Below are 235,615 nucleotides of genomic sequence, written 5' to 3'. Positions count from 1 at the left end.
TCTAACTCCCAGGGGTGACCAACATGCAACTTCTCCCAAATATATCCGAACATTATCCAGGTAACAGGTCATGAGAATACCCAAAATTATTAGGTAGATTTTTTTTTATCTTGATCTATTAGCAAATTGCCATGACTTATTTACAAACAAATTGTATAGCAACCGGAGGGAGATTTAAGAACAAAATCATGGGAGTGAAATGGTCATGCTGGAGACCATGCTTCGTTAAAACAACAGTCCTAAGCAAAATCTCGCTCGACACTCACATTTTTAACGTCTTCCTCGTCGAATTTCCTTACGATAACAAGCAAAGTCACATAACATAATAAAATCACCGCAATAACCACAATTACTGCGATATTTCCAGTTTCTGATAACTGCTGAAACTCGACTAAGACTTTGTCGAAGTCAATGGGAGTCGGTTCCACTAAAAGACTTCCCCCAAATGATGTCAAGTGGCTACAGCTACAGCTTAAAAATCCATCTAATTCTGCTAAAACCTGAAATCATAAATGCAAGATGTTAATGATAAAAATTATCATTTTGGCTGTCACCATAAATCACACTGTATCTTTTTTGTTTTAAGGCGCTTCTATGCCTCAGTTGGCTATCAAATCGATTCGACTGTCGTCTGAAAATGTTCTCTAATCAAAGATTAGCCTGAATTAAATGATAAGCTTAATGAGTGAAGATTATTACAATACCACAGCACTTTTGCAAACATTACTCGGGAAAGCTCAAATTATCTGAATAGTGTTGAATACGATTCCAAATTAGATAAAAAAGATTGCGCTGAAAAGCGTTACTTAATTTTCACTTACTCGACAACCAGATGATATCCACTTGTCACATGTTTCTGACCAGTAAACACAACTACCCAAGGTCACCTTCAGAGTGTAGTTCTGGTCTGTTGTGGAATCATAAACTGGCATCACAGGGACATTTTCATTCTGGGGTGGGGCAGGTGGTGGATCTTTGACATCGACGCAGGAGCGCTTCCTTCGCCTTCCACCAAGACAAGATCTTTTCTCCCTTGTGTGAGATAAGTTCACTGTGGCATTGTAATTTTTTAAGCCGAGAAAGTATTTCCCAGGACGCTCAGCCAGAACTTGTATCGGCGCACGTGGATTCACGGAGCAGACAGGTTGCCCGTCACTTTTGTCATGTGTGCTTATCATCCAAACACACTTTTTGTCATAAGAGATAGTAGCATTGAGGTCGTAGTTTTGAGTTGTCGGTTGCTGACCAAAACGCATATAGACAAACAGATGTACGGTTGGATCTTGAGGTTTGATATCCAGCATCAACAGGGTGTTTTCATACTTGACGTTTACCTCGTGGAAACGTAGATCATCGTTCTTTGTGAAATACCATGACTTTTCTGAAGCAGAGATTTTCTGAAGTTTTAAAGGCGTAACGATAACAATGTCTTCCGTGAGATTTGATACTTTAATAAGCTCGCTGTCGTTGTTTTTCAAGTGCAGGGTTACAACATCAGAGCCAACTCGCTCCTTTGTGCTGTCCCAAGTGTAAGGGTTGAAAGAAAACGAGAACATCTGAAAGAAGAATGACTAATAATTTGTTTGTTTTTGTAGACTGCTATAATTGAACACGTAAACAAGGTACTCATTCTTAGTATTAATCTTAAGTTATCATAAGTTAAGCGCAAAATAAAACTGAAAATATATTTGGAAAAACAACGAAAAATAAATAACATTCATGTGGTCACTTATTATGAAATATTTTCAGAGTCAGTTTTTTTGAAAGCAGAATGAAAATGAAGGAGAAATGGCGGGTGGAAGACTTGATCCTGTTATCAACTCAGTTGTAAGGTTTAACTAAGGCGATTTGAAGAAAATCAAGCTTGACTGATTTTTTTTTTGTTGTTTCAAGTGCCAGAGTTGAACATGTCAAAAGCAAAACAAGAAATATGATTGCTGGAGGTAACAACCAACCTCTTACCTAATGTGCTACTTTAATTTGACTGGTGTCGCTATCTGCCAAAAAAAAAAAAACTTGGATTGAAATTTGCCTGTAGGGCAGGAAAACCTACCTGAACATCTACAAAACTTGTTTTGTTTACTCCAGCGAGTAATAATTGGCTCTTAGAAGGTAAGATAAACCGGCCTTTTCCTGCTTTTATTTCCAGTCCTGAAAGTCTTTGGAGGCTATATCTTCCGACTGTCATGGATAGTTGTCCCGCTGTGAATGATATCGCTCTTTCATCAGGTACTGTCAAGGATAACACTGAGTCTGCAACTTTCTCAAGGGTCTTCATTGAAATCTTCACCAACAGTTTACCCTGTAGAAATTGCATAAATAAACATACAATGTAAGCAAATTACGGATTTTCGAAAGCTTAAAACAAACAAACAAACAAAGGTCCAAAATCTAAATGAAGAAGGGAGTAACGGTGAAGTTAACAACAATCTGCAATGGACCATTTGCCAATGAATAAAGTCTAATGTACATTACAGTACCAGTTGTTGAAAAGTTGACTTGAAGTCTTCTGATGCAATTACTGCTGCTGCCTTCAAAACGCTATTAAGACATGAAGCCAAGTTTTCTGCTAATAGGTCTGTCAGCGGTATGTCTGCTACGTCTTTTTTCCGGGCGAAAGACCATAGTCGTGACGTCATTGAACTGATGGCAGATAAGGAGAGATTCTGTGGAGTGCAAATAAATATCAATGAAGCTAAAAATGCTTTGTGGCGAATTAGCTAAAGTAAGTAGAAAATTATAGATTGGTTTATTTGATAACACAACAGTTGCTAGTTTTTCATGTTCGTGCGTTTCCGTGTTCCTCGTCTTTAATGTTGTTTCTTGAGCCTTTCTGACTAAATAGTGTCATGGTATGAAGACTTGACGTACCAACCAAGGCTATTCCAGCCCCAATCAATATTACGTAATTAACTCACCAAAAACTTGTGAGGTACTTTCTCCAGGACCTGAAGAGCAGAACCAATAACTGACGATTTTTGAAGCAGCTCGGAGACACTTTTCGCTTCCAAGGGCGAAATTTTTTTAAGGATGTGGTTCATAACCTTAAACAACGATAAAGATATTGGCTTAAAGTTACTTAAGCCAATGAAGAATTAGGCAGCCAGACTGTATCCCGCATATGAGGCTCGTTCCAAAGATAATATATCTAAAGACATATTTAGACTCAACTTATCCGGTTTCCCAATGATATTGCCAGTTAAAAACCATCAAATGATATAATTATTTGCAAGGGTATAATTTAACTAAATGCATCAAATCACCGAAAACTTCTAAGTTGAAATAAAGAAATGTCCGGTGATTTCCGCCTATGAAATGGATTTTCAAACCTCAATTTCAAAACGTTGTAAATATTCGCTTGAAATTTAATTCAAGGTTCGTTAGCGTTCTTCACTCGTCAGAACGGAATATGAAATTGTTTGCTCACACGCTCAACCTGTGAGAATATTAGAAAGTCAACATCTAACATGGAAGAAACGATTCTCGCGCTGGAAAAACATCAGATATTTAACGCAGCTCCATTTTTCGCAAAAATAGGTTCATCTATTTAATGCATTATACTTGTCTGTTCTTCGACAATTGATTTTTATTATTATTATCATTTTCTTCATACAAATACTTTGTTCCTTTTTTTGTATGTTTGGCTCTTGGTAAACTATTTGCTTTTCGGACACGATCGGAATGAAATATTTTTTAAAACTTTTTAATAAACAAGTTGGGTTCGAAAAGTACCTTGTATTTCTTTTGCAAATCCATTGAGGTTTCTTGTGAAACTGATAGAAGGATAGCGTTTGCTATCAGCGCCGCCTCTCTCAGGTTTCCGATCTCGATGAATTTGTTAAATAAACCGCTTTTTGCCATTAGAAGGTTTGTGATAACATCGGGTCTTATTTTCTGAGATGGCTGGATCTGCAAAAGTCAAAAGCAGGTATCTATAACTACTACTGATCTATTACTTATAGGGACCAATGTAAATTAAAATATTCTCACATCCTTTCATGCTAGACGTTAAATTAATGGTTAGCGACCTACCTGGACTGTCAAAGAGACTGGGGAAGCAGAATTTCCAAAACTGTCAGTCACTGTCGCGTTAAATTTGACAGAAAGTTGTCTGCATTGTTCCCAGGCGGTATCCAAGAGATATTTATGTTGTTGTTAACGCCATGATATAACACATTGTACAAACCGTTCTCTAGCCTGTATTGAAACTGGTAGGACAGAGGGGTGTTGTCACTTTCCCAGTTGCTACAGCACAGATTGAAATCAGTCTTCAGTGAGATGCCGCTTGGTGGAGTGATGGAGCAGTCCCCCCCTGTAGGGAGTATTGCTGTTAAAAAAATCGTAAACATGACAATCAGTCCCAATCCCTACACCATATGGACCATTAACAGAGTCAGGAGAAAAAAATGTATGCGCCATACAGCTACACAATTTCTTGCAATTACCGGTTCAGAAAGGTTCAAAATAGACCTGTGATATCTAACACCAAGAGTTCCAGATATATTGAAAGAAAATAAAATTTAGTCGAAAATTGGAATGCAGTGTGAGCTGAAAAAGCAAGATTATAAAAAAAAGGAGTATACTCATACAGGTTACTTTAATGAGAAATCTAAGCAAAATATTCGCCGCATTTAACTCCCAGAAGTGATTAACATGTAACTTCTCCCTGTGATATCCATACATTATCCGACAAAAGAGGTAATGAGAATACTCAAACTTATCAGACAGAAGTTGTTTTCTTGATTTAACATCATATCCTTATAACTAACTAACAAAGAAATGTGTAGCAGGTAGAGGGGAGAATTAACAATTAGATCTTGGGAGTTAAAGGATTAACAGTTTAGTCAACATCTACATGTGCTCGTACACATGCATTAACAGCTTTAATGTTGACAAAACTCGTACTTATGCAGATTTCCTATGAACTCATGTCATGACTTCAAAACTTTGATTATCACTTCAAAAGGAGAATGAAAAATAAATTTCAAATTTTTATTTATTCATTTGAGGTTATTTAGATCAAATTGAGTCTAACGTTCTTGCGACAACACGATCAAGACCTATGAAACTGCAATAAACCTGCAAGACTCCTGGCCTTGAATAATAACACCACAAACCAAATAAAAGGAAAAAGATTTATTGGAGCCGACGTGCTTGGTACTAAGAGTGTGGTGTTATTATTCAAGACCAGGAGTCTTGCAGGTTTATTGCAGTTTCATCGTTGAAAATTGTTTTGGCCAGAGAAAACTTCTGTAAAGAGGACTGCGAATAACGCGAAGAGGCTAGAAACAAACTAAACAGAACTGCGCTAAGCGCGGACCAAACTGAACTCACAAACTGTACTGACAAACTACGATATCAAAATACGCTAGAACATGCGGAAAATAAAACTATAGAAAGGCGCTAATGAAGATGAAACAGCACGGAAACGCTAACGAGGGCACGAAAACTGACAGAAAGAGATAAACACCTAGATTAACGCCAAAAAAGAAGACTAAACAAATGGACGAAAAGAAGTATAAACTAATTTGCGTACGCAAAGGAAAAACAAATTAGGCAAGAACGAATAATCAAAAAAAATGTTACACTTGGATCTAACACTTATGTACAACTACCGGTAATGATGGGAAATGCAAACGACGTAGAGGTTCATAATTTCAAGGTTGTCACCATTATTCAATTTACAAAACTTGAATGAAACGGATATTTTATAATAAGTGGACGCTAGCGAGGACCTTTTTGGTTTCCTTTCAACACAGGTTTTACTAGATGCGTTATAACACCTCAAGTTGCCGCTGTTACGAAGTGCTACACCTGAGTACATAGGATATAGTATATAGTGTATAGTACCATACCTTGCTGCAAAAGCCATGGCGAAGGCGAAGGCGAAGGCGAAGGCGAAGGCGAAGGCGAAGGCGAAGGCGAAGGCGAAGGCGAAGGCGAAGGCGAAGGCGAAGGCGAAGGCGAAGGCGAAGGCGAAGGCGAAGGCGAAGGCGAAGGCGAAGGCGAAGGCGAAGGCGAAGGCGAAGGCGAAGGCGAAGGCGAAGGCGACGGCGAAGGCGAAGGCGAAGGCGACGACGAAGGCGAAGGCGAAGGCGACGGCGACGGCGACGGCGACGGCGACGGCGATGGCGATGGCGACGGCAATGGTGATGGCGATGCTTAAGATGGATGAGAATGTTAATCTTCGATTAGAACGACATGTAAACCGAGCTCTTTTTTACTATTTACTGTAGATACTATCATACCTTGCATACCTTGCTGCGATGGCGACAGCGACGGCGATGGCGACAGCGACGGCGACGGCGACGGCGACGGCGACGACGACGGTGACGGCGACGGCGACGGCAACGGCGAAGGCGATGCTTAAGATGGATGAAAATGTTAATCTTTGATTAGAACGAGATGTTAACCGAGCTCTTTTTTACTGTATATAGTATAATACCTTGCTGCGACGGCGATGGTGACGGCGATGCTTAAGATGGATGAGAGTGTAATCTTCGATTACAACAACATGTTAACCGAGCTCTTTTTTGCTGTTTACGGCTTTTCTTCTGGCACAGGTTTGTATATTTTTCAAAATGTTGGGTAGCGAATGACAGGGAACGCAAACGATAATCTTAAGCTTGTCACCATTACTCAATTTACAAAACTTGAACGAAACGGATATTTTATAATAAGTGGACGTTAACGAGGACCTTTTCGGTTTTCTTTCAACACAGGTTTTACTAAATGTGTTATAACACCATAAGTTGCCACTGTTACGAAGTACTTTACCCGAACTGTGCTAAACGAACGGACACTGTTGGAATACATTACAAATACCTCGAACATCCCCATTGTTAACGCTATTATGAGAGGAAAAGACTAATAGGCAATGGCTTTAGGCAAATGATACGGTAGTTGGATAAATGTTGTATTACTTAGCTATTGGCTTGATCGCGATACTCTCCGGCGTTAATGTCTGTGCACGTTTTTTCGTAACTAACACCATCGCATTCTCGAGTACATTAAGCACCGAAAAAGTCTCAATTACACTGAGAACCATTACATTGGGCATCAGCAAGTCTTTCGGGTCCCCCACCCTAATCCCTTATCATTTTGTACCTTTGCCTTTCTGAGAACGGCTTATTTTTTGTACTTGGGACATATCTGACGCCATTGTAGTGACCAACTCTTCTTACCGTATTGTTGCGTGCAAGGTGGTCCAACGTAGTCTTGGTAAGAGTCCTGCGAAAAGTTTTGTTCAGGAGCTGAGTCTGTGGAAAAAATATCACAAACACAATATAGAGGAATTAATTATTCCAAAAAGAAAACAATTGTTCTTTTCTGAGCAGCAACACTATTCAAACTATTATTATTATTATTATTATTATTTGAACTATTCAAATTTGCTTTGCGCCTGCACCGGAAAAAATGATCTTTTTTTTTCATGAATAAAGATAACTCTGTTTGCGTGCAGAGCGGTATGTTGGTTGCAACCGAATCAGATTGCCGTATAAGGGTTCGTAATCCGCAGCAATCAGATTGCCACAGTAGGGTATGTATCTCACACTAATCACACCACCGCATTAGGGTATTATGTCGCACCAATGACATCATAACCTTCAGATGTCTTGTACCAATCACAACGTTTAGGTATTGTTTTCTCTTAAGTGATGTTATGGAATCAGGGGGCCGTGTACAAAGAATAACTTTAACCAGAAATTTTGGACCCGTTTGATGAGAGTAATGGTTTGTGAACTTCGCATGAGCCTCGTTCTTTGAAGACGAGAGTTATCGGGATATGAAAGTGTCGCATTTAACTTGTTGTATCATCTTAAGTTTAAGTGTGTCTTTTCCGCTATTTTTCTCACAGCGCACACGCTTAACAACTTACCTCCTATCTTAATTCACGGGTCATACACAAGGAGGGGATGTGCAGATCGAACTAGGAGCGGGAGTATTTCATGCCGTCCGACAAAGGTACAGAGAACAGCAAACAGCTAGTTACAACTGAATTACCTCTCGCGCTCTCTCTCGTGTGCCGCCGCGTGACAAGAAAACCCAGAAGACCCAGTGAAAAAAATGGGAACGTATTCCCTGTCCTAATGCAGGCGCACCAACCTCTGAGGGTTAAAGGTAAAATAGGCTAAATTATATACAAAAAAAATTAACTTAAAGCTCGAAAAGTTCGAGAAATGAGATGAATACATCACAAATGTCAAACCTTTTATTCGACCAACAAGAAAAGACGCAATTAACGCCATAGCGGCTCAAGTGCTTAAATACTGATCAGAAAATATTGACATTCTCTGTCACTGTCCCTACAGTTAAGTTCCGCCGTATGTAAATGCATTTACCTCAACGTTCAAAGTCCAATCAGAACATACTACATAATTGCACTACATGAACTGAACATGTGGCACTTTTTCATGCCCTTGAATTGTATTCCGCCGGTCAAATTTCATTTTGCCTTATTAGATTTCACTCCATCGAGTGTCATTTCCTTGTAAACAAACTGCATCCTATCACTTATTCGAACCGTATTATCCAACACCACTGAAAGGAATTCACACGGAACTAACTGCTACTGATAGTAAATTTTCAACGCAGTTCTCCTGCGTTTTGACTTTTTACGAATCAAGGTCGCTTTTAGCTACCTTGGATTAATCCCATCGCGTGTTAAGTCAGGGAGCAAATGCCAGATAGGTAACAACCAATCAAGGAGCCCCCTTTGAGATACTACAACTATATTCTCTTGTTCAATGTATCTATAGAGTCTATTGGAGATACGATAGTTTCATTTTTCTTTTCTCAGTAAAATTACGCGGAATTACATTTTAAAGCAGCTAACTGTAGACGAATAATGTTGATTTTCTCCCTGTTAGAAGAACGGCAGTAAGGGTAGTCTCTTTCTCAACAGTTATTTTGTCTCGTCACGTAACGCGCTCGCTCTCCAACGTGGAATATAGGGCGTTGTGTGACAAGACTAAGCAACAGCTGCGAAGGAGAAAAAGGTAAGCGTGGCACCCATGCATTTTATTTTCGCCGATAAGTTTTTAGACAAGAGAGACAATAGACCACAAAATACCTGAGTGAGTTTAGATAAATTTGTTTTTTTTTTCTTTCTCTTGAGGTGAAGTAGGGAGATACTTTCGTTATTTTAAAAGTTATGCTCTTTTTTGTCATAAAACTGAAAACGTAAGGAACACAGTGTCCGATCTCAATCCTCCAGGCCAAAATAACAAATTTTGTATGCTACGCATGCCTATGTTTATCTTTTTAGTAAGCAGAACATCGATTAAATTCCAACTCAGTATTGAAAAGAAAACTATCTACGCCCTCTGGTGACCTACGAGAACTGAGGTAACCCTTACTAACCTCGCTTTAGATCGAATTGTTTGCCTTATTCGAATTAGAAGCAGGATGTTCGGTTTATTGTGTTCACTGTACATTTTGCATTACATTGAATTTAGCCCCTGAAACTTACAGTTCGAACGATCGGATCTCGAAAGAGAATACAATAAACATAAAATTGATTCCCTATGCGAAGAACGACTAAGTCTCGAAGTCTTTTGTGTTTGTTTTATAAAACGAGAATTGGCATGTATCTTTACCGACATGAGTCACTAGCTTTGCACAAAAGATCACGCACTTTACATCATCACGCTTTATTATCTAACAAAGCAATCGATCGATGACTCTTTGAAGTTGGTATTCACTACCATTTTGTTCGATCGAAAGGACAAACTAACTACGTGAAAATTAGCGATAATTGAAAGTTTCACAAGTGTTTTTACTCGTAATAGTGATAGTAACAGAAACATCTAAAACTTTCCTCTGCTCACAATGTTAAAAGTTAGACATATGTATATATTGAAAACGGTCATTGAGATTGTTTCAAACCCATTTACATGCATACAAATGTAAGTGTAAACTTGATCCCGACTGTCAGAGAGTTTATAAAAATTAGGTCGTGAGTATCACAAACGTTAACAAAGAATGTTCTTATTACGCCTAAGCGCTTCTGGTACCTTTTGGTTTACTCAAAATAATAATAAACAAAAACAAAAAGGGAAAAAATAAAACAGAACAAAACAAACAAAAAAAAAAACAACAACAACAACTTACCCTTGGAAATCTCACAAACATAAGCCTGCCAGGGTGCACTGGTACTATTAACACTACCAAACACGGCCCGTATGCCATTACTGGACAACTTGTACATGAAAGCCGCGTCGTGTTCACCACTCGGCTCCCCTTTTCCCCATTTGCGAATAGTCAGCGGTCGTTCACTCACCCAGGTCCAATTGCCGGCCTTTTTAGTTAAACCAATACTCCATTTACTTCTATCGAGCAAAGTATTTCGCCTTTGAATCTCGTCATTGATGAACTTCCATTCCTCTTCGGTTTCAATGGAAATTAGGTCCCCTCCTTGTCTTTGGCAAGTTTCTCTGTTCCAGAGCCAGTACGATCCATACATCGAAAATATGTACCAAGAGTTCTTAAAAGTTATGTTTAAGCATCCTACAAAATGATAAAAACGGAAACAAAAGTACTAATTATCATAATGGTGATAAGCAAAGTGATAATAATAACAATGGTTAAAATATAAAAAGACTATGATCACAATCACAATAGAGGAGAAAAAAAATTGATAAAGAAAACGTGACTTTGTTTTCGTTTTCTATTTCATTCATTTTTTTTTAATTTAACATCTTTAGTTTATGTTTGATCAGTGTCAATTAATACAATACATCTTTCTTCACTACAGCGTCCACCATCTCTGCCCTGCTTTTATAAATTAGTTAACTTCACATCAGCTAAGATTATCTGTGAGTTTATGTAATTTTAGTAGTTGACTTTTTGGATATTAATTAGTTTCTCGTTGAACTGACACCTCCCCTCACCACACCCCCTATTCTTCCTCCCCCATCCGAACAGACTTAAAAAACGTAAAACTAAATTTGAATGTAAGTTCTCATAAATGTGCAACTGGAGATACGCAGTAAACCGCATACAGTTGACGGAAAGAAAAGGGAAAAAATTAAAGTGCACGCGACAAACTCAAAAGATCATCTGGGTGGCGGTAATCAAGATAACAGAAAACGGAAAGATAAATTAATTAGGGTTAGCTTGTGCTTTTCTTCCGATTTTCATGCAGTTTCGGATTTAAATTCAGTCTTCAAGGTTCCAACCCATGATGTCTCGTCCGTAAAGTGACATTTTTTTAGATTTCCCTGAAATCCTGAGGTCGTCGAACCATGACCTGAAAGCTACCGGCAATACCTCTCAAGGTTATCGCTTGCACTTCTGACACGCTTTTCCCCGAAAACTTTTCCTGAAAGAACTGTATTTATCATTTGTTTTTCTAAGAGGGCACGGTAACAAATCGTGCAATCTTTGTGGTTCTTAATGCGGTCCTGATTTTCCTATCTCTGCCCAGCGTCACGGCAACGCTTGTTCGAGTCGCCAGCTACAACCCTAGCTTCGTTGCCATTTTTCATAAATATATTTCGTTTTGCAAGCTGAGTAGTATTTTTTAAGAAAATCATTTTAAAACAAATCAAGCTGATTAATAACTTATTAATCCTCTCTTTCTCTCTCTCAAGTCACTATGGCTGCCGGAAAAAAGAATGGTTTTGAAATTATTTTTGATAGCAAATATGCTATTAAATGGGTTGACACGCGGCCAAAAAACCGTTTGTAATTGACCTAGACCTTCACTAGAAGTAATTCAGGAAGTTAGAACGTGAGGTATTTGTTTAAAATTGAATTCATTAATGAATTTTTCATTCATTTGATATCTGAGTTCTTTCAAACAATTTGTTCATTGTTCATTGGTGTCAGGTTGTGACAGATACTTGTTAAAAAAAATATTTCAAAGTTTGTATGGCAGCCTCTTAAATCACCTTTTCCATTACACAAACAAAAATATTTCGGTCAAGCCTCTATTTAATTTGCATTACCTCAGTCTGTTTCAACTACCATTTTACTCGTTCAAAAACTGTTCAGTTCATGGAGGATCTTGCCGTAATTACAGCCCAAAATCGTTAGGGTTCTTTTGGAAAATATTTCGTTGAGTTTACAAAAAAAAAAACTGTTATTTACCAGCCAAGGTCGGGATAAACTGTGCACTGTCTTCAGTGCCGGTACTCAAGACCTTGGGCATACATACTTCGATGTGTAATGTTAAAAAGAGCATGGATTCACTCACTGACGTCAGTGATCACGCCTTGTAACTCGTGGCAAGGGAAAATTGCGTTGGCTAGATTATCCCAACCGCAGCACGCTCGACAAAAGTTGTGAAATATATAGTATCCATCGCTGTTTTTCAAGCTGCAGGCGATGCAAAAAAAGGAAACTTCCAGTGATCATTTTTTTTTCGAAACATATGTCCCCGTTTTTTTCATGGGCAATATGTTCAGCTACTGATACACGCTTAAAAGTTCATTCGTTGCTCACACGTACAAGTGAGGTGAGCCGAGCATATTATGTGAACAACATTTTTACTTTTAAGAAGCAAGAGAAATTTTCCTGACACAAGTGCAAGACTGCAATGTTTCAGCACATAATATACTTCATGGTTGGAATATGATCTTACCTCCGGGCATCTCGCAAATGAAGGCGTTTTTATCACGCCGAAAGATACCATTAAAGAGGCCTCCATTCTTAGATATTTCCGCGCAAGCGTCGTTACCATCTGGCTGAGAATCTTGCCATTTCGATATACTTAGTTTTTTTCCACTCGACCAAGTCCAATCCCCGGCGTATCTCTTCCATAAACCAATGTGCCACGCACTAGTATTCGAAGTAGTACGCTTTTGAATCTCATCATTGATAAACTGCCATTCTTCTTCAGTTTCGATGGAGACCAAGTCACCTCCCTGATCATTACAGACACTCCTGTTTTCATCCCAATCTCCTCCGCTTTTCGAAATTATATAGGATGAGTCTCTAAAACAGGTTGCTTGGCACTCTGTGGGAAAAAAAATTAAAGGAATAAATAAACGAAAAAAATGTACACTGATTGTAACGATAGTGATAATTATGATGATGGAGGCAAATAAATAAATAAATAAATGAAAAAATGTATACTGATAATAACAATAGTAACAACGATAAAGATGGAGAAGAAAAAAAAATTATACCATTAATGATAAAAAACAATGGGCATCAAAACCCGCTACCTCACCGAAGGAAAAATTAGAATTAGGCAAGGTTTTAAAAGTGGGAATTGGGGAAATCAGGGCAATCATGATAGCAGCGTTAGTCTTTGACTTTTTTGTTTTGCTTTCCAACTAACGTTTTTAATCGCAAAACGATGTCATTGCAGCAGGAAGTCTATGACTAATCATTTTGATAATTCATTAAGATCCTTTTTTTTCAGTTTATTTAAAGATACAGAAATATTAAATTGTAATTACACTGCCTCACCTGTTCCTGGCAATTCCATCATCAAATGAAGGATGACTGTAGAAGAGAAAATGGGAAAAGTATTTGATTGTTATGTCGAAAATAACATTTGAAACAATAAAAGAGTTTCTTAGATTTCAGGTAAGACTAGTAGTAAAGCATTTTATTCGCTACATGCACCTTAAAATCTAACCATGACTTTTTTACCTTCCCTAAGGAGCTGACTGAGAAATTGAAAGAAAGAAATGCAGTATCTCCACAACCAGTCGAGCAAAACTTGTTACATATCGAAAAAATTTTTAAGGATACGGTTGACCTTCGCAAACGTTCAAGAGATTCGTTAAGTTGTCGTTACTCGCAGACGCAACTTGGAAAGTATTATGTAGCGGGCAAAGGAGATGAACTAAAACCGAGCTAAATTTCCCTGATGTAAAAGAACAAACACTTGGGCGGTGGAATTTGTACCTATTCAAAACTAGTCCAGATCTTTAAATGTTGAGAGCACGATTGTTTATTGACATGCGAATCCTTATATGTCACCAACCCATTGTTAACGAGAACATATTTGCAAATTCGCCGATGCTCCTTGTGGGAGTTTGGGTGTCCTGTGGTTGGTCGTCAAGGTAGATAGATAAAAAATAATGAAAATAATAAAAAAAATATATAATCAAACAAAAAAACAACAAAAAAAAACTAAAAAACATATTTCTCTTATAATGTTATCTTCTTTATACCCGAAATCAAAATCTCGAACAGCGTTAAGGTATTTTCGTATTTATTGTTATCTCTTTTTTTTCATCATAACGGTTCCGTAGGTTCCGCTGGTTCCAGAGATTGCTAAGATTCCACAGTCTGCTGATATTCAATCTATTATCACCCCATATTGTTCTTGTTTGCTTGGTTTTTTTTTTCTTTTTTACGTCCAAGGCAATTGCGGGAGATTCATTTCGAAATACAAAACCCCAACGGGTTTTGCGTTTGGTATGCTGCGGAGTCCGAAAACCGAATTTCAAGGCAAACCGTATGGTTTACATTCTCTATTATCGTAGTGAAAAAGCATGTTTTTTTTCTTTTTGCTTCCAAAGTTATATTAATAATTCACGCCTTTAAGTGACTACATGCCAAGTTATGTCAACACTCTAAATTTTTCGCAATGCCGATCGCCAATAGAAACACAGAAGTGTCCCTCGTTGTCTCGGGAGACTGTCAGCAAAAACATATTTTGTGGGTAATAGTTGCCCTTACCAGACCGTAGTTAAATAATCTGCCGACCGGCAATTTGAATGGAATTTTTTTTTTTTTAACTCAAAAGTAGCTTGAGCTCGCTGCGGTAGAACTCGTTAATGATTGCTGACCGTGTGCGCGTCGCTTCAACCACGAGCCCTTATCTGTTTCGGTGAGTTTCTTCCTCGATAATTGTGCTTAGAGCCAGGATTCTTTTTAGGTTTCATCTTAGAAATATTCCCTTTTTTCTATCTTTCACAGAATAGTTTTAAACGCAGACAAATAGCAAAGGTCTCAACATGCAACCGAAATCATATGTTTACATGATGGATGTACTTCCAACGGGAAGTCTATGACTGATTATTGTTATAAACTAGGGAGATATTTTTTTTTTTTTGCAGAACATTTTAAGGTAAATAAATTGCTAAATTTGGAATTACACTACCTCGATGTTCCTTGCAATTTCATTTCAAACAATGAAATAGTACTGGCAAAATATCTTATAGCATCTAGTCAGTTTTTATTTGTTGTGCTTTAGCATCGGTTTTGACGTTTTCTTTTACCTTAGAAGGCTAACGTTAAAAATCTAAAACATAAAGCAGGTCGGCATCATGTCACCCTGAAGAAGCTTATTGACTGCAAAAATGACTCTTATCAAACGAAAAGGAGTCGAATACAATTCCGCCCCTAAATACGTGAAGACTTGAGGTAAAACGTTAACTGACCGAACAAACCCTAACTAAGAATGGGAAATTCCTAGTGATATTCTCCTGTTGTTATTCTAGCGCTAATTCAAGGAGTTTGATTGTTTTGCCGCCGTTACAGAAAAATAAGCAAACTTTTTTCTTGAAACGGTCGAACACCTCTACGAAAGAGATGAATACTTGCCACTTGACTTGCGTCTCTCTTTGTTTGAAGCGGCCGAGGGTAGCAGGATGCCCCGATACCGACATTCCCCATCATTCATTTCGTAATTCATTTTTTAATTCATCATCTTCTTTGTTTCTAGAGCATAACCAAGAGAAGTAGTAAAGCTTGTACTTACTTAGCGCACAACGTAAAGACAGGGCTGTGAACATTTTGCTGGTTTGAATCCCACGCATCGCACCACTTATCAACTTACTCAATCACAAGTTGCCGTTAGTATATGTCGACACCCTTATAATGATCCGTGACTTAATAAAATCACAAGAGCGGCAGATTTCAGACAACGTCTTTGAAACTATTTTGTAGGACGTGAGTGTAGTAAACATCACATTCGACAAATTTTTGCTGACATAAGCCGCGAAAGTTCTATTGTTCCACTCGTAAACGGACCAATGAGACTAAAAGCTCTTTGCAGCAGATGCAGAATGCTGTTTATTTAACGAATAAAAGTAATTTATGACACGAAAATAGTTTCATTAAGCTCAAGTTTCGTTAACGTGAAGATGAAAATGGGTATTTAAAAAAATTGTAAACAACTCAAAACTAATCATGATCCTCTTTTATAGGTAGTTGTTCTTTGGGAATAAATGTCATGTCCACCGGAAACTAGCGCAAATATACCATCTGTTCATCTACGTCCAGCCGAACAGAGATATCTGTCATCGATCCATCAAAAGATAAAAGTGCGTGTCTTAGGCCCGTATAATATTGACTTCGCTGGCAGGAATGATTTTGTGAGCGGGAAATAGTTGAGCCCTAAATCTGCATCATTTCCTTTCTTTCAATTCATAACTTCTTCTTTAGTGCACATCGTGTAATGACAGTTCATGTCTTTGCAGTATGATTACGTTTAGTTGCCAAAAAAAAACTCTACCTATTTTCCCAGCTACATGCGCATGTGCTGGAAACTAAATTTGTTAGAAAAGAGCGCTTGACAAGCGCATGGCGGTCTTAGAAATTTTACGTTGGCTCAACAAAAAAAATTGGAATTTAGGCTGTTGTCAGATATCAAATTAAATTCTGCCCAATACAGAAAATTTTGATCGCAACGTATTTCAACACGAGAGGAAAGGTTACCTTTAACAGGACTAGGTAATCCTGCGCGAGTTATATTTTCGAGAACCCGATCTACAAATCGGCCGTGCAATTTCCCTCCCCTTCCTTGCTTTTATTTCGACGATAAAGTGCTCAACCCTCTTCTCCTTGCAGACAAGACGTGCTAAGTGTAACGCAATTTGCTGCTTTTGATGACTTATATATCTTCACAAATGTTTTTATGGTAGACAAGAATTGCAAAAAATTACGTTATTAAAGTTGTTGTTTCATAAAATTGGAACAAATTCCCAGCGATAATCTGGATCTGATGTGTTGGCTCGAAGATATCCTTTACTAAATGGAATTTAAATAAACTTCAGGTTGGTATTCCACAAATATTTACCCAAACTTATCCAATCAATTTGTGCGACTCGAATATATGCCATTTTTCTGACCAAAACAAAAAGGATAATGTTACGAAAATAGAAATCGCCATTACGGGCGACATTTTCTCAAGGATATGAAAAAAAAAAAAAATATATATATATATGATAATAATGATAATTATAATAATAATAGTAATAAAAGCCGTTTTCTAGGTAAATAGCGCACGTTTACACGATTTTGTTTGTATAGTAAACATTGCGATTAGGAGAACGAAGTTCCAGTTCAATTACCTTCTCTTTCATAAATTACTTTTTATTCCAGCGTTGAAAAAACTCGTATTAGTTACAACATATGTTACGCCGACAAAGCTCTCTCAAGTGTTCAACGGAAAGGATATGTAAGGCCCTCTGATGAACGTTTAACCCAATAATAGTCTTTTCAATTAATTTCTATATCGCAAGAGATCAACAAGCTTTGTGCTTGCTTTCCATCGCACAGAATGCCGCGACACATGATGTCTCGCACGCTCGGACTTGTTAATTCGAAAGTAGCTATCATCAACTAAATGGATTGAACAAAACTATGCCTCTTTTTTATCAAAATATGAATAATTAAATAACTGTTCCCTCAGGCGTAAACCTGTTTTAGGCAGGCGCTTAGCTGTTTGTTTTTCTCTCGATGCTTTTGTAATCCCTTGATTTTTAAACGACTGTGAATATATGACTACTACTCTACTCTTTTTGGAAACAAGGAAGATTAACTTATATGTAGTTATTAAGTCATCAAAAAAAAAAAAAAAAAAAAAGCGGTGTACAACAGTGCATGTGTGAAGTAAAACGAGTGACTCAGGCATCGCACTGCTCAGAATGATCCTAAATGATTGAGCCATTTTTTTGCGCTGTTTATTCTCTTTTACAGAACCCCACGTAAAAGTAAGTCAGCCATCTGAGTAAGTTAGCGTAAAAAAATTCACCAGATCACAGGTTACTCGCTGATTAAGCACCGCTTCTTTTAACCCCCCACTCGAAAAAAGGTAAAAAAAAAATAAAACAATAAAAATAAAAAAAAAAGCCGCCTTAGGGCAGGTTATGAAACGCCTGTTCTATACAGAACTATTTCCATAATTCACGTAACGTTTTTACCGACAGGAGTTTGTTAGTCTTCTATTGAGTCAAATAAAAATATCGCTGTTCACGAGAATTGGCAAAACGCTTTAATAACAATGCGGCCCGCCTTTAATTAGTGCGCGATGGTTAACTCTATCACACCTTGGGATTTACTTCACGCACCTAACCGTTGATTGACAGCAGCTGAAATCTGCAAGTGACTCAAGTATTCCCAAAACTAATTCTGTTGACCAGTCACAGCTGCCTAGCTTTAGACATACCAATTGGTATTCCGCTGGATGTTAATTGGGCACGGTAAGTACATGTCGCCAAAGACAATAGCATTCTGCGCGAGGCAAGGCCTCCGAAATTTGAAATACCCCTTTTAGTTTTATGGTACTTTTACAGCCTTTTCCTTGGTATTGAACCAAAAGTATTTGAACTAGTGAAACTCGGTACTGAAAGTAATATACAGCCAAAATGATCAGAACTGGAATAACATGCCGAATAAACGAGGTTCAGTTTGTTTTACGCGTACCTGACAACCAAGACCGTGCTCGCAAAAGCTAATCGGGGAAAATGTGACTGAGAAGCTATCACTTCTCCAGGAAGCGCCATTTAGCTTACCACGAACGTGAAGGGTCTCGCCATGGTGGCGGCTCACAGTGTCTGAGCCCTTTGTTGACATGCTCCTTATAAGTCATGACTTATCCCTTGAGAGGGGAGAGGGGTATTAGGGCGGGATCCCATGGTTAAAGGGGGAACAGGGGGAGGGGGTCGGGCGTCACCAACAAAGTACAAAGGGAGTACTGGAGAATTTCAGATAAAAGCCGTTGTGCAATTTGTCAACACGAAACGATTATTTGGCTAGTTGTGTTCAAATCAATCTGTATCGTACCCAAATTAGAAAAAAAAGGATAAAAGATCGAGAAATGCGCGAAACCAAACCTATTCTACCATTATAGAGGGGGTAGAGTGAGTGAGTACGCTCGAGACCAGCAAAATTCCAATCCTCTATACATATATACATAACTTTATTTCCGTTCGAATTGTAGAGTAGCATGGTGTTGCTGGTTTCTCCGAACAAAGAAACTGTCTATTTGTAAGTGAGTAAATTAGTAAGTTTCATTCATTAAAACCACGAATTCAATTTCGTTATTAAATTACAATAAACAGAACCAATCAAATAAATTTGAAAAAAGTTAAGTAAAGTTACTTGTCGCTTAAAAATAAAATAATCAATAGTATTTACAGCAAGTATTACGAAAGTCTTCAATACAAATATCATTTTTAAAATCTTTCAAATCATCGAGGCTCCAACATATTCGTCTACATCGTTACATCTTTTTGCAGAAAAATATTGCAGGCGGAATATATAACATAACAATACTTAACTTTCCTAGTGTTACTCTGTTTTCAATGATATGAAGGAGTTTATATTTTTTTGTTGTTGAATACGAACCATATTTATATACAATCAATAGGCTCCAAAGAAAAGTTAAATAGAGGTTCTTCCTTTGAGATCAGCAATAAAAATAATGTGAAATAAATAACTTTCTGAGTTTTTTTCTGTTTTTTGTTACTTGCCACAATGATACGACAAGCTGGGAAATCTCTGCTGTTGCTTTGTGTGTGCGAGATGATTTATGCTTAACTATCTGTTTTTTTTATTGATTTTCGATGACGTGTTTTACTTCCTTTCACCTTTTCTTTTGACTCTTTCTCAACCTAGTGGTTATGAGCCTTTGCTGCTGTTTTAAATAAATAGTCAAATTCTTCGTGTTCCGTTGTGAAACCTGAAACAATACTCTCCAGCCGCTGTAACAGGTCATGCTGTCTCCTCCGTAATTTACGTAGGGAAGACTCGACGACATCCTCTTGAAATCTTTCTTTTTTTTTTTCTCTACGTTTGCTGCAGTCGTCATTGCTTTTACTTTTCAGAGATTTTAACATGTTGCTTATCTTGTCGAACAATGCTTGTCTCCCTGTACTATATTGCTGTTTATCTATTGTTTCTCCAGATCTTTTCTTCCCCCAAGCTACGATAGTTTGACTTGTTAAATCAAAGTTGAGATTGGAACTGTTCTTGGAGTTAAAGCCAACGTTTCCTAATTCTTTGTCCTTCACTTCTGCTGAAGTTTTGGAGGTTCTCGACTGTTTCAATGTATTACTGATTGCATCGAAAAATTTTGTTCTTTCTTTTGATCTCGAGCAACGGTTCTCATCGATAAGTTCATACAGTTCACTTTCGCTCACGTTATTCTTAGCATCCAAAAGAGCATCGTTGATAGTGCCGATAAAGAAGTTCGTACAGAGAATGGTCAGAGTGAAGAGAATTAAGAAGGCGAATATTTTGGCGTATATGGTGTTAGCCTGTGCCAATTCATTGATTGGTCTAGCTTTCACTCGACCAAGAGTTAGCTCGAGTTGGAAATAAGCTCCTTTCAGAACCGAAGAGTAGCGCTCAGTTACAGAGCCAAACATCAAGACACTGAAGTGCAAAAATGCCACAAAGAAAATGGATAAAACGATGCTAAAGGATGACAAATATCGTGCAGATATCTTCAATGTTTTGGAGAATAGAACAACATAGTTGTTGAAGCGAATGATCCGCAATAGCTTGATGGTGACGATGAAAGTAAGAATTCCAATTACGACATTTTCCACTTCTTGGCAAGTGATAGCTTCTTGGAAACTTAGATTTTCGTAAATGTTTCTATGCAGTTTGCCCATGGTTGACATGACTTTACTTTGTCGTATTATGTACATCACCACGGCAATCAAAGAGAAGACAATTTGGAATATCTCGATCCAATTCCACATGAGCTTGAAATATCGAAAACGATGATTGTAAAGCCTGAAAACTTCTCTAACAAAATACAGTAAAACAAATACAATGTACAGAAAGAAGAAAATCAAATAAAACTGATACGAGGGTGTGTCCGTAGAATCAAGTGAAAGAACACGAGTTTGCATGGAGGCTGCTATCAGTCCAGATGCATCAACTTCATAGAAGTATGTGGCAACACCTAAAATATTCACCGACGGATTGAATGTCGAAAACTCTGCCAGGACAACTCTCGTTTTTCTGTCAAGCCAACCGTTGTTCTGTAAACTTGTTATTATGCTGAATCCCCTATGGCTTTCATATCCAAGGTCTGCTACAAATCCTCCTCCATCATAAAAGGAGAACTGTCCCCACCTGGGTGTAGTGTCGGTTTTCTTGGCATGTTGATATCGCCATGGCTGCGGGCAAAGTAGTAATAACTCGTCATTCCTCGAAGCATTGTCGACAGGCCTCCAGCCAGGTCTGCTGTAGGCGGTCTTGTCTTCGTTCTCTGTAGAGTATCCCTTGAAACATTCTTGGAACGATGTTTCCATATAATTTAGGACTTTGCATTGAGCTGAAAGTTAGAAAACAAATGGTCATAATCAGAAGGTTTGTTTTGGTATCCATTTCACTCAGCGGTTTGTCAAATTTCGTACTTTTAAATAGACATGGACATTTCTGATATTATCATTCAAAGTAGCATTTGCCTACGGAACAAAGGAAAGCCACCATTAAAACCCAAATTTAACTAATGTTCATAAACAAAACCTAGCTATGTAAACACTTCTTTAGACAATTGTTACAATGTTCAGCAGCACTGAAATGCAAAAAAAGTAAGAATGGAAAAAACTTACTCGCTTTCACTCTAAGTTGCCGTACTCGAGCCATTCCGACAAGAAGAGAGTGTTTATTACCAATGTAGGTTGTTTGCTCTTCGTTTCGACCGTTATACCACCTGCCAGAAAACACTCCCGGGATGAAAACACGCTGTAACCAGTTCCAGTACATTGTATTGTTTGTCACCTGGATTATCAGAAGATCATTGGGTTAAATAAATGAATAAATAAATGAATAAATAGAAATATATATATATATATATATATCTATGTATATGTAATTTTAAGTACAGCAGTATAGTATACATAGATGAATAGATGAGTAGAACCGGTTTAAGTCACACAAACGAGTTAGTATTTATGGGCATGCTGTAGACTATTTTTCCCACGTGCTCATTCCCATGGTACCCAACCCCTTAAATAGTATGTTTGTATGAGGTAGCCGCTTTAACACGCGAATTTTAGCAATAGAATTATCGTAATGAACTCATGTCTACTCACCTTGGCAAAGTTTGGTAGTCCATCTCGGATTGATTTCGTCATTAAGTAACGATGGTCATTTCTGTTTCCATAACACACTGCCATAAGCAAGAAAACGAAGACCAAGTATAAACCCAACTCTGTGAAATAACGTGCCAGGTTCTGTTTCTTAACTTGTCGTCTCCTCATCTCTTCCACCTCTGATAATTTCAGTGCCCAAAAATGTTTCTTATAGTACCCAGTTTTAACTTGCTGAGGGCCTTCGCAGGCGTGTACTTTTGATCTCTTCGCCTTTATCTTTAAAATGGCCGCGAATGTTAAAGCTGTGAAGAACACTTTCACTGGTTCCTTGATTGTTACATCCTGTGCGAATGAAATAAGCATCGAAGACAGCCACTGCTCACTGACACTCTTTTCCCAAATTAGACTGTAGGAAATTGAAAACGCAGCCGAAACAGTACAAGAAAAACATAACAAACACCAAGCAACACCAGAGATCAGGGTACCTTTGAGACAATGGTCATTGTTCGTCGCAGACTTTTCAGCTCCTTTCTGAAACAGAAACACTATGACAATGTTTATGGGCGTCACAAGGAGCGCGCTTTCAATTCCAGTCACCACTTGTCTCCACGACATTTTCAGCAGTCCGACTTGGATAGGCTGTTCATATTTGCCTTCTAACTTATAGAACATCGCGTTAGCAAACATGGATGTCAAAAGTACTGAAAGGCAGCAAGAAAGCCGCTGCGCTCTTGTAAAGCGGCTTTTTCTTAGCTTGGCTGCCACTGAAATCCAAATGTGCCACTCCGCGAGGCCTCTTCGCCAACGTCTTGCAACTTCATCGCCAAAATCCAGATGATTTGAGGTCTTGTCGACTATTCGCTCGATGCGCCCGTCTCCGCGCTCAAGAGCAAACCACTGATTGGCCATGAATTTCCACGACTGCTTGGATTGTACGTCCCGAATGACAATTTCCTCCAGGTACCACGTGGGATTATCTCCAAAATTATCATGTCCAATCTGTAATTCTTGAATCGAACCAAGTGATTTGTCAACATAAAGTACAAAAACATCTGAATTACCTCGAGAGAATAACGTTTGAACTGCACCAGGCTCTTCTTGGCTAAGCTGAAGAATACCACTCTTTCCTTCAGAACCGTAGATCTCCAAAGCAACATGAGCAGTCGTGCTGGAGTTTTTCCAAGCCCCTGTGGTAATCACTATAACGTATTCATAGGTGCTGCTTGAAGATGATGGAAGTTGGATCGGTAATTCCCTCTAGAAAAACATGATAAACCATGAGTTCTTAACACAGCTAGCTAATTTGTACTCTTAAGTCGCCTTTTTGTCACATTCCAAAAAGAGAAAAAAAATAACCCGTAAACTTTGTAAACAGTTCAATTTAATTGGCTGTCACTTCACTTTTTAACATCATTTTTTTTAAAGGATATTCTCAACGCAGTTTCAAGTTAAAATTTCAATCTCAAAAAACCTTGAAAACTAATTATGTTGTCAACATTAAAACCTTTTTTATTTAAACCGTTTAACTCCCAGAGATTATCAACATGTAACTTCTCCCAAAAATGTCCGCGCATTATCCAGGTACAAGGTTATGAGAATATTCAAATTTATCATGGAGAAGTTGTTATCTTGATCTATTAGTAACTTTTAATGATTTTTTTACAAAAGAAAAAAAAGATGTATGGCAACCGGAGGAGAGAATTGACGACCAGATCATGAAAGTGAAAGGGTTATACTGGAGAGCATGCTCTGTTAAAACAATGGTCCTAAGCAAAATCTAGTTCGACACTTACATTTTTCGCGTCTTCCTTGTCGAATTTCCTTACGACAGCAAGCACAGTCATATAACACAATAAAACCACCAAAATAGCCACGATTACTGCAATATTTCCAGTTTCTGATAACTGCTGAAACTCGACTAGAACCCTGTCGAAGTCAATAGGATTCGGTTCGACTAAGAGACTTCCCCCAAATGATGTCAAATGGCTACAGCTACAGTTTAAAAATCCATTTAATTCTGCTAAAACCTGAAATTATAAAATACAAGGAAGATGTTAACAATAAAAATTATCATTTTGGCTGTCAACACTGTATCTTTTCTGTTTAAAGGCGCTGCTAGGCCCCAGCTGGTTATCAAATCGATTCGACTTTTGTCTAGTCAAAGATTAGCCTGAATTCAATGATAAGCTTAATGAGTTAAGACCACCACAAGACGACTTGCTTTTGCAAACAATACACGGGAAAGCTCAAATCATCTGAACTTTGTCGAATACAATGTCAAATTATAAAAAAAAAAAGATTGTCCTGAAAATCGTCCCTTAACTTTTCACTTACCTGACAGCCAGATGATATCCACTTGTCAAAATTTTCTGACCAGTAAACACAACTACCCAAGGTCACCTTCAGAGTGTAGTTCTGGTCTGTTGTGGAATCATAAACTGGCATCACAGGGACATTTTGACTCTGGGGTGGGGTGGGTGGTGGATCTTTGACTTCGACGCAGGAGCGCTTTCTTCGCCTTCCACCAACACAAGATCTTTTCTCCCTTTTATGAGATAAGTTCACTGTGGCATTGTAATTTTTTAAGCCGAGAAAGTACTTCCCGGGACGCTCAGCCAGAACTTGTATCGGTGTATGTGGATTCAAGGAGCAAACTGTTTGCCCTTTACTTTTGTTCTGAGCACTTATCATCCAGACACACTTTTTGTCATAAGAGATAGTAGCATTGAAGTCGTAGTTTTGAGTTGTCGGTCGCTGACTAAAACGCATATAGACAAACAGATGAACGGTTGGATCTTGAGGTTTGATTTCCAGCATCAGCAGGGTGTTTTCATACTTGACGTTTATCTCGTGGAAACGTAGATCATCGTTCTTTGTGAAATACCATGACTTTTCTGAAGCAGAGATTTTCTGAAGTTTTAAAGGCGTAACGATAACAATGTCTTCCGTGAGATTTGATACTTTAATAAGCTCGCTATCGTTGTTTTTCAAGAGCAGGGTTACAACATCAGAGCCAACTCGCTCCTTTGTGGCGTCCCAAGTGTAAGGATTGAAAGAAAATGAGAGCATCTAAAAGAAGAATAATTAAGAATTTTGCATGTTCGTTTTTGTGCTGTTATAATTGAACACGCAAACATGGTACTCCGTCTTACTATTAATCATAAGTTATCATAAGTTGAGATCAAAATAAAACTGAAAATATATTTGAAGAACAACGAAAAATAAATAACGGTCACATGACTCGATTCTTTTTTGCTGCCTAAGTGCCAGAGTTGAACACGTCAAAAGCAAAACAAGAAATATGATTGCTGGAGGTAATAAGCAACCTATAAGGTACATAAAGTGCTATTTTAACTTGACTGGTATCGGTATCTGCAAAAAAAAAACTTGGATTGAAATTTGCCTGAAGGGCAGGAATACTTACCTGAACATTTACAAAACTTGTTTTGTTTACTCCAGAGAGTAACAATTGGCTTTTAGACGGTAAGATAAACCGGCCTTTTCCTGCTGTTATTTCCAGTCCTGAAAGTCTTTGGAGGCTATATCTTCCGACTGTCATGGATAGTTGTCCTGCCGTGAATGATATCGTTCTTTCATCAGGTACTGTCAAGGCCAACACTGAGTCTGCAACTTTCTCGAGGATCTTCATTGAAATCTTCACCAGTAGTTTACCCTGTAGAAATTTCATAAATAACCATATAATGTAAGCAAACTATGGATTTTCGCAAGCTTAAAACAAACATACATACAAACAAACCTTAAAAAGTCCCAAATATGAATGAAGAAGGGAGTAACGGTTAAGTTTGCAACAATCATCAATGGACCATTCGCCAATGAATATAGACTAATGCACATTACAGTACCAGTTGTTGAATACTTGATTTGAAGTTTTCTGATGCAATCACTGCTGCTGCCTTCAACACGCTATTAAGACATGAAGCCAAGTTTCCTGCTGATTGCTTCGTCAGTGGTATGTCTGCTACGTCTTGTTTCTGGGCAAGAGACCATAGTCGTGACGTCATTGAACTGATAACAGACAAGGAGAAATTCTGTGGAGTGCAAATGAATTTAAATGAAGCTAAAAATGCTTGCTTTCAGATTTCTTTCCTATGACCGTCCTAGAGATAATTTGTGGCGAATTAGTTAAAGTATGTACAAAACTATAGGTTGGTTCATTTGATAATAGTTGCTTGTTTTTATGCTTGTTCATTTCCGTTTTCTTCGTCTTTGCTGTTGTTGTTATTGCTGTTTTTCTTGAGCTTTTCTGGTCAAATAGTTTCACGGTATGAAAACTTGACGTAACCACCAACGCAATTCCAGCCCCAAACAATATTACGTAATTAACTTACCAAAAACTGCTGGGGCACTTTCTCCAGAACCTGAAGAGCAGAGCCGATAACTGATGATTTTTGAAGCAGGTCGAAGACAGTTTTCGCTTCCAAGGGCGAAATTTTATCAAGGATGTCGTTCATTACCTTAAACAACGATAAAGATATTAGCTTAAAGTTATTTAAACCAGTAAAGAAATAGGCAACCAAACTGTATCCCCCATGTGAGGCTCGTTTCAAAGATATAGATCTAAAGACATATTTAGACTCAACGTATCAGGTTTCCCTATGGCATTGCCAGTTAAAACCCATCAAATGATTTGCAAGGGCATGATTGATCTTAATGCATCAAATCACCGAAAACGTCTAAGCAGAAAAAAAAGGAATATTTGAACAGGTGGTTATTAATTTCCGGAGTGTTTTTTAATTTCCGGAGTGCAAATTTTACGATTATTTGGCTTAAAAGTCCTTTAAGTAAGACTATTAATCGCAAATGGCATTTCTTGCGATTGATAGTCTGAAAGCGTCTTCTTCCACGATTAATAATTGTGGAAACGTACTCTTCTCCAAAGAAAGTTCAAGCTCAACTTTTTTCTGAACGGCCGCCATTACGACCAAAAATTCAGAATTCAGTATTTCTTCACACGTGGCTTTTAAGGCAATATGTGCCACATATTTGAAGTTTCTCGGGTTCAAGTTCTCAGTGAACTTCATTTTTGTTCAAAAAGTTTGTTTACCAACTAAGTTTTCTTTGTTTTACTCTTCAACGAAGTACAGCGCGGGCTAACGGTGTTGTAAGAAACGCAATTAGCATTTCTTCTCAATGATAATGTACACAAATACGTTAATTTCCGACAGGTTTGATTAAATTGAAGTTTAACCGAGAAAAAAATACAAACAAACAGCCAAGTAAGTCAAAGTACGTCAAATTCTTCCCAATAACAGCTTCTTGTGAAGCTGGACGTAAGTTCACGAGCAAGCGACAGATGAAAACGGTGGCGGTGAAGAGTGCCAAAGGTGGAATATGATAAAATATTTTCATGGTTGGATAACTTGCATCCCCTTGCACTAGTAGTCTTGGATTTGTAGAATTGGAAATTGTCAGGCTTAACCCTTTTAAAGAAAAAAGAAGCAACGTGTCACAGATATCCTTTCTCCGTTTTGTTTTGGAGATACGTAATCCAAACAAAAAAAACGCGTTGCATTTAGTTGAGCGAAACAGACAGAGAAATATTTGAGTCGCGGCTAAATTTCTCCACGCTGCCGGACTCTTTCCAAAACTAGTGTGTTTCCGAAGTGGGTTTTTCGAATGCAATAGGAGTGCAAAAACCTTTTTCGATTTTTTTTTGTGAAAACGTATTTTAGACTTTGCAATGTCACGCCGACTCGGTAAGATGTTTATTTGGTGATGGCGTTATTTATTTAACAGCAAAATGTAATCGTTTTTACCCGAAACCGATAGCAGGCAACAACAAAAACGGCTTCTCTTCATTTCTTTCAAAAAATAGCTGCTACACTCTTTCATTCAAAAAATTTCAAACCTGATAAAAACATCTGACGACAGTGCGTGACTGTCGACTCATTTCCTCGATGCTTTGTTTTGATACGAATTATTTAGATCTAAGCACATAATGGGTTTTCATGATTTCCGAAACTTCTTTCGTTCGATTAGTATATTCCTGAGAGGTAAACTAAAGTAATGTACAAGAACAAAAATGGGTTCTCATTGAAAGTGTTTCTGATCCGCGGTCAAAATTCAATATGCAGAAATACGAAGCCTACGTCACGCACCACTCCGATAAAAAAATCTGTTGGGAATATAAATAAAAAGTTTTCTCTGTGTTTCAGCCTAAACAATTTTCACAGAGATTTTGAGAGTATTCTGTTATTTATTTGCCATGGCCTATAAAAGAAAACTCTTCGACTTCCTCTTTCCTACCGCGAAAATCGGATTTTCGCGGGGAAAAAAAACTTTTCAGCTGACAATTGTTTGCGAAGACAAGCTTTATTTTTACGGTCGATTTCGTATTATCATCTGTAACTTTGCACACCGCTTGAAGTGATGTGATTATTATTCCACAGTGCATTTTAGAAACCATCATCCATCGTGGCTCTTTCGTTTAATAATTTTTTGTAGCTCTCTCAGTTTCAGTGGAGTTTGAGTCTGCAGTTACTAGAAAACAGACCAAGTGGAATTTTCCCTACTAGTTATATCATATAATTTCGTACCTTTGTTTTACGGTGGTCTGTCATGGAGCGGTTATGAGCACTACAGGTAGATTTCACCAGCAATCTCGCGCAACGCTTCTTCTTCCGATTTTTGTCAAACAAACCCACTTTCAGTTAATAGCCTCAGTAATAACCAGTAATCTGCCAACTGATGAATCGCCAATATCCCATTTCTATGTTTAAATTGTCCTTCGTGCACACTTTTACGTCCCTACATTCTCTGCAATCGTTAGTGTGGATGGGAGACCTTGCAGATCGAACACATCGCCAGAACAGAGAGTGTCCATGGTGACCAATCGCAAAGCTTGCTGTCAAAGCTTGACCAATCACAGAAAAGTTAGCAAAACTTTTCAAAGACTAACAAAAATAGTTCTAAAGACATATAGGGGAAAGTTGGAATTAAATTGTTCAACAGTTCAACCCTTTAAAAAGCCAAAGCTCATTATAACCTAATTAAAATATTCGGCATCGTCTATGGTCAGAATGCTGATCGACATTCACTTCGATTCCATACACCAATCCACTACATGTCACGTGGAGTGACTTACGGGTAATAAGCGTGAACGAAGAGTATCGTCCATCGCCCCTCAAACTTTAGACAAGATTTAGGTAGAAAGCAAAATGCACTCTGTGATTGGTCAAGGTTTGACAGCAAGTTTTTCAATTGATCACCATAGAAGCTCTTTCTTCTGGCAATGTGTTCGATCTTTAAGGTGTCTTTACCACATTCATGATTATGGAGACAGTAGGGACGTAAAATTGTGGTCGAAGATAATAGAAATGATGATGGGGATACATGAGTTGACGGATTGCTGATTTTTATCGAGGCGATCGACGGAAAACGGAAGGGGCGTTGCAGATTTAATACGCGGGATAGCTGGTGAAATCTACACCTGGTTGTTCATAAGTGCTGCTCCAGAGACTAGTGAAATCAAAGGTACGAAGTTATACAATACTATTAAAGATAAATCTGAACCTAACAGACAATTGTCAGCTGAAAAGCTTTTTAACTTTTTCCCGCGAAAACATGATTTTCGTGCGGTTAGGAAAGAGCCAACTTGAAGAGTCAATTTGGTCATTGCGATGAACTGAAAGAATACTCTCAAAATCTCTGTGACTGTTTCTAGTATGTGTAGGCTCAAACTCATCAATTAAAGAAGTTTCCAAGACATGATAACCCATGCGACATGTTGTGCTCTGATCTAAATAATTCGTATCTAAACAATCGTAGCGATGAATTGAGTCGACAGTCACGCACTATTGTCAAATATTTTAATTAATTTTTAACTTTTTTGAATGAAAGAGTATAGCTATTTTTTTTAAAGAAATGAAGGAAAGCCGTTCTTATTGTTGCCTGCAATCAGTTGCGGGTAAAAAACTATTATATTTTGCCGTTAAATAAATATCGCCATCATAAAACAAACATCTCACCGAATCGGCGTGACATCGCAAACTCTAAAATACGTTTCACAAAAAAATCGCGAATGGTTTTTCCATTCCGTTAGATTATTCTCCCTATTGCCCTTGAAGAATCCATTTCGGAAACGCACTAGTTTTGGAAAGAGTCTGGCGGCGTGGAGAAATTTGGCCGCGACTCAAATATTTCTCTCTCCTTCGCTAACATAAATGCAATGTATTTTTTTCTAGGATTATGTATCTTCAAAACAAAACGGGGAAAGGATATCAATGAAACATTGCCTTTTTCTTCCTTTCAAAGGATTAAGCCTGGCAATTTCCAATTCTGCATTTCCAAGACTACTAGTGCAAGGGGATGCAAGTTATCCAAGCATGAAAAAATTTTACCATATTCCATCTTTGGCACTCTTCACCGCTGCCGTTTTCATCTGTCGCTTGCTCGTAAACTTACGTCCAGCTTCACAAGAAGCTGTAATTGGGAAGAATTTGACGTTCTTTGACTTACTTGGCTGTTTGTTTGTATTTTTTCTCGGTTAAACTTCGTATTTGTGTACATTATCATCGAGAAGAAATTCTAATTACGATTCTCACAACACCGTAAGTCCGCGCTGTACTTCGTGGAAGAGTGAAAAACAAAGAAAACTTAGTTGGTAAACACACTTTTTGAAAAGAAATTAAGTTCACTGAGAACTTGAACCCGAGAAAACTTCAAATATGTGAAATTTATTGCCTAAAAAGCCATGTGCGAAGAAATACTGAATTCTGAATTTTTGGTCGTAATGGCGGCCGTTCAAAAAAAGGTTGAGCTTGAACTTTCTTTGGAGAAGAGTACGTTTCTTCACGATAAATAAGGACATTTGCTGTCAGATGCGATTATTAACCGTGCGATGTACGACTATTAAGTTTAAAAGCCAGTCAAACACGACTATTAGTGAGTTTGTACGCGATTAATAGTCGTACTTACCACGATTATTATTCGTGATAGAAGACGCTTTCAGACTATTAATCGCTAGAAATGCCATTTGCGATTATTAGTCTTTCTTTAAGGACTTTTGAGCCAAATAATCGTAAAATTTGCACTCCGGAAATTAAAAAAAACACTCCGGAAATTAATAAACACCAGTTTTTGGTGATTTCTGCCCATGAAATGTATTTTTAAACCTCAATTTCAAGACGTTGTAAGTATTCCTTTGAAATTTATTCAAAGAATTCTCCTCAGCATTCTTCATTCGTCAGAACGGAAGGTGAATCGCGAGAATAATGGAAAGTCAACGCTTAAAATGCACGAAACGATTCTCGTGCTGCAAAAACATCAGATATATAACGCATAATCCTCCATTTTTCTTAAAAGTATGTTGATATATTTAATGTATTATACTTGTCTGTTCTACGAAAGTTGATTTTTTTAATTGTTATTATTTTCTCCATATAAATGTCTTCTCATTTTTTTGCACGTTTGGCCCTTGGTAAACTCTTTGCTTTTCGGATACTATCAGAATGAACTAGTTTTGTTTCACTTTTTAAGTAACGAATTGGGTTTGAAAAGTACCTTGTATTTCTTCTCCAAATCCATTGAGGTTTCATGTGAAACTGATAGAAGTAAAACGTTTGCTAGTAGCGCCGCTTCTGTCAGGTTTTTTATCTTAATGAATTTCTCACGAAGGTTTGCGATAAAATCGGGTGCTACATTCTGAGATGGCTTGATCTGCAAAAGTCAAAAGTAGTTATCTATAACTAGAATTAATCTATTACTAATAGGGACTAAAAGAAATCAAATATTCTCACATCCTTTCACGCTAGACAATAAACTTATGGTTAGCGACCTACCTGAACTTTCAAAGAGACTGGGGAGGCAGAAATTCCAAAATTGTCGGTTACTATAGCGTTAACTTTGACAGTAAAATTATCTGTACTATTCCCAGGTGGTATCCAAGAGGTAGTTATGTTGTTGTTAACGCCACGATATAACACATTGTACAAACCATTCTCTAGCCTGTATTGAAACTGGTAGGACAGAGGGGTGTTGTCACTTTCCCAGTTGCTACAGCTCAGACTGAAATTAGTCTCCAGTGAGATGCCGCTTGGCGGAGTGATGGAGCAGTCCCCCCCCTCTAGGGGGTATTGCTGTAGGGGTTATTGCTGTAGAAAAATCGTAAGTATTACTATCAGTCCCAATCCTTACACCTAATAGACCATTAACAGAGTCAGGGGAAAAATTCATGCGCCATACAGCTTCACAATTTCTTGCAACTACCAGTACAGAAAAGTTCTAAATAGACCTGTGATATCTAACACCAGGAGTTCCAGATATATTGAAAGAAAAAAAATTTAGTCGAAAAATTAGAATGCAGGGTGAGCTGGAAAAGCAAGATTATAAAAAAAAGGGAGTACACTCATACAGGTTACTTTAATGAGAAATCTAAGCAAAATATTCGCCGCATTTAACTCCCAGAAGTGATTAACATGTAACTTCTCCCTGTGATATCCTTACATTATCCGACAAAACAGTTAATGAGAATACTCAAACTTATCAGATAGGAGTTGTGTTCTTGATCTAACATCATATCCTTATAACTAACTAACAAAGAAATGTGTAGCAGCTAGAGGGGAGAATTAACAGTTAGATCTTGGGAGTTAAAGGGTTAACAGTTTTTTCAACATCTAATGTGCTCGTACACCTACATTAACAGCTTTAATGTTGACAAAACTCGTACTTACGCAGATTTCCTATAAACCTGTAGTGTAAGCCTCATGTCATGACTTCAAAACTTTGATTATCACTTCAAAAGGAGAATGAAAAATAAATCTCAAATTTTTATTTATTCAATTGAGGTTATTTAGATCAGATTGAGTCAAACGTTCTTGCGACAACACGATCAAGACTTATATACAACTACCGGTAATGATTGGAAATGTAAACGGCGTAAAGGTTCGTAATTTCAAGGTTGTCACCATTACTCAGTTTACAAAACTTGAATGAAACGGATATTTTATAATAAGTGGACGCTATCGAGGACCTTTTTGGTTTCCTTTCAACACAGGTTTTACTAGATGCGTTATAACACCTCAAGTCGCCGCTGTTACGAAGTGCTACACCTGAGTACATAGGATATAGTGTATTGTATATAGTATCATACCTTGCTGCGAAAGCGATGGCGACGGCAAAGGCGACGGCGACAGCAACAGCGACGGCGACGGCAACGGCAACGGCGACGGCAACGGAGACGGCGACGGCAACGGCGAGGGCGAGGGCGAGGGCGAGGGCGAGGGCGAGGGCGAGGGCGAGGGCGAGGGCGAGGGCGAGGGCGAGGGCGAGGGCGAGGGCGAGGGCGGGGGCGAGGGCGAGGGCGAGGGCGAGGGCGAGGGCGAGGGCGAGGGCGAGGGCGAGGGCGAGGGCGAGGGCGAGGGCGAGGGCGAGGGCGAGGGCGAGGGCGAGGGCGAGGGCGAGGGCGAGGGCGAGGGCGAGGGCGAGGGCGAGGGCGAGGGCGAGAGAGACGGCGAGGGCGAGGGTGAGGGCGAGGGCGAGGGCGGGGGCGAGGGCGAGGGCGAGGGCGAGGGCGAGGGCGAGGGCGAGGGCGAGGGCGAGGGCGAGGGCGAGCGCGAGGGCGAGCGCGAGGGCGAGGGCGATGCTTCAGGTGGATGAGAATGTTAATCTTCGATTAGAACGACATGTTAACCGAGCTCTTTTTTACTAATTACTGTAGATACTATCATACCTTGCTGCGACGGCGACGGCGACGGCGACGGCGACGGCCACGGCCACGGCCGCGGCGATGGCGACGGCGACAGCGACGGCGACGGCGAAGGCGAAGGCGAAGGCGAAGGCGAAGGCGATGCTTAAGATGGATGAAAATGTTAATCTTCGATTAGAACGAGATGTTAACCGAGCTCTTTTTTACTGTTTACTGTATATAGTATCATACCTTGCTGCGACAGCGATTGCGACGGCGATTCTTAAGATGACTGAGAATGACGGTTAATCTTCGATTACATAGACATGGTAACCGAGCTCTTTTTTGCTGTTTACAGCTTTTCTTCTGGCACAGGTTTGTATATTTTTCAAAATATTGGGTAGCAAATGACAGGGAACGCAAACGGTAATTTTAAGCTTGTCACCATTACTCAGTTTACAAAACTTGAATGAAACGGATATTTTATAATAAGTGGACGTTAACGAGGACCTTGTCGGTTTTCTTTCAACACAGGTTTTACTAGATGCGTTATAACACCTCAAGTCGCTGCTGTTACGAAGTGCTACACCTGAGTACATAGGATATAGTGTATTGTATATAGTATCATACCTTGCTGCGAAAGCGATGGCGACGGCGAAGGCGAAGGCGACGGCAACAGCGACGGCAACGGCAACGGCGAAGGCGACGGTAACAGCGACGGTGATGGCAACAGCGACGGCGACGGCGACGGCGACGGCGACGGCGACGGCGATGGCGATGGCGATGGCGATGCTTAAGATGGATGAGAATGTTAATCTTCGATTAGAACGACATGTTAACCGAGCTCTTTTTTACTAATTACTGTAGATACTATCATACCTTGCTGCGACGGCGACGGCAACGGCAACGGCGACGGCGACGGCCACGGCGACGGCCACGGCCACCGCCACGGCCACGGCGATGGCGACGGCGACAGCGACGGCGACGGCGAAGGCGAAGGCGATGCTTAAGATGGATGAAAATGTTAATCTTCGATTAGAACGAGATGTTAACCGAGCTCTTTTTTACTGTATATAGTATCATACCTTGCTGCGACGGCGATGGCGACGGCGATGCTTAAGATGGCTGAGAATGACGGTTAATCTTCGATTACAAAGACATGTTAACCGAGCTCTTTTTTGCTGTTTACAGCTTTTCTTCTGGCACAGGTTTGTATATTTTTCAAAATATTGGGTAGCGAATGACAGGGAACGCAAACGGTAATTTTAAGCTTGTCACCATTACTCAGTTTACAAAAATTGAACGAAACGGATATTTTATAATAAGTGGACGTTAACGAGGACCTTTTCGGTTTTCTTTCAACACAGGTTTTACTAAATGTGTTATAACACCATAACTCGCCACTGTTACGAAGTACTTTACCCGAACTGTGCTAAACGAACGGACACTGTTGGAATAGATTACAAATACCTCGAACATCCCCATTGTTAACGCTATTATGAGAGGAAAAGACTAATAAGCACTGGCTTCAGGTAAATGATACGGTAGTTGGATAAATGTTTTATTACTTAGCTATTGGCTTGATCGTGATACTCTCCGGCGTTAATTTCTGTGCACGTTTTTTCGTAACTAACACCATCGCATTCTCGAGTACACTAAGCGCCGAAAAAGTCTCAATTACACTGAGAACCGTTACATTGGGCATCAGGAAGTCTGTCGGGTCCCCCACCCTAATCCCTTATCATTTTGTACCATTGCCTTTCTGAGAACGGGTTATTTTTTGTACTTGGGACATATTTCACGCCATTATAATGACCAACTTTTCTTACCGTACTGTTGCGTGCAAGGTGGTCCTACGTAGTCTTGGTAAGAGTCCTGCGAAAAGTTTTGTTCAGGAGCTGAGTCTGTGGTAAAAATATCACAAACACAATATAGAGGAATTAATTATTCCAAAAAGAAAACAATTGTTCCTTTTTGAGCAGCAACACTATTCAAACTATTATTATTATTATTATTTCTGTGCACGTTTTTTCGTAACTAACACCATCGCATTCTCGAGTACATTAAGCACTTTGATGCTCACTTAAAGGAGAATGAAAAATAAATTCCATATTTCTACTTATTCAGTTTAGATTATTTAAATCAAATTGAGTCAAACGTTCTTGCGACAACACGATCAAGACTTATGTACAACTACCGGTAGTTTATGAGTGTTAGCCTACCTGGAACGATAACCTTCCAATACAGTTTACGCAATCCTTAAAACCCTGCTAACAATGACTCACATTTAATTTCTCCCCACAGTACCACCCCTAAGTCACACATTAAGCCCATGAGAATAAAAGAGATGATCACCAACTAAAGAAGTTTTTGATTGTTCTCCTTGATTCACCCACAGGGGGTGAGAGGGATAATCTATGTACACCTAAACATTAAAGGGAAGGAGGCAGGTCAAAATAAAAACATGACGTCAAAGAGGAGATTGCCCATGAATTTCAGTCCTAATTGGAAGAGGATTATTGGTATTCCAGATTTTTTTTCTTTTTAAACTCAAATATCTTATGATCAATTGACTAAATAAAAGTTTCCTTTGAAGAATAGGTAACAGCATTTGTAAGAACACCACTTTTGAAATCTTGAGCCTGAATATTTATTGCCGTTCAATTTACATGTTACAACCTGGTAAATACTGCAAAATTAAATAATTGCACAATTCTTAACAAAGGATGACAGGCTACAGACTCAGCTCCAACAACTTTTGAAGAAGTACGTATGGCAATCATGCAGTTACAACTATGATTAATATAAGTGAAAAGTTTGATAGCTGACAAGTAATCATTACAATCATTGAACCTTATGCATTCTAACAAAAACAAAGTCAATAGCTCCAGAGCTTCTCTCATACATTCGTGTTTACAAAAAATCATCAACTTTTTTTCTCAGGGGGGGAGGGGGGCTCCAATATAAATAAAGTAGTTGTGCCAAGCACAAATACATCATTTAAGTTCTCTTTGTACAGGTCAGATGAAAGGTACCTTCCTGTATTGGGACTGACATTTCAATTTACTCTGTCAGCAAACTGTTATCATCAGAAGTACAAGCCAAGACGTATTTACCAATTAAGCGCTCAAGTTTCTCCAAAAGTCACCCTTGTTACCAAGAGTAGATTTCACTACTTTTCCGGGCCATCTTCGGCTGGACCATCCTGTTACATGTGAAAACATAAAATGTTACTCTCATGTTTAAATACTGAGCTGAATAAAAAATTATTACTTTTTTACAACCCGCTTCCTTTAATTGTCCTCCAGAAATACTAAATGATGTTGCATGAAATGAAGAGAGTTACTGAAGTATTCCATTTTAAAAGATAATTCATCCTTGATGTTGCCTCAAAAACATCTCTTAATCTAAATTACAGTTACCATTTCATGCAAACAAGCCATGATGAAACAGTATCAATGAATAAATCTAACCAAGTTTATAACATAGCTAGTATATTTGTCTAATCAAATTCAATTGCGCGAGCGTGCTTCATATTCCTATTGTGCACGCTCATGACGTCAGCAAACAAATCCCTCGAGAAAAAAAATTTTTCCATCTGGTTGAAAATGTTAAAACAATTGGTTCATACGTCAGTTGTGCGTTCATCGATGAAGCACGCAGAAAGTTTGGAGAGCACTCAAAAAGCTGGAGTTGCTCACGGTTAAGCGTCGAGCAACTCTTGCGCATCTTTTGTGCTCTCTAAACTTCCCGCGTGCTTCATCGATGAACGCACGCTGACGTAAGAACCAATTGTTAATTGAATGTAAAATCCAAAATCTAATTAACCTGCAGATGAGTAGAAAAAACTTCAAAAATACCACAAGTCAATCACCAATAAAAACAAATGTTTCAAAATTTCATGATCTTCATGTACAGGTATAGCCACTTTAGTTTGATTTTTTAGCTCATTCATGCTGAAAGCAATGAATGAGATATTGAGGTAAAGCAGATGTTGACGGAAGTTCTCGACCGTGGACGGAAGTTGTATTCCGTGGACGGAAGTTGTATTCCGTGGACGGAAGTTGTATTCCGTGGACGGAAGTTGTATTCCGTGGACGGAAGTTGTATTCCGTGGACGGAAGTTGTATTCCGTGGACGGAAGATGTATTCCGTGGACGGAAGTTGTATTCCGTGGACGGAAGTTGCACTGCAGACTGTCAACGGAAATAGTCTCGCATCCTACCCCTCCCCACTTAGTAAAAATCTAAATTAATTTCGGTGAAGCTCAGAAATTCACCCGGAAAAAAAATTAAATGTTTAGGGTTTGATAAAGATAATAACTACAAATTACAGTTCCGAATTTCTAAAAATGCAACTTGAATTGAGAAGCCAAAATGTCCACACCTAGGGGACCCGTAGCGAGCTCATTTCAACACGCTGTGATCACGCAGAAGGGTATCAGAGGCAGCCTGTTAAGCCGCGGAAACGTTCGTCTTTAGTTGATATAAAGTAATCATTGCTCCATGATTGTGCTTGTCCTCGGGAGCTCTTCAACATACAGTCCACACAGCAATCATAGCGGCCAAGGTAGTCTTACTAAAACAATTTTTCGAGCCCCGATATTTCGGTCCGGACTTGAGGCTCGCTCGAACAAAAAACAGCAATACAAATCCGGTCGGTACAAAATGCAGACTGCAGACTGCAGACCGGGTACGAAATGCAGACTAGGTACAAAATGCAGACTGCAGACTGGGTACAAAATGCAGAATGAGAATTTATACTTTTTTCTTGGTCCTCAACGTTCAGGGGTATACACACACTGATTTGCGCATATGTGCCTTATATTGTTAATGGCTTACATGAGGAACCGCCCCACAAACATGCACACACCAACAAAAAGGACACTGCCTGCCTAATGACCTCTGCCCATCCCACCTCCAGCCCACATAACCTTTTTTCCAATTCCCATCACGACGAATGCACAAGTTTTCTTAACACACAACTGCGCAAAAATAAAATAAAACTTATTCCAAAAGTCTTGAAAATTCACATAAACCGAATTTAACTGTATCTATATTCAGCAAGTCCAAGAAATCAATGCAAATGAATGAGCTGGCTCCAAGAGCCCTTTGATTTGGTGCTGTGTGCTTTTTCTTGCAACCATATATTTTTAGTATCTATAAGTGAGTAAAATTTGAGGAGCAATATTTTACAAGCTGACCATTTGAGAAGAAGTCTACCTGGGTAATTTACAATGCAATTTACAATACAATTCAAGGAAACCCTTTACAACTGATTGAAGTTTATTTGATCAAAAATATGAAAGGCAATGGAGGAAATTAGCTAGCACAATTGAAGTTTCCCTTCTGTATTCTGTGATTTTTGTGTTTTCTTTCGGATGATAAAGTTTAATTGTAGAATTTCCTAATTTTACAGTCGAAATTTGGAAAAAAAACTTTGAGTTATTGACGATTATTCGTGGCCGTAAGATTGCAAGATGTGAGCAAGATTGCAATACGTTCAGCCTTGCGTGAAGAACCCTTGAGTGTTTGAATGTGTTACATCTAAACTAATTTCAGATTGCTGTCCTTCTTCAAAGTTTGGAAAAGAACTGTTGACTTACTTCTGTAAATGATTGAATCGTTCTTTTTCAAGCTCACTAGGAAGCTCAATTTCATCTCAAAACTTTCTTACAACTTAAATGTGTTCGAACATGGAAAGAAAAACAGACGCCTGCTGCTACTACAAAATGTATTATTGTAGACAATTTCGCCATGGGAAATAAATGACAATTTGAAACCAAAGAAGTTATAAAAACCAGTCTGTCGTCGTTAGGGCAGCTTATTGTATTGATCTCACTGATCGAGCACGTTGCTTACTGCTAAAATTTGCTAAGAATTTTGGATTTAGCAATGGCGTGCTTAGTTAGAGAATGTCCGTCGTGACGTAAAGACGATGTTGCGATTTTTAAAAAGTTTAGCCTGGTCTTTCCGTGCGGAAATGAAAAGCCCTAAACTAATTTTTATATCCTCGAAAACAATACTTATTCCACTTATTACGAGCTTAATCTGAGCAGATACTGAGGTATACCACACAGGGAAAGTATTATTTGAAAATTGCTAGGAAATGCGATATTTGTATTGTGAAATATTGGTGATTTCCAATAGCGTTTCGCGAGCTTCAAATTTAACGAAATGGTCCCGTTTTAAACTTAAAACATTCGTCAATCCTTCAAATAAATATCTGTCAAATTGAGAAGAGCTTGCTTTCTTTTGCACTTTTCACGAGCAAAGTTCATTTGTCTCAACTCGGGGCATTACTTTCCGCCAAGTTACGGCTACCGAAGCAAATCTGGGCGAGAAACTTTACCACGTTTCTAAGTTCACTATACAGAATCTCTGACTTAACTTTGAGGGTAGTCATTTTTCGGTCGATGTGCTACCCTTCACGCGGCCTTGAAAAAAAATCGCTCTAAAATACCGATGCCAAGAAGTGTGTGGGGCAAATAGAATGTGTACAATTATGAAAGACATTATGTAAACAGTTTTGAATACGTAGAGTATTGTTTGAATAAGTCACTGTTGTAAAACCGTAATGAATTGTTTAACGATTGTTAAAATTGTTTTGGGACTTAGCTTAGGAGAAAACTAGATAAGCATCAACTTACCTCCTGTCTCTCCTTTCTCGGCTCCTGTCTAGTTTGCTTTTTCTTTGTTGTTGACCTCTTTTCAGTCCTTTTTTTTTTTTTTCCGGAGCTCTTTGTCTTTCCTCCTCACGTCGCTCTTCGATAGATATTCGCAGTTTCAAATCAGTCTTTTCATGTCGTCTTTAGCGTTTCTCTTGCAGTGTAGTCACCGAGAATCAATGAAGCTTTCAACTACGAACTGATCAGTATGACTTTCCGCTCAAAACGCCGAATTCCTTTGGTTGCGCTGCTTAAACTCTGCTAGCCCACGTGAAGCCCTCTGTAATCAGTAACCAGGTGCCCGCGGTACGCTGCACGAACTGTGGTAAATGCGTACTTTATCACTCTGTATCTAAGCTTCCTGGCGCGCCCGATTGGGGTCCCCAAGTTGGGCACGTAACCGCGCATGTGCTAACCTCCTCCAGTTGTCTTTTACGTACGTAATAGCTAGATGCAATTTCCCTCGCGAGGGGGGCGAGGGCGAGGGCGAGGGCCAGTGTTATCAAACCAGACAGGCAACAACCAATCAAGGAGCCCTCTTTGAAATACTATAATCATTTTCTCTTGTTCAATATATCTTCACTTATTCGAGATCCCAATATATCTTTGGTTAAGGTCTATTGGAGATGCGATAGAGTTTCATTTTGCCTTTCGCAGTAAAATTACGTGGAATTATATTTTTGAGGCAGCTAACTGTAGACGAATAGTGTTAATTTCTTCTCTGTCGGAGGAACCCCAGTAAGGGTGGTCTGTTTTACAACAGCTATTTGGTCTCGCCCCGCAACGCGCTCGCTCTCGAACTGGAAATAGAGGGCGTCGTGGGACGAGACCCAACAACAGCTGCGAAGGACACAAAGGTAAGCGTGGTACCGATTCATTTCATTTTCGCTCAAAAGTTTTTTTTTTATACAGTAGAGACAACGGACCACAAAAAACCTGGTGACATACGAGAGCTAAGGTAACCCGTACTAACCTCGCTATAGAGTAACGGTTGCTAGGTCGACCGAAATGTCCGCCATATTCTAATTAGTTTATTATGTTCACTGCACATTTTGCATTGCATCGAAATTAGAACCTAGAACTTTATAGCTCAAACAAGCGGATATTAAAATAAAATAGAATAAACACAGAACTGATTCCGCTATGCGAAGAAAAAATAAATTTGCAAGTCTTTTATATTCGTTTTATAAAATGATAATTGGCATGTATCTCAACAGACATGAGTCCCTGGCATGGCTCTTTGCAAAAGATAAAGCACTTCACGTCATCACACGTTCTTATCTAAAAAAGCAATTGGACTGATATTTCTTCGCAATTGGTATTCACCATCATTTTGTTCAATCGAAACAATAAATTAACTACATGAAAATAACTGATAATTGAAAGTTGACTGTTATTAATGGTAACAGAACCATCTGTAATTTTCCTCTGCTCACAAAACTAAAAGTTAGACATATGTATCGTGAAAACGTTAATTGATATCGTTTCAAACATATTTTCATTCATTCAAATGTTAGTGTAAACTTGATTCTGACTGTCAGAGGGTTTATGTAAATCCTTTCATAAGTTCCACAAACGATATCAAATGTTTTTATGATGCCTAAGCGCTTCTGTTGCCGTTAGTTTCCTCAAAATAATATTAAAGAAAGCAAACAAACAGAAAAAACAAAACAAAACAACAACAAAAATAACAACTTACCCTCGGAAATCTCACAAATATAAGCGTGGTCATATCCTGTACTTGTGACATTAAAACCACCAAACACGCCCTGCTCCCCATTACTGGACCGCTTGTACATGAAAGCAGCGTCGTGTTCACCTCTTGGCTCCCCTTGTTCCCATTTGCAAATAGTCAGCGGTCTTCCATTCACCCAAGTCCAATTCCCGGCCTTTTTTGTTAAACCAATACTCCACTTATTTTCATAGTACGTAGCATTTCGCCTTTGAATCTGGTCATTGATGAAATTCCATTCTTCTTCGGTTTCAATGGAAACTAGGTCCCCTCCTTGGTTTTGGCAGGCTTTTCTGGCCCAGAGCCAGCCTCTGCGCCAGTACATGCGCACCGAAATTATGTACCAAGAGTTTTTAAAAGTTATATTTAGGCATTCTACAAAATGATAAAAATAAAAGCAAAAATACTAATTATTATAATGATAATCAAAGTGATAGAAAATAATAATGATGATGACATAAAAAGATTAAAATCGCAATCACAATAAAGGAGAAAAATAAATGAGAAAGAAAACGGGACTTTTCATATAATTCCTTTTTTGTTTACAGTTTTATGATTTTTTTTATATGATTCATGTTTTTTTAACACCTCCAGTTTAAGTTTGATCATTGTCAATTAATACTATACATCTTTCTTCCTTACGGCGTCCGCCATCTCTAACCTGCTTTTCTGAATTAGTTAACTTCACATCAGCTAAGATTATCTGTGGGTTCATGTAATTTTGGTAGTCGAGATTTGAAAATTAATTATTTCCTTGTTGAGCTGACACCACCCTCACCCCGCCCCCTATTCTTCCTCCCCCATCTGAACAGACTTAAAAAACGTAAAATTAAATGTAAATGTAAGTTCTTAGAAATGTGCAACTGGAGATACGCAGTTCACCGCATACAGTTGTTAAGGGAAAGATTATGGAAAAAACAAAAACAGCAATTTAAAGTACATGCGACAAAATCAAAAGATTATCTAGGTGGCGGTAATCAACATTGACATGTAAAGTAAGTAAAGATAAATTAATAAGGGTTTCCTTGTACTTTTTTTCCATTTTTCATGCAGTTTGGAATTTAAAGTCAGTCGTATTAAAAACAGGTTCAAACCCGTGATGACTCGTCCTTAAAATGACATTTTCTCAGATTTCCCTAAAATCCTGAGGTCGTCTGACCATGACCTGAAAGCCACCCACAATACCTGTCAAGGTTATCGCTTGCACTTCTGACACGCTTTTACCCGAAAACTTCTCCTAAAAGAGCTGTATTTATTATTGTTTTTCTAAGAGGGCACGGTAACGAGTCCTGCAATCTTTGTGGTTTTTAATGCGGTCAGGATTTTCTTATCTCTGCTCAGCGGCACGGCAACGCTTGATCGAGTCGCTAGCTACAACCAAATATATTTCGCTTTGCCAGCTGAGAAGTATTTTTACGTAAATCACTTTAAAGCAAATCAAGCTGATTAATTACTAATTAATCTCTCTCTCAAGTCACTGTGGCTGCCGGCAAAAATAATGGTTTTGAAATGATTTTTGGTAGCAAATATGCCATTAAATGGGTTGACACGCGGCATAAAAACCGTTTGTAATTAACCTAGACCTTCACTAGAAGTAACTCAGGAAGTTAGAACGTAACGTATTTGTTTAAAATTGAATTTATTGATGGGGTTTTCATTCATTTTATATCTGAAATCGTTCAAACAATTTGTTCTTTAAAAAACAGTGAGCGATATCTTCAATTCTATACTTTAAATACGCTTTCGGTAAGTCTTAGCAAGTCCGCTCAATATGGACATTTGTACCGTAAACTTCACAACAGAAAATGAAGGAATTCAACGAGAAAAAGCGGCATTAAAATTCCACTTTTGACAAAAGACCAGATTTACACACGCGATTGCACCAAGTAAACGAGCAAATTCCCTTTAATCTCGAAACAGATTTAATTTACTTACAATTACTTTCCATTTACCGACTGAACAGAGCTATACTTCGTTCATCAATAGTTGATGGAATCGAGTAATACTTTCTGTAAGATCATTGACTGTTTTTAAAGAAAACATTCCCATGACAGACATTGAACTTAAGTTTGTTTGCCAAACCAGTGCCATTGATGTTGTTGTTGTTTTCTTTTTTTAAAGCGTGCATGCACTTTTGTTTCTTACACGCTCTCTACTTTACAGGTGTCAGGTAGTGACAGATACTTGTTAAAAAAAAAAGTTTCAAAGTTTGTTTGGAAGCCTCTTAAATCACCTTTTCCATTACACAAATAAAAATATTTCTGTAAAGCCTCTATTTAATTTGCATTACCTCAGTTTGTTTCAACTACCATTTACTCGTTCAAAAATTGTTCAGTTCATGGAGGATCTTGCCGTAATAACAGCCCTAAATCATTAGGGTTCTTTTGGAAAATATTTCGTTGAGTTTAAAAGAAAAAAAACTGTTATTCATAAGCTAAGGTCGGGAAAAACTGTGCACTCTGTCTTCCGTACCGGTACTCAAGACCTTGGGCATACGTACTTCGATGCGTTATGTTTAAAAGAACACGGATTCACTCACTGACGTCAGTGATCACGCCTTGTAACTTGTGGCAAGGGAAAATTCCGTTGGTTAGATTATCCCAATCTCAGCGCGCTCGACAAAAGTTGTGAAATGTATAGTTTCCATCGCTGTTTTCCAGCTGCAGGCGATGCAAAAAAGGGAAAATCCCAGGGTGATCATTTTTTTTCGAAACATGTGTCCCCGTTTTTGTCATGGCCATTATGTTCAACTACTGATACACGCTTACAAGTTCATTCGTCGCTCACACGTACAAGTTAGGTGAGCCGAGCTTATTATGTGAACAACATTTTTACTTTTAAGAAGCAAGAGAAATTTTCCCGACACAAGTGCAAGACTGCTAATGTTTCAGCACATAATATACTTTATGGTTGGAATATGATCTTACCTCCGGGCATCTCGCAAATGAAGGCGTTTTCAACATCCCAAGAGATACCATTAAAGAGGCCTCCATTCTTAGATATTTCCGCGTAATTGTCGTTACCATCTGGCTGAGAATCTCGCCATTTCGAAATATTTAGTTTTTCTCCACTCTCCCAAGTCCAAACCCCGCCTCTATTCACTAAACCATTGTGCCACGCACTAGTATTCGAAGTACCACGGTTTTGAATCTCATGACTGATAAACTGCCATTCTTCTTGAGTTTCGATGGAGACTAATTCACCTCCCTGGTCAAAACAGACAATCATGTTTTCAAACCACTCTCCTCCGCTTTTCGAAAATATGTAGGATGAATTTTTGAAAAAGGTTACTTGGCACTCTATGGGAAAAAATTAAAGGAATAAATAAACGAAAAAAAATATATACTGATTGTAACAATAGTGATAATTCTGATGATGGAGACAAAGGAATAAATAAATAAACGAAAAAATGTATACTGATGATAACAATAGTAATAACGATGAAGATGGAGAAGAAAAAAAAATATATCATTAATGATAATAAAACAATGGGCATCAAAACCCTCTACCTCACCGAAGGAAAAAATTAGAATTAGACAAGTTTTTAAAAGTGGAAATTGGGGAATCAGGGTAATAGCACCGTTAGTCTCTGACTTTTTTGTTTTGCTTACCCACTAAAGTTTTTAATCGCAAAACGATGTCATTCCAGCAGGAAGTCTGACTAATTATTTTGATAATTCAGTCAGATCCTTTTTTTCCAGTTCATTCTAAGATACTTAAATATTAAATTGTAATTACACTGCCTCACCTGTTCCTGGCAATTCCATCATCAAATGAAGGATGACTGTAGAAGAGAAAATGGGCAAAATATTTTATTGTCGAAAATAACATTTGAAACGACCAAAGAGTTTCTTAGATTTCAAGTTATTCTAGTACTAGAGCATTTTAATTGTTAAAGAAATTGAAAGAAAAAAAAATGCAGTGTCTCTGCAAAAGGCTGAACAAAACTTGTTGCATATCGAAAACATGTCAAAGGGATTCGTTTGGTTGGCATTACTCGCAGACGTAACTTGGAAAGTATCATGTAAAGGACAAAGGAGGTGAATAGCGAATACCGAAAAGTACCAGGTGAAATTTCCCAGTTGTTCATAATGTTGTTCTGCTTATTCAAGGCATGACAAAAAAAGAAAAAAAAGAAGGAAACAATCTCTGTTTTTCATGGAGTCGAGCATTACCAGCAAACAGAAAAAAAACGTTTACGACTAAAGATGTTGATAGCGGTGGCGTGCTGCAAAAAGTATTATTTGAAGAATAATACGCAAAACAGGTTCAATCTGTCATATATCTCTTTCCTTTGATTTTGTTTACTTGAAGCTCAAAACTAATATGAAAATGAAAGAAAATTGCGGTGAAAAATGAAAAAGACTCGGTTTGTAACTGTGCCTCGAATTAACCGGGACGGGCGCTGATTGCATTGGGCAAAGACTTCACATGCTCGAAGCAAATACTAGCGTCTCATAGCCTTGTTTTCCATGAATTTACCTAACTGCCACGGACAGTTGAAGATAATTCCGTCATCCTCTTTATCGGGAGGTCAAACATATGGATTAGACATTTAATTTAAATTCAAAAAGTTCAAAATTGTTACTTCTCGGAATAGATAACTTTAAATAAATGCACCCTACTCGATGAGGAAGTTTTGCAAGTCGCGTGGTATTATTCCAAGTCAAGAGAGTGTCGTTGAGAAACCATTAAAGTGTTCTTTATGACCATCAGAAACAAGTCTGGTGTGCTCAGAGACTTGCTACTTGAAAAAAAGAAAAAAAAAAACAAACAACAACAGCGTTAATTCCGGTTTGTTGGGTGCAACCTTTTTGTTGTTCCGCTTTCCGTCCGTATTTTTGCGCTGTTGTATAACGCAACGCTGTGGGAAATTGTGCATGTTCATTGCCCAAATACGGCTAGGGGCGCAGTAGTGGAGTTATAAAAAGGTATGTTTTGCAACAATGAATTAAACGACGAGGAACTGTGTAACTGAATGAATCTTTATCTAGATTTATAAAATTGAAACTATGCGTACCGAATTCTTTGAAAAAAAAACTTTTGACACCGATGTTTAATGCCAAATTTATCACGAGATCGATGAAAAGCATGAAGACTGTACTATGCTTCATCTTCGCTTTTTCTAACTGGAGTGGAATTTATTAATTAACTGTCTGCGGAGTTTTTGCGTCCGTTTAGAGAATAATATTCAACAACTGAAGCCGATAAAAATGTCGAGCAAGCAGGGAGTTAATTAAAAGGGACATAAAAGGTAGACCCGTCAAAAGCTGAACTGTCGCTGACGGCATTCATTTTAAAAAACTTTGTCCAGACTTGCCTTCTGTTTACCACAGTTATCGTTTTCTGTGTAGCGTGTTCATAAAATAAGCTCAAATGCAACTCCCATTTCTATACATGCAAGATTGCTCAAGGAAAACTTCTGAATAAGTTTTAGTCGACGAATTTAATTCGTTTTTTCGCGAAAGAGGTCGTACATGGTTTTTGTGTATTTCTCGGGTGACATCTTGTCACACCAACTTCAGAATTGAAGTTAGGCAACTATGCTATTATGTTCTTGCAATACTTCGCAATATCTCTGACATGTTTTTTATTAAACATCAATTAAGCACAACAATCGTGAATTATAACTACCATTTCAATTTTAAAACCGGAAAACTGTTTTATCGTGGTCAATTGTATCCAAATCATTTTCCGTCTGAACAAAACTAAAAACTATAATTGTAAACAAGTTAAAACATCTCTCCTCCTTTTTTAATCTATATGTTTATTTTCATTACCTTTATTACTTTCAAGTATTATAAAACTTAAGAACACGTGTTACCAGAGTTCAGTTTGAGGGAGAAAGCCCAGTAGAAGCTACCGATAATATCATCTTATTTCCGGTTGAATTTCGCTTGGGGTTACAGGATGTACCAATACCGAAATATTTATATCTAACCAGTCGCTATTTACTTAACATTTCCATGGAATGACCAGAAGATATAGTGCCGTTAGTATATGTGGACACCCTTGTAATGGTCCGCGACTTAATAAAATCACAAGAGCGGCAGACTTTAGACAACGTTTTTTAAACTATTTTATTGGACGTTAGTGTAATAAACATCACTATCGACCACTCTTTGCTGACATAAGCCGCGAAAGTTCTATTTTTCCACTCGTAAACGGACCAATGAGACTAAAAGCTCTTTGTACCAGACGCAGAATGCTGTTTTACTTAACAAATACAAGTGATTCACGACACAAAAATAGCTTCATCAAGCTAAAGTTTTCTTAACGTGGATATGAAAATGGGTGTTTAAAAAAATTTTAAACAACTCAAAACTAATCAGGATCCACTTTTATAGGTAGTTGTTATTTGGGATTAAATATTATGTCCACCGGAAGCTAGCGTATACCGTCTGTTCCTCTACGTGCACCCGAACATAAATAACTGTCATCGATCTATCAAAAGATAAAAGTGCGAGTTTTAGGCCCGTAAAATTTTGACTTCGCCGGCTGCAGTGATTCAATAATATGTTCGTGTAAGAATGCAAAGATACTACGGAATTTCTCAGGTTGAAAAATATATATAACTATATATTCTCCTTGTGGTTAGATCACCTGTTCGGTGTGATTTTATGAGGTTTATTATCATCCGGATTAGAAAACTAAGTGCGGTCGGCGGAAATAGTTGAGCCCTAAATCTGCATCGTTTCCTTTCTCTCACTGCATAACTTCTCCTTTAGTGCACATTGTGTAATGACTGAGTTCGTATCTTTGCAGAATGATTACGTTGAGTTGCCAAAGAAAAACCCTCCTATTTCCTCAGCTACATGCGCATGTGCTGAACACTAAATTCATATGAAAAGAGCACTCGGCAAGCGCGTGACGGCCTTAGAAAATTTACGTAGCGCGTGGTTCAGCAAAATAATTTTAGGCTAATGTCAGATATCAAATTACATTCTGCCCAATACAGGAAATTTGATCGCAACATATTTCAACACAGGAGGAAAGGGAACCTTTAACAGAACTAAGTGATCCTACGTGAGCTTTATTTTCAAGATCCCAATAAGAAAATCGGCTGTGCAATTTCCCTCCATTGCGTTGCTTTTATTGTTTGCATTGTAGCTCCATAGGAATAAGATAGGGCATGCACTATGTTAAAATGGTGTTTGCACAACGCAACCGATCGTATTGAACATATTCATATAGTGATTACTGGTTAGAGCACTTTATAGATGTGCTTTAAACATGCTTATGTTTCTGATTGAAAAAACAAATCTTTCGTGAATAACGTTTGTATTCACTCAACAAAGTCATTAAAACTAAAGTTGTTGAGCATTTTTGACAATTTTTCATCATGATATACTTGGTCTGATTCCTGTTAGGACGCGCTCAAGGAAGCGAGACCATCTTCCCAATTTGTATACGCTAAAACTCACACCAATACCTCCCTACAAGAGGATAAGAACAATTTGTAGTTAAAGTGACGAGGATCTTGCTAAAAGGATGGGGTTTGCAGCTTGTGTTGTTTTGAGTCAGAACCAGCTGTTAATGGCTAAGTAAGTCAGGAAAATCTACTGTCGTTTACGATATTGACATCGTGTATTTCCAAAATAATTAGTTCTTTTGGTCTTTCGCACCCGCTTAAGACTGTACCAAAGCAAAAAAAAAAAAACACTTAAAGCAATGCAATAAAAAACAATGATCAAACTGATCTTAATCAATTTTACAGCATGGTACAAGAGCGTCATTATCCTGCCAAGTAAAATGCATAGCCTAAGGTTTAAAATATCATCTGGCACGTCAACACGGAGTATTCAAATTTATCTTTCGATTCAATACATATGCTAATTATCGCCTTTTATTCTTCCCCAGCCACTTAATAAAACGATTTGATAAGCAATGGAAAAAATCGTCTTCTTTCAAACGGTCTCGACTATCTTGTGCCTATAACCAGATCATTCTTTCCATTCCACGCATCAAAATTTCACCATTGAAGACTTTATTTCTTGTTAACATAGCATCATCGAAACGCAAGGGAGGTTGGGAGAATTCATAAAATATTTCATCTTGATATTCCAAGCAACTATCCAAGAGGATATGCAAGAGATTAAAAAATAACCCTCAGGTATAAGCTACCCAAGAGGGTATAGAAGAGATTAACAATTAATCCTCAGGTATACACTACCCAGGAGGGCACGAAAAATTGAATTCCCACTAATTTATATCAGGAGACCGCTCTTTGTCTGGACTCTTTTGTTTTGACTGAAAGTTAAGGCATCCACCGTTAACTTATATAATTATTATCCTTTACTAGTTCCTGGGTGTCTTTGTCAAGCTCGGCTATTCTTGACAGACATCATTGCGGAGTGGAGTGATAAAAAGGTATGTTTAGCAACAATGAATTAAACGGCGAGGAATTCTTAAACTGAATCAATCTGTTCTTTATCTAGATTTATAATTTTGATAAAAAGGTATATTTTGCGACATTGAATGAGACGACGAGGAACCGTGAAACTGAATCAATCTGTTCTTCATGATGTAGATTTATAATTTCAAAACTATGCGCAGCGAGTTCTTTGAAAAACAAAACTATTGACATCGATGACTGATGCCATATTTGTCATGGGATCGATGAAAAGCATGAATACTCTGCTATGTTTTATTTTCTCTTTTCCTAACTGGGGTGGAATTCATCAGTTAACTGTCTGCAGGGTTTCGACGTCCGTCTAGAGAATAGCATTCTACAACTGAGGCCGACAAAAGTCGAGGAAGCAGGGAGTTAATTAAAAGGGAAATAAAAGATAGACCCATCAAAAGCTGAACTGTCGCTGACGGCATCATTTCAAAACATCTTTGTCCAAAATTCTGTTTACCACAATTATTTTTTTAAATGTAGCGTGTTTATAAACTGAATGCAACACCCATTTCTTTTTGTGCAAGATTGTTCAAGCGAAACGTCTAAATAAGTTTTATTCGACGAACTTAATTGGTTTTTTTTTCCTGAAAGAGATCTTACGTGGTCTTTGTGTATTTCTCCGTTGACATCTTGTCACAACAACTTCAGATGGTAAGCAACTATGCTATTATGTCCCTGAAATCCTTCATAATATTTTTGAAAGGTTTTGCACTAAACGTCAACACAACAATCGTGAATTATAGCTATCATTTCAATTTTAAAACCGCAAAAAGTGTTTTACAGTGGTTAACTGTTTCGAAATCATTTTGCAACTTAACAAAACTTAAAACTACATTTGTAAACAAGTTAAAACATATCTCTTCCCTTTTTAATCTATTTGTATATTTTCATTACCTAGAGACCAATAGAAGCCACCGGTAGTATCGTTGTCTTTCCGGTTGGATTTCGTTTGGGGGCACAGGATGTTCCAATACCGAAATGTTTAAGCCTAACCAGTCACTATTTACTTAACATTTCTATAGAATAACCACAACATGAGTAGAACTTCAGTTGTACTTACTCAGCGCAGAGTGTAAAAACAGGGCTGTGAACATTTTACTGCATTAAAGCCCTTTTATCGCCCAATTCTTCAAGCTTATGAAATACAGAAGTTGCCTTCAGCAGATGCCAGTATGCGTATGTTATATAGCTCTTGACCTAATAGGAACTTGAACGCCAACGCGACAGATTGTGTAATGTATTAAAACTCTTTTGAATTAGGTGATATGACACATGGTAATACTTGATCGCTTCTCACTGACATAAGTCACCACTAGTTTTTTTTCTTTACAGAAGGACCAATAAAGCTAAAGGCTTTTTCTACCAGGTGCAGAGTAATTTTTCGCTTCAGCAAAACAGGATATTCACTACAATAAGTTATTATTGAAATAGCTATATTAGTTTACATTTTCTTATGGTGCAAGTAATCATAAGTTGATAAATACGTTTTCAATAGAACTAGTTCAAGAATCGTGTTTAAAGTTAGAAGTTTTATATCAATCAATATTTTTCCCACTGGAAGCTTTATCGAGTACCCCATGTGTTCAACTGCACGGATGGAAGAAATTACCATCTATCCATTAAAGAAATTAAGCTGCTCGTTGTAATTGGTAACATTGATATCGTATGGCAATAACTTCACCGGCGGGACTGATCCTGTAATACATGTATGGGGAATAAACCTGGGGAAGTAGGAATTCTCTGATCAATTAATGTTATGGGAACAGGGATTAGTCAGATTAGAATTTGCCACAATGCTACCTGTATTATAACGACACACAAGGAAATCCAGCATTTCTTTGAGTCTGCGAGAAGCACAAGAACATCGATATTTGGTTATTTAGTAATTGGGAGAGTGAAACAGGAGATAATGTGCATGAAAGCTCGAGTGCTCAAAAAAGCCTCGCAGAGGAAACAAATGCGTGAAAAATTTCCTTTTAAAGAGACAAAAAGTGTTCTTTATGGCTCAATGTTAGTAACCGGTCTGGAGAAGGGGGGGGGGAGGGGGGGAGGGGGGGAGGGGGTTGTAATAACCTATTCATTAATTCTGACTTCAAAACAACGCAGCATCGTTACAAAGAAAATACGTTGTTGACCTTTTACCAGTCAACGTTTTGATGATTGTTCTAATTACTTATCTCACTGCTCATCGGATCTAAATTATTGGCAAACACGCTTTTTCTGATTAAGACCTTTTCAGTGTAGCTGAGCATCAGCTGTCTAGAGAATTGGCTGGTGACGGTATTTTCAGTTCCAAAATAATCAAGGATTACCGCTAACTCGCCACACAAGCACGTTTATTTCGATCAATGTCAATAGATCTGAAGAGATTTTTTTTTTCCTTTTGGCATCGATTAAAAATAGTCTAATACAATGTTAATCTGGTATTGTGTTCCTGTGATCCTTGTCAGTGCTGTTAAAAGCTGTTTCGCAGACTGTCAAAACATTGTGAATCATATAGAAATGAAAATAATATCTTGAAATACCCCAAACTACACCTCCTCCATTATTCTTATCGTCTCTTACAGTGTCTATCTCATGGAAACTTTGACGGGTCAGGCATAAGAGGGGGAGGGGAGTGGGGGAGTGGGTAGAGTGAGTCTACGCTTGAGACCAGCAATATGCCTAAATACTGTACACATAACTTTATGTCAGTTAGAATTTCCGGATAGCATGGTGGTGTTAGTTTATCCGTGGAAAGAAACTCTGTAAGTCAGAAATTAAGCAAGGATGACGAAGGACTAACGCTCGAAACTGCAGCTTTGAAACCCTTTACGGTATCAACTCGGTTGATGATACTAAATTATCTGTTTTCTACCTTAATCTTTGAAAAAGTGTTTTACTTCCCTTTACATATCGTTTTATTCTCTCTTAGCCTAATAGTTATTTCTTTTTAAACACAAAGTTAGATTCTTAGTCTTCTTCTGAGAATCACGAGACAATATCTACACCTGTTGTAACAGGTCATGCTGTCTCCTACTTAATTTAGAGAAGAAACAGGTAAAAAATTGAAAATATGACCTCAGATTCATCTACCGAGAACACTTGAGAAAATAAAAAACGGATTGATTGATAATCCAGGAAATATTTCTGTTGTTTCATTGATGGTTTCCTGCGGTTTTCCTCTCCAAGAGGATTGTACTTTTTTAATGGAAGTCAGTGTGACTGTCCTCGGGAATGGTATATAATGAGATACTGACTTTTTATCTAATACTAAAAAAAACATGAAAAGTTTATTAAATGTACCATGACACCTACCTTGTAACCTTTCTAAAAGCTTTAAAAAAAAGAGAAATTTCAGTATAAACATGGCTGGCTAACCGAGTGGGTAAGATGCACATATCTCGTACATAAATGATTATTATTCCCATGTAGGTAAAATTACCTGAAAAATATATTGCCCCCGAAATGAATATTTCATCAAGCAATTGAAGCCTGTTTGGCCAAGATGGCTGATTGTAATCGGCCTCTTTCTTTTGTCTTTTTCTCGATGTTGCTGTTGTCAATTTTGTTTAGGCTGTTACATGAAACGAGGAAAGGCACTGGAAACTAACGTAATTACTTGCGCGGATTTATCCGCAGTTGCTTCTTCACCAGAAGATTCTGCAACTACAGAACGAACTAAAACCGAGCTAAACTGCCCTAAACCAGCCACAAAAAATCACAAGATGTAAAAGAACAAACATTTGGGTGGTTAAATTTTTCTCTATTCAAAAGTAATCCAGATCTTTAAATGTTAAGAGCACGACTGTTTATTGCCATGGGAATCCTTATATTTCACCAACTCATTGTTTAATGAGAACATATTTGCAAGTTTATGAATTTAAATATTACATGGCGACTTTATTAAGAAACGAAAGGGCAAGAGGACGATAGAAAAAAGAAACACCGCAAGACTTTTTTTGCTTTAGTGGGATGGAATTAATTCCACGGAAGTGGTATACATACACACCGATAATCCCACAAAAAAAAAAGAAGGGCTAGTGAAAGCAAATGGCACTGCCGGCTTTAGTTTTATCACGGTTAGAAACAAAGGTTTCAGTTCCCTTGAAACTATGTGATCGCGCGGACCGCACTTCATTTTAAAAACTTCCTGATTCTTTCGTACTGATTAGTTGTTTTCAAATCATTTTGAATCGTGTCATGGCAAAAACCATATTAAAAAAAAAATTGCAAACTCCGCGAAAAGGTATTGGAGTGTTTGCCACCCAAGTAGCTGCAAAAAGCATTATTTAAAGAATAATACGCAAAACAGCTTCAATCTGTTATCTATCTCTTTCCTTTGATTATGTTTACTTAAAGCTAATAAAAAAATGATAAAAAATTGTGGAAAAAAACGACAAAGACTCGGTTTGTAACTGTGCCTCGAATTAACCGGGATAGGCGCTCATTGCTTTGGGCAACGATATCACATGCTTAGAGCAACGAAAATACTAGCGTCTCAAAGCCTTGTTTTCCCTTAATTTCCTTAACTGCCACTGACATTTGAGGATAATTTCGTCATTCTCATTATCGGGAGGTCAAACGTATGGATTATACATTTAATGTAAATCTAGAAATTTTAAATTTGTCACTTCTCAGAACAGATAACTTTAAATAAATGCATCCTATGCGATGAGGAAGTTTTGCAAGTAGCGTGGTATTATTCCAAGTCAAGAGAGTGCCGGTGAGAAACCAAAAAAGTGTTCTTTATGACCATCAGAAAAAAAGTCCGGTGTGCTCAGAGACTTGTTGCTTGAAAAACGGACAAAAAACTGAAACCGACAACAGCATTAATTTCGGTTTGTTGGGTGCAACCTTTTTGTTTTTCCGCTCTCCGTCCTTATTTTCAAGCTGTTGTTTAATGCAATACTGTGGGAAATCGTGCATGTTCCTTGCCCAAATACGGGTTAAGTGGCGCAGTAGTGGATTGATAAAAAGGTATATTTTGCAACAATGAATTAAACGACGAGAACCTCTTAAACTGAATCAATCTGTTCTTTATCAAGATTTATAATTTTGAAACTATGCGTACCGAATTACTTGAAAAACAAAACTTTTGACATCGATGTTTAATGCCATATTCCTCATGGGATCGAGGAAAAGCATGAATACAGTACTTTGTGTTATTTTCTCTTCTTCTTACTGGGGTGGAATTTATTAATTAACTGTTTGTAGAGGTTTGGCGTCCGTTTAGAGAATAACTTTCTACAACTGAAGCCGATAAAAAAGTCGAGGAGACCGGGAGTTAATTAAAAGGGAAATAAAAGGTAGACCCGTCAAAAGCTGAGCTGTCGCTGACGGCATTCATTTTAAAAAACCCTTGTCCAAACTTGCCTAACTTATGAACAAAAAAGCTCAAATGCAGCTCCCATTTCTATTCGTACAAGATTACTCGGGCAAAACGTCTGAATAAGTTTTAGTAGACGAGCTTAATTCGTTTTTTTGCGATAGAGATTGTACGTGGTTTTTGTGTATTTCTCGGGTGACATCTTGTCCCACCAACTTCAGAATTGAAAGTAGGAAACTATGCTATTATGTTCCTGAAACCCTTGATAATATTTCTGAAAGGTTTTACACTAAACGTCAATCAAGCACAACAATCGTGAATTATAACTACCATTTCAATTTTAAAACCACAAAACTGTTTTATCGTGGTCAACTGTATCCAAATCATTTTGCGTCTGAACAAAATTAAAAACTACACTTGCAAACAAGTTAGAACATATCTCTTCCCTTTTTAATCTATTTGTTTAATTTGATTACCTTTATTATTTTCAAGTATTATAAAATTTAAGAACCGACACGTTACTAGAGTTCAGTTTGAATGAGAGGGCTCACTAGAAGCTACCGATAATATCATCTTATTTCCGGTTGGATTTCGCTTGGGGTTACAGGATATTCCAATATCGAAATATTTATATTTAACCAGTCACTAATTACTTAACATTTCCTTAGAATAAACACAAGATATAGTGAACTGTGCAAAAACTATATAAAAAAAATGCAAACTCAGCATTTAGCCAATTGTTTTATGTGATAAAACTCAAGAGTAAACGTTATCGAGTTCAATTGTTTTGTTATTAGAGAAATGAATACTTGCCACTTGACTTGCGTCTCTCTGGTTCGAAGCGGCCGAGCGTTGCAGGATGCCCCGATACCGACATATTGATATCCCATCATTCATTTCTTGATTCATTTTTTAAATTCGTTATTTTCTTAATTCTAAAGCGTAACCAAGAGAAGTAGTAAAGCTTGTACTTACTCAGCGCACAACGAAAAGAAAGGGCTGTGGACATTTTGCTGGTTTGAATCCCATGCATCGCACCACTTCTCAACTTACGCAGTCAAAAGTTGCCTTTAGTGTATGTCGACACCCTTATAATGGTTTGTGACTTAATATAATCAAAAAGCGGCAATTTTTAGACAACTTATTTCAAACTATTTTATAGGACGTGAGTTTAATAAACATCACATTCGACTACTTTTTGCTGACATAAGCCGTGAAAGTTCCATCTCTTCTACTCGTAAACGGACCAACGAGACTAAAATATCTCTGTACCAGATGCAGAATGCTGTTTTATTTTAAGAATAAAAATAGAAGCAATTCACGACACAAAAATAGCTTCATCAAGCTAAATTTTTGTTAGCGCGAAGATGAAAATGGGTGGTTAAAAAAAGTTTTACACAACTCAAAACTAATCAGGATCCTCTTTTATAGGCGGTTGTTATTTGGGAACAAATATGATGTCTATTGGTAACTAGCCCAAATATGCCATCTGTTCATCTGCGTACGCCCGAACAGAGACAAGCGTCATCGATCCATCAAAAGATAAAAGTGCGTGTTTCAATTGAAAAATTTAGACCCGTATAATATCAACTTCGCCGGCGGGAAGGATTCAGTAATATATTCGTGCGAGTGTAGAATGCAAATTAACCACAATTTCTTATGTCAAAAATTCACAACTTATCCGTTTGATCAGATCACGAGTTTTTCAGTTGATCGTTAGCCATTAACGGATCAAAAACCTAAGGGCGGTTAGCGGGAAATAGTTGAGCCCTAAATCTGCATCAGTTCCTTCCTCTTATCACAAAACTTCTTCTTTATTGCACATTGTGTAATGACGTAGTTTATATCTTCCCACTTTGAAAACCCAACCTATTTCCCGGCTACATGCAAATGTGCTGGAAACTAAATTCATTAGAAAAGAGCGCTTAGTAAGCAACGTCTTTTTCCGAATGACGGCCTTAGAAATATTTTGTTGCGCGTGGCTCGACTAAAAATTGGAATTTAAGCTAATGTCGGATATTAAATGACATTCTGCCCAAAGCAGGAAATTTTGATCGCAACATATTTCAACACGGGAGGAGAGGATACCTTTAACGGGACTAGGTGATCCTGCGTGAGTTATATTTTCAAGATCCCGATATACAAATCGGCGGTGCAATTTCCCTCTCCCCACTTGCTTTTATTTCGACGATAAAACGCTCAGCTCTTTTTTTTTTTCCTGCGGACAAGACGTGCTGTGTGACGTAATTTGCTAATTCTGATCATTTATATAACTACACAGATGTTCTTATGGTAAACAAGAAGTGGGGCAAGAATTGCAAAAAATGGCTTTATTAAAGTTGTGTTACATAAAATTTGAACAAATTCCAGCATTTCCAGCGATAATCCGGATCTGATATGTTGGCTCGAAGATGGTCTTTACTGAATGAAATTAAATGAACTTCAAGTTGGTTTTCCACAAAAGTGAACCCAAAATTGTCCAAACATAAATTCTGTGCCAGTTGTGCCGACCAAAACTGTGCCAATTTGCCGACCAAAACAAAAGGATAATGTTATGAAAAAAGAATTCGCCTTTTCGTGCGACATTTTCTCAATGATATGAAAAAAAATATACTACTACTACTACTACTACTTCTACTTCTTCTTGGCGCTTGACTGTTTGTTTTTCTCTCGATGTTTTTGTAATCCCTTAATTCTTAAACGACTATGAATATATGAAAGTCATATATTTTAGATATTAAAGTCATATTCACCCCTTTATTCTTCTACTCTTTTGGGAAAGAAGGAAAATTAACTTCTATGTAGTTATAAAGTCATTAAATAAAAAAAAAAAGAACAGTCAGCGGAGTACAGCAGTGCATGCATGAAGTAAAACGAGTGACTCTGGCAGGGCACTGCTCAGAATGATCCTAAATGATTGAGCCATTTTTAGCGGTTTCTTCTCTTTACAGGGCCCCATCTAAGAGTCAGTTAGCGCAAAGTAATTCACCAAATCACAGGTAACTCGCTTGTTAAGCACCGCTATTTATAGCCCCCTACTGCCGCATTTCGCACCAAAAAAAAAAAAGGGCCGTCTTATCGCAGATTAAACTTAAATAAACTTAAATAAATTAGTGTCCTTAAACTTGGTCTTAAATTAGTGCGATATGGTTGACTCTATCGCACCTTGGAATTTACTTCACGCACCTAACCGTTTGATTGACAGCAGCTGAAGTCTGCTAGTGACTCAAGTATTCCCAAAGCTAAATCTGTTGACCAGTCACAGCTGCCTAGATCTAGACATACCATTGATATTGCGCTCGATGATAAACTGGGCACTGTAAGTACATGTCGCGAAAGACAATAGCATGCTGCGCGATGCAAGGCCACCAAAAGTTGAAATGCCCTTTAAGTTTTATGTAACTTTTATAGCTTTTTCCTTTGCGAAAGTTTTTGAACTAGTGAAATTATTCAACTCTGTACTGAAAGTAATATGTAGCCAAAATGATCAGAAGTGGAATAACATGCCGAATAAACAAGGTTTAGTTGGTATTACGCGTACCTGACAACCGAGACCGTGCTCGCAAAAGCTAATTGAGGAAAATGTGACTGAGAAGCTATCACTTCCCCAAGAAGCGCCATTTAGCTTACCACGGACGTGAAGGGTCTTGCCATGGTGGCGGCTTACAGTGTTTAAGCCCTTTGTTGACTTTAATGAAATCAATAAAGTTTTCGAGGACGCGTGAAATGCTTCTTATCGGGATCAGTCATTATGTATCGCTTGGGAGGGTGGAGGGGTATCAGGGTTGGTTCCCATAGTTAAAGGGGGAACGGAAGGGGGGGGAGGGATCGGGCGTCACCAACAAAGTACAAAGGGAGGACTGGAGAATGTCAGATAAGCCGTTGCGCAATTTGTCAACGCAAAACGATTATGTGGCTAGTCGCATTCAAGTCCATCTGCATCGTACCCAAATAAAAAATATAATAATAATAATAATAATAATAATAATAATAATAAAAGATCGAAAAATGCGCGAAACCAAACCCATTCTACCATTATAACATTATCCCAGTGTCCTTTTCATGGGAACTTGGACAAGCACGAGGGAGGGGGAGGGGGTGAGGGTGTAAGGGTGGGAGGGTGGGAGGGAGTAGAGTGAGTGATTACGCTCAAGACCAGCAAAATTGGAATCCTCTATACATATATACATAACTTTATTTCCGTTCGAATTTCAGAGTAGCATGGTGGTTCTCGTTTCTCCAAACAAAGAAACTGTCTAAGTGAGTAAATAAGTAAGTCTGATTCATTGAAATTACTAATTCAATTTCGTAATTAAATTACAATAAATAAACCCAATCAAATATATCAAAAAAGATAAGTAAAGTTACTTGTTGCTTAACAATAAAATGATCAATAGTATTCACAACAAGTATAACGAAAGTCTTAAATACAAATATCATTTTCAAAATCTTTCAAATCATCGAGGCTCGAGTATATTCGTCTACATCGTTACATCTTTTTGCAACAAAATATTACAGGGGGAATATATAACAAAACAATACTTAACTTTCCTAGTGTTACTCTGTCTTCAATGATATGAAGGAGTTTATATGTTTTGGTGTTGAATACAAACCATATTTATATACAACCAATAGGCTCCAAAGAAAGTTTAAAAACAGGTTCTTCCTCTGAGATCAGCTATAAAAAAAAAAAAAAATGCGAAAAAAATGACTCTTTGAGTTTTTTTCCTTTTTCTGGTTATTCGCCACAATACTACGACACGCTGGAGAGTTCCTGCTATTTCTTTGCGTGTGCGGGGGGATTTATTCTTAACTATCTGGTTTTTTTTAAATTGATTTTCTATGAAGTGTTTTACTTCCTTTCACCTTTCCTTTTTACTCTCTCTCAGCCTTGTAGATGTGAGCCTCTGCTGTTTTTAATAAATAATCAAATTCTTCCTCTTCCGTTGTGAACCCTGAAACAATACTCTCCAGCCGCTGTAACAGGTCATATTGTCTCCTACGCAATTTACGGAGGGAAGACTCGACGACATCCTCTTGAAATCTTACTTTCTTTTTTTCTCTACGTTTGCTGCCGTCGTCATTGCTTTCACCTTTCAAAGATTTCAACATGCTGCTTATCTTGTCGAACAATGCCCGTCTCCTTGTACTGCATTGCTGTTTATCTATTGTTTCTCTGGATCTTTTCTTCCTCCAAGCTATGATAGCTTGACTTATTAAATCAAAGTTAAGATTGGAATTGTTCGTGGGGTCAAGGCCAATGTTTCCAGATTCTTTGTCCTTCACTTCTGCTGACGTTTTAGAGGTTCTCGACTGTTTCAACTTGTTACTGATTGCATCGAAAAATTCTTTTCTTTCTTTTGAACTCGAGCAACGGTTCTCATCGATAAGATCATACAGCTCACTTCTTTCACATTTTTCTTAGCATCCAAAAGAGCATCGTTGATTATGCCGATAAAGATGTTCATACAGAGAATAGTGAGCGTGAAGAGAATTAAGAAGGCGAATATTTTGGCGTATATGGTATTAGCCTGTGCTAATTCATTGATTGGTCTAGCTTTCACTCGACCAAGAGTTAGCTCGAGTTGAAAATAGGCTCCTTTTAGCACCGAAGAGTAGCGCTCAGATACACAGCCAAACATCAAGACACCGAAGTGCAAAAATGCCACAAAGAAAATGAATAAAACGATGCTAAAGGATGACAAAGATCGTGCAGATATCTTCAATGTTGTGGAGAATAGAGCAACATAGTTGTTGAAGCGAATGATTCGCAATAGCTTGGTGGTGACGACGAAAGTGAGAATACCCAGTACGACATTTTCTACTTCTTGGCAAGTGATAGCTTCTTGGAAACTTAGATTTGCATAAATGTTTTTATGCAGTTTTCCCATGGTTGAAATGGCTTTACTTTGTCGTATTATGTACATCACCACAGCAATCAGAGAAAAAAGAATCTGGAATACCTCGACCCAATTCCAGATAGACTTGAAATATCGAGAACGATGATTGTAAAGTCTGAAAATTTCCCTTCCAAAATACAAAAAAACGAATACAATGTACAGAAGCAAGGAAATCAAATAAAACTGATGTGAGGGCGTGTCCGTAGAATCAAGTGAAAGAACATGAGTTTGCATGGAGGCTGCTTTCAGTCCAGATGCATCAGCTTCATAGAAGTATGTGGCAACCCCTAAAATATTCACCGACGGATTATATGTGGAAAACTCTGCCAGGACAACTCTGGTTTGCCTGTCAAGCCAACCGTTGTTTTGTAAATTTGTTACTGCGCTGAACCCCGTAAGGTTATCATACCCGAGGTCTGCTACAAATCCTCCTCCATCATAAAAGGAGAACTGTCCCCACCTGGGTCTAGTGTCGGTTTCCTCGGCATGTTGATATCGCCATGGCTTCGGGCAAAGTTGTAGTAACTCGTCATTCCTCACAGTACTGTCGACAGGCCTCCAGCCTGGTTTGTTGTAGGCGGTCTTGTCTTCGTTCTTTGTCGAGTATCCCTTGAAACACATATAGTTTAGGACTTTACATTTCGCTGAAAGTTGGAACAAAGGATCATAATCAGGAAGTTTGTTTTGGTATTCATTTCACTCAGCGGTTTGTCACATTTCGCACTTTTTTAACAAATATGGACACCTCTGTTATAGAGAATTAAAGTTGTTTTAGAAGCCTCAAAGTAGCATTTGCTTGCAGAGGAAAGGAGAGCCGTCGTCAAAACCTAAATTTAATTACCGTTCATAAAAAAAACGCAGCTACCTAAACACTCGTCTCGATAATTGTTAGAATGGTCAGGAGTCGAGGAAATTGTTACCGGTGCATGTTAAAAATTTTTGTCTTCAAGAATTTCAAAAAACTTATTGTTTAGCTCAATATTTAGGTTTGATCGCTTCTCTGTCAGACTAAATTATATATGTATAACCATACAATAAAAAATGACGTGTGTGGGTAAATAGCCTTTTCACTGAAATGCAAAAAGTAATAAAAATGGAACAAAACTTACTCGCTTTCACTCTGAGTTGCCTTACTCGAGCCATTCCGACGAGAAGAGATTGTTTATTAACAATATAAATTGTTTGCTCATCCCTTTGATCGTTGTACCATCTGCCGGAAAACACTCCTGGGATGAAAACACGCTGTAACCAGCTCCAGTACATTGTATTGTTTGTCACCTGAATTAATACAAGATCATTGGGTCAAATAAATAAAATAAAACTCAAAAAAAAAATATGTATATACATATATATATATACATATACATATAAATATTATGAGGGGAAAAAAGGACGTAACTACGTTTCCCGACAAGCCTGTTTCGTGAATCGCTTCACTCTTCAGGGGTTTAATTAAACCCCTGAAGAGTGAAGCGATTCACGAAACAGGCTTGTCGGGAAACGTAGTTACGTCCTTTTTTCCCCTCATAATATTTATTCTGCTCTGCTTCAACGTATTGAGCACTGTTCCACGCGAAAATCGACTCGCAAACTTCCTACATATACATATATATATATATATATATATATATATATATACATATACATATATATATATATATATATATATATATATATATATATATATATATAGATATAATTTGCACAATGGAGAATGTGCTTCCGTTTTCAACGCTTTATTAAAGACCCGACGCGTTTCGGCATTTGCCTTCCTCAGGGGCCTTAACATGCAATTGTTACAGAGTCGTAATTGGTTAATTGTGTGACGTAGTACAGTGCATGTTGCTTAATTAAATGCTGAGTAAAATCTCTCGTAAACAATTAGTGTTTCTAATTGGTAAACAGTTTTAAAACCTTTATAACGTATGTTATAAACAATTTATGTACCTAAAACTTTATAAAGGTTTTCGCGTAAAAGCTTTATCCAGTTCTTTTGTTTAGTCCATATGGCTGAAAGGAGTTTAATGTTCTTTGCCAAAAAATCTCTCTTTCTCTAAGAACTTCTTTCTTTTTGTCAGTCTCTAAATGATCTTTTCGGATTTGCTCTATAATGGTTATGGTAACATTATTGTTAAAGTCGTGAGTTCGTTTGTTATGTAAAAAGTGTTCCGTGAGTTCGCAGCTACTCACTCCCTTTTTAATATGGTTTCTGTGATTGTTTAACCGTAGGTTAAATGCAGTTTCGCTTTTACCAATGTATTGAAGTTTGCAAATGTTGCACTCGATTATGTAAATGATCCATGACGATTGGCAGTCCACTGTATGAAATATGGTATAGGTCTTGTTGTTATTGGGACTGGTGAAAGTTGTGGTCTGGTTGATCTTTTTACACCAACTACACTTCGTTCTTTCACATGCTCTACATCCCTTTGGTATCAAATTCTGAGGTGTTTCATTTACAAATCTTGAACGAACAAGTCTGTCTCGTAGACTTTTCGGTCGTCGGTAAGCTACTAAAGGTGGCTTGTTGAAGATGAGTGATAATCTTTCTTTTGATTTGAGAAAGTTCCAATTTCGTTTAGCAATTTCTGCAATAAATGTGGTATGGGGGTTGAATGTAGTAACCAGAGGAATTCGATCTGTTGGTTCACGTTCTTTGGTCTGTAAACATTCCTCTTGAGTCAATGTTAGCACTTTCTGCATTTCGTGGAGAACTTTGCGTTGTGCATAACCACACGCTACAAAGAAATCCGAATATTCCAGGATTCGTTTCTTCAATGTGTCTGTTGAAGAGCATATTCGCCTCAACCTCAAGGCTTGACTGTATGGGATGCTCCGTTTCAGATGAGGTGGATGTGCTGATGTCCAATGGAGGTATGGATGAGTATCAGTTGGTTTCTGATAAACATCTGTACTGATGTTGCCTTGATTGTCCTTTAGAACGGTCGTATCAAGGAAATTCACTGAATGTGCAGAGATTTCGTGTGTAAACTTGATTGAGGGTGCTACACTGTTAAGGTAATTTATGAAATTAATCAAAGAGTCTTTATCACTTTTCCAGATAAGGAATATATTATCTATAAAGCGTACCCAGAGTATGATATGGTCCATCCACTCTGTTTGGTACACGAATCTTTCTTCAAGTCTACCCATGTATACGTTTGCAAAGTTGGGAGCGACTCTGGTTCCCATGGCTGTTCCTTTGATTTGAATGTAGTGCTCATTGCCAAAGGTAAAGTTGTTAAGCTTAAGAACCTTCTCGAGGAGACACGATAATGTCATCGGTGATGGCTTGTTCTGGTTCGTTTTGCCTAGCTCTTCCTCCACAATAGTGAGTCCTTCGTCTGTGTCTATATTCGTATATAGGCTTGATACGTCCAGAGTTGCTAAGTAACACTTTTCGGGTAACCTGCCCAAACTCCGTATTCGCTTAATGAAGTGTGTGGTATCTTGTACGTATGACGGTAGCTTTTCTGCTATAGGTCTCAAAAATTCGTCCACATAAGCTGATAGCTTCTCCGTGTGGCTGTTCACGGAGGATACTACTGGTCTACCTGGATTGTTAACTTTGTGTATTTTGGGGAGCATATAGAATATAGGAGTCCTTGATTGTGCTGGTCTTAAGAGTTTAGCTACTTCTTCTTCTAATTCTCCGTCGTCCATAAGTGTATCTAAGCACTGGTTTATGAGCTGTTCGTGTTCAAGAGTGAGATCTCTTCCTACTCTCTTGTAATATTCTTCATTGTCCAGTTGGCGTTTAGCCTCCTTTACATAGTCCTTTGCATTCATGATGACCGTAGCTCCGCCTTTATCTGCGGGCTTGATAAATATATATATATATATATATATATATATATATATATATATATATATATATATAAGTGAATTGTCATATATATATATATATATATATATAAGTGAATTGTCATCATTTAACCAACGTAACGAAGTCGTGTCTTCATGCCGTCACAGCTGAACAAAGCATCTTAAGTTACCGCCACATTTATTACGTAAATTTTATAGTATATCTACGATGGTTACAAATATTCGTTCCATTAAAGCGAGTTACTATTTATGGGCGTGCCTTAGACTATTATTCTCACTTGCTTATTTTCATTGCACCCGTCCCCTCAAAAATTATGTTTGCCGCTTTCTGGTTTTCTCCTATGGCAGAATTGAATGCCAATCTCTTCATGGGATTATATATCTATCGCTTGGAATTTCTTTCCATAATTATATTTCCTAAATTTGGGTCTCGCGCACTAACATATCTCTTGTACGCTGTTTCTAAAGGGATATTCCTCTTCAAAATATCCATTACAAGAGAAGAAAATGCCCTAGTCATTTCTTGAAGAGACCGGTAGAGTAAAATGTTCCTTCATATATTTGATTTTGAATCTCCATGGAAACAAAAAATCATAAGATAAATTAAACACGCGAATTTCAGCAATGAATTTATCATAATCAAATAATGTTTACTCACTTTGCAAAAGTTTGGTAGTCCATCTCGGATTGATTTCGTCATCAAGTACCGATGGTCATTTCTGTTTCCATAGCATACTGCCATAAGCAAGAAAACGAAGACCAAGTATAAACCCAACTCTGTGAAATAACGTGTCAGGTTCTGTTTCTTAGCTTGTCGTCTTCTCATCTCTTCCACCTCTGATAATTGCAGTGCCCAAAAATGTTTCTTAAAGTACCCAGATTTAACTTGCTGAGGGCTTTCGCAGGCGTGTACTTTTGATCTCTTCGCCTTTATCTTTAAAATGGCTGCGAATGTTAAAGCTGTGAAGAACACCTTTACTGGTTCCTTGATTGTTACATCCTGCGCGAATGAGATAAGCATCGAAGACAGCCACTGCTCACTGACACTCTTTTCCCAAACTAGACTGTAGAAAATTGAAAACGCAGCTGAAACAGTACAAGAAAAAAACAACAAACACCAAGCGATACCAGAGATCAGAGTACCTTTAAGACAATAGTCATTGCTCGTGGAAGACTTTCCAGCTCCTTTCTGAAACAGAAACACTGTAAAAATGTTTATGGGTGTCACAACAAGTGCGCTTTCGATTCCAGTTACCACTTGTCTCCACGACATTTTCAGCGGTCCGACTTGGATAGGCTGTTCATATTTGCCCTCTAACTTGTAGAACATCGCGTTAGCAAACATAGATGTCAAAAGCACTGAGAGGCAGCAAGACAGCCGCTGTACTCTTGTAAAGCGGCTTTTTCTCAGCTTGGCTGCTACTGAAATCCAAATATGCGACTCCGCAAGGCCTCTTCGCCAACGTCTTGCAACTTCATTGCCAAAATCCAAATTATTTGAGGTCTGGTCGATTACTCGCTCGATGCGCCCATCTCCGCGCTCAAGAGCAAACCACTTATTAACCATGAATTTCCACGACTGCTTAGATTGTACGTCCCGAATCAGGATTTCTTCTAGGTACCACGAGGGACTATCTCCAAAATTATCATGTCCAATCTGCACTCCTTGAATCGCACCAAGTGATTTGATAACATAAAGTACAAAAACATCTGAATTACCTCGTGAGAATAACGTATTCACTGCACCAGGTTCTTCTTGGCTAAGCTGAAGAATGCCACTCTTTCCATCAGAACCGTAAATCTCCAAAGCAAGATGAGCAGTCGTGCCTGAGTTTTTCCAAGCCCCTGAAGTAATCACTATATTATATTCAAAGGTGCAGCTTGAAGATGATGGAAGTTGGATCGGTAATTCCCTCTAAAAAAAACATGATAAAGCTGATTTATATTCTTAATTCTTTTTTTTTGTTCCATTCCAAAAAAATAAAAGACTGTCACTTCATTTTTTAAAGCCTTTTTTTTTCCTTAACACTTTAACTCCCAGGGGTGATCAACATGCAACTTCTCCCAAAAATATCCGTACATTATCTACGTAACAGGTCATGAGAATACTCAAAATTATCAGGTAGATTTTGTTATCTTGATCAATTATCAAATTGTCATGACTTATTTGCAAAAAAATTGTATAGCAACCGGAGGGAGATTTAACAGCAAGATCATGGGAGTGAAGTGGTTAAACTGGAGAGCATGCTCCGTTAAAACAACAATCCTAAGCAAAATCTGACTCTACACTAACATTTTTCGCGTCTTCCTCGTCGAATTTCCTTACGATAATAATCACAGTCACATAACATAATAGAATCACCGCAATAACCACAATAACTGCGATATTTCCAGTTTCTGATAACTGTTGGAACTCGACTAAAACCTTGTCGAAGTCAATGGGATTCGGTTCAACTAAGAGACTTCCCCCAAATGATGTCAAGTGGCTACAGCTACAGTTTAAAAATCCATCTGATTCTGCTAAAACCTGAAATTATAAAGGCAAGGAAGATCTTAATGATAAAAATTATCATTTTGGCTGTCACCATAAATCACACCGCATCTTTTTTTGTTTTAAGGCGCTTCTATACCACGGCTGGCTATCAAATCGATTCGACTTTTGTCTGAAAATGTTCTCTAATCAAAGATTAGCCTGAATTCAATGATAAGCTTAATGAGTGAAGATTATTGCAGTACCACAGCACTTTTACAAACATTACTCAGGAAAGCTCAAATTATCTGAATTGTGTTAAATACGATGCCAAATTAGATAAAAAGATTGCGCTGAAAACCTTTATTTAATTTTCACCTACTCGGCAACCAGATGATATCCACTTGTCAAGTGTTTCTGACCAGTAAACGCAACTACCCAAGGTCACCTTTAGAGTGTAGTTCTGGTCTGTTGTGGAATCATAAACTGGCATCACAGGGACATTTTCACCCTGGGGTGGGGTGGGTGGTGGATCTTTGACTTCGACGCAGGAGCGCTTCCTTCGCCTTCCACCAAGACAAGATCTCTTCTCCCTTGTGTGAGATAAGTTCACTGTGGCATTATAATTTTTTAAGCCGAGTAAGTATTTCCCAGGACGCTCAGCCAGAACTTGTATTGGCGCATGTGGATTCAAGAAGGAGACCGTTTGTCCGTCCCTTTTGTCATGTGTGCCTATCATCCAAACACACTTTTCGTCATGAGAGATAGTAGCATTGAGGTCGTAGTTTTGAGTTGTCGGCCGCTGACCAAAACGCATATAGACAAACAGATGTACGGTTGGATCTTGAGGTTTGATTTCCAGCATCAGCAGGGTGTTTTCATACTTGACGTTTATTTCGTGGAAACGTAGATCATTGTTCTTTGTGAAATACCATGACTTTTCTGAAGCAGAGATTTTCTGAAGTTTTAAAGGCGTAACGATAACAATGTCTTCCGTGAGATTTGATACTTTAATAAGCTCGCTGTCATTGTTTTTCAACTGCAGGGTTACAACATCAGAGCCAACTCGTTCCTTGGTGCCGTCCCAAGTGTAAGGGTTGAAAGAAAATGAGAGCATCTAAAAGAGAAATAATTAAGAATTTTGCTTGTTTGTTTTTGTGGACTGCTATAATTGAACACGTAAACAGGGTACTCCGTCTTACTCTTAATCAGAAGTTATCATAAGCTGGGTTCAAATAAAACTGAAATTATATTTAGAAAACAACGAAGAATATATAACATTCATGTGGTCACTTCGGTCACATGATTCGATTCTCTTTTGCTGCCCAAGTGCCAGAGTTGAACACGTCAAAGGCAAAGCAAGAAATATGATTGCTGGAGGTAATAAGCAACCTGTAAGGTGTCTAATGTGTGATTTTAACTTGACTGGTGTCGGTATCTGCTGAAAAAAACTTGGATTGAAATTTGCCTGAAGGACAGGAATACTTACCTGAACATCTACAAAGCTTGTTTTGTTTACTCCAGCGAGTAACAATTGGCTCTTGGACGGTAAGATAAACCGACCTTTTCCTGCTCTTACTTCCAGTCCTGAAAGTCTTTGGAGGCTACATCTTCCGAGTGTCATGGATAGCTGTCCTGCAGTGAATGGTATCGTTTTTTCATCAGGTAATGTCAATGCCAACAATGAGTCTGCAACTTTCTCGAGGGCCTTCATTGAAATCTTCACTAATAGTTCACCCTGTAGAAATTGCATAAATAAACATATAATAAATTATAAGTAAATTATGGATTTTCGAAAGCTTAAAGCAAACATACATACAAACAAACCATAAAAGGTTCAAAGTCTGAATGAAGAAGGGAGTAACGGTTAAGTTAACTGCAATTTGCAATGGACTATTTGCCAATGAATAAAGTCTAATAATTATGCTTGCACGTATAATTACGTTTTTAAGGGTCTGTTTAATTCGTAGACTCTTGGACTTCACCTAAATGTACGTTAAAGTACCTGTTGTTGAAAACTTGACTTGGAGTCTTCTGATGCAGTCACTGCTGCTGCCTTCAACACGGTATTAAGACATGAAGCCAAGTTTTCTGCCGATTGCCTTGTCAGTGATATGTCTGCTACGTCTCGTTTCTGGGCGATAGACCATAGGAGTGACGTCACTGAACTGATAGCAGATAAGGAGAAATTCTGTGGAGTGCAAATAAATATAAATGAAGCTACATATGCTTAATTTCAGATTTCTTTCCATTGACCTTTGTAGAAATAATTTATGGCGAATTATTTAGAGTAAGTACAAAATTATAGATTGCTTGATTTGATAACACAATAGTTGCTTGTTTGTTTCCGTTTTCTTCTCCTTTGCTGTTGTTTCTATAGCCTTTCTTGCTAAATAGTATCATGGTATAAAAACTTGGCGTAACAACCAAGGCTCTTCCAGCCCCAATCAGTACTTCACTTACCAGAGACTGGTGGGGCACTTCCTCCAGAGCCTGAAGAGCAGAACCGATAACCGAAGATTTTTGGAGGAGGTCTGAGACTGTTTTTGCTTCCAAGGGCGAAATGTTTTCAAGGATGTAGTTCATAACCTTGAACAACGATAAAGCTTAATGTTATTTAAGCCAGTAGAGAAATAGGCAAACAGACTGTGTCTCTCATATTAGGCTCGTTCCAAAGATGATACATCTAAAGGCATACTTAGACTCAACGTATCAGGTTCCCCAATGATATTGCTAGTTAAAACCCATCAAAATGATAAATTTGCAAGCGCATGATTGATTCGCATGCATCAAAACACCAAAAATGTCCAACCTGAAATAATGGATTGTCCGGTGATTTCCGCCCTTGAAATAAAATTTGAAGCCTCATTTTCAAGACGTTGTAAGTCTTCGTTTGAGATTTAATTCAAGGCTCTAGAGCGTTTTTTACTCGTCACAACGGAAGACGGAATTGTTTGCTCACACAATCAACCCGCGAGAATAATGAAGAGTGAATATCTAACATGGTAGCCACGACTCTTGCGTAGCAACGATATTTAACACACAAGCCTCCATTTTTCTCAAAACTATGTTCATATATTTAGTGTATTATATTTGTCTGTTCTTCGAAAGTTGATTTATTATTATTATTATCATTATTATTATATATTTTAATACAAATTCTTTATTATCTTCTTTTTTTTGCATGTTTGGCTCTCGGTAAACTCTTTACTTTTCGGGTACGATCATAATGAACTAGTTTTGTTTCACTTTTTAAGTAACAAGTTGCGTTTTAAATGTACCTTGTATCTCTCCTGAAAACCCATTGAGGTTTCTTGTAAAACTGATAGCAGGAAAGAGTTTGCTATTAGCGCTGCTTCTGTCAGGTTTCCGATCTCGATGAATTTCTGAAATGTACTGTTCTTTGCCATTAGAAGGTTTGTGTTCTGAGATGGCTTGATCTGCAAAAGTCAAAAGCAGGTATCTATAACTGTAACTAATTTATTACTAATAGGGACCAAAAGAAATTAACATATTCTCACATCCTTTCATGCTAGACATTAAATTAATGGTTAGCGACTTACCTGAACTGTCAAAGAGATTGGGGAAGTAGAAATTCCGAAATTGTCAGTCACAGTAGCGCTAACTTTGACAGTAAAATTATCTGTATTGTTCCCAGGCGGTATCCAAGAGGTACTTATGTTGTTGTTAACGCCACGATATAATACATTGTACAGACCATTCTCTAGCCTGTACTGAAACAGGTAGGACAGAGGGGTGTTGTCACTTTCCCAGTTGCTACAGCTCAGATTGAAATCAGTCTTCAGTGAGATGCCGCTTGGCGGAGAGATCGAGCAGTTTCCCCCTGTTAGAGGTATTGCTATAGAATAATCGTAAGCATTCATTCTCCTTAAAACGTCCGTAATTGTTATGAATAGTGCCAAGCGGTACTTATTTCCACTAGTAAGGGAACCTCCTTTGATAACAATGTCACTTGAATTCAGCGGTGTACTTGTGACGAGTCGTAAATTATGTTTTCTTTGCCAAGTAAAGGAGGTGTTTCGCTTGAACTGCTGGTAGAGCCTCCACTCATAGGATGATATTTTAGAGCACTGTAATCCGCGGCATTGTGACTTGATACTAAGTTTGACTAAGGGACTCACTTTAAGTTGACAGTTAAAGAAACATCTAAAATGAAGCAAAAAGATTATACAAACAGTCAATGAAGAAGGGGTTTTGAACTCCCGTTGTCTGATGAGATCATATAATTAAGAAGAACAGCTGTTGCAGTGGCTGCAATTTAACATTGATATGAACAACTGCTAATGAAGTAGCTGCAACAATACTAATAACCAAAACGACACTATAAACAATAACATTATCATTAACAGCAACAACAAAGTATATAGAACAAAGGAAACAGAAACAACAAAAGATAACAAAACTAGAAACAAAACAGGTAGAATTGGACAGCAAAAGCAACAGTAGCTAAAATAAAGATAAAGACCAAGGTCGAGAACAAATATAGGTATTAACAACGGCAACAAAAACAACAGTAAAAACAAACCAAGCAAACTTAATAACAACAGAAAAAACCAAGTAAATCCCTAACCTTTGATATATTTCTGGGGGGTCTCCTTCTATCAAATGGATAACTTGATAAACGGTGGAAATGCGAATATCCTTGGTCACTACCAGTTTAACTACATAGGTCTCATTAACAGAAAAAGCTTCGTCGTTTAAGGAAACTAGTTCGCCAGATGCATTTCCATTATAATAAATGGCCGACTGGTTTACTGCTGTGAAGAAATCTTCCTCCGCCTTCGCCTCCGCTTGTTTACCGAAGTGATTTCCTGTGACTTTGCCATAATGCCAGGTGAATTTCATTCCTGATCGGTTGCCATGTGCAACTTCCGGGTCATATGACAATGAGGCATTTAATGTGATGTTTTTCTGGAGTCCTCTTGTTACCTCTGCGCCCCCGGAAATGACCGCCACAAGGTCAAGTTTTCTTTTGCTAGACGTCTCATCTAAATAATGATAAAAATACAAATAATAATGATAATGATAATAATTAAAATAATAATAATAATAATAATTGTAAAAAAAATTATCAAAAATGCGATTTTCTCTGTTGATATCCGTTTAACCCTGTTTACAATTGTTCTTTTACATTGTTGACACTAAAGAGCTTTTGACCGATGCTTTTCACCAAATCCTCAATAAATGAGAAAAGAGAAAAAGAGAGAAAAGAGAAGAAGAGAAAAGTTTCAAGAGAAAAGTCACTTTCAACTCGTTTTTAAACCTGTTTTCTTTTAAATTCTACTCTTTCGACTACTCGCGTTTCATTATTGTTAAAAATTAACTTAAAAGGTTTTGAAAAGACTTGGGTAATTGCTAAAAAATTGGGCCAACTCAGTGCACTAATTCAGATTATACATTAGATGCACGTTCAGTTTTGCCTTCCAAGCCAGTAGATTTAGGGGATATTGTAATGAGGAAAGTGATTTTTTTAAGCCTGGAAACTATTATTGTGAAAAGCCATGATAGATTACTAGGTAATTCATTCTTGTAAACTAGTTTCAGGAAGGATAAAATACTTTATGACATGTATAGATTACTGGGATGCATAGGATGTGCAGAAGACTGGCTCGACTACCAGTCCCAATCCCTACACTTAATAGGGCATCAACAGGGTCAGCTTAAATTTATATGCTGTCATACAACCGCACAATTTCTTGTAATTACTAGTACAAAAAAATCTTTCAATAGATCTGTGATAGCTAATACCAGGAGATTCAAGTATATTGAAAGAATATAAAATTTGGTTGAAAAACTAGAATTCAGCTTAGTTTGGTTTAAAAAAACAAGATTAAAAAAAAAAAAAAAAAAAAAAAGAAGTATACTCATACAGGTGACTTTAATGAGAAACCTAAGCAAAAGATTCTCTGAATTTAACCCTTTCACTCCCAGAAGTGATTTACATGTAACTTCTCCCTGTAATATTCATACATTACCTGACAGACAGGTAAAGAGAATACTCAAACTTCTCAGACAGAAGTTATCTTGATCTAACATCAGATCCTCATTACTAACTTACAAAGAACTGTGTAGCAGCTAGAGGGGAGAATTGACGACTAGATCTTGGGAGTTGAAAGGTTAGCAGCTTTTTACAACACCTACATGTACCTGTACACATGCCTGTAAGGGCGTTAATGTTGATGACACTTTTACTCATGCAGATTTCCTATAAACCTGAAGTTTAGGCCTCATGTCTTGATTTCAAAACTGTGAAGCACTCTTCAAAAGGAGATTGAAAAATAACCTTCAAATTTCTGTTTAATATTCAGTTTAGGTTATTTTTAGGTAAAATTGAGTCAAATGTTCTTGGAACAACATGATTAAGACTTATGTATATAAAGAACTGTGATTTATAAGTGTTAGCCGCCTTAGAAGGATAACCTTCACATATGGGTTACACATTAATCCTTAAACCCCTAAGAGTGACTCGCCTCTAATTTCTCCCTGCAATATCACTCCTGAGTCACATATTAAGGTCAGGAGAATATAGGAAATGATCACCAACCAATTATATAAAAGAAGCTTTTGATTGTTAAACAAGTTTTTGTGAGCAACTTAGGAAACATATAGAGAACAGTATGGAGTATATGCATACAGATGCTAGGGTGTCAAGGGTTAATCCAGGTTTTGCACCCATAAGAGCAAAATCAACTTAATTTGCAAGAAAATAACAATGAGAATTGGTAGTGAATTACAGCCAGGGGTCCTCCATTAAATTCTAATCTTCCAGAGAGAGCTTTAAAAATAGCAATTTGCTCATGCACAAAAGAACTTCATTATATCTGCTGACAGTTTCCCAACTGGCTGCTTTTCAAGTTTTGAGAACATAGCTCCAATTTAATTAGTTTTATTAGTTTTTTAGATGAGGGGGGTTGGGGGCATGAAGTCAATGGTGTGAGGGTAAGCTTTCAAACAAATAAGGAGGTTATCATCTTTTCCTGGGTTCAGTGGAAAATGAGAGTGAATGAGACAATGCTAATGACTGTTATTTGTGCACATATCCAGGGAAAGATGAAAAGTGGGATATGGTTGGCACAACTTTCTTACTTTATGTCATGAACTCATCAAGCTTAGGCACAGATAATTTTGCCTTCTGTACAATGTGGATGTCAATTAATTCAATCTCCATGCATCAAAATATGAAAAAATTACTCATCCCTTTCACACCCTGACATCACTGTGTATATTCTCAATACTGTTCTCTATATATTTCCAAATTTTCTGAATAGGAGAATTTGTTAAGCAATCAAGACTTTCTTCAATTGTTGGTTATTTTCTTTATTCTATCGACCTTAATGTTTGATTCAGGGTGATACTGTAAGGAGAAATAGGATGCTAGTCACCCACAGGGGGTGAGGGGGATAATTTATGTACCCCTAAACATTAAAGGGAAGGAGGCAGGTCAAGTAAAACATGACTGAAAAGAAGAGGGTGCCCATTAATTTCAGTCTTAATGAACACTTTAACTCCCAGATCAAATTTGTCATTTTCCTTCCTATCAACCATACAATTATTAGAATGTTAGTTCAAAGAATTTAGTACTGGATCAACTAATTATCCCTAAATTGATATTTTTTCTTTATTCTCATCACTTGTTAGTTAATATATATAAGTTGATATTGATATTGTAAGGAGAAATTCTCTCTTGGTCACTCATGGGGATTAAAGGGTTAAAGGGGGATCCTTGGTTTTCCAGATTCTCTTCTTTTTAAACTCACTTATCTTGTGACCAATTGCTAATATCAAAGTTTCCTTTGTGGAATGGGTATCAGCATTTGTTGCATTTACTATTGAAATCTTGAGCCTGAGTATTTATTGCCATCCAAATTACATGTTACAATTTAGGAAATACTGTAAAATGAAATAATTGCACAATTCTTTACAAAGGTTACAGACTTAAGTATAACAACTTTTCAAGAAATACAGAATGTATGGCAAACAAGTAGTTATGATTATGATTGATATGAAATTAAAAGTTTAAAAGCTGAAAATATACATCACAATTATCAAACCTTCTGAATTCTAACAAAAACAGGGTCAATAGCTCTAAAGCTTCTCCTATACATCCATGTTTACAGGAAAGCATTAAATTTTGTCTTGGGGGTGGGAGGAGGGGTGCCACTGTACATAAAATTACAATTTTCAGTTCTCACTGTACAGGTAATGTAAAAGGAACATTCAAGTATAGAAACGGAAACTTCAATTTCCTATGTCAGCAAACTGTTATTATTAGAATTACAAGCCGATATGTATTTACCAGTTAAGTGCTCAAGTTTCCCCAAAAGTCACCTTTGTTACAATAGATTTCACTCCTTTTCAGGGCCATCTTCAACTGCACCATCCTGTTGCATGTGAAAACATAAAATGTTACTCTTATGATCAAATGAGGCAGTAAAATTTCAGATGCAATATTTTAAAAGCTGACCATCTGAGAAGAAGTCCTTTCTGGTAATTTTTTACATTGCAGGCTAACCCTTTACAACTGATTTGAGTATATTTGATCGAAAATATGAAAGGCAATGGAGGATTTTGGCTGGCACAATTCAAGTTTCCCTTCTGCATTCTGTGATCTTTTTTTCTTTCAAATGAGAAAGTTAAACTTTTTAATCTCTCTAGTTTACAGTCGAAAACTTAAAAACCTTTAAGTTATTTACGGATATTGGTGGCCGTAAAATTGCAAGATGTGAGTATAGCCGCAAACGCTAATCACACGTATTTCAAACTTTACTAGAACAAACTTGACACATTGTTGAATACGGTAACTGAAAATGACAAAATTACAAACACGCGAATGAGCATAAAATAACTTACATCGTATGAGTGAAAGTACTGGAAAACGACAAAGCGAGATAAACAAGGATACTTACAAGACGAATGTGACCAACCCAAAGACGAAAACATGAAACCCAGAGCTAGATATGTAACGGTAATTTTCACAAACTAGACAACTACCCAAATAAATTACGCGCAACCAATATATATACGATATGCAAATAAATATAACAAGTACAAAACTGGTAACTGACAAAGGACACTAATGGCAGACGAGAAAATAAACACCTAACACGAAACTATGAAACACCAACACTAACAAAAAATGATAGTACAAATTCTTGCGCCTACATTCCGGCCCCTTAAATACGAAGATCTAAATCCAAGTATTTACCAGCAAAACACTAAAAGGCGCAAACTTTACAGAGCTAATTGAACTTAGACGATTTTTACTTAATGTTCAGACGTCTAACAGAGTCAACAAAGTACTATAAAGTGTCAATTTAAATCTTTCTCCTCAAAGAAAAGTCACGCAATCTTGGTAATCATACGATTAAGGAAAGTCAATGAATTTTTCCTTCCACTTGTTCAATTGATTCCAGAAGACATAGTTTACTGATAGGGCGCTCCAAAGTTGATGTCTTGGTTTTAACCTTGACACGGCGGACAAATCCATATTTGTCAGGAAAAACCTCTGTAATCCGACCAATTGCCCACGCATTCCTTGGCAAAGTTTCGTCAACCACGATAACAGTGTCCCCCACGGCAAAGTTTTTCTTTGGTCGAAACCATTTCTGACGTGATTGCAACAGAGGGAGATATTCTCTCTTCCAGCGACCCCAGAAAACATCAGCCAAATATTGTACTTGCCGCCATCTTCTCCTGGAGTATGTGTCGCTCTTTAAGAACAAGCCTGGAGGAAGAGGTGTCTCGCTGCGAAGCAGGAGAAGGTGGTTCGGTGATAGTGGTTCCAAATCCTTTGGATCGTCAGAAACTGTGGTCAGAGGTCTTCCATTGATAATGCTCTCACATTCTCACAACAAGGTCTGAAGACTCTCATCATCGAGACTTTGTTCTTTAACCAGGGCACCCAGAACCTTGCGTGTAGATCTAATTAGCCTCTCCCAGACACCACCATGATGCGAGGCTCCGGGTGGGTTAAAAACCCATTTGATGCTTTTCTGCAGAAGGGCGTCATGAATTTTAGCTTGATTCCAGCTGTAAATCATGACACGAAGCTCCCTTTCACCTCCTACGAAATTTGAACCATTGTCGGAGCGAATTTCTTTAACTTGACCTCTACGAGCGATAAAACGTCTGAGTGCGTGAATAAAAGAGTCAGTGTCCAGTGAGTGACACACCTCCAGATAAACAGCTCGCAGTGCCAAACAAGTGAAGATTGCACCATAACGTTTGACCATGCTCCTCTTTTGACGAACAAGAAAGGGACCAAAATAATCTATCCCCACGCAAGTGAAGGGGGGTTGATCTGGTGTAACTCGAGGCCGAGGCAGATTTGCCATATTTTGTTCTCCAACGGGACCTTGTCGTCGTTTGCAATCAAAGCAGGATGAAAGCACACTTCTAACAGTAGAGTTGGCACGAATCAACCAGAAACGTTCGCGCAACAGAGCCAGGACATATTCTCTACCAGAATGGCCGCTTTTCTGGTGAAAGTGGTTCACAAGCAGACGAGCTAGATGAGAATCTTTAGGAATGATAATCTGATGCTTAGAGTCGTCTGATAGGGTAGCCCTGCTAAGGCGCCCGCCAACACGAAGAAGACCATCGGTCAAGATCGGATCTAATCTTGCAAGTGCACTTGACCCCTTGACGCATTTACCTCCCTTAACGGCTTCTAATTCTTCTGCAAAGGTGAGATTCTGCTCGAACTTGATAATCTCTTTTCCGGCTTCTTCCAGCTCTGCGTTTGTCACCAATTTCGCTCCAGATGCGTCAGCAGTATCCAAACAATTCTCCTTTGACACTTTTCTCCTCATCACAAATCTTCTCTGGCAGCGAAGACACAGCGCGATAAACTTCAACAATTTGAACCATGAAGAAAACCGTTGGATGATAGAAACGATATTCGAATCTTTACTCGCGTGAACAACAAAAGATTTCGGCTCTCGTTTCACCTCTGGGTCATCTTCTTCCAGTTCTACGCCGCACAGAGGGGACCTTTCCCATTCAGATTTCTGTTTCAGCAGAAACGCCGGCCCCTTTATCTGGGAAAGTTTCGGTAGACCATTTAGCCACACACGCCAACGAGATAGGTAGTCGCTGGGAATCTCATCATCCCAACCCAAACTCTTTCTGCACAGATCCTGAAGGAGCAGTTTTGCCGGAAGGATGAAAGGCGCTGCCATACCGAGAGGATTGTAAACTGAACTCACCACGGAAAGGATACCACGCCTGGTACAAGGTTTCTCCTTAAAGTTCACTTTGAAACCAAATGTATCTGTCTCGACAAACCAGGATACACCTAGGGCTCTCTCTGCAGGAAGCACGTCGTTATCAAGATCCAGATCTTTAACACCCTTCGCTCTAGCTTCTACAGGAATGGATTCCAAGACTTCGCGGTCATTGCTGATCCATTTAGTCAAATTGAAACCTCCCCTCAGCATTAGCCGACGAAGTTCTTCCACATGTTTTATTGCAACAGCCGCTGAAGGTAAGGACTTCAGGCAGTCGTCAACGTAAAAATTCTTCAAGACAGTACTAACCACGTCAGGGGAAAACTCGTGCCTATGATCTTCGGCATTCCGTCGCATGGCGAAGTTAGCACAACTGGGAGACGAAACCGCACCGAACAGATGTACGGTCATCCGATACTCTTCTAATTTCTTAGAGAAGTCGCCACGCGGCCACCAAAGGAACCGTAGGAGGTCTCTATCTACTTCTGGGACACGCACCTGATGGAACATAGATTGAACGTCACCCATGACTGCGACTGGCTCCTGACGGAAACGGATCAGCACGCCAACCAGATTATTGGTTAAGTCAGGACCTTGAAACAGCTCATCATTCAGGGAAGTTCCTTGAGAATGGGCTGAGCAATCGAAAACGACACGTATTTTATCCGGTTTCTTATGATGATAAACGCCGTGGTGCGGGATAAACCACACCTTACCATCTGATCTCTCCAGGACATCCAGGGGAACCTTTTCTGCAAAACCGTCGCCGATCACCTTCTCAAGACAAGCAACATAGTCCTCGCGAAACTTCACATCTTTAGAGAATTTACGTTTAAGATAGAGGGCACGGCGTTCCGCTTGACTCCGGTTTGCTGGCATCTGCAAGTTGAGGTCCCTTAACGGTATAGAAACCTGATAATGACCATCTTCACACTGCATAACTGAATCCTCTACAATGTTCATGAACTTTAAGTCATCCCTTGACATGCTTAAACCATCGGAAAGAGTGGCATCTGCAAAATCAGCACATGCTATACACATAGGATGAGTCTCCTTACAGTTAACGAAGAAACTAGAAGATGGGACAAACTTTTGCTTTCTTCCAGTTGGGCCATTGATAACCCAGCCAAGATCAACTCTAGTTGCATATGGACCCCCATCAGAGGCAGGGACAACTTCTCTCGGTTGTAGGGCTTCAGGTACGTTTGCACCAATTAATAGATCCACCTCGGAATTCAATTCTGCTAGGTTTACATAGCCTTGAAGGTGCGGCCATCGCTCCACATCCTCCTGTTTCGGGATCTCGTCTTTCACTACAGGCATAGAAGGTCGGGAAAGAACTTCTGGCAAGGAAATGACAACGTTCTCGTCTAGATCAGTCACTTCCAGGTTCGTAACAACAAGACTGTCCACATCGTTGCAGCTATCCATGGTGGTTAGCTTGAGTCTCATTTCCTTGCCGCTGACACTCAGACGTTTCATCAGGCTAGCCGAGCAAAAGGTGGTGTTAGATCCATTATCCAGCAACGCATAAGTCTCCACGGACCGAGGACTTCCTTTGACGTTGACCTTCACAGCAACAATGGGCAATGCAGTCACGGAACCCTCCATTGTGGTTAGGCCACAAAAGTGATCAGCTCTGTTCTTCTCAGTACTGGACTGGTTGTTCTCGCTCTGAGGTCCATCCTTACCACGGTCGGACGCAACAATAGCTTCTGGTGCACCTACATGCATTACGGTAGCGTGTCTCTTATTACAGTGAATACAGGGCTTCCTTTTGTGACAACTTCTAGACTGATGGCCTCCACCTAAACACGAAAAGCATAGCCTCTGCTTCATGACAAACTCCTGACGATCTGTAGGAGGTACTTTGGCGAAACTGGAACATTCGGTGAGATTGTGATCTGCATTACAAAACAGACAGTTCTTCTTGGAAGAATGAACTGCACTCAACACATCAGCAGATGAATTGAGAGCAGATTTCGTCTCGGAAATCGTGACGAGGCTTAGCTGTTTTCCACCGGGTCTCTCAGACTTCGATCTCGAACCCCTATCCTTGCTGTTCTTCTTCTCCTTTTCCAAACAAGGAAGCTTGCCAAAAACTGGATTGGACAAGGTGCGAGCTTTCTGTTCAACGAAGAGTGAAATATCATCAATGCAGACATCTCTCGCTTCCGAGTTGAGGATCCGATCAGCGTTGTCCCGCCAACTGGCTTGCAACTTCGGGGGAAGCCTCTCAATAATCTTCCGCATGCTATCCGGACTTTCGAACTTGCTGGAATGGCCGATAGCCTTAAGAGTGTTTGTACAGCTAGAGAGCAAAACGGCAAAGCCTTCTAGGGCGTCTGCATCTTCAGCTTTGATGACTGGACCATTAGTGACTTTATCCACATATGCCATAGCGATTTTGTGCTTCTGTCCAAATTTGCTCTCTAAGAGTTTCTTTGCCTTTACGTACCCATCTTCGGCTTTCATGTAGAGGCAACTTTGTACCAACTCTTGAGCTCTGCCAGCTGTGTGCTGTTCGAGGTAATAGAGTCTCCCAGCGTAATCTAGTTCTCTAGTTTCGATTACGGTCTCGAACGCGCGAATGAAAGCACAGTAATGTAAAGGGTCTCCACTGAACACAGGTACACGTCTCCTGGGCAACAAGTTCCTTTGCTGCTGTTTCACGAACTCTTCCATTACTCGGTTCTGCTGGACGAGAATGCCATAGGCCTGGTCGCTCAGACCTGAGTTGCCAGAGCTTGAACTTGAATCACTCACAGCACCCTTATGATCTTTAACCGGGTTACTTGACTTCACAGACAATTTCTCTTTCTTATCGGCAGGTACAAATGACTCACGTTTTGAACCACCAGACCTTGACTTTTCAGTGATGGAGGATACGACTGAAACGGGACAACGAGGATCCCTAGAGGCCACGTTGATAGGCGCGAAATTACCCGCTTCAGCTTGAGCGTAAGCTTCTTCTCTAGCCACCGCTTTAGCGTACTCAGTTTTGAGGTTTAATTCATCTTTCTTCAACTGCAGGTCGTACTCTTGCCTCTTGAGGCGTAGCTCCGATTCCTGAAGCGAATGGCGGTGTTTCAAAGCGTGTGCCTCCGCTCGAAGTTCCGCGATGCGAGCTGCCTCTTTGGCTCTTGCAGCAGATATGGAGCTCGTTTTAGAAAAGTGACTCGTTCTCGATCCACACATGGATGGTCTAGACTTACTACGAACCTCGGACCCAATTTGAGAAGCGCTGTCGTCAGGCGTTAACAGGTTATCTTGAAGCCTGGCTTCCGTGACACGTAACCAATCATTGACCGTACGGCAGAAAAAATCTAAACTGCTTTCAATGTCGGCGAAATAGAGGTCTGATTCTTGTCTCTGACTTTCCTCAACCAGAGCTACATTATACGCGTCATGAGCCTCGGTAAATCTTCGAAATAGTGACGTGATTTCCGACAGCTTTACTTTCACCGTCTCCAAATTATTTTCGTCCGTTAAAAGACTATCGATCTCTCGACGCTTGGACGTTAACGAAGACAACACTCCTCCTCTCCGCTTTCTGAGTTCACGGATGCGTTCAAGAGAGATTCCTTCTTGATCCAAAGAGGTATTCGGTTTACGAGTACGCGGACCGGTTTCGGCAGGTTGGCCGTTCTTCCCGGCCGAATAAGACAGGTAGACATCAGAACCGTTGCGAGACATCGTCATAAACTTCCAATAAACCAGATTCGTCTTTTACAAAATATAGCCGCAAACGCTAATCACACGTATTTCAAACTTTACTAGAACAAACTTGACACATTGTTGAATACGGTAACTGAAAATGACAAAATTACAAACACGCGAATGAGCATAAAATAACTTACATCGTATGAGTGAAAGTACTGGAAAACGACAAAGCGAGATAAACAAGGATACTTACAAGACGAATGTGACCAACCCAAAGACGAAAACATGAAACCCAGAGCTAGATATGTAACGGTAATTTTCACAAACTAGACAACTACCCAAATAAATAACGCGCAACCAATATATATACGATATGCAAATAAATATAACAAGTACAAAACTGGTAACTGACAAAGGACACTAATGGCAGACGAGAAAATAAACACCTAACACGAAACTATGAAACACCAACACTAACAAAAAATGATAGTACAAATTCTTGCGCCTACAGTGAGCAAGATTGCAATACGTTCAGCCTTTCGTGACGAACCATTGAGTGAGTTACATCTACCCTAATTTCAGATTGCTGCCCTTCTTCAACGTTTGGCCGAGAACTGTTGACCTACCGGTATGAATGTGTTCGAATACGCAAAGAAAAACAGATGCCTGCTGCTACTTTACGGATTACATTATTGTAGAAAATTTCGCCATGGGAAATAAATGAGAAATTGAAACGAGAGAAGGTATAAAAACCAGTCTGCCGTCGTTAGCCATGCAAGGTTAGCTTACTGTATAAATTTCCCTGATTGCACACGATGCTTACTGTTGTGTTGTTTGAGGGTCCAAATACTTCACGTGTTCTGTGATGAACGCCATCTTGTACCCTATCCCAGAATCCTCTTGTATGTACATATATCATGTAACCTAACACAACATCTCCCCCTTTTTGTTAAAGCACAGGTGGCCCGAGCTCACGTCTCAAGAAAAAGCCAACGATGAGTTCATGAACGCGTCACGCGTTGTGTGACCTCGGTGTTAAGTTACGGGAGGAACCGTTGAAAATTTGAGCACGTTATAAGGAATAGTATGGGGAACGAAATATGGTCGATTTACATCGATAAATTTTTCGAAATATGAATATTTTACACGTAAAATCAATAAAACTTACTCAATCCCTGTGTATCCGTCGTAGTTTCTGGCGATTTCTGCCGTTTTAAGCTTACTTTACATTTACTTGTCTTTTGGACATGGATGGATAACAGTAATGGTATTCAAGCTTAAACCGGCAGAAATCATATGGAGGATGGGATAAGGATCCTGGATGCTTTGAGTAGAGTGTCCTGCACGACAGAGAGTTCACTTCTGCTCGACCAATAAGGCACCAGCTGCTATCTTGGTCTCCTTGTTAGGATTATATAGTGCCAGTATTGGAGCTTGTTTGAGGTCAGCTTTGATCTGCACAAATGCTTTCTGTTGCTCAGTTTCCCATGTCCACTGATTCTCTTGGCAAAGGAGTTCCCTGATGCTCTTTGTCTTGCCAGCAAGATGCTCTGAAAACTTGCTTCATTATTTTACCATGCCCAGAAATGTTCTCACTTCTTGAACGTTCTGGGGTGGCGGGAGATCTGGGATTGCTTGCAGCTTGTCAGGATCCGCCTCAATTCCAGCTAGTGACTAAACTAATGACATGCCTGAGGAACTTGCACTAGTCAAGGTTGAGTGTAACGCCGGCTTCGACCAGACGCTTAAGTACGGCTTCTAGTCTTTCGTCATATTCCTCTTGGTTTTTTCCATGAACTAAAACGTCATCTATGCTGCACTCTACTCCCTCTAATGCCTGGAGAATCTGATTCATGTTCTTCTGGAATTTCTAAGACCCAGAACTGACACCAAAGGATAGAACATTGAAGGAGAGCACATTGGTGGCAAGACAAAGAGCATCAGGTCAGCGGTCTCGATTCCCATGCAGGCCTTATCTGCCAAAATCCTCAGTTTGCATCGAGTCTTGCGAAGACTTTGGAACCTGCCAATCTTCCCAGAGCTGTATCTACTGCTGGAAGTGGTGGGTTCTCTCTTTTGACTTACTCGTTCACCTTGCTGAGGTCCACGTAGACCCTGACTCTTGCCATTACTTTTTGGGGCAACCACCATGGGAGCACACCAGCTTGTGGGCTTGTCAATTTTGGATATGACACCTGATTTCAACATTCTATCCGATTCTTCTTTTGCCTTCTGATAAAATGGTCAGGGGACTTTTCTTGAAACTGTAACTTGAAAGGGTTTAGCGCCTTCTTTGGGTGTGATATGGTAACAGTGCTTCCAAGTCATCACTGCCTAAGCTGTCAAGTCTGCTTATGAGTTCATAATGTTCAGCCTCCTCCCTGCCTAACAGAGGTCGCTCTAAATCTTCTATCCCATACACTCGTTTCTTAGCAATCGTATCCTTTACTTGCAGCTCCGCGATGAAAGTTCCTGGGCAGCTTAGTTTCTGTTTACATGGACCCATAAGTAGTCTGGATGCGTTCTTCAGTACAGGAGCTCGTTTTAAGCTGTAAAACAGGCCTGGCAGAACTACTATGACATCTGCACCAGCATCCACTTGAAAATATATTGGTTGTTCATTAATCACGACTCTCGCTTTCCATGAACTTTGTGCTTGTCCTTGAACAGTAGCTACCTCAGTTAGTTCACGCGGGAAGAATGCTTCGTCTTATGTGTCTGAGAAGCTCACTTCGTTCACTTTCTTCCGAGATCGAGATTTGCAAGCCTTTGCCCAATGTGCTACTTTGGAGCGCTTGATACATTAGGATTCTCTGGTTGGACATTGTCTCTTTGGGTGTGATGGATCCAGGCACCTTAAACATTGTGCTTCAGGAGTCTTCTCTGTCCCGTTTCTAGGCTTATGGGGCTTCTTTGCATCTTTTGGTTTAGTTTTATCATCTTTTCCCTTTCCTTTAAATAGGCAGTCTACATTAGCTGGTGTTTTTTCTGACTTGTTCCCCTGTAGGAAAGTTTGTTGCTTCTTCACTGTCTCAGACTGCCTGGCCTTAGTAACTGCCTTCTCTAAAGTCAGCTTGGGATCCAGTTGCAGCTGTTCAGAAAGTTTTCTGCCTTTAAACCTACAACGATTCTGTCTCTGATGAGATCATCTCTTAATGTTCCAAATTCACAGTATTCAGCCAGACAATATAAATCTGTTATGAACTTATCCACGGACTCACTATCCTGTTCACCTCTTGGATTAAATTTGGCTCTTTCAAATATTACGTTTCTCTTAACAACAAATGAGCTTCAAACTTGCCTTTCACTACGTCATACTGCTTCAGTTCCTGGGCGGTTATTCCAAATGAGGCAACAATGTCATCAACTGCTTCTCCCATCGAGTAAATTAAAGTGTTTACTTGACTCTCACCGTCCTTTTAGTCGATGCCAGTCGCCTTTCGAATTCGTTCGAAACGTCTAATCCAGCGAAGCCACTCTTCGGGTTTAAAACTGAATTTTTCCGGCGGTTGAATTGAATATTCGCCACAGCGATCTGTTGGACCGTAGGCTGTGCAGGTATGACGGCTTGTTGTTGTGCAGGCTGTGGTGAGTGAACGTCATCTTCCTTCGGCTCCTCAGCTACAGGTTGTGGAACAGCTTGATTTCTAGCTTCGCCTGGGGCAGGGTCTCCCATATTTCCGTTTTTATCTGATTTTCTTCACTTTAAATCTTATTGGAAAGATCCCACCGCTGCCACCTTGTTGTGTTGTTTGTGAGTCAAACTACTACACGCGTTCTGCAAAAAACGCCATCTTTTATTCTACCCCAGAATCCTCTTTACACACATAATTCATGTAAGCTAACAGAACACTTACTGCTAAATTTGCCTGGATTCTGGATTTCAAAATGGGTGCCTAGTTAAAGAATGTCGTGACGTAAATGACGATGTTGCGATTTTTAAAAAATTTGGCCTGGTTTTTCTGTACGGAAATGAAAAGCCCCCGACTAATTTTTATATCCTCCAAAACCATACTATTTCCACTTGTTTCGAGCTTAACCTGAGCCGATGCCGAGGTATACTGCGTGGGGAAAATCTTAATTGGAAAATTGATAGGAAGTGCGATATTTGTATTTTGAAATATTGGTGATATCCAAAAGCGTTCCGCGAGCTCCAAATTAAATGAAATGGTCCTGTTTTAAACTTAAACCATTCGTCGATCTTTCAAATAAAAATTTATCAAACTGATATGAGCTTGCTTTCTTTTGCGCTTTTCACGAGCAAAGTTTATTTGCCTCCACTTGGGGCAATGCTTTCCGCCGATTTACGGCTTTCGACGCTGGTTTCAGTTTTCGCAAATTTTCTAGAATAAAGAGGTAGATCTAGGGGAAACTGAAGCTAGTATCAAACGACGATTGATAAAGAGTGTTAAATTTTTCTGAGACTTAGTGTTGGAAAAAACTCAGATAAAAATCAACTTACTTCATGTCCCACCTTTCTCGGCTCCTTTGTAATTCGCTTTTTCTTTGTTGTTGACCTCTTTTCAGTGAATTTTTTTTTCTGGAGCTCTTTGTCTTTCCTTCTTACGTTGCTCTTCGTTAGACATTCGCCGTTTAACATCAGTCTTTTCATTTCGTCTTTACCATTCCTCTTTGCAGTGTAATTACCGAGAATTAATGAAGCTTTCAACTACGAACTAATTAGTATGACTACCAGCTCAAAACGCCAAATTCCTTTGTTTGCGCTGCGTCAACTCTGCTAGCTCACGTGAAGCCCCCGTGTAATCAGTAACCGGGTGCCCGCGGTACGCTGCACGAACTCTGGTAAATGCGTACTTCATCAGGCTAAATTATGTGTTTATAAACAATTATTTACTTAGAGCTCGAAAAGTTCGACAAATGAGATGAATACATTACAATTGTCAAACCTTACAGTCGACCTACAACAAAAGACGCAATTAATGCCGTAGCGGCTCACGTGCTTACACACCAATAGGAAAATATTTACATTCTCTGTCACTGTCCCAACAGTTTAGTTCCGCCTGGCCATTTTACTCCCGTTACATTTACCTCAACGTTAAAGTCCAATCAGAACATACTACATAATTGCACTACATGAACATGTGGCACTTTTTCATGCCTTTGAATTGTATTCCACCAATCAAATTTCATTTTGCCTTATTAGACTTCACTCCATCAAGTGTCATTTCCTTGTAAACAATCTGCATTTTATCACGTATTCGAACCGCATTATCCAACGTTCATCCAACGTTCATTGAGATTGTTTCAAGCATATTTTCATTCATACAAATGTAAGTATAAGCTTGATCCCGACTGTCAGAGGGTTTATAAAAATTATGTCGTGAGTATCACAAACTTTAACAAAGAATGTTTTTATTACGCTTAAGTGCTTCTGGTGCCTTTTAGTTTACTCAAAATAATAAGAATAAGAATAAGAATAAGAATAAGAATAAGAATAAGAATAAGAATAAGAATAAGAATAAGAATAAGAATAAGAATAAGAATAAGAATAAGAATAAGAATAAGAATAAGAATAAGAATAAGAATACAAAAAGGGGAAAAAATAAAAAAAACAAAACAAACTAAAAGAAAAACTTACCCTTGGAAATCTCACAAATATAAGCGTGCCAGTTCCCCCAAGCTGTGCTACCAAACACGCCCGGTTTGCCATTACTGGACCGCTTGTACATGATGGCCTTTCCGTGTTCACCACTTGGCTCCCCTTTTCCCCATTTGCAAATAGATAGCGGTCTTTCACTCACCCAGGTCCAATTCCCGACTTTTTTTGTTAAACCAATACTCCATGTACTTATATAGTACTTAGTATTTCGCCTTTGAATCTTGTCATTAATGAACTTCCATTCCTCTTCGGTTTCAATGGATACTAGGTCCCCTCCTTGGTTTTGGCAGATTTCTCTGTTAAAGAGCCATGAAAATCCATTCACCGAAATTATGTACCAAGAGTTCTTAAAAGTTATGTTTGAGCATCCTACAAAATGATGACAACGGAAACAAAAATACTAATCATCATAATGATGATAAACAAAGTGATAATAATAACAATGATTAAGACATAAAATAACTATGATCACAATCACAATAAAGGAGGAGAAAATGAGAAAGAAAATGTGATTTTTTTTTCATTTTCTATTTCATTCCTTTTTTTTAATTTAACATCTGTAGTTTATGTTTGGTCAGAGTCAATTAATACAGCACGTCTTTCTTCACTACAGCGTCCACCATCTCTGCTTTCCTTTATGAACTTCAAGAACTAAAAGAATCTGTGAGTTCGTGTAATTTTAATAGTTCAATTTTTGGATATTAATTAGTTCCTTCTTGAGCTGACACCTCCCCTCACCCCGCCCCTTATTCTTCCTGCCCCATCAGAACAGACTTAAAAAACGTAAAATTAAATGTGAATGTAAGTTTTCATAAATGTGCAACTGGAGATACGCACTTCACCGTATAGAGCTGCTATGGGAAAGTTTATCGAAAAAAACAAACAGAACAAAAATCTAAAGGGCACGCGACAAACTCAAAAGATTATCTGGGTGGCGGTAATCAACATGGACATAAAAAGGTAAAGATAAATTAATTAAGGTTACCTTGTGTTTTTCTTCCGATTTGATTGCAGTTTCGAATTTAAAGTCAATCTTTTATTAAAAATAGGTTCAAACCCGTGGTGCCTCGTCCTTAAAGTGACATTTTCTTAGACTTCCCTGAAATCCTGAGGTCGTCTAACTATGACCTGAAAGCTACCCACAATATCTCTCAAGGTCACCGCTTGCACTTCTGACACGCTTTTTCCCGAAAACTTTTCCCGAAAGAACTGTATTTATTAGTTGTTTTTCTGAACGGTAACCAAACATGCAATCTTTGTGGTTCTTAATGCCGTGCGGATTTTCCTATCTCTGCTTAGCGGCACGGTAACGTTTGCTCGAGTCGCTAGCTACAACCCTAACTTCGTTGTCATTTCTCATAAATGTATTTCGTTTGCCAGCTGAGCAGTATTTTAAAGCAAATCATTTTAAAGTAAATCAAGCTGATTAATAACTTATTAATCCTCTCCTTCTCTGTCTCTCAAGTCACTGTGGCTGCCGGCAAAAAGAAGGGTAAAATGATTTTTGGTAGCAAATTTGTCATTAGATGGGTTGACGCGCGGCCTGAAAACCGTTTGTAGGTAACCTTGACCTTCACTAGAAGTAACTCAGGACGTTAGAACGTGAGGTGTTTGTTTAAAATTGAATTAATTAATGGAATTTTCAATCATTTAATATCTAAATTCTTTCAAACAATTTGTTCATTGAAAAACAGAAAGCGAAGTCTTCATTCTATACTTTAAATACGCTTTTGGTAAGTCTTTGCAAGTCTCCTCAAATTAGACATTTGTACCGCAAACTTCACAACAGTAAACGAAGGAATTCAACGAGAAAAAACCGCATTCAAATTCACTTTTGACAAAAGACCAGATTTACACAAAAGATTGCACCAAATAAACGAGCAAACTCCCACATTCTCGAAACAGATTTAAATTTACTTACAATTACTTTCCATTAATTGACTGATCAGAGCTATACTTCATTCATCAATCGATCGTCGATGGAAATGCGTAATACTCTCCGTAAGATTATTGACTGTTTTTAAAGAAAAAAATTTTCGTGACAGACATTGAACTTAAGTTTGTTTCCCAAACCAGTGCCGTTGATGTTGTTGTTGCTATTGTTTTTTGTTTGTTTTTTTGTGTGTGTTTTTTTAACGTGCATGTGCTTTTGTTTCTCACGCACTCTGTCATTGTAAATTGTGCACTCTGTCTTCAGTACCGGTACTCAAGACCTTGAGCAAACATACTTCGATGTGTTATGTTTAAAAGAACATGTATTCACTCACCGACGTCAGTGAACACGCCTTGTAACTTGTGGCAAGGGAAAATTCCGTTGGTTGGATTATCCCAATCTCGGCGCGCTCGACAAAAAATTTTTGTGTAAAATTGTGTACAATTTCGATCGCTGTTTTTCCAACTGCAGTTGACGCAAAAAAGGACAATTTTAGAGTGATAATTTTTTTTTGGGACATATGTCCCAGATTTTTTTTCATGGGCATTATGTTCAACCACTAATGCGCGCTTAAAAGTTCATTCGTCGCTCACACGTACAAGTTAGGTGAGCCGAGCATATCATGTGAACAACATTTTTACTTTTAAGAAGGAAGAGAAATTTTCCTGACACAAGTGCAAGACTGTAATGTTTCAGCACATAATTTACTTTATGGTTGGAATGTGATCTTACCTCCGGGTATCTCGCAAATGAAGGCGTTTTTATCATCCAAAGAGATACTATTAAATAGGCCTCTGTTCTTGGATATTTCCGCTTTATTGTCTCTATCATCTAACTGAGAATCTCGCCATTTCGAAATATTCAGTTGTTCTCCACTCTCCCAAGTCCAAACTCCGCCCATCTTCCCTAAACCAATGTGCCACGCGCTAGTATTCCAGGTACCACGCTTTTGAATCTCCTGATTGATAAACTGCCATTCCTCTTCAGTTTCGATGGAGACTAAGTAACCTCCCTGGAGATAACAGACACCCGCGTTGTTATACCAATATCTTCCGCTTTTCGAAAATATGTAGGAGGAGTTTTTGAAACAGGTTGCTTGGCACTCTTTAAAAAAAATAAAGGAATAAATAAACGAAGAAAATGTATACTGATTGTAACAATAGTGCTAATTCTGATGATGGCATGGAGACAAAAAAAATAAATAAATAAAGGAAAAAATGTATACTGATGATAACAATAGTAATAACGATAAAGATATGAAGAAGAAAAAGAAAATTTATACCATTAATGATAAAAAACAATGGGCATCAAAACCCTCTCGTCACCGAAGGAAAAATTAGAATTAGGCAAGGTTTTAAAAGTGGAAATTGGGGAAATCAGGGTAATAGCACCGTTAATCTTTGACCTTTTTGTTTTGCTTTCCAACTTATGTTTGTAATCGCAAAACGATGTCATTGCAGCAGGAAGTGTATAATTAATCATTTTGATAACTCAGTCAGATCCTTTCTTTTCACGTCATTTTAAGATACATAAATATTAAATTGTAATTACACTTCCTCACCTGTTCCTGGAAATTCCATCATCAAATGAAGGATGACTGTAGAAGAGAAAAAGGGAAAATAATTTTACTGTTATGCCGATTGTAACATTTGAAACAACAAAAGGGTTTCTTAAATTTCAAGTTAGACTAGTACTAGAGCATTTTATTCGCTACATGCACCTTAAAATCTACCCATGGCTTTTTTACCTTCCCTAAGGAGCTAACTGAGGAAGTGAAAGAAAAAAAGTGCAGTATTTTTGCAACCAGCTGAACAAAACATGTTATCTATCGGACGTCAAGATAGATAGATTAAAAAAAATACAGAATAAAAAAACAACAACCAAAAAAAAAATCAGCAAAGAACTAACAAACATATTTAACTGATAACGTTATCTTCTTTATACACGAAAACAAAATCTCGAACAGCGTTAAGGTATTTTTAGTTTTTATTATTATTATTTTTTTTTTCATCATAACGGTTCCGCTAGTTGCGCTGGTTGCACTGGTTCAGTTTATTACCACCCCATAATGTTCTTGTTGTTTTTTTCTTTTTCTACACTCAGGCAATTGCGGGAGATCCATTTCGAAAACGGAACCCCCACCGGGTTTTGCGGATGGTATGTTAGGGAGTTCGAAAACCGAATTTCAAGGCAAACTCTATGGTTTACATTCTCTATTATCACGTAGTTACAAAGCATTTTTTTTTCCTTGTGCTTCCAAAGCTCTGCTAATAATTCACGCCTTTAAGTGACCACATGCCAAGTTATGTCAACACTAAATTTTTAGCAATGCCGACCGCTAATAGAAACACAGAAGTGTCCCGTGTTGTCTTGGGAGACTCGCAGCAAAAACATATTTTGCAGGTAATAGTCGCCTGTACCAGACGGTATTTAAATAATCTGCTGGCCGGCAATTTGGATTGAATTTTTCATTTTTATTTATTTATTTTTTTTAAATTTTCAATTGTATTTATTATTTTTTTTAGCTCAAAAGCGGCTCGAGCATGCTGCGACAGAACTCGTTAATGGTTCCTGTGCCCGTCGCTTCAAGCACGAGCCCTTATCCGTTTCGGTGATTTTCTTCAACCATTCCTCATCGAGTTTCCTCGATACTTGTGCTTACAGCCAGGATTCCTTTTTTAGTTTCACCATAGGAATCTTCCCTTTTTTTACCTTTCGCCATTCACAGTCTAGTTTTAAACGCAGACAATGTCACCCTGAACAAGCTTATTGACTGCAAAAATAACTCTTATCAAACGAAAAGGACTCGAATACAGTTCTGCCCTTAAATATATGAAGACTTGAGGTAAAACGTTAACTGACCGAACAGACCCTAGCTAAGAATGGGAAATTCCTAGTGATATTCCCCTGTTGCTATTTTAGCGCTAATACAAGGAGTTTGATTGGTTTGCCGCCGTTACAGAAGAAGAAGCAAACTTTTTCCTTCGAAACGATCGAGCACTGTTAGCGAAAACTGAAAAATCGCAAAGGAAATGTTATCGACGCTAACACGTTTGTGACCAAGATGTTTGTAAAATAGCCTCCACCTGGTGCGAAAAATTGCACTCTATCTATTTCATTAGAACCAATTTTGTTTCCTTGGGGTTGAAATATGACGGTAAAACAGTCCTTTTTTCTCTTCAATTTCTATGGTGTTCCCTAACCTTTGAGGATTACTTTGTCATTTCTTTTTTATTATTATCATTACAATCATTCAGAGGTCAAATATAAATTTATCATATATTTCTAATTTTAAAAACGTTTGGTCTCCGGATAGGGATAACTGAGATAATTTTAGAAAACATGCGTACAAGTGCACTTTTGAGGCAATCAAGTTATTGTTTGTTTTAATATATCTGACGAGAAAAAACGAAAAAGTCTATAATTCAGTCGAAGAGAAAATAAATAAAATGACAAAATGACATATTAATAATAAGAAGAATAAAATTTGGATGGGAAATACGAATTGCAAATCAATGTAGCCCAAGAGTACACAAAACACAAAAGCCAGTCCAAAATATGATCAATGAGTTAATACCACGACTTTTTTTCGCTTTAGTGGGGTGGAATTAATTCCACGGAAGTGATATACGTGCACACCGATATTACAAAATGTTAAGAAAAAGGGTTACTGAACACAAATGGCATCGCCGGTTTTAATTTTATCGCAGTTTTTCCTTTTTTTTTAATTGTTTTAGCAGGACTGGAACGACTGATGCTTCATCGAACGACGAAACTCCAGTTAGCCAAAGATGGTAAGAACAAAACTTTCAGTTCCTTTGATCTTTATGATCACGCGGACCGCACTTCATTTTCAAAACTTCGTAATTGTTTCGTACTGACTCATTGCTTTCAAGTCATTTTGAATTGTGTCGTGGCAAAAACTGTATAAAAAAATGTGCAAACTCCGCATTCAGTCAGTTGTTTTATGTGATAAAACTCAAGAGCAGACGTTGTCGAGTTCAATCGATTTGTTTTTAGAGAGATGAATGCTTTCCACTTGACTTGCTTCTCTCTGGTTTGAAGTGGCTGAGGGTTGCATGATGCCCCGATACCGACATGTTGATATCCCATCATTTATTCCTTAATTCATTTTTAAAATTCATTGTCTTCTTTGTTTCTAAAGCATAACCAAGAGAAGTAGTAAAGCTTGTACTTACTCAGCGCACAACGTAAAGACAGGGCTGTGGACATTTTGCTGGATTGAATCCCTCTCATCGCACCACCCATCAACTTACTCAATCAAAAGTTGCCGTTAGTGTATGTCAGCACCCTTATAATGGTCCGTGACTTGGTAAAATCACAAGAGCAGCCGATTCTAGTCAACGTGTTTTAAACTATTTTACAGGACGTGAGTGTAATAAACATCACATTCGACCGCTTTTGCTGACATAAGCCGCGAGAGTTCTATTTTTCCACTCGTAAACGGACCAATAAGACTAAAAGCTCTTTACACCAGATGCAGAATGCTGTTTTACTTAACAGATGCAAGTGATTCACGACACGAAAATAGCTTCATCAAGCTAAAGTTTTCTTAACGTGGATATGAAGATGGGTGTTTGAAAAAATTGTAAACAACTCAAAACTAATGAGGATCCACTTTTATAGTTAGTCGTTATTCGGGAAAAAATATTATGTCCACAGGAAACTAGCGTAAATATGCCATCTGTTCATCTACGTGCACACGAACAGATATAACTGTCATCGATCCATCAGAAGATAAGAGTGTGTGTTTTAGGCCCGCATAATATTGACTTCGAAGGCAGGAATGATTCAGTAATATGTTCGGGCGAGTGTAAAAATGCAAATGAACTACAGAATTTCTCAGGTTGAAAAATACATATAAATATATATTTTTTACTGGGTCTTTGAAGTTGATCATCATCCATTAACTGATCAGAAAACGAAGTGCGATCGGCGGGAAATAGTTGAGCCCTAAACCTGCATCATTTCCTTTCTCTCACTGAATAACTTCTCCTTTAGTGCACATTGTGTAATGACTGAGTTCACATCTTTGCGGAATGATTACGCTAAGTTGCCAAAGAAAAACCTGCCCATTTTCTCAGCTACATGCGCGTGTGCTGAACACTAAATTCATATGTAAAGAGCGCTCGGCAAGTGCATGACGGCCATAGAAAATTTACGTAGAGCGTGGTTCAACAAAAAAATTTGGAATTTAAGCTAATGTCAAATATTAAATTACATTCTGCCCAATACAGGAAATCTTGATCGCAACATAATGCAACACAGAAGGAAAGGGAAACCTTTAACAGGACTAAATGATCCTGTGCGAGCTTTATTTTCAAGATCCCTATGAGCAAATCGGCAAATCCCTCCCTTCCGTTGCTTTTATTTCAACGATAAAGTGCTCAACCCTCTGTATTGCGCAAAATTCTAATTTCTTTGCGCATTATAATTTGATGACGTAACAGATATAATTGTTAAGATTTTCTATCGCTAGACAGTGTTATGGACACCTAGAACCAATGGGTAAATATTTATCTTGATTTCTTTTGATATTATCGATATGAACTGAAACTAATTTGTTAACGCATTACTTTACAGATTTCGAATCTCCAATCCATATCCATGGTTTTTGTCATAACCTTCATCCGTTATTTATTGTAATAAAATATCGAGGTTTGGAACCTTTGGTATATTAATGTCCTAACACACCGTCACACCCTCTTCTTCCTGCGGACAAGATGTGTTAGGTGTGACGTAATTTGCCACTTTTGATGATCTATGTATCTACACAGATGTTCTTATGATAGACAAGAAGTGGGGCAAGAATTGCGAAAAAAAAAAGGAAAACACGCTATTATAGTCGTTATTAAATAAAATTTGAACAAATTCCAACATTTCCAGCGATTATCTGGATCTGATATGTTGGCTCTGAGATATTATCTACTATGTAAAACTAAATTAATAACATCGAGGATCAAAACACGCTAATTGTAGCTGTGGAAAACCATCAATTACATCGGAGCATCCTGCTTTATGACAACACCCGAACCAGTCGACCTTATCACCTGATGAAGACCAACAGAATGCAGCTGAAACGTTGCGATTCACATCATAAGTTACCACATCGTGGAACAAACGATACTACCTTACTATAATGAAAATCACTTTTTTTACCTGAAGTTCTGTTAACGTGAAAATAATAATGAATTGATAAATCATGTTTTTAAATAATGAAAACTTAATCAGGGATCTCGTTTAACGATAGTTGCTTTTAGGAATTAACCATTTTCCCAGCGGGAACTATAGCGGGTATCCCATATGTAAGTCTGCACGAAATCATGTTTCCATCAAACACAGAAGCAAACAAATCGACGGGAACTTGGAGCTGAAGTGAAACTGCACACGTGATGTTATAAATGCATGGTCGTAGGTGAATAGAGTTTATACCATCGTAACTCCTCAGGAATAAGATAGGACATGCACCCGCACTATGTTAAAATGGTGTTTGTACAATGCAACTGATCGTATTAAACATATTCATAAAGTGATTACTCGTTAGAGCACTTGATAGATGCGCATTAAAAATGCTTATGTTTCTGACTGAAAAAAAATCAATCTTTCATGAATAACGTTTATATTGACTCGACAAAGTCGTTAACATTAAAGTTGTTGAGCATTTTTGACAATTTTTCATCATGATGTACTTAGTCTGATTCCTGTTAGCACGCGCTGAAGGAAGCGAGACTATCTTCCCAAGTTTGTATACGCTAAAAATCACACCAATACCTCCCCACAAGAGGATAATAACAATTTGTAGTTAAAGTGACGAGTATCTTGTTGAAAGGATGGGGTTTGCAGCTTGTGTTGGTTTGAGTCAGAGCCAGCTGTTTATGGCTGATTAAGGTGGGAAAATCTACTGTCATTCACGATATTGACATCGTGTCTTGCCATAAGAATTAGTTATTTTGGTCTTTTGCACCCGCTTAAGACTGTAGCAAAGCAAAAAGAAAAAAAAAGACTTGAAGCAATTTTGTAAAAAAACATTGATCAAACTTACCTTAATCAATTTCTACAGCATGGTGCAAGAGCGTCATTATCGTGCCAAGTAAAATGCATAGCCTAAGGTTTAAAATATTATGTGACACGTCAACGGGGAGTATTAAAACTTATCTTTCGATTCAATACGTATGCTAATTATCGCCTTTTATTCTTCCTCAGCCATTTAATAAAACGATTTTAGAAGCAATGAAAAAAACGTCTTCTTTCAAACGGTATCGACTCTCTGGTGTCTATTGCCAGATCGTTCTTTCCATTCCACGCATCAAACTTTCACCATTGAAGACTTTATTTCTTGTTAACATAGCATCATCGAAAGCAAGGGAGGTTGGGAGAATTTATAAAATATTTCGTGTTGATATTCCAAGCAACCTGTGACGTGTGAACGCGCTGGCCACATCACGGAGTTTATACATACCTCGCCGGACTTTCTAAATCGAACCAAGAGAAAAGTACCAAAAAGGCTACGGCAGAAGAAGGAAAACTAAGCCTGCCAAATATCTCTCATTTGAGCAGCAGCCCGAGCGAGTGCGCGAAAGGTCTCCAAGAGGTCTCTCATACTCGCGCCAGAACGCTCACGGGCATCTCGCTCGTTCCCAACGCTTGCCAGCTTAAGACCTGCGGGTTGCAACCATCAGTGCCGAAGAAATAATGAGTAATAATGAGCAATAATAAGCCTATATACCTCAACAATTGACGGACGCCCAGTTTTAATCAATCCATAAATTGTTTTCCTCTTTATATACACTAATCGTAAAAGTTATTTAATCAGTCAATGAATTGATAGTGGTCGAAGACTTTAGAGGGGAGATCTTTGAAGAGGAAAACAAAAAAAATGAAATTATTTCCTTTTTCCTATGGTTGGGTCAAAGTGAGATAAAAATCAATGTCAGCAAATACATTTTTCTACGGTTAGGTCAAAATAGGAGAGAAGTAGAAAATCCGCATAATTTATTTTGTCTTGCAAAAAAAATCATTTAGGACGGTTGAAAAATGTTTCCCTGCCAAAATAATGCCAAGTGTTGGAGACCATTTTTAAGAACACCTCACTCCTCTCTTCTAAGTTGTATATTTATGTTTTCATACACAGAGAAAAAGCATATATAAGTAGATGCTGAACGTAGCAAACGTTTCTCGACGCAAAATTTCTTTGTTTTTTTTTTTTAGGACGGTGATTTATGATTTATGATTTAAGGACGGTTCAACGAGAGGTGTAGACGCTTTTTCCGTTTTGTACTTCACCAAGATATCTTTGTGTTTTCCAAGCTGATCAAGCGTTCTAGGTAAAGGGCAAATATTGAAAAGCCGTGATTCGCTCAGATTTCCGTGCTGTTGCAAAGTCTTTTAGCGGTTTCCTAGTCTCCAATCTCTACGCGGCGTTAGCATTTTGATATCAGTTTTCGCATCATGTAGTAAAATTTTTTTTCCAAGGAGTCATGATGTCGTTTCATTCACGTATCCTAACTGTCAGGTGTGTTCTTGTTGCCCTTTTATCTTTCGAAATTCATTTACCTTGTTTGTTATCATTGTAAATTACTGCCATTTTGGTCATTTCTTCACGTATTTCAGAACTACTGCTTAAGTCTATCGTTTCCCTAGCACTGACGTTTTTATGTGGGTGTGAGAACGCGGCCTTTGTGCTTAACATTAGGGCCCCAAGAATGACCCCAAACCGGTCAGTTTTTACGGCAACCAATGATGCTACTAGTCATTTTCTCAGAACTTGCTCGCGCATTGCTTATCAGATCTGAGCGATTCTTCCTTTAACATATTTAGGCGAAGTTTTGCCTTATCAAGGTTAAAGGGATTGCAACATTTGCGATTCGAAAATGTAATCCCTATTTCAGAGATTTAATAAAAAAAAACCTGATTGTTCGGATAAAACAGTTTCACAATAGAACTCACTCCTCATTTATTACTTTATTGATTTATCTATTAATCTATTAAGTTCTTTATTAGCTTAAAGTTTTATCTACAGCTGTTTTTATTACAATAACAAAAAAGCTATTTGAAAAGTAACCCTGTGTTTACTCCGAATATCAAAAAGGGTCAGGGACTGCGTCGTCGTTCAATAATAACAAACATTTGGCACAGAGGATTTCAAGATAACGAAACAAATAAATAACTGATGATCTAAAACTCAAACGATTGCGAGAGTCAAGCACAATGCTGTTCACAGAATACTAAGACCTAAAAGCGCATGAAACGAGGGCACGGCACATTCAAACTAGCCTTAAACATCTTTAAAATACAATCATGAACATTACAATGAGCTCGTAACTCGAAGCGAATAGAACGACCTGACAGATCAAACCTGACGATCGTATCAAACATTCGACAATTATTTTCAGCCCGCTGAGTCCAGTTATTTAAATTTTATTTCAGTTCAAATTCATCGCAAGACTGCAATTCAGCCGCCCCTATATCTTCGACAGCACTTGGATCAATTTGCGAGCCCTTCATTGCGGAGTTTTTTGTATATACAGATGGAAAAACAGTGTTCAGCTTTCGTTTGAATCGCTCTTGAATCTGAAGGTGGAAAAGCGGAAAAATTTTAACTCCGCATAATTAAAAAATTCATAAAAATTTTAAAAAAAGATAAAAAATTGTTTTTCAAAGTTCATCTCACCTGGGTGTTTCGCACACAATGCAGCACAAAAATCAGGAAGCCCTAAAACAAACAAAAAAAAAGGGTTGAGAATCATTTTTTTCTTTTGTAATGTATGAAGGGTTAAGGGTCATGTTGGGTTTCTAGAATGAATTAAGCTGAATTTTTATCCCATTAAACCAGAAAAAAAGTTCATTAGTTGGACCAGGTTAAACTAATTGGAAATCAGCAACAGCGAGCTGAAAATGTATTTTTTATGTTTTCCAGGTGATCACTAACTTGTATTTTCAACTTGCTAAACTGGACGCGCACAAAAATTACCTTAAGCCGCTTCTATGATAAAACAGAACAAAAAAGAAACAAGCAAATAGAAAGACAAAAAAAAGTTTAAGTAAGTTTGGGCTTTGGTATGAATGTGGTGTTAGCATTAAAACCTGTGACAATTGTAAGAGTGACATAAAAAGTGGCAAGAACTTTTATGTTATGAATATACAAAGTAATCACTTATAGTATATTTGCCTCTAGGACTAAACTGATTTCGCCACAACTAAAATGTCTACAAGCATGCCAACAACGAGATTTCTTTTTTCTAGCGTGATTATTTCAATATCACGAATCACGAGTTTAAGCTAACCTGCGTAGAGTTGAGGATGGTAAAAATGTAAGTGAAAACTTTGTGCAATGGTGACAGGAAACCAAACAACCACGAAACGCCCAGCAGGGGAATCATCACCACGCCCGCTTTAACGCCAAGTCTAAAGGATTGCAACGCGGCATGAGAGTTAGTTTTTTTCCTTTTTTTCCCCCCAAATTTTATCACTATAAGACCACCCACTGATTCAGATTAATAAGAAAGTTAAGCGAGTATCATAGAACAAGGTAATTCTACTAAATGTAATGTGACGGGCCTCGAAGGATCCAGTGGATTTTGTTTCCCCTCGACGTTCAATGATTCCTTGGGAAGAACTGGAAAACTCCATGAGAAAAACCATATAAGTTTGGAGAAATAACATCGCAATTATTTAAACTCACATTGCTAAAACAAGTCCATGCGTTATCAAAAATAATGTTTTTTTTTAAATTTAATTTCAAGTCATACCTTATTTGCTGAGCATAGTTGTCTTCCGCTAATGGTTCTACGAGTGTAGTTATCTCCTTTATGACTCGCACAAGTATCAAAATGTTAAACTGAATAAACATTTTAAAAAATAATAACAATGATTATGATTTGGAAAAAAAAAACACAGACAATTGTCTTCGATAGAGAGAAACATGATATTCAATTCGAAAATATGAATAAAAATAATCATATGACATCAATTAGTCATAAACTTACTGATTCGATAAACGCCACGAATGTCACGAAAATCCAGATCGGCTTATTAGTTGAAGACAACCAGCAACTTGAGACAAGGGGAAAAAAAATGAGAGAAAAATCACCACTATAACTGAAATATAGTGGAAACGAGAAAACATCAAACGTTTTTTCTTACTATTTATCATTGGTAAAGCTTTTCATCCCTTCTTTTCCAGCAGCAATGCTCAATGAAATGGCTACCATGACGACAGGAAGACCTACAAATAGAGAAAACGAAGAATGAAGTGTATGTCGGGGAATAATATACCAAATATGGCAATAAATAGTTATAAATACCCCATGACATGAAGTGGTACATGTGCATCTTAGTGTTGATGTTGTAAACCTTTACAACAAACAGGTAGAGATAAATTCCTTCGACCAGCATCCAACAGAAAGCGGCCATCAGAAAATACTGCATAAGAGCTGCTGCTGTGATACAAGCAGCCTACAAGAGAGAAAGAAACAACATGCTACTGGCTGTGAAAAATCTGAAGTGTAATAAATAACAATTTCTTCCATGATATGCAACGTACCATGTTTTCTGTGGCGTTTATCCCGGCAAGAAATATTATTTGTCCAGCTCCGAGGGACGCAGAAAGACTTAAACGTATTTGTGATAGAGGTTGACGAACATCTCTGATGAAGTAAATATATATATATATACATAAACAAAATAAAGCAGTGATAGTTATCAAAGGCGAACGTAACTGAAAGTCTATAGAAGAAAACGAATGAACTCTGAATATATGAATAAATACATGAAATATTCAGCACAGTATATCTAGTTGCAAGGAAATTGGAAGGAACACTACTGCTTTTTACATTTTATTTTTTAAGGCGGTTCGAGAGCAGATTAACAAGATGGTGTATGATAGCGAGTGGTACTCGTCCCATACCGCACGGATTTCGGTCATTGATTGCCTAATCCAATAAGCGCCATGGTCTTTCAAATGGCAATTGCCAAAAGTGATTTTTTAAATCTAGTTTTGCACACCCTAGCCAACTTTATGAAATCAGGCTCAAAGTCATAAGTGATTGTTTGGCAACAGTACTTACGTGAAGAAAGAATAAAAGACGATTGTCAAAAGCATCCCGATGATGGAAAGACTTAACCCTATGTACGTGATAGTCTCCAGGATCGTTCCGTCCTTCTTGGAGAGCTGTATCAGAAATTGGAAGCAAAAAAATTGATCAGTGGACCCAACGGTGGAAGTACGTTAAAATATAGATGATTAAAAAAAAATTACCTTTGTACGACCACTGTCAAAATCAACTAAGACAGCAAAGTAAGTCAAATGATTGCATCTACAAACTGTTTCTTCTGAGTTACTCTTCGCTGTATCTACATGACAACCATCCTCTGAGTACCCGTCTGGACTGAAAAAGTAAATGAATATGACAAATGAAAAAAAAAAGAAAAAAAAAGTATGTGAGAAAAGCAATTTGGTTTGAAACAAGCAGAGTGTCGAAAGGTTCATTCTGGAGGCAGGTCTAGTTTAATTTATGAAATATATTTTGAATCTCAAGATGCCCTCTCATCCCATCATTTACAGGAAGAGAATAATAAACATTAATCTCATATGGAAAGTTCTCTGGAAGGGACAGACAAACTGATAATGAGTTGATGATGATAACTTTATTTTAAACGTTAAAGAATAAATTTATTTCAAAACAAATTAGTTAATGTGATATTACATTACGTATATGTTTTTACCTCTTGCTGAAGCCACTCCAAAACATGCAATGCTTTTTTTCCTGAACGGCATAGAAATAAATTTCATTTCGTTTGAATTGACTCAACACAACAAGAAGGTCAGTCCTCTAGGAATTAAATATCTTTAAATACCTTTAGGTTTCTGAACTTCAAGATGAGATCTTGTAAAATTTCCGGTTTAGGATCCATAGCCGCGGTCATTATCCTGGTGTTGACGTACCTGTTAAGAAAAATTATATTCTTCAAATCACCATGGCCGGTATGCTATCTGCTTTGAAAACCAAAGTATCCAACCGTATTCTTTTTATGGAGAAAAAGGTTATGTATAATTTTTATCTCCACTATTCAACGGTAAAAAAAGAATGTTTTAGCCCCATATGCGATTTAGAGGTTGACAAATAGCCAAAACATTTGCAAATTGTCTTTAGATGTTGTACAAATTATTGACTGAGGACTTCGCCACATTTAGCTATTAAAATTATCATAGTCAAACGTCGCAGGAAACTGGAAATGGCACTGCTTACTAATTTCTTATAAGATGGCTGGCATCAAGGTTAAGCGTCATGCCTTTGGTTACACATCAAGTTTCTTGCATATTTAGTGGCTGTGTTTTTTGTGGCTTAGCATAGCATGCAACTCAATGCACGCACATTAAGCATGAACCAATTCTCTGATATATTACGTATTAAGGTCACCTTGAAATGTGAGTTTCATTCCCAATGGACTGCTTAGTCAGCATCAATTCATGGAGATCTTTGTACAAACATCCTACAACCACGGACCCTGAGCAAACAAATAAACAAAAAAGACATACAAACCGTGGAGAGGCTTTAGTGTAACCCCATACTTATTCAAAACAAAGCCTTAGCCTAAAAGGTAGTCTTATTTTTCCACAACATTGTTCCAAAAGAAAAGAAAGGAAAAACCAGAACACATGATTCGTTTCATATATCCCACAACAGCTGCCAGCTATAAAATAAATGGGGCTATTCAAAAATACAATTCAATATGCTTTTCGAACACCAAAACATACATAGAATCTTAAGATCAAAGCTATTTATTTGACCTCCCAACACAAGTATTTTACCTAGCCAACTGTTACTATATATCATATTGGATACTGCGTCATTACAACATTTATTATTTTTCCTCAGATTCTTATCTCAGACTTTACTAGAATATTTCAATCAAGCTGCCTTTATTTGGTTAATTTTTTTACTTCTTGAGACCTAAAACATAAATATAGCGACACATTTTACGTGTTTATTAGCCTTTTTTCAGATATTTAACCAAACGCACTTTTAAGTCAGAATATGGAAGACTTCGCAGAAGCACTACAGAAATGAAGCATTAATCGGTAACAAAATGGCATTGCACAGTTTTGAGATTAAATGGTGTCTACCATTCTTGGCAAAGTTTGCAGAGGAAATTTTGATGCTGGTTTGCCATTCTTCTTCCTTCAGAAGGAAGTTACTCGGATCATTCTGGTAGCCAATCTTCATACTTAAAACTGTCGAAAGAAGGAAAAGATGGGACGGAAATGTAATAAACAATGACTGTAAAAAAGTAGATTCTAGAGATTTCTAGAATGGCTTGTTATTGAGACATGGATGCTCCAGCCTTCTGATGACTTAGCATGGAACATTCCAGAACTTTCTATTAGGTTATATGCAATCATGATTTAATTCTACCAGAATAGTTGAACTGTAAGCCTCTGAAAAGTTCTACAATACGTTGTAGATTTATATCTAGTCATCTAAGAGAAGTAGCTGTTGTTTCCGGTAGTGATTATCTGTTTGGAAACTATACTGAGAGAGAGAGAGAGAGAGAGAGAGAGAGCTAGACGAAAAGGCACTTTTGTAACGTTGATGTGGCACTTTCGCAACGTTAAGTGGCACTTTTGCACCCCTCAAGTGACACTTTTGTAACTAGTGGCACAATTCTAACGTACCTTATGGCACTTTTCTAACTTAACGTGGCACTTTGTTAACCTTGCATGGCACTTTTGTACCATTGTGGCACTTTGGCACCTTTATGGCACTTTGGCAACTTTCATGTGCCACTTTGGGAAAGTCAGGGTTACATGTTATTATTTTTGTTATTATTTTCAGAACCTAACCTTCATAGTGTTGTCAAATCTGCAACCTCTTTTCATGGTTTACACACTTTATAATACACAGTAGGAATACCACAAAATGCTCAAATATAGAGTAAAACACAAGGTGCAGGAGACAGGTTTGAATACCAAGAATTGGCATCATTTGTATGGCAATTTCACAACTCGTTATCGTTTTTATAACGCGCGCACCAGTGTCGTTTATCGGTGCTCTATTAACTTTGATAGTTGACTTGGGCCTTCTTCCCTTGTCAACTATCAGCAAATAAAAACCCCAGGGTTTGCCGTCTTATTGTTAAATAGTCATGAATGACATGGAAAGAATACAAGCTGAATTTGATTTTTTTCTTGGTTGAGAAACGCGCCAACCACAGAATACAGCATTTTAAATGTGCCATGTTCAATATGAGTTTTAGGAAGAGGCTGGTAATAGTTCATAAAATTTCTGCTTAAAAATTGCAAGAAGACCACATCACTTTCTTTCTGAAATTTCATCCTAACGGGAGATGTATCTTCGTGTGTTGCACTGAGTACCACCCACGACATTCAAGAACATTGAACTACGAGAGTCAATCTTCAAAAAGCAACATTTAATAAAATATAAGACGACAAAAAGAACAAAAACAGTAACCTAGAACTCAATGAATGCAATGTTTCTTGTGCAAACTGTTTTTAACGATGATAACATAACGTAAACAAGTTGTTTATCAAAATATCAACCTGCAGCTGGCTCAACTAGGAGACACTCCAACGGAAACACATCTTCCTTAAGCAAGCCTCTTTATCAGTTAGTCCTCCACAATGTCTTTTGCAAAGGTAGTCACTGTTTTACTTAGTCCTCAATTGGATTTTTTGCGTTTTATGTTTTAGTCCCCTTTTATTTCCGTGGGAAGTTTAGAATACAATATTCTCAATGTAAACAAATATTTTTTTATCAGAATATCAATAAGAGGCTGAGAAAACTAGGAAACATTGCTGAGGAAACATATCCTCCTTTTAAGTTTTCACAGTGCCGGAAATAATGTTTTGAAGGCAAGACGATCGAGCTGCCAGAAAATTAAAGCTAGAATGCTTTCAACTTTGGATAAAATAAAGAACATTTTCACGCGTAGAAGCACAATTTGAGTCTGCAACATTTACCTCTCACATGGTAAGACTGAGAAACACTTGTGTATGCAGCAAGATTTCCCAGTTTAGCCAGGCCTTTAAACAGCAACAAGCAAGAATTCTCAAGTTAAAAATTGAAACAGTATCAAACGCGAATCCTTTCGTTTCCTTCCGTTTTTCTTCACAAATAACGTCTGTTGAACCTCAACTGAAGACTGTCATTCATATTGTCTTAGAATATGCAGTCCTTAAACAACCAGGACTAGGCCTGAAAATTAGACCATTCCCTCACTCGTAAGAAAACTTTGAACATCTAGACATACTCCTAATTACACTGTAGAAACATTTAGCCAAGCCAATCTCAGCTTCACAGGAATCAGAGGAAAAACATGGTAGTAATTTCACTAACTTTTACACTGCTAAGAGAGAGTACAGGGCATATCTAATGCAAGTTAAGAGTCAACAAGCACCTACAGTTTTGCTTTCGGTCGTAGTTTTTCTCTCTTCTGTTTCAAATCAATTTGTATGAAGTGAAAGGAATCCATGCGAAATCACTATTGTTATTATTGTTCTTTGTTTTGGAAATCATTTGTTGAAATGCATATTCAAGATTCTTGAAAATTCTTTAAATGACTCGAAACTTGATAAACAAAATTCAAAATGCGAGCCTCAAGAAGCTGATTCTCAAAAACTTTGAAGATCGATGATCTACATTTGAGTCAGGACAGTCTACTTAAATTTGACCATAACTGTAAATGGGTTATTGCTTATTTCTATTTTTATTATATTCTCCCTCCATCAACAAGTTGCCTTCACTTGCATCAATCAAGAAAATAATAATTATTCTTTCGTGAAATCTGTGTTCATTTGTAACCTTCTAGTAGGCCAGCATTAAGAGCAATCATGTCTGCTGATTGCTCATCATTTCATCAAGCAATCAAATTTATCCTCTTTGCCTTTGTTTCATCCAGCATCTTAGGGGGTGATTACATGGCGAATTTCAGTCGGGCTGAAACCTCAGCCCGGTTAACCGGGCTGAAATTTCAGCCCAGGTTCTGAAAGAAATCCTCTTGAAATGAAAGTGGCAATTACATGGTAAAGTTTCAGGCTGGACTGAATTTCAGCCCAAGCTGAAAATACTAGCCCAGTTTCTCAAACCGGGCTCTCATTTTCAGCCCGGGCAAACAGGCTAAAAAATCCGCAAAAAGTCCATGTAATCGAGATGGAATGTCAGCCTGGGCTGAAAAGGCAACCTGAGCATGCGTAGCGAGGTTGTTTTCTAGGAAACAAGACTTCATTCCCGGTTGAAATTTGTCACGTAATTGCAACAATATTTCAGCCCACCCAACCAGGCTGAAACGTCAGCTCAGGCTGAAATTCAACATGTAATCACCCCCGTCCATTGAAAGACTTTTGTAGGTTGCACTGATGAGGTTTTACTGATCCTTGAAACCATTTTGATTTAGTTTCAGAGATATTCCATTGCACTTGATACAACAACAACACTTTAATACCCATCTAGAAGCTTTATATATTTAGTTTGTAAAAAAAGAAACGATTTAAAAAGTTAAAGGGTTACGGGGGGCGGGGGGGAGGGTACTCCCAAAAAAAATGGGTAGGGGTGTGCGGCCTGCTCCCCAAAACCCTTAACCTATTTATGAGTAGCCTGCAGGCTAATTTACGACCAAAATCTGTGATTTTCTCTACCCTATTTATGAGCCATTAATGACCTAACCAAAAATTTGATACCCTATTTATGACTAGATAACCTATTAGTTACTACAATGGCGGCAAAATGGCTAAAATCGATACCCCATTTATGAGCAAACCGGTTGAGAGCCCTACCCTGTGGGGACGCACATACCTATATAGCCCATAGAAGGGAGTACCCCCCTCCCCGGAAGGGTTACCAGCTCCCTGAAAAAAAATTGAATAATTACAGCGGAGGTAAGGTAATTAATTGTACGATAACATATACAAAAATGACTATTTAAACTGCATTTGGAGTTTTTGGTGTCATGTTGTTTAATTCCTTATAATGGAAATCAACTTATCCTTATATTGCACTGCGCATCCTTGAGTTTCACCTGCACGTCCATTTTCATGCAAATCAAACTCATTTTCATTTGAATGGTTTCGCACGAGGACTCGTTTTACAAATCAGGCAAAGGACAGCGGGATATTGCTAGCTGGCAACCACGTGGCAAGGCGGCCACGCTGGGGGACATAACAATAAAAAAAATGTTTGAACCCCTTACTTCCCCCGCTCATCTTTCTTTATATGCATATTTGGCGCTAAAAATAAGCGGTCGATTTCCCGGAGTTTTATACCAGCTCATGGAAATTGGATGACTGGTTATTTTATTATGCTATAAAGTCAGTAGAATTCTAATATTATCAAGTACAAAATATGGTGTTTAAAACTTCCCCTTGACAACAAAATCAGTCGAAACACCAAAAGCATGTGTATGGAGGATGAGCAGGTTTTACCTCTAACTGCAGGAATTGGTTATAAGCTACTAGCTTGGAATTACTAGCAGAACAAGATATGTACAAAGAGAGTTTATGTACAAAAGGATTTGAAATCAGGCGCTGTGCAAGGTCATTTCTCCCTTTGTCGCAATTCCTAGCTCAATGTTACCAAATGTGGCACTTTTGCAACGCGGCTTCGCAACAAGACATGATTCCAAAAAAGTGGCTGTAATTGCAAAACAACGCAAGCTGAAAAGCTGTAACTTGGTGAACATAATGCTAAGTAGACAAGGTCAAATATAATAACGTTTCAGAATTTTTCCTCAAATACCTTGACCGCAGTAAAACATTCAAGTTCAAAGAGTAAGCTTTAGGCCTTTTTCGAAACGGTAAACTTGAACGTAGATGAAAGTTTATACTATTACACCCGACTTTCTGCCAATCTCTTCAATACCCTGTTTAAAATTGGCGGGGTGGTCGGGGGAATATACCAGCGTTTATTAGTCTCTCATCTATCTATTTATTCAACATGAAATTGGATTGTTCCCTTCTTTTGTTTGCAAAACCCCGATCACTGGCACTTTTGTACCTTTTTTGATGTAAAAAGCCATCTAAGATAAAAGCATTTTAAGTTGTGGACGTAAAACTCTGGACAAACATGCACAGTACTCTGCTATTGTAACTCCTAGAGTTTCATTGAAAAGGACAAGATTTTGAAGAAGTTCTAACAAGGGAGAGAAAAGGTGACTAAAGTGCCACACTTTTCGTCTAGAGAGAGAGAGAGAGAGAGAGAGAGAGAGAGAGAGAGAGAGTTAGATTGCTCTGCGTATTTGCTACTATAAGTGCGTATTTGCTACCGTAGCAAATACTCACCGCGTATTTGCTACCGTAGCAAATACTCACACTGCGTATTTGCTACCACAAATGCGTATTTGCTACCGTAGCAAATACGCATAGTGCGTATTTGCTACCACGAATGCGTATTTGCTACAGTAGCAGATAGTCGTACCACAAATGCGTATATGTTTCTATTTTCAAATCTTTATATTAATAATTGTAAGCCTTTTACCTGTTGCCTATTCATTTAAGGCTCCACGTTTCACTTCGTGTGAAGTGCATTGAGTCCTATCGTGATGTACTTGTGTTTTGTAAATCAATAATAAAAGTATAGATACATTTTAACAGAAACCCTTTTTAACTGAATGTATGCACTAAGAAACCACTTTACGCTACTCGAAGCGAAAAAATGGCGCAGCAGTACAAATCTCAGGTTTTAAGCGTCATAAAGAGGCTTCAGATGAATGAAACGGAAGTCAGACACGACAATCCAAAACCACCCGTGTACCTGCTCTTGCTTCCTGGAAAAGAAGGAGTAACTCTGTTGAAGCAATGGTTGTCATATGCTGTTTCCAAGTACCAGCCTGAAACTGTGCGCTCATATCTTATGAGTTTGCGTTTATTTTATAAATTTTTGACGCAAGAACGCAAACCCGACATGTCTGAAGTAAGCGTTGACATGTTAAACGCCCGCCGGGATCTGATGTCTTCCTGGTCATCGGCCCAAAAGAAGAAAGTTCTGAGAAGAAAGCTTCAGAAGCACGAGGAAGATTTTAAGAAACTGATCACCAGTGAAAATCTCTACCAAATCTGCCATGGTGATCAGCGAATAAATGCAATAAAACAGCTTGGCAATTCGTCAAAGGAAACCAGTCAGGGGGCCGAGGTTCAAAGGATAATCAGCGACAAAACTCACTGCGAAGTAAGGGATTGGTTGATGACTCGTCTCGTCATCGACAATAGTGGAAGAAGTGGGGTCATTGCAAACATGACCGTAGCTGAATTCAAGGACGCCGTTTATCACTCGGGTACAGACGAAGACCAGGCTCGTTACAGAATTCTTGTTAGTAACCACAAAACAGCTGACCAGTATGGTTCTGCGGTTATCTGGGTATATGACGATTTGTACAAAATGATGGACATGTACCTTAGAACTGTACGAAGCCAGTTCACGGCAGCTACCCCACAGGTTGAACAACTATTCATTTCAAGCAACGGGATGCCCCTAACATCTTCGCAGGTATCAACGTCGGTATGGCGAACTTTCCAGAGAGAGGGGATTGTGACAGAGGGAAGAATATCTGCCACAATTATACGGAAGTCTCTTGCTACTGGTATGCATGTCCACATGCCAGATGAAAAGGATCATCTCGCTGCCCTAGCCCAGCATAAGACCCTGACACAAGCCAGGTATTATCGTGTCCACGATAAGCTTGTCGAAACTGACCTTGGCCGAAGGGCAGTGAGCAAACTTGTTGCCCTCAAATCAAGCAACGTTCATCAGCCACAGAATGATCCCAAGGAGACTAAAGCAGTCCCAAAGCCGTGGAAGAGGGAGGAAACGGAACATCTGAAGGAGCTATTTAAACAAGACCTCGAGACAGGCGCTATCGAGGAGGCCAACGTGAAGGAAAAACTAACAACAACAACGCTTCTGGAGGAACGCCCCTTGAAGGCTGTGGTCTTAAAGCTCCGGAGACTAAGAGAAGAACACATGAAAGGTTGCGAGCCCCCATCTGACATAGAGTCTGCTGAAGCGAAAGTCAAGAGGTATCTTGATTCAGCCCAACCAGAAGCTGCGCCGTCATCCATATCGCACATCACAGGCTCGGTATCTGCTGAATCTTCAAGGTTATGGAAAAAATTCACGGAAGAGCACGCAACCCATCTTTTGAAATTAACCAAAGACCTTATTGAAGCTTACGCTATCAAGAAAGAAGTCGTCTGGCAGCGGGTGAAAGGCGACAAAAGGTAATTGTACTTGTTTGTCATGCACAAAAAAATCCTACAAACATAAATGCAAAAGAAAGAAAGATGGTAAACAAGGGAAGTAACGGGAGTTCATTAGCAGGAAACAATAAGGCATATAACATACCTAAAGACCCCTCGTGATCTCACAGATGAAAAGGTTATACATTACAATTAGTGAAATAGACTGATTAAATGATCATCAGGCTGCGTAATTAATTTACTGCTTAAATTGCTTAATCATATACTCATGAGGGCTGTAAAATTAGTTTTGTGGACATCAAGGAGGAGATTATTTAATAGTTATAAAAAAAAAAATAGAAGTTTAAGTTGAGATTATACACAGGGCAGCTTAAGACAGTGTTGACAACGTTTTTTTTAGGTCACTGGAACTCGAGCTATTGTCAGGAAGAGAGGATCAGGAAGAAGAAATGAGAACAAAACAGCGATTAGCAGACAAGGTCAGAAAAATGGCGCGGGAAAGTAAAGTAAAGAGGAAGTGAATCACGACTAAATACCTAATGGTTACTGAGCCAGGGGAGTTACCATTTTATCGTGCATACTTTCTCCATAGTTATGGAGTATGTGTCATAGTATCAGAGTAACACTTGTTATTTAGTTGCGTTTCCTTTTATATTCAAAGTCTACAGGGGTGTTTTCTTGTTAGTTAGGTTTGCTTTTATCGGAGTGTGTTAAAAGTCTTTTCCTTAGTTACCTAACAGCATCATTAATGAATAGGCATCAGTTCAACACTGTTGTCAATTACTAAAACGCTCCAGAATGTTGTAAGAAACAAAAATGACGACGGTAAAATGTGGGTTAGAATAATCACTAGTTCCCTGATAACGTCGTTAATTAATCGCACTATATCTCCCACGCGATTATCAATAACTAAAGGTTGCTTTCTACTTATTATACCTAGACGCAACTAAATAACGGGTGTACCCTGATAGTATTATTAAGCCCAAATAATGGATCAAAAACGTTGTTTTTAACAATAAGAGCAAAGGCGTGCATAGTTAAGTAACCGTATATGTGGGCTTCTTCGGCTTTGAGTGAGTTAAAGAGTCAGTTTTAATTGTTACCTGACAGCGTCGTTAACGATTGCGCAGGTCGTCTACAATACCGGCTTGCACTTATAAGAACCAAAGGACGGTTTAAATCTGATAGTATCATTAAGGCCGTGTAACATAACAGATCAAAAACTATGCTCTTGACTACTAAAGGAATGCCTACAACATAGGTTAATTCGGCCTGAACCGAACAATATGCCAATCGTTAACATTGAGTTTAAAGACCTTTTTAGTTCCCTGACAGCGACAGCAATAAATGCTTTTCGATAGCTACCTGACAGCGTCGTTCAGTGAATGCGCAACAGATCGTCTATACGATTAAGGATCACTGAAGTGCACCTTAAAGCCGATTACAACAAAATTAACTAACGAGTGTAACTTTTACACTATCGTTAGGCTGGAATAGCCTCTTCTTTTGTTATGACGTTTTTAATAAACGCGAGCATTATTTTGGACACAATTTATAATCACTTCGAAAAAGCAAAACTTAACTTCTAGTACGTGTAGTTAACCTGTAGTACAGGTTAGTTTTTACATCATCAATTAACATTTTTATCAAACAAATTCTTACTGTCAGGCCTTTGTGTCATTTTCAAGGTTTATGTTAAAAAATCGTTAACCATAGTTTTAGTTCATTATGTGCTAAAAATTTACTTTTAGTATATAGTTAATGTTTAATACGCTTTGTAGATCATTGAACATTTTGATTATATACATTCTTTATGCCTGACCTTGGTGTCCTTTTCAAAGATTGTTAAAAAAAATAGTTAATCATAGTTAACTTTTAGTACTTTTTGTACCAAAAATTTACTTATAGTATGTAGTTGATGTTTAGTGCGTTTTTACATCATTGAACATTGGGATTATACAAAACATCATTGAACATTGGGATTATACAAATTCCGGCTGTCTCTGGCCTTGGTGTTCTTTTCGAGGCTCATGTTAGAAAAAGGTTGTTGTTGACCATAGTTAACTTTAAATACGTTTTAATCTAAGAGTTAACCTTAAGTGCTTAGTTCAAGTGTAGTACGTTTTGTACATCGTTGAACTTTTTGATTATACATATCTAATATTTTCCTATGAAATTTTGATTGTCCAGTCTTGTAAACTGTTTTTGCGACCAGTCCTTACGACAAAATAAAGGTAAACTGATCATTAACCAAAGCAGTCGGTCACTGCGACTAGTTCGTTCGTTTAAACACTACATGGGACTTATCTCTGTTGTAGGTCATTAGCTTGACCGTCCCTACGTGTTTTCCGAATTGTATGTTAAAAAAGTTGTAGCTAGACATGGCTTCCTTTTTGTACTCTTTTTTAATCTGAGGTCAGCGTTAAGGACATAGTCAACCATTAATACGTTTTTGAACAGCTATCACAGATTTTTATTGTACCCTTCCTGACCGCCTGGCCGTGGGGTCCTTTTTGAAGCTTATGTTATAAAATTATTAACGAACAAAAAACGTTTTACTTGGATAATTCTTTATTTCATGATGTTTTACTTCTATCTTGCATCTGCCTGATAGAAGACGTTATGAGCTAGTTTCGAATTACGCTTCACTGATCCTAAACAAAAGATCCAAGTCGAGGTTCAGGGGAATTATTTGAATTTTCCTTTTTTTTTTTCCCTCAACCTCGACTTCGCTCCTTTGTTCGGGATCAGTAGAGAGTATTTACAAGGTAGCCTATTTATCATTATCATTACCCTCTCCTTATTCGCACTGGAACGATTTCTCTGTCTGAGAAGACAGGAGTTTACCAGTTACATCAAACATACCACTTCCTACTTTATTGCTTTCGGGTATCTATCCATCCATTCACTTTGTGATATACTGATTTAGCGAAAACAGATCGCATTTAAGTATGTACTAAATAGTTACAAACGTTTAATTTAATTGGCAGAATTGAAAAATTAAAAAATATCTGGACATTTGATCATTTCCCTATTAACTGGAGCCGTTATCGGGAAAGGAAACTATGGTTCTCTACGCGTCCCTTGGACATCAATCATCCCCCCATTTCTTGTATTGCTGATGCTATTGGTAACTGGCATGCTGTAATTCGTGCGTCGCTCTAGGAGATATTGTCAAATGATATTTAAAGAAAAAATGTTGGTATGTTGGTCTTTGTTGGTGTATTGATCTCTCAACTTACTTTGGAAACTTCCTCCAGGTGAAATTTCATAACAATGAATCAGACGAATATTTTTACACTGAATGATGTACTTTTCTATACTTTTTCTGTTCTTTTCTTCTAAGTGGGTCAAATATTAAGTGCTGGCCTGAACGCAACTGACAAATTCGATATAATATATAAGTAAAGTTAGTAAGTACAAACTAGAACTATACTGAAGTGAATATATGAAATTCATATGTTTGTACTGCGGAGTACACTTACTTCAAATCTCGTTCAAGCCTGAATTATTTTCAGACAAATTATCATGTTGCTAATGAGAAGGAATGAGGAAAGGAGGCAGTCTCTCGTCAAGCAATCGAGCAAGAACCTTACACAGTGTATCAAACTGGGGGTGAATATGGTATCGCCGCTTAAGCGACGAACGAAAGCAAATCGTTTTGAAAAAGCTCCTCGAAACAAGCTAGTGTCAGTAGTGGTCTTGATCGGCGACGTGTAAACGAAAGGCGTAACGTCATCGAAAGAGCTCTATGCGGTTGCAAAATTTATGAACCCTGTCTGTATAAACGCTGCACGAGGTATGCTTTCTCTACCTTAGCCACTTCCGTGTGGTCCAATAGCTTTGTCACCTTTTCATTCACTGGGTGGTTAAGAGGGACTCCTTTGTATTCTGACCAGTAATATTAAGTTTGTATGATCTCTTACTCAGGGGGTAGATCATGTGATTTATAAGTTCAGTTACAAGACACACGGATATTTAAGAATTTAAAAGCATAAAACCACTAAAGAGCATTAAAGCTCATTAAAGGGCATTACTCATCAAAACATCTAAGCTAAAAAAGTAACAAAAGACGAAGGAAGACTCAATGAAACAACGCAAGCCTTAAACTTATCTAACAAAATAGAAAGACTAAAGATTTAACATGAGACTAAAAATAACTATGAAAGGAAAATGTTTTATTTTTTCTTCGTTTAGGGCGTGTTACTTGTCCGCTCTCTTGTCTAGGACCCCTTTGGAAATCACCCTCGTTGCCGAATGGGCCATCCTGGCATAATAAAGATTACCTTACCCTTTCTCTTATCTATTCTCTTAAGATGATGTCACACGGGACGATTTTTAACGACAATTTTTAACGGCGATTTTAAAATCCATGTTTCACAAGACAACTTTTAACGCAACATTGTTGCGACAACAGTATGTTACACGGGACGATTTTTAAGGCAACATTGCGCGCGCGATCAATAACAACGTCAGTATTTCCGCAGAAACTACATTTGAAATACTTTCACTGAATGTTGCTTTATCTTCTCCAATTCTCATGACCTCTCTCAGCTTACATGCCCTCAGACTTTTTCACACTCCTACTAGCTCGTCTAATGTGAAGTTGAATTCAAAGCGCTCCTTCGGTCTTTTAAAGCGGTTTCTTTTTATTCTTTCGCTGCTTTCTTCGGCAATTTTAGGGACACGTCCCACAAAATTAGTCTCACCTTGTAGAAAGCGATGAGTTTACACCTATCGTTGTTATCAAGATGTACTTCTGGTATAAATGTCTCGACCGGAGCGGCCTCACTGTCAACAATCTCCGCCATTTTGTTTATTGACATGAAAAAAGAAAAAATGCTGACGTTGACTGATCACGCGTTGTGCATTCTGGTACGATGTTGCGTTAAAAGTCGATGGCGAGGGTGTTACATCATCAATGCATCACATTTTCTAAAGAAAAATCAACTTTGTCACCAAAAACTGAAAGTGGGTATTTGCTACTAAATGCGTATTTGCTACGAAATACATTTTTCTAAATAAATCGTCAAAAAGTGCTAAATTGAATTATTCGAAAATGGAAGCAGTTCTTCTTTCAAAGCGCAAGCCATATGTGTAACAATTATTTTGTTATAAAGAAAAGAAGGACATTTATGAGGAAAAAAGATTCCAGTACCTTCAAAAAAATCTTCAACTTTAAGGTCGAGTTTACTTCATAGCCTCAGACAGGATTTGGTTCAAAAATTGACGTGGGAAAGAACAAAAAATATTTGAGCTCGACGGGGGCTTTGGTGGAAAATATCTTTTCGTAAATGACCTTTAGAATAATCAAAAATATAAAATTTCTAATTATTTTAGGGTCCGTGTACCTATGACTGAGTATTTGCTACGTCTGTCTGATGAAATTCCCGATATTTTCTTCACAATGCTCGTAATTCTCTTCATCGCAATGTGGCCACGAAAAAGAATGTTTAAATGAAAGGTCTATATCCCAAAAACATATCTTAAGTCCTTTTTAATGAATAAAAAAAGGAAAATGAGATAAGGTAGTAAATAGGCAGACAGCAATCTAAAGAGAGAGAGAGAGAGAGAGAGAGAGAGAGAGAGAGAGAGAGAGCTATTATGATTTAGTTTAAAGATTGCACATTTCAGGAGGGTTTGGAGGAAACATTAACTTTTTTGTCATTAGCATCAAATTTATAATCTGTAAAAGGCCAAGGTAAGGTAGAGTCGCTTCTTAGTAATAATTATTACACGTTGGTTAATAAAGTAGTTGAGTTTGTAGGAGTTTAGTATTACTACTGTTGAATTAATTATACCGTAACAAACTAACTGGAGTTTAGCAATTTTATAGCATATTTGTATATACATAAGTAGTCTAAAAAATGTGCCACGCTCAGACATGGTTTCATGCTACCCTGGTTTAAACATTTAACTAATGTAACCAATTACAATTACAATTCATAGACCCAAGGTTTCGACAATCCTGCCTAATACCTTCCTCGGGGATGATCTAAACGCTGCAATAAGAGGTCCTCTTTTACGCTCACTAATTAGCTGCCCTTTTTTTCTGACTAGGTATAAATAAGCCGCCTTCATCACAGTTTAAAGGAGCGTGGGCGGAGTTGATGCGCCAGGCTTCCAAACAAAGGTGCTAGTGGTAACGCCACACTATTGTCTTAAAGCGCTTCGGTTTTATTTGACGAAGGTGAAATGCAATATTCTTAAGATGTCATAAAAATGTCGTAAAGTTTTTCATCTCCAAATAGCAAAAGAAGGATTTACAAATTTCTTCTCACATCTATTTCTATCAGTACAAAAGACACAAGATGAATTTGAAGCGCTTGAACTTATTTCCGAGCGCCCTATGAGAACTAACGTGCATAGCTTATTTCTTTAAGTCAGGCTGCAGGTTAGCCATTTTTTTAGTTAGCCCTTCGTCAGTCGCTATGACGAAGGGCTAACGCTCTAAACGTCAATTCTTTACGGAGGCCAGTTTACATTACCAATTCAGTCGATAATACTCAATTACCCTGTTATACTCTCCCAAGGACACAGCACCACAGTTTCTTTAGAAACTTACCCCCGTTACTCATTATTTTAGTCAGCCGGGTGGTCTTTTGGTTAGTCAGTATTTATCTAATCCACAAAATGTCACAAATATGAAAAGAGGACATTCTAACTCACCCATTCTACCGTCAGTCATCTTCTTTAATAGGTTCGTTTCATTCAGGTGGTACCTGCTGTAGTTGAGAACCAATTTCTCGAATGCGACTGCTACCTTAAAGATGGCTTCTGTTCCTTTCTTAACTTCTTCTTCACTAAGTTGGCTCTCGAAAGGTTTTGTTATGTTCTGATACTGATTGGTGAAGTCGTTAAACAAACGCATTGCCACCTGTAACGGCATGAAATACTCTTCATTCCTGTCACAATTTCAAATATTTTAACGTCTGATATTGACATCAACTTAGTAAGTAAACAAGTAAAATTTAAATTTCCGCGCTAGGAGAGTCGGCGAAGGTAAACAGGCCTCCAATGTGAAGTAGCCTTCCTCGTATGAACAATAGTGAAAATTTCAGCTAAGATTTCATATATATTCCGTAAAATGACCAAAACCGGAAAAAAAGCAAAAAAAACAGCTACATATAACAACAGCAAAGAAATTTAAAAACCTTTTTGGCACCATAAGTTACAGATCTGCTTTTATTTCAAAGAAAACTATGTGCCTGCACCATATTGTCATAGTGCTCTTAAAAAGCTCTGCTCTCGAGTTTAAGTCGGAGTTTTGACCGCTTTTGCATTTATCTAAAGACAGTCACTTTCAAGATAATGCGCAAGCTATATAAAGAAATTTAGTGAAATAATTGATAAATAAAATTTAAGCCAAGTTATACCCTTAGGGAACTTTCTCTGTGGAGTTCTATCGCACCGAGTTTAGAAACATATTCATTTGCCTGGGAAAAGAAAGACAACAACGTTAATGAACGCTTTACTTTAGGGAAACAATGAATGTAGGTATTAAGTGAAATTGCAATACATACCAGCCTCTCAAATGTTACAAGCGGTACCGACGGAGATGTCAAATTTGGAGATGACGATGACAACGGCGACAACGATGATGGTGGTAATAGTGATGGATATGAGTGAGATGTTGATGGTGATAATGATGATGATGATGGCGACCGTAAACGTGACGATGACGACGATGATCTTGGTGGTGGTGATAATAGCGAAGACGGCGATGATGATGATGATGACGATGATAAGATGGATGATGATAAGGAGGAAGAGGTAGGGGAATATAATGATGATGACGATGATAATAACGGTGACGGTGAGAGAAATGACAGTGGCGAAGGTGACCCGTATGATGCGTGAGCTGCGTGTTAAAGTAAAATATCATTATCAAATGAAGTTTAAACTAACACTGGAAAGCTCTAAAAGAATGGAAACAATTTGGAAATGGACAATTAAGATATCCTCTTTCCATACAGGGATTCTCAAACACTAATTCGTGATCTGTTTATCTTTAAATGGTACTACATTTACAGCTTGGAAATTTACGTCACCTTGTGTAGTCGATGGTTGAGTTTTGACGACTTCAAACACATTTGACGTACGTAAAGTGATGTAATTGGTATTTAAAGAATATTTGGAACAAGTGCATCGCTTCTTTCTGACACAGATTCTATTTAAAACTCCAATACTGTTTTGCATCATGATGTGCTGACAACAAGGACTTTTCCCAGAGTTGCACTTCTGCTCAGTCAGAGAACTGACTAACCCACTTTTTGTCGTGCTACAATTGTGAGCGGCGCACGTTTGTTTACATTTACTCGCGCTGCAATGCATAATGCATTGTTTAGTTCCCCCATTGCACTTCTGATCACAATCTTTCCCGCTGCACTCTAGTTTGCATAGTTCAGCGTCACAATGTTGCTTACATGTACCGGCACTCACGTTGCACTGCGCATCGCATCGTTTTACTCCCCCGTTGCATGTCTGCTCGTGTATAACACGGATAAATGCACTTCCTGTCATGTGACATACGCCAGCATCGCACTGCTGTTTAAATTTACTACCGTTACAATGCATGATGCATTCTTCTACTCCCCCATTACACCTCTGATTACAATCTTTACTGCTGCATTTAAAGTTACATCTTTCAGCGTCACAACCTTGTGCGCAAACCTCTCCGCTACACTGAAGAGAACAGTTATAGCTGCCACTGTTGCATTGCTGGTCACATTTATCGTTCGCTTTGACACATATCCGTATACATGGGTTTTCCTCGGCAGGGCAGATATCTTGGTTGAGTCTGACAAATCCTGGCAAAACAAAATTTGTAAAAAGAGATAACATAAGCGATGAACACTAGACGACTGATACATTAATTTTTCCGAATCAAATGATAGATTAATCATATCTTTACTAAGCAAACCTTACTGATCAGAATTGCGTTCCTTTTAAAGGTTTTTTTGGGACAAGAGAGAGACAACCATAACTGTTCAACGGTACTGCAAAGATTATTAATAAATTAAATTAAAGCACCGAATTGCGTCGTCACGTACGCTTCAAATTTGATCTTGCCGGGGCAGCCATAACTTTACTAAACCAAAGAAAATCTCTAGATTCTGACTACACTATCACGAAACATTCAATGTGAAATAGTTTATTGAGGAATGGTCAGTCAGTCATCCGACAACAACAATGTGACGTAACATATACTTATTACAACATAGAATATGCTAGCAAGTCTAACTTGAAAAGCTTGAAAAATTAAGTGTACCGCGCCAGATACGAAAAACCACTAAAAAAACCACTCTTTAGATGTGGCCAAAAAATATGTGGAAACGTATTCCGCATCTAATGCAGTGGCACGGAACCTCGGGGAAGAGGTACAAACAAACCCATACTCCATAGAAAAAATTTAACTAAATTGTTGACAGCAAACAGAAAGACTGACTGAGCTAGAATGATTGATATTCCCCGCTAAAACATTAAATACTCAACACTCTCCCCTGAGAATGCTAAAACCTCTCAATCGTGCCATCAGAATAGTAATTTCTTACTAATTCGTTCCTAGTCACTCAACCGTCAGAAATTACATGAGTAGGATACTGTTTCAATTCAAATATTGTTTATTTTGGACGTAAATTGTAATCTGAATACACTTTATTGTGCCACTAGTTAAACTAGCTGATTTTCCAAGTTTTACATCTTGCAACACTCAACAATCTTCATGCCGTTCGCTCGCACTAATTACCAGTGGAAAATATTTTTTAGGCAGCAAATTACCCTAGAGCGGGCATTTTTTTTGTTTTCTAAATTTTTTTTCTTTTGCTGCGAGAATGCCACCATGTCAGTGTTATCCGATGTCACAAAAAAATCGAAATGCAAATTTCCTCTTTAAAAGAAAAAGCATGACATATAATACTTTACTCTCTGAATAAAAAAGATTTAAGAGAGATGCAGAAAAATACAATATATCTGACGCAGTTAAAGTATTGAATTCATCTGTAATTCTCATTTTTACTCTTTTATTTATCTTATTATCAATACTATTATTATTATTATCATTATTATTATTATTTCGGGCAATTAGATATTGCACGTGCAGATGCAGTTATTCCTGTATAAACTTTAACCCTTACGTTGAGACAGGTAGCGGAAAAATGTCTCCACGTTTTTTAAGGTCTGTCGAGATAATTCTTTGAGAAAAATACATTTTTTATTCCTTTTTTTTCTTTCTTAAGGGGGGGAGGGTTGGGAGTAAAACTGAGAAGTATAGTTACGATGGATTTTCCTGCCCAATTTAGAAACTTATCGCGAGAAGAATTACGATGAAAGCTTTCTCTGTTTAATTATGTCAACTTGATGAATCAACAATGCGATAAAGGGTAAAAAATTTAGACGGCAAATAAAGGAAGGAGATTAATATTCCATTTTTCTTTTTGATTTTCAAGAAGTCTTAAATCGTGGAGTTTTTGAAAGGTAGTTTAGATACGTTTTCTCTTATGCATGCGTTATCTTAGTCATTTCAGAGAATCGTTATCTTTAAACTTATTTACCGGGCTGAAAATAAACCTTCTTTATTTACATTGCCGTGTAAGAGTTTCACCTCAAAACTGCTTAAGTTCGATTGGGCTTATACCTAACAAGCGTTATCCATAGTTCAGTAATCATGATATACCCGCTTCTAAAAGTACGCCCTCGTTTTACAGGAAGAATAAAATTTCAAAGAGTCTATCGCTAACTGCTGCCGTATTTTCCTGCCAAGGCCTTTAGGAGAGCAACAAGGTCGAGTCGCGTTCGAGAACTCTGAAGAAGTTACTCTTTTTGGAGTATGCTTGTGATACTAATAAACTGAACAAAATTTTATGTTCTAGAAAGAGCTTTGGTACTCACTCAACAAAGTTACTGAAAGTAAGACGATTCCCCAAATCTGACAAGCTTTCGCCAACATTTCTCTTTTCTGTTTGGGTTGCGTTTCTCTCAGCTTTACACTCAACAGATTCTGATCTTTTTTCCCCAAATCTTTATGAGCAGAATGTCAGTATAAAGGTCCGTATGGCAGTAACAGGTTGGTTGCCATTCCCGTTTGGAAAATCTTTTTTTCCAGATTAGTCTCATGGTAAAAGAACAAGCTTTCAGCGCGTGTTGTTTTGAAAAAAATCAGCGTTGTGTTGCTAATTTATTAGGAAGGAAGTTGAATGTCATGTAAATTTTTGACGTCTTGTCTCCGTTCAAATTCAATCTAGAAAACTTAGACTTTGCACCAGCTTAAAACAAGGATAGCAAAATTATCGATTAATATCGTAAGAAATTGCTTCTCTACGTTCCTCATCATTCTTTTTTAGGAAAAGAGTGGACTAAAATGTTAACTAGTTGTATAGAGTCAAGCTCAAGAGGGTAAATTTTTGGTATCGATTGCAAATTTTTACTCTTGCGTTCGACTATTCGCTATTGCGAGTCTTTGTTTATTTAGCTATTTAGGAAACCAGCTCGGTGATTTTAGAGCAGTAGTATAATACAAGCTAAAACCGAATAAATATGGTTTTATGTCAAGTAAGTTTCTAATTTCAATTGATTCTCAAAGCTCAAATGACTGTGCTGCCACACTTTACCTTTTTACAACGTTCTTCTCCATAAGTAGTTAGGTATGCTGTTTGTATTGTATTTTTCTTTTGGATACATAAGTCTGGAATTCCGAGGTATGCCGAGCAGACCAATTGGGAAATACCACCAAGACATACAAAATGGGCGAGTAATCAATACTGTCTCAGGGACATTTAGATTTTAAACCCACCTATTCATTTTCGCGCGGTTTCCTTAGTTAGTTTATTCACGTTATCCAGAAATTATCCCCGTCTGCCTCGATAATTGTCCCAAGCTTAGATCATTAAGGAAATAAGCTAGTGAAAAAGAGTCAACTCTTTGAGTTTCACCTTTTTACAACGAGAAAAATAAAAAAATGTTCAATATTTTGTAATATCCAGTGTTAGTAACCTTTAAAAGCTGATTTTAAACGCTGGTCAGAACTGTAAGAAAAGTCAACACAATATGCTATCGACCCGGAATATGAAAAATTATCAGGGGTATTGCTCACATCTTCCCTCAAAGCTTTACCTTTGTGCCAAATATTCCCTTTTTGGACAGTCTAAGCAGCGACAATCATCGGACTGAGGTGATTTATTTACAAATTAACGAGATATCAAAAATGTGTATCCCGCCAAAGAACGACGAATGTCGTAGGTTCCTCGGTATATTGTTGTACCTATATCTCTCTAGATGGAGATGTCCTTAAGATAATCGCGAGATAGCTCTGAAATCTCATCTACCCTTTTTCTAACGTTACGAGAGGAGAAATGAGACATAGACATATAGGATGTCTGCTTCCCCCGCCCCACCCCCTCCTGCGCTATATACAAAAGTCTTCATTTACATTTTGCACAGTACTGTAAATTGCACCTGTCTGCAATTCGTATCACACTAAGGTGATAAATTATTTTTGCAGTGTTTACATATCCTCATCTAAACACTATGAAGGGCCGGGCGGGACAGAAGGGGGGGGGGGGAGAGGGGGGGTTGAGGTTGAACTAGATATTTCAACCTCTCTCATCGCTTCAATTTACCCATGAAAACTGCTCTCTGTTTTTTTGTTTTTTGTTTTTTTTTCTTCGAAAAACAAGTCTGATGAAAGACCTTTTTGTTTTTTCACGTTTACAGCGTTCCTCCACGTAAACTCAGGCCATTTCTTGCTCAGGTGCATTTTCCCGAAGACGCTGGTTCCATTTTTTCCCAGTACTTCGCAAATTTTAATCCATTAAATCCACTGCGTTTAATCAGTTTAAAAAGTTTAAAAGTCAGCTTTAACCGCTACTATTACAAAAGCAAATAGCATTTGCGATTTTACTGGTAATTTAACTGCTCAAATAATATAAAAAGGGTGACGCTATCGTGAAATATTAGTATAAAATTGCGCGCTAAAATTCATAGAAGTGTGTATCATAGTAAAGCATAGGAATGTTTAAAGACACGTCAGTCTTGACTGCATGACCGCAACATTTCAATTAAATAATAGGAAAAAATAGGGGGCAATCATTGATAGAACGAAGAAACCATCATTTGAAAGAGACTTTGATGAATTCTAAGAGCGATAGACAGCCAGCCTACAAGATAGTTACTTAAAAGAAATTTAGTTTTCAGCTAAGGCAAACTTTCCCTAAGAAGATACGATAGTCTAAAAATTAAGTACTCCTAATCTAAAGAAAAAAAGCTTGAACAGTTCTTGCATCTAGCTTACATTAAACGCTACTGCCTTTGGAAAGTTGCCCTATTATCGCAGTAAGTGACACCTTAAGTATGACTTATTCACGAAGCTAATGCCTCGATTGGAACGGCCGAAATCTTCCTGAAAGATCGAAAAATGAGCAACTGCGATTGACCAACTAAGCTTAAAAATCAAATGAAACAATTAAACAATGGAGTTTCATGTTTGGTCCGTGTTGAATCTAGCTCTTCAAGCCGAGTGTTTTTCCAGCTCAAATTAATCGAAAGACTGCAATTCAGCTACCCATGTATCACCGACACCACTTGGATTAACCTGTGAGCTCTTCTTTGTGGAGTTTCCATTGTTTGTAGATGGGAAAACCGTGTTCACCTTCCTTTTGAATCGCTCTCTAATCTGCAGATAGACAAGCAAAGTAAACAAATAAAGGCACCCATAGACATGGAAAGTAAGAAAAAGAACCACATTCAAGGTACATTCAAGTTTTAAAACTTACCTGGCTATTTCGCACACAGTGAAGAACGAAAATCAGGAAACCCTTAGACAGAAAAAAAAATGTTTTTCAGACCAATTTCGTTTTGTGATTGCGACCTGGGGTAAATATATTGAGGTTTTCTTTTTTTTTTCCTCTAAAAGCCCCAAATAACATAAAAAAGAATCAAATTGTCTTGACCAGCAAAAAATCACATAAACAGTGACATCCTTTTTTCTTATCTTTCAAATTTTATTCACTTTTGTCTGTTTTACATTAACAAATATTCTATCACCATTATAAAATTTATAGTTATAAAGTAATCTGGACACTCAATATGGATGATTTCACGTATGAAACTATAAAATCATAATATTTGATACTCACTTGAGTAGAGTTGAGGATGGTAAAAATGTAAGAAAAAGCTTTGTGTAATGGCGACAGAAGACCAAACAACCACGTGACACCCAACAGGGGGATCATCACAACACATGCTCTAATGCCAACTCTATAGGAGGAAAATTTGCTGGTTAATTGATGGCTTACTGAACCTCACAAATATTTTTGGAACCTATACTTTCTCTTAACTAATTAATATCAACAAGCTACAGAGGAAGTAAGACGTACTCCTTTTTTTTTTTTAACGCTCTTTAGAGCTCTTTCTCACCGTAATTGCTGACCTTGCTTGTCTCCTGTTGGCTGCATTCTGGTCATCTCCCTTATGACGCGTATGAGTATCAAAATGTTGATCTGAAAGAAGAGGAGATGAATTAAAAGTTTGTATCCAGGTATGGCTATTACACATTTCAAGTTTTATATCAGAATCACCGATATGAATAAACCGAATCAGAAACTTACCACTTCAATTGTAATCACAAATGTGACAAATATCCATATCAAATTGTTCGCTGAGGATATCCAACAACTTAAAAGGGGAAAAATAACAAAGAGAAAAAAAATTGTTGGCATAAGATCTGCAGTGAAAGGAATTCGTAAGAAATTACGTAGCGAAAAATACATGGGCGCGCGAAGATATGAAATTTCTCTTGGAGTGTTTAACTCGATAGCTCACGAGTAAGGTGTAGAGTTGAACACGAGAAGAGAAATTTCATATCTGAAAGTAACCATGTATCATTTTTTTATCATATAAACAATAATTATTGATTTATTGAGAATTGTGAAGGCTTCGCAGTTCATTCATCAACCTGACCGAGTCGTGCAAAAAAGCGAGTGACGTGTCAGCAGCTGATTGGCGATTTCAAACACACGTGAAAAAAAAATGACACTTGTTCACATTTGTTGTTAAGGCGTTTCTCAGGACTGAAATTCTTGCATAACACCGTTGTTTATATCATGTTAAAAAATGCATTTTAAGATGTTCAATAATATGATGATAACATGATGAGGTACAAATCAGAAGGGAAGATTTTCGAGAAAAGAAAGGGAATAAGGAAACACAAGGATTAAATTACAGAAACCTTGCATAAAGAAAGAAACCGATGTGAGAAAGCTTTCCCGAAAGGATAAATGTTACGAGAAGGACTTTGAGATAAAGTTAGTGAAAATATCAAAGCAAATCAAAAGAAACATCAAAACCTCACCAAAAACAATTAACATTTTAGGGGGAGAAAAAATAGAGGAGAAAAAAGAAAAAAAACATACGCCTCTTACAATTTGTCGCTGGTATAACCCTGTATCCCTTCTTTTCCAGCAGCGATAGACAGTGAAATGGCCACCATAACTAAGGGAAAACCTATCAGGAAATGACAAACCAATCAAGGCGAATCAAAATGATTAAAATTAAATTAGCCAAAAGTAAAATTCACAGTATATTGCAAGTTCAGCTGTATAAGCAAAATACCCCATGACATGACGTGATATATGCGCATCTTGTCGTTGATGTTATAAACTTTTACAACAAACAGGTAGAGATAAATTCCCTCGACCAGCATCCAACAGAAAGCGGCCATCAGAAAATACTGCATAATAGCTGCTACTATGACACACACAGCCTGCACAGATACGTAAAGAAAACAGCAGAATCTTTGTCATTTCAATGCTTTGTTCGATCATAATATCTTTAATTTCATTTAAATAATGCTTATAACCACCTACCTTGATCTCTGTGGCACTTATACCAGCGAAAAAACATATTTGTCCAGCTCCTAAAGCCACAGCAAGACTTACGCGTATTTGAGACAGGGGTTGACGAAGATCTCTGTTAAAACCAAGATATATACAGCAACAACAACAACAACACACACACACACACACAAAACAAAACAAAACAAAACCAAAAAAACAAAAGCAAAAAGCATGAGTGAAAGCGAGAGATAGTAGATAGGTAGATGAACTTGGACAGTCACGAGTGATATCCAATACATGGGGTACGGATTGAGTTTCTAATTAGCACCTAGACATTTTCGTTATTATTATTATTTGCTTTTTGGGCGGGGGGAGGGGGTGTTACGGACATTGCACTGGCCTGATTTATTCGATACATCTTCCACGGTATTTAAGGATGTTCTCCGCCGATCGTTTGATTACAGTACTTACGTGAGGAAAGAATATAAGGTTATTGTCGAAAGTATTCCGATGATGGATAGGCTTAACCCTACGTATGTGATGATCTCCAGAACAGCTACGTCGTTCTCGGAAAGCTGCGTCAAAAACAAAAGAAAAAGGAGGTAATACTTAGATTGACCACACGGGCCCATTTCTAGTTTGGAAGCAAGGTAAAAACAATGATGATAATAATAATAATAATAATAATAATAATAATGATAATAATGATAATAATGATAATAATAATAATAGTAATAATAATAAAACTACCTTTATGCTGCCGCTGAAGTCAACTAAGACAGCGAAATGAGTCAAATGATTGCAGCTGCAAATTGTTTCTTCTGAGTTGCTCTTCGAATGATCCACATGACAACCATCTTCTGAAAACCCATCCGGACTAAAAACAAAGGAATATTACAATATAAGAAATAACAATAATTTTTCTTCTCAGAGGGTACGGTAACAAACCCAGCAATCTGATTGGTTATATGTTATTCGGTGAATAACATATAATTTAAAACACTTCGGAGCTTGAAACACTAATCAGTGTTGACTGCCTTTCTTCTGGTATTTTATAACATTTCATAACGGTGATTCTAATATGAAAAATCAGGACTATCCTCCTCGCAAATAAGGGTTTAACTGATATCTCGAATTTTTATCCTCAGTTTTGGACTAAGCGAAAAAGACGGAGTCCTAAAGCATAGTTTATAATATATTTGTATTTACCTATTTTTGAAACCACTCCAAAACATGCAATGCTTTTCTTCCTCAACGACCTGAAAATATATTTTACATGTATTTCTATTAAATCGATCCAGCATAACACAAAGGGAACGAGCTCATCTTCCAGTGTTCTTGCTGTTACCTGTAGGTTTTGGAACTTCAAGATTACATCTCGTCGTAGTTTTTCAGGTTTAGGATTCATCGCTGCCGTCATTATTCTGGTGTTAACATACCTGTAGAAGAAATATTGTTCTATGCTATCAACTTTTGCAAACCATTACAGTGCATTTACATATAACTGCATGTAGCATACTTTATGTCATTTTTATCTTCGATATAAAATGGTGATAATGAAAATTAACTTCTCTTATGATTTTTAGAGTTTACTGTGTGATAAAGAAAACTTAACCGTTAGGTAATTTCTCCAAATGAGCTTAAAAAATTGACTTGGTCATCGCCTTCTTTATTCATTATAAGGGTTCCTATTACACTGCTTATAAGGGTTCTCCCTATCTCGATTGGTTAAATTTGATATGGCATGCCATATAATTCAATATACATGTACGCTAAGCACAATTCTTAAATATTTTATCGCTTAACGTCACCTAGAAGTGTCAAGTTCTTCTCCAGTAGATTGATTTCTCAGTAGTAATTCATGAAGATCTTTGTACACACATCCTACAATCACTGACCCTATAAATGAAAAAAAAAGTCCTTGTAACGCCAAACGATAGGGTTAGTCTCAGTATAAACATATTCGAAATGGTGATCGATCAAGTTCCCCTCCACTTTTTTCACCAAAGAACTGTCTAAGTTATAATACAGTATGGACTGAAGTGTTTTCGAAGACCAAAATATTTTCGAGCAGAATTCTTTGTTTGACCCACATACTTCGACATTTGAACACCCAACTGGCTAATACCACATCTTTGCTCCTTTAGCATTCTGCATGAGCTATTTGAACCGGAGACTCCACTGGCATAGATCAGCTAAAATACTTTTGTCATTTCTTACTTTTCTATGACATCAGTGAAAATATAGAAATGTTGTACGTGCTAATTATCATTGATTCAAGCAATTACCCCTACCTTCTACTGGTTAAACGGCGAAATAATCTACTTAGGATTCTGGCAGAACACTCAAAAAGGTTATAGATCATTAGCTGGGCATGAGTGATTGGCAAACTTTCCGACTATTCTTCCAGCTTCCTACTAAGGTCATCGCGTACCTTCTCAGCTGTTTTGAAATATTTAACGATTGAAAAATAGTACACTGATACGTGAAACTTTCTGATTTCTAAATAATAGAGCAACTATTAAAGTGGAAAAATGTCATTCTATGATTTAGAGTTGAAAGCGTGGTTAAGGCAAACCTTTTTCAGCAAAATCATGCGAGGATATATTAATGCTGACTTGCAATTCTTCCTCCTTGAGGAAGAAGTCAGTTGCATTCCGACGGTAGCCAATTTGAATGCCCAAAACTGTCAGAAGAAAGAGAAGATGTTAGCTGATGATTGGAATTGAAGGAGATGACAGCAGCGTATACGGATCCCTTTCTTGAAGGTATATACACAGCACTACACTATGATTTCTCAAACGCCGTTCTGATTTATTTGAAATATATTATTGTACTGAGATCGTATTCATATACTCAAAAGAGGAAATTGAAACAACTTATTAACCAGACGAATATCACTTCTCATCAACTGGGCTTCACACATCTTCGTGCACCTACTGGCATCAAGCCAGACGAATTTTATGCGCCTTTCAAGAATTCATTTGTATCATTTAATTTCCAAGGCCAGGCGGCAGACAGACCATTCAGTTAGACAATTGGTCAGTGGGTCAGTTACTAATAAAATAGTTTTAACTCACCCATTGTTCGGCTTTTGATCATTGTTGAAGGATTCGTTCCATTCAGATGGTATTTACCATAATTGAATGCAAATTCCTCGAAGGCGACTGCCACCTTAAAGATGGATTCTCTTCTCGTTTCATCTCCTCCATCATTAAGTTGGCCTTTATTGGGTGTCGTGATGTTTAGAAAATTATCGATGAAGTCTTCAAATACTTGCATAGCCTCCTTTAAGGACCAAAAAGTTTTTTAATCACGTCGAACGTCATCATAATAAGAAAACAAAAGTGCACATCGTAGGACTTGGACTGATTGGATATTGCATGATTTGAAAAAGAAGCGTTTCAACAGAACATCATTTCAGTGAATTAGCCACACCTCTTTAGAAGAAGTATATTTGCCTACATTAAATTCTCGTAGCACACAGTATTGTCATGCTTTTGCCTCTGTATAAAACGCTTTTGCAGCTTACGAACTGCAGCTTTGCATCGGTAACTCCTTCTAATTACCGCATATTTCATATCTACAAGTTATGTTAATCTTGTAATTAGGAGGCAATAGTGCATTCATACCTTCAAAGAATTATTTTTCTTGCTATCTATTCCACTAAGTTTAGAAACAGATCCATTTGCCTGAGGTAAAGAAAGACAAAAGCGTTGAGGAATGGCAGAAACTATGAAAAAAAAAAAGGAGAAATTACGAAACATACCAGATTCTTAAGTACTTCCAACGTAGATTTCCAAGTTGACGATGGCAGAGACGATGATGCTGCCGCTGGTGATGATGAAGATGCTGATGATTTTGTTGATACTGATTCCGATTCTGCTCTTGCTGATGCTTTTGCTTCAGATGAACATGACGATATTGAAGAGGATGGTAATGGTGATGGTGAAAGTAACGATAATGGTGATGCCGACGATGACTGCAACTGATCTGTATATTAAAGTAAAAGCTAGATGTCAAAACAACATTTAACTAAAATTGAAAAGCAATGATAAAGCGCAAGGAATTTAGAATATGAACAATGAAGAAAGTGCTAGTGTATCTCGAGATTCATTAACATTCAATCGTGAAAAAAACAGATTTACTTTGTTAAATTTACTCACACCAAGTATGAGAATTATCTTTCCGCTGCACCGTTGAGAATTGAGTCGCTAAACCTTGACTTGCCGTTGACGGAGCAGACGAAATGAAATTCGACCTGTATGAATTGGAAGGGCTGCACCAGACACATTCATCTCCACATGTGACAGTGTCGCTGGTCCGTGTACAATAAATAGCGTTCCGATGCTGTTTTCGGCATTGTCCTCCCATAAAGTTCAGTGTACACGTTTCAGCGTCGCAAAATTGTTCACACTCTCCTCCGTTTAATATCAGAACCATTTTACACAAACTTGTGCACGTTTGTTTGCATCCTGTCCCAGGGAAACTACAAGAATAAGCGTTGTGCTGGAGCAGTTGGTAAGAAAAGTCGTTACAGACGCTATACTCACTGTGGTTGCATGTCTTACTCTGCACCCAAAAGCCTGAAAAAAAAATATTGCTTATAATAACTTTAGATAATTATAATAATTATGTAATATATAATAGACAATAGTTCACTAAGCACCCTTCCCCCCCCTCCCCCGCCAGACAAAAAAAGAAAAAAAAACAGATTCATGAAATTGTTGAATAAATCTAGCGTATAACCTTCATTATATATTTACTATCTCAGTATATGATGGTGCGAATAAATATAAAGCATTTATAAAAATTAAACTCCTATTTGCAACAAGTATTAGCCACCGTGAAGCTCCTAGACATCACTGACCAATCCGCAAATGAAAAAAAAACTTATTTATATACTTATTATTATTATTATTATTATTATTATTTTCATTTTGATAGGGTAGGGAGTTCCTTCGGGCCATTTTGCAGGTTGCCCTTGAGTGAGCGACGCCGTGTTTCAATAACTACGCTGTGAAGCCTTTGAATTGATAGAATGATGTTATTTCTGAGTTAGAATATTTCCGCACAACGGCGATTCTTTTATTCAACTAAATGCGAGATGAAAATGAATTAGAAATAACAAATATTGGGAAGATTAATATGGAAATTGAAAAGGAAACGAAGTAAACTGCTGTTCTCTTTTACAAGAAGACTTGAAATGATGTTATTAAGCTAGTAACCTCAGTAATTTGTTAGAGTTGAAGAGACACCTGACCATATATTTTGACATTCGAGAATTCGCATATCCTCAAAATGAATCAACGGCTTAAAGTACACATCATCATTTGCATATTTGGGCAAGAAATTATCCATTTTATGATAGACCCCTGAGTTAAATTACAGTTAAAACTTGTTGCACAGGAATGCATTGAGAAAATTAGTTTCTCGAAGTAAAAATAATTTGTCTTGGCTTCTTCGTGGATGTTGGTTTGATCAGCTGTGATAAGGGACAAACTTTCGGAAAACCATTCTAGCGCTGAGGTTTCACCCAACACTGTTCGGAGAGCCATAGAATCGACTCCTCTGGGTAAACTTGTAATAAATATTAAAGAAAAGAACTTTTCTTTTGAAAATAACGTTGATACTCACGTAGAAGAGCAATTGATAACAGGAGTGTTCTCCATATCCGGCAACTTCTATTCGTCATCATTTGTTTTTTTATTGTGTGGTTTGAGCATCTGTCAGCTGAACTAAACACAGCCTTAGGCAAATTTTCTTTGAGCTGAGGATTGGTTGATATTTTCTTACTTATTATGGAAGGCTTGTGAGAATTCTCTCTTAAGAAATATTTGGAAGATCAGTCTTATAGTGTTGTTTTGAGCCAGAACCAGCTGCCTATTATAAGCATATACGGGAAATTGAATATCATGCAAATCATTGATGTCACATCTTTCTACTTAAATTCAGTGAATTTCCCCTTTTTGCTTCCATTTGAAATTTTGGTAAAACAAATATGATTAATGAAAAATAATCATTTAAGAAACTTTTTAGAATTCTCTTCTTAGAATAGCACCTGAAGTGCAATGATCTTGTTTCTAAAGGATGTAGCCTTTAGCTAAAGATGTTAAATTCATTTGAGTATTCATGTTAATTACAAATCATTAATGGTTATGCCACTCTTTGCTTACTTGGTGCTTAACAACGAAAACAATAAGTCTTTTTAGAGCACTTTCATCATAGAAGTCGCTAAAATTTGTTTTCCTCTATCAAAAATTGGGCATTGTAGTTAAAATTGTTGTTTGATAAAATCTCTTTGACTGGAGAGCTAATGTTCTCCTCTTCTAGGTACGTGGGTTTTTAATCTTTCCTGCATTAATATTTCATTATCTCATTCACAATAACGAATTGTTAATGCTATAATTCGTGGAACCACGCATAATATGGTAGACAGTAGTAGTTTCTTATGTCTAAAAACGCACATGATAGTTCAAAAGAGTTGTCTGATTGGCTGTTTCCTCCAAAAAGTGACGGGTTCATAACAAACAGCTAATAATACATGTCTTCGCGATTAACCACCTCTTTCAGACTACCCCTAGGGTTTCTAAAAGAAAAAAATAAGAAAAATTCTGAAAAGAAAAGAAAAGAAATATAAAATTAACACAAAGCAGGTGCAGTTTGAACAATTTTGTGAAGCAATTAAATATCCTTATCGTGAATTTGAAGAGCTCTTTCGACGTTCCTAGTTGTTTTGGCATGTAAGTGCAATTTCGCCTTCGTGATGATTACGATCGCTTTTATCAAAACCTTCGAAACACCGAGAATATATATTTTTTCACCTCTTGATGATGACCTGCATGCAATGGACATAGCTATTGCAGACAGGTAACTCGTTTTATTTGCGTTATTCTGAGGCATTCGATTCAAGCTTTAAAACCTAAAATTAAAGTTTCTGCTCCAGTTTGACCACCTTCTATCTGTTTTATGATAAAGCAAGCTGTTTCAACCGGTTTGAGCTCACGTTATTTCAAACATTCGCCAAGTGCAAAGGCGAACGAAAACCCATCACGCCGCTCGCATGGATTTTCGAGAGTCTTCTAAGCAACCCTCTCCTTTGATTGAACCATTTCTGAGAAATACGCGCGAATCTAAATCTTTTCAATCGTGTTTTCGTATTCCCGCGTAAACAAAGCTGTCAGCTACTAACGAAAAACAGAAATGTTGCAGCCGACCATCAACGGCCGTGGTAAATGGGTGGATCATTGCGGTGTACACCCTTAATCTGTGGGAATGACCTATATGCCAAGATTTTATTAACCAAACACTCTTTTATTCTGGTATACGTTATAATGATAAATAAAAACGCAAATGAACCGACATAATTAAAAAAAAAAGAATAAAAAACCTTCGCTTTTGGTTTGAGCCAATAAGTTGCATTGCCGTAATTAGACGACGTGGTTTTATTCATATTAATGACTCCATGTTAAGTTATGCTATTTAAAGGCAAATAAGTATATCAAATGCATAGAAAGAAGTTTACTAGCATCTATTCTGCGTGTTAATTTCTCATGCGATGAGCAAGATTTGCTTATTTTCTGTCAGAAAAAGGTTTTTGCATCTAGTTAAGACCTCAGACAATGTTAAAGGCTGATGACTCTGGAAAGGTGGCCTATCATAGACTAGACTCCTCTAAGCAAATATAAATAACTGGCACTCGACAAAAAATTTAACTCTCATCCTCAGTCTGTTTTATTGCCGAGGGTGTGCGTTTTTTTTTTTCAGTTCAAACTCGTTACAAAGCTTCAGTTTAACTGCGTTCACATCACAAAATTACCCAGATTAACATTTGAATTCTTCTTTGTAGAGTTTCCATCGGTTGCAGATGGGAAAACAGTGCGAACTTTTCTCTTGAATCGCTCTCTAATCTGCCGATAGAGAAGCAAAGTAAATAGAAAGGGCACTCAAATATTCATACAAGATTTTCAAATTCGTACTCTACACGAGTTTTTTTTTTTTCATAAAAAACTAACCTGGCTGTTTGGCGCACAGTGCAGGGCAAAAATTAAAAAACCCTTCACAAAGAAAGACAAGCTTTTAAGATCAATCAAATCAATCATTGTACAGAATACGTACCTAAAAACTTTGTGTAATGGTGTCAGAAGACCAAATAACCACGTGACACTCAGCAAGGGAATAATAGCCACGCATGCTCTAATGCCAATTCTAAAGGACGACAACAGTCTAAGATATGGGATTGTTATAAGATCAATTTCAAATATCGTTTAGAGGATCATTTAAAATTTGATACGATTTCGTTAAAATCTCCCGCAGAAGCTGTCAAAAAATTAATCCCAATGCGAAACTTACAATCATAATCACAAATGCGACAAATATCCAGATCAAATTGTTAGTTAACATCGACGACATCCAACAGCTAAAGGGAAAAAAAGGGGAAAACAAAAATAAAAAGAGAAAAATTAGGTCTCACAATATACCCGATTAGCTTTGCCTCCAAAAGTAACATTCGTTCAGTGAAAGAAACTGTAGGTCACAGACTGGCCTTAGAAGATGAAGATTGTGAGAAGGAGATTAATGAAAGTAATAAGGAAGGGTAGGATACATAATCAAAGTAAAGCAAAACAAACTTCAAAAAGTGAACAAAAAAAGTTAACAAAAATGATTATAGCTGGTAAAGCTCTGTATCCCATATTTTTCAGGAGCGATGCTCTGTGAAATGGCAATCATAATGACTGGGAAACCTTTTATAAAAATTCAGAGTTAATAACATGATACAATAAGGTAACAAAATAATCCCTAACAGTATATGATAAATTCAACTGAAAAATCAAAATAACCCATGAAATGACGTGATAAATGTGCATCTTGGTCTTGATGTTGGAAACTTTCACAACAAACAGGTAGGGATGGATTCCCTCGACAAGCATCCAACAGAAAGCGGCCATTAGGAGGTAATGCATTAGAGCTACCACTGTGACACAAACAGCCTTCAAAAGTAAGGGGAAAGACTTTTTTTTACATTTCATTCAAGGAGGTTTTCTTTAAACGAACTCCACGAATGGTAAAGAGCCACCCACCGTTTTTTTCTGTGGCGTTTATTCCAGCGAGAAAGATTATTTGTTCAGCTCCAAGGGATACAAAGAGACTTAGTCGTATTTGAGACAGGTTTTCCAATATGTTTGGTGAAAATGAGGCAGGTATTGATGTTGATATACTTATATAAAAGTACGAGAAATCTGTAGAAGCACAAACGAAGAGCAAGGTCAAACAAATCAAGTAACCATTAGAGCAACAAACAAACAAACAAACAAGCCCTGAAAACCAAACGTGATATCAATAATGACTCATAAATTTTGCAACATATTGAGTGTATGGAAATTGCAAATAATATTGTCCATAAATTATTGTTATATTTACTTCGAATGTTTTTAAAGTGACTGAAAGTGTATGATGGTTGACAGTCGACTGTAGTAAGTGTTGCTCACAATTTGTTGAACACCGGTTTTATTTAACATTGTCTGTTCTAGAAAATACACCGCTGATTGATTAGAAATAGCACTCACGTGAGGAAAAAATACAAAGTTATTGTTGAAAGAATTCCGATGATGGAAAGGCATAATCCCACATATGTGATGATCTCCAGGATAGTTACGTCCTTGGAGGAGAGCTGTCGCAAAGTTAGATTGAACAATGAATTTATTGAACCAACACACTTATGATCGAAATGCAAAATACAACAAGAGTAAAAAATACCTCTGGCCACAACTGAAGTCAGCTAAGAGAGAAAAATGAGTCAGATGATTGCATCTGCAAACTGTGTCTTCTGAATTGCTCTCTGGTGGATCTACATATCGGCCGTCTTGCGAAATTAGCTCCCTTAAGAAAATTCAAGTCGATGACTAAACTGATCAACTCGTTACAATAACAATATCTACAGGATATCTACGCATCGACAAATACTCAAATTATTATTTGGTTATACTGGTAAATTCTATTTTGTAACTTATGTTCTGAAATGACGTTAACTTGCAAAGAAAGATTTCGCTCTTTTCGTACATACTCCTTGGAATACTAGGACGCGTGAATCACGAAAGTCAATGTCCCTTTTTCATGTTTGCCTTTTAAAATCGTCAAAATATAACCCCATGATATATCTCCTCGCCAGTATTGGGGAATTAATTTCCCGCGAAGTTACAGTTCATGCCTTACTTTATCCTTTTTCAGCAACAAATATCCAACCATCTTGAGGCTGTTTAATGTGAGCGAGCGGGTGTTCAATACATTTGCAGCTTAGAAATTATATTGGTTTCTTGAACATCTAATACTGAATATGTGATTTTTAATATATGTATTTTTTTTTAAATTTGATATTTAGTAGTTATGTCTTGGGTCAAATATGATGATTTTTGCATTTTCATTATTCACAGAAGTAACTGCCCTTATGAGACTAGTCAGTGAGGTTTAGCTGGTGTCTTTCTTTTTTGCATAGTTGTTAAGAAAAATATCTACTCGGTGTTAAAAATTGTTTTTGTATGAGAGAGTTGACTTTTCTACCTTTGTTTACTCAACTAATTGAAGGAAGTTTTTGAATTAATAATGTTTATGCTAGCGATTTCGATGAAAAGTGGACGGGAGACAGATGAAGAGAGTCTGCATTTTCTTTCAAGAAGAAGGCCCGAGGAGGGGTTTTTAGGTGGCTACTGCTTCAGCAATATGTTCATTACCACGGGGAGCGGAGAGCTAGGTGTTAACCATTCATTTACCTTTTCCAGAAGTGTCATAGCTTTGATCACAAAAATCGAGCTCAAAATTACTCCTTCCCAATTTGCATCTTTGCGCGAGAGTTTCACGGAAGACCTTGTGTTTAACCAGACTTAAAGTATTTAAGGAGTTCAATAATGGTATGGTACGCTTGCTTACCAAGGAACTCTCCCTTAAAATGAATAACAAGCTACACAATCAGAAAACGTCTTAGGCTCTATCAGTCTAGCCCCCTCTTTTTCTCCGCTTGCTATTAGGAGGATCATAGGTTCGAGTCATGTCTTGAGATATGCTCGTGGTAATTATACTTACGTGCAGAAAGTCACGTTTTTAAAGGAGCATTGGTACTCACTCAGGAGAGTTAATAATAGTTGTGTGGTTGCCTATATTTGACAAGTTTTGGTCTTAATACTTCTTTGAGAGTTATGTGTGTGTTAGTAACGTGTTAGAAGAAAAGGACTATTTTCTCCAATTTGTATATCCTGCAGATCTGAGCAAAGTTCCATTCTCAGAAATATTTCAGAGAACACTATTTTGTAAAAACGATAGACCTTGCGTTGTTTTGGGCCAGAGCGAACCGTAAATGGAAAGTATACAATGCGGGAAATTGACTGTTATGCTAATTAAAAAACTGGTGCAGAACAGTACAGTATATCACACCTGTCTTTGCCATGCACCACAAAGTGTGATTGATAATATCAAAACCTTCTTTCATGCGATAATAGGCATGATAGCAAAGTTTTATTATATGATTTGTGTTTTGATTTACTAGATACGAATTTCTTCGCTGCGTGGACGTTTTATCGTTTAATTAACGATGATGAATCCTTAATTTTAGACTACGAGGATCAGAGCACGAGTCATACAGCATACGGCAAACGGTATTGATTTATTAGGTATGATTGTTTGTCTGACAAGGTGATCACTTTTGATGTCGATCGCGACGTTTCGACAACATATCGACTGCATGTTTTCGACGATCAAAAAACTATTTAAGCAATACTCTGTCGACCTTATCGCGTGAAGAAGACTCGCAGTACACAAACGAAATGTCGTTATTTACATCGAAAGTGACTACGCCTTGGAAAAAAAACTTCTTTTTCTTTATGTGCAAGTGTATTCATCACGATTATTAGCTGCAACCTTATCATAATAATAATAATTTTATGCTTAAACATGCATAAGGTAGATAAAAAATACAGATTTTTTCGTCTTTTCACGAGCGTGGGACAAATAAAAAATTCTGAGTCCCCTTCGGATTCCTCGTCACTGAGCCACACAGACTTCACGGTGAGCGATGTCTATTACGAAATTCATATGACACGCGTCCTGTATACAGCTGGGATCAACAAGATAATAAGAGAGATGGCAAGTTCTGAGCTCGGTAAAGGTTTGATCCTTCATGGGGACTCATAATTTTTTCTTTGTCCCAGGCTCCTGACAGGACGAAAAAATCTTTCTTTCTTTCTTTACCGAGATCAAAGTTTACCATCTCTCCTAATATATTAACAAACATACGCATACTAGTTCACAATAGTTTTTCGATTAGCTGTTTCCTCCAAAATTGCCTACGAGTCAATAACTACCTGTTTGAGTATACCCTCAGGGTCTCCAAATATGATGGGGAAAATATTCTAGAAAGAAGAACCGCAAATTAATGGCAAAAAAATACTGGCATAGTTTCAAATTTTTTTGCTTAAAGATTAGTTCACAACATGAATAAAAAATGTTTCATTGGTGTTTCTGCTTGTTGTTTTATTGGTATCAAGATATTTTCTCGCTGATGTAGCGCAATTTTTCTTCAAAATTGCACGTTTGACATCGAAACTGATATCACTGAGCAGCAGATTTCTTTTTCCATGTTGAGTTATATTTATCTGAATCTGAGATAGCTAGCAACTTATGAAGCAATTAGCATGAAATTCGAGAAGTCTTCTACTTCCACCCTTACCACACGCTTGAGATTTTCTTGGAGATGCAAGCGAATCTTAAATGTTTCGTCTCTCTTGGCGTGATTAAAAAAGAAATAAACTCTAGAAGCTAACGTTGAATGAGAGGTTCAGTATGTCTTCTTAACTGTACCTGAGCGTAATACTTTTTTAAACCTGCATTTAATTCACTGAAAGACTATTTTTGTTTTTCTCCATGTCATAATATTGAAGAAAAAAGCAAATGAACCGACGTTTGCTATTGAACGTATGTAAATTGAAAAGGGAAAACACGTTTCGTATTACTTGTTTTATTTAGTATCTTATTATCATTACCACTCTCATTCATGGCCATTTTTAATCATATTTTAACTCATTAATGTTTGGTTTGCTTAAAATCTCCTCTCTGGAGCTACTTAAGCCAACCTTTTCCATTACATAATATCGCAATATCGCACTCCATGCTCTAGAGGGCATTAGTTTCAAATTCAGATCCTTTAAAGCAATTGGCTTCTGTTGATTACGAAGAATGTTATTCAAATTCAGGCAGTGCATTAGTAGCGTATATAAGGTAATTGTTTTGCACAAACCATTGAAAAGTTCTAATTAACATTTTTTTGAGGGTAATTTACCTCCCTGAAGACGTCTTACATTGAGGAGACAATATTCTGCCTTTTGTCATAGAACTGTTATACGCTTATCGTCATGGAGCGAGATTTTGAGAAGTCTATTTGTCTCGGGAGTGGAATATCTTTTTCCCTACTTTCATTTCTTATATCAGTTCTTAATGGTGTGACTTTGGTGGCATTATACAAAGACCCCCTTCGTCGCTTCAGAAAAACATTTTCCGTGTTTTTGATATTTATTGCTGCGATGGATCTGTTCGTTGGCATTGCTGTTTGCCCAGCAGAGGCTGTTATGAGGCTTAGGTGTACATTTGGAGAAAATTTTTCTCCTACGGAGGGAGATTTCCCCAGAATAATGGGATACATTGGAGTTAACAGCTCAATTTTGCTCGTTACAGCCATGTCGGTCGATCGTTTCGTTTCTGTTGTGTGTCCTTATTTCTATCTTCGTAAAGTCAGACCAAAACACCTCGTCTTTTGTACAGTGTTCATAGTTGTTTTCTCTACCATCTTCGCCTCTCTTCAGCTCGTTGATTTGTCTCGGGATGTGTACGTTTTAGTCGATATTCACTTACACACGACGTTTCCTCTTGTCGTAACTACAATGGCCTATACCGGGATTTTCATAACTTTGCGAAAGAGCCGCTCTCGCGTTGATTTGCAAAGAAAGTCATCTATCTCTGAAAACCCAGTACTTAGCGACATACGCAGACTAAAAAACACCCAAAAACAGCAACGATGTGCCACAACTTCGTTTTTAATCTTAATTTGTCTAATTACTTGTCTGGTTCCCTATTTCGTCGTTGTTCTTATTGAAGCAAACTGCTACAGCTGCCACGATCAGAAATGGCTGTTGATTTTAAGAGTAACTTCCGAGATATTTCTGAACGTCAATTCTGCAGTAAATCCTATTTTGACTACATTTAGACTTAAAGAACTGAAGCGATCAATTGAAGTAGTATTATGTGGAAGAGAGAACATCAATAATGTGGCAGATTTGGAAGATCAACATCTTCAAACTTCGAGAGCGCATGTATCTAATTGTCCACGTTAATCAGAGATGGAGGAATCATACGCACGGGAAAACCTAACTCCGATCATTTTTATCAATGTAGAAACAAAATATTTCAATACGCGACTGTATTGAATTGATTACTTCTACTAAAAATTTAAAAACAGCTTCACCAAGGATACAAGGCCACAACCATGATATAAATCATTTGTCGAACAATGAAGCCTTACGTTAGTTTAGTTGTTTTTTTTTTTGGTTTTTTTTTCTAATTTTCAGCATTTTTTGTGTTCATCACTTTCACAAGACATAGAAATAGACACTTCATTCATGGCTAAAATGCACAGTCCAAACGGTAAATTGTGAAGTCAGACTATCTGGTGAATGATAAAATTTCGTGATATTATACTTTTCCTATTTTCTACGTACGATGCTCAGCGAAGCTTATATAAAGGAGTTTCTAATGGAGTCTATTGATCACGCTATTTTTTGGCCTTATCGCTCCACGCAAGTGTTTTAAAACCCTACGGCTTGCAGTTGAATAGACTCATTAGAGCAGGTGTGCATTGCCTAAAACGCCACTTCTTTGAGGCTAATCATCATGCATTAAAAGGAATCTTATTAAAATTAACTCAGTCCACGTAGTAAATTCTGACGAACAAAAACAAATCCAACAAGCTGTGCTTTCAAAACGAGCCTTTTGAAATAGAGTGATCAATACCTAATATACTCTCACGTGTTTCAATGCATCGTAAAAAAAAAATTACTGCTTTCAGTAATATTTTAGGCCTTACCAGCGGCCTAAAACGTCAAATAATTGTAAATCGTTTCTGCGTGGTGCATTTATCAATAAAAGTGGACCCTGTTTACACTGTCAAAGACCCCACATATCTTAAATGAGCTATATTCATATTTTTCTTGGTCTGGAATCTTAAATCCTCGAATCTGATATTCCATTCCCCTTGGATGACCGTTTAATACAGGTTTGACTATAAGAGCAGTTTACTGCTTCTGAATTGCATAGTAAATTTTTTTTTAATCTACTTGCCACTTCGCCAGAGGGAGAAATTACCTTGATTTTTTGATCAACACAAACATGAATTACGGCTTAAAGACGCCAGCAACTTGCCAATATGAATGGAAGATGTCCTATATAGGCGATCGGCAGAAGGAAGAGCCTTGCTTAACTCAAAAGTTCTGAAGCAGATCCATTTACTACATGTGTTGCATCTGAGTTCGTGCCTATGACATCACGAAATAGCTTTTCCAATGCACTTTGCCTGTGGTTAGCCAGGGCTATGCTTGGTTGGCTGTAAATTTTGCGAATAAACTGCCTCAGATACAACTTTCATCCTTCCCAGCACATATGCCTTTCATTTTCAAAAAACCAAGAGTGGAAATTCATGTGATTCTTTGCCATAAGCGTGCACTGCATGCATGAAGCACCGTCTTAGAAAAAGCGTCCCCTTCCGTGGAGCAAGAATAATACATGTCACTCATGGTTACACACTTATACCGTGAACATAGGTTAGTCAGTCATTAAAGGGGCTTAAAAATCAACTCGGTGTCACCTTTTCCGAGTCGCTACACCTAACTTATAGCCATGTGATGCTTTTTTTGAGCTCGGTTTATAGGGATATTTATTACGAGTATTGAGGCCCTAAGATCCATATATCACCTACGATGAAAACGAAGATGTCTACAAATGTCGATGGCTGGAATAGAATTGCAATTTTGGCGTTTTATACTGTATATGGGAAGACGAAAGCTACTGATCCCTATTGCTTATTTGCTTCAAAAATAAATAATAGAAGGTCTCTTCCAATCATAAATACCAGTAAACTCATAAAGAAAATTACTAGTTCTTACGTTTGGTTCCGAAATGCTTTCCAAAACACTCAACTCCTGTTTGTATCTTTGACCTAAAAAATTTACGATTTTTTAAATGTTTTTTTTTATTATTATAATTTTTTTATCAGAACAGTCATAACGTTTATCTATTTGCAATTTGGGTGTTCATTGATTTTAGGAGGACATTGAAATAAACGAACGTACACCAAACAAACAGTGAATTTAAACTTTTTCTTGGTTTTTTTTTTTTCCTTTTGGGATCCGACACAAGAACTGAATCAGAAGTTAGAAGTTCATCAAGACTTTCTCTAGATAAACTATCGTAGGGAGATACGACGACTTACTGTAGCAAGAATAAATGGACATAAATAAAGTTGATACTCACCCATAAATCTTATCAACAATGTGTTCGTAGTCGATGATTGAAGAATGTTCATTTCTTCGAGAAATAATTTCCCCGCGGCTAAAAAAGCCAACTTAAGCCGGATGATGCACTCGCTATATGATAGAGTGTACTATATTACAGTCGGTATAATGGTTTGTCCATTATCTTGTATATCGTTGTGTAAAATTATCGCTCGTGAGTGCTTGATAGACCGGTATCCAGTAAAAGGATGATTTCAGCTTGTATTTTGTTAATTTTTAGCGACAGTCAAGCTTTTAAAACGCAACATATTTTTCTCGATTTAGAACTGGCTGACATGTACAGTGTGAACGTCCGGTATTTCATTTCGCAGTTACACCACAATGTCATCTGAAGTCAGAACAAACATTTTCTGTTTGTTCTTGAATAGAAGGAAATGACTAATTTCAGACATTTCTTAAGAACTACCATTTTAAGCGTCGGGGTTACTTTTTGAAATCTATCGCAGTTTTGCCGTAAACTCTTTAATCTCTCTTCTAACGGCTGTCTTATTTACATGTCATTCCTATTTTACTACATTTTTTTGCCTAAAGCAAATTTAAAATGGGCATAAGTTTTTTTCTGCCATTAGAAACCTGCCCCTGACAGCCCATTTAAGTTCAAACTTAAAAAGTTAGAAAAAGCAATACAAACGAATAATTTAAAACAAGACCAAAATTTTGTAAATTAAAAATGATGCACTGAGAAAGTCACAGTGGGTACTACAATTTATATTGAAAGTAGAAATCAAATAGCAGCGCGCTTATAGGGATCCTTAAATGTTTTCCTTGTTTTCTGCATTTGTAAACCAAAAAGAATTAAAAGTCATGAAATTGGAGAACTACTACGTTTGTTTCTTGATATACACGAGTGTTTTTGGGACAAACTTCTTCAGTGCAGTGCTTTTCTCGCGCCGATAAACCTTAACTCGCCAGTAGCATTACGCTTGAAATACCCTTATCATGATATTAAACCTTGAAAAATAATTTCCGCCCAACACGGAATTTTTTTTCGGAAAATATTCGAACCTACAGGAAAGGACACGTATAACAGGAGTACATGATCCTATATGAATTGTATGCCCAAGATCCTGAAATGCATACCAGCCTTGCAACTTACTTCCCCTCCCTTGGTTTTGCATTTAAAATAAGGTATCCAAACCTCCCCCCCCCCCCCCCTTGGGGACAAAATTAAACAAAATAGACGTGACTTCATTTGTATATTCCTGATAGTTTATATTTCCTCAAAGGTGTTTCGGTGATAAACAAGAAGAAGCAAATGCGAAAAATTGCTGTAAGAGTTGCCACTTGTGTATATGCATTCATTTTGTATCTATCGATGCCGACTTTTTCTCCAACTAGTTTTCATTCTAACATTTCAAGCAATACACTTGATTAAACATTTCGACTCTGAGAAATTTGAGAACATTCGTCATTTTCCTGACATGGATACAAAAAAAAAAAAAAAGGAAAAAAAATGTGGCTTTAAAAAATAATAATGATGACTAGATAGGTGAATATGTATTTATTATACATTTGTTTATTTATCCATTATTGCTATAGGAGCAACTATATTGTGTCACATTCAATTTGATTACGTATCTGACTTACTATATGGAACACGAAAACAGATTAAAGAAAAGACGTTAAAATCGTTGATTTGTATGTTTAACACAATTTATAGGCAATCAAGCTTTTACACAGTTTTTTTCTTTTAATTTTAGGGCGAACCTTAAACTTAACAATAAAAGTACAAACATTGCAGTTGACTAAATTAAACGGCTTGGAATGTAAAGCTTTTCTACAAGTATTAACATTAAGCAGAAATATCTTAAGAAGGGCGCAAACCGAGTGAGATTTATATCATTGTATCCGTTCCATTAAAACGAGGGTCCAAGCATGTACTATTGTTGTTGGCAGTACTGTCTCCAATTTATCCAAGCTACCTTTGCAAAGAGCCTACTTCCCATGGAAACAGATAGACCCATGATTTACCAGGATGCCGAATGCGGCCCTTCGTAATAACAATAAAAGTCAACAGCTAATAGCACTATATAAGCGGTTCATTTATGTATTTACGTCATTACGATACTGACCAGAATGGCCCTACCTTTAGTGAAGGGGGGGGGGGGAGGGGGAGAGGGGGGGCATCGGGGTCTACGAAACCGCAGAACTGAAAAAAAATTCATTTAAAACCGCAACAAAAATTCGCTTAAAGCCGAAAATCGCATCCAAAACCGTCTAAACCGATTTTTCACATCCTAGTTGTCAAAACCCTAATCTATCTAATACAGATGACAGATGGAGCACAAAGAGGTCTCACAGCTATGGAGGCAAAAAGATTGCCGCTCAGATCAAAGAGGAATTGGAAACCAAATAGGAAAAGCCAAAACTACTTCGGACTCCAAATCTGAAAACCCATTAGTATTTTTGACGAAAACCGAAAACCAAGTGCCAAAACTCGGAAATCTGCGAACCACAATAAACACAAAAACTGTAAAACCGAAGTTTGTTTGGCACAAAACCGAAAAACCGATCTAAAAAATAATGACGAACACCGCAAAACCAAAAATCCTAATCCCCCCTTCCTTACCGATACTACGATACTAACCAGGCTCTACTGTGGAATTACTGAGAGAAGGTCATGCTAAGTGATTGCAAATCGCTAAAAGATGATTGACTAGCTTCACCGAGGCGCAGTGCTATTTATGCATCGAAAGACTGCATTTCGACTGCCCGTATTTTCCCGGCATCACTTGCGTTAACTCGTGAGCTCTTCCTTGCAGAGTTTCCAACTTCGGAAGATGGAAAAATTGCGTTCATCCTCCTTTTCAATCGTTCTTTAATCTGTAGATGAACAATTGGCCAAATATCAGTTCTTAACCATCCAAAGCTCAGTGTTTCTAAAGTCTTCACAATTCACTTGATCTGCCTCCCCTGTTTGATATCTTTCTTACCTGGCTGTTTCGCGCACAATGGAAGAAAAAAATCAGGAATCCCTAAGACAGAAAATTATTTCAAGATCAGCCTTTTTAACTCGTGAATTGCGCGCATGCGCAAGAGCGAGTTATAGATACGATGTGGGGAATGGCATTCGCTCGCTCGCTCGCTCGATTGGTCGATTCCTGTAAACTTTTTTTAGATTTTAGGCTTTTGAGTGCATTTTATAGTTTTTGGCGAGCAATAAACAGACGAAATGGCGACCTTTGTTGCTAAGAATAGTGGTGGGGTGAAAAAGAAGCCAATGATAATCTTAAAAGAGTTTTTTTTTTCGTTTTAGTTTTAACAAGCGGCGCCAGCGACTGGCAGGCATGCAAGGATTCACACTGAAATAACAGTACAACCTTCGTTTTTCATAAAATTGTAATTTACAGTCCTTGAACTTGAAAACAATCCGAAGATTCATTGAAAATATCACTTACTGCGAAGCGCTCGGAGTTTACAGATGTTCAAAAGCTTTTTCTGTTATAGCGTGAGATTGAGGACAAAATTGATCATTACGTTTCGTCGCGTGTGTTTTTCCTGTGAGAAGCAACAAAAGATGCCGGCGACTGACGAAATAACAAGTTAACACGAAAATCAGATAACACCTAAACAAACAATTTTAGCTACAGATTTTCAGTGAATTTTTCAAGAACAATTTTCTTTTAAGTTTCAAGACAATTTGAAGATTCAACATACAAACAACGTACTAAAATGCGAAAGTTACACACCACAAAATTGATAAATAGGCCTGAAATGAAATTCTATCTTGTTATTGATCATACGTTGCCTAGCACGTGACCTAAATCTACCCAGGCGGAGATCCAAAATGACGGTGGCAGGCTTGGCTTAGTCAAAACTCGTTCCCGTTTGTCTCATTTGATAAAGAGGGAATCGTTAATGTTTTCATTAAGACAGTATTGCCTTGATTTTCTAATATTTACAACGAAAGACAGTAAATTTCACTTTTCACCCACATTTACTTCCAACCTTTTCTTTTGAACCAGAAACAAAAATGATAGACGTTTAAAACACATGACATCATCCACCTTGTCAAATGTAATAGCATGATCATTTCAATTGTAATGCCTTCTTATCCCAACGTTACTTTGTTTCTTTGCTACATTAGCGAACACTGAACTACTGCTCGTACTCTAGATATGACAATCAACCACAAAATTCCCTAAACCAGATAACATTAAACATAATCTAAAAAATCATGTGTCAATTCACGAGTTTGCTCACAGAGCACTTTGATTTAGAGATGGCAGAGCGTCGTTTAAAAAGTTTGATGTAGTGCAAACATCTTGTAATCTCTATCTTGAAATCGTCTTTAAAAAATGGGTAAAACAGTAAATTAAGGGAAGTTGCAGATCTCAAAAACCAAGAAGTAAATCCCCTCTTGTCGACTAGGTTACCTTTGAACGGGAAATATCATCAGACTAATGTAAGAATAATGTAGTTTGGACATTCAAGTTTGCAAACAGATGATTAGATTTCCGACAGTCTCATTTACATCTCACCTCAATCGAATTGACGATGGTGAAAATGTAGGCGAAAGCTTTTTGTGATGACGACAAAAGACCGAATACTCACCTGAGTTGAGTTAAAGATGGTGAAAATGTAGGCGAAAGCTTTGTGCCATGGCGACAAAAGACCGAATAGCCACGTTATACCCATCAGTGGAATCATCACCGCGCATGTTTTAAAGCCAAGTCTGCCGGAATAACGACAACGTTAAAAAAAAGTTTGAATTATTTGATTGTTTCCTGTACATGATCATGAATTAACCTCTTTATTAAATAAGTAATTAATTTCTCACTGTTTATTGCTAACTAGGGTGGAATTGAGGCAAATACCTCACAACTAGATGTTACAGCGATTGGTTCCCGTTTATTTAACTTTTTTCCCTCCACTGATTAAAATATTCCGCTAACTACAAATTTTAAATCTCACCGTATCTGCTTGATATGAGTGTCTTCCCCCATAGGCTGCACGAGCGTGGTCATCTCTTTTATGACTCGGACGAGAATCAAAATGTTGAGCTGAAACAAACAAGGAATGTCAAATATCGGCAGAGTGGTTGTTGCTAAGACGAGTAATGCTGAATACATTGTGGGCGTAAATGGAGTTGAAAATATTGTGAGCTTTGAGCCTGGTGGTCGAAAACAGAAATGTGCTTTTCGTTTTGTAATAAGCATGGGAACAAGAGAGACGATCTCCACCGGTGGTCAGTTTTGGCATTAAAAAGGAAAGTGGGAGGGACTGACTAATTGTAGACTCACCACTTCAACAAAAGCCATAAATGCGGCGAATATCCAGATGAGGTTGTTTGTGTAGGATAGCCAGCAACTTTAAACGAGAAACGGAGAGAAAAAAAGATAAACATATTTTTGCTGCAAATAATCCTCTAACCCAGTAACCCAGAGAAAGAGAAGAGAGGGAGGGAGGGAGACAGAACGAGAGACAGAGACAAGGACACAAAACCTGGATAAAAACACAGGGACACAAAAATCTACGAAATGAAAACGAACTAAAAACACAAGATTGTGCAAAAAGAGTTGTACTTTAAAAAAAATACATTTTTGTGGGAGACAGGAAATGTGGAGAAGGAGAAAAAAGATCTAATGTTGAAGGATTCTCTTACTATTTATCACTAGTGAAGCTTTCTATTCCATCTTTCCCAGCAGCGATGCACAATGAAATACCAACCATGACGATGGGTAAACCTAAACATAGGTAGGATGTCAATGCAAGTCGATTCAGGTGATCATGAAGTCAAACAATTCAAAACAAGTAAAATGAAAATACCCCATGACATGACGTGATACATGTGCATCTTTTCGGTGATGTTGTAAACTTTCACCACAAAGAGGTAGAGGTAAAATCCCTCCACCAGCATCCAACAGAACGAAGCCATCAGGAAATATTGCATGGAAGCTGCAGCTGTAATACAAGAGGCCTGAGAGAGAGGAAAAAAAGTTGACTACTTTTCATGCATCTTTTCAGAGATCTGGTGTACTTCTTAATGCTCGTCTTGAGTCTCGTTAAAAAAATATTCATCAATGGATGAAGAAGTCGCTTACCTTGTTTTTTGTGGCGTTTATCCCGACGAGAAAAATAAATTGTCCAGCTCCGAGGGCAACAGAAAGACTCAATCGTATTTGTGACAGAGGCTGGTGAACATCTCTAGAGAAACAAACAAATAAAAACAAGCAGACTAAAACAAAAACAAAACCGAACAAAAAAAAGGAAAGTAACTTTATGTTCCAACAGGTAGTTATTTCAATATGCATTGACTGAGTGTCGGTCTTTTCGCGAAGAGGTCTTACTTACGTCTGACATCTTTAAAATAATATAAAGTTTCAAAATTTCTGGCTGTAGCACTTACGTAAGGAAGGAATATAGAATAACTGTCAAAATTATTCCTATGATTGACAGGCTTAATCCCACGTAGGTGATAAACTCCAGAACAGTTTCGTCTTCCTCAGTGAGCTGCTTCATAAATGGCATGAAAAGAATTAGAAATGTGTCAATCACCTGAATGGAATTGTATTATCACCAGTGAAGGTAAGGTAAACATTAGTCCATTACCCCTGAGCTGCCGTTGTAGTCAAGTAAGACAGCAAAATGAGTCAAATGATTGCAGCTGCACACTGTTTCTTCTGTGTTGCTTTGCGATGCAACCACATGGCATCCTCTCCCTGAAAATCCTTCTGAGCTGGAAAAATAACGACAACGTTAAAAAAAAAATAACACAACAAAATTAAAACGATAACAATAATATTATAAAAAAAATTTTGAAGAAGACTTTTGGTTACCAAAAGGTCAACTTGCGATCTTCCTCATTATAATCGTAGCCTCGAGACCAAGTTGACCACTTTCCATTTTATTCAGTAATTGATACGTGCTACTCATGAAGTCGGCTTTGATATTCTAACTGTTACAATGTGATGAAAAGGTATATTGACGATCCAGGCTAGTAAAACACAACTGAATCTTACCTTATGTGAAGAAAATTGAATAACGGAAAAACAGAAAAAAACAAAAGGCGAACTTTTACTTTTACGGTAAACAAAACGATTTTGTCAGCAACAATATGTAAGACGATGGCAGAAGCGAAAAAAGGCGACAACCGCAAATGAAAACGAATAAAATGCAGATAGAAATGGTTTCAAAACATGAAGTATCAGATTGACAGTGACGGATAATTGATAACTTAAGGGAAAGTCATGCCGGCATAATAATCAACTGGGGGCTTTTCCACTCGTATGTTGTTGAAATTTTTTTGGTTTTTCCTGCTGCAAGAGCTGATTGGTGTTTCCTTCACAAACAAAAAATTCATAGCAGTTAACAAAGATTACGTAAGATTAGCTTGCATAACTTCTAGAACAAGGTAGTAATATATTTCAGCTTGTTACCTTTTGCTAAAGCCCCTCCAAAATACACATGTCTTTTCTCTTTCATCAACCTGAAAATGTGTATTATTTCCTTGGAATAAATAAACACAATGTAGCGCAATTCATACCAATTTTAATCGTGTTCTTACCTTCAGGTTTCTAAACTTTAACATGACATTCGCTTCCAGTTTGTTTGGTTTTGGATCCATAGCCACGGCCATTATCCTGGAGTTCAAATACCTGTCAAAAAAAGACAAGAAAATCATAATTTTCTATATTTTGAATAATATAATTTTTAGACAATTTTTGACGATACGGTAACCATGGTAACCAAGGAGCTCTTACTGTGTTACTTAAAGCTGATTTCCTTGACACCAAAAATAGTAATTGATTCACACAGGGACCACGAAATACTGCTTTGAAAAATTTAAGAAATTTTGTTGGTTGAATGCAATGCATTTCTTTGTTTTCCGCGGAAGAAACAATTTGTTTAAAAGTTTAGAGAAGTTAAAATTTACCTTGTGGCTTCGCCTGCTTCATTTCTGATGGTTTGATTTGTGTCCAGTAGTTCGTGGAGATTCTTATACACAATCCCAACAACCAGTGAAACTTAAAAAAAGAAATTGCGGAAGAAAAGAAAATCAAGCCAGAACATGGTCTTTCATGAAACTTCAGATAACTGAATCAAATGTACTGTGTAAACAAACAAACAAACTCAGAACTATGTATATGCGCAGCTGTACTTCAGTACCATTTAAATTTGTGAGGGAAATACAGGGAATTGTACTTATCCATTGAGGAGTAAACACTGCAGTCGATACCAACCGGATTTCGCAAAATTTGCAGAGGAAACATTTATGTTTCCTTGCGATTCTTCATCCTCAAAGTAGAAGTCACTTGCATTTTGGTGGTAGGCTTTATGAATACCCAGCACTAACGAAAAAAGCAACAGGTGATGGTATTAATAATTTCACGACACTTGCTGGACTGAAAATACAGTCTGTATATCATAGTCGCATAAACGATTTTATTTACTTTACCTCTCAACAGCGCAATCCTTTAAATATTGTAAAATAATTGATGACAAGACGTCAGCATTTTGAAGGGTTCAGACCGCTGGATATTATCATCCAATTCCATAATGATTGATGAACACAAATAGTCAATGGAAGGACTGAATGGATCGATTGATCCAGCAATAAAGCTTCGCATTCAGTAACCTATATCAATTTACTACATCATCAAGGCCTATAGATTATACGCTGTTTAAACTCACCCATTGTCTGGCTGTCGATCACTTGTGAGGACCTTGTTCCAGTCAGGTGGAGCTTGCTGTATTTAAGAGCAAATTCTTCAAAGGCGATAGCAACTTTAAAAGTGGATCCTCTTCTTGTCTCAATCCCATCTGTTATAGGGGCGCGGTTACGAGCTTTTGTGATGTTTTTAATACCTGTGATAAATATTTCCAAAACCGCTATCGCTTCCTGTAATGACATGAAATATTTTTTTTTTTAGGTAAGGTGCTAAGCATTTGTGGTAAGAAAATAAAAAAAAAATCATTACAAATAGATAAGAAAATTATTCAAGCGAGAGAGCCAACCAATTTCAGACACAAATGCATGTGCACAGGTTAAAGATCGACTAGACCAGGAAATCAAAATATTTCACTTAGAGGATAGATTATTCAGTTTTCGTCTACGAATTAAAGAAAAAAATAACAATCATACTGGTAATTACGATAATAATAATAATACTGATAACGATAATTTATCTATAAAAATTCCTAAAATAGCTTTCTTACAGGCGAGAAAAACTACACAGGTTAACGTCTTAATCAAGTAAAAAGTTATGAGCCATTAATCTGTTACTGCCACGAGCAATATGAGACGAAAGCAGAAAAACTAACAAACAAACAAAAATGATTTATACGCTTAATGAAAATTCGTATTTGCGGATTCCGTTTGAACATTCAAAACAAGCTGACTGGAACTTCAGTTCCATAACTGCGTATAGAAATTAGAAGAATGAAATACCTGTAAGGAACTGGCGTTGGTGATATTCATTCTGCTAAGTTTAGAAACATATTCCGCCGCCTGAGGTAAATAAGGGAAATAACAGTTATAATTATAGAGTATGAGGATCCTAAAAGTAAAAAAACAAAACAAAAAACAAAAATTACACACCAGCTTTTGAATCCTTGTTGACTGCAACGCCGATGATGATGTCGATGGCAAAAATGACTGCGATGGCGAGAGCACGGACGAAAGCAAGTGAAGAGGTGACCGCAACGAAGGAAACTGAGACTGTGACTGAGGTGACTGTAAAAAAGGTGACTGAGACATCGACAGAGACAAAAACTGAGGCATCGACTGCGACGGCGTCTGCGACACAGACAATGACGGTGATCGTGACGGCGAACGCGATGGAAACAATGATGACCACAGAACTGGCGATGGAGTGGGTTGTGGCCTTATAGATTCGGATGGTGAAGATTTTTCTGCAATTTTGAATGAGAACAATGGTGGTGCAGCTGAAATCGACACAAATAACGCCAACAATAATTACTAAAGAAATGTTCTCAGAAACAATTTTTTCCCATATTGTTTTCTATACTACATTTTAAGTTCAATTTATTTTCGTTGAAGTAAATTAGTTCAGTTTTTTTTTATCTTGAACTTTTTTTTTAATATTTAGTCCTTAAACTGTCTTCACGCGTTTTACAAATAACTCTAAACTCGGGAAAGGACGGCAAATAATTGAATCGCTTTCTCCGTTGACTGGCTCATAATAGTCAGTATATACTGTACTCTGAATATTCTCTATCGCATTGTATTACTACTATTGATACGGGGTCAAAGTAATTGTTAGGTGCAAAACTGTCACAAATCATGCATCTGCTGCCTTTTTGTTGTCCACAAGACCAATAGTGGGAAATATCTATCGTGAAATCGTGAAATGTTTGTCCACGTGAAAATTTTATCCTGATTGCCAGAAGCTCCATGAGTTCGGTTTACTATAACAGCAATGGTAAGTATACAAAACTTAGGTAATATTTGCATTACGGTTCATGAGCGCTTTTAGCGTACCTTTACTTAATTTAGTAACAAAAATAAGAGTAATTTTTTCTTACCTATGGGAATTTCGCAAATATAAGCTAAATTCTCAGAACTAGGGATGTCACAAAATAGGCTCTGGGTACCATTAATAGTCTGCTTGCATATGTGAGCCACAGTTCCCCCACACTCTGGCTCGCCTGCCCATTTAGATATGTTCACAAGTTTTCCATTCACCCAAGTCCAATTTTCACCTTTTTTCTCCAAGCCAATGTACCATTTATCATAACGAGAATGATGTTTAGAAGCACGTGAGCGGTTAGACATCGTAATACGATTTTGAATTTCGTCACCGATGAAATTCCATTCTTCTTCTGTTTCAATGGAGACCAAATCTCCTCCTTGACTTTGGCAGATGCCTCTGTCCGTTGTCCAATTGTCTCCTTTTTTCGCGAATATATACCAAGAGTTTTGAAAAGACATAATTGGGCATTCTATGAAATAAAAACAATGATAATAAAAATAATGAGCGTGATGGTAATAATGAGAAAACTACAAGGGCAATCAAGGATACAAACAAACCAGCCGATAGAATGGCGTGTCTTTATCATTTTTATAATTATTTGCTTCTTCATCATCATTACGAATTTTTCATTGTTATTATGATTAGCATTTTCATTGTTATTGTAATATTGCATAGCTTGTTGATCAGTGTCATTTAAGAACCCGTCCTCTCTTATGCGTTTTCCTTCGAGAAAAGGTGCAAACATTTGAATACGCATGCATATCGTTTTAGTGTGGACAGTTCTAAACGAAGCTTTTTGAAAACGATGACGTTGAATGACGTCATAGTGTCGTGCAACCTCTTTTCCAGGTCTCCTGTCTCAATAAATTCAAAACAAATATAGCAGAAGAGTATATGGATATGTTTTCGATGCTTAACTGGAGCTTAATATTGCGTTCGTGCAGGCACACACAGATCGATGCGTAAGCAGGTCGCATGAAGTCATGTATGTGTTTTCAAGTGTTTTTGTGTGGACATTAAAAAACGCTAGGAAAAGAATAGCAGTATCTTGATTTTTTGGAAAATTCATCTTCCAGAGAAATTTTCATCAGATCAATTCTAGGAGGGCATACTTTAGCATGTAATGTACTTTATTGGTGAAATGATTATCTACCTTCGGGCATTTCACAAATGAAGGCGTTGATTTCGGACGGAGAAATTTTGCTAAAAAGGCTTTCATTCTTGGATATTTCCGCACGACTTTTATTCTCAGAATCTCGCCATTTCGAAATATTCAGTTTTTCTCTACTTAACCAAGTCCAGTTCTTGTTGCAAAATCTTAAACCAATGTGCCACGCACTAGTATTCCAAGAAGAACGTTTTTGAATTTCATCATTGATAAACTGCCACTCTTCTTGAGTTTCGATAGAAACTAGGTAACCTCCCTGATATTCGCACGCCTTTCTGTTCCTCCGCCAACTTCTTCCCCATTTCGAAAATGTGTACCAGGAAGTTTGGAAACGTGTCTCCTGGCATTCTTCTACAAAATAAATAAGTAAATTATATTGATGATAGAAATAGTGATAGTTTTGATGATGATGATGATGGTGGAGACGAAGAGCATTGATTATTATATTAACCATATTATTCATAAACAATGAGGATAAAACATTTTACCTCCCTAAGGCAAACATTGAAATGAATCTCGACTTTAAGAATGGAAATTGGGGAGATCTGGGTGGTGGTAGTGTTATTCTTTAAGTTTCATGTTTTGTTTCCAGTTCGTGTTTAGTGTCACAAGCGGAATTTCTCCTTTTTTAAGTTCTGTTTTAGGTATATAAATGTTAAAGTTGGAATGGCGCTGTCTTACCTGTTCCTTTCCATTGCATCATTAGAGTAACAATGACTGCAGAAGAGGAATAAAATAGACATGTGCATTGATTTTTTTGTTGCATTGATATTTGAAACAAATAGAGAAAGTGTTTCTTGATTTCAAGTGAAACAATTGCTAATAAATTAGTAAATGCATTTCCACTCGCATGCAACTGGTCTAAGCATGTGAAGTGACTGGATGGACTCTCACAAGTCTGGCAAGATAGGTTCATCTTTCTTGCTTGGGTAGCCAATCAGAACATAGGATTTGCTAATTCAAGAGTGATTTATTATTTTTGCGTCGTTGGAGAAAAAGAAATAAACTGCATTGCTTGTTGTCTTGTAATTCATCGAAGCTCAAACTATCGAAAGGATCCTCTCAAGTGTAGCCCATACCAATAAATTACAACAAGAGAAGCCTATAAAAAAAAAAGTATCCGGTTTCACTATTGCGCCTCGCAGTAACTCGATGAGAGCTACAAACAAACGGGTAAGATTTCACGTGCCTACCCACTGTGATGCTGATATTAGTGCATCTAAGCCTTTCTTTTCCGTACTCTTTTAACTTTAGCTAACCTTTCATGAAGATTCCATCGTTCTTCCAGTCATTCAGAGGTCAAAATATGAATTAAACAATTATTTGTTAGTTGAAAAATGTTCGGTTCTTGAAACAGATTTGGATGATGTCTGCAGATAGTTTTATGGGAATACCGTGCGTATATTTTTTAAAATTTTTGTCGTGCAACATCCGCAAAAGAAAAAGAAAGAGTTCAAAAGTAATGAGAATTGACATGCAAACGATCCAGTTTCGCCTCAAAACTGTCTCGATCGATTGATTAGAAATTAAATTAAACATTTTTAAGCTTAACTGAAGCCACATAAAAATTCATTGAAAATAAAGTTATCGAATTCGACGAATAATGACATACTGCTGCAGCCATGGGATCGATGCAAAATATAAATATTGTAATATATATATGTTCATATCTATATATATAACTCATTTATTGCTACGAGGTTTCGGTGTCCGCTTGGGGAAAACCCGTTTTACAAATCAAACGAACGAAACTTCCTTTTCATTTCGCAAAATACTTTTCATTTCGACTGGTGAAATCTATTTCGTATTTTATTCATCGAAAGACGAACTTTTGTCAGGCGCTCAATAGATTTATGCGTATCTCCCCGATGACTTCCTGTGAAGGTAGCTTCAGAGGATAGTGACTTGCCTTTTTTTGTTTTTTTGATGCTAAATATCTGTGCTAAAAACTGTTTTGCTAACCGTCAAGACAGAACAATAATTATGAATAACAATGACGACTTCATTTTTAAAACTGCATAGTTATAATTTATATATGCCATTGTGTCGAGTTCTTTTCAAATCATTTTGCATCGTTTTGAAGCTAAAATAAAATTAAAAAAACACATATATCGCCTGCATTATTTTTACTTTATACCTTACTTATTCATTCATTTGTTCACAATCTGAACTTATTTTGTTATCAAGAAGCTGATAACCTCCAATTGAAATATCCTTTTCAGGTTTGATCTTGGCCTAAGCCGCTGGCTGTCCTGCTACATTTCTTCATCATAGTATTTACTACTAATTTTACTTTTACAAAGCATAATCAATCGATGTAGTAAGGCTTGTACTTACTCAGCGAAGAAAGGGCTGTGATCATTTTACCGGATTGAAGCCCTTTCATCGCATCATTCATCATAAGATTCCGTTAGCAGTTGTCAGTATGCTTGTTTTGGTTCGTGATTTGGTGACATCTCTTCTGCTTCACATGTCAGTGTATTTCAAACCCCTTTATAGGAGGCCAAGTGTAATGGACATCAAAACACATCCTTTCTTGAATTGATGACGTAAGTCAACATTTATTTCCCTTTATAAACGCACCAATAAGTCTAATGGCTTTTTGCACCAGGTGCGGAAAGATGTTTTGTGCAATAAAAACAAAAAAAATAGCGACAAGAAAAAACTTTGTTAATTTTACCTTTCGTAATAGCGCAGATGATGTAGCGTTAACCAGTTAATTTTTTAACTCTTTAAGATTAATTTATGAGTCAAGTTTGGCGATAACTATCGTTTGCGAAGTAATTACTCGAACTAAACTCCGCTTTCTTCTGCACATTGTTTTATTTTAATTTTCATAAATGAGATGTATGACTTAGTATTAAATGACGAACTTCGTTCTGCACAAATGAATAAAGGGGTTAGTTTCTAAAGAAACTGTGGTGCTGCGTCGGTGGGAGAGTATAGCAGGTAATTTAGTGTTAACAACTGGGTTGAAAACGTAAATTAGCCACCGTAAAGGGTAAAAAAGCTGACGTTTCGAGCGTTAGTCCTTCGTCAGAGAGATTAGAGGAATTGTGGGTTGTGTGTGGATTTATATGCAGAAAGTGGAGCTACGCCATTGGTGGGAATATGGTGACGAGAACACAGGAATAAATTAGTTGAATGAAAAGCGCTCGTTGATTCCGTGGGGATTAAGGGTGCCGATTTGGAATATAAATTTTTGTTCTAGTGTTTTACGGCTTTCCGAACTGCCTAAATGTAAGGAAAGGCCGCAAACTGCCATATGCTGTTTAGAAAGATTAGGAAGATTAAAGTGTCTAGCGACTGGTTTGGATGCGTCCTTGTCATTTCTTTCCACATCGCGAAGGTGTTCTCGGAATCGGTCACCCAGTCGTCTTCTTGTTTCGCCGATGTATAACTTATTGCAATAAGTGCAAGTTATGCAGTAAATAACATTGGCGGAGGTACACGTAAAGTGATCAATGATCTTAATGGATCTTTTCGGTTCCGATATTTTCTCTACGTTATGAATGAAAGGACGAGTTTTGCATCGTGAGCGAGCACATTTAAAAGTTTCAGATTGGTCATTGGCTTGAAATGAACTCCTGACTAAAAATTTGCCTATGTTTTTGTCACGTTTGAATGAAATAAGTGAGGGTTGCAAAAAGATAGTGTCAGTCTCTGAATCGTTTTGGAGTAATTTAAAATTTTTAAGATAATTAATTCTATCATTCTTAAAAATTTTAAATTATTCCAAAACGATTCAGAGACTCTAATCGCTCTTACGAAAGGGCTAATGCTCGAAACGTCAGCTTTTTTACCCTTTACGGTGGCTAATTTACGTTTTCAACCCAGTTGTTAACACTAAATTACCTGCTTCGTTCTGCGTAGTTCAGGTCATACATGTACATTTATTTTCAGCGTGATATCTTGTTTTACTTGTCTTACTTCTGACCGAAGGTGCTGTACCGAACATCAATTAGGACGCAGCAATAATGAAATAAAACGAACACTTCAGTTTTAAAGTCGCATAATTATTAAATAATTGTGGCTGATTGTTCCAGATCATTTTGCTTAGTATCGAAACCAAACACTTCTTGATGGCAAAAGGAACTCAAAAATATCCATTCCATTATCTTTATTTATTTGTTATATTATGTAGGAGTGGGTTAACATAATCGAAACCTGTAATAACCCTGTTGCGGCTGGTCAACGCCCAGCCGTCGCCTTGGTTTCCATACGGGACATCAAGTTTTTCGTGCATGCGCGGTGGCGGCATCCTTGAACGATGCCACGAGGCCACCAAATTAAAACCTCTTTATCTCCTTCAGATTTTCGATTTTTTTGGTCTTAATGTTAGGTTAAACAATGTAACATTTAGTGAAGGATTTTGGATTAAAGATTTATGTTCGACAAAAATAGTCACCGTTCTCGGTAAGAAACTCAATCCTTATGACAAGTGGAGCATATAACATGACAAGTATTTTTGTTCTCTAAGTTTACATTCTCTCGAATTCAACCACAGAATTCTGTAGGTTAGAGGTTATTTTCTCAATGTTGTTAAATTAACCGTTAATGAGTAAAAAACAACTCACTCAACAAAGTCATTGATGATAGGACTATTCCCAATATCTGACAAAATTTCGTCAACATTTCCTTTTTTTTCTGTGAGGGTTGATTTTCTGTCAGCATTACGTTACCCCAATTCTGATCTTTTTCCCTGTTTGGCAGTATCAGATTGATTGAAATTACTTTTTAGTAAACCTTTCAAGATCACCCTCTTGCTGAAAGGATAAGCTTTTAGCGTGTGTTGCTTGCAGTCAACATCATCCTTCTGTTACTGAAGAAATTTTGCAGGAAATTGAATGACATGTCAATTCTTGACGTCTTTTCTAAGGTTAAATTCTTTGCACCTGCTTAAACTAAGCATGGCAAAATAATCAATTAATTTCGAAAGAAACTGTTTCATTTCGTTATTCGTAATTCTTTTGATAGAATAGACTGCGATCCACAATCATGCAGGCAGACAAAAAAAATTAAATAGTTGTGATATCCCCAATCTCGAGAAAGTAACTATCTTGTATCAATTAGGACAAAAATTGCTAATGTTATTCTTACGGTTACTTACTCACTATTAAGATTCCTTGTTTACTTTCCTATTGAAATAACACTCTCGGTGTTTTTAGAACGCTTAAAAAACTCGAACCGGTACGGAACAAATATGTTTCTACTTGAAGTAATTTACTGATTTTAAAATGATCCTACAACTTAAATGATGACGCTACCTTAACTTTCTTTGCCGTTACTTTACCTTTCGCACCTGCTCTTCTCCATGAACACTCAAATATTGTCTTTTAATTTATTTAAGTCATTTTGGATACATTAGTTTGGAATTATTGGTTATGCAGACCATTCATTATCACACTATCATTATATTGAGAGAATAACAAGAAGCATCTCTGGGTCATTTCGCTTAAATGAGACGTGAAAGGTATCGATCTCTGTTGCTCAACGACGAATGTGTTGACCTTTATTCCGTTGCATCAATAATTATGAGCAATGGTGATGAAAAGTTTTCGTGCTCCTCGATATATGTCTGTACTTATATCTTGCAGGAGTAATATCCTTTAAGAATCGCCACAAAGCTCTGATATCTCATCTATTCTCTTTCTAATGCAACGAGAGGACACAAAACAGATGGGTGTAACTAGGTCTCTCGAGCCCCCTCCCTCCCTCCCTTCCCCTTTTGAAAGGTGGGGGGAAGTGGGGATGTCGGGGTTATGAATTTCCGCGCGCGCGGCTCACGTAAAGGGGCGTTAACTTATCTCTAACGGGCTTATAATCACACAGTGGAAAGGACTATTTAACATCTCAGAAGATTTTGTGTCATGTGCCTCCTTAGAATTCACGCCGGCAACCGTGGCAATGGCTTCATATTTAAAGAAACAAACCAAAAAACAGACAAAAACATAACAGAGCAACATAAACACTCACTCAAGAGGGTGGTTGAACTTCTTGGGCATCTTAGAATCTTCCCCTGGGGAGATGGGGTTAGGGGGGAGAGAACGAAGGGAAGGTGGTTAAGACGGATCCTTCTCTTCCACCCTGTATTGGTTTACTCTGGGCATTGACCAAAACCCAGAGGCAGTCCTCCTTACGGGACAGTGGAAGTTTGTTTCATTGCTTCTCAATACACCGATTTTAATCCAAAGTGGTCAAAAGTGACTCGACAGGGTACAATGTGCCTCGTCATGCGAACAAATATAACAGATTACTAAAAGATGTGGTTAATTCACTCTTTTTTAATTATTTATCATTTTAACTGCTGATTTAATTAATTTATTAATCAAAAAATTTAAAAATTGACTTTTACCACTGCTATTACGAAAGTACGATCGTATTTAGTATTCTCACAGGTAGCTTAGTGTTACCTTGTGCACTCAAAATGTGGACCAATATTAAATCATATATATATATATATATATATTAATAAACAGTGGTTTAAAGGAAATACAGTAAAATGTGTACTAGTGTTAAACAAGTGAGACTTGAATGTATGATACGATTTTAGATAATCGACTCTCATTTTCTCTCTTGTGAATCCAGTTATTTAAGCTAATTTTTTTTTAAATTCCAACTTATTTTAAGACTGCAATTCAACTGCTCACATATCACCGACATCACTTGGATTAACCTGTGAGCTTTTCCTTGTGTATTTTTCATTTTTACAGATGGAAAAACAGTATCACTTAAAGTCGTTTAAATTAAATTACTGAATACTGTATGGCACTATTCTTTGAAAGACTGCAATTCTACCGCCCACATTTCGCCGGCATTTCTTGGATTAACTTGTGGGCCCCTATTCGCAGAATTTCCATGATCTACAGCAGATGGGAAAGTAATGTTCGTCTTCCTTTTCAATCGCTCTCTAATCTGCAGATGAACAGGCGACCAAATATCAAATGTTCACCACCAAAACCTTTATTAATGTCTAGCAAATTTACAATTCGTCTTATGTACATCCTCGGTTTGATATTCATCTTACCTGGCTGTTCCGCGCACAATGAAGAACGAAAATCAGGATTCCCTGAAACAGATACTTATATCAGTATTACACTTTTTGTAATCCGGGTGATAAAGGTGATAACGGTATGATCGTTTGAGATGAAACCGCAATAAAGGTGGCGAAAGAATGAATTAAAGCAAGTCGCATATCTTGTAGACCAATAAAGATTGTCTGCTGTTGGGTAAATTATTTTGAATAGGCAATATCATCTAACCAAAAGGGTCTTTTTTAGGTAAAAGAGTAGTTTGAGCATTTAAGTATGTAAACAGATTACTAAAATTTAATTATAGACTAACTTTTATTAAAAGCACACCTGAGTAGAGCTGAAAATGGTGAAAAGGTAGGCGAAAGCTTTGTGTGATGATAACAAAAGACCAAAAAGCCATGTGACACCCAGCAGTGGAATCATCACCGAGCATGTTTTAATGCCAAGTCTAAATAACGAGAACAATATATGAAGAGGATCGATTAACCGTTTTTTTCTGTAAAGTGATATAACCTTTTTTTTTCAAAATCGTATTGCTTCATCGTTGCAGACGAACGGGAGTGTAATCTAGGTAAATACTGCTAGACTAAATGCGGCAACAATTTTATTTCATTGCTCGACGAGTCCTTGTAGAAACTAGTTATTATTTACCTTTCCCCCCCTGAATTTTAACTAGTTTACCACAATTATCTAATAAATGTTAAATTTGAAAACTTCCCGTATCTGCTGTAAATGGTTGTCTTCCCCCGCGGGTTGCGTTAATGTACTCATCTCCTTTATTACTCGGACGAGTATCAAAATGTTGAGCTGAAAAAATAAGGAATACTAAATATATCGCCGAAAACAGAAAAATTGTCATTCGTCCTGTTACGAGCGTTTGAAAAAAGAAAATTCTGAATCTTTACAAAAAATGAAACCCCCTGTTTTCAGCTAACCAACACGCTCCTACGTCTCTATAATGAGCAGCATGAACCCTGTGCTGCGCAACGCTATTACTTGGTTCATACGCAGGCCAAGAGGAATGGAAGTTAGAAAAACACAAGGGAATATCAATTGGAGTTGATATTCTTTTGAAAGACGGTAAACGTTTAGTAATAAAAATCTCTAATAATAGGCAGTCCTGGTATAGGAAATAACAATAATAATAACTACAATTATAAAATATAATAATAATAATAATAATAATAATAATAACAATGATAACAACAACACAGACTCACAACTTCAATGACAGCTACAAATGTGACGAAGATCCAGATCAGGTTGTTAGATGAGGACAGCCAGCAACTGGAAACGAGTATATAAAAAAAGTTAAATTCCAGAAAATAATCTTCAGAGCATAACACAAATCAAACACAACTGCACCATAAAACAAGGCGACTCCAAGTGAAAACAAATGGAGTGATAAAGGAAAACTGGGAAGAGATCTTAACAACAGCAATGCGTCGTGAAACGCTGATTATTTAAATAGAAAAGAGAGAGAGGATGAGAGAGAAGGAAGAGGAAGAAGAGAGAAGAAACTGCAGCTGTATTATTTACTGTTTCTCATACTATTTTTCACTGGTATAGCTTTTAATTCCATCTTTTCCAGCAGCGATGCTTATTGAAATGCTAACAATGATGATGGGCAAACCTAAACATGAGTAGAATGAAGTTAGTGCAACTCGAGAATTCATACGTCCATTTTTGAAGCGATTCCGATTCAGCAGCTTACAATAATTTATAACAAGTGAAATAAAAATACCCCATGATATGAAGTGATACAAATGAATCTTGGTGTTGATGTTATAAACTTTCACAACAAATAGGAAGGAATAAATTCCCTCCACCAACACCCAACACAAAGCTGCCATCAGGAGATACTGCAATGAAGCTGCTACTAGGACACAGAGGGCCTGCGAGGGAGAAAAAAATAATTTTGTCGGTTTTTCATATTATTTTCTAAAGAATCTTTTAAGCACCTAAAGAGCAAATAAACCATGAATAGATAAATAAAATACTTACCGTATTTTCTGTGGCGTTTATGCCGGCGAGAAAGATTATTTGTCCAGCTCCAAGGGCTACAAAAAGACTCAATCGTATTTGAGTCAAAGGTTGCCAGACGTCTCTAGTGAAAGAAGCAAGCAATAAAAATACTAACAAACAAACAGACAGAAAAAAAGACAGAAAACAAAAACTCAAATACCAGACAGAAACAAAAACAAAACGAAGAAATATTTGACAAGGCATTCTATTAATTTTGTACCGTACTAGTTTAAACATCTTACTTTCGCTAATAAATTTAATTTACTCCTATTCCATTTTAATCATCGTTATTCTGCTATTATTGTTATTATTTTAATTATTCAACATACTTTTTAATTTAATTGATATTTTTTCAAAGAACCTGTCTGTTCTGAGTCCTAAATCATTTAAGGTCATGCTAAGACTTGATTCTTTGAGCGTATGGTTACAGTACTTACGTGAGGTAGGAATATAAAATAATTGTCGAAAGAATCGCGAAAATGGAAAGGCACAATCCTACGTTGGTGATAATTTCATAAATAGTTTCATCTTCCAAAGTGAGCTGGGAAGAGAGATGAAGAGACAGCAGATTCGTTACTTAAACCAATGAAATTTTATACCAATGCTAAGGGTAAGGTGAAAAGAAATTCATTACCCCTGGAATACCGTTGTAGTCAAGTAAGACAGCAAAATTAGTCAAATGATTGCAGCTGCAAACTGTTTCTTCTGAGTTGCTTTTCGATGTAACCACATGGCATCCTGTCTCTGAAAATCTGCCTGAGCTAAAAAATAAAATAATAAATAGAAATAATAATAATAATAGTAATAATGATCACAATATAAATCGAAACTACCCTGAAAACTCATCAGGGCACCGACGGGTCTATTTTCTGTCTTTCTTTCGCCGATTCATAACCTTTACACATCGTCGAGTACTTTCCAATTTGACGTTTGTCGACATGTTCTCCCTGCCACTCATGGATTAGCCTTTGAGTGACCACAGTCAGCACTTCCAAACTGAGGAAAATGGTATGCTGATGATACTAATATTCAGGCTATGCACAAACATTGATATACCCCAGCTTGGGTGAAAAAGCAAACAAGAAAACAAGCAAGGCTAGAAACACAGAAATAAACAAACACACATATACAAACCAAACAAATCAATGAACATATAATAAAATATATGGAAGGAATTTATAAGCGATGGATATATAGATATAGCCATAGAAAGAGAAAAAAAACAGCAACAACAAAACCTTCCAAAAAAAGTCACAGTCTTTGCCTTCATTTTCAGAACAAACAAATTGACCTTGAAAGGCCTTTTTAGAATGTAGGGAAAGTTTCAAAGTCTCTTCAAAGTCGAGTAAGGAATTATTGACGGTTAATAATAACCCTAGAAAAACACCCATTTAAGTATAATAATCATCACATTTTTATTCATAATTTTAGAATGAAGAATCAATTACTCCTGGAACAGGATGAAAAATACATTCCAGCTGTTACCTTTCACTTAAGCCACTCCAAAACATACATTTCTTTGCTCCTTCGTGAATCTATACTCAAAATATAAACATTGAAATCATATACTCGGAATAAATATCACAACGTAAAACAATTGATACTGCCTTTGATCCTGTTCTTACCTTCAGATTTCTGAACCTTAAGATGACATTCTCTTGTAATTTTTCTGGATTTGGATCTAAAGCCACGGCCGTTATCCCGGAGTCCAAATATCTTAGGAGGAATAGAATATCAGTATGAAACAGATTAATCTAAAGCAAAGTAATCATTTTTATGAAAATAGCAAGCTGGGAGCCTGACTAATTATCTCTCAATAGGGTTTTGCCGACCCTATAGGTTCAACTCCTCGAGTTTTTCTTTTTGTGTATCTTCGATAGAAGGGGCATTGGGTTCAGAAACTTTAGGAGGTAACCTCACCTTGTGGTGCTCTTTATAGTTTTGAAGGGTTGATCTGTAATCAATAATTCATGGAGATCCTTGTACACGATCCCAACAACCACTGATACTAAAAAGTAAAAAAACAAAAAAACAAAGAAAACCAGGCTACGACATGACATATGAAATCCAAATTGCCAATGCGGATATCTGAATCAAACAAATTATGTAAACCAACAAACAAACTTTTATGTATTTGTAGATGTATTTCAAAACTGCAAAAAAGTTGGAGAGGAATAAAAAATTGTGCTTCGTCCTAGCGCATAAAAGATTTAAAAACTGAAGTCAATACAAACCGTTGTTGGCAAAGTTTTTAGAGGAAACTTTCAGGTTCGTTTGAAGTTCTTTTCTCCCAAGATTAAAGTCAGTAGCATTTTCGCGGTAGGTTTTTTGTATAGCCAACACTGACGGGGAAAAAAAATAGAGACGAACTAAGAATCACACATTTTCGAGGAAATATTTTTCGTGTTGGTCCGAAAGTAAGTCATAATCCTAATATGATAATTATACTTGCTTGAAAGCTATGTATTCTTCACATAATCTTATAAAAGTTGAGGTTTGAACGCTTTTGAACATTCAAATCGCCGAAAAAATTGTCTATTATCACTATGATTGATAAAAATAAAGGTAAGTGGGAGGGATGAACTGGCTTGATCTGGCTCAACAGGTCTCATGCAAAAAAAATTAAGTCATGAAAGCAACCGTTATGTCATTGGTCACTGTGTCGGTCAATAAACAGGTAATGGATTATTTCAAATCCGAACGAATAATCATGCTCTGACTCACGTAGTTTTCGGCTGTTTATCTCCATTGAAGAATTCGCTCCAATCATTTGGTGTTTGCCATAATTAAGGGCGAATACCTCCAAGGCGACTGCCACCCTAAAGATGGAATTTCTTGTTATTTTGATTTCTTCTTTGGTAAGAGCTTTTTGGAGGATTTGGATATTGGTGATGAAGTCTTCAAAAATCCACGCAGCCTCCTGTAATCACATAACATATTTCTGTTAAAGTAAGATTCTACAAATTTGGATCCGTGTCAGTGTCCCATGAGTATTGAGCCGCAGAACCCTTGATCGTGGTCGAACATTTAAACAAAACAGTTTGAAGTAACGGCAAAGTATGCTAGCAAGGCCCATATTTCGTCTACTCCACTTAGATTATGAAAAAAAAAATTGAAAAAGAAATGAACTAGACCAAAAATGGATAAAAGAAAAAAAAATCCAGCAAAATGGCCAAATGGTGAATAGAATGTGCACACGGTAAAGAAGTGTCCAAAAACTCGTCCAAGAAGTCGGAATTATCTATTTCGGGAATCAATTTTTTTCACTCACGCCAGTTCATGCCTTAGAAATAATATTAATATCGATAGTGACGATGATACTTTTATAATAATTATAATAACGATAATGATGACGATGACGAGAATGGTACGGTCTTGTTTGCTCTTGTTCGAATGGACTCTAAGTTTTTTTTCAAGCTCAGAAACTGCTGCAATGCATTGGTCATTCTTTCTAATCCTTGTGCATTTCATATAAACTAAGTGGCTTAATCATAAAAGATAAGCAATTAGTAAATTCATACCCTCAAAGGCCTAATTCTACTGATTTCTTCTCCTTTTAGTTTGGAAACGGAATCCTTTGCCTGAGATAAAGAAAGACAGTAAAGTTGGCGAACAAAAATGTTGTAAATAAAAAGCTTGAGAGGATTACTTTGCTCACCAGATTCTTAATGACTTCTAACGTCGGCGTCAGAGGTGTCCGTAGAGACGGAGACGATGCTGATCCTGCTGCCGATGTTTCCGATGATGATGACAATAATGATGATGATACTAATGCTGCTACTGATACTGCTTCCGACGATGCTTCTGATGATGATCCTGATGATGATGTTGCTGTTGGCTTTGATGATGATGGTGATAGTGCTGATGAAGATGCCCCTGCTGTTGATATTGCTTCCAATGATGCTGTGTGATGAAGATGATGGTAACGGTAAGATTAATAATGCTAAATGTGACTGCGACATTGATTGCAATAGAGCTGAATGTTGAAGAACATTTACTTGTTAAAATAAAATTGACGCTATGGTAAGGCGCAACGAAGTTTAAAAGAAAATATTTTCCATTTCTTTTTCAGAATCTTAAACACTTTTTCGTAAAACAAAAAGAGTGTATTAAGTATTCAAAGCGTTATTGTACTCACTGTAAGCTTCTGTTCCATGTCCTGTTGAAATTTTAGTTGCGAATACTCGAATTGTTGAAGTCCCAATAGATGTAACGATATTCGACGTGTGTGAATCTGAAGTGATGGAGTGACCGTCACACATCTGTCTACAATCGTTAGCGTTAAAATGCGTATTGCACACCTCTACTTTGTCCGTGCAACTTTGTGATTTACATTTTCTCCCGCAGCAGGTCAGGTTACATACTTCGGCATCGCAGATTTGTTCACAATCCTGGTTGTTACATTCTAGATGCATTTCACATACATTTCCTCCACCTTGGCACTTTTGTATTTTACAGTTTTTCCCGCTGCAGTTCAGATAACATTCTTTAGCCTTGCAGATTTGTACACAATACTGGTTGTTACACTCTAGATCCATTTCACATACATTTCCTTCACCTAGACAATTCTGTGTTTTACAATTGCTCCCACTACAGTTCAGTTTACATTCTTTAGCCTCGCAGGTTTGGTCACAGTCCTTACTGTTACATTTTAGATTCATTTCACATGCATTTCCGCTACCTTCGCACTTTTGTGTTTTACAATTGCTCCCGCTGCAGTTCAGTTTACACGCGTTAGCCGTGCAATTTTGGTTACAATCGTTACTTTCACATTCTGATTTACAGTAATCCCAATTGCAATCATTTCCACTTAGTACAAAACCTGAAACAACAAAAACAAGAACAGAACGAAAAACATAAGAATATTAAATATAAAAATAATTATGACGATAATTATGAAAAATACAAAGGTACTGCAAGACCTTTCTTGCGCAATTAAACAGCTTTATACCACTGTTGCATAAAACTGCTGAATATAATTTTCATGGAAACTACCATTATGGCAGAGTAATTGCAAGCACCATTTCGTTCGAGCCGAATCTTCAACTACCGCGAAGCTGACAGAGGTTTCGAATATACAAGTTAATACAAAGCGGTTTCTTTACAAACCAACTTTCTCGATACGTGAAATGTATCTCAGTATTTCATCCTATTTTGTATCACTGGCACCATTTATTTATATTTATTTATCCATGTTTTTGTCGATTTACTTCGATTTTTTTTATATCTTGTTACTTTAGCTAAGGTAGGCGGCCCTTGTAAGATTAAAGAGTGAGCCTTCTTTCCACAACTACGTTTTGCAGCTTAGGAATTGATAAATACAGAAGGGCATCCTTAGCTGTAAAGAACATTTCCGCATGACGAAGTTGCCCTCTTAGATATTGTCTACAGATTCATGAAAAATTAAATACCTAGGAAAATCTGACTCTTAAAAATTTTTAACGAGAAAATAAGACTTCAAAGACTTGAAATGGTATTGTTAAGCTTTCAGGCTCGGTAGTTTATGAGGGGTGAGAGGCGATCTAAATTTCGACTATCTTTTTAATCATTACAGAATTTGCATATCTTTAAATTAGAAAAAAAACCTGGGCTTAAAATATCCCATCGCAACTTGCATGTTTGCGCTGAAGCTTCACTTTTTCATGATAGACACACGAGTTAGAACAGGCTTTAAGCATGTATCTCAATAATACATAGGTAAAATGGCTCCATGAAATACATCCCCTATAATATTTCGTCATGGCCTCCTGAAAAAAGCCTGTGTGGCCCATCTGCCACACAGGCTAATCTGAAACTATTCTAAGTTTTAGCGGTCTTTGTTTGCGCTAAATTTTATTTCTAAGAATTCTCAAAGGGCAGCCATGAGATGGACTCCTCGGAGTGCGCTTAGGCTGCATTCTAAATGAAATCAATCTTTTAAAAGGAGCTTTGATACTCACTCAACAAAGCTATTGATAACAGGAGTGTTCCCCACAACTGGCAGCTTCTCATCATCATCATTTGTTTGCGTTGGGTGAGTTTAGTTCCTGTAAGCTAAACCAAATGCAACACTTCTAGATAATTGCCAAGATCGGTCGGAAATATCTTTTGCCAATATAAACCCAAGGCTTGATAACTCTCCTTTTAGCAAAAACCAGCCGTTTACTCGGTGCTTACAAGCACTGCGGGAAATGATTGTCATGCAAATTATTTTTGTTGGGTATTTCGGCCGAAATTTAGTCGCAGTAAGCCTTTTTACTCGAGTAAAAAATATGACAGGTACGAAACTAACTTTTCACGCAAATGCTTCATTCGAAAGTTAAAGGTTCGAATTAGGTTTTTGTTAAGAGCACTAGCATCACAAGAGTTGCTTCGAAACAATTACGCCTCCACTTGTGATATTTTTTGTTCGCTTTTTCTAACGATCCTCGCTAAGTAATGCAGAGCGGAAGATCTTACCTGCACGTGCCACGCACTAGAAGGTATTATTGACAAAATATGTGACGTTTTCCTTTTCTTGGAACAATAAATGGAGATAATTGCTCACCAAAGCTAAATTAGTTATTTAAGTTCAAAAACTCTCAGAGTTAAAAATTTGATTCGCTAGATATGAGTGTTCCCTGTTTTCGTCGCCAATATATCTAAATAATTATTTCAGTAACAATGAAGAATCTGTAATGTTAGAACTTAGGGATTTTAGTCACGCGGAATATGGTAAAAGACCGGTCATTATTTTTCACCCGCGAGGGAAAAGGAGGATTTTTTAAGGGAAGACCGACTTTATGCGTTCGAAGACCTAAAAACACAACTGGTATTGTCATACCCAGTCGACCTTATCGCTTAAGAAATGCTCGCAATAGGCCTATTTGACTCGAAAAAAACTAAATCCTGAAAAAGAATAAATAAATAACAAAGAATTCTCTTCATATACAACTGTGTTCATTGCGATCTTAAATTGCAAACCACTTTGTTGGGATAACAATAATAATAATAATAATAATTTACTGTTTTTGAACACGGGCATAATAGTTCTAAACAGAATTCCGTTAACCGTTTCCTAAATATTGACGGTTTAATACCTAAAAGCTAATACTAAATGTTTTTGTCATCAAACAGCTGTTTCAGACTTCCCTTAGGGCTTTTCGAAATGTGTTAAAAATGGTCTAGAATAAAGGAAAACACATGGACTGAAACAATATCAATGCAAAACATTTTTTTTTGCGGAATAATAATCTTAAACAGCTCCGTCGAAGTTGTCAGTCGTGTTGATATGTTTGATTTAACATTGATTTCTTTATGAATTAGGTATATTTTATGCAAGCATTCGAAAGACGAAAAATTTTCTACCTTTTTCCTTATTCACTACGTGATCGTACTTAAGTACAGTTTATTATTATTATTATTATTATTATTATTATTAGTATTATTATTATTATGTAATTAACATGTATGGTAGGAATACACGGCTACATGCAGCAGGCTTACTGATTTCAAATAGCTCGTTTTCTTTTTGTTTTTCTTAGGCACGGGAATTCAAATAGATCCGAAAAATTCGTGGCGAAATTAAAATCGGAATTGCTGCTGAAGTTTGCTTACCCTGCATTTTCATCGTATAATTAAATGCCCTTTAACCAGTTAGAGCCCTTGTTATTTCGAAAGGTTGCTATCTTTGTGCAATACACGTATTTTGTTTTTTTGGTCCATATTTCTAAAGCCTTCTCAAAATGCGAAGACAGCTGAAAAACCCATCATGCGATTTGCATAAATTTAAAGAATTCCTTCATTCCCACCCCTCTATACCTTAGATATACGCGCGAATCTGAAATGTTACGACCGCGCTTCTATATAGCTAAAAACACCTGTCGACCGTTGGCAAAAAAAATCAAATCCTTTAGAGGCATGCTTGCGAGAGCAAAAGTACAATTTGAAGGCGATAATGCGACGCGACCACAAGAGCTACATGGGGAGTCCGTGTCTGTCTTTATCTTTATTCTCATGTTGATATTGTCCAGACCACTCCCATTCTTTATGCGCAACCACTCTGGCGTTGAAGGTTCATGTTACCATTTTTAACTCGTGAATTGCGCGCATGCGCAAGAGCGAGTTATAGATGCGATGTGGGGAATGGCATACGCTCGCTCGCTCGCTCGCTCGATTGGTCGATTCCTATAAACTTTTTTTAGATTTTAGGCTTTTGAGTGCATTTGATAGTTTTTGGCGAGCAATAAACAGACGAAATGGCGACCTTTGTTGCTAAGAATAGTGGTGGGGGGAAAAAGAAGCCAATGATAATCTTAAAAGAGTTTTTTTTTTTCGTTTTAGTTTCAACAAGCGGCACCAGCGACTGGCAGGCATGCAAGGATTCACGCTAAAATAACAGAACAACCTTCGTTTTTCATGAAATTGTAATTTACAATCCTTGAACTTGAGAACAATCCGAAGATTCATTGAAAATATCACTTACTGCGAAGCGCTCGGAGTTTACAGATGTTCAAAAGCTTTTTCTGTTATGGCGTGAGGTTGAGGACAAAATTGATCATTACGTTTCGTCGCGTATGTTTTTCCTGTGTGAAGCAACAAAAGATGCCGGCGACTGACGAAATTACAAGTTAACACGAAAATCAAATAACACCTAAACAAACAATTTTAGCTACCGATTTTCAGTGAATTTTTAAAGAACAATTTTCTTTTAAGTTTTAAGACAATTTGAAGATTCAACATACATACAACGTACTAAAATGCGAAAGTTACACGCCACAAAATTGATAAATAGGCCTGAAATGAAATTCTTTCTTGTTATTGATTATATGTTGCCTAGCACGTGACTTAAATCTACCCAGGCGGAGATCCAAAATGACGGTGGCAGGCTTGGCTTAGTTATATCACTCAAAATTCGTTCTCGTTTGTCTCATTTGATAAAGAGGGAATCGTTAATATCGTTAATATCGTTCGTATTCATATGAGAGCACTAAGGATTGTTTGCAAGCTACCTATGACCACTCCAGCTGATGAGATCATGAAATTGAGGCAATGGAATCCCATTTCTTTGTATTATGTTAAAAGACTGCTGGTTCTGACCTATCGATCCTATCATAGTTTAAATACAGAGGATCTAAATACTCTAATTTCTAAGGCAAAAACAAATTACAGCTTAAGAAATTCTCTAAATATTGAAGTGCCAAGACCAAGATCTGAATTTGGCAGGTCCTCTTTTAAACACAGGGCCGCCTTGGCATGGAACCTACTTCCCCATCATGTCAAGGAATGTGCTAACTTAAGACTGTTTAAGATCAAGCTTAAGGTTAATAAGCATCTTCTCAATAGCATAAATTTTGCTAAAGGTTCCTGCTGTGTTTCAATGAAACACGATGACTTTCTATATTTTTAATTACGAATTAATACTTGTTATATATTTAATTATCAAATTAGGATTGTGTTCAAGACAGATTTCACTCAGTTTTTCCAATTGTATTATATATTTTATTGTAATTGTTTCTAAGTTGTAGTTAGGCAGGTCCACATCAGGACTTCGGTCTTGCCAATCCTTCTAACCTGCATTGTTAAATAAAGATGTATGTATGTATGTATGTTAATGTTTTCATTAAGACAGTATTGCCTTGATTTTCTAATATTTACAACGAAAGACAGTAAATTTCACTTTTCACCCACATTTACTTCCAACCTTTTCTTTTGAACCAGAAACAAAAATGATAGACGTTTAAAACACATGACATCATCCACCTTGTCAAATGTAATTTGTAAATGTAATTTTCATTAAGACAGTCTTGCCTTGATTTTCTAATATTTACAACGAAAGACAGTAAATTTCACTTTTCACCCACATTTACTTCCAACCTTTTCTTTTGAACCAGAAACAAAAACAATAGACGTTTAAAACACATGACATCATCCACCTTGTCAAATGTAATAGCATGATCATTTCAATTGTGACGCCCTCTTATCCCAACGTTACTTTGTTTATTTGCTACATTAGCGAATACTGAACTACTGCTCGTACTCTAGATATGACAATCAAACACAAAATTCCCTAAACCAGATAACATTAAACATAAGCTAAAAAATCATGTGTCAATTCACGAGTTTGCTCACAGAACACTTTGATCTCTTTTCATACTACTTATTTTCACACATTGCTCACGCCACTCGACTTCCGGTATTTTAACGCACAGTTCGACTTCCAGTGTGTCGATTCGTCAGCGACCGTAGACGAATATATACATATATGCTCTTCTGCCATGAAAATATCGAGTAAACCTCAAGAATTTGAAAAGAATACTAGTATGCAAAATATCCGATGAATGATGACTACTTCAAGTTTAGTTAGACAGCTCCTACATCCGAAACTAAAAGTCCCTTTCGTGTGGGGAAACGGCCTGAATCGATGACTAATTTAGCGAGTGACGTGTGACTCATAATATGAGCGAATTCTGTTTGACTGCACCAACACAAGTTTGGCATTTTAAAACCTGAAAGGAGAAGTCGTTTACCAAATTGAAAGGGATTAAGTTACAGATTAGCATGAAGTCCATTTGCCTTGAAAAAATTAGAATAAGTCTGATTGTGAACCTATACCTATGTAAATAATACAAGCTTCTGAGAGTGTGAAACTTTGTAGAAAAAACAGATAAATATTAGTTATAAGTTTACGCGCTTGAAGGGAATGGAATTTACACTGATCTCGCTAGAAGTCTGTTGCACGTAGATAAACTTTCTGTGAAAGTGGTTGCGATTAGAAAAAAAAGATGAAATGCAAAAAAATTTAACATACAAAACTAAAACAAAGAAAGGAAGGTTACGAAGTTACTGAGAGAAATTTTTCGGAGACTCAATAAGAATTATCTGGGATATGAATATTGAGCCCTGGAATGGACACTCTGAAAAAGATGCAATTTATTTCACCAATTAACAGCAGTATTTGATCCTATCTTATTCATGTATGTGTGTGTGGTTTCTTTTTTAATTAACAGATTTGGGAATTTTCCTGCGCTTGTTGATACGTCAATGGCAGGTGAAATTTAGTTCTTATGAATTCAATAACTTCAGCAATATCCCGCAGGCATGTTTAAGGCAAACAAAGTGAAAGAAAGAGGAGGAATTTGTTAATTACTTTATGATAATTGTGACGCTCTTACCACTACACTACAGCAGCAGAGAAGGAAGGAATCATTTTCTTTTCCATGGATCGGGAATTCGAGAAGTCTCTTTGTCTTGGGACTGGAATTTCTTTCATTTTGCTTTCAGTTTTGATATCACTTCCAAACATCTTCGTTCTGATTGCGTTGTACAAGAACCCTTTTCGCTGTTTCAAAAAATCCTTTGCTGTATTTCTCGTTTTTATTTCTTCAGCTGATTTATTTGCTGGAAGTGTGGTTTGCACTGGAGAAGCCGTAATGCGATTTTCCTGCGCCTTTGGAGACAAAACGCTACCAAAGGATGGAGACGTCGTTAAATTGTTGGGATACACGGGAGTCAACAGCTCTATCTTATTGGTAACAGCAATGTCTGTGGATCGCTTTATATCAGTAACTTTTCCCCTCTTCTATCGCAACAAGGTCAAGCGAAAACACCTTATTCTGTGCAATGCGAGTATTATTGCTTTCTCGACAATGTTTGCCTTGCTACAAATTACCGGAATCTCAATTGATACCTATGTGTCAATAGATATACATCTGCATACTACATTTCCTCTTGCAACGACTTCTGTGTGTTATGCCGGAATATTCGTGATACTACGAAAACGTACCCGAGTTGACATTCCAAGAGAACACAGAATGCGTGGTGAACCAGCACTCCATGTCATGCGTAGGGTCGACAACGCCAAAAATGAACGGAAAATTGCTATAACATCGTTGTTAATTTTGCTGTTTCTAATATCATCACTTGTACCTTATTTCATAACAGTTATTCTGGAGGCAAACTGTCTCGCTTGTCGTGAACAAAAGTGGCTATTTGTACTCAAAGAATCATCAGTCGTGTTCTTGTTTTTCAACTCTTTTGTCAATCCTTGTTTAACAACCTTTCGTGTTAACCAACTGAAAGAGTCTGTCAAAGTAGTGTGTTTCCACCGACGCTAAAACTATAGGGTTTGCCAGCTATTAAGTTTGTGTTGTGGGTGTTTCAAAGCCAATGTTCATTTATAGCGTCCTTCAGATGTTAAAAAAAAACCAAAACGGAAAAACAAAGAAATTCATTACACATTCGTGAAAGCACAAACGAAAGCGAGGGTCTGATGGGGTCAACCCCTTACCGTAGAACGGCATGGTAATTTAGCCGTTAGGCATAAAAACCGACAAATTTTAACCGTGAGTCATAACAAACCTAACCGTTATTTTTTTTTCCTTAAATCGCAGCAAAAAATAATTTCAGCTGTAGAATTGCCAAAAATTAAATCGTTAACCGTCAACCCATTGAAACTCCTCAACTAGAGTGAGTCCAGCAAATTTAAGATTACCACTAATTGATAATTTAGATTAAGTGGTGAGATTTTGGATCCACAATGATATTTATCTAATAACCTGTTAGATGATAGTGTTGTAATCATTTTTAGCCTATTCATTTCCAAGGACAAATACACAGTAATGGAGAAGGGTAGCTGCGTAATTGCATTTCTTGAGTCGCAATAAGACAGTTTCTCTCCCTTGACTCAAAATGCCACTCGCCGTAGAGAATTGCGACGCTGTGTGGTTACTAAACATTTGTGATATTAGACTCGCTTTTAATTTTCTTCCTTTAGGTTCAGAAAAGACGCTGAATCTATGTCATGATTTTTAAGTCCACGAATTTGGGGCCTTTTGGTTTATTCATTTGGTAAACAATTCACTAATCCGCAAGCAAGTTTTACAAAAAAATTTAATGAATTTAAATCTTGCGATGTTGAGGTCTTGGTAGTATACTCCATATATTTTTATTAAAACTCTGCGCAAAATATTGCATCGACCAACGTTTTTATTAGACAGGCTGAATGTAGTAATCATGCCAGCTTTTAATATATTTGACTGCTCACCACAAATGATAAGGTTAAAGTGTGTTAAGCTGATAATTAAGTCTCCAAAACAGGCGCTAAGAAAGAAATTGGACGTATTTTGAACCACGCATAGACGAATGGCAAGGATTGAAATATTTCCCATCAACACCATGCTCTCATCTTCAAATACACAAGATGCCTTCAAAGACACTGCCTTTTCAATAAACAGGACCAATGTCACATTATTATAATAATGCCAGCTAGATCCCTTTACCTTAAATGGTGGAACATTTGAAAGCGAGGTCAGGCGTCGGAGGGTGGATCAGTCGTCTCCAACAGATGGGGTCCGCTTGAATACCACAGAGTCTTCTAAGGGATCGGGAAAATGTTATTTTGATAAATAGTGCGGGTCTCAAGGTGATAGACTGACAGAAAGAAATTATATTCGACAATTTTTTTCCTCGACTTCGTCTGGGGAATTATTCGTTAAAAATGAATAATTCTCAAATAGTTTGTAATTGGATTGTCAGAGAAGTATCGCTTTCTTTCGTTACGTTTGATTTTCCCTAGAAATACGAAGAAACCGCGTTGTCATCATTTTAAACAATTTTTGCTTCTTTAGTATTGAAATTACCTTGCACTGAATGATTATAGTAATATACAACGTCATCCATAAGCACCTACTTAAGTAAAAGCATATTGAGGATATTCTCAGGTGATATAGGTCTCCCGGGACACGGATAACGAAAATTTCCATCAGTCTATCTAACTTCTCGCTGGGTACTTTTCCAGTGTTTCATTCCATGCAGAATTTCAGGTTTATACTCCTTAGTTAATTTCAGCAAAACCTCAGCCTGAATTCCATTCAAACGTAGCATGTGGCCTTATTTACAAACAAGTTGTGCATGAGCGAGCTAATAGGGTAATGATATCAAATAAAAAAATCGGAACTGCGAACAGGTGACATGCTCCTGTCATATACCATATAAAGTTGTGCATAGAACAGTCGGGGTGGAGGATTGGGACGACAACGCAGAAGAGTTAACTCAATTCTCTAAAGACGAAATAAATTCATAACTTTCTAATGAATTTCTCAAATGGAATAATGGGTTTGGCGTCCCTACAATGGTGCCATTTGTCGACAACCCTAATGCAGCCTCAACAAAGCATTTGTAAGCAGCGATGAATTAAAAAAAAAAAAAAAGAGTATTTCGTCCTCGGGTTCCGTTCTCAGACCACGAAAAATTTGGTGATTCCACCTTGCTGGTTTGCAAAGGGCGGTAAAGGAATGTAAAAGACCATAAAACGCACGCGCACAGCTATTGTTTTGCCCATCAAAAGCTTTTGGTTTCTCTCGTTTTCACTGCCGTCGCCGTCGTGGTTTGCTTAAGGTCACTGCTGGCGAATAAAGGACTCTATTTGCTTTGAGCCTGGTGTGTGGTATAGCTTGCTTAGGAACTTTCTGTTAATAGCACTGTTGGTGGGTTATTCGACCATAGAAACAGAACTTGCTGTGGTTGTTATCAACAAGATTGACTAAGGTTCTATTTCTGCAACTTGAGAGGAATCCTTTGTTTGGCTTGTTCATAGGCTCTTTAGAGCAGTGTAGAGTTAAGCCAGTTAAACGGAGGCTGTATTCCTCATTGTTTTCTGTTGGACAGAACTTCCAAAACTGCTTACATCTTCTTTTCTTTGCACGCGGATGACAATTCTTAAGGAATGTTTCAACTCGTTGATTCGAAATGTTGTCAATAACGGGTTCACAGTTGAATTTAGAAATAGGAATACCACTGAAGATTCTTTCAGCACAATAAGCCATTTCTTACCGCGACAACCAGAACAGTTCGCATCAACAAGAATTGATGCAAAGTATGGAATTAGGGAGATGATTAGGAAAAGCAGAATTAAGAAGGAAGTCGTGACAAATTTCCTTTCTTTTTTAACACGCGTTATCGTTTGCATGTCACTAAGATAAGCATTTGTCGAATTGGCCTCCCGTCTTTGAAAATCGACTCGAGCGCGTTTCCGCAAGACAAAGAATATTCCTAAATAAGACAAACTTGTCGTGATAAGAGGAAATGTCGTGTGCAGATGTATATCTATGGAAATACACACATCAATTGGAATCCCAGCAAGTTGGAGGCAGGCAAATATCGCAGAAAAAATAACGATGATTGAGTTGCATAAGACAAGTGTCTTTGGTTTAACGGTGTTTAGATAAAAGTGTGGGCAAACGACCGACACAAGTCGATCCACGGACATAGCAGTGACCATAAGGATTGAACTGTTGATTCCAATGTATCCTAAAATTGTGGGAATGTCACCTTCGCCAGGAAACTCTTTTCCACGGAAAGAACACAAAAATCGCGTTATGGCTTCTCCAGTGCAAACTACACTCCCCACAAAGAGATCTGTTGCGGTTATGAACGCTAGAAACACCGTGAAAGTTTTTCTGAAGCAACGAAGAGGATTTCTGTATAGAGTTACTAGGATTATCGCATTGGGAATTGAAATCATAAATATCAGCGCCGCAAATGGAATTCCTGTTCCAAGGCAGAGAGATTTCTCAAACGTGCGCTCCATCGTAAGTGGAAATGTGTTCAGAATTTAAGACTGAATCCCGAAACGATCCGAAAATTGTATCGACAGAGTTTGTTTCTCCATAAACCAATTTCCTCAAGTAAACACTACGTTTGAAATTAAAGACAAGAAATTGTTTGTTTTGTTAATTGCAGACTATTTGCTTTCCTGACGTAAAGAAAAAGCCAACAGCATCATCTCACCTGTCAATGCGTTTACTAATTAGGAAACAAAAGGCAGCGCTTTCAGAGACGTAGCTTTCGCCAAAAGCAAACAATACAAATAATTGCGGGAATAATTATAAAAATATTGCAAGTCTCTAATTTTGCTTTTAGATTTCTCAATTATCATGAAGGCTTTTGATGACTTTCCAAGTCCTAATTTGCAAAATAATCATCACGCACACCAAGTGCTTAAAAGCACACAAAAACTGAAATATTGAGAGGATAAGTCAATGCAACATTTCCTTGTTTTCGTTCTATCTGTTCCCTTAATGCTAGGTGACGCGAACTAACGACGGACGCAAACACCACTTGTTTACTCTTGATATACAACACAAAGGTTCCTACGTAGTATAAAGTAAATATATATTTAATATATATTCATCTTTTGTCGATGTAAATTGAGGATATTTCCTTCCATTTTGGTGAAAAAATGTTCATTACCATCGTTATTTTTTTATAATTCCTTTCTTTTTTCGTTTCGGTGGGTGACAAATGATATAACTTAGGGATAAAACACAACAAAAAATAGAAAATGCTGTACCTTGTAAGAAACTTTATTGATTCAAATAAAACCTCGCCGTGTGCCTCCGTTAATAAATGTTTGCAATAGCCTTGAGCGATTTATAAATATTTTATTTAATTATTTAAACTGCAACCACTTGGAGGCGCGAGTTTTCTATCACTGCATCTATTTCCAAGAGATCTCCATCGTTTCATCAGATATTCTTAGATAAAAAAAAAAAGTTATCGTATGAAAGCGTCTCATTTATGCAAAGACCCGCAGCAAAAGGTCTGTTGTTCAATATTCCTACAGATCAATCTAAAATAAAAATTCCACTTTTCAGCTGTCATTATACTTGCTATAAGTTGGCTGAATTTTCTCTAAATATCAAGGCAGATAGTATCATTGTTACGAATTCTTTTTGGTCTGCTGCTCATCTACAATTTTCTTTCTTTTTTCTTTTTTTTGGCAAATGTATCCTAACTGGCGAGATAAAAATTGAGACGTTAAGAAACTAAACAAAAAACCCAAAAAAAAACCATACTATATCTATAAGAAAATCAAACATCACCATATTCCAAACGAATGAAAATGGAGACGAACTGTTGAGTGTTCCTATTTACTCTCTAGTCGGGCATTTTGATTGTGCACTCGTGGTAAACTGAAATGGTAACAAATAAGTGAAAAAATCTTCTTGCGGAAAACTCCTTGATATGTTGCTTCGCAGAGGCTATTTCAACGTCAACTCCGTTGTATTCTCTTGACTATTGACCTTTACAAATATGATTTGCCATCCGCGTATTTAATTGCTATCCATTTTCTTGTAACTTGAACAGATCTGTCTATCCCAAATCATGTCTACAATGTAACGAATTGAGATCTTGACACATATATCAATTCTGAGAAGTACACTGCAAAAACCCGTCTGCAACATCAAAATCACGATCTTCAAAGAGAAGTTACAGATCAGTGATTAACAAGAAAAACCATATGCAATCAATTCTTTACTTAGATTTTACGCAAATTAAGAGCTTTGCCCTACAATATAAATTACTTCTAGGACACTCTACCTAATTCTATGCTCCGTTGCGCAGTGCTAAAACTGTGTTAGCGACATGGTTTTTCCAGCTATATAGCGCTAAATAACACAGCGCAAAAGTGTTCTACCAAAGCCTCTTAACTTTGCTAATGAAGTGCACATCGATAACGTTTTTTGACATGCAGAATCTTTCACTTTGAAACATGTGAACTTTCACTTAAGCATGGAGCACAAGTAATCGCTAATAATTTATGACTGTATTTGGTTTTAGATTCAGCGAAATAGCTCGCTATTAATTTTCATATGTAAACTGTGTATTTATATTAGTTGTATCCTATTCACTTCTTGAATTTATAAAAGTAATATTTAACTATAGATAATTTTTCATAACTTTCAATTATCTCATTCAAATTCTCACCCGGGGGAGCCATCATTCTTCGACAGTTAAATTTTCATTGCCATCTCAACCAAGTTGCAGTGTTAACGATTTAAAACACGTAAACCATCCAAAATCTCCAATTTATATGCTTTACATTCTTTTAAGAATGGAGCCTTAAATCTCTATCTTGTTATCATATCGCATCGACCAAATCTGAAACACTGCAACAAGTTTTTTTTCACGAGTCGACAAAAATTTGTGCAGAAAAATGCTTTTGCCTCCACGAGCGAGCAAACCAGAAGTCGGTGCGTAATCGTCACTCAAGATTGTGGCATTAAATAGAAGCCACGTTTTCGTTCTGAGTCACTTTCCTTCGGCTAAACTCCTCGTGAGTCCCTGGACACTAGGCTACATTGACCTATAAGTTCCTTAAGCTCCTTCTTACACGAGGTACTGTGATGAACCAGTAGCCAAAAGAGCTATCGATGGTTTGCATGTTACTTGTAAGTGCTTTGCATCACGTGTCTTTCCTTATATAGCCATTCATAGAGCCGTTCATGTGTCGTTTCTTAGCTTCGAAAACAGTTGATTCTGCGTCGCTATCATCCCCGGTGTCACTCAGCATCAGACTGGTACTTAAATATTTACCTGAAATAAGAACATCGAATCCAACAAAAATTTCGTTAAAAAAGAAAACAATTAAATAAAATAAAGGGAAAAGTGAATAAATAAACCGAAAGGAAATGAAGTCTCAATTTTATCTTCGCGATCGCAAATATTCCGCAGACCAATCATTTGTATGGGCTGGAAAGAAGGCGGCCGAATGTGTACAACTAGGGCCAAAATTGGGAAAACTTTAGGCGTGAAAACTTTAGGCGTGAAAACTTTAGGCGTGAAAACTTTAGGCGTTAAAACTTTGGGCGGGAAAACTTTGGGCGGGAAACTTTGAGCGGGAAAACTTTTGGCGGGAAAACTTTCGGCGGGAAGACTTTGAGTGGGAAGACTTTGGGCGGGAGAAAGGGCAGGAACGCTTTGGTAAATACGTCGTATTTCGCAGGATTTGTGCTTAAATGGTAACCAGGCTAGAATGCCTTACTAAATGAGGAGCGTTCCTACACAATTTATCAATCTAGCCAACGCCACAAGACCGGCATTAGTTACACGAATACTTGTATTGAATCCGGCACTATTCTATTGTTTTTTGGGTTTTTGTTTTCTTTTATCGCTTCTTTTTTATCATGTACGATGTTCCTTTTTATCAAGCCCCAGTTGTTCGAAAGTCGCATAACGTTATCTACAGGATAAACCTCTATCTGGCGGATAACGCTCTAAGTTTTGCCATCACTTATCCGCTGGATAACGATTTATCCGCCCGTTATAAAACTGAGCCCAGATCTTTAACCATCCCGAATAAACAAGGACATAACTTATATCCCTCCCTTCGAGAAACCTCCGACACAGCTTATAAATTCCGAGGTGCAACCTCTATTAAAATTTAAGCAGCAAGAAAACGAATCTCCAACGTCTCTCACCTCCTTTAGGAAGCATCTCCATGCTCTCGAGTTTGTCCTCCTCGTCCTCATCAAGAACGGCGTAACGATGGCGCCTCTTGCCACGGACTCGTCTCCTGTAAAGAATGACGGCGTATCAAAACAGTTTTAACAACCAAGTACCAAAAAACAAAACCTGAATAATCAAAGCTACGAATCAGAACAAAGCTTAACATCATCATCAACCAATCAGAACTCAAAGTAAAAACATGCACCTTCCTTGAAGCGCAAGAAAACGCGCGTGACCAAGTTGGGATTGAATTTAGTTTTGCATTTGATTGGTTGAGACGATGGCGCTAGTTTTCGAGACCGCTGACAGAGCGAAGTGAAGGGTCACTTTCGATACTTCATTGAAAACTGCTCTGATAATAAGGAAAAGTACGTGACAATCACAACAGCCAATCAGAGGAGAGCCAAAATTCATCAGGAGCTGATGTGAATTAAAATTTAAAACTAGTAAACTGCCTGAAGCGGGGGAAAACGAGAATAACCAAGACCCGTCGACGCCAACTTTCTTAACCAATCACTGAGCGAATATCAAAACTGAAACAATTTTAACGAAGTTAAGCGTTTGACACTCAATTGTAAAGTGGTCTCTAAAATACAAAAAAGAACAAATGATCGAGCAGGATTGTTATATGTCACAAAGAATATCCATCTTATTCGCACAAATAGCACAATTTCACAACCCGACAAAAAAACACGTAAAACTAGCAGGAAATGGTAAAAAAAAATGTTAAAACGTAGAGCCTAACAAAGAGTGAAAAACGAAATCGAATGTTGAGTAGTTAGGACAAGGAATGAACAAAGAAATAAATACATAATAGTGTTAATCTTTCATGGTGTAATAAAATGATTCAGTGAGGAAGTGAGATTCCAAAAAGGAGATGACATGGAAAAAAGCTCGGGAAAAGTGACGAGCGAAGCGATTCAAATCAAACTATGAATTTCTACTGTGTGGTCAAAAAAAAAAAAAAAAAAAAAAAGAAAAAAAAGAGAAAGAAAGAATTCAGCTGAGAAGGATGAATTGTACGTTGAATTAACGTTGAAGAATAACACGACAAAAAGAACAACATTTGACAAAAGGATGAACAAGATGCACAGTCATCCCATAATAATTCAACGACATTGAGGCTTTACTGAGAAAGTCGGGAAAACAGGGGTTGGGCGTGTCGCTTAGTTAACCCTGTACCCGTGAGAATATTTGAAGCATACCTACGATCCGTTGAAGAAGCATCTTCTGTACTCGGAGGATTAACAGAAACTACAACCTTCTTACGACGGATTCTAAATAGAAGAAGAATGGAGAGATAGAGAGGAGAGGAAACCTGTGCAAAGGTGGAAGAAAGTTTCGGACAAAGATTGAAAAAAATTGAATGAGTGGTTCAGGCGATATTCCATTGTAAGTTAACATGACGGGGTAAAAAGCTGGACGAGAGTCCGGACCCCTAAACTAAAGGAGTCCTTGACCAATACTGTCTTTCAGACGGGAGGTTCATCGACCTTTGGGGGTGATTGAGAACCGTGTAGAAGTGAAGTAAATTCAGCAATCTGATAGGTAAGAAAGATAAGTGAAAGAACGGTGGGAAAGAATTTGCACACAAAGCAAAGAGGAGGGAAGAATATGACTTATTTCATTATTCATTTACAGTGGACAAAGGGAGGACTCTTACTTCTGTTAACTTACTGTGCAGTGCAAACATTATGTGAGTAATGTGCTTGTTGCTGAAAAGAGAAAGTAAGTTGTACTAACAGCGCCGAGTCGTGAGGAGCATTGATTCGTTTGACGAGCGAAAAGCGGCATTTTCTAGGTTCAATAAAATAAATGTTTCCAACGATTCGATGGAATCTATAAAGAAAATGATATCTTACTTCATACCAAAAAAAAAAAATTCTTGAACAGACGAGTTTTCAGCGACATGAACCAGGCCCTTGTCCTTGTCACGCTTCATCAAACTAGTAACCAACTTATCCTAAGACACCGTGTTAAAATTGTAGCGCGAGATAGGCCCACGTCCTGATATGATCAGAAATACGACGTTGGTCACATATCATCATGTATGACCTGGCTAATCCAGGAGGTCTTTGAAGCTCATTTGGTAAAGTATCCCACCGCGGAAAGTGGAAGATCTGAACTAGAGTCCTCGCCAAAGATTTATATTTTTGTCTTTGTTTTGTTTTCTACTTATCTCCTACGCTAGAGAAAAATGGTAACACCATTCCTCATTCGACGACTGAGCCCAAATTTAGCAATATTTCTTCATCGTTCTAAGTACAAGACTCTTTCGACATTGCTGATCCTAGCAGTATAAAGGAAGGCGTGTGTCACATATGAACCAGCATATAGTAATGACCTTACTCACGATAAAGTTTCCTGATGTTCAGAGGTGGAGAATTAAAGAACGGAATCGGATGATCTGAGGTGCAAGTCTTCGAGGAAGACTCACAACTTTTATTTGTCACCGTGGGCACACTCGTCCCAAATGCTTAACATAGTTCTTTACATAAAAATGTGGTACTAACCTTCCCATACAGAAACATATCGCCCACACAATCCCACCGATGGCCATAATGATGCCGAAGATTATGACAGTTACGTATAAAATACTCCAATCTGCAAATAAACCAAACATCATAACTCCTAGACCGAGATAACCTTACAGTCTACCTGCTAAAGTAATTTACTACGTGAACGGTGATGTTGTATTGCTAGCGGGGTTCTTGAAAAGGAAAAAACAAACAAACAAACAAAAAAACAAAAAGGCCACAAGCCACCTACCGCAATTGCTTTCTCTAGTTCCAAAGTGCACTTTGAAGAAATCCTGCATCCAAAAACTTTCGCAAACGCACATCTTGGTGCTGCGATCACAGTAACCATGACCTGAACAGTTATTCCTACAAACTTGAAGTGCAAGGTAATGGTAAAGTCATAACATTAAGGCGCCACAAAGGGAATCACTACTCTCACTAAATGGAATGCTAGTTCGTTTTGACCTACTTGTATCTCTGTTGAGGTTGGATAAGATTAATCGCGACGGTGAATGAAAAACTGGAAAGGGAAATTTTGAGTTTGAAATTTCCCCTTAGAATAAATCAAGATACCACTGCTCTCTGCTGCGCTTAAAGCTGCGACCGCTTTGGTCGCCATGCCGAGTAGAAATCGACATAATTTGCAATTGAAGACACTCATTTGGCGGCTCAATGTCGGTTGCCAAGTACCAAGAAGTCACGTAGTATTTTACTCAGGTTTTATTATCTGATATTAAAGTGAGGTACACATTCTAGAACAAAATCTCTTATTAGATGTCTTTTTTTGTTTTGTTTTGTTTGCTTTGTTCTGCTTTCTTTTGTTTTGTTTTGTTTTGACTTAAATTATATTTCCAGCGACCAGTAGGAGATTTCAGGTCGCTGGGAGTTAACTTAAAAAAAACAACAACAAACAAACAACAAACAAACCAACAAACAAAAATTAATAATGATAATAATAATTATAATAATGATGATAACAATAATAATAATAATAATAACAAAAAGAATAATAATTATAATAAAAATAATCATAATCATAGTAATCATCATCATCATCATCATCATCATCATCATCATCATCATCATCATCATCATCATCATCCGGTGACCTGACGTTCAATACTTACTATACGGCTCTACTTTCAACATTCTAAACTCGAAGAAGCCTTCCTCGTTCCCAATCTTCTCCTTTAATATTGCAGCCACCTCGTAGCCATCCTTAGCTTTGAGCAATTTATCTTTAACGTAAAACATCACCTTCATACTGTCGAAACAAAGCAAAACAAAATGACAATCGATATGGCATTTTCTCTTCTTGTTACAGTACTTCGAGATTTTATCCCGAAACGATTTCTTTATCCACCAGAAGCTGTATTATTCGCAAGTGTTGTTTGGTTTTATCGGAATGACAAAAAAAAAAATTAAATAAAATAAAATGGCAAGGAGAGGGGGGGTGCTCTTTCAATGACAAGACCAAACTAAACCAAACCAAATCAAACCAAAGCCAGCACAATGGCTCCGAGAGAGAACTAGAAGAAGCTGAACCCTCTGGTTTGTGTGAATGAAAAAGAGCTATCTTCTTGGCCAGGCAGTATTTTACGTACCTATGTCCGACACCAGCTTCTTTTAAATGCTCCACTATAATATCCTCATCTTGAACGTCAAGGATTACCGCCAGTTTACGAATTAACTGCTCCTGCAGATGTACAAGTTAGGAAAAAAAATAAAAGTTCAAAAAAGAGAACACCTAGCGCTTTCGAAAATCTTTCCTTTTTCCGAGGTAACAACCCCCCCCCCCCCCAAAAAAAATTTTTTTCTTTGAGGGAAGGAGGATGGGGTCACCTAACTGGTCGCTCACACGCTAAGAACCGCTCATCTCGAAAGAAATAAATAAATGAATGGAAAAATGAATAATAAAATATTTAAAAGTAAAATAGGCAGTACAATGTACCTTATTTTCTTCAGTGAATTTCGTGATGTCGACATCTAGGTACAACTCCACAAGGTGAGCACTGTTTTGATCTGCAAGTCAAACAATCAGATTTTCAAACTTCTGCACATGTGCAAACAGCACTCACCACTTAAAGCCAGCCTCTGTATCCTAGTTAGTGCGCATACACCTCTTGTGCACTCTGAACCTTTGACCCCGAAGAGTCAGTAACATCTAATTTCCCCTTACGATATCATCCCTGATTCACGCATTAAGGTCACAAGAAAAAAGGAAACGATCAACTAGGAGAGCTCCTAATTGTTAAACAAATCCTCTCTGTCAGCACCCTTGAAAATGCATTTAAAATAGTATGGAGAATATGCATACTGAAGTTGCGCTGTAAAAGGTTAGCCACCAAGCATTCACGAATTGATTGGGCAACGCACCTTCTTTTACAGTAAGTATGACGTCATCGTTGCCCTTGAGCCCCTTCCCATCAGCCACAGTGAGCTTGAACTTGTACATTCCCTCTACAAGGTTTGACAGCCGCAGTACAGCCTGATGGTCACTGTTGTTGATGACATCCTGTAATCAAACATAATAAATCGACTCTTTTCTTGCCGCGTTTCAACCATGGAAACCAACATATAATGTGGAACGGGAAAGACTGGAAGGAAGGAAATAAGTGCGCAAGTGCAGCAAGCCTTGGGAAGGAAGGCTGGCCATACTGTTCTCCGCCAGGAAACAACGACAGCGGCTACAACACTTTTTGCAGGATTAAGGCTATGCGCGCGAGTTTCAAAACTTTGTATTTCATAGACAAGCATGTTAAGTGAAAAAGTTTGGTTTCCCTTCGAGAGATTTGACATTTGATGGAAACGTTCTGCAAATTTTGCTCTAGAGTTACAAACGCATTTAAACTGTTGACTAAAACACAAACTGATTTTTCGTAAAAGGAAATATCGCGACATTTGAAAGAAACTTGCCAGCGTTATGGCTTAAAACTTCATAGCTACATGTATGAAGGTCTCAAATACCGCGTGCACGACCGTTTCTACAGGCTTAGTTAACACTTACACCAGCCGCGGGACTTTTAGGATCACGTGACCACTCGTACATAACAATCCCATGATCATCATATGAACTGGATCCATCCAGTTCCGCAGCTCGGTTTGGGAGATGTACTGTGACATCTGGACCAGCATTGGCAATAGGAGGCTTATTTATATCTAAAAAATAAAAAGGCAACTCGGTGTCAACAGAGACAAAACATCCGCAAATATCTGCGGGCTATTCTCAAAAAGGTTATAGATCATTAGCTGGGCATGAGTGATTGGCAAACTTTCCGACTATTCTTCCAGCTTCCTACTAAGGTCATCGCGTACCTTCTCAGCTGTTTTGAAATATTTAACGATTGAAAAATAGTACACTGATACGTGAAACTTTCTGATTTCTAAATAATAGAGCAACTATTAAAGTGGAAAAATGTCATTCTATGATTTAGAGTTGAAAGCGTGGTTAAGGCAAACCTTTTTCAGCAAAATCATGCGAGGATATATTAATGCTGACTTGCAATTCTTCCTCCTTGAGGAAGAAGTCAGTTGCATTCCGACGGTAGCCAATTTGAATGCCCAAAACTGTCAGAAGAAAGAGAAGATGTTAGCTGATGATTGGAATTGAAGGAGATGACAGCAGCGTATACGGATCCCTTTCTTGAAGGTATATACACAGCACTACACTATGATTTCTCAAACGCCGTTCTGATTTATTTGAAATATATTATTGTACTGAGATCGTATTCATATACTCAAAAGAGGAAATTGAAACAACTTATTAACCAGACGAATATCACTTCTCATCAACTGGGCTTCACACATCTTCGTGCACCTACTGGCATCAAGCCAGACGAATTTTATGCGCCTTTCAAGAATTCATTTGTATCATTTAATTTCCAAGGCCAGGCGGCAGACAAACCATTCAGTTAGACAATTGGTCAGTGGGTCAGTTACTAATAAAATAGTTTTAACTCACCCATTGTTCGGCTTTTGATCATTGTTGAAGGATTCGTTCCATTCAGATGGTATTTACCATAATTGAATGCAAATTCCTCGAAGGCGACTGCCACCTTAAAGATGGATTCTCTTCTCGTTTCATCTCCTCCATCATTAAGTTGGCCTTTATTGGGTGTCGTGATGTTTAGAAAATTATCGATGAAGTCTTCAAATACTTGCATAGCCTCCTTTAAGGACCAAAAAGTTTTTTAATCACGTCGAACGTCATCATAATAAGAAAACAAAAGTGCACATCGTAGGACTTGGACTGATTGGATATTGCATGATTTGAAAAAGAAGCGTTTCAACAGAACATCATTTCAGTGAATTAGCCACACCTCTTTAGAAGAAGTATATTTGCCTACATTAAATTCTCGTAGCACACAGTATTGTCATGCTTTTGCCTCTGTATAAAACGCTTTTGCAGCTTACGAACTGCAGCTTTGCATCGGTAACTCCTTCTAATTACCGCATATTTCATATCTACAAGTTATGTTAATCTTGTAATTAGGAGGCAATAGTGCATTCATACCTTCAAAGAATTATTTTTCTTGCTATCTATTCCACTAAGTTTAGAAACAGATCCATTTGCCTGAGGTAAAGAAAGACAAAAGCGTTGAGGAATGGCAGAAACTATGAAAAAAAAAAAGGAGAAATTACGAAACATACCAGATTCTTAAGTACTTCCAACGTAGATTTCCAAGTTGACGATGGCAGAGACGATGATGCTGCCGCTGGTGATGATGAAGATGCTGATGATTTTGTTGATACTGATTCCGATTCTGCTCTTGCTGATGCTTTTGCTTCAGATGAACATGACGATATTGAAGAGGATGGTAATGGTGATGGTGAAAGTAACGATAATGGTGATGCCGACGATGACTGCAACTGATCTGTATATTAAAGTAAAAGCTAGATGTCAAAACAACATTTAACTAAAATTGAAAAGCAATGATAAAGCGCAAGGAATTTAGAATATGAACAATGAAGAAAGTGCTAGTGTATCTCGAGATTCATTAACATTCAATCGTGAAAAAAACAGATTTACTTTGTTAAATTTACTCACACCAAGTATGAGAATTATCTTTCCGCTGCACCGTTGAGAATTGAGTCGCTAAACCTTGACTTGCCGTTGACGGAGCAGACGAAATGAAATTCGACCTGTATGAATTGGAAGGGCTGCACCAGACACATTCATCTCCACATGTGACAGTGTCGCTGGTCCGTGTACAATAAATAGCGTTCCGATGCTGTTTTCGGCATTGTCCTCCCATAAAGTTCAGTGTACACGTTTCAGCGTCGCAAAATTGTTCACACTCTCCTCCGTTTAATATCAGAACCATTTTACACAAACTTGTGCACGTTTGTTTGCATCCTGTCCCAGGGAAACTACAAGAATAAGCGTTGTGCTGGAGCAGTTGGTAAGAAAAGTCGTTACAGACGCTATACTCACTGTGGTTGCATGTCTTACTCTGCACCCAAAAGCCTGAAAAAAAAATATTGCTTATAATAACTTTAGATAATTATAATAATTATGTAATATATAATAGACAATAGTTCACTAAGCACCCTTCCCCCCCCTCCCCCGCCAGACAAAAAAAGAAAAAAAAACAGATTCATGAAATTGTTGAATAAATCTAGCGTATAACCTTCATTATATATTTACTATCTCAGTATATGATGGTGCGAATAAATATAAAGCATTTATAAAAATTAAACTCCTATTTGCAACAAGTATTAGCCACCGTGAAGCTCCTAGACATCACTGACCAATCCGCAAATGAAAAAAAAACTTATTTATATACTTATTATTATTATTATTATTATTATTATTATTTTCATTTTGATAGGGTAGGGAGTTCCTTCGGGCCATTTTGCAGGTTGCCCTTGAGTGAGCGACGCCGTGTTTCAATAACTACGCTGTGAAGCCTTTGAATTGATAGAATGATGTTATTTCTGAGTTAGAATATTTCCGCACAACGGCGATTCTTTTATTCAACTAAATGCGAGATGAAAATGAATTAGAAATAACAAATATTGGGAAGATTAATATGGAAATTGAAAAGGAAACGAAGTAAACTGCTGTTCTCTTTTACAAGAAGACTTGAAATGATGTTATTAAGCTAGTAACCTCAGTAATTTGTTAGAGTTGAAGAGACACCTGACCATATATTTTGACATTCGAGAATTCGCATATCCTCAAAATGAATCAACGGCTTAAAGTACACATCATCATTTGCATATTTGGGCAAGAAATTATCCATTTTATGATAGACCCCTGAGTTAAATTACAGTTAAAACTTGTTGCACAGGAATGCATTGAGAAAATTAGTTTCTCGAAGTAAAAATAATTTGTCTTGGCTTCTTCGTGGATGTTGGTTTGATCAGCTGTGATAAGGGACAAACTTTCGGAAAACCATTCTAGCGCTGAGGTTTCACCCAACACTGTTCGGAGAGCCATAGAATCGACTCCTCTGGGTAAACTTGTAATAAATATTAAAGAAAAGAACTTTTCTTTTGAAAATAACGTTGATACTCACGTAGAAGAGCAATTGATAACAGGAGTGTTCTCCATATCCGGCAACTTCTATTCGTCATCATTTGTTTTTTTATTGTGTGGTTTGAGCATCTGTCAGCTGAACTAAACACAGCCTTAGGCAAATTTTCTTTGAGCTGAGGATTGGTTGATATTTTCTTACTTATTATGGAAGGCTTGTGAGAATTCTCTCTTAAGAAATATTTGGAAGATCAGTCTTATAGTGTTGTTTTGAGCCAGAACCAGCTGCCTATTATAAGCATATACGGGAAATTGAATATCATGCAAATCATTGATGTCACATCTTTCTACTTAAATTCAGTGAATTTCCCCTTTTTGCTTCCATTTGAAATTTTGGTAAAACAAATATGATTAATGAAAAATAATCATTTAAGAAACTTTTTAGAATTCTCTTCGTAGAATAGCACCTGAAGTGCAATGATCTTGTTTCTAAAGGATGTAGCCTTTAGCTAAAGATGTTAAATTCATTTGAGTATTCATGTTAATTACAAATCATTAATGGTTATGCCACTGTTTGCTTACTTGGTGCTTAACAACGAAAACAATAAGTCTTTTTAGAGCACTTTCATCATAGAAGTCGCTAAAATTTGTTTTCCTCTATCAAAAATTGGGCATTGTAGTTAAAATTGTTGTTTGATAAAATCTCTTTGACTGGAGAGCTAATGTTCTCCTCTTCTAGGTACGTGGGTTTTTAATCTTTCCTGCATTAATATTTCATTATCTCATTCACAATAACGAATTGTTAATGCTATAATTCGTGGAACCACGCATAATATGGTAGACAGTAGTAGTTTCTTATGTCTAAAAACGCACATGATAGTTCAAAAGAGTTGTCTGATTGGCTGTTTCCTCCAAAAAGTGACGGGTTCATAACAAACAGCTAATAATACATGTCTTCGCGATTAACCACCTCTTTCAGACTACCCCTAGGGTTTCTAAAAGAAAAAAATAAGAAAAATTCTGAAAAGAAAAGAAAAGAAATATAAAATTAACACAAAGCAGGTGCAGTTTGAACAATTTTGTGAAGCAATTAAATATCCTTATCGTGAATTTGAAGAGCTCTTTCGACGTTCCTAGTTGTTTTGGCATGTAAGTGCAATTTCGCCTTCGTGATGATTACGATCGCTTTTATCAAAACCTTCGAAACACCGAGAATATATATTTTTTCACCTCTTGATGATGACCTGCATGCAATGGACATAGCTATTGCAGACAGGTAACTCGTTTTATTTGCGTTATTCTGAGGCATTCGATTCAAGCTTTAAAACCTAAAATTAAAGTTTCTGCTCCAGTTTGACCACCTTCTATCTGTTTTATGATAAAGCAAGCTGTTTCAACCGGTTTGAGCTCACGTTATTTCAAACATTCGCCAAGTGCAAAGGCGAACGAAAACCCATCACGCCGCTCGCATGGATTTTCGAGAGTCTTCTAAGCAACCCTCTCCTTTGATTGAACCATTTCTGAGAAATACGCGCGAATCTAAATCTTTTCAATCGTGTTTTCGTATTCCCGCGTAAACAAAGCTGTCAGCTACTAACGAAAAACAGAAATGTTGCAGCCGACCATCAACGGCCGTGGTAAATGGGTGGATCATTGCGGTGTACACCATTAATCTGTGGGAATGACCTATATGCCAAGATTTTATTAACCAAACACTCTTTTATTCTGGTATACGTTATAATGATAAATAAAAACGCAAATGAACCGACATAATTAAAAAAAAAAGAATAAAAAACCTTCGCTTTTGGTTTGAGCCAATAAGTTGCATTGCCGTAATTAGACGACGTGGTTTTATTCATATTAATGACTCCATGTTAAGTTATGCTATTTAAAGGCAAATAAGTATATCAAATGCATAGAAAGAAGTTTACTAGCATCTATTCTGCGTGTTAATTTCTCATGCGATGAGCAAGATTTGCTTATTTTCTGTCAGAAAAAGGTTTTTGCATCTAGTTAAGACCTCAGACAATGTTAAAGGCTGATGACTCTGGAAAGGTGGCCTATCATAGACTAGACTCCTCTAAGCAAATATAAATAACTGGCACTCGACAAAAAATTTAACTCTCATCCTCAGTCTGTTTTATTGCCGAGGGTGTGCGTTTTTTTTTTTCAGTTCAAACTCGTTACAAAGCTTCAGTTTAACTGCGTTCACATCACAAAATTACCCAGATTAACATTTGAATTCTTCTTTGTAGAGTTTCCATCGGTTGCAGATGGGAAAACAGTGCGAACTTTTCTCTTGAATCGCTCTCTAATCTGCCGATAGAGAAGCAAAGTAAATAGAAAGGGCACTCAAATATTCATACAAGATTTTCAAATTCGTACTCTACACGAGTTTTTTTTTTTTCATAAAAAACTAACCTGGCTGTTTGGCGCACAGTGCAGGGCAAAAATTAAAAAACCCTTCACAAAGAAAGACAAGCTTTTAAGATCAATCAAATCAATCATTGTACAGAATACGTACCTAAAAACTTTGTGTAATGGTGTCAGAAGACCAAATAACCACGTGACACTCAGCAAGGGAATAATAGCCACGCATGCTCTAATGCCAATTCTAAAGGACGACAACAGTCTAAGATATGGGATTGTTATAAGATCAATTTCAAATATCGTTTAGAGGATCATTTAAAATTTGATACGATTTCGTTAAAATCTCCCGCAGAAGCTGTCAAAAAATTAATCCCAATGCGAAACTTACAATCATAATCACAAATGCGACAAATATCCAGATCAAATTGTTAGTTAACATCGACGACATCCAACAGCTAAAGGGAAAAAAAGGGGAAAACAAAAATAAAAAGAGAAAAATTAGGTCTCACAATATACCCGATTAGCTTTGCCTCCAAAAGTAACATTCGTTCAGTGAAAGAAACTGTAGGTCACAGACTGGCCTTAGAAGATGAAGATTGTGAGAAGGAGATTAATGAAAGTAATAAGGAAGGGTAGGATACATAATCAAAGTAAAGCAAAACAAACTTCAAAAAGTGAACAAAAAAAGTTAACAAAAATGATTATAGCTGGTAAAGCTCTGTATCCCATATTTTTCAGGAGCGATGCTCTGTGAAATGGCAATCATAATGACTGGGAAACCTTTTATAAAAATTCAGAGTTAATAACATGATACAATAAGGTAACAAAATAATCCCTAACAGTATATGATAAATTCAACTGAAAAATCAAAATAACCCATGAAATGACGTGATAAATGTGCATCTTGGTCTTGATGTTGGAAACTTTCACAACAAACAGGTAGGGATGGATTCCCTCGACAAGCATCCAACAGAAAGCGGCCATTAGGAGGTAATGCATTAGAGCTACCACTGTGACACAAACAGCCTTCAAAAGTAAGGGGAAAGACTTTTTTTTACATTTCATTCAAGGAGGTTTTCTTTAAACGAACTCCACGAATGGTAAAGAGCCACCCACCGTTTTTTTCTGTGGCGTTTATTCCAGCGAGAAAGATTATTTGTTCAGCTCCAAGGGATACAAAGAGACTTAGTCGTATTTGAGACAGGTTTTCCAATATGTTTGGTGAAAATGAGGCAGGTATTGATGTTGATATACTTATATAAAAGTACGAGAAATCTGTAGAAGCACAAACGAAGAGCAAGGTCAAACAAATCAAGTAACCATTAGAGCAACAAACAAACAAACAAACAAGCCCTGAAAACCAAACGTGATATCAATAATGACTCATAAATTTTGCAACATATTGAGTGTATGGAAATTGCAAATAATATTGTCCATAAATTATTGTTATATTTACTTCGAATGTTTTTAAAGTGACTGAAAGTGTATGATGGTTGACAGTCGACTGTAGTAAGTGTTGCTCACAATTTGTTGAACACCGGTTTTATTTAACATTGTCTGTTCTAGAAAATACACCGCTGATTGATTAGAAATAGCACTCACGTGAGGAAAAAATACAAAGTTATTGTTGAAAGAATTCCGATGATGGAAAGGCATAATCCCACATATGTGATGATCTCCAGGATAGTTACGTCCTTGGAGGAGAGCTGTCGCAAAGTTAGATTGAACAATGAATTTATTGAACCAACACACTTATGATCGAAATGCAAAATACAACAAGAGTAAAAAATACCTCTGGCCACAACTGAAGTCAGCTAAGAGAGAAAAATGAGTCAGATGATTGCATCTGCAAACTGTGTCTTCTGAATTGCTCTCTGGTGGATCTACATATCGGCCGTCTTGCGAAATTAGCTCCCTTAAGAAAATTCAAGTCGATGACTAAACTGATCAACTCGTTACAATAACAATATCTACAGGATATCTACGCATCGACAAATACTCAAATTATTATTTGGTTATACTGGTAAATTCTATTTTGTAACTTATGTTCTGAAATGACGTTAACTTGCAAAGAAAGATTTCGCTCTTTTCGTACATACTCCTTGGAATACTAGGACGCGTGAATCACGAAAGTCAATGTCCCTTTTTCATGTTTGCCTTTTAAAATCGTCAAAATATAACCCCATGATATATCTCCTCGCCAGTATTGGGGAATTAATTTCCCGCGAAGTTACAGTTCATGCCTTACTTTATCCTTTTTCAGCAACAAATATCCAACCATCTTGAGGCTGTTTAATGTGAGCGAGCGGGTGTTCAATACATTTGCAGCTTAGAAATTATATTGGTTTCTTGAACATCTAATACTGAATATGTGATTTTTAATATATGTATTTTTTTTTAAATTTGATATTTAGTAGTTATGTCTTGGGTCAAATATGATGATTTTTGCATTTTCATTATTCACAGAAGTAACTGCCCTTATGAGACTAGTCAGTGAGGTTTAGCTGGTGTCTTTCTTTTTTGCATAGTTGTTAAGAAAAATATCTACTCGGTGTTAAAAATTGTTTTTGTATGAGAGAGTTGACTTTTCTACCTTCGTTTACTCAACTAATTGAAGGAAGTTTTTGAATTAATAATGTTTATGCTAGCGATTTCGATGAAAAGTGGACGGGAGACAGATGAAGAGAGTCTGCATTTTCTTTCAAGAAGAAGGCCCGAGGAGGGGTTTTTAGGTGGCTACTGCTTCAGCAATATGTTCATTACCACGGGGAGCGGAGAGCTAGGTGTTAACCATTCATTTACCTTTTCCAGAAGTGTCATAGCTTTGATCACAAAAATCGAGCTCAAAATTACTCCTTCCCAATTTACATCTTTGCGCGAGAGTTTCACGGAAGACCTTGTGTTTAACCAGACTTAAAGTATTTAAGGAGTTCAATAATGGTATGGTACGCTTGCTTACCAAGGAACTCTCCCTTAAAATGAATAACAAGCTACACAATCAGAAAACGTCTTAGGCTCTATCAGTCTAGCCCCCTCTTTTTCTCCGCTTGCTATTAGGAGGATCATAGGTTCGAGTCATGTCTTGAGATATGCTCGTGGTAATTATACTTACGTGCAGAAAGTCACGTTTTTAAAGGAGCATTGGTACTCACTCAGGAGAGTTAATAATAGTTGTGTGGTTGCCTATATTTGACAAGTTTTGGTCTTAATACTTCTTTGAGAGTTATGTGTGTGTTAGTAACGTGTTAGAAGAAAAGGACTATTTTCTCCAATTTGTATATCCTGCAGATCTGAGCAAAGTTCCATTCTCAGAAATATTTCAGAGAACACTATTTTGTAAAAACGATAGACCTTGCGTTGTTTTGGGCCAGAGCGAACCGTAAATGGAAAGTATACAATGCGGGAAATTGACTGTTATGCTAATTAAAAAACTGGTGCAGAACAGTACAGTATATCACACCTGTCTTTGCCATGCACCACAAAGTGTGATTGATAATATCAAAACCTTCTTTCATGCGATAATAGGCATGATAGCAAAGTTTTATTATATGATTTGTGTTTTGATTTACTAGATACGAATTTCTTCGCTGCGTGGACGTTTTATCGTTTAATTAACGATGATGAATCCTTAATTTTAGACTACGAGGATCAGAGCACGAGTCATACAGCATACGGCAAACGGTATTGATTTATTAGGTATGATTGTTTGTCTGACAAGGTGATCACTTTTGATGTCGATCGCGACGTTTCGACAACATATCGACTGCATGTTTTCGACGATCAAAAAACTATTTAAGCAATACTCTGTCGACCTTATCGCGTGAAGAAGACTCGCAGTACACAAACGAAATGTCGTTATTTACATCGAAAGTGACTACGCCTTGGAAAAAAAACTTCTTTTTCTTTATGTGCAAGTGTATTCATCACGATTATTAGCTGCAACCTTATCATAATAATAATAATTTTATGCTTAAACATGCATAAGGTAGATAAAAAATACAGATTTTTTCGTCTTTTCACGAGCGTGGGACAAATAAAAAATTCTGAGTCCCCTTCGGATTCCTCGTCACTGAGCCACACAGACTTCACGGTGAGCGATGTCTATTACGAAATTCATATGACACGCGTCCTGTATACAGCTGGGATCAACAAGATAATAAGAGAGATGGCAAGTTCTGAGCTCGGTAAAGGTTTGATCCTTCATGGGGACTCATAATTTTTTCTTTGTCCCAGGCTCCTGACAGGACGAAAAAATCTTTCTTTCTTTCTTTACCGAGATCAAAGTTTACCATCTCTCCTAATATATTAACAAACATACGCATACTAGTTCACAATAGTTTTTCGATTAGCTGTTTCCTCCAAAATTGCCTACGAGTCAATAACTACCTGTTTGAGTATACCCTCAGGGTCTCCAAATATGATGGGGAAAATATTCTAGAAAGAAGAACCGCAAATTAATGGCAAAAAAATACTGGCATAGTTTCAAATTTTTTTGCTTAAAGATTAGTTCACAACATGAATAAAAAATGTTTCATTGGTGTTTCTGCTTGTTGTTTTATTGGTATCAAGATATTTTCTCGCTGATGTAGCGCAATTTTTCTTCAAAATTGCACGTTTGACATCGAAACTGATATCACTGAGCAGCAGATTTCTTTTTCCATGTTGAGTTATATTTATCTGAATCTGAGATAGCTAGCAACTTATGAAGCAATTAGCATGAAATTCGAGAAGTCTTCTACTTCCACCCTTACCACACGCTTGAGATTTTCTTGGAGATGCAAGCGAATCTTAAATGTTTCGTCTCTCTTGGCGTGATTAAAAAAGAAATAAACTCTAGAAGCTAACGTTGAATGAGAGGTTCAGTATGTCTTCTTAACTGTACCTGAGCGTAATACTTTTTTAAACCTGCATTTAATTCACTGAAAGACTATTTTTGTTTTTCTCCATGTCATAATATTGAAGAAAAAAGCAAATGAACCGACGTTTGCTATTGAACGTATGTAAATTGAAAAGGGAAAACACGTTTCGTATTACTTGTTTTATTTAGTATCTTATTATCATTACCACTCTCATTCATGGCCATTTTTAATCATATTTTAACTCATTAATGTTTGGTTTGCTTAAAATCTCCTCTCTGGAGCTACTTAAGCCAACCTTTTCCATTACATAATATCGCAATATCGCACTCCATGCTCTAGAGGGCATTAGTTTCAAATTCAGATCCTTTAAAGCAATTGGCTTCTGTTGATTACGAAGAATGTTATTCAAATTCAGGCAGTGCATTAGTAGCGTATATAAGGTAATTGTTTTGCACAAACCATTGAAAAGTTCTAATTAACATTTTTTTGAGGGTAATTTACCTCCCTGAAGACGTCTTACATTGAGGAGACAATATTCTGCCTTTTGTCATAGAACTGTTATACGCTTATCGTCATGGAGCGAGATTTTGAGAAGTCTATTTGTCTCGGGAGTGGAATATCTTTTTCCCTACTTTCATTTCTTATATCAGTTCTTAATGGTGTGACTTTGGTGGCATTATACAAAGACCCCCTTCGTCGCTTCAGAAAAACATTTTCCGTGTTTTTGATATTTATTGCTGCGATGGATCTGTTCGTTGGCATTGCTGTTTGCCCAGCAGAGGCTGTTATGAGGCTTAGGTGTACATTTGGAGAAAATTTTTCTCCTACGGAGGGAGATTTCCCCAGAATAATGGGATACATTGGAGTTAACAGCTCAATTTTGCTCGTTACAGCCATGTCGGTCGATCGTTTCGTTTCTGTTGTGTGTCCTTATTTCTATCTTCGTAAAGTCAGACCAAAACACCTCGTCTTTTGTACAGTGTTCATAGTTGTTTTCTCTACCATCTTCGCCTCTCTTCAGCTCGTTGATTTGTCTCGGGATGTGTACGTTTTAGTCGATATTCACTTACACACGACGTTTCCTCTTGTCGTAACTACAATGGCCTATACCGGGATTTTCATAACTTTGCGAAAGAGCCGCTCTCGCGTTGATTTGCAAAGAAAGTCATCTATCTCTGAAAACCCAGTACTTAGCGACATACGCAGACTAAAAAACACCCAAAAACAGCAACGATGTGCCACAACTTCGTTTTTAATCTTAATTTGTCTAATTACTTGTCTGGTTCCCTATTTCGTCGTTGTTCTTATTGAAGCAAACTGCTACAGCTGCCACGATCAGAAATGGCTGTTGATTTTAAGAGTAACTTCCGAGATATTTCTGAACGTCAATTCTGCAGTAAATCCTATTTTGACTACATTTAGACTTAAAGAACTGAAGCGATCAATTGAAGTAGTATTATGTGGAAGAGAGAACATCAATAATGTGGCAGATTTGGAAGATCAACATCTTCAAACTTCGAGAGCGCATGTATCTAATTGTCCACGTTAATCAGAGATGGAGGAATCATACGCACGGGAAAACCTAACTCCGATCATTTTTATCAATGTAGAAACAAAATATTTCAATACGCGACTGTATTGAATTGATTACTTCTACTAAAAATTTAAAAACAGCTTCACCAAGGATACAAGGCCACAACCATGATATAAATCATTTGTCGAACAATGAAGCCTTACGTTAGTTTAGTTGTTTTTTTTTTTGGTTTTTTTTTCTAATTTTCAGCATTTTTTGTGTTCATCACTTTCACAAGACATAGAAATAGACACTTCATTCATGGCTAAAATGCACAGTCCAAACGGTAAATTGTGAAGTCAGACTATCTGGTGAATGATAAAATTTCGTGATATTATACTTTTCCTATTTTCTACGTACGATGCTCAGCGAAGCTTATATAAAGGAGTTTCTAATGGAGTCTATTGATCACGCTATTTTTTGGCCTTATCGCTCCACGCAAGTGTTTTAAAACCCTACGGCTTGCAGTTGAATAGACTCATTAGAGCAGGTGTGCATTGCCTAAAACGCCACTTCTTTGAGGCTAATCATCATGCATTAAAAGGAATCTTATTAAAATTAACTCAGTCCACGTAGTAAATTCTGACGAACAAAAACAAATCCAACAAGCTGTGCTTTCAAAACGAGCCTTTTGAAATAGAGTGATCAATACCTAATATACTCTCACGTGTTTCAATGCATCGTAAAAAAAAAATTACTGCTTTCAGTAATATTTTAGGCCTTACCAGCGGCCTAAAACGTCAAATAATTGTAAATCGTTTCTGCGTGGTGCATTTATCAATAAAAGTGGACCCTGTTTACACTGTCAAAGACCCCACATATCTTAAATGAGCTATATTCATATTTTTCTTGGTCTGGAATCTTAAATCCTCGAATCTGATATTCCATTCCCCTTGGATGACCGTTTAATACAGGTTTGACTATAAGAGCAGTTTACTGCTTCTGAATTGCATAGTAAATTTTTTTTTAATCTACTTGCCACTTCGCCAGAGGGAGAAATTACCTTGATTTTTTGATCAACACAAACATGAATTACGGCTTAAAGACGCCAGCAACTTGCCAATATGAATGGAAGATGTCCTATATAGGCGATCGGCAGAAGGAAGAGCCTTGCTTAACTCAAAAGTTCTGAAGCAGATCCATTTACTACATGTGTTGCATCTGAGTTCGTGCCTATGACATCACGAAATAGCTTTTCCAATGCACTTTGCCTGTGGTTAGCCAGGGCTATGCTTGGTTGGCTGTAAATTTTGCGAATAAACTGCCTCAGATACAACTTTCATCCTTCCCAGCACATATGCCTTTCATTTTCAAAAAACCAAGAGTGGAAATTCATGTGATTCTTTGCCATAAGCGTGCACTGCATGCATGAAGCACCGTCTTAGAAAAAGCGTCCCCTTCCGTGGAGCAAGAATAATACATGTCACTCATGGTTACACACTTATACCGTGAACATAGGTTAGTCAGTCATTAAAGGGGCTTAAAAATCAACTCGGTGTCACCTTTTCCGAGTCGCTACACCTAACTTATAGCCATGTGATGCTTTTTTTGAGCTCGGTTTATAGGGATATTTATTACGAGTATTGAGGCCCTAAGATCCATATATCACCTACGATGAAAACGAAGATGTCTACAAATGTCGATGGCTGGAATAGAATTGCAATTTTGGCGTTTTATACTGTATATGGGAAGACGAAAGCTACTGATCCCTATTGCTTATTTGCTTCAAAAATAAATAATAGAAGGTCTCTTCCAATCATAAATACCAGTAAACTCATAAAGAAAATTACTAGTTCTTACGTTTGGTTCCGAAATGCTTTCCAAAACACTCAACTCCTGTTTGTATCTTTGACCTAAAAAATTTACGATTTTTTAAATGTTTTTTTTTATTATTATAATTTTTTTATCAGAACAGTCATAACGTTTATCTATTTGCAATTTGGGTGTTCATTGATTTTAGGAGGACATTGAAATAAACGAACGTACACCAAACAAACAGTGAATTTAAACTTTTTCTTGGTTTTTTTTTTTTCCTTTTGGGATCCGACACAAGAACTGAATCAGAAGTTAGAAGTTCATCAAGACTTTCTCTAGATAAACTATCGTAGGGAGATACGACGACTTACTGTAGCAAGAATAAATGGACATAAATAAAGTTGATACTCACCCATAAATCTTATCAACAATGCGTTCGTAGTCGATGATTGAAGAATGTTCATTTCTTCGAGAAATAATTTCCCCGCGGCTAAAAAAGCCAACTTAAGCCGGATGATGCACTCGCTATATGATAGAGTGTACTATATTACAGTCGGTATAATGGTTTGTCCATTATCTTGTATATCGTTGTGTAAAATTATCGCTCGTGAGTGCTTGATAGACCGGTATCCAGTAAAAGGATGATTTCAGCTTGTATTTTGTTAATTTTTAGCGACAGTCAAGCTTTTAAAACGCAACATATTTTTCTCGATTTAGAACTGGCTGACATGTACAGTGTGAACGTCCGGTATTTCATTTCGCAGTTACACCACAATGTCATCTGAAGTCAGAACAAACATTTTCTGTTTGTTCTTGAATAGAAGGAAATGACTAATTTCAGACATTTCTTAAGAACTACCATTTTAAGCGTCGGGGTTACTTTTTGAAATCTATCGCAGTTTTGCCGTAAACTCTTTAATCTCTCTTCTAACGGCTGTCTTATTTACATGTCATTCCTATTTTACTACATTTTTTTGCCTAAAGCAAATTTAAAATGGGCATAAGTTTTTTTCTGCCATTAGAAACCTGCCCCTGACAGCCCATTTAAGTTCAAACTTAAAAAGTTAGAAAAAGCAATACAAACGAATAATTTAAAACAAGACCAAAATTTTGTAAATTAAAAATGATGCACTGAGAAAGTCACAGTGGGTACTACAATTTATATTGAAAGTAGAAATCAAATAGCAGCGCGCTTATAGGGATCCTTAAATGTTTTCCTTGTTTTCTGCATTTGTAAACCAAAAAGAATTAAAAGTCATGAAATTGGAGAACTACTACGTTTGTTTCTTGATATACACGAGTGTTTTTGGGACAAACTTCTTCAGTGCAGTGCTTTTCTCGCGCCGATAAACCTTAACTCGCCAGTAGCATTACGCTTGAAATACCCTTATCATGATATTAAACCTTGAAAAATAATTTCCGCCCAACACGGAATTTTTTTTCGGAAAATATTCGAACCTACAGGAAAGGACACGTATAACAGGAGTACATGATCCTATATGAATTGTATGCCCAAGATCCTGAAATGCATACCAGCCTTGCAACTTACTTCCCCTCCCTTGGTTTTGCATTTAAAATAAGGTATCCAAACCTCCCCCCCCCCCCTTGGGGACAAAATTAAACAAAATAGACGTGACTTCATTTGTATATTCCTGATAGTTTATATTTCCTCAAAGGTGTTTCGGTGATAAACAAGAAGAAGCAAATGCGAAAAATTGCTGTAAGAGTTGCCACTTGTGTATATGCATTCATTTTGTATCTATCGATGCCGACTTTTTCTCCAACTAGTTTTCATTCTAACATTTCAAGCAATACACTTGATTAAACATTTCGACTCTGAGAAATTTGAGAACATTCGTCATTTTCCTGACATGGATACAAAAAAAAAAAAAAAGGAAAAAAAATGTGGCTTTAAAAAATAATAATGATGACTAGATAGGTGAATATGTATTTATTATACATTTGTTTATTTATCCATTATTGCTATAGGAGCAACTATATTGTGTCACATTCAATTTGATTACGTATCTGACTTACTATATGGAACACGAAAACAGATTAAAGAAAAGACGTTAAAATCGTTGATTTGTATGTTTAACACAATTTATAGGCAATCAAGCTTTTACACAGTTTTTTTCTTTTAATTTTAGGGCGAACCTTAAACTTAACAATAAAAGTACAAACATTGCAGTTGACTAAATTAAACGGCTTGGAATGTAAAGCTTTTCTACAAGTATTAACATTAAGCAGAAATATCTTAAGAAGGGCGCAAACCGAGTGAGATTTATATCATTGTATCCGTTCCATTAAAACGAGGGTCCAAGCATGTACTATTGTTGTTGGCAGTACTGTCTCCAATTTATCCAAGCTACCTTTGCAAAGAGCCTACTTCCCATGGAAACAGATAGACCCATGATTTACCAGGATGCCGAATGCGGCCCTTCGTAATAACAATAAAAGTCAACAGCTAATAGCACTATATAAGCGGTTCATTTATGTATTTACGTCATTACGATACTGACCAGAATGGCCCTACCTTTAGTGAAGGGGGGGGGGGAGGGGGAGAGGGGGGGCATCGGGGTCTACGAAACCGCAGAACTGAAAAAAAATTCATTTAAAACCGCAACAAAAATTCGCTTAAAGCCGAAAATCGCATCCAAAACCGTCTAAACCGATTTTTCACATCCTAGTTGTCAAAACCCTAATCTATCTAATACAGATGACAGATGGAGCACAAAGAGGTCTCACAGCTATGGAGGCAAAAAGATTGCCGCTCAGATCAAAGAGGAATTGGAAACCAAATAGGAAAAGCCAAAACTACTTCGGACTCCAAATCTGAAAACCCATTAGTATTTTTGACGAAAACCGAAAACCAAGTGCCAAAACTCGGAAATCTGCGAACCACAATAAACACAAAAACTGTAAAACCGAAGTTTGTTTGGCACAAAACCGAAAAACCGATCTAAAAAATAATGACGAACACCGCAAAACCAAAAATCCTAATCCCCCCTTCCTTACCGATACTACGATACTAACCAGGCTCTACTGTGGAATTACTGAGAGAAGGTCATGCTAAGTGATTGCAAATCGCTAAAAGATGATTGACTAGCTTCACCGAGGCGCAGTGCTATTTATGCATCGAAAGACTGCATTTCGACTGCCCGTATTTTCCCGGCATCACTTGCGTTAACTCGTGAGCTCTTCCTTGCAGAGTTTCCAACTTCGGAAGATGGAAAAATTGCGTTCATCCTCCTTTTCAATCGTTCTTTAATCTGTAGATGAACAATTGGCCAAATATCAGTTCTTAACCATCCAAAGCTCAGTGTTTCTAAAGTCTTCACAATTCACTTGATCTGCCTCCCCTGTTTGATATCTTTCTTACCTGGCTGTTTCGCGCACAATGGAAGAAAAAAATCAGGAATCCCTAAGACAGAAAATTATTTCAAGATCAGCCTTTTTAACTCGTGAATTGCGCGCATGCGCAAGAGCGAGTTATAGATACGATGTGGGGAATGGCATTCGCTCGCTCGCTCGCTCGATTGGTCGATTCCTGTAAACTTTTTTTAGATTTTAGGCTTTTGAGTGCATTTTATAGTTTTTGGCGAGCAATAAACAGACGAAATGGCGACCTTTGTTGCTAAGAATAGTGGTGGGGTGAAAAAGAAGCCAATGATAATCTTAAAAGAGTTTTTTTTTTCGTTTTAGTTTTAACAAGCGGCGCCAGCGACTGGCAGGCATGCAAGGATTCACACTGAAATAACAGTACAACCTTCGTTTTTCATAAAATTGTAATTTACAGTCCTTGAACTTGAAAACAATCCGAAGATTCATTGAAAATATCACTTACTGCGAAGCGCTCGGAGTTTACAGATGTTCAAAAGCTTTTTCTGTTATAGCGTGAGATTGAGGACAAAATTGATCATTACGTTTCGTCGCGTGTGTTTTTCCTGTGAGAAGCAACAAAAGATGCCGGCGACTGACGAAATAACAAGTTAACACGAAAATCAGATAACACCTAAACAAACAATTTTAGCTACAGATTTTCAGTGAATTTTTCAAGAACAATTTTCTTTTAAGTTTCAAGACAATTTGAAGATTCAACATACAAACAACGTACTAAAATGCGAAAGTTACACACCACAAAATTGATAAATAGGCCTGAAATGAAATTCTATCTTGTTATTGATCATACGTTGCCTAGCACGTGACCTAAATCTACCCAGGCGGAGATCCAAAATGACGGTGGCAGGCTTGGCTTAGTCAAAACTCGTTCCCGTTTGTCTCATTTGATAAAGAGGGAATCGTTAATGTTTTCATTAAGACAGTATTGCCTTGATTTTCTAATATTTACAACGAAAGACAGTAAATTTCACTTTTCACCCACATTTACTTCCAACCTTTTCTTTTGAACCAGAAACAAAAATGATAGACGTTTAAAACACATGACATCATCCACCTTGTCAAATGTAATAGCATGATCATTTCAATTGTAATGCCTTCTTATCCCAACGTTACTTTGTTTCTTTGCTACATTAGCGAACACTGAACTACTGCTCGTACTCTAGATATGACAATCAACCACAAAATTCCCTAAACCAGATAACATTAAACATAATCTAAAAAATCATGTGTCAATTCACGAGTTTGCTCACAGAGCACTTTGATTTAGAGATGGCAGAGCGTCGTTTAAAAAGTTTGATGTAGTGCAAACATCTTGTAATCTCTATCTTGAAATCGTCTTTAAAAAATGGGTAAAACAGTAAATTAAGGGAAGTTGCAGATCTCAAAAACCAAGAAGTAAATCCCCTCTTGTCGACTAGGTTACCTTTGAACGGGAAATATCATCAGACTAATGTAAGAATAATGTAGTTTGGACATTCAAGTTTGCAAACAGATGATTAGATTTCCGACAGTCTCATTTACATCTCACCTCAATCGAATTGACGATGGTGAAAATGTAGGCGAAAGCTTTTTGTGATGACGACAAAAGACCGAATACTCACCTGAGTTGAGTTAAAGATGGTGAAAATGTAGGCGAAAGCTTTGTGCCATGGCGACAAAAGACCGAATAGCCACGTTATACCCATCAGTGGAATCATCACCGCGCATGTTTTAAAGCCAAGTCTGCCGGAATAACGACAACGTTAAAAAAAAGTTTGAATTATTTGATTGTTTCCTGTACATGATCATGAATTAACCTCTTTATTAAATAAGTAATTAATTTCTCACTGTTTATTGCTAACTAGGGTGGAATTGAGGCAAATACCTCACAACTAGATGTTACAGCGATTGGTTCCCGTTTATTTAACTTTTTTCCCTCCACTGATTAAAATATTCCGCTAACTACAAATTTTAAATCTCACCGTATCTGCTTGATATGAGTGTCTTCCCCCATAGGCTGCACGAGCGTGGTCATCTCTTTTATGACTCGGACGAGAATCAAAATGTTGAGCTGAAACAAACAAGGAATGTCAAATATCGGCAGAGTGGTTGTTGCTAAGACGAGTAATGCTGAATACATTGTGGGCGTAAATGGAGTTGAAAATATTGTGAGCTTTGAGCCTGGTGGTCGAAAACAGAAATGTGCTTTTCGTTTTGTAATAAGCATGGGAACAAGAGAGACGATCTCCACCGGTGGTCAGTTTTGGCATTAAAAAGGAAAGTGGGAGGGACTGACTAATTGTAGACTCACCACTTCAACAAAAGCCATAAATGCGGCGAATATCCAGATGAGGTTGTTTGTGTAGGATAGCCAGCAACTTTAAACGAGAAACGGAGAGAAAAAAAGATAAACATATTTTTGCTGCAAATAATCCTCTAACCCAGTAACCCAGAGAAAGAGAAGAGAGGGAGGGAGGGAGACAGAACGAGAGACAGAGACAAGGACACAAAACCTGGATAAAAACACAGGGACACAAAAATCTACGAAATGAAAACGAACTAAAAACACAAGATTGTGCAAAAAGAGTTGTACTTTAAAAAAAATACATTTTTGTGGGAGACAGGAAATGTGGAGAAGGAGAAAAAAGATCTAATGTTGAAGGATTCTCTTACTATTTATCACTAGTGAAGCTTTCTATTCCATCTTTCCCAGCAGCGATGCACAATGAAATACCAACCATGACGATGGGTAAACCTAAACATAGGTAGGATGTCAATGCAAGTCGATTCAGGTGATCATGAAGTCAAACAATTCAAAACAAGTAAAATGAAAATACCCCATGACATGACGTGATACATGTGCATCTTTTCGGTGATGTTGTAAACTTTCACCACAAAGAGGTAGAGGTAAAATCCCTCCACCAGCATCCAACAGAACGAAGCCATCAGGAAATATTGCATGGAAGCTGCAGCTGTAATACAAGAGGCCTGAGAGAGAGGAAAAAAAGTTGACTACTTTTCATGCATCTTTTCAGAGATCTGGTGTACTTCTTAATGCTCGTCTTGAGTCTCGTTAAAAAAATATTCATCAATGGATGAAGAAGTCGCTTACCTTGTTTTTTGTGGCGTTTATCCCGACGAGAAAAATAAATTGTCCAGCTCCGAGGGCAACAGAAAGACTCAATCGTATTTGTGACAGAGGCTGGTGAACATCTCTAGAGAAACAAACAAATAAAAACAAGCAGACTAAAACAAAAACAAAACCGAACAAAAAAAAGGAAAGTAACTTTATGTTCCAACAGGTAGTTATTTCAATATGCATTGACTGAGTGTCGGTCTTTTCGCGAAGAGGTCTTACTTACGTCTGACATCTTTAAAATAATATAAAGTTTCAAAATTTCTGGCTGTAGCACTTACGTAAGGAAGGAATATAGAATAACTGTCAAAATTATTCCTATGATTGACAGGCTTAATCCCACGTAGGTGATAAACTCCAGAACAGTTTCGTCTTCCTCAGTGAGCTGCTTCATAAATGGCATGAAAAGAATTAGAAATGTGTCAATCACCTGAATGGAATTGTATTATCACCAGTGAAGGTAAGGTAAACATTAGTCCATTACCCCTGAGCTGCCGTTGTAGTCAAGTAAGACAGCAAAATGAGTCAAATGATTGCAGCTGCACACTGTTTCTTCTGTGTTGCTTTGCGATGCAACCACATGGCATCCTCTCCCTGAAAATCCTTCTGAGCTGGAAAAATAACGACAACGTTAAAAAAAAAATAACACAACAAAATTAAAACGATAACAATAATATTATAAAAAAAATTTTGAAGAAGACTTTTGGTTACCAAAAGGTCAACTTGCGATCTTCCTCATTATAATCGTAGCCTCGAGACCAAGTTGACCACTTTCCATTTTATTCAGTAATTGATACGTGCTACTCATGAAGTCGGCTTTGATATTCTAACTGTTACAATGTGATGAAAAGGTATATTGACGATCCAGGCTAGTAAAACACAACTGAATCTTACCTTATGTGAAGAAAATTGAATAACGGAAAAACAGAAAAAAACAAAAGGCGAACTTTTACTTTTACGGTAAACAAAACGATTTTGTCAGCAACAATATGTAAGACGATGGCAGAAGCGAAAAAAGGCGACAACCGCAAATGAAAACGAATAAAATGCAGATAGAAATGGTTTCAAAACATGAAGTATCAGATTGACAGTGACGGATAATTGATAACTTAAGGGAAAGTCATGCCGGCATAATAATCAACTGGGGGCTTTTCCACTCGTATGTTGTTGAAATTTTTTTGGTTTTTCCTGCTGCAAGAGCTGATTGGTGTTTCCTTCACAAACAAAAAATTCATAGCAGTTAACAAAGATTACGTAAGATTAGCTTGCATAACTTCTAGAACAAGGTAGTAATATATTTCAGCTTGTTACCTTTTGCTGAAGCCCCTCCAAAATACACATGTCTTTTCTCTTTCATCAACCTGAAAATGTGTATTATTTCCTTGGAATAAATAAACACAATGTAGCGCAATTCATACCAATTTTAATCGTGTTCTTACCTTCAGGTTTCTAAACTTTAACATGACATTCGCTTCCAGTTTGTTTGGTTTTGGATCCATAGCCACGGCCATTATCCTGGAGTTCAAATACCTGTCAAAAAAAGACAAGAAAATCATAATTTTCTATATTTTGAATAATATAATTTTTAGACAATTTTTGACGATACGGTAACCATGGTAACCAAGGAGCTCTTACTGTGTTACTTAAAGCTGATTTCCTTGACACCAAAAATAGTAATTGATTCACACAGGGACCACGAAATACTGCTTTGAAAAATTTAAGAAATTTTGTTGGTTGAATGCAATGCATTTCTTTGTTTTCCGCGGAAGAAACAATTTGTTTAAAAGTTTAGAGAAGTTAAAATTTACCTTGTGGCTTCGCCTGCTTCATTTCTGATGGTTTGATTTGTGTCCAGTAGTTCGTGGAGATTCTTATACACAATCCCAACAACCAGTGAAACTTAAAAAAAGAAATTGCGGAAGAAAAGAAAATCAAGCCAGAACATGGTCTTTCATGAAACTTCAGATAACTGAATCAAATGTACTGTGTAAACAAACAAACAAACTCAGAACTATGTATATGCGCAGCTGTACTTCAGTACCATTTAAATTTGTGAGGGAAATACAGGGAATTGTACTTATCCATTGAGGAGTAAACACTGCAGTCGATACCAACCGGATTTCGCAAAATTTGCAGAGGAAACATTTATGTTTCCTTGCGATTCTTCATCCTCAAAGTAGAAGTCACTTGCATTTTGGTGGTAGGCTTTATGAATACCCAGCACTAACGAAAAAAGCAACAGGTGATGGTATTAATAATTTCACGACACTTGCTGGACTGAAAATACAGTCTGTATATCATAGTCGCATAAACGATTTTATTTACTTTACCTCTCAACAGCGCAATCCTTTAAATATTGTAAAATAATTGATGACAAGACGTCAGCATTTTGAAGGGTTCAGACCGCTGGATATTATCATCCAATTCCATAATGATTGATGAACACAAATAGTCAATGGAAGGACTGAATGGATCGATTGATCCAGCAATAAAGCTTCGCATTCAGTAACCTATATCAATTTACTACATCATCAAGGCCTATAGATTATACGCTGTTTAAACTCACCCATTGTCTGGCTGTCGATCACTTGTGAGGACCTTGTTCCAGTCAGGTGGAGCTTGCTGTATTTAAGAGCAAATTCTTCAAAGGCGATAGCAACTTTAAAAGTGGATCCTCTTCTTGTCTCAATCCCATCTGTTATAGGGGCGCGGTTACGAGCTTTTGTGATGTTTTTAATACCTGTGATAAATATTTCCAAAACCGCTATCGCTTCCTGTAATGACATGAAATATTTTTTTTTTTAGGTAAGGTGCTAAGCATTTGTGGTAAGAAAATAAAAAAAAAATCATTACAAATAGATAAGAAAATTATTCAAGCGAGAGAGCCAACCAATTTCAGACACAAATGCATGTGCACAGGTTAAAGATCGACTAGACCAGGAAATCAAAATATTTCACTTAGAGGATAGATTATTCAGTTTTCGTCTACGAATTAAAGAAAAAAATAACAATCATACTGGTAATTACGATAATAATAATAATACTGATAACGATAATTTATCTATAAAAATTCCTAAAATAGCTTTCTTACAGGCGAGAAAAACTACACAGGTTAACGTCTTAATCAAGTAAAAAGTTATGAGCCATTAATCTGTTACTGCCACGAGCAATATGAGACGAAAGCAGAAAAACTAACAAACAAACAAAAATGATTTATACGCTTAATGAAAATTCGTATTTGCGGATTCCGTTTGAACATTCAAAACAAGCTGACTGGAACTTCAGTTCCATAACTGCGTATAGAAATTAGAAGAATGAAATACCTGTAAGGAACTGGCGTTGGTGATATTCATTCTGCTAAGTTTAGAAACATATTCCGCCGCCTGAGGTAAATAAGGGAAATAACAGTTATAATTATAGAGTATGAGGATCCTAAAAGTAAAAAAACAAAACAAAAAACAAAAATTACACACCAGCTTTTGAATCCTTGTTGACTGCAACGCCGATGATGATGTCGATGGCAAAAATGACTGCGATGGCGAGAGCACGGACGAAAGCAAGTGAAGAGGTGACCGCAACGAAGGAAACTGAGACTGTGACTGAGGTGACTGTAAAAAAGGTGACTGAGACATCGACAGAGACAAAAACTGAGGCATCGACTGCGACGGCGTCTGCGACACAGACAATGACGGTGATCGTGACGGCGAACGCGATGGAAACAATGATGACCACAGAACTGGCGATGGAGTGGGTTGTGGCCTTATAGATTCGGATGGTGAAGATTTTTCTGCAATTTTGAATGAGAACAATGGTGGTGCAGCTGAAATCGACACAAATAACGCCAACAATAATTACTAAAGAAATGTTCTCAGAAACAATTTTTTCCCATATTGTTTTCTATACTACATTTTAAGTTCAATTTATTTTCGTTGAAGTAAATTAGTTCAGTTTTTTTTTATCTTGAACTTTTTTTTTAATATTTAGTCCTTAAACTGTCTTCACGCGTTTTACAAATAACTCTAAACTCGGGAAAGGACGGCAAATAATTGAATCGCTTTCTCCGTTGACTGGCTCATAATAGTCAGTATATACTGTACTCTGAATATTCTCTATCGCATTGTATTACTACTATTGATACGGGGTCAAAGTAATTGTTAGGTGCAAAACTGTCACAAATCATGCATCTGCTGCCTTTTTGTTGTCCACAAGACCAATAGTGGGAAATATCTATCGTGAAATCGTGAAATGTTTGTCCACGTGAAAATTTTATCCTGATTGCCAGAAGCTCCATGAGTTCGGTTTACTATAACAGCAATGGTAAGTATACAAAACTTAGGTAATATTTGCATTACGGTTCATGAGCGCTTTTAGCGTACCTTTACTTAATTTAGTAACAAAAATAAGAGTAATTTTTTCTTACCTATGGGAATTTCGCAAATATAAGCTAAATTCTCAGAACTAGGGATGTCACAAAATAGGCTCTGGGTACCATTAATAGTCTGCTTGCATATGTGAGCCACAGTTCCCCCACACTCTGGCTCGCCTGCCCATTTAGATATGTTCACAAGTTTTCCATTCACCCAAGTCCAATTTTCACCTTTTTTCTCCAAGCCAATGTACCATTTATCATAACGAGAATGATGTTTAGAAGCACGTGAGCGGTTAGACATCGTAATACGATTTTGAATTTCGTCACCGATGAAATTCCATTCTTCTTCTGTTTCAATGGAGACCAAATCTCCTCCTTGACTTTGGCAGATGCCTCTGTCCGTTGTCCAATTGTCTCCTTTTTTCGCGAATATATACCAAGAGTTTTGAAAAGACATAATTGGGCATTCTATGAAATAAAAACAATGATAATAAAAATAATGAGCGTGATGGTAATAATGAGAAAACTACAAGGGCAATCAAGGATACAAACAAACCAGCCGATAGAATGGCGTGTCTTTATCATTTTTATAATTATTTGCTTCTTCATCATCATTACGAATTTTTCATTGTTATTATGATTAGCATTTTCATTGTTATTGTAATATTGCATAGCTTGTTGATCAGTGTCATTTAAGAACCCGTCCTCTCTTATGCGTTTTCCTTCGAGAAAAGGTGCAAACATTTGAATACGCATGCATATCGTTTTAGTGTGGACAGTTCTAAACGAAGCTTTTTGAAAACGATGACGTTGAATGACGTCATAGTGTCGTGCAACCTCTTTTCCAGGTCTCCTGTCTCAATAAATTCAAAACAAATATAGCAGAAGAGTATATGGATATGTTTTCGATGCTTAACTGGAGCTTAATATTGCGTTCGTGCAGGCACACACAGATCGATGCGTAAGCAGGTCGCATGAAGTCATGTATGTGTTTTCAAGTGTTTTTGTGTGGACATTAAAAAACGCTAGGAAAAGAATAGCAGTATCTTGATTTTTTGGAAAATTCATCTTCCAGAGAAATTTTCATCAGATCAATTCTAGGAGGGCATACTTTAGCATGTAATGTACTTTATTGGTGAAATGATTATCTACCTTCGGGCATTTCACAAATGAAGGCGTTGATTTCGGACGGAGAAATTTTGCTAAAAAGGCTTTCATTCTTGGATATTTCCGCACGACTTTTATTCTCAGAATCTCGCCATTTCGAAATATTCAGTTTTTCTCTACTTAACCAAGTCCAGTTCTTGTTGCAAAATCTTAAACCAATGTGCCACGCACTAGTATTCCAAGAAGAACGTTTTTGAATTTCATCATTGATAAACTGCCACTCTTCTTGAGTTTCGATAGAAACTAGGTAACCTCCCTGATATTCGCACGCCTTTCTGTTCCTCCGCCAACTTCTTCCCCATTTCGAAAATGTGTACCAGGAAGTTTGGAAACGTGTCTCCTGGCATTCTTCTACAAAATAAATAAGTAAATTATATTGATGATAGAAATAGTGATAGTTTTGATGATGATGATGATGGTGGAGACGAAGAGCATTGATTATTATATTAACCATATTATTCATAAACAATGAGGATAAAACATTTTACCTCCCTAAGGCAAACATTGAAATGAATCTCGACTTTAAGAATGGAAATTGGGGAGATCTGGGTGGTGGTAGTGTTATTCTTTAAGTTTCATGTTTTGTTTCCAGTTCGTGTTTAGTGTCACAAGCGGAATTTCTCCTTTTTTAAGTTCTGTTTTAGGTATATAAATGTTAAAGTTGGAATGGCGCTGTCTTACCTGTTCCTTTCCATTGCATCATTAGAGTAACAATGACTGCAGAAGAGGAATAAAATAGACATGTGCATTGATTTTTTTGTTGCATTGATATTTGAAACAAATAGAGAAAGTGTTTCTTGATTTCAAGTGAAACAATTGCTAATAAATTAGTAAATGCATTTCCACTCGCATGCAACTGGTCTAAGCATGTGAAGTGACTGGATGGACTCTCACAAGTCTGGCAAGATAGGTTCATCTTTCTTGCTTGGGTAGCCAATCAGAACATAGGATTTGCTAATTCAAGAGTGATTTATTATTTTTGCGTCGTTGGAGAAAAAGAAATAAACTGCATTGCTTGTTGTCTTGTAATTCATCGAAGCTCAAACTATCGAAAGGATCCTCTCAAGTGTAGCCCATACCAATAAATTACAACAAGAGAAGCCTATAAAAAAAAAAGTATCCGGTTTCACTATTGCGCCTCGCAGTAACTCGATGAGAGCTACAAACAAACGGGTAAGATTTCACGTGCCTACCCACTGTGATGCTGATATTAGTGCATCTAAGCCTTTCTTTTCCGTACTCTTTTAACTTTAGCTAACCTTTCATGAAGATTCCATCGTTCTTCCAGTCATTCAGAGGTCAAAATATGAATTAAACAATTATTTGTTAGTTGAAAAATGTTCGGTTCTTGAAACAGATTTGGATGATGTCTGCAGATAGTTTTATGGGAATACCGTGCGTATATTTTTTAAAATTTTTGTCGTGCAACATCCGCAAAAGAAAAAGAAAGAGTTCAAAAGTAATGAGAATTGACATGCAAACGATCCAGTTTCGCCTCAAAACTGTCTCGATCGATTGATTAGAAATTAAATTAAACATTTTTAAGCTTAACTGAAGCCACATAAAAATTCATTGAAAATAAAGTTATCGAATTCGACGAATAATGACATACTGCTGCAGCCATGGGATCGATGCAAAATATAAATATTGTAATATATATATGTTCATATCTATATATATAACTCATTTATTGCTACGAGGTTTCGGTGTCCGCTTGGGGAAAACCCGTTTTACAAATCAAACGAACGAAACTTCCTTTTCATTTCGCAAAATACTTTTCATTTCGACTGGTGAAATCTATTTCGTATTTTATTCATCGAAAGACGAACTTTTGTCAGGCGCTCAATAGATTTATGCGTATCTCCCCGATGACTTCCTGTGAAGGTAGCTTCAGAGGATAGTGACTTGCCTTTTTTTGTTTTTTTGATGCTAAATATCTGTGCTAAAAACTGTTTTGCTAACCGTCAAGACAGAACAATAATTATGAATAACAATGACGACTTCATTTTTAAAACTGCATAGTTATAATTTATATATGCCATTGTGTCGAGTTCTTTTCAAATCATTTTGCATCGTTTTGAAGCTAAAATAAAATTAAAAAAACACATATATCGCCTGCATTATTTTTACTTTATACCTTACTTATTCATTCATTTGTTCACAATCTGAACTTATTTTGTTATCAAGAAGCTGATAACCTCCAATTGAAATATCCTTTTCAGGTTTGATCTTGGCCTAAGCCGCTGGCTGTCCTGCTACATTTCTTCATCATAGTATTTACTACTAATTTTACTTTTACAAAGCATAATCAATCGATGTAGTAAGGCTTGTACTTACTCAGCGAAGAAAGGGCTGTGATCATTTTACCGGATTGAAGCCCTTTCATCGCATCATTCATCATAAGATTCCGTTAGCAGTTGTCAGTATGCTTGTTTTGGTTCGTGATTTGGTGACATCTCTTCTGCTTCACATGTCAGTGTATTTCAAACCCCTTTATAGGAGGCCAAGTGTAATGGACATCAAAACACATCCTTTCTTGAATTGATGACGTAAGTCAACATTTATTTCCCTTTATAAACGCACCAATAAGTCTAATGGCTTTTTGCACCAGGTGCGGAAAGATGTTTTGTGCAATAAAAACAAAAAAAATAGCGACAAGAAAAAACTTTGTTAATTTTACCTTTCGTAATAGCGCAGATGATGTAGCGTTAACCAGTTAATTTTTTAACTCTTTAAGATTAATTTATGAGTCAAGTTTGGCGATAACTATCGTTTGCGAAGTAATTACTCGAACTAAACTCCGCTTTCTTCTGCACATTGTTTTATTTTAATTTTCATAAATGAGATGTATGACTTAGTATTAAATGACGAACTTCGTTCTGCACAAATGAATAAAGGGGTTAGTTTCTAAAGAAACTGTGGTGCTGCGTCGGTGGGAGAGTATAGCAGGTAATTTAGTGTTAACAACTGGGTTGAAAACGTAAATTAGCCACCGTAAAGGGTAAAAAAGCTGACGTTTCGAGCGTTAGTCCTTCGTCAGAGAGATTAGAGGAATTGTGGGTTGTGTGTGGATTTATATGCAGAAAGTGGAGCTACGCCATTGGTGGGAATATGGTGACGAGAACACAGGAATAAATTAGTTGAATGAAAAGCGCTCGTTGATTCCGTGGGGATTAAGGGTGCCGATTTGGAATATAAATTTTTGTTCTAGTGTTTTACGGCTTTCCGAACTGCCTAAATGTAAGGAAAGGCCGCAAACTGCCATATGCTGTTTAGAAAGATTAGGAAGATTAAAGTGTCTAGCGACTGGTTTGGATGCGTCCTTGTCATTTCTTTCCACATCGCGAAGGTGTTCTCGGAATCGGTCACCCAGTCGTCTTCTTGTTTCGCCGATGTATAACTTATTGCAATAAGTGCAAGTTATGCAGTAAATAACATTGGCGGAGGTACACGTAAAGTGATCAATGATCTTAATGGATCTTTTCGGTTCCGATATTTTCTCTACGTTATGAATGAAAGGACGAGTTTTGCATCGTGAGCGAGCACATTTAAAAGTTTCAGATTGGTCATTGGCTTGAAATGAACTCCTGACTAAAAATTTGCCTATGTTTTTGTCACGTTTGAATGAAATAAGTGAGGGTTGCAAAAAGATAGTGTCAGTCTCTGAATCGTTTTGGAGTAATTTAAAATTTTTAAGATAATTAATTCTATCATTCTTAAAAATTTTAAATTATTCCAAAACGATTCAGAGACTCTAATCGCTCTTACGAAAGGGCTAATGCTCGAAACGTCAGCTTTTTTACCCTTTACGGTGGCTAATTTACGTTTTCAACCCAGTTGTTAACACTAAATTACCTGCTTCGTTCTGCGTAGTTCAGGTCATACATGTACATTTATTTTCAGCGTGATATCTTGTTTTACTTGTCTTACTTCTGACCGAAGGTGCTGTACCGAACATCAATTAGGACGCAGCAATAATGAAATAAAACGAACACTTCAGTTTTAAAGTCGCATAATTATTAAATAATTGTGGCTGATTGTTCCAGATCATTTTGCTTAGTATCGAAACCAAACACTTCTTGATGGCAAAAGGAACTCAAAAATATCCATTCCATTATCTTTATTTATTTGTTATATTATGTAGGAGTGGGTTAACATAATCGAAACCTGTAATAACCCTGTTGCGGCTGGTCAACGCCCAGCCGTCGCCTTGGTTTCCATACGGGACATCAAGTTTTTCGTGCATGCGCGGTGGCGGCATCCTTGAACGATGCCACGAGGCCACCAAATTAAAACCTCTTTATCTCCTTCAGATTTTCGATTTTTTTGGTCTTAATGTTAGGTTAAACAATGTAACATTTAGTGAAGGATTTTGGATTAAAGATTTATGTTCGACAAAAATAGTCACCGTTCTCGGTAAGAAACTCAATCCTTATGACAAGTGGAGCATATAACATGACAAGTATTTTTGTTCTCTAAGTTTACATTCTCTCGAATTCAACCACAGAATTCTGTAGGTTAGAGGTTATTTTCTCAATGTTGTTAAATTAACCGTTAATGAGTAAAAAACAACTCACTCAACAAAGTCATTGATGATAGGACTATTCCCAATATCTGACAAAATTTCGTCAACATTTCCTTTTTTTTCTGTGAGGGTTGATTTTCTGTCAGCATTACGTTACCCCAATTCTGATCTTTTTCCCTGTTTGGCAGTATCAGATTGATTGAAATTACTTTTTAGTAAACCTTTCAAGATCACCCTCTTGCTGAAAGGATAAGCTTTTAGCGTGTGTTGCTTGCAGTCAACATCATCCTTCTGTTACTGAAGAAATTTTGCAGGAAATTGAATGACATGTCAATTCTTGACGTCTTTTCTAAGGTTAAATTCTTTGCACCTGCTTAAACTAAGCATGGCAAAATAATCAATTAATTTCGAAAGAAACTGTTTCATTTCGTTATTCGTAATTCTTTTGATAGAATAGACTGCGATCCACAATCATGCAGGCAGACAAAAAAAATTAAATAGTTGTGATATCCCCAATCTCGAGAAAGTAACTATCTTGTATCAATTAGGACAAAAATTGCTAATGTTATTCTTACGGTTACTTACTCACTATTAAGATTCCTTGTTTACTTTCCTATTGAAATAACACTCTCGGTGTTTTTAGAACGCTTAAAAAACTCGAACCGGTACGGAACAAATATGTTTCTACTTGAAGTAATTTACTGATTTTAAAATGATCCTACAACTTAAATGATGACGCTACCTTAACTTTCTTTGCCGTTACTTTACCTTTCGCACCTGCTCTTCTCCATGAACACTCAAATATTGTCTTTTAATTTATTTAAGTCATTTTGGATACATTAGTTTGGAATTATTGGTTATGCAGACCATTCATTATCACACTATCATTATATTGAGAGAATAACAAGAAGCATCTCTGGGTCATTTCGCTTAAATGAGACGTGAAAGGTATCGATCTCTGTTGCTCAACGACGAATGTGTTGACCTTTATTCCGTTGCATCAATAATTATGAGCAATGGTGATGAAAAGTTTTCGTGCTCCTCGATATATGTCTGTACTTATATCTTGCAGGAGTAATATCCTTTAAGAATCGCCACAAAGCTCTGATATCTCATCTATTCTCTTTCTAATGCAACGAGAGGACACAAAACAGATGGGTGTAACTAGGTCTCTCGAGCCCCCTCCCTCCCTCCCTTCCCCTTTTGAAAGGTGGGGGGAAGTGGGGATGTCGGGGTTATGAATTTCCGCGCGCGCGGCTCACGTAAAGGGGCGTTAACTTATCTCTAACGGGCTTATAATCACACAGTGGAAAGGACTATTTAACATCTCAGAAGATTTTGTGTCATGTGCCTCCTTAGAATTCACGCCGGCAACCGTGGCAATGGCTTCATATTTAAAGAAACAAACCAAAAAACAGACAAAAACATAACAGAGCAACATAAACACTCACTCAAGAGGGTGGTTGAACTTCTTGGGCATCTTAGAATCTTCCCCTGGGGAGATGGGGTTAGGGGGGAGAGAACGAAGGGAAGGTGGTTAAGACGGATCCTTCTCTTCCACCCTGTATTGGTTTACTCTGGGCATTGACCAAAACCCAGAGGCAGTCCTCCTTACGGGACAGTGGAAGTTTGTTTCATTGCTTCTCAATACACCGATTTTAATCCAAAGTGGTCAAAAGTGACTCGACAGGGTACAATGTGCCTCGTCATGCGAACAAATATAACAGATTACTAAAAGATGTGGTTAATTCACTCTTTTTTAATTATTTATCATTTTAACTGCTGATTTAATTAATTTATTAATCAAAAAATTTAAAAATTGACTTTTACCACTGCTATTACGAAAGTACGATCGTATTTAGTATTCTCACAGGTAGCTTAGTGTTACCTTGTGCACTCAAAATGTGGACCAATATTAAATCATATATATATATATATATATATTAATAAACAGTGGTTTAAAGGAAATACAGTAAAATGTGTACTAGTGTTAAACAAGTGAGACTTGAATGTATGATACGATTTTAGATAATCGACTCTCATTTTCTCTCTTGTGAATCCAGTTATTTAAGCTAATTTTTTTTTAAATTCCAACTTATTTTAAGACTGCAATTCAACTGCTCACATATCACCGACATCACTTGGATTAACCTGTGAGCTTTTCCTTGTGTATTTTTCATTTTTACAGATGGAAAAACAGTATCACTTAAAGTCGTTTAAATTAAATTACTGAATACTGTATGGCACTATTCTTTGAAAGACTGCAATTCTACCGCCCACATTTCGCCGGCATTTCTTGGATTAACTTGTGGGCCCCTATTCGCAGAATTTCCATGATCTACAGCAGATGGGAAAGTAATGTTCGTCTTCCTTTTCAATCGCTCTCTAATCTGCAGATGAACAGGCGACCAAATATCAAATGTTCACCACCAAAACCTTTATTAATGTCTAGCAAATTTACAATTCGTCTTATGTACATCCTCGGTTTGATATTCATCTTACCTGGCTGTTCCGCGCACAATGAAGAACGAAAATCAGGATTCCCTGAAACAGATACTTATATCAGTATTACACTTTTTGTAATCCGGGTGATAAAGGTGATAACGGTATGATCGTTTGAGATGAAACCGCAATAAAGGTGGCGAAAGAATGAATTAAAGCAAGTCGCATATCTTGTAGACCAATAAAGATTGTCTGCTGTTGGGTAAATTATTTTGAATAGGCAATATCATCTAACCAAAAGGGTCTTTTTTAGGTAAAAGAGTAGTTTGAGCATTTAAGTATGTAAACAGATTACTAAAATTTAATTATAGACTAACTTTTATTAAAAGCACACCTGAGTAGAGCTGAAAATGGTGAAAAGGTAGGCGAAAGCTTTGTGTGATGATAACAAAAGACCAAAAAGCCATGTGACACCCAGCAGTGGAATCATCACCGAGCATGTTTTAATGCCAAGTCTAAATAACGAGAACAATATATGAAGAGGATCGATTAACCGTTTTTTTCTGTAAAGTGATATAACCTTTTTTTTTCAAAATCGTATTGCTTCATCGTTGCAGACGAACGGGAGTGTAATCTAGGTAAATACTGCTAGACTAAATGCGGCAACAATTTTATTTCATTGCTCGACGAGTCCTTGTAGAAACTAGTTATTATTTACCTTTCCCCCCCTGAATTTTAACTAGTTTACCACAATTATCTAATAAATGTTAAATTTGAAAACTTCCCGTATCTGCTGTAAATGGTTGTCTTCCCCCGCGGGTTGCGTTAATGTACTCATCTCCTTTATTACTCGGACGAGTATCAAAATGTTGAGCTGAAAAAATAAGGAATACTAAATATATCGCCGAAAACAGAAAAATTGTCATTCGTCCTGTTACGAGCGTTTGAAAAAAGAAAATTCTGAATCTTTACAAAAAATGAAACCCCCTGTTTTCAGCTAACCAACACGCTCCTACGTCTCTATAATGAGCAGCATGAACCCTGTGCTGCGCAACGCTATTACTTGGTTCATACGCAGGCCAAGAGGAATGGAAGTTAGAAAAACACAAGGGAATATCAATTGGAGTTGATATTCTTTTGAAAGACGGTAAACGTTTAGTAATAAAAATCTCTAATAATAGGCAGTCCTGGTATAGGAAATAACAATAATAATAACTACAATTATAAAAATATAATAATAATAATAATAATAATAATAACAATGATAACAACAACACAGACTCACAACTTCAATGACAGCTACAAATGTGACGAAGATCCAGATCAGGTTGTTAGATGAGGACAGCCAGCAACTGGAAACGAGTATATAAAAAAAGTTAAATTCCAGAAAATAATCTTCAGAGCATAACACAAATCAAACACAACTGCACCATAAAACAAGGCGACTCCAAGTGAAAACAAATGGAGTGATAAAGGAAAACTGGGAAGAGATCTTAACAACAGCAATGCGTCGTGAAACGCTGATTATTTAAATAGAAAAGAGAGAGAGGATGAGAGAGAAGGAAGAGGAAGAAGAGAGAAGAAACTGCAGCTGTATTATTTACTGTTTCTCATACTATTTTTCACTGGTATAGCTTTTAATTCCATCTTTTCCAGCAGCGATGCTTATTGAAATGCTAACAATGATGATGGGCAAACCTAAACATGAGTAGAATGAAGTTAGTGCAACTCGAGAATTCATACGTCCATTTTTGAAGCGATTCCGATTCAGCAGCTTACAATAATTTATAACAAGTGAAATAAAAATACCCCATGATATGAAGTGATACAAATGAATCTTGGTGTTGATGTTATAAACTTTCACAACAAATAGGAAGGAATAAATTCCCTCCACCAACACCCAACACAAAGCTGCCATCAGGAGATACTGCAATGAAGCTGCTACTAGGACACAGAGGGCCTGCGAGGGAGAAAAAAATAATTTTGTCGGTTTTTCATATTATTTTCTAAAGAATCTTTTAAGCACCTAAAGAGCAAATAAACCATGAATAGATAAATAAAATACTTACCGTATTTTCTGTGGCGTTTATGCCGGCGAGAAAGATTATTTGTCCAGCTCCAAGGGCTACAAAAAGACTCAATCGTATTTGAGTCAAAGGTTGCCAGACGTCTCTAGTGAAAGAAGCAAGCAATAAAAATACTAACAAACAAACAGACAGAAAAAAAGACAGAAAACAAAAACTCAAATACCAGACAGAAACAAAAACAAAACGAAGAAATATTTGACAAGGCATTCTATTAATTTTGTACCGTACTAGTTTAAACATCTTACTTTCGCTAATAAATTTAATTTACTCCTATTCCATTTTAATCATCGTTATTCTGCTATTATTGTTATTATTTTAATTATTCAACATACTTTTTAATTTAATTGATATTTTTTCAAAGAACCTGTCTGTTCTGAGTCCTAAATCATTTAAGGTCATGCTAAGACTTGATTCTTTGAGCGTATGGTTACAGTACTTACGTGAGGTAGGAATATAAAATAATTGTCGAAAGAATCGCGAAAATGGAAAGGCACAATCCTACGTTGGTGATAATTTCATAAATAGTTTCATCTTCCAAAGTGAGCTGGGAAGAGAGATGAAGAGACAGCAGATTCGTTACTTAAACCAATGAAATTTTATACCAATGCTAAGGGTAAGGTGAAAAGAAATTCATTACCCCTGGAATACCGTTGTAGTCAAGTAAGACAGCAAAATTAGTCAAATGATTGCAGCTGCAAACTGTTTCTTCTGAGTTGCTTTTCGATGTAACCACATGGCATCCTGTCTCTGAAAATCTGCCTGAGCTAAAAAATAAAATAATAAATAGAAATAATAATAATAATAGTAATAATGATCACAATATAAATCGAAACTACCCTGAAAACTCATCAGGGCACCGACGGGTCTATTTTCTGTCTTTCTTTCGCCGATTCATAACCTTTACACATCGTCGAGTACTTTCCAATTTGACGTTTGTCGACATGTTCTCCCTGCCACTCATGGATTAGCCTTTGAGTGACCACAGTCAGCACTTCCAAACTGAGGAAAATGGTATGCTGATGATACTAATATTCAGGCTATGCACAAACATTGATATACCCCAGCTTGGGTGAAAAAGCAAACAAGAAAACAAGCAAGGCTAGAAACACAGAAATAAACAAACACACATATACAAACCAAACAAATCAATGAACATATAATAAAATATATGGAAGGAATTTATAAGCGATGGATATATAGATATAGCCATAGAAAGAGAAAAAAAACAGCAACAACAAAACCTTCCAAAAAAAGTCACAGTCTTTGCCTTCATTTTCAGAACAAACAAATTGACCTTGAAAGGCCTTTTTAGAATGTAGGGAAAGTTTCAAAGTCTCTTCAAAGTCGAGTAAGGAATTATTGACGGTTAATAATAACCCTAGAAAAACACCCATTTAAGTATAATAATCATCACATTTTTATTCATAATTTTAGAATGAAGAATCAATTACTCCTGGAACAGGATGAAAAATACATTCCAGCTGTTACCTTTCACTTAAGCCACTCCAAAACATACATTTCTTTGCTCCTTCGTGAATCTATACTCAAAATATAAACATTGAAATCATATACTCGGAATAAATATCACAACGTAAAACAATTGATACTGCCTTTGATCCTGTTCTTACCTTCAGATTTCTGAACCTTAAGATGACATTCTCTTGTAATTTTTCTGGATTTGGATCTAAAGCCACGGCCGTTATCCCGGAGTCCAAATATCTTAGGAGGAATAGAATATCAGTATGAAACAGATTAATCTAAAGCAAAGTAATCATTTTTATGAAAATAGCAAGCTGGGAGCCTGACTAATTATCTCTCAATAGGGTTTTGCCGACCCTATAGGTTCAACTCCTCGAGTTTTTCTTTTTGTGTATCTTCGATAGAAGGGGCATTGGGTTCAGAAACTTTAGGAGGTAACCTCACCTTGTGGTGCTCTTTATAGTTTTGAAGGGTTGATCTGTAATCAATAATTCATGGAGATCCTTGTACACGATCCCAACAACCACTGATACTAAAAAGTAAAAAAACAAAAAAACAAAGAAAACCAGGCTACGACATGACATATGAAATCCAAATTGCCAATGCGGATATCTGAATCAAACAAATTATGTAAACCAACAAACAAACTTTTATGTATTTGTAGATGTATTTCAAAACTGCAAAAAAGTTGGAGAGGAATAAAAAATTGTGCTTCGTCCTAGCGCATAAAAGATTTAAAAACTGAAGTCAATACAAACCGTTGTTGGCAAAGTTTTTAGAGGAAACTTTCAGGTTCGTTTGAAGTTCTTTTCTCCCAAGATTAAAGTCAGTAGCATTTTCGCGGTAGGTTTTTTGTATAGCCAACACTGACGGGGAAAAAAAATAGAGACGAACTAAGAATCACACATTTTCGAGGAAATATTTTTCGTGTTGGTCCGAAAGTAAGTCATAATCCTAATATGATAATTATACTTGCTTGAAAGCTATGTATTCTTCACATAATCTTATAAAAGTTGAGGTTTGAACGCTTTTGAACATTCAAATCGCCGAAAAAATTGTCTATTATCACTATGATTGATAAAAATAAAGGTAAGTGGGAGGGATGAACTGGCTTGATCTGGCTCAACAGGTCTCATGCAAAAAAAATTAAGTCATGAAAGCAACCGTTATGTCATTGGTCACTGTGTCGGTCAATAAACAGGTAATGGATTATTTCAAATCCGAACGAATAATCATGCTCTGACTCACGTAGTTTTCGGCTGTTTATCTCCATTGAAGAATTCGCTCCAATCATTTGGTGTTTGCCATAATTAAGGGCGAATACCTCCAAGGCGACTGCCACCCTAAAGATGGAATTTCTTGTTATTTTGATTTCTTCTTTGGTAAGAGCTTTTTGGAGGATTTGGATATTGGTGATGAAGTCTTCAAAAATCCACGCAGCCTCCTGTAATCACATAACATATTTCTGTTAAAGTAAGATTCTACAAATTTGGATCCGTGTCAGTGTCCCATGAGTATTGAGCCGCAGAACCCTTGATCGTGGTCGAACATTTAAACAAAACAGTTTGAAGTAACGGCAAAGTATGCTAGCAAGGCCCATATTTCGTCTACTCCACTTAGATTATGAAAAAAAAAATTGAAAAAGAAATGAACTAGACCAAAAATGGATAAAAGAAAAAAAAATCCAGCAAAATGGCCAAATGGTGAATAGAATGTGCACACGGTAAAGAAGTGTCCAAAAACTCGTCCAAGAAGTCGGAATTATCTATTTCGGGAATCAATTTTTTTCACTCACGCCAGTTCATGCCTTAGAAATAATATTAATATCGATAGTGACGATGATACTTTTATAATAATTATAATAACGATAATGATGACGATGACGAGAATGGTACGGTCTTGTTTGCTCTTGTTCGAATGGACTCTAAGTTTTTTTTCAAGCTCAGAAACTGCTGCAATGCATTGGTCATTCTTTCTAATCCTTGTGCATTTCATATAAACTAAGTGGCTTAATCATAAAAGATAAGCAATTAGTAAATTCATACCCTCAAAGGCCTAATTCTACTGATTTCTTCTCCTTTTAGTTTGGAAACGGAATCCTTTGCCTGAGATAAAGAAAGACAGTAAAGTTGGCGAACAAAAATGTTGTAAATAAAAAGCTTGAGAGGATTACTTTGCTCACCAGATTCTTAATGACTTCTAACGTCGGCGTCAGAGGTGTCCGTAGAGACGGAGACGATGCTGATCCTGCTGCCGATGTTTCCGATGATGATGACAATAATGATGATGATACTAATGCTGCTACTGATACTGCTTCCGACGATGCTTCTGATGATGATCCTGATGATGATGTTGCTGTTGGCTTTGATGATGATGGTGATAGTGCTGATGAAGATGCCCCTGCTGTTGATATTGCTTCCAATGATGCTGTGTGATGAAGATGATGGTAACGGTAAGATTAATAATGCTAAATGTGACTGCGACATTGATTGCAATAGAGCTGAATGTTGAAGAACATTTACTTGTTAAAATAAAATTGACGCTATGGTAAGGCGCAACGAAGTTTAAAAGAAAATATTTTCCATTTCTTTTTCAGAATCTTAAACACTTTTTCGTAAAACAAAAAGAGTGTATTAAGTATTCAAAGCGTTATTGTACTCACTGTAAGCTTCTGTTCCATGTCCTGTTGAAATTTTAGTTGCGAATACTCGAATTGTTGAAGTCCCAATAGATGTAACGATATTCGACGTGTGTGAATCTGAAGTGATGGAGTGACCGTCACACATCTGTCTACAATCGTTAGCGTTAAAATGCGTATTGCACACCTCTACTTTGTCCGTGCAACTTTGTGATTTACATTTTCTCCCGCAGCAGGTCAGGTTACATACTTCGGCATCGCAGATTTGTTCACAATCCTGGTTGTTACATTCTAGATGCATTTCACATACATTTCCTCCACCTTGGCACTTTTGTATTTTACAGTTTTTCCCGCTGCAGTTCAGATAACATTCTTTAGCCTTGCAGATTTGTACACAATACTGGTTGTTACACTCTAGATCCATTTCACATACATTTCCTTCACCTAGACAATTCTGTGTTTTACAATTGCTCCCACTACAGTTCAGTTTACATTCTTTAGCCTCGCAGGTTTGGTCACAGTCCTTACTGTTACATTTTAGATTCATTTCACATGCATTTCCGCTACCTTCGCACTTTTGTGTTTTACAATTGCTCCCGCTGCAGTTCAGTTTACACGCGTTAGCCGTGCAATTTTGGTTACAATCGTTACTTTCACATTCTGATTTACAGTAATCCCAATTGCAATCATTTCCACTTAGTACAAAACCTGAAACAACAAAAACAAGAACAGAACGAAAAACATAAGAATATTAAATATAAAAATAATTATGACGATAATTATGAAAAATACAAAGGTACTGCAAGACCTTTCTTGCGCAATTAAACAGCTTTATACCACTGTTGCATAAAACTGCTGAATATAATTTTCATGGAAACTACCATTATGGCAGAGTAATTGCAAGCACCATTTCGTTCGAGCCGAATCTTCAACTACCGCGAAGCTGACAGAGGTTTCGAATATACAAGTTAATACAAAGCGGTTTCTTTACAAACCAACTTTCTCGATACGTGAAATGTATCTCAGTATTTCATCCTATTTTGTATCACTGGCACCATTTATTTATATTTATTTATCCATGTTTTTGTCGATTTACTTCGATTTTTTTTATATCTTGTTACTTTAGCTAAGGTAGGCGGCCCTTGTAAGATTAAAGAGTGAGCCTTCTTTCCACAACTACGTTTTGCAGCTTAGGAATTGATAAATACAGAAGGGCATCCTTAGCTGTAAAGAACATTTCCGCATGACGAAGTTGCCCTCTTAGATATTGTCTACAGATTCATGAAAAATTAAATACCTAGGAAAATCTGACTCTTAAAAATTTTTAACGAGAAAATAAGACTTCAAAGACTTGAAATGGTATTGTTAAGCTTTCAGGCTCGGTAGTTTATGAGGGGTGAGAGGCGATCTAAATTTCGACTATCTTTTTAATCATTACAGAATTTGCATATCTTTAAATTAGAAAAAAAACCTGGGCTTAAAATATCCCATCGCAACTTGCATGTTTGCGCTGAAGCTTCACTTTTTCATGATAGACACACGAGTTAGAACAGGCTTTAAGCATGTATCTCAATAATACATAGGTAAAATGGCTCCATGAAATACATCCCCTATAATATTTCGTCATGGCCTCCTGAAAAAAGCCTGTGTGGCCCATCTGCCACACAGGCTAATCTGAAACTATTCTAAGTTTTAGCGGTCTTTGTTTGCGCTAAATTTTATTTCTAAGAATTCTCAAAGGGCAGCCATGAGATGGACTCCTCGGAGTGCGCTTAGGCTGCATTCTAAATGAAATCAATCTTTTAAAAGGAGCTTTGATACTCACTCAACAAAGCTATTGATAACAGGAGTGTTCCCCACAACTGGCAGCTTCTCATCATCATCATTTGTTTGCGTTGGGTGAGTTTAGTTCCTGTAAGCTAAACCAAATGCAACACTTCTAGATAATTGCCAAGATCGGTCGGAAATATCTTTTGCCAATATAAACCCAAGGCTTGATAACTCTCCTTTTAGCAAAAACCAGCCGTTTACTCGGTGCTTACAAGCACTGCGGGAAATGATTGTCATGCAAATTATTTTTGTTGGGTATTTCGGCCGAAATTTAGTCGCAGTAAGCCTTTTTACTCGAGTAAAAAATATGACAGGTACGAAACTAACTTTTCACGCAAATGCTTCATTCGAAAGTTAAAGGTTCGAATTAGGTTTTTGTTAAGAGCACTAGCATCACAAGAGTTGCTTCGAAACAATTACGCCTCCACTTGTGATATTTTTTGTTCGCTTTTTCTAACGATCCTCGCTAAGTAATGCAGAGCGGAAGATCTTACCTGCACGTGCCACGCACTAGAAGGTATTATTGACAAAATATGTGACGTTTTCCTTTTCTTGGAACAATAAATGGAGATAATTGCTCACCAAAGCTAAATTAGTTATTTAAGTTCAAAAACTCTCAGAGTTAAAAATTTGATTCGCTAGATATGAGTGTTCCCTGTTTTCGTCGCCAATATATCTAAATAATTATTTCAGTAACAATGAAGAATCTGTAATGTTAGAACTTAGGGATTTTAGTCACGCGGAATATGGTAAAAGACCGGTCATTATTTTTCACCCGCGAGGGAAAAGGAGGATTTTTTAAGGGAAGACCGACTTTATGCGTTCGAAGACCTAAAAACACAACTGGTATTGTCATACCCAGTCGACCTTATCGCTTAAGAAATGCTCGCAATAGGCCTATTTGACTCGAAAAAAACTAAATCCTGAAAAAGAATAAATAAATAACAAAGAATTCTCTTCATATACAACTGTGTTCATTGCGATCTTAAATTGCAAACCACTTTGTTGGGATAACAATAATAATAATAATAATAATTTACTGTTTTTGAACACGGGCATAATAGTTCTAAACAGAATTCCGTTAACCGTTTCCTAAATATTGACGGTTTAATACCTAAAAGCTAATACTAAATGTTTTTGTCATCAAACAGCTGTTTCAGACTTCCCTTAGGGCTTTTCGAAATGTGTTAAAAATGGTCTAGAATAAAGGAAAACACATGGACTGAAACAATATCAATGCAAAACATTTTTTTTTGCGGAATAATAATCTTAAACAGCTCCGTCGAAGTTGTCAGTCGTGTTGATATGTTTGATTTAACATTGATTTCTTTATGAATTAGGTATATTTTATGCAAGCATTCGAAAGACGAAAAATTTTCTACCTTTTTCCTTATTCACTACGTGATCGTACTTAAGTACAGTTTATTATTATTATTATTATTATTATTATTATTAGTATTATTATTATTATGTAATTAACATGTATGGTAGGAATACACGGCTACATGCAGCAGGCTTACTGATTTCAAATAGCTCGTTTTCTTTTTGTTTTTCTTAGGCACGGGAATTCAAATAGATCCGAAAAATTCGTGGCGAAATTAAAATCGGAATTGCTGCTGAAGTTTGCTTACCCTGCATTTTCATCGTATAATTAAATGCCCTTTAACCAGTTAGAGCCCTTGTTATTTCGAAAGGTTGCTATCTTTGTGCAATACACGTATTTTGTTTTTTTGGTCCATATTTCTAAAGCCTTCTCAAAATGCGAAGACAGCTGAAAAACCCATCATGCGATTTGCATAAATTTAAAGAATTCCTTCATTCCCACCCCTCTATACCTTAGATATACGCGCGAATCTGAAATGTTACGACCGCGCTTCTATATAGCTAAAAACACCTGTCGACCGTTGGCAAAAAAAATCAAATCCTTTAGAGGCATGCTTGCGAGAGCAAAAGTACAATTTGAAGGCGATAATGCGACGCGACCACAAGAGCTACATGGGGAGTCCGTGTCTGTCTTTATCTTTATTCTCATGTTGATATTGTCCAGACCACTCCCATTCTTTATGCGCAACCACTCTGGCGTTGAAGGTTCATGTTACCATTTTTAACTCGTGAATTGCGCGCATGCGCAAGAGCGAGTTATAGATGCGATGTGGGGAATGGCATACGCTCGCTCGCTCGCTCGCTCGATTGGTCGATTCCTATAAACTTTTTTTAGATTTTAGGCTTTTGAGTGCATTTGATAGTTTTTGGCGAGCAATAAACAGACGAAATGGCGACCTTTGTTGCTAAGAATAGTGGTGGGGGGAAAAAGAAGCCAATGATAATCTTAAAAGAGTTTTTTTTTTTCGTTTTAGTTTCAACAAGCGGCACCAGCGACTGGCAGGCATGCAAGGATTCACGCTAAAATAACAGAACAACCTTCGTTTTTCATGAAATTGTAATTTACAATCCTTGAACTTGAGAACAATCCGAAGATTCATTGAAAATATCACTTACTGCGAAGCGCTCGGAGTTTACAGATGTTCAAAAGCTTTTTCTGTTATGGCGTGAGGTTGAGGACAAAATTGATCATTACGTTTCGTCGCGTATGTTTTTCCTGTGTGAAGCAACAAAAGATGCCGGCGACTGACGAAATTACAAGTTAACACGAAAATCAAATAACACCTAAACAAACAATTTTAGCTACCGATTTTCAGTGAATTTTTAAAGAACAATTTTCTTTTAAGTTTTAAGACAATTTGAAGATTCAACATACATACAACGTACTAAAATGCGAAAGTTACACGCCACAAAATTGATAAATAGGCCTGAAATGAAATTCTTTCTTGTTATTGATTATATGTTGCCTAGCACGTGACTTAAATCTACCCAGGCGGAGATCCAAAATGACGGTGGCAGGCTTGGCTTAGTTATATCACTCAAAATTCGTTCTCGTTTGTCTCATTTGATAAAGAGGGAATCGTTAATATCGTTAATATCGTTCGTATTCATATGAGAGCACTAAGGATTGTTTGCAAGCTACCTATGACCACTCCAGCTGATGAGATCATGAAATTGAGGCAATGGAATCCCATTTCTTTGTATTATGTTAAAAGACTGCTGGTTCTGACCTATCGATCCTATCATAGTTTAAATACAGAGGATCTAAATACTCTAATTTCTAAGGCAAAAACAAATTACAGCTTAAGAAATTCTCTAAATATTGAAGTGCCAAGACCAAGATCTGAATTTGGCAGGTCCTCTTTTAAACACAGGGCCGCCTTGGCATGGAACCTACTTCCCCATCATGTCAAGGAATGTGCTAACTTAAGACTGTTTAAGATCAAGCTTAAGGTTAATAAGCATCTTCTCAATAGCATAAATTTTGCTAAAGGTTCCTGCTGTGTTTCAATGAAACACGATGACTTTCTATATTTTTAATTACGAATTAATACTTGTTATATATTTAATTATCAAATTAGGATTGTGTTCAAGACAGATTTCACTCAGTTTTTCCAATTGTATTATATATTTTATTGTAATTGTTTCTAAGTTGTAGTTAGGCAGGTCCACATCAGGACTTCGGTCTTGCCAATCCTTCTAACCTGCATTGTTAAATAAAGATGTATGTATGTATGTATGTTAATGTTTTCATTAAGACAGTATTGCCTTGATTTTCTAATATTTACAACGAAAGACAGTAAATTTCACTTTTCACCCACATTTACTTCCAACCTTTTCTTTTGAACCAGAAACAAAAATGATAGACGTTTAAAACACATGACATCATCCACCTTGTCAAATGTAATTTGTAAATGTAATTTTCATTAAGACAGTCTTGCCTTGATTTTCTAATATTTACAACGAAAGACAGTAAATTTCACTTTTCACCCACATTTACTTCCAACCTTTTCTTTTGAACCAGAAACAAAAACAATAGACGTTTAAAACACATGACATCATCCACCTTGTCAAATGTAATAGCATGATCATTTCAATTGTGACGCCCTCTTATCCCAACGTTACTTTGTTTATTTGCTACATTAGCGAATACTGAACTACTGCTCGTACTCTAGATATGACAATCAAACACAAAATTCCCTAAACCAGATAACATTAAACATAAGCTAAAAAATCATGTGTCAATTCACGAGTTTGCTCACAGAACACTTTGATCTCTTTTCATACTACTTATTTTCACACATTGCTCACGCCACTCGACTTCCGGTATTTTAACGCACAGTTCGACTTCCAGTGTGTCGATTCGTCAGCGACCGTAGACGAATATATACATATATGCTCTTCTGCCATGAAAATATCGAGTAAACCTCAAGAATTTGAAAAGAATACTAGTATGCAAAATATCCGATGAATGATGACTACTTCAAGTTTAGTTAGACAGCTCCTACATCCGAAACTAAAAGTCCCTTTCGTGTGGGGAAACGGCCTGAATCGATGACTAATTTAGCGAGTGACGTGTGACTCATAATATGAGCGAATTCTGTTTGACTGCACCAACACAAGTTTGGCATTTTAAAACCTGAAAGGAGAAGTCGTTTACCAAATTGAAAGGGATTAAGTTACAGATTAGCATGAAGTCCATTTGCCTTGAAAAAATTAGAATAAGTCTGATTGTGAACCTATACCTATGTAAATAATACAAGCTTCTGAGAGTGTGAAACTTTGTAGAAAAAACAGATAAATATTAGTTATAAGTTTACGCGCTTGAAGGGAATGGAATTTACACTGATCTCGCTAGAAGTCTGTTGCACGTAGATAAACTTTCTGTGAAAGT

General features: G+C 37.3%; 21 protein-coding genes across 23 annotated transcripts in view; 4 read left to right on the top strand and 17 right to left on the bottom strand.

Annotated features, from left to right (window-relative positions):
• The window catches only part of LOC149051745 (polycystin-1-like protein 3), a 3,000-nt gene extending 698 nt beyond the window's left edge, over positions 1-2,302 (bottom strand). Inside the window, exons 1-2 of the mRNA XM_089214674.1 lie at positions 822-2,302; positions 267-500 (exon numbers count right to left, since the gene is read on the bottom strand). Of these exons, the coding sequence (XP_089070800.1) occupies positions 267-500; positions 822-1,556 (969 nt within the window). The 5' untranslated portion in view covers positions 1,557-2,302. The remainder of the gene's footprint in view (positions 1-266; positions 501-821) is intronic.
• A 16,824-nt stretch (positions 2,303-19,126) lies between these two features.
• Positions 19,127-23,495, bottom strand: LOC149051744 (polycystin-2-like). Its single transcript, XM_089187175.1, has 3 exons — positions 22,245-23,495; positions 21,762-21,930; positions 19,127-21,481 (listed from the first exon to the last, which is right to left on the bottom strand). The coding sequence occupies exons 1-3, from the start codon at positions 23,151-23,153 to the stop codon at positions 19,806-19,808; spliced, it is 2,754 nt and encodes a 917-aa protein (XP_089043301.1). The 5' UTR covers positions 23,154-23,495; the 3' UTR covers positions 19,127-19,805.
• Positions 23,496-24,010: 515 nt separating this feature from the next.
• LOC149051743 (uncharacterized) lies at positions 24,011-35,373 on the bottom strand. Its single transcript, XM_089214669.1, has 10 exons — positions 35,306-35,373; positions 34,768-34,893; positions 33,934-34,053; positions 32,045-32,210; positions 31,767-31,922; positions 26,594-26,719; positions 26,108-26,293; positions 25,669-25,917; positions 24,579-25,313; positions 24,011-24,271 (listed from the first exon to the last, which is right to left on the bottom strand). The coding sequence occupies exons 1-10, from the start codon at positions 35,371-35,373 to the stop codon at positions 24,011-24,013; spliced, it is 2,193 nt and encodes a 730-aa protein (XP_089070795.1).
• A 25,399-nt stretch (positions 35,374-60,772) lies between these two features.
• Positions 60,773-74,411, bottom strand: LOC149051741 (polycystin-1-like protein 2). Its single transcript, XM_089214661.1, is given in 13 exon segments — positions 60,773-61,410; positions 61,413-62,543; positions 63,009-63,177; positions 66,383-67,639; positions 68,018-68,251; positions 68,577-69,311; positions 69,684-69,932; positions 70,200-70,385; positions 70,658-70,783; positions 71,476-71,634; positions 71,758-72,361; positions 72,786-73,203; positions 74,363-74,411. Coding segments are annotated over 13 exon segments (5,853 nt in total). The 3' UTR covers positions 60,773-60,874.
• LOC149051742 (uncharacterized) lies at positions 63,620-65,097 on the bottom strand. The gene has a single exon (XM_089187166.1). The coding sequence runs from the start codon at positions 65,089-65,091 to the stop codon at positions 63,880-63,882; it is 1,212 nt and encodes a 403-aa protein (XP_089043292.1). The 5' UTR covers positions 65,092-65,097; the 3' UTR covers positions 63,620-63,879.
• A 3,178-nt stretch (positions 74,412-77,589) lies between the features above and the next one.
• LOC149051740 (uncharacterized) lies at positions 77,590-83,473 on the bottom strand. Its single transcript, XM_089200023.1, has 2 exons — positions 78,065-83,473; positions 77,590-77,959 (listed from the first exon to the last, which is right to left on the bottom strand). Exons 1-2 carry the CDS (start codon positions 83,143-83,145, stop codon positions 77,590-77,592), a joined length of 5,451 nt encoding a protein of 1,816 aa, XP_089056149.1. The 5' UTR covers positions 83,146-83,473.
• A 16,158-nt stretch (positions 83,474-99,631) lies between these two features.
• On the bottom strand, positions 99,632-122,890 carry LOC149051738 (uncharacterized). Its single transcript, XM_089187150.1, has 18 exons — positions 122,776-122,890; positions 119,937-120,695; positions 119,262-119,746; positions 118,555-118,762; positions 104,806-104,913; positions 104,099-104,186; positions 103,536-103,623; positions 103,404-103,453; positions 102,937-103,066; positions 102,746-102,849; positions 102,223-102,325; positions 101,984-102,134; positions 101,823-101,904; positions 101,666-101,732; positions 101,429-101,517; positions 100,964-101,084; positions 100,351-100,392; positions 99,632-100,250 (listed from the first exon to the last, which is right to left on the bottom strand). Exons 1-18 carry the CDS (start codon positions 122,831-122,833, stop codon positions 100,098-100,100), a joined length of 2,886 nt encoding a protein of 961 aa, XP_089043276.1. The 5' UTR covers positions 122,834-122,890; the 3' UTR covers positions 99,632-100,097.
• On the top strand, positions 110,345-112,521 carry LOC149051739 (uncharacterized). Its single transcript, XM_089200011.1, has 2 exons — positions 110,345-111,906; positions 112,286-112,521. The coding sequence occupies exons 1-2, from the start codon at positions 110,345-110,347 to the stop codon at positions 112,404-112,406; spliced, it is 1,683 nt and encodes a 560-aa protein (XP_089056137.1). The 3' UTR covers positions 112,407-112,521.
• Positions 122,891-124,689: 1,799 nt separating the features above from the next.
• LOC149051737 (adhesion G protein-coupled receptor E4-like) lies at positions 124,690-133,742 on the bottom strand. 3 transcript variants are annotated; one of them, XM_089187097.1, is made up of 20 exons: positions 133,353-133,742; positions 131,882-132,301; positions 131,485-131,708; positions 131,348-131,407; positions 130,796-131,003; positions 130,294-130,401; positions 129,527-129,614; positions 129,064-129,154; positions 128,925-128,974; positions 128,466-128,592; positions 128,187-128,290; positions 127,746-127,848; positions 127,492-127,642; positions 127,302-127,383; positions 126,489-126,555; positions 126,298-126,380; positions 126,018-126,138; positions 125,655-125,696; positions 125,385-125,554; positions 124,690-125,307 (listed from the first exon to the last, which is right to left on the bottom strand). In XM_089187097.1, exons 1-19 carry the CDS (start codon positions 133,411-133,413, stop codon positions 125,417-125,419), a joined length of 2,328 nt encoding a protein of 775 aa, XP_089043223.1. In that variant the 5' UTR covers positions 133,414-133,742; the 3' UTR covers positions 124,690-125,307; positions 125,385-125,416. The 3 variants fall into 3 exon arrangements, with proteins under 3 accessions (XP_089043223.1, XP_089043217.1, XP_089043229.1); XM_089187091.1 differs by having other exon boundaries at positions 124,690-125,554; XM_089187103.1 differs by lacking the exon at positions 125,655-125,696 and having other exon boundaries at positions 124,690-125,554.
• Positions 133,743-141,074: 7,332 nt separating this feature from the next.
• On the top strand, positions 141,075-142,896 carry LOC149051736 (uracil nucleotide/cysteinyl leukotriene receptor-like). The gene has a single exon (XM_089187125.1). It carries the CDS (start codon positions 141,113-141,115, stop codon positions 142,085-142,087), a length of 975 nt encoding a protein of 324 aa, XP_089043251.1. The 5' UTR covers positions 141,075-141,112; the 3' UTR covers positions 142,088-142,896.
• Positions 142,897-150,346: 7,450 nt separating this feature from the next.
• On the bottom strand, positions 150,347-153,173 carry LOC149051735 (uncharacterized). Its single transcript, XM_089214657.1, has 2 exons — positions 152,954-153,173; positions 150,347-152,610 (listed from the first exon to the last, which is right to left on the bottom strand). Exons 1-2 carry the CDS (start codon positions 153,171-153,173, stop codon positions 152,465-152,467), a joined length of 366 nt encoding a protein of 121 aa, XP_089070783.1. The 3' UTR covers positions 150,347-152,464.
• On the bottom strand, positions 153,155-158,449 carry LOC149051734 (C-type mannose receptor 2-like). The gene is made up of 5 exons (XM_089187119.1): positions 158,261-158,449; positions 156,605-156,640; positions 155,909-156,274; positions 154,808-155,224; positions 153,155-154,174 (listed from the first exon to the last, which is right to left on the bottom strand). Exons 1-5 carry the CDS (start codon positions 158,322-158,324, stop codon positions 153,669-153,671), a joined length of 1,389 nt encoding a protein of 462 aa, XP_089043245.1. The 5' UTR covers positions 158,325-158,449; the 3' UTR covers positions 153,155-153,668.
• A 3,749-nt stretch (positions 158,450-162,198) lies between these two features.
• LOC149051733 (adhesion G protein-coupled receptor E3-like) lies at positions 162,199-171,000 on the bottom strand. Its single transcript, XM_089187156.1, has 19 exons — positions 170,922-171,000; positions 169,121-169,804; positions 168,641-168,885; positions 168,504-168,563; positions 167,707-167,902; positions 167,217-167,324; positions 166,903-166,990; positions 166,608-166,698; positions 166,468-166,517; positions 165,617-165,743; positions 165,420-165,523; positions 164,962-165,064; positions 164,702-164,852; positions 164,509-164,590; positions 164,178-164,244; positions 163,680-163,764; positions 163,285-163,409; positions 162,951-162,992; positions 162,199-162,838 (listed from the first exon to the last, which is right to left on the bottom strand). Exons 1-19 carry the CDS (start codon positions 170,980-170,982, stop codon positions 162,695-162,697), a joined length of 2,613 nt encoding a protein of 870 aa, XP_089043282.1. The 5' UTR covers positions 170,983-171,000; the 3' UTR covers positions 162,199-162,694.
• A 4,952-nt stretch (positions 171,001-175,952) lies between these two features.
• Positions 175,953-181,473, top strand: LOC149051732 (uncharacterized). Its single transcript, XM_089187141.1, has one exon. The coding sequence runs from the start codon at positions 176,160-176,162 to the stop codon at positions 177,054-177,056; it is 897 nt and encodes a 298-aa protein (XP_089043267.1). The 5' UTR covers positions 175,953-176,159; the 3' UTR covers positions 177,057-181,473.
• LOC113667364 (uncharacterized) lies at positions 177,947-180,529 on the bottom strand. Its single transcript, XM_089187135.1, has one exon. The coding sequence runs from the start codon at positions 180,527-180,529 to the stop codon at positions 179,567-179,569; it is 963 nt and encodes a 320-aa protein (XP_089043261.1). The 3' UTR covers positions 177,947-179,566.
• LOC149051731 (dyslexia-associated protein KIAA0319-like protein) lies at positions 181,284-193,608 on the bottom strand. Its single transcript, XM_089214648.1, has 16 exons — positions 193,271-193,608; positions 191,797-192,216; positions 191,400-191,623; positions 191,263-191,322; positions 190,711-190,918; positions 190,209-190,316; positions 189,757-189,908; positions 189,126-189,264; positions 188,701-188,771; positions 188,354-188,445; positions 187,877-188,013; positions 187,000-187,122; positions 186,744-186,834; positions 185,436-185,507; positions 184,203-184,297; positions 181,284-183,318 (listed from the first exon to the last, which is right to left on the bottom strand). The coding sequence occupies exons 1-16, from the start codon at positions 193,329-193,331 to the stop codon at positions 183,188-183,190; spliced, it is 2,184 nt and encodes a 727-aa protein (XP_089070774.1). The 5' UTR covers positions 193,332-193,608; the 3' UTR covers positions 181,284-183,187.
• Positions 193,609-200,992: 7,384 nt separating this feature from the next.
• LOC149051730 (uracil nucleotide/cysteinyl leukotriene receptor-like) lies at positions 200,993-202,814 on the top strand. Its single transcript, XM_089184728.1, has one exon. The coding sequence runs from the start codon at positions 201,031-201,033 to the stop codon at positions 202,003-202,005; it is 975 nt and encodes a 324-aa protein (XP_089040854.1). The 5' UTR covers positions 200,993-201,030; the 3' UTR covers positions 202,006-202,814.
• Positions 202,815-206,915: 4,101 nt separating this feature from the next.
• Positions 206,916-211,812, bottom strand: LOC149051729 (latrophilin-like protein LAT-2). The gene is made up of 9 exons (XM_089214638.1): positions 211,741-211,812; positions 211,613-211,662; positions 210,786-210,912; positions 210,278-210,380; positions 209,839-209,920; positions 209,477-209,543; positions 209,148-209,236; positions 208,788-208,908; positions 206,916-207,056 (listed from the first exon to the last, which is right to left on the bottom strand). Exons 1-9 carry the CDS (start codon positions 211,810-211,812, stop codon positions 206,916-206,918), a joined length of 852 nt encoding a protein of 283 aa, XP_089070764.1.
• Positions 211,741-213,087, bottom strand: LOC149051728 (uncharacterized). Its single transcript, XM_089214632.1, has 3 exons — positions 212,868-213,087; positions 212,110-212,524; positions 211,741-211,831 (listed from the first exon to the last, which is right to left on the bottom strand). Exons 1-2 carry the CDS (start codon positions 213,085-213,087, stop codon positions 212,379-212,381), a joined length of 366 nt encoding a protein of 121 aa, XP_089070758.1. The 3' UTR covers positions 211,741-211,831; positions 212,110-212,378.
• A 67-nt stretch (positions 213,088-213,154) lies between these two features.
• On the bottom strand, positions 213,155-218,332 carry LOC149051727 (C-type mannose receptor 2-like). Its single transcript, XM_089184286.1, has 5 exons — positions 218,175-218,332; positions 216,519-216,554; positions 215,823-216,188; positions 214,722-215,138; positions 213,155-214,088 (listed from the first exon to the last, which is right to left on the bottom strand). The coding sequence occupies exons 1-5, from the start codon at positions 218,236-218,238 to the stop codon at positions 213,583-213,585; spliced, it is 1,389 nt and encodes a 462-aa protein (XP_089040412.1). The 5' UTR covers positions 218,239-218,332; the 3' UTR covers positions 213,155-213,582.
• A 3,780-nt stretch (positions 218,333-222,112) lies between these two features.
• LOC113674945 (adhesion G protein-coupled receptor E3-like) lies at positions 222,113-230,912 on the bottom strand. The gene is made up of 19 exons (XM_089186732.1): positions 230,834-230,912; positions 229,033-229,716; positions 228,553-228,797; positions 228,416-228,475; positions 227,619-227,814; positions 227,129-227,236; positions 226,815-226,902; positions 226,520-226,610; positions 226,380-226,429; positions 225,529-225,655; positions 225,332-225,435; positions 224,874-224,976; positions 224,614-224,764; positions 224,421-224,502; positions 224,090-224,156; positions 223,594-223,678; positions 223,199-223,323; positions 222,865-222,906; positions 222,113-222,752 (listed from the first exon to the last, which is right to left on the bottom strand). The coding sequence occupies exons 1-19, from the start codon at positions 230,892-230,894 to the stop codon at positions 222,609-222,611; spliced, it is 2,613 nt and encodes an 870-aa protein (XP_089042858.1). The 5' UTR covers positions 230,895-230,912; the 3' UTR covers positions 222,113-222,608.
• Between the last annotated feature and the right edge of the window lie 4,703 nt (positions 230,913-235,615).

Source organism: Pocillopora damicornis, chromosome 1 (assembly GCF_964200805.1).
Source record: "Pocillopora damicornis chromosome 1, jaPocDami1.2, whole genome shotgun sequence".
In the NCBI taxonomy this organism is placed as follows: Eukaryota; Metazoa; Cnidaria; class Anthozoa; order Scleractinia; family Pocilloporidae; genus Pocillopora; species Pocillopora damicornis.
This window is presented reverse-complemented; position numbering and strand designations above follow the sequence as displayed.

Bases quoted from the DNA above. Each gene is read 5' to 3' on its own strand.
- LOC149051738 (XM_089187150.1), bottom strand. From the start codon at position 122,833: ATGTTGGCGAAAGCTTGTCAGATTTGGGGAATCGTCTTACTTTCAGTA. The intron at 103,067-103,403 runs GTAAAAACATAT...TTACTTTTTCAG, and splicing joins TGGAGTGGCTTCAGCAAGAG to TCCAGACGGGTACTCAGAGG. The intron at 100,393-100,963 runs GTTAGCTTAAAC...TGTTTGTTTTAG, and splicing joins CCATCCTCAACTCTACGCAG to GGCTTCCTGATTTTTGTGCT.
- LOC149051739 (XM_089200011.1), top strand. From the start codon at position 110,345: ATGGCGCAGCAGTACAAATCTCAGGTTTTAAGCGTCATAAAGAGGCTT. The intron at 111,907-112,285 runs GTAATTGTACTT...CGTTTTTTTTAG, and splicing joins CGGGTGAAAGGCGACAAAAG to GTCACTGGAACTCGAGCTAT.
- LOC149051729 (XM_089214638.1), bottom strand. From the start codon at position 211,812: ATGGCCGTGGCTATGGATCCAAAACCAAACAAACTGGAAGCGAATGTC. The intron at 209,544-209,838 runs GTAAGAGAATCC...TCTCGTTTAAAG, and splicing joins AGCTTCACTAGTGATAAATA to TTGCTGGCTATCCTACACAA. The intron at 207,057-208,787 runs GTGAGTATTCGG...GTTCATCTACAG, and splicing joins CCATCTTTAACTCAACTCAG to ATTAAAGAACGATTGAAAAG.
- LOC149051736 (XM_089187125.1), top strand. From the start codon at position 141,113: ATGGAGCGAGATTTTGAGAAGTCTATTTGTCTCGGGAGTGGAATATCT.
- LOC149051737 (XM_089187091.1), bottom strand. From the start codon at position 133,413: ATGATGACGAATAGAAGTTGCCGGATATGGAGAACACTCCTGTTATCA. The intron at 128,593-128,924 runs GTAAATACAAAT...CTTTGTTTTTAG, and splicing joins TGGAGTGGTTTCAAAAATAG to TCCGGATGGGTTTTCAGAAG. The intron at 127,643-127,745 runs GTAGGTGGTTAT...GTATCTGTGCAG, and splicing joins TAAGTGCCACAGAGATCAAG to GCTGTGTGTGTCATAGTAGC.
- LOC149051727 (XM_089184286.1), bottom strand. From the start codon at position 218,238: ATGATGAATGATGCGATGAAAGGGCTTCAATCCGGTAAAATGATCACA. The intron at 216,555-218,174 runs GTAAGTACAAGC...CCTCTTCTGCAG, and splicing joins CACAGCCCTTTCTTCGCTGA to TCATTGTTACTCTAATGATG. The intron at 215,139-215,822 runs GTAGATAATCAT...TTTATTTCATAG, and splicing joins CATTTGTGAAATGCCCGAAG to AATGCCCAATTATGTCTTTT.
- LOC149051740 (XM_089200023.1), bottom strand. From the start codon at position 83,145: ATGACGATGTCTCGCAACGGTTCTGATGTCTACCTGTCTTATTCGGCC. The intron at 77,960-78,064 runs GTGAGAATGTGA...CCTGCTTCGCAG, and splicing joins GAGAGTCTTCAGACCTTGTT to CGAGACACCTCTTCCTCCAG.
- LOC149051744 (XM_089187175.1), bottom strand. From the start codon at position 23,153: ATGGCCAATCAGTGGTTTGCTCTTGAGCGCGGAGACGGGCGCATCGAG. The intron at 21,931-22,244 runs GTGAGTAGACAT...CTGATAATCCAG, and splicing joins GACTACCAAACTTTGCCAAG to GTGACAAACAATACAATGTA. The intron at 21,482-21,761 runs GTAAGTTTTTTC...TCTAACTTTCAG, and splicing joins GCAACTTAGAGTGAAAGCGA to CTCAATGCAAAGTCCTAAAT.
- LOC113674945 (XM_089186732.1), bottom strand. From the start codon at position 230,894: ATGATGATGATGAGAAGCTGCCAGTTGTGGGGAACACTCCTGTTATCA. The intron at 226,430-226,519 runs GTAAGAACAGGA...TTTTGAGTATAG, and splicing joins TAAGGTTCAGAAATCTGAAG to ATTCACGAAGGAGCAAAGAA. The intron at 223,324-223,593 runs TACGGGAAGTTT...TGTTCTCGTTAT, and splicing joins AGACAACCATTTACAGCAGA to TTAGACTTGGCATTAAAACA.
- LOC149051731 (XM_089214648.1), bottom strand. From the start codon at position 193,331: ATGATGACGAATAGAAGTTGCCGGATATGGAGAACACTCCTGTTATCA. The intron at 190,919-191,262 runs GTATGAATGCAC...TGGTCCTTAAAG, and splicing joins AGAAAAATAATTCTTTGAAG to GAGGCTATGCAAGTATTTGA. The intron at 188,446-188,700 runs GTACATTGTACT...GTACATCTGCAG, and splicing joins AATTCACTGAAGAAAATAAG to GAGCAGTTAATTCGTAAACT.
- LOC149051733 (XM_089187156.1), bottom strand. From the start codon at position 170,982: ATGATGATGATGAGAAGCTGCCAGTTGTGGGGAACACTCCTGTTATCA. The intron at 165,524-165,616 runs GTAATGAATTTC...CTCTCTTCCCAG, and splicing joins ACTACAACGGTATTCCAGGG to CTCACTTTGGAAGATGAAAC. The intron at 165,065-165,419 runs GTAAGTACTGTA...TTCTTTCACTAG, and splicing joins ATTTTATATTCCTACCTCAC to AGACGTCTGGCAACCTTTGA.
- LOC149051730 (XM_089184728.1), top strand. From the start codon at position 201,031: ATGGAGCGAGATTTTGAGAAGTCTATTTGTCTCGGGAGTGGAATATCT.
- LOC149051743 (XM_089214669.1), bottom strand. From the start codon at position 35,373: ATGGGGATGTTCGAGGTATTTGTAATCTATTCCAACAGTGTCCGTTCG. The intron at 31,923-32,044 runs GTAGGTCGCTAA...TGACTTTTGCAG, and splicing joins CAGTCTCTTTGAAAGTTCAG to ATCAAGCCATCTCAGAATGT. The intron at 26,720-31,766 runs GTACTTTTCAAA...TCGTTGTTTAAG, and splicing joins ATTTGGAGAAGAAATACAAG to GTAATGAACGACATCCTTGA.
- LOC149051728 (XM_089214632.1), bottom strand. From the start codon at position 213,087: ATGTCATTACAGGAAGCGATAGCGGTTTTGGAAATATTTATCACAGGT. The intron at 212,525-212,867 runs GTGAGTTTAAAC...TTTTTTCGTTAG, and splicing joins GATCGACAGCCAGACAATGG to TGCTGGGTATTCATAAAGCC.
- LOC113667364 (XM_089187135.1), bottom strand. From the start codon at position 180,529: ATGGAGCGCACGTTTGAGAAATCTCTCTGCCTTGGAACAGGAATTCCA.
- LOC149051732 (XM_089187141.1), top strand. From the start codon at position 176,160: ATGGATCGGGAATTCGAGAAGTCTCTTTGTCTTGGGACTGGAATTTCT.
- LOC149051735 (XM_089214657.1), bottom strand. From the start codon at position 153,173: ATGTCATTACAGGAAGCGATAGCGGTTTTGGAAATATTTATCACAGGT. The intron at 152,611-152,953 runs GTGAGTTTAAAC...TTTTTTCGTTAG, and splicing joins GATCGACAGCCAGACAATGG to TGCTGGGTATTCATAAAGCC.
- LOC149051742 (XM_089187166.1), bottom strand. From the start codon at position 65,091: ATGGGAACCAGAGTCGCTCCCAACTTTGCAAACGTATACATGGGTAGA.
- LOC149051734 (XM_089187119.1), bottom strand. From the start codon at position 158,324: ATGATGAATGATGCGATGAAAGGGCTTCAATCCGGTAAAATGATCACA. The intron at 156,641-158,260 runs GTAAGTACAAGC...CCTCTTCTGCAG, and splicing joins CACAGCCCTTTCTTCGCTGA to TCATTGTTACTCTAATGATG. The intron at 155,225-155,908 runs GTAGATAATCAT...TTTATTTCATAG, and splicing joins CATTTGTGAAATGCCCGAAG to AATGCCCAATTATGTCTTTT.